Below are 239,651 nucleotides of genomic sequence, written 5' to 3' on the forward strand. Positions count from 1 at the left end.
ACAAAACATCTAAAGACTTATTAATCCAACCCCTCCTGGATGTAATCAACCAGATTGATGAAACACAAAGCTTACCAGATTCATGTAAAACAGCAATAATTACAGTAATACTAAAACAAGGGAAAGATCCACTCTCACCAGCGTCATATAGACCAATATCTTTACTAAACACAGATTATAAGATAATAGCTAAACTATTAGCAAACAGATTAGCAGAGCAGGTACCGAAAATGGTAAATTTAGACCAAACTGGATTTATCAAAAAAAGACGCACAACAGACAATATTTGTAAATTTATTAACTTAATTCATGCAGTAGAAGGAAATAAAGCACCTGCAGTAGCAGTTGCTTTAGACGCAGAGAAGGCCTTCGACAGAGTAGAATGGAATTATTTGTTCAAAGTATTGCAAAAATTCAGTTTACCGGAGAAGTATATTAATTGGATTAAAGCATTATATAAGGGACCGTTAGCGAAAGTGACAGTAAATGGACATGTATCAAAGCAATTTAACTTAAGCAGGTCAACGCGGCAGGGATGCCCACTATCACCTTTATTGTTTGCGTTAGCTATAGAACCACTAGCAGAATTGATAAGAATAGATAATAATATAAAAGGAATAAAAATAAAAGACAAGGAATATAAAATCAGTCTATTTGCGGATGATGTTATAGTGTACTTAACAGAACCAGAACTATCAATAAAAGAATTATATAAGAAATTGAAGGAATATGGAGAAGTGTCGGGTTACAAGATAAACGTAAATAAAAGTGAAGCAATGCCTATGAATAATGCGGATTTCTCAAAATTTAAGAAGGAATCTCCATTAAGATGGCAAATGCAGGCAATAAGATACCTAGGTGTACAAATAAACAAAAATCTCGGCCAACTATATAAACTCAATTATTATCCACTAATGAAAAAATTACAGGACGATTTAGAGCATTGGAAAGATTTACCACTAACACTAATAGGAAGGATAAACTGTATTAAAATGAACATTTTTCCAAGGATATTATACTTATTTCAGGCATTGCCAATACAACTGACAGAAAAATTCTTCAAAGAGTTAAAGAAAATAATAAGGAAATTTTTATGGAGAGGGGGGAAACCGAGGATAGCACTAGATAAATTAACAGAATGGTATAAACAAGGAGGCTTACAATTGCCAAACTTTAAAAATTATTATAGAGCTGCACAATTAAGATACCTCTCAGATTTTTATCAAACAAGGGAAAAACCAGACTGGACGAGATTAGAATTAGATAAAATAGGGGAAAAGATACCTGAACACATATTATATAAATGGGATGAAAAATTGGTACAGCATAGAACTTCTCCAGTATTACATCATCTCCTCAATATTTGGAAGAAGATTCATGTAGAAAGAAATAAAACAAATTATCAATTACCAAAACTAATATTGACGCAAAATAAGTTACTCCCTTTTACAATAGATAACCTTTCCTTTAGAGAATGGGAAAAAAGGGATTAAAAGAATAGAAAATTGTTTTTCAGGAAGTAGATTCTTATCCTTTGAACAAATGAGAGATAAGTACAATATAACTGGAGATACAGCGCTGGCATATTACCAATTGAGATCCTACTTGAAGGATAAATTAGGAAGCAGTTTGAGTTTGCCAGAGGGAAGTAACCTTGAATATGTGATTACAGATACAATGTTAATCAAAAGATTTATAACAAATATGTATATTAAACTGCAAGGAAAGGAGAATGAGGAAACAAATGGTAAAACTAAACAAAAATGGGAACAAGATTTAAATATAAAGATAAAAAAGGAAACATGGGAGAAATTATGTTCTGGAACGATGAGAAATACAATAAATACGAGGCTGCGTATGATACAATATAACTGGTTACACAGACTATACATTACACCTCAAAAGTTAAATAAATGGGACCCAACAGTATCTGATAGATGTTTTCGATGTAAAAAAGAAATGGGAACAACAATTCATGCAATCTGGACATGTGAGAAAGTAGAAAAATTTTGGGAAGATCTCAATCAGATATTAAATAAAATAACAGAAAACAATATACCAAAGAGTCCAGAGATCTTTCTCCTAAGTAATATAAAAAACAAAGAATTTGGAATTGATTTGGAGGATGCACAAAAAAGATTTGTTAAGATAGCTCTAGCCGTAGCAAAAAAATGTATTATGTCAACCTGGAAATTGGAAGATAATCTGAAAATACAACAATGGTATATAGAAATGAATAAATGTATTCCATTAGAAAAAATTACATATAGTTTAAGAAATAATATTGAAATATTCGAACAAATATGGGAGCCTTACATTAAATACAATAGCGAAAACCTACCGGGGACAATCATTACCTAAGTTGTTGGAAGGAGAAGGAAAGAAAAGAATGGACTCAGTAGAATTTCTGGTGTATTTTTGTTGAATGACAACATTGTCTGACTGGTTTAATGTAACCTAGATTGTATACCTTAAATGGATGGGAGGGGGGGTGGGGGGGGTGGCTTGGGAGGAGGGAGTGGGGGGGGGGAGAAAATGTCACTGTATATGTGTGAAAAGGAAAAAGTGTGTATCATTGCTAATGTGATTTATGGTGTGAAAAATAAAAAATTTAAAAAAAAGCCAGGGTGTCCAAAGGAGAGGATGTGTGTGACAGAAGGACACTTGTTAACTCTAAAGAGGGCTTTCAAAAAACTCATGTGACAGAAGGTCACTTGTTCACCCTAAAGAGGGCTTCGGAGGAGTGAACCTCATGTGGTGACTAGGATGTCAGTGTGAAAATTCCCAGGTGAAGAAAGTAAAGGTGGTTGTTGCCACATTTGGAATTCAAGCAAGTCTTGTGTTCCCCTGATAGGGTTGAAAGTCTACAGTCCTCTGGATGCAGCCTCAAACTAAAAGACCAGTGGGCAATGAAACAAATAATACCAAGCTTGGAGACCACATCAGTGAGCTGTTCCATCTCGACTGACTTGACATGACTGATGTGGGGGTTTTGCTTTGGTGATTTTTCGGGTCATTTCAGCTTGGGCTCTAATGGTCTGGGGTCTTTTTCCACACATACCGTATAAGGCTGGTGTTGGGTGTTAAGTTTATCAGGTTAATTCTATTATTATCAGTTTGTTAATAAATTTTGTGTTAAACTTAACCTATTTGTTATTTGTCTCTCAATTGCTGCTGGGGAGCGGAATGGTCATATTTATGGAATGCTGTGCAAATGTAAAACTCATTTTATTTTTCAATTTGAGGGTCTCATAGTGGTTCAGTGAGTAGAATTCCTGCTTCACAACAACTCTTAACTCTCTATATCAATCACATCCCAAAGATACGTGGGTTTGTAAAATACAAATTGGCTGCAATAAATGGTCTCTGTTGATTAGCTGAGAAGTTGATGCACAATCAATAACTCCAAAAGACTAGAAGTTATGTAAAACTGATAGGCTTTTATTAGCAATAGATTGGAGGGACGTCCATGCTGTGAGACAGTCACCTTTATTCAGGAGTCTGTGGGAGGAGCCACAGGTACAGTCAGCCAAAGGGGTGTGTCCAGACAGCTAAATATATGGACAGTGGTTTACCACATTTACCCCTTGTTTTACAGGGTGAAGTGAGTTAGGTCTTTCAGGTGGTCTGGTCTGCCACTGCAACCGTCGTAGTACCTGTTGCAGCTGTGGTGCAGCTGTTGAGTCTATCCTTGGTGAATGCGTGATGTTGAGTCTAGCATGACATCCACTGGGTCTGGGGTAACACACCATGGCCCTAGTGTATCGTGGGTAACAATAGGTGAAAAGGGTGCAGGATGATCAATAATGGTCTCAGGAATCCCTGAGGGCACCATGTCCCTAAGAGACCGTGTCCTCGTACCCATTAGGGTTCGCCATATAGGTGTATTGGAAGTTGGTGTGGAGGAGATGGACCCTTTCAACAAGTGGGTCAGACTTAGGACTCCTCGTGTGCTTCTGGAGTAAGACTGACTCTGGGTACGTCAGCTGGGCTGGCAGCATGGTCCCTGAAGCAGACTTACAAGGGAATGAAAATATTCTTTCATGTGAAGGGGCATTGGTGCATGTATATGGGAGTGATCTGATTGAGTGGAGCACCTCTGGGAGGATATTTTGCTAGCTGGAAGGCACCTAGACCACATAGAGTGTAGCATTCTCTCTTTCCACCTGCCCGTCTCCTCGGGGGTTGTAATTGGTGGTCCTGCTCATGGCAATGCCTCTGGCCAGCAAGTACAGATGTAGCTCATCACTCATGAAAGAGGACCCCCTGGCTGCAATGGATATAGCAAGGGTATCCAAACAGGGTGAAGAAATTGTGTAGGAACTTGATAACTGTAACAGATGTAATGTCCGAGCAGGGGATGGCGAACAGGAATCATGAGTATTCATCAGTGATGTTGAGGAAGTACATGTTGCAGCCAGAGCAGGGGAGGGGTCCTTTGAAATCAATGCTCAGCCGTTCAAAGGATGCGTTGCATTTATCAGATGCACTCTGCACAGGCCTGGCAGTTTCTGATCATAGTCCTGATCTCCTCAATGGAGTAAGGCAGATTGTGGGCTTTGATAAAGTAGAAGAACCTGGTGACCCCAGAGTGGCAGAGGTCATTGTGGAGGGCTTGCAATCAGTCTCTTTGCGCGCTGGCACATGTTCCATGGGATAAACCATCTGGGGCTCATTGAGTTTCACAGGCTAGTACAAGATATCATAATTGTAGGTGGAAAATTCAATTCTCCATCTCAATATTATGTCATTTCTGATTTTACCTCACTGCTGATTGTTGAACATGAGGGCAAACTGCACATTGGTGAGTCAGCAAGGTAAATCATTTCCCAGCGAGGTAGTGTCTCCAGTGCTGTACTACCTCGACAATGGCTTGGGCCTCCTTCTCATGTGAGAAGTGTCAAATTTCGGGGCCCTGGAGAGTGTGGTAAAAGAATGCTATGGGTTTGCCCTCCTGGTTAAGGGTGGCAGCCAGGGAAAAGTCGGACATATCGCTCTCCACCTGGAACATGGTGGATTCATCTACAGTGTGCATCATATCCTTGGCTGTGTTTGTCTTGATGAGGCGGAAGGCCACACGGGCCTCTGATGTCAGGGGAAAGGAAGTGGATTTATAGACGGGACAGACCTTGTCTGCATAATTGGGGATCCACCGGACATAGTAGGAGAAGAACCCCAGGCACTTTTTCAGGGCTTTGAGGCTGTGAGGAAGGGGGAGTTCCATAAGCGGACATATGTGATCGGGGATGGGACCAATGACTCCATTCTCCACAATGCAGCCAAAGATGGCCAGGTGAGTTGTGCAAGATACACATTTAGCCTTATTGTATGTAAGGTTAAGGAGTTTGGCGGTCTGGAGGAATTTTTGGAGGTTGGCGTCATGGTCCTGCAGGTCATCAACGCAAATGGTGATGTTGTCCAGATATGGGAATGTGGACTGCAGCTCATACTGGTCTACCATTTGGTCTACCTCCCATTGGAAGACCAAGACCTTGTTGGTGACACTGAAGGGAACCCTCAGGAAATGGTAGAGATAGCCATCTGCCTTGAAGCCAGTATATTGGCAGTCCTCTGGATGGATGGTGAGCTGGTGGCATGCTGTCTTTAGATCAATGGTGGAGAATACCCAATATTGAGCAATTTGGTTTACCATATCAGATATGCAGGGATGAGGGTACGTGTCCAGCGATGTATATCTGTTAATGGTCTGACTGTAGTCAATGACCATTCTGTTTTTCTCCCCATTCTTCACCACCACAACTTGGGCTCTCCAGGGGCTGGTGCTGGCTTCAATGATCCTCTCATTGAGTAGCCGTTGCACATCCAACATAATAAAGACCCTGTCTCTGGCACTATACAACCTACCTTTAGTGGCAACAGGTTTATAGTCGGGGGAGAAGTTAGCAAACAATGGTGGAGGGATGATCTTGAGTGTTGAGAGTCTGCAGGTCGTGGGCAATCATCGGGTTGCTGGCTGGAAATGGTGGGGGAAGAGGCCAGAGGGATTTTTGCTGGTGGAGTACAGCAGGTGGTTTAAAAACTGCTGGTTACAGAGAGTGAATGGGAGATGGGGCCCATCATAGTTCATCATCACATTTTCAAGGTAGCATTGAAAGTCCAGCCCCAGAGGCACAGCAGCTCAGAGGTGTGACACCACCAGGAGTTTAAAGTCTTTGTAGTCTGTGGCCCACACGGTCAGGGTCACTACACAGTAGGTGTGAACATAAGCCATAAGGGACTTTGAGGCCAAAGAGACTTTGTGGCTTATTGCCATTACCATAAAGAAGTAACTCTGCACCGTGTCGGTGTGGATGAAGCTCTTTGTTCTCCAACTATCGAACAGGCAGCTCACCTCATAGCTGTTAACCTGGATATTTGTCATCGACCTGACAGGTTGGAAAGGGCTATCTTGATCCAGTGTGATGGAGGCCAGTACTGAATCACTGTCTGTAGATGTGGTGGAGTGTTTGGGTATTCAGTCCCAAAATGGAACCGTCCAAGATGGCAGCCCCCACAGCTCACATGCGGTGCTGCTGGATTTCAGATATGGCAGCATCCAAGATGGCGTCCCCCATGACCTGCAAGCGGATCTTCTAGGTTGGGGTGACTTACACACCTTCATGTAATGTCCTTTCTTTCCACATTAGAGTAAACTGTATCTTTCGCTGGACAGCGTTTCCTCAAGTGCTTGTTCTAGCCGCAGAAGTAGCACTTCAGGTGCTCACGTAGTACAGTGACCGTGATTGGGTCACTGGCGAGACATGGCGGTAGCGGTGTTAGGTGCTTGTGGAGTACAGCAGCTGTAGTCGGATCGATGGCTGGACATGGCAGTGGCAGTGTTCCACAGGGTTGCGGCCTTCCCACATCCCAAGATGACGGCATCCGAGGCAACCACGAGGTGGACACAATGTTGGTTGAGTAGGCTTCCTTATTCTGAAGGGTCACCTCAAGCGTGCTTACCAGTTCGACTGCCCTCACCTTGCTCCAACAGTCTCTGCCGGATGTAGTTCGACCTGATGCCCATGACTTAAGCGTCTCTGTTCAGGTTCTATGTCATGGCCTTGCAGTCATAGGCCCATCTGAGAGCTCGCAGGGCCCAGAGGTACTCAGCACTTGATTCCCCGTGTCGCTGTTTTCGGGTAGCCAGGAGGTGTCTTGCATAGATCTCATTTTCCTTCCTCAGGTACTGGCCTTTCAGAATGTCCATCAACCCTGGGTACGACTCAGTGTCCCTGATCATTGAATATACCAGGGGCCCAACCCAAGAATGTAGTACCTGCAGCTTGTCATCCTCTAATCGAATGATAGTAAATGATTCCTGCAGAAAAGTTTTGAAGCAATGCAGCCAGAGATCGAAGTTGTTGGAGGTTTCAGGAGATTGTGGGTCGATTTCCAACTTCTCTGGTTTCAGGATCTGCACCATTATCAAAATTTATTCCTAACAATATTGATGAACCATCAATAACTCTAAAAGACTTGAAGTTATGGAACACTGATAGGCTTTAATTAGCCATAGAACGGAGACACATCCATGCTGGTCGACTGTCCTGATCTTGGGAGGGGGCTTTGGGACAGTCACCTTTATTCAGGAGTCTGTGGGAGGAGCCACAGGTACAGTGACTCAGAGGAGCATGTCCAGTCAGCTACAGTGGTTTACCACAGTAGTACTATTTACAAGCAGTTGAGGGAATCTGGAAAGAACAAAATGGAATAACATAAGATTAATGTAAATTGGTTTGATGGTCAGCACAGATATTTTATGCCAAAAGTCCTGTTTTGAATTCTCTGAACATCTAACAATGACCCAGTTATATATGAATACAAGATGTACATTTTCAGTTGATACCTACATTGTCTACCAATATTTTGAACTCCTGGTCCAGCCATGTTCCAGTTGGCACCTGTACTGACAATAACCACACCAGAGTGCGAGTGTAAGACAGCTTTAATAAACTAATATGTACACCAAGAGGCCTTGTCTCTCTGCAAGACGAACCTAGAAGGCTGTAGCTCTGGACTGCTTTATATACAGGGTCACCGGGATGACCCCTGGTGACCTAGTGGTGTAATTACATATCACGACAGCACCTTCTGATGAAAAATCGTCAGCTGGATAGGTTAGCTCTGTTTTTCTATCTCCATCGCTGTGTTGCAACATGCAGCAACACAGATCAGAAAAAAATACACTAGGGTGGTGCGCAAGTGGAATATTATTTAAAGGGTGAAAAACTACAGCATGCTGTTGCGCAGAGGGACTTGGGAGTGCTTGTGCATGAATCGCAAAAAGTTAGGTTGCAGGTGCAGCAGGTTATTAAGAAGGCAAATGGAATGTTGGCCTTCATCGCTAGAGGAATTGAATTCAGGAGTAGGGAAGTAATGTTGCAACTATATAAGGTAGTGGTGAGATCGCACCTGGAGTACTGTGTCCAGTTCTGGTCTCCATATTTGAGGAAGGATATACTGGCTTTGGAGACGGTCCAGAGGAGGTTTACTAGGTTGATCCCTGGGATGAAGGGGTTGACTTATGATGAAAGATTAAATCGTCTAGGATTGTATTCGCTCGAGTTCAGAAGAATGAGAGGAGATCTTAAAGAAACATATAGGATTATGAAGGGTATGGATAGGATAGATGTAGGAAAGTTTTTTGAGCTGGCCGGGGAAACTAAAACGAGAGGACACAGTCTCAAGATTCGGGGGAGTAGATTTAGGACAGAGATGAGGAAAAATAGTTTTTCCCAGAGAGTAGTGAATGTTTGGAATTCTCTAACCAGGGAAGTGGTTGAGGCTGCCTCATTAAACATATTTAAAATTCGGTTAGATAAATTTTTACATGATAGAGGAATTAGGGGATATGGGGAGAAGGCAGGTAGGTGGAGTTAGGCCATAAATTAGATCAGCCATGATCGTATTGAATGGCGGAGCAGGCTCGATGGGCCATTTTTGGCCTACTCCTGTTCTTACTTCCTATTTTCCTATGTTCCTAACTGAAAGGGAATATGGACCCTGCAGACCTAAAAGGGTGAAAGCCTTGTGGACCTGAAAGGAATATGCCAGGGTGGTATGCAAACTGACCGTTCAGGGTGAAGGTATCGCAAACCTAACTGGAATACACTAAGGTGGTGTGCAAGTGGACTTGCAAGGTCAGAAGTTGGGACTCCATTGACCTAAAAGGATGTAGGCTCAATGGCCTATTCAAGGCGAAGTCCCGTGGACCTGAAAGGAAGACGGCAAGGTGGTGTGCAAGGGGACCTGAAATGTGAGTGCCCAGCAGCTCATGGAGGACGAGGGGCCTGCGGACCTTTAAGGGTGACAACAACATGGAGCTCAAGCAGTCCGTGTAGGTTAAAGGCCCCACATACTGAAAGGAATATGCCAGGGCAGAATATATTTTCTGGATCAGTCTAGGTGTAGTTTAAGAAGACACTTGGACTGATATACAGATTGAATTTGCCCAGTTATGTAATTAGGTCGGCATGGACAAATTGGGCATGTTTCCATGCCGCATAATTCTCTAACCTGCAGAATATTTCCAGAATATTTGCTTTTATTTATGAGTTCAAGTTTGTGCAATCTGCTTTTTCAAATGATGCTTTCAGTGCTACTTCTAAATAAATGAAAAATCCAGTTTCAGAAATAATTCATTAACTTAGTTGTGCATCTGATTGTGAAACATTGGCAAACAGAGAAAAGTTCACAAGGACAATGATCAACGACAAGGACCATCAGTCTGACTGAAACAAGGTCAGCTAGTATAATCAATTATTTCTTTATGATTGTTTCTGCACTAAATGAAAGAACGTAGCAGGGAAAATGTGTGATCAAAGATATACAATAAGTCTTCTTGTGTGGGAAGGAGATTAAATGTTTGCCTTCAATATTTGGAGAATGTGGGATTTTAAGAGAAAACAAAATGAAACACTTTTTATATTATTCCAAATTGTATAGTATTCTGTCCCAAGGATCCTTAACAGGCAAGAATACGCAAGCCAATACATTAAAGATGTGGATGGCAAAAAAAAGAAATGAAATCATGCGTGGCTCTTTCAGGATGGACACTGCAGGCATCCAAATGTTTTTGAAGCAGGAACTTAAATTTGGCTCTTCTTTTGAGGATTATCTCCAGAGATCTTATTGCGGGCACAAAGATGTTTAAGTATATGTCCACACCATGCCTTATGATTATTGGGAGTGCCCATTTCTGTACACATTAAAAGCTAAAGTTGCTATTGTGAGTTTCTATCCACCATAATCTGAATGAAGGCTACAATGTTGTCATCAGGCCATGGTTTGTATCAACTATAAAATGGAACAAATACTTGCATCTATATTGTACCTTTCTTGGCCACAGGGTACCTCAAAGTGATTTATAGGTAAGAAATGTGTCTTGAAGTATGTCACTTTTGTGACATTAGAAAAGCAATAGTCAGTTTGCTCACAGCAAGTTCAAATTCCGACAAACAGCCACATAAAACAGTTTTATTGTTGATGTTGATTTAAATATTAATGTTAGTCACAATTGTGGAGTTAACCGCTCTAAGCCATAAGGTATTTTCTTTCGACAGGGCATTGGAATTACGAATAATTTGAAAAAAGCATTCATTTCAACATGTACTAAAGTGTCTGCCTGGATTTTTGTACCTAGTTCCTGAAAAAAAACAGGCCCTGAACCTTCTGATTCAGATGATAGAAATCCACCAACTGAGCCTCAGCTGATACGAAATGATTAACTAACTGCATTTAAATGTGGGCTGAAAGAGGTGACGTAAACTCATGTGGCTGATCTCCCATCAACTTGAAACCTGCCTTAAAGTTTAAAAGAGCAGAAGGGTTAAAAGCCAATCAAAACAGAATTTTAAATGTCAAAATTTGTTTTGATGGCATGGAATTTATTTCCATATCTAATATTGATCAATTTTCTCAAACTCAGTGAAAATTAAAAGGAAAAAGACAAACCATTTATCTTCTTCAAATAATGTGGTGAATTGTTTATCTCCAACTCTTGGTCAATACCTTATCACTCTTATTTACATTTTAGATTATCCAGAGTTCAGAAAATACATTTATGGTTAAAGGCAGCCGCTGTAACAATTTATCCAATGAGAGAGAGACAGATTATAGAACTCGTGTGATATAAAAATGATTAATACCAGACAGGGAAGTTAGTTTTTAATTTGATCATCACAGCAACAGGTAAAAGATCTGCAGTCTTATAATTGTTTGAAATAGCTGCTTTCTTGATAGATTGAAGTGATCAGTAATATTAATGTGACTGTTGAAAGTGGGTAAAACCATTCTGTGAATCTGTAGTCTCAGACTGAAAATGAAAAGGAAAATGAAAAAAACATAAAAAGGGAGAATACTTTTTAAAACTTAAATTAATTCTCCATTCTTGATATTTCAAAATGATGTTTAGTTTTATGAAGATTTGGTTTCTCTCACAGTTTGGACTCTGACCTTTCTCTTTTTTCTCATTTTAGCATTCTTTTCTTCATAAAATTTTTTCTGACATTTACTCTGTGTGCAATCTTTCTGTTTTCATTTTGTATTTTTTCTTTGATCTGTCTTTCTCTGTATTTATTCTATTCTCTTTATCGCTGGATAATTTTATTTATATTTTGTGTATGTCACATATTTACATGCTTTCCTGAATCCACAATACGCAAATTATTTTTTCATAATTAAATATCTATTTTTCAAAAGCTGATTTACCAAAAAAATCAATGTATCATGCTGTGTTAGAAAATGCATTAGATCATTATAAAGAGAACAATTGAACAGTTTAGTGCTTCAAGAAAGTACATTTTAGTACTGCAGCTACTATATAAAACCAGACTTTGAACTGTATATTTTTGAAAGCCTTAGATCAAAATCTTAGTTTTGCCTGAGGGACAGGGGCCTCATGGAGGTGCCGTGACTCACACTGCAGCCTCACGGTTCCAGTGACCAGATTCAGTCCTGAGGGACAGGGGCCACATGGAGGTGCCGTGACTCACACTGCAGCCTCACGGTTCCAGTGACCAGATTCAGTCCTGAGGGACAGGGGCCACATGGAGGTGCCGTGACTCACACTGCAGCCTCACGGTTCCAGTGACCAGATTCAGTCCTGAGGGACAATGGCCACATGGAGGTGCCGTGACTCACACTGCAGCCTCATGGTTCCAGTGACCAGATTCAGTCCTGAGGGACAGGGGCCTCATGGAAGTGCCGTGACTCACACTGCAGCCTCACGGTTCCAGTGACCAGATTCAGTCCTGAGGGACAGGGGCCACATGGAGGTGCCGTGACTCACACTGCAGCCTCACGGTTCCAGTGACCAGATTCAGTCCTGAGGGACAGGGGCCACATGGAGGTGCCGTGACTCACACTGCAGCCTCACGGTTCCAGTGACCAGATTCAGTCCTGAGGGACAGGGGCCACATGGAGGTGCCGTGACTCACACTGCAGCCTCACGGTTCCAGTGACCAGATTCAGTCCTGAGGGACAGGGGCCACATGGAGGTGCCGTGACTCACACTGCAGCCTCACGGTTCCAGTGACCAGATTCAGTCCTGAGGGACAGGGGCCACATGGAGGTGCCGTGACTCACACTGCAGCCTCACGGTTCCAGTGACCAGATTCAGTCCTGAGGGACAGGGGCCACATGGAGGTGCCGTGACTCACACTGCAGCCTCACGGTTCCAGTGACCAGATTCAGTCCTGAGGGACAGGGGCCACATGGAGGTGCCGTGACTCACACTGCAGCCTCACGGTTCCAGTGACCAGATTCAGTCCTGAGGGACAATGGCCACATGGAGGTGCCGTGACTCACACTGCTGCCTCACGGTTCCAGTGACCAGATTCAATCCTGAGCTCTGATGCTGCCTGAATCTAATTTTCTCTTCGTCCCTATGATGACGTGGGTTTCTTCTGGGTTCTCCAGTTTCCTCCCACAGTTGGTTAACAGGTTGACAGTCCATGCAAATTGCACTAGTCGTGCAAGTCAGTGTGGCAGGACAGGTGGGGATGGGTCATGTGCATGAGTGAGAATAGGTTACCGAGAAGTAAGGGGGGAATAGAATTACTCTGGCTGTCAACCTGTCATGAGAAACATGAAATATAAAATGTTTAGCCAAGTGAATTTCTGCAAAGATGTTCTTACTGTTTCTCTTCTATTTGACCCTGCTCTCAGTTGCAGACATTTAACAATGGCTATATCCTAAAAGCCATCTGCATACGTTTTAGGGAAAAAAAAGCTTTTTATTTCATAGGTATTTGGAAATTGTTTCTCTCTTTGCAAATAGTTTTGCTCAATTTCCTTTTATTTCATAAAGGACCAGACATAGTTTGATTATTACTGAAGTGTTTCCAAATTAAACTTGGCTTTACTCAACCTGATTCATGAAGGTAAAACCAAGATACTTGCTTCCTGAAACTGATTATGAGCTTTTCTTACCTTGGGACCATGCTATTTCAGAGTTAATTACCCGACTTACAAATTATTCCATTTCAAGTCATCATTCCTTGCAACGTCAAAGATGCAGTGTCATTCGACTTAAAAAATGCACCAGAGAAAGCGTCTAATAAGAGTTGAAAAATTACCTGGTGTCCACAGATGTTGCCTGGTCTATTCAATATTTACAACATTTTCTGTTTTTATTTTTAACTTTGAAATGATTGACATGAGGAAATGTTTAATAGATCTAAAATAGTGTATCATCACCACTCTTTGCTCATGGGTGAAAAATTAGTTTGGGATTAGGATACTTAAGATCTTTGTTAACTAAATTTATTACAATTTTTTAAATATCTGGAAGCAATTTATTCAAGCAGAAAATATTCAAAATAAATGATCAGCAGACAGGTTTGTTCTGCTGTCTCTTGCAGGATCAAAATCAACGATCATGATTACCTTCCTGGGTGCTTCTTTTGCAATATTGTCACTGGTAATTCATTGCCAAGGAGAAAATTGTCTGCCAGGAAAATATCACAAATCATCACCTGGTCCCGAGCCTGGAATGAGCGAGTGCCAACGATTCTCTCAATGTAAGTGGTGATGCAGAAAGAGATAAAAAGTTAAAAGATCATTTCATTGACCAGACAAAGAAAAAAAAATTACGTTATGTTCCAAAGAAACATCCATACTGCCTACAACCTAACCGTTATATAAGCTTCATGGGGAAGTGCTGGAAGTGGGTGCAAAGGTTTAGAGGGAGTTGGAAGTAAATGGGACTAGCTTGGTTGGTATGGACAACTTGGGCTGAAGGGTCTGCTTCCATGCTATAAAACTGATTCTATGAAATCTGGATCCCTTTCCCTCCTCAATCCTTTGGACTTTGGAATTAAAGTACATATCAGCTATTTAACCAATCTTATGAAGTTTTTCGAGGAGGTTACCAGGAAAGTTGATGAAGGAAAAGCTGTGGATGTTGTCTACATGGACTTTAGAAAGGCCTTTGACAAGGTCCCTCGTGGGAGGTTAATCAGGGAGGTTCAACTTTTAGATTGACCCTGTATTGAATGTGCCCAGAAGTATTGAACTGCACGTTTCACAAACATTTCTACGACTGATTCCACCCGCATTGAATTCGCCCATCGTTATTGAATGAAGATCTATCAGGACCAATGCCTGAAGAGGGCACACAAAATCAGTGAACCGGTGCGGACTCGAAAGGCCAACATGGCCTGTTTCCGCTCCATAAATGGTTATATGGTTATATGGTTATGGTGTCTAATAGATTTCATTTCCATGAGAAAGCATCCTCGCTGCCAATCCAACAAGCAACCAATGAACTATTGGCACATCCATTGAGAACGCACGATTAGACATTCCAAAGGGGACCACTCCCTTCACAACTTTCTTACAGATCATCATCAACAATATCCTTCTCTTGTCTATAAATCACACAAATGCTGAAAATGTAACACCTTTATCTCTCCATCCATTGGCCCAAACAGACCCTGGAAATGAAGCCGCAATTCAATTGTACTTCTCCTCCAGTGCATTGTATTGGGTGCTCACAGTATGGTTTTCTCTAAACTGGAGAAGTCAAATGTAGATTGCAAGACCATTTTCCAAAACTTTCAGTCTCCAGGGATCACCCTGTGCTTCAAGATACCAGGGATTTCAGTTCTTCAATCCATTTCCACTCTGGCCAATCTATTTATATCATCCTCCAACTATGGTAAATAGAACCCTCAAGGATGATACTCAGGTAGATGGTGTGGTGAAGAAGGCATTTGGAATGTTGGCCTTCATAAATCGGAGTATTGAATTCAAGAGTAGGGAAGTTATGATGAAATTGTACAAGGCATTGGTGAGGCCAAATTTGGAGTACTGCGTACAGTTTTGGTCACCAAATTATAGGAAAGACATAAACAAAATGGAGAGAGTGCAGAGAAGGTTCACGAGAATGTTGACAGGATTTCAAGGTTTGAGTTACAGGGAAAGGTTGTGCAGACTGGGACTTTTTTCTCTGGAGTGTAGAAGATTGAGGGGGGACTTGATAGAGGGGTTTAAGATTTTAAAAGGGACAGACAGAGTAAATGTGGATAGGCTTTTTCAATTAAGAGTGGGGGAGATTCAAACTAGAGGGCATGGTTTAAGATTGAAGGGGGAAAATTATAAGGGGAACATGAGGAGACACTTCTTTACGCAAAGGGTGGTAGGGATGTGGAATGAGCTTCCGGCAGATGAGGTGGGATCATTGGTTACATTTAAGGAAAGACTGGATAGTTACATGGAGAGGAGAGGACTGGAGGGGTATGGACCGGGTGCTGGTCAGTGGGACTAGGAGGGTGGGGATTTGTTACGGCATGGACTAGTAGGGCTGAACTGGCCTGTTCTGTGCTGTAAGTGGTTATATATGGTTATATATGGTTATATATGGTTATATCTAAGGCCCAATGTGAACTTGAGGAAGAGCATCTCATTATTTTTTTCAATTTAGTCATACAGCACAGTAACAGGCCCTTCCAGCCCATGATGCCATGCCACTTAAATCTCCCAGTTAACCTCCAACTCCTGTATGTTTTGAAAAGTGGCAAGAAACTGGAGCACCTAGAGGAAACCCACACAGACACAAGGAGAACACACAAACTCATTACCGACAGCGCCTGATTCAAATCCAGGTCGCTGGCGCTGTAATAACATTGCTCTAACCGCTTCTCTACTTCTCTAACTATGGCATCCCTAATCCTGCTGGGCATATGCATCCTGCCAGTTTCAACACTTTGGGTAACTTACCTTTTCTGTTTGTATCAGATTTGACCATTCATTCAATCAATTTTACTAATTCCTTTTTCTTTATCCAAAGCAAGCATTGAGCATTGAGCATTTGCAACATTCTCCTTTTAATTTCAGCCCTGAACTGCGTTTCAGAACTTTAACATGTCCCCTTGCTTGTTTTTTTTCTCTTTCTCCAAGTCCTTTCAATAATCTGTTAGCCAGTTTCCACTGTAAACAGTAGGATCCTATCGACAGTTGTTGAATATTAACCCTTTGGAGATATTCCTTTTATCCTACCCATTCTGCATCGTAAAGATAATTTGTTTGTTCATTTCCCCATTTCTTATGAGACCCTAACCACCTGAAATATTAACCATGTTTTTTTTCTCCACAGATGTTGCCTCTCCTCCTGAGAGTTTCCATTATTTTCTGTTTTTATTCTATCCTACTCTTTTAATCAAGATCCAATTCTCCATGAAATTTCTCCATGCTTTTCTCTGCAAAATGTTCTGTGTATTTTTTAATACTCTATGTGAAGAGATTACAGTAAATATAAAAAACCTTTGGTAAAACATTATTTCCTGGATCTAATCTGTGGCATCTCCTTCACTGTATGAGATGCCAAGATGACATTCCATTTGTCTCCAGTGTGACTGATGTCCACAAGTCAGAGTGGAATGGAGACCTCCACTCCTTCACTCTCTGTTGAATTCTATTCTCTTTTAATCATGGATTTGCTAAAGGATGTTCATGTGTTTTCAGCAAAGAAACCTCACATATTTGAATGTTGTTGGTATTTCTATATGCAAGTTTTGGAGTAAAATTACCAATTATCTACCTTACCTAGATTAATTACTTTTCTTCCAAAAGCCTCGTGCTGCTTTTCAAACTACACTGAAGAGCTTGCTGTGTCCCCACTGACTCGTGTGAATCATGTATATTGGGATCGATGTAGCCCACTTAGTTCAAGGTAAACTGATTATTACAAAGTACTGTATTCTTCATGTAAAACAGTGTTCAGCAGTAAGAGGCTGGAAGTTATGAAAACTGGTTTATATGTTCAACGTCATGAGCTCAAACCTCAACATAAAAAATTGTGAAATTAAAATAAAATTATTAGTTTGTGTGCTGGAACAAAATATGTGGTCAATGGAAAGAGGAACAGCCTTTTCCAAAGTTCTTGAAGGACCTACTATCCCTTACTTTCCTGTTCTAAATGTAATGCCCATTCTGGACAATAATTTGCAATTTTATAACTCCATTAATATATGGAACACTCAGACTGAGTTTCATCACATAAAGAACAAGAGATCAAAAAGGGGTGTAAGGAAGAAGAAATGAGGGTGAAAGAAGAAGAGATGTTGGACTTAGGAGAATTTCAGAGAGTGGAATATAGTTGATCCAGGCAGAGGACAGAAATGAAAGATGAAAAGAGGAGGATTCACAAAGGGAGATGATAAAAGCAGAAAATTCAGCATCAGTTTACATGGAAGGGATTGCAAAGAAAGCAAGAGGTGAGGAACAGTATTGGATTAAATGGGAGCTTGAGAATTCAAAATTTGTGTGGACCGACTGAGACACGATGTTAATTGTGATGAATGAATGAGATTTGGACAAGATATGTTTGTGTAGTAGTGTTTAGGATGGGTGAAAGATTAGAAGGTGAAACCATGAAATAGATCTGATAGTGGACTGAGGGGATCGCTGATGTTAAGAAAAAGAAAGTTACAGGATTTGTGAAGGTTTATGCATAGGTTAGAAATTATGACTTGAAATTGTTCACAATCTTGTTTTTACTTCGAGCTAGTGGTCAGGATCATGGGAGCAGGTGGGAGGGGGATAGAATTAGGGGCTGAGGAACTTTGTGACTTCACACATCTAAGTGTTTCAAGGAAAGATATTGTTTCTTGTCTGAGATTGGATAAGGGAAAAATGGACTGATATCTCTGAGATAAATGAGGCATGAAGAAAATTGTGAAAGGTAAGTGTAAGATAATGTCAGGGTATTTAGAGTCATCTGACTATTCGCCCTATTGGTGCCTCTCATCAATTCGATACACTTCTATTAGGTTGATAGCTTCTCCCCATGATCATCCCAGTTTTGCTCTTTCAGAGACATACCCACCCTCCCCACCCTTCCTGCAGCTTTACAAGCCTTTTTTCAATGCAAACAAAACATCTCTAATCTGAAACTTTAACTTCTTCTCTTCCCACAAATGTAGCCTAACCTACTGCATATTTTCAGCATTTATTGTTTTTGTATTAGAACATAGAACATTGCAGCACAGCACAGGCTCTTTGGTCCACAATATTGTACCAACCAATATATACAAAACAACTAAGTCCTCCCTTCCTCATAGCCCTCTTCTTTTTTATAATCTATGTGCCTAGGAGTCTCCTAAATGCACTTATTGTTCCAGCCTCCACCACCACCCCTGGCCACGTGTTTAAAAAAAACTTTCCCTTGAAGTCTTCCCTAAACTTTGCTCCTTTCACTTTGTACAAATGTCCTCTGGTGTTTGCTCCTCCCGCCCTGGGAAAAAGGAGTTGGCTGTCCACTTTATCTATGCCACTCATAATTTTGTAGACCTCTATTAAGTCATCCCTTATCCTTCATCACTCCAAAGAGAAAAGTCCACTCTGCTAACTTTGCCTTATAAGACATATTTTTCAATCCAGGCAACATCCTGGTAAATCTCTTCACCCTCTCCATACCTTCCAAATATTTTCTGTAATGAGGTGTCCAGAACCGAACACGATATTCTAAGTTCAACCCCTCTGTTTTGACCCCTCTGATATGTGATCTCACCAGAGATTGATAGAGCTGCAACATTACCTCACAACTCCTGAATTAAATCCCCTGCCTAATGAAGTCCAGCATACCATAGGCCTTCTTTCATGGTCGGTGCCAAGTGGGGCATCCATGGGCATTGCCCCCAAAATGAGGTGCTGTTCCCCACCAAACAAGATGATGCACCCCTCCATACGGTTGTGTCCATCCCTGGCCGTCAGACCCGCCCCACTCCCTCCCGCGTCACCTCAATTTTAAATGAGTGTTCTCCAAATCTTGTAACTATGCTCCTTCATTAAGATGTCAAAACATCTCAACACCTACATTCTCCTAATCTTATTATCATATATATAGATATTTAATATTAATGATCTTATCATTATTTCAACAAGATCACCTGTCGTTCAAAAGAAGCAATTGCAAATACGTATCTTTCTGTAGAACAGGAGAAAAACCATACACAATATTCCAGGTGCACACTCATAGCATACTATGTAATTGAAGTAAATCATCTTTACTAGGGCTTCATGTTATTATTTATATATTAGAAAAGCCAAATATACATTAATATTGGACTGAAATTTTATTCCTTTCTCATTATGGAAAAAAAGATGAAAGTGGGATTAGGTTGTTTTTCCGATTGAAAAGATCAGTAGACTGAAAATTGAACAAAAGTATAATGAATTACCAAAATACTGTTTATAGTTCTGGTTACCGATTATCTGTTGTTCCTCACTACTACAGATGTGAAGTATACATGAAAAAAGTCGATTGTTTCTACCATTGCTCACCTATTGCCTTCAACTGGATCAACCCCAATAACTCGTATGCAATTCTTAATGTCCCAATCTGTGAGAACTATTGTGATGACTGGTAAGTTGGTGCCTTGGAACAATTCTAACTTTAATCAAATGTTATCTTTTTTCACTGTTCAGACTTGATATGATTTTAAAAATTAGCAATACGTATTTCAGAAATACATAACATACAGGCCAACACCCCAGCACTCAGTCAGCTGCATGAGGCAGACCATATTATTTACATGTCCAAAACTAGACTCGCAAATCAGATATTCTAATCTGAGCTCTGTCACAGGAAGAGTTTACTAGGTCAATGGAAGTAAATATTTAAGGATGTACTTGAAGCTTCCTTGAAAAAATGCAACATCCTCATTGACTCGAAGGAACCTCTGGCCCATATGGAGAACCTTAAGGATGGTATTGAAAATCTTGACACTATGCAGCAGGAGCATACAGAAAAAAGCCCTGAACCATATTATACCCTCTAGCTTATTTCTGAAGGAATCTGCGATTCCCACATTGGCTTCATCCGTCACCTCAGAACACAATCAGCTGGAAGTAAAACGTTCTCTGGCGCTGCCTACGAAATGAGTATCATATTATGTGGTTCAAGCAGAAAATACTGGGTGTAGGAGTATGGTGCGCTGAGGTAACAGCAAGCAAGCGCAAAACTCAAAAGTCTGTCCATCAGGCTTTATTCCAGTAAAAGTCTGAACACCAGTTCAAGCCTTGGTGTCTCCCCATGAGACAGGCTCAGGAGGGGCCAGGTCAGGTTTATATTCAGGTCAGCTGATTGACAGCCAGCCAGGTGGAGTCAGCCCCTTCGGTGGTCTTCCTGCAGGTACAGAGATTGCCCCCTGCAGTAGGATGGTAGTCGTATCACTACAAGGAGCCTGTGAATAATACCTTCAAATGTATGAATTGAGAGATATGCTCAAAGTTTTGAAAGTGATGTCAAACATTTGTAAACTGCAAACGTAAAGTAAAACTTTCTATGCTGCAAACCTATAATGCACCTCAAATCCAATGTCACGGAAACACCATTAAATGAATCAAGATTGTTTTTGAAAATTATTATCTTTTTCTGATATTCAGGTTCTGATAGTTGTCAGAACTGTGCATTGTGGATGTCCACTGCATTAATGTCAGTACCTGGCACTTGTATAGCACCTTTCATGGCATCAGGACAAGCCAAAATGCTTCTCAGCTAATGTACTGCTTATTAAGCATAGTTGCTACAACAGTTTTAAAAAGACAACGGGGCATCTCTTGTGAGGTAGCTCTCGTAAACAACAAAGTATTACCCGTTTTCATGATCCTGATTAAGAAACACCTTTTGGCAAAGACATTACTGATCAATTCCTTGTTTTTATATTTGTATTTGAGTAATGAAACCTTTTACATCTACAGAAAAAGCCAGATTTCATTTCACAGAATTCCTTTATCTGTGCACTGTTTGCTCAGTACCTAACTGGAATTTTGGCTTCGCTTTTGTGTTCAAATCTCCGCAGTAAAACTTCAGACTCAGAGACAGCACTGTTGAGACCATGGTCACTCCTGCAAGACGACTCAAGTTCTGTTTCACTGCGTGGTAGTTTTATGACTGAGACACAACCTCCACTGCTGAGCTGATCCTTCCCCCATCTCCACACCTTACAAATCTTGTACATCTTTTCTGACTTGGAATTTAGCCTGCAGAATTTTCAAGAATTACACAGTAAATCTGACATCATGAATGTTAAGGAATTCTTGCAGGAAAGTATATTTTGCTGGTGCCACACAGGAGACTGCTGATGTTGGAATCTGAAGCCCCATACAATCTGATGACAGCCAAGCAGTGTTAGTGGGAGAAAAATAATAGTCGATGTTTCAAGCTAAACATTCTCATCAGGACTGAGAAAAGTTAGGACGGAAGCAGTGTAACGGATTTCAGAACCTCCAAAACTATCTTACAGTCAGTGTGTTATTTCTGAACGGTTAACACTGTAATGTAGGCTTTGCACTTTTAGCTCTCACAGCAATAACAAGAAGACATATTTTTCACATCATGATGTGCATATGCTGTAAGTATTACCAAGATAGTGCCTTGGGATTTTATACATTCACCTGCCCAAGCAGGTGGGATTCCAGTTCAACATCTAATTTCGAAAAGTGGATTGCAGTATCAAACTTTGTTCTTTGCTCACCCTGGAGAGCTAAGAGAACTTGTCGTCTTTTGATAGTCCAAAATGCTTCCAACCGATAACATGCTTTTGCTGCAATTCATAAATATCTGTATTTCTACAGGTTTGCAGCTTGTATTAATGATCAGACCTGTGTGAGAAACTGGATTTCTGGATGGGAATGGGATGAGCATGGAAATTACTGCAGAAATGAATGTATTCCCTACCATCAGGTAAAACAGTAATAATAGTGACTACTCATTATCTGCACACACAGTAACTTCAATAATACAATGGTATATATTTTGAATTGCTAACTACATTAATTATTAGCAGAGCTCTTATGTAAAAAAATGCTAGAAATACCAGATTTGGCAGCAGCTGTAGAAAAGAAAGTCTCACAGTCGACATTTCAGCTCAAGAATGGACTGCAACTCCCTTCCATTCCCTCAAAAGAAATTCTGGGTCAATAATTCAAGGTTGCTCTACTGTTGCTTAATAAAAGCCAGATAAATGGTGATTGTGTAGCCGCGCGCTATGTCAAGAAAGACACACCCATGAGTGTCGGCAGGTATAGCTTTGCTTTATTAGGGGTTCAAACCCAACTTTTACATGGTTCATGTTCCTGCTGACTCTCCCTTCACTGGCCCAATGGCCCGCATAACAAAAGCAGATTTCCCGCACACGGGTACATTCCTACATAACAATCCCTACTTCGTGCTGTGCTGTCCTTGTGTGTTGGCTGTGTAGTGGGGCAGCACCATTTTGGGGTAGCTGACCCTTATGCTACCCTAGCCATTTGTCCACCATTTCGCTTGCTGGGGCCAGTGCCGCTGTGGCTTTTGGTTGCGCTTGCCGTCTGGAGTGCCAGCCCAATTGCCACAGCCAGCCCCCCCACCCCCACCCCAGCACCGGCAGAACTGTCCTTGGTGCACGAAAGCAATGGCTCTGAAGGTTTTGGTGGTCTGCCCCTCTTGCGTGGTGCTGGCACCTCAACTGAGCACTCAGAGTCCAGGTCTGCCGGCTTTAACTTGTCCATGGTGAAGACCTCCATCTTGCCTCTGACCTCCAGTTTGAACATGGCTCCATTATTTTGGACAACCCGGAACGGACCCTCGTATGGCCTCTGCAGAGGTGGGTGGTGTGGAGCCCTGTAAATGAAAACATGCTCAAAGTCCTGCAGGTCTTTGGGTATGTTGGTCCTCACGTGTCCGTGCCTAGCAGGTGGAGTCAGGGCCAGGTTTCTGATTCTTTCCCGTAGTTTACAGAAGAGAGCTGCCACATCATCCTGCTGTCTGCCAGGAGATTATACAAATTCCCCTGGAACCACCAGTGGAGCTCCGTAGGTGAGTTCAGACAAAGAGGTGTTGAGTTCCTCCTTGGGTGCCATGCGGATCTCCAACAGTGCCCATGGTAGATCATCTACCCAATTAGTTCCTTGTAACCTGGTCATGAGCACAGCCTTGAGGTGCCTGTGGAAGCACTCCACTAGCCCGTTTGACTGTGGGGACAGGCCGTTGTGTGGTGTAGCTGGGCACCCCACAGGCTGGCGAGGTCAGACCACAGGCTGGAAGTGAACTGGCCACCTCTGTCAGATATAATGTGGGATGGTATCCTGAACTGTGACACCCAGGACAAGATGAGGGCTCTGGCACACATGGTCATAGATGTGTCTGCCAGAGGGACTGCTTCCAGCCACTTGGTGAAGTTGTTGATCATCATGAATGGATAGCGGAAACCCTGAGATACTAGTAGGAGTCCCACTATGTCTAAGTGGACATGGTCGAACCTTCGCTCCACGGATTCAAAGTGCTGAGGTGGGGTCTTTGTATGCCACTGCACCTTGGCCTTTTGGCACTGCATGCACACCTTTGCCCACCCGCTGACCTGTTTTCTTAGATCATGCCACATGTATTTGCTGGCCACCAGTCAGACTGTGGTCCTGATGGATGGGTGAGCCAACCTGTGGATGGAATCAAAAACCTGCCATCTCCAAGCCACTGGATGACAGGTCTGACCTGGCCGGTGGCAACATCGCACAGGAGGGTGGTGCTACCTGTATCGACTGGATGCCCTGGAGCTGCAGTCCTGATATGGTTGTCCTATAATGGGGCATGTCTGCATTGTCTTGCTGTGCCTTCACCAGTGCTATGAAATCCACCCCCTTCATTAGTGCATGGATACTCTCGACAGTGCATCGGTCGCCATGTTGTCCTTGCCGGAGATGTGTCTTACATCTGCGGTGTATTCGAGATGTAAGACAGGTGATGTTGTTGGCGGGCTGACCAGGGGTCTGAGATCTTGGCCAAGGCGAAAGTCAGGGGCTTGTGTTCTGTGAAAGCCATAAAAGACCTGCCCTCGAGGAAGTACCTAAAGTGGTGGATGACCAAGTTCAGCGCCAGTAACTCTCTGTCGAAAGCGCTGCACTTCATTTCCAGAGGTCGCAGATGTTTGCTGAAGAAAGCCAGTGGTCACCAACTCCCTTCAATCTGTTGCTACAGAACTCCGTCGATCGCCATTCCTGAGGCATCCAATATCTGCCCTGGGGTGTGCCAAAAGAGTGGCGCCTGCCAGGGATTTCTTGGCCTTCATGAAGGCATCTGCTAACTCCTCATCCCATTGTATGTCCTTTGCCTTGCCTGCCATCTGGGCTGAACAAGCGCTGCACAATCCAGGTGGCCAAGGGGATGGACCTGTGGTAGAAGTTGATCATCCCTACAAACTCCTTTAGTCCCCTGGTCGTGTTGGGCTTAGAAAACCTCCAGATGGCCTCAACCTTATTGGGTAGTGGTGTGGCCAATTAATTATCAGCCAGTAAGTTTGACTTTGGTGGTGGGGAAAGTTATGGAGGGTATTCTTAGAGATAGTGTTACAAGCCCAAAGGACCCTAAAACCCAGCAGCAATAGACATTCACCAAGACAATTGTTTTTTTTTAAAGTTATTTTTAATCAACTTTAAAGATGAAAATGGAATCAAGCATTAACTTAACTCTATACTTAATTAACCCAAATTAACCCCCTTCCAATTCGAAGCGCATGTGTATGTAATGTGTGTGTAAATTCAAGAAACGTTCTTTGGTTCACAGTTCAATCTCACCTCCTTCTTCCAAGTTCTCTGGTTGCAGGCAATCACCATACAGTGCACAGAACTTAACATGTATAAAGTTCACCAGGCTTGGTGCTTGAAAGGTAAATGTTTACCGCTCAGGAAGGTTCTTGTAGAGTTTGCAGAGAGAGATATTTGTTGCTCCAGGATTTCCACAACTGAGGTACCACCATTAGTCACCTCAGGATCTTGCTGATTAAACTTGCCCCATCAGGGTCTTCTAGATGGTAACCTCTTTCTTCAAGCTACCACAGAGTTCCATTCCTTCCTCTATTTCAAGAGAAACATCAGACAGATAGCACTTCCAGCCATCTACTGCTCTGGAACTTGCTTTCATCAATTTCAAACAGTTTTCCCTGGATTGCACTTTTCAGTTACTTGTCAGCGTCCCACACACTGACTGACTGACTGGGCTGTTAACTCAACTCTCTCTCTTTTCCAACTGCAACTCCAAAGAGAGCATGTGACTCATGTCTTGCAAAACCCCCACATTCCTGGGCAAAACAACAGGAGTTCTTTCTTCTTCTCAAGTTGTTATCTTTAGGCTTTTTCAGTTCCATTCTAAGCTAAGAATGCACCTGAAGAAGCAGAAGTGGCCCTTAAAATTGCTGTTCAGGTGGCAGTGTTTAAAGTGCAACACTGGCCACCTGAAGGGCACAGCTGCACAGGATGTGGCTCTGAGCACAGGGTCAGCCTTTAACATCCACTTTCAGCCAGCTGCATTCAGGTGGCTAAGGGAGCCACTGAGCTGAGCTGATTATCCCTCTTGGAGGAGGGTTATGTAGCTCACCTCAAGAGCACCTCCTGCACACTCAGGTGGCCTCAAGACAGCCGCATATTGCCTAAACATGCGACTTTACATGCAGGGCATTTGGCCACCTGAAAGAGGTAAACAACCCAGAATTGACCTTTCAATTAGCACTTTGCAGAAACTAATAGACAGCATGACTCCAGCAAGACAATGGTCAAGCATTTTATGATGTCAGTTCAATTAACACCTACTTGTGAAAGGTGCTTACTTCTTCAGAGATTTTGCAAATGTGAATCTTCAGTCTTTCAAATAAGATCCGTTTAAAAATGTGTGAATGTATGTGACCTACACTCTAAATCTTATAAATTCTCCCCAAATATTAATATTGCTACAGTAGTATGTACAAATATCTGGATAGGCAGGGATTGATCAGGGGCACCCATCATGGGTTTGTGAAGGGAATGTCATGTTTGAGTTTTTTGAAGAGGTGACAAGAAAAATGGATGAATGTAGGGTGGTTGACGTGATCTATTTGGATTTTAGTAAGGCTTTTGATAAGGTTCGGCATGTAAGGTTAGTAAGGAAGGTTCAATCACTGGGGATTAATAGAGAGATAGTGAGATGGGTTCAGAGGTTGCTGGAAGATAGACAGCAGAGAGTCATGGTGGACAACTGTCAGGATGGAAGCCTGTGATGAGCGGTGTGCCTCAGGGATCGGTACTGGGTCCCCTGTTGTTTATAATTTATATTAATGATTTGGAGGAGGGGGTGGTTAACTGGGTAAGCAAATATGCAGACGATACGAAAATTGGGGGAGCGGTGGATAGTGAGGAAGGTTTTCTTGGATTACAGAAGGATTTGGTTTGTTTGGAAAAGTGGGCTGAAAGATGGCAGATGGAACTTAATGTAGACAAGTGCGAGGTGCTGCACTTCAGAAAAAATAACCAAAATAGGACATATGCAGTTAAGGGGAGGACATTGAGGTATGCAGAGGAACAGAGGGACCTTGGGGTTATGGTACAGAGTTCCTTGAAGGTGTATTCTCATGTAGACAGGGTGGTAAATCATAGTGTGGAGTATAGGAGCTGAGAAGTGATGCTGCAACAGTTTAAGGCATTGGTGAGGCCAGGTTATTGTGTTCAGTTCTGGTCTCCAAATTATAGGAAGGGTATAGATAAGGTGGAGAGGATGCAGAGAAGTTTTACAAAGGTGTTGCCTGACTTACAACATCTAGAGTACAGAGAAAGATTAAGGAGACTGGGACTTTATTCATTGGAACGTAGACGGTTGAAAGGGAATTTGATAGAGGTATTTAAAATTATGAAGGGAATAGATAGACAAGACATGAGTCGACTCTTTCCCCTGAGGGCATGGGAGTTGGAAAAAGAGCATTAAGGGTAAGGGGGCAAAACTTTAGGAGAAATGTTAGGGGATGCTTCTTCACTCAGAGAGTGGTGGCAGAATGGAATGATCTTCCAGAGGAGATAGTTGCAGCAGGTCCTTTCTGTCATTTAAGAGAAGGTTGGATGTGTACATGGATATGAGGGGGTTGGAGGGTTATGGGTGGAGAGGAGGGAACTAGGGGAGTTGTTGAAGTGAACTGGCACGGACTCAAAGAGCCAATATGGCCTGTTTTCATGCTGTAAACTGTAATATATATGTTATCCTATGGCCCAGAAAGTCAATGGCCTCCAACCCGAACAGGCATTTGGCTGGGTTGATCGTCAGTCCGAATTCGCTCAGCTGGGTGTTGAGGTTGCAGAGGTGCACCAAGTGTTCTTGTCAGCCCCTGTTTGCCACGAGGATATCATCCAAGTAGACGAAGGTGCGAGCCAGGTCTCGGCCCGCTGCGTCCATTAGCTGCTGGAATGTCTGTGCAGTGTTCTTTAAGCCAAATGATGATAGCGGTCTTGGGGATAACATTTGGGTGGACTGGGATCTGATGATATCCCCAAGGGAGGTCAACTTTGGAGAAGATCTTTGCCTCATGAAGGTGGACCGCAAAGTCCTGGATGTACGGCATGAGGTATCGATCTGGTGTTGTGGCCACATTGAGACAATGGTAGTCACTGCATGGTCTCCAACCCCCAATAGCTTTGGGCACCACGTGCAGGGGAGAAACCCATGGGCTGTCTGACTGCTGCACTATTCCGAGCTCCTCCAGTTTCTTTAATTCCTCCTTCGCCAGCTGGATCTTCTCTGAGGAAGACGTCTTGCTCGTGCGAGGAGTGGTGGGCCTTAGGTGAGGATGTGATGTTGTACTCCAAGCCGGGGCATCGTTGTGGTGAATTAGGGGGTGAGCACTGCCGGGAAATCAGCCAGGACCTTGGCGTACTCATCTGTGGATCACTGCACAGAGTCCAGGAGGGCGCTGAAAGCTTGGCGTCCTTGAGGGGGAAGGTCTGGAATGTTTTTGCGTGGACCAGTCTCTGACCCTTGAAGTCCACGAGCAGGCTGTGAGCACACAGGAAATCTGCCCCAAGGAGAGGCTGTTCCACTGCGGCCACCGTGAACACCCACGAGAAGAGGCTGCCTCCCAACTGCTGATCATGCTGTTATTGGCAGCCCTCAGCGTGGGGGCTACTTGCCTGCTCCTGGTGTCCTGTCCCAACGGGGGCAGGATGCTGACCTCTGGCCCAGTGTCCATAAGGATTCGCCATCCAGACTAGCAGTCCCATATGTACAGAAGGCTATCTTGTTGGCCAGCCATTGTGGCCATTAGCGACAGCTGGCTCCAGCGCTTCCCTGGAACGTGCATGGCAGTCTGCACCGGTGGGCTTCAGAATCCTATCTCTGGTGGTAGAAACACCACTGGTCATTGGGATCTCCTCCTCTGTGGAGCTGCTGTTCCTTCTGCAGGTCTGGGTGGGTCTGGCTGCGGGGTTTGGCAACAAGCCCCAAGGATGCCGGACGCTCTCTTTTCAGTTTCCACAGAACATCCACTCGTGCTGGAACTTTCTGAGGGTCTCTGAAGTCGGAGTCTACTAGGAGCAGTTGGATGTCCTCAGGCAGTTGGTCCAGGAATGCTTCCTCAAACATGATGCAGGGCTCTTTCTTTCCAAGGAGGATCAGCATCTCATTCATCAGATCTGACAGGAGCTTATCCCCTAGCCCAAGAGGATCAGATGTGCCCCTCTTTCAGGCCATGAAAGCACAAAAGTGTAGTTGCCTTCTGAGGGGGGCTCTTGGATGAAGATGGCCACCCGGTTCGCCGTGTCCTTGTCCAGGGTGCTCACCACGTGGTAGTCCCGGGTGGACTCCGCTGTGATCTGCCCGATCTGAAACTGTGCCTCAGCCTGGTCAAACCACACATGTGATTGATTTGTCCAGAAGGTCAGTGGCTTGAGAGCATCTGCATGGACTGGTGCCTGCTCACTCATCATTGGGTTCAGATGCCGTCCAAACTATCAGGGTCACCAATTGTAGCCGCGCACTACTTGAAGAAAGACACACACACGAGTGTAGTCAGGTATAGCTCTGCTCTATTGGGGGCTCAAACCCGACTTTGATACAATTCGTATTCCTGCCATTTCCCCCCTTTAATGACGCAACAACCCACATATCAAAAGCGCGTTTCCCGCGCGCGTGTACATTCCTGCACAACAATCCCTTCTTCACCGCACACTGTCTCTGTCTGTTGGCTCTACACCATTTGGGGGTAGCTGGCCCTTACGCTGCCCTAGCCATTCGTCTGTTGGTTCACTTGCTGGGGCCAGTGCCGCTGCGCAGTCTGCTGGCTTTTGGTTGCGGTTGCCACCCGGAGCACTGGCCCGATTGCCATGTTGGCAGGCTGCTACAATTGTGCAATTAGCCACATGAGTTTGTCAGTTGCTGTTTTAATTTATTTTCTCTCCAGGACCTCAAAAATCAGGAAGACTTAACTCTTGATTTGTTCAGTGAAGAAATCAGCAGGTGGAATAGTTAAATATTTCTCCCAGAGTTTCAGTCCATGCCATCAGCAGCCAAATACTCCTGGTGAAAGTCAACCTGGGCACAAGAGATTTCATTCATTGTGAGTCAGTGTTGGGATCTAGATGGCTCTTCCATCATTTTGTTGATGATTTGGAGTATTTTTTTTTGTTAGTAAAAGTCTACAAAACTGGATGTTTACGAAGCAGAATAAAACAGCATATAATAAATTGCACTCCTGCCACACCAGTTGGCATCTTATTTTTAGATACTCCCGGTGCTGTTCTTGGCAAGTTCCCCATTAGAATAGGGTACATTGTAAAGTAAAAATGCTAGTAATTTCATTGGTTACAATCAACAATATGACAACTTGAAATGGACAAGGGCACGTCATCTGCAAATAAAAAATATACACCACCACAAAGTACTGAAGGATGCATCTGCTCTTTTCATTGTTTGCTTGGCCAAAAGCTTCAACCAGGAGTAAAGTTGGCAAGTGTCCATAAGTTTGGGGTATTTTAAGGAGGCTGTTCCTAAGATAATGCAGGTATTTTATGTGTGCTGTCTCAGCCAGAACTATAATGTGGATCCATCTCTTTAAAGTATTTTTCTCTGAATCATTCCATTAACAAATAAATATTTACACATGCATTTGCACATGATTATTGCTCTTCCAAGGAGATTGCATAAACTATTTCTTGGAGGCACAGTTACACATTTGGAGTTGTAGGCTACTAGTATCAAACCACTCGAGGCAGAGTGCAGGTAAAACACTAGTTTCAATAGACTGGTATACAGCTAGGCTTTGAAGCCTTGGTCTTGCCTCTGTACAAGCCTAGGCCAGAATGAGGGGGAAGGGATCCCCCTGGGCTTATATACAAGGTCACCAGGCAGCGGTGTAATGACATCATGCATGACGTACCACCACAGGAGTCATAGGAGCTATTATCCAGCTCTTGGCCCAACTCGACCATTATGACCAAGTTGCCCATCTGAAATAGTCACATTTGCCTACCTTCAGCCTATGTCCCTCTAACTCCTTCTTCTCATATGTACCTGACCAAATGTCTTTTAAATGTACCTCCCTCCATGTGGAAAAAAAATCACCCCTCAGTTTCCTTTTAAATCTTTACCTGTTTTGCCACTTTCAGGAACTATGTACAGCCTCACTTTTCTACAACACTCCCAGCACCCTACTATTTACTGTCTGTGTCATGCCCTGATTTGATATACAAAATACAACATCTTGTGCTCATCCAAATTAAATTCCATCTGCTATTCCTCAACCCATTGACTCAGTTGATCAAGATCCCATTGTAATTTTAGATAACCTTCCTCATGTCCACTATACCATTAATTTTATTGTCATCCACAACCTTATTAACTATGCCACCTGCATTCTCATGCAGAATGTTAATATAAATAAAGCATTTGTTACAGGTGTAAAGCATGAAAATCTGTAGACATCGTGGTTGAAGAAAAAACACAAAATGCTGGAAAAACTCAGCTGGTCAAACAGTGTCCTTTATGCAGCAAAGGTAAAAATACATAACCAATGTTTGGGCTTGAGCCAAGGTCAGGAAGAATGTTGGCAGGCATCTGAACAAAAAGGATAGGGGAAAAAAACATTTTCTTGTTCCAACGCCAACTGATATTCTTCCACACCTTGATGAAGGGGTCAAGCCCGAAAAGTCGGTTATATATTTTTACCTTTGGTACATAAAGGACACTGTTTGATCGGCTGCGTTTCTCAGCATTGTGTGTTTTCACATTGTGTTACAGGCCTCCAATCTGAAAAACAACCCTCCACTGCCATCTTCTGTCTCCTACCTCCATGCCAATCTTGCATTCAATTGTCTAGCTCACCCTGGATCCCATGCAATCTAAGCTTCCGGATCAGCCTCCCATGAGCTATCTTATCAAAGGCCTAGCTAAAGTTCACAAAGATAATGTCCCTCATCATTCTTCAAATAAACTCAGAAATGTGAGGGCACAATTTCTCACATGCAAGGTCATCTGGAAGCTCCCCTAACAGTAAAAAAAAGCACACACACAAAGTGCTGGAGGAACTCACAGAAAGCACCAGTCAGTTGAAAATGTGGGGCCTGAGCCCTTCATCAGGGGAGAGTCTCCTTGGACAGCCATTGCCCTTAAGGAAAATGTCACAATAATTCACTTCTTCAAAATTAGAGAGTGGAACTCAAAGATATAATGTAGTTTGTGATCAAATACTGTGAAGAAGGAAGAGGTTCTTTTCCAACCAAAATCTTAAATATATAACTTTCAAAAGGAAATTAGCAAAGATTTTGTTGCAAGATGAGAAAATATTCTGGAACTTTATTTTTAGATCTTTGGGAATGTTTCTTGGAAGCTTTATTAGGTTTGTAAAGCTCACAATGAGGCAGAGTCAACTATAAGTATTTATTTTAGATAATAAAATGGAAATCAAAATGAAATAAAAGTAAAATATATTTTATAACCTTGTTACTTTGCCAATTGTTAATGGTTATAGCTTATGCATTTTGCATATTTGAATAACCTCATTTTTAATGCAGCTTGAAATTAGAATTGATTTTACATACACATGCAGCTGAATATGATGATGAACTGTTCATGAACAAATTCTTCTATGTGCAGATGTATAGGAATGGAAAAGACCTCTGTGAAAGCATGTGGGGTACATCATTCAAAGTGACTTCAAGCCCTTGCAACTGTCTGATGATGGACCATGATGATAACAATGTCATCCAACATCTACAGTTGCATGACAGTGGAACATCAAGCCCAACAGAAGCTTTGGACACAGAAAACAAAGACTCCTTCTGTCAGCGAAGGCAGAAAAGTCTGCGAGAAAGGAAAGAAGAGAGAAAGAAATAACAAGGTACAAAGCAACACAAGGACCACATTAAAAGAGTCCTACATTGCAGAACAGGGCCCTTTGGCCCAACTTGTTCATGCTGACCAAGTGAGCATTCTGGGCTAGTCTCATTTGCCAGCAGTTGGTCCACATTCTTTTAACTAATCCTATAAGGATTGCAGAGGGATTTGGACTACTTAGAAGAGTGGGCTGAAAGATGGCAGATGGAGTTTAATGCTGATAAGTGTGAAGTGCTTAATTTTGGTAGGAATAATCAAAACAGGACATACATAGTAAATGGAGGGCATTGAGGAATGCAGTGGAGCAGAAAGATCTAGGAATAAGGGTGCATCATTCCCTGAAGGTAGAATCTCGTGTGGATAGGGTGGTGAAGAAGGCTTTTGGTATGCTGGCCTTTATAAATCAAAGCATAGAATACAGGAGTTGGGAAGTGATGTTGAGACTGTTCAAGACATTGGTGAGGCCAAATTTAGAGCACAGTGTGCAGTTCTGGTCACCGAATTAAGGAAGGATATCAACAAGGAAGAGAGAATGCAGAGAAGATTTATGAAAATGTTACCTGGGTTTCAGAATCTAGATTACAAAGAAAGATTGGGCAAATTAGGTTTTTATTCTTTGGAGTTAAGAAGGTTGAGAGGAGATTTGATAGAGGTATTTAAGATTATGAGAGGGATAGATAGAGTTGATGTGGATAGGCTTTTTTCCATTGATAGTAGGAGAGACTGAAATGAGAGGTCATGAGTTAAGAATTAAGAGGCAAAAGTTTAGAAGTAACATGAGGGGGAATTTCTTTACTCAGAGAGTGGTGGCTGTATGGAATGAGCTTCTGAGAGAAGTAGTGGTGACAGGGTCAATTATGTCATTTTTTAAATTTTTTTAATTTTTTATTTTTCACACCATAAATCACATTAGCCATGATATACACTATTTCTTTTTCACACATATACAGTGACTTTTTCTCCCCCCCCCTTTCCTCCCAAACCACCCCCCCACCACCCCCCTCATCCATTTTAGGTATACAATCTAGGTTGCATTAAGCCAGTCAGACAATGTTGTCATTCAACAAAATTACACCAGAAATTCTACTGAGTCCATTCTTTTCTTTCCTTCTCCTTCCATCAACTTAGGTAATGTTTGTCCCCGGTAGGTTTTCGCTATTGTATTTAATGTAAGGCTCCTATACTTGTTCGAATATTTCAATATTATTTCTTAACCTATCTGTTATTTTTTCTAATGGAATACATTTATTCATTTAAATTTAGTAGTTTCTTCCTTTTAATTTGGTTATGTATTCCATTAATATTTAAAGACATATAGTTCAGCATAGCCCTTTTATATTTTGTTTATCTTCTCTTTCCGTTTTCCCATCATTACCTTTCCTCCTTTTCCATTTCTGTTTTCTTATTTTCAACTCTTTATAAGACAACATTCCTACAACATCCAACATTTTCCTTATTCTCCTATTTCTATCTTATTTATCCCCAATCTCCCCTTCACCTCCTGAGTTGTCCTTTATCCCTTGTCAGACAACCACATCTCCCCTCTCCATTTGGATTTGCGAATCCACTCGCAAGCGTCAACTGATTTTGCAGTGACTGCTATTTCCCCCCACCCCGCCTCCCCCAGAAAAGATTTCACTTTTCATATGTCACAAAGGTCACTCTTTTAATTCCCTCCTTATTCTCTCTATTCCATTACCTTCCCTTATTAATTCTTGTCTATACTATCTATATTTTCCTCTAAGTACAGATACATTCATGTATGCTCATTGTCTCTATTCACTCTTATACCTCTTTACCCGCATACATATCAATCGTGATCATTTTTACTCTCATTACCCGTCTTCATCCCTCAGTCTATTTTTGTCTTTACCCACATACATATCAATCGTGATCATTTTAACTCTCATTACCCGCCTTCCTCCCTCAGTCTATTTTTGTAATTGTTCTGCAAATTTTCGTGCTTCTTCTGGATCCGAGAATAGTCTGTTTTGTTGTCCTGGAATAAATATTTTCAATACCGCTGGATGCTTTAGTATAAATTTATACCCTTTCTTCCATAAAATCGCCTTTGCTGTATTGAACTCTTTTCTCTTCTTTAGGAGTTCAAAACTTATATCTGGATAAATGAAGATTTTTTGCCCTTTATACTCCAGTGGTTTGTTGCCCTCTCTTACTTTTTCCATTGTCTTCTCCAGTACCTTTTCTCTTGTAGTATATCTTAGGAATTTTACTACAATAGATCTTGGTTTTTGTTGTGGTTGTGGTTTAGAGGCCAATACTCTATGTGCCCTTTCTATTTCCATTTCTTGCTTTAGTTCTGGACATCCTAGGGTCTTAGGGATCCACTCTTTTATAAACTCCCTCATATTCTTGCCTTTTTCATCTTCCTTAAGGCCCACTATCTTTATGTTATTTCTTCTGTTATGGTTTTCCATTGTATCTATTTTTTGAGCTAGTAGTTCTTGTGTCTCTTTAGTTTTTTTATTAGATTTCTCCAATTTCTTTTTTAAGTCTTCTACCTCCATTTCTGCTGCTACTGCCCGCTCTTCCATCTTGTCCATTTTCTTTCCCATTTCTGTTAAGGTCATCTCCATTTTATTTATTTGCTCTTCTGTGTTGTTTATTCTTTTTTTTAAATCCTTAAATTCCTGTGTTTGCCATTCTTTAAATGACTCCATGTATCCTTTAATAAGAGCAAGTATATCCTTTACCTTGCCTTTCTTTTCTTCTTCTATTTCACTGTACTCTTCCTCTTCCTCTTCTTCTTCCTCTGGGTTGGCCATCTGTTGTTTCTTTGGTGCCCTTTCCTCCTCTTCTTTCTTGTTTCTATTGTCTTCTGTGGTCTCTTCTTGCTGCAGGTGTTCTGCAGCTGTCGTTGCCGGCTGTGGAGATCGACTCCCCAGCTGGTCCCCCCTCCCGTCGGTGTGTTTTTTTTCATTCGCATCGCGCATGCGCGAAGTATCGCGCATGCGCGGTTGCGCACTTTTACTCGGCTCTGCGAGCCATTTTTGTAGTCCATTATTTACCGACCTGAGGGAGCGGGTTTCTCTCTCCGCAGCGGGCCTCTTCGGACAGGTAAGGCCTTCACCTTTTTCCTCCTTTGTCTTCTCTTCCTCTCTTCTTACCGTTGTTTTCGATTTTTCTTTTTTTGTCGCCATCTTCTTTCCACCTTTATACTCACTTTTCTGTAACTTTTATTTCTGTGCCTTTGTGTTTTCCTTTGTTTTTCCCGACTTTTCTGGAGAGGGCTGGAGTTCACCGTCCGGCCACTACTCCATCACGTGACTCCTCCGGTCAATTATGTCATTTAAGGAAAAATTGGATAGATATATGGATGGGAGGGGAATGGAGGGTTATGGGCAGGGTGGGACTTGAGGAAAGTACTTAGTTCGGTGTGGACTAGTAGGGCCAAAATGGCCTGTTTCCGTACTGTAATTGTTATATGGTTATGGTTATATGCTAGAGTAACTCGAACTGCACACAATGTTGCAAGTGTGATCTCACCAACACCTTGTACAATACACAAAGGTGCTGGAGAAACTCAGCAGGTCATGCAGCACCTATAGGAAGTAAAGGGGAACCAATCTTTCAGTCCTGAGCCCTTTGTCAAGGTATGAGCAAAAAGCAGGCAAGTGCCTCAACAAAGAAAAAATAGAGGGAGAAAGGGGCAGGGATGGAGTCAGGCTAATAGGTAAAAGGGTGGGAGGTAAAAAAGCTGAGAAGTATCATGCAGTACCAAATTTGTACTCAATTGCCAACTCAAAATCAGCAAGCATACCAAATGCCTTCTTCATTGCCTTTTCCATCTGAGAAACCACATTTAGGAAATGGTACACACCCCGATGTCTCCCTATTCTACTACTGTCTCCAGGGTTCTACCATTTATTGTGCAGGTCCTGCTCTGGTTTGACTTACTAAAGTGTAGCACTTCATTCTTGTCAGTGTTAACTTTGCTGTTAGGTGAGATTTAAGTCAGGTTTGGTGGGCTCACAGAGAAGCGAGTCCAAACACAGGGTGACAAATAAGGGATAATCTTTATTGTACACTTGGTGGAATCATAATGGGAAAGACACAAAACAATTCTTGATACTTAAAACAATACAAGTATTCAAAGCAATATACTGTAGGCAGTCACATTGGATACAGCTATGTCCGATATCAATGGCTTCCAAATCTCTCTCTTTCTCTATTATTATTACGTGCAGTTACTAACACACTCTTACAAGATAGGGACTTCAACACACACTCCCAATTCCCTGTACTAACTGAGTGCGGCTCAATGCCAAGGATTCCACACAATACTACTGTCCCACTCTAAGTGTCGTGCACACCTTACTGATTACTCCTCCGGTGATGTCCACAGTTAGTGACCTGGCATAGAGCAGCATTTGTACTCAGGACCAAGGAACAAAGAGATTGGTCGACAGCACATGGTGGGCTTTTAAAATGCAGTAAGCAGGGGAGTGCAGCCCAGGTAGTGATTTAAAGGGGCCAATGGTCAGGTGTGCACTAATGGGTGGACAGTCCTTGATTGGAAAGTGATGTGACTTCCGACTAGATTCCAGACAGAGAGGGCATGTGACCCTCCCCAATTCACATTCCCTCCAAGTTCCAGACAGAGAGGCCATACAGCCCTCCATGATCCACACTATATTCCACCCCTCAAAAGTCACACAACTCGCCAATCATCTATAAACATGATCAACAACATTATATACAATGGTTAACAGAAAAATAATTCTTCAACTGCCGAGTAAGAAAACTTATACTAAGTAATGTGAATACAAACCACACAAATAAAAATATAAATAAATACAGAGATATCATAAGTGCCTTTAAAATTAGGGTAATGTCAGGACCAATGCTGGAAAAGAAGGAGCTTAGGACTCGGGAGAGCTGTGTGTGTTGGGAATCAACTTTGGTGAGGGTATTTAAAAAGGGAGCAGAGGGCAATTTAAGGGTTAAACAGGTTGGTGATTGGTGGAAGTGAGTACTACAGATAAAGGGTAATGACAAATAAAAAGAGAGAGTGGCCAGTATAGAGCAGCCAGTGAGTGAATAGCTCAGGCAAGGAGTGGACTTTGAAGCTTTGGGTCATGAGGCTTCAGTGAGCAGAGGCTGAGGACAAGCTTGTTTCCAGTCAGGTAAGGCCAGTTAAGATATTTGTATTTAAACTCGGAATAGATAATGGACACAGCATGTGGGAAATCTTGGACAGCACAATTGTCCCTTATGACTACACCTGCAAGAGGTGCATCCAGCTGCAGCTCCTGGAAGACGTAGTTAGGAAACTGGAACTGGAAATGGACGAACTAAAGATCATTTGGGAGGGAGAGGCAGTGATCAAATGGAGCTTCAGGGAGAGAGTCATCTCAAAGGACAGGAGGCAGGGTGTATACCAAATGTATACTTCTTTCTTCCTCTTGCCTAATTATGTCAACTATGGTTCCATTTTCCTACCATAATTTCCCTGTTCCAATAGGAAAAACCTGTCCTGAACCCAGCACAAGTGGTCCCTAAACTTTCTCCACATTAGTTCTGTATTTTCACCTTTGAACATTTGTTTCCAGTTTACTCTTGCTAGTTCCTTCCTCATCCCATCATAATTAGCCCTTCCCCAATTAAACACTCCCCCATTTTTTCTGCTTTTATCCTTGTCCATAGTGATGCTAGAGCTCAGGGAGTTGTGGACACTCTCACCAAAATGCTCACCCACCAAGAGGTTTGTCACCAGACCAGGTTCATTGCCCAGAATTAGATCCAGTATGGCCTCTCCTTGTCTACTGGTCCACAAATTCAGTCCCTTCTATCCCCCTTCCAGTCAGGAAGTACCAGGGAATATTAGGGAAGTCAAAGTCTCCCATAACAACAATCCTGTATTTCCTGTTCAATTCCAAAATCTGCCTGCTTATCTGCTCCTCAGTGTCCCAAGGGCTATTTGGGGGCCTATGAACTACTCCTAGTACAGGGATGGCTCCCTTCTTATTTCTGACTTCCACCCACACCAACTCAGTTGAACCCCTCTCTTTTACCTCCCGTCCTATTCCTTTTAAAACACCTCATCTCAGTACCTGCATCAGCCAATCCTGCCCTTCCTCCAGCCAAGTCTCTGTAATGGCCACAACATTGTAGTTCCTCATGTTGATCCAGGCTGTAAGTTCATCCACTTTATTTCTAATACTTCGATACCAGTCCATTTCAAGTTCAGGTGCAGCCCTCCTTGTACAGGTCAGATCTTCCCCAGAATAGATCCCAAGGATCCACAAATCTGAACCTTTGCACCAACTCTTCACTTCCACAATTTCCTGTTCCTACCTTCTCTGGTGCATGGCACGGTAGCAATTCCGAGATTACCACCCTTGGGGTCCTGCTTTTTCACTTCTTTCCTAACTCCCTATATTCCCTTTTCAGGATCTTATCACTATTTCTGTCTGTCTTTGGTTCCCATGTGGACTACAACACCTCCCCCTTCAAAATGCTATGAACTCGATCAAAGATGTCGCTGACCCTGGCACCTGGAAGGCAACATATCATCTGGGAGCCTCGATCTCATTCAGAGAACCTCCTGTTCACCGAAGCAATGAGTGCCCAATCAACATAGCTTTCCTCCGCGCTTCCCTTCTGAGCTGACAGGCCAGTCTCTGTACCAGAGACGTGACCACTACAACTTGTCCTTGGTAGATTGTTCCCCTCACCCTAACAGTATTCAAAATGGTATACTTATTGTTGAAGGGTACTCTGCTCTGTCTGCCTATTCCCATTCCTTCTCTTAACAGTCACCCAGCAGACAAAATGGGGGAGTGTTTAATTGGGGAAGGGCTAATTATGATGGGATGAGGAAGGAACTAGCAAGAGTAAACTGGAAACAAATGTTCAAAGGTGAAAGTACAGAACTAATGTGGAGAAAGTTTAGGGTCCACTTGTGCTGGGTTCAGAACAGGTTTTTCCTATTAGAACAGGGAAATGATGGTAGGAAAAGGGAACCATAGTTGACATAATTAGGCAAGAGGAAGAAAGAAGCATGCATAGGAAGTAAGAAACAGGAAGGGCTCATGAGAAGTATATGTTAACCAGGAAGGAGCTTAAGAAAGGATTTACGAGTGCTCAAAGGGGGCATGAGATTCCCTTGGTATGTAGGAATGCCAGATAGCACACTAGGAGCTGGCATTCCAAAGAGTTGTAGCAGGAGGTGGGCTCAGGGAGGGTTTTGGTCCAGAAGCCGAGTGGAATTCTGCAACCATTAATTTTCTGCCAGAGACCATTTGGCCATTGTGGTGGTGGCGGAAACTTGGAGTTTAAAGGGGACCCATGCGGCAGTGCCTGCTCAATGGTCTTCTTAGTTATGTCATATGGCATCTGCTGCTTGGGACTCTTGTGGAATATGGCTTTTTTCCTGGAGACTGCATAAAGAAGGTGTAGCAGAACGGTGAGGTGGGAAATGTGCTGCCACCGGTAGGCTAACAGGCCAACGAAGCTATGGGTCTCAGCTTTATTGGCAGGCAGAGCAGTGTTTAAAATTTTATTCTTTGCCACCTCCGGAATGTCCCTCTGCCCAGAATGCCATTGAATACCGAGGAAGAGGACTGTCTGGCTGGGGCCCTGGATCTTCTCTGTGTTAATTGCCTAGCCATGTGATCGGAGTCTTGAGAACAAGGATTTTAGGGCTTGCACCACGATCTCTTTGATGGCACCCTGGAGGGGGTATATTATCAATGTCAAAGGTGACATCGATGTCGGAGGGGGGGGGGGGGGAAGAGGGCAACATTTTTTTAATCGCAGGCCATTAATCCATGGCAGAGCATGGGGCTGTGAATGAGGCAGCCAACAGAAGGTGTATTGGGTGCAGCAGCAAGGGTTGAGGGGGGGGGGGGGAGGGACTTTATTAAACCTCCAATAGTCTATTGTCATATGCCAATCTTCTTGCAGACGGGATTGTTGTGGGGGCGAACACAGCATCTAATTACTCCATCACAGAGTAATGCTTCAATCGCTTTGATGATCACTTCAGTGCCTCCCGACACACGATACTGCCAGGTGCAAACGACCTTGGCAGGGGTGGGGGCTGGTGTTTAATGACAGGAGACCATTTGTTAGCTCTGACAATGATAGTTGCCTGGTTGAATCCAAAGATGAATTTCTCCTTATTGGTACACAGCAACTGCCCCTTGAGTACATTCATGCCAAGAATGGGGATGCTGTTACCAGGTGGGTCACCCAGGTGGGACAGGGAATGAGGGGCGGAGATGTGACATGCAGTGGGGGGAGGAGGGATCTGGTTGTAGTGATATCAATTAGACCCAACAGGCCAGAAGTCGAGATTAACAGGCTTTAATCACTATAAACTCAGTCATAGCTTACATGTTGTTGGCCCGATTCCAAAGCAGTACTGAGGGAGGGGCCTTTATTAGGGATGCTGGAGGAGGAGGAGTTACAGTATCAGAGGCAGGCCAACCAGTACAATGACTGCAATACAGTGTTCCACCACACTGGTGCAACTTCGAATAGCCCATATCATACCAGGGAGATAATCTCTGCCCTGAAGACAGCAGGGACCACCTCTGATGGGGAGGAGCAGAAGGCTGACTAGTCTGAGGTGAGGTGGATGGCGCAATGGGTGCTCTGCCCTGGCAGGGCTTTCCTCTCATAATGCCCCTGCCACAGCATGAGCATGATGGAGGTGCAGATGCTCTGGATGCAGGCATGATCCATGCCAGAATATGCGGGTTAGTAGGAAAGTGGTCTCACTGACCTTAGTGTTGGCACAGTGAACCTGTGCGGGAACCCCCTGTGCGGGTGCTCCCTACACTCCAAATATTCTAGGTCCTCCATGAGGGTGATGGCTTCCTGAACAGTCTTACTTGTTGCCAGTCCCATCAAGACCATCCCCTTGACGTTGGCTGGCAGTAGTCACTATGTGGCCCACCAAGGTGGTAGTCACCCCAGCATCCTCGGGGAAGTTGCGCCCGCGGGTGTCCTGTAGATGCTGGTAATGAGAGCCCATTCCCTAATCACCTTCATGCCCTCACTGATCATGTGCTACTGCAGCCGACCATTCAGGTCCCATTGCAGGAGCATGGGGAACCTGGCTCGCATTGCAGCCACCATCTGGTCCTATAGGGTAGGCATCTCATCAATCCCTTCAGAAGGCACCCACAGAGCATTGGCGACTGCTGTGCCAACAGGCTGCCCAGGTGACTACTGTGCCAACAGGCTGCCCAGGTGACTACTGTGCCAACAGGCTGCCCAGATGACTACTGTGCCAACAGGCTGCCCAGGTGACTATTGTGCCAACAGGCTGCCCAGGTGACTACTGTGCCAACAGGCTGCCCAGGGCATTGGCCTCCAGATGGGAGAGGCAGACATTGGGAGCCCCCTCAACTCACAACAGGAGCTACCATATGGCCAGGTGCTTGCCTGGCCTCTGGCAATATCTATCTCCCAGCCTGGTTAACTCCTTGGAGGATTAGTCCTGGGTCTTTACGACATCATAATTGCCACTCGCCAGTGCACTCGCCCTCTCTCCATTCTTGGCTACCCCCCAATTTGGGAGAGCTGTGTCTGAAACTGCATGGTCACTGGCTGGGCTTGTAGAATTTCAGGAATGCAGGGTGGAGGATGCATGTAATGAGACTCTGCCTCCTCATGGTCATCATCATTCAGCCACACATTACCATCCCCCAACCACATAATGCCCTCTCCTCCATATGTGATCATGGTCCTTATTTTAACAGGATTGATCTGCCAGTTTGATTGGTGGGCCACCTGCCGCTGCTGTGCTTTGACCAATCAGCAGACAGCCTCAGTATATTTGGCATCAAGGGAGGCAATGTGTTACCAGGCAGTCAATGTGTTACCAGGCAGTGTCCAGCGGTGGCTCAGAGACTTGATATATTTGTCCTTTTAAGCACCTTGTTTTGTTAAATTTTGAGCAATAGCCCAGCAATGTCCTGTTACCCCAGCAGCAATAGATATTCACCACGACAAGTAGTTACTTCAACAAAAGTTGTTTTTATTTATTCTTAAACATGAAAACAGAATTAAACTTTAACTTATCACTTCTAACACTACTGTGCACAGAATTTAGCATGTGTTAAGTTCACCAGGCTTTGGTGCTTGAATGGTAAATGGTTACTGCTCAGGAAGGTTCTTGTAGGTTTGCAGAGAGAGATGTGTTGTTCCAGGATTTCCACAACTGAGGTACCACCATTAGTCATCTCATTGTCTTGCTGATGAAACTTGCCCCATTAGGGTTCTCCAGATGAACCACTTATTCCAAGAGAAACATCAGACAGACAGTACTTCCAGCCATCCGCCACTCTGGAGCTTCTGTTTCAGTTCCAACAAGCTTATCCTGGCTTGTTACAGCTTTCTGTGTCACACACAGTCAAAGATTCCCTTCTGTCTCTCTCTCTCTCTGTCCTTCTCTTTCTCACTTGCAAAAACCCCTGACCTTCTCCAGCAAACAATAGGAGTCAGTCTTCTAGTCCATCTATTGTTTTAGGTAAACAATAACCTCTCAATGACCTCTGAGTGAGCACTTTGCAGAGAGGTCAAAGATTTTGCAAAAAGGTCCAAAATGTACAACCTGGCTCTTCCAAGACAATAGTCCATTCATTTCATGACATCATTTCAATTAGCACATACTTGTGAAATGTGCATAGAATTCCTCACAATTCCTCTTCAAAGTACTGTGGATATGAATTCTCCAATATTTCTAATAAGATCTGTTTTAAAGTGTATGTATGTAACCCTCTCTAATTTTACCAATTTATCTCCCAAATACATTCCCAAATATTCCATCACACACTTCTTGGCTGTCAGCCTGTGCTCCTCCACCACCTTTTTATTCAGGAGCCTGCCTACTTTATGATCATTCTTTTATGAATGTCTCAGGTACAAAATGTTGGTTATATATTTTTGCCTCCAATGAACACTGCAAAACCTTCTGAGTTTCTCCAGGGCTTTTATGCATGAGAACAAATGAAGTTGTTTTACGTTACTGGAGAGATCAAGATTACTCCACATTTTATCCTGTGATTATTACAGGATGTGCACAGCCAGACTTTTATCAATGTGAATAGCTACAAGTTCTCCTGGGTTCACAGCTACAATATTTGGCATAGTTATGACAATGAATTTGAATCTGGTACAAGGGAATTCTGTGCAATTATGTTATCATTAACACATATCGAATAGGTGATTGTTGAAAAACTGAAATGAAAGCAGAGAATGCTGGAAATACAGGCAGAGAAGACAAAATTTGTGGAGTGAGAAAAAGTTTGTTTTGGTTCATTAGAAACAGATGTACCTTCACAGAAATTGCTCGAGACAAAAATTGAGAACAAAGAACATTTATTAAACAACAATGCAAAGTTGGGTGCTTCCCCTTACCATGGGAATACACACATACACTGGGGCTCACCCAACTTTTATACAGTTCATTTCAGTTTAGGAATACCCTCCCCCTTACATTCTTCTACCTCCTGGAGAGGTTTGGCATTAGGTAATCCTGCCTGCCTACGTGCTGTTTCTGTGCACCTGGAGGACCAGGGGGGTATCCTGTCGGTGTCTTCTTATGTCATTATCCTCATTTGTCCTTATTCACAACCTTGCCCTTGTCCCCATTCACACCTTTCCGACTCTCAGAGCTACAGTCTCTTCATATGCAGAGTTCGCTAATCCTGTCTAGGGTTTACTAATTTAATATACATAACTTGATAAATCTGTGTAAGGCTTACTAATTATATATGTAGAACTTGGTACTTCTGTCTAGGGCTAGGAGACCCTTATCTCATCCAGATTATCTCAACTTCCTACATCATTCTATTATTCCTTAACCTCTCCTTATCTTATTCATAAGGTGGGCTCACTGATCCTGTGGAAAAGACTAGAAGATTCTTATCTTACATAGGCTGACTCTGCTTCCTGCATTCTAATTTCCATGCTTAGCCTGTTCATACTGGTTTAATCCATCACTCCACATGTCTGCACTAGTTTCCCCATCTTTCATATTTTATGTCAAGTTTCCTCATCTCTCACAGGTTCAATCATTATATTGAAACGTTTAACTTTTTTTAACTCGTGCATGCTTTTTGACCTGTTATTTCTGCCTTGATCAGTTTGTATTTATGTTAGTCAACCACATTTTAAACAAATTTTTGTTTTAATTTATAAATTAATAGGGTTATGGAAGCAATGGACAAACAATCTCTGCTTATTGTGAAGGGAGTAACAGAATCATTTTTGGATGAGAGAGTTTTCAGGAAACTTACTACACATTTCAATTTGTTAAAGTGAGAAATAGTTGAGACATGAATTCATAACATTCTATAAAGTGTTCATATCTTAAATCAAACCATGCTTCTCATTTTTTTAATTGAATCTGAGCATTAAATGAGCCCTTTATTAAAGTTGTTCATATCTTTCTTTCGTTCATAGCACAATCGAGCTGAAGACATTTCTGACCAGGAAGACTTGAAAAAAACAGGGACATCAGTGTAAGATCTTTTCAGTTAATAAAGTTAGTCAAGAAAACTACTGTTGTCTTTTTGATGTTTACATTTTTAATGTTCACTGCAACTTCTGAAGTGACATTGACTTTGTGCCTATTGCCTTGATCAGCACAGAAAACTGAATTCCATACAGTATATTAAAATTACAACTCAAATTCAGATATCTTGTCACTATCAGCCAAATTCCTTTTTGTTCATATTTTTAGACTCCCTCCCCAAATGTACATTACTTAATTGGATTGGTAAAAAATGAGTTCACTTCAAAACAGGTTACAGGTTGAGTCAGTGGTAAAGAAGGTAAATGTAATTCTGGCATTCATTTCAATAGAAAAGAATATAAGAGTAGGGATGTGATGTCTCACTTGGAGTACTATGAGCAGTTTTGGGTGCATTTAACAAAAGATGTGCTGATGTTAAAGAGGGTTCAGAGGAGACTCACAAGGATGATTCTGGGAATGAAAGGATTTCATATGAGGAAGGTTTGATGGCTCTTGGCCTGTGGTCATCGGAATTTAGGAGAATAAAGGAAGTTCTCATTGATCGCATGGATAGAGTAGATTTAGAACAGTTGTTTCCTTTGGTGGGTAAGTCCAGGACAAAAGGGTACAACTTCAGGATTGAAGGGCGTCCATTTAGAACAGAGATGCAGAGGAATTTCTTTAGCTAGAGGTTAATGAATCTATGGAATTTGTTGCCACAGGACATTGTGGAGGTTATCATTGGGTGTATTTAAGGGAGGGATTGATAGGTTCTTGATTAGTCAGGGCATCAAAGGTTAAGGGGAGAAAGACAGGCAGTGGGAATGGGTGGGGAAATGGATCAGCTCATGATTGAATAATGAAGCAGACTGAATGGGCTGAATTTCTGCTCCTCTGTCATGGTCTGAAGAACAAAAGCTCTCAATCCAACTTTAAAGAATCCAAATCACCATAACCTGGTTAAACATCAAAATATATCAACTTTTAAAATTCCTCCATTTCATCACCAGATAAAATAAAGGAGAATAATAAAGATTTATATTCACCACCTTGCCACATCTTAGGTTCACATTGTGCAATTAATGTTCAAATCTTCTGAAATATGATTTAATGTATCTTCTTCCAAATTTACAATGCATTTCTGGGAATAAAGAGACTCCCAAGTTGGAAAAGCAAATGAGGATTTTGAAACTGCAGGCCAGAAACATACTGATGACTTCAGGATAAGGGATGCAGTAGGTGAAAGCACCAGATATTAAAGCCTTTCTTGACATTTTAAAATTAAGGTTTTTGACAACACTGAAATGCAACTCATCTTCATTTCAAACTGATGCATTGGACCAGGGGAGGCCCCAGAGAGCTACCTGGCTATCAACCTCTATCAAAAAATGCTCTTGCCCACAACTGATGGGCTGTCAATCAGCTGTTATGCATTAAAATATCTAAAAGTTATCATATTTGATGTTTTGATTTTCAGGTACGTCCATCCACTTGATCTCCCAATGATATATGCTTGTACTGAGATAGATTGAATAAAGACTTGTACATGCAACATCTGGTGTCCCTTCAACTACCTTTCACCGTATTGCAGTCACATTTCACTCGGAGTTCTGTTTCAACCATCCGTCTATTTCACCACTAAAGTCAGGCACCTCCATTCCAGACTCAGTTCATCTGCCTTTGACCCTTATATCCATGATATTTTTACCTCAAGGCTCAATCATTTCAACCAAGTTTTCACCAGAAAGGCACCTACTGCTGACCTCATTCAAAACACTGCTGTCTGCTTCAGGTTTTACCTGTTGACCAACACTAGCTCTGAAATGGTTAATATCTTAATTTAAAAATATTTATTATAAAGTCCTGCTCTGTTTTCATTGCTTCTCAGCAAAAGTATTGAAATCATCTTGAAAGCCTAGTAGCATGGTGCCAAGATAACAACCTCTCTTTCAACATTAATATGATGAAGGAGATGATCCCTGATTTCAGAAGATGAGGCAGGATCCACATGAAAGGCATTGATATCGAAAGAGTAGGTGGACTTAAGTTTTTCCAAATTATGGTTAATAAATTGCATCAACACCTCTCCTTTATTTGAAGACTAAAGAAATTCAGCATGTTTCCTCCACTGCATCCTCTCTCCACTGCCCATCTTCAACTTCTACAAGTGCACCACTTAAAAGCATTTGTTCTGGATGCATCACATAATAATATGGGAGCAGCTCTGCTCAAATTCAGAAGGTAATGAATTCAGGTGAGAACATAATAAAAACAAGCCTCTGCTCCATGGACTCTATCTATATCTCCAGCTGAGTATGTGTGGTAAACACCTGTTGTATGTGTTTGTCTGTTGGGCATACCCATTGACCAGCTGTAACTGTGGCCCCTCCCACAGGCTCCTGTATAAAGGTGATTGTTCCACAGCCCCCTCCTCCTCAGTGCAGGACAGTCGAGTAGTATGGATGTGCCTTTGTTCTTTAGTGAATAAAAACCTAATGGTTTCTCAAACTCAGTCTTTGAGTGCATCACTAGGAAAAGCAGCCAACATATTGAAGGATCCATCACGTGACGGTTCAAAAATGGTGGCCATGAAGTAGTAAGGTAACGACAGAGCTCCTGAGATAGAAAGTTAAAAGATAGGAAAAGATAGAAAGATACCCTGAAACTTATTAGAATAGAGAAAGAAACATGTTAAAAACAATAAGAAGTTCAAATAATGGGAAAAAGAGTTAAGACAACAACAAGTTAGAGAAAGGAGAAAGTGGTGACATGTGACAAGGCGAGGAGGTCAACCGAGAACCAGCTGAGAGGCAAAAACAATGGCAGAGTCAGCATGGGAATGAGGATCCACCGTTATAAGAAAGATCTAGTGAGAGGGATGGGTGATGATAACACAGGACGGACTGACCCAAGGTACTTCAAAAAGAGGTGAAAGAGGGAAAAGAAGCAGTCAAAATAATAATGAATGAAGAAAAAGATGTTGAGCTCAAGCAGCCATTGACAGGGATGGCAGTGGGTGAAGATGATGGACCCGAAAAGCAAAGGAAAAAAAAACACCAAAAAGAAATCATGTAATGATACATTGTCAAATATATACAGAATATATATATGAATATATATGCCCCAAATTTTGACAATGAAAAATTTATACAAGAAATATTTTTGTAAGTAGCTGTTGGAAATGAAAATATATTGATTGGAAGGGATTTCAATTTTTGTCTGGATCCAGTCATAGATAAATCAGCCAGAAAAGTGCCGAGGGCCAAGGCAGCAAAGTCCATACTGGCCTTCATGAAAGACCTGAAACTTATAAATATTTGGAGAAGGCAAAATCCAAGAGAAAGAGATTATTCCTTTAACTCAATATAACACGACTCCTACACTAGAATATTTTTTTCCTTGGTGTCAGCCCTATTGGAATGTAGGATAGTGAAGTCCAAGTACAAGGCTCAGCTGCTGTTCGATCATTCAATCATTCACCCCTTACCTTCACCACTATAATGCCAGATAAGCAACCTATGGCATATAGATGGTGACTAAATTCACTGCTGTTGGGAAAGCTTAAATTTTGTAGCTTTATTAGAATTCAGATAGAATCGTTCTGCTGAAAATAATTTTTTAATTTGTCATACGTTGAGATCTTATTTAAGGGGCCAGATAACTTAGATATTCTATAGGATTAAAAAAGGAAAGAAATTAATAATTTGGAACAGAACATAGCTCAATTGTAAAAATATTAAAGACTGGGGTCTCACGGAAATACTGGGATTTAGTAAATAAAAAGCTCAAATATAATACATTACAAACATACAAAATGGAAAAGTTGATTTTAAGATCAAAGCTGGGGGAAAAAGCCCATAAAGCCTTGTCCTGGCAGGTGAGGTCGGAAAAAGTCTCAAGGACAATTAACATCATTCAAACGGGGAAAGGCAAGATTTTGTATAAACCAAAAGAATTATACATTCAGTAAGTTCTATAAAGAACTGTATTAATCAGAATCAAAGGGAGGCCCTACTAAAGTAGATGACTTCTTGCAGGGATTAGAACTCACAAATTTGGATCAGGAGGAGAAAGGGGGACTGGATACCCCCTTCTCAAGAGAAGAGGTTGAACAAACTCGGAGAACGCTGCAGGTGGGCAAATCCCCAGCAGAGGATGGATTCCCTGTTCAATTTTATAGAGAACTTAAGGACCTTTTAATACCCCTTCTTATGAAGGTGGTAGATCAGGCAGCAGAAACACATACTCTTCCAGAGTCTTTTTCAACAGCAATTATTAATATGTCCCAAAAAAAGATAGACCTATATCTTTGAATGCAGATTATAAAATTATAGCAAAAGCATTGGCCAATAGATTGGCCAAAATTGCCAAATTGCCAATACTTGCCAAAATTTATGAATCCGATCAGGCTGGCTTCATTCAAAAAAATGTAAACTGCAAATAACGTAGCTAGATTGCTTAACATAATACATCTGGCACAGTCAGGGTTGGACCCGGGGGTGGCTGCATCTCTGGATGCGGAAAAGGCCTTTGATAGATTGGAAAGGGACTTCCTGTTTAAGGTACTGGAAAAATGTGGATTGGGTCAAACATTTATAAATTGGGGGAAAACATTATATCATAAACCCCAAGCCAAAATGATCACAAATGGACAAATATCTCCAATGTTCCCGCTGAGTAGATCTAGTAGACAGGGCTGCCCTTGGTCGCCAGCTCTGTTTATATTAGCCATTGAAACACTGGCAGAAACCATCTGATGGGATCCAGACATAAAAGGGTATAAGGTGGAACAAAAAAATCAATCTATTTGCTGATGATGCGTTAATATATTTGACAAACCCTGGAGTGAGGGGTGTGGGTTGTTGGCCAGACTAAGGACCACAGTGGAAGATTATGGGAGGGTCTCAGGATTTAAAATAAATTTGGACAAAAATGAAATTATGCCTTTGACTAAAAAGGATTTCAAACCATTATCAACAAGGAAGCCAATTTAAGTGGCAACAGGAAGGCATCAAATGTTTAAGGGGAAAAGTAGAAAAAGATTTAAGCAATATTGTTCTTGAAGATAGAGGAGGACTTGACTAGATGGAAAACTCTGCCCATAACATTACTGGGCAGAGTAAATTGTATAAAAATGAAGGTGATGCTAAATCGGCAATATCTTTTCCAAATGTTGCCCATTCCATTGCACCAGTGATTCTTCAAAATGCTCAATGAATGTGTCAATTGCTCAATTGTTTTGTGGAATGGGAAGGTGGCTAGAGTCTCCATGGAAAAATTAACATGGGCATATAAATTAGGGGATCTATTTAAAAAAAATATTATTGGGCTTCCAGGCGAGATTTATCACCTCATGCTTGAGGGAGGGGGCCCCCTTTTTGGGCACAAATTGGACTACATATGATCAGCAAAAGGACAGCAGGAGAATTTATATATAAGTGGAACAGCAAATTAATTTCCAAAAAGACAAATAACCCCATATTAAAACATATATACCAAATAGGGATTGCATTGGTTTGAAGGTGGGGCTCTCTCCTAATACGCCCTTGACCCAGAACAATTTAATACCCATGATACTGGACAACAAAATCCTGGACACCTGGTGCCAGAAAGGGATCAGGTGTATCAAGGACGGTTATGATCAAGGGCAACTAATTAATTCGAGCAATTGAAATTTAAATTTGGGTTATCTAATAAAACATTCTTTTGCTTCCTACATTTGAGATCTTTCTTAAGAGATCAAATTAGGACAAACAACGACTCTTATAGAGTGTAGCATCATGGAGTTCCAAAATCAACAGGAGAATGTATGTAAGTTTATTTCTAGAATGTATTTCCTACTCCAGAGGGCCCGAAATCGTGATTAACTAGTCGAGGGAGAGATGGAAGTCAGACTTGGTACAATGATTAACGAAAATTGGTGGGAAGACTCGAGTCTAAACAGCATGACAGGGATTGTCATTGCTAGATACATGCTGGTGCAGCACAATTTCATGTACCTCACACCGCAAAAATTACATAAATCAAAATCAGAAATTTCAGATATGTGTTTCAGATGCGGTGTAGAGGTTGGAACCTTTATCAACTCCACATGTTATGTACGAAGGTGAGTTCCTTCTGGATAGACCTGGGGTAATATCATTGAAAAAAAATTACAAAAGTGGAGTTTCCACACGACTCAGAATTGTTTCTTTTGGGAGATATGAGTGAAGTACAGTTTAGATTAGTGGTTTTCAAACTGCCTCCCTAAATTCACAATCCACCTTAAGCAATCCTTATGCCATAAGTGCATGTGAGTGCAAAGAAAAGGTTTGAAAACCACTGTTTAATCATACTTTATTGACTCGTTATGTTCACGTTTCATAACTCCAAAGGAAATGGGCCAATGACAATTGTTAACAACCAAAATATTTCAGTAACAATTGGATCTCAAACGGTAATTGTCAACCTTTTTGTTTCCCACTCACATACCATCTTAAGCAATGCCTTACTAATCACAGAGCACTTATGGCATAGGGATTCCTTTTTTTTTAAGCAGAAAATACTGCTAGTCAATACCAATGGTTCCATTAAATTCACAATGCAGTTGTGTGCTGTTAAAAGCAATAATCAAAATAATCTCCAAATATGGAGAGTACAAGAATGGCTCTGGTTAAGTTAAATCACTGAAAACATGAAAAACTTTCACTCAGCTGCATTAAAAAGAGGGATGAATGTCACAATAGTAAAACGGGTGGTTGACAGTTAACACATCCAATCAGCTGGAATGCCTGTTTCTATGCTGTATGGCTCCATGAAAAGTTCATGTAAAACATGCACACAACAACCAAAAAATAATTTCCATCACTGAACAATGTTTCAAGTTATTTATGTGAGCCGTGCTCAATCATGAATAACATTTAAGAAAGGGATTGAAATATTTTTGGAAGTCATTAGAAATAGAGGGTGAGGAGGAAAGAAGGAATTGTGGTCATAGATCAGCCATGACTTTTCAAATGGAAGAGCTTGCTTGAAGTGCAAATAGCCAACCCTTTTTGTGTTCTGTGACAATGACCTTGTGAGGAAAGTTGGAAGCCAGAAGTAGCAAGATAAACTCATGAATATTTCCTTCATCTCCTTGGAGACGTGATGACAATTTAAAGTGACATGAATCTTCTGCATTGTTAAAACCAGAAATGGGAATGAACATTCAAAGGACAGCGACACCGCCATCACAGCGGCTAGTTATCATGTTCCCAATTTCCATCCATGTGTCAGTGTGAGGATCATACACTTCCACAGAGTCTAGAGTAACTGGAGCTGAGGAATTTTGACCTGATGTCCGACCTCCTGCTACATAAAGAAGTCCATTAACCGCAATGACTGAAACACCTGCTCTTGCCACTTTCATTGATGAAACCTCAAACCACTTCTCCTGAAATAGGACAGGGGGAAAAGAAACAAATTCACAGGTAAGGCAAATTTCCAACACTGCTGTAATCCATCACCATTCACATAGCGTTACTTTAGAAACTTAATACAGTTTACCACATTTAGAGTTTTAAAAACAATTTAATACTTCAATTTCATTGATATTTTTTCTTCTTTCAAAATTAGTGATTAAGGCTAAAGAAATATTGCTGTAAAAGTAGGATGTACATTTTTGTCTCGACTTCCTGATTTGTAGAATTATAGGTGTGCAAAAATGCCAAATGGGTGGCAGAACAGAAATAAACAAGATTCAATGATCATTGTAATAAAACAGCGTAACATTACGTGAAATTTCTTTTTGCCAGCTGCAAGGCAGACAGATTTGACACTGGCAAGGAATTGGCTAAGCACCTTTTACAGCAACAGACAGAGAGAGAGAAGCAAGAGAGCCCCCTAGAGACACCAAGTGTCCGTAGTTTTTCCTCCATTACTTCTGCAAGCCCAGCAGCCACAGAATCCAGTCCAAACCATCGGCAACCTAAGCTCCAGATCCGAACCTCCGATACGGTCAGGAACCCTTCAGCACCTCCTTGCACCCTGGTTCCGATACCTGGTACCCTTCCAGCCAGTTTGAACCAGTCTCCAGCTGCCCACAGGTTCCTCGCCTCGAGTCTTCAGCAGCCTGCCATGTGCACAGGTCCTTCACTGGTCCCACTGAAGTCACCCGTCCCTGCAGGTCGTCTCCTCCGCTTCTCCCTCTCAGACCAGGAGAGGGGTCTTCCCGTCCAGTCAACTGCTTCCCCAGAGTCTGAAGCCACTCGTGGCTGCTGCCGATTAATAGGCGTTGCCATTAGATGGGATTTCAAATAAAAACTCCCATCGGCTCCCTCAGCAGGATGTTCAAAGCCTGTTTTGAGTCGACAGCAGTTGACTGGGTAGCTGGACATGATTGGAGTGCTGCGTCTCCACTCCCTTGTTCACTGCAGGCCCACACCAGTGGCAGCGCTGCCGCTACAGTGGCTCCAGCAGTTACGCAACAGAGGTGCAGTGTGCTTACTGGCAGCATTTCTCAGAGAGAACGTTCAGCATTCCAAGTCCATTACATTTAGTGGAGCCCAGTTTAGGTTTGTATGAATATTTCCCTATCCTAAATTTTAAGGTTATCAGGACATCTAAACCCATGCGTAACAGGAGAAAAACTTTTCAATTCTTAAAAATTGTGATGCTTGACCATTAATCAACCAATACGTTGTTTTACAAGTTCCCAAGAAGAGTGAATCTGGTCACTTCACTACAGGAAGGATGTGCATGCTATAAAGAGGCTGCAGAGGTGATTTACAAAGATGTGCCTGGATTGGACTGCATTCTAAAGGTTGAGTGAACTTTGTCTTTTCTCCTCAGAATGGAAGAGATTGAGGGGTGACCTGATAGAGGTGTAGAAGGTGATGAGAGGCAATAATTGTGTGGATTGACAGAGGCTTCCCCCCCCCCACCTCCCGAGTTTAAATGGCTAACATGAGGGGGAATAGCCTTCAGATGTTTGGGATAAGTATAGAGGAGATGTAAGAGAGTTTTTTCACACAGAAAGTGGTGAGTGCAGGTTATGAGCTGCTGGCAAAGGTGGTGGAAACAGGAGCAAGAAGCAGATACAAGAGACAGGTACAATAGGATCTTTGAAGAGACTATTGGATAGGTAGATGGAACTGAAAAAAAAAATGGAGGGTTTTACAATATGGAAATTCTAGGCAGATGTTAGAATAGGTTGTGATGCCAGCACAACATGATGGGAACCATTTGTTACACTGAAGAAACCCAAGAAGGAACAACAGTTTACATTGATGTTGCAGCTTCCCTGCTTGTTCTGTGTGGTGGTAGTAATACAGGTTGATATAAACAAGAAAATCTGGAGATGCTGGGATCTAGTACAGTACACAAAAATGCTACAGTAACTCAGCAGGTCATGCAGTATCTATAGAAAGAAAAAGGCAGTTGACATTTGAGCCCTTCTCCACTCCTGACAGATGGCCCAAAGCATCGACTGGCTTTTAATTTCTATGGATACTGTGTAACCTGCTAAAATACTCAAAAGCAGGCTGTCTACAATCACCAAGTTGCCACAGAAGGTATGGCCAGATTACAGTTTGCCAGAAGTATTTAAAAGTGCCTTCAGAATTCTGGAAGAATGTCTTGTGAACAGATGAGACCACGATTAACCTGTATCAGAGTAATGACAAGAGCAAAATGTGGAGGTATAAAGGAACTGCCCAAGATCTAAAGCATACAACCTTTGCTATGGTTTGCATCTTGCAGTGTAGCCTTTGTATTTCTGTTCATGAAGTTTTCTGCAGAGAGTAGTCATTAATATATCCACACCTGCCTCCTGAAGAGTATTTCTGATGCGTTTGGGGATTTTTCTTCATTATGATGAGAATTCTTGTCATCAGCAGTGAAGATCTTCCTTGGAAAACCAGTCCCTTTACGATTACTGACCTTACCAGTACGCTCTTTCTTCTTAATGATGTTCCAACTGTTGATTTTAGTAATCCAAAGGTTTGACGTGCTGTCTCTTATTGTTTTATTCTTGTTTTTCAGCCTTCTTTGACTTTCATTGGCACGACTCTGGTCCTCAAGTTGAAAAATGGCAACTACAGACTCCAAAGGTAATCAAACACTTGGAAGCAAACCGTTCACATATATCTGCACCAATCAAGAAAATAACTGTTTAAAGGGTGATGGGACCTGGATCCTGGTGATTCACATAGAAACATAGAAGATAGGAGCAGGAGTAGGTCATTCGACCCTTCGAGCCTGCTCCGCCATTCAACGAGATCATGGCTGATCTTAAAGTTCAGTACCCCATCCCCGCCTTCTCTCCGTAACCTTTAATACCCTTATACTGAAGAAATAGATCTAATTCCCTCTTAAATATATTTAATGAACCTGCCTCTACTGCCCTCTGTGGCAATGAATTCCACAGATTCACCACCCTCTGGGTCAAGAAATTCCTCCTCATCTCGGTCCTAAATGGTTTGCCTATTATCCTCAAACCATGGCCCCGGGTTCTGGATTTTCCCATCCTTGGAAACATCCCATCTGCATCCATTCTGTCCCAGTCCTGCCAGAATTTTATATGTCTCTATGAGATCCCCTCTCAATCTTCTAAACTCCAGGGAGTACAATCCCAATTTGCGCAATCTTTCCTCATAAGTCATTCCTGCCATTCCAGGTATCAGCCTGGTGAATCGCCTCTCCACTCCCTCCATTGCAAGAACATCCTTCCTTAGATAAGGTGACCAAAACTGCACACAATACTCCAGGTGGGGTCTCACCAAGGCCCTGTACAGCTGCAGTAAGGTATCCTTGTTCCTATACTCAAACCCTCTTGATATGAAGGCCAACATACCATTTGCATTTTTAACCGCCTGCTGTACCTGTATGCTCGCCTTCAGAGAATGGTGTACAAGTACCCCTAGGTCTAGGACTGTGGACATGGCTTCAACAGATTGAAGAGGGATGAATAAAGAGCAGTGGGAAACTAGAAGATTGGAAAAACTTAAAGATGCAACCAAGAACCATGAATTGAGAAATAAAGAGGGAAGGTAGATTATGAAAAAAGATGATGTTACAGAGTTCTGTGTTGTGTATTGGCCTATATGTTGTGTGATTTTATGTTAAAAAGTGACAGTTTGCCTTAGAGGGCCAAGGTGAAGGTGGACTGCTGAGAGAGGAGATGGACTGAGCATATGTAGAAAATTATCTAAAAATTTCTGAACTTGGACGATAAACCACCACTGGGTGGTTCTGTGGAGTGGAAGGAGGCCCAGAGCATGAGTCATGGTCTGGAGAACAGTTTAGAATGTTGGGATTTCAAAAAGGATTAACATTCCGAAGGCAGCCAGAAGGATCTGGACCAAGCCCGTTGTTCCTCTCTCTGCAAGCACACAAGACAACTTCGAATTTTGTGCTCTCTCTCTCTCTCACAAAGATTTTTTGACTTCAGTTTACCACAAAATGAATTTTGTTTATGATCTTTGCTTCAGTTGAGATTGAAGTTTTGTGAGTCTTGTGTGTTTTGTGTCTAAGTTTTTCTGTGAGCTGGTTGGAAGTATAACTTAGATTTTAATTACATATGTTATACTTAGGCTGGGGAATTTATTAGTTTTACACTGTTATATAAATTTGCATAGTAACTAGTGGGCATTGTTATAAAAGGGGGGGATTTTGAATTAAAGTTTGAAGGTGAATTTTTGTTAATAAAGTAATTGTTCCTCTTTACCCCTGTGTGATGATATGCCTTCTTTGTGGTTGCTGGTTTGATCTTGTAACAATGAGCACAAAATATTAAAAGACAGTAAAGGTTTTTATAATTATATATAACGCAAAAGGATGGTCCGTTGGAGGACGAGAAAGGGGAATTGATATTGGTAATGAAGAAATGGCTAAGGCTTTGAATGATCATTTTGTGCTGGTCTTCATGGTGGAGGATACATCTTCCATATCAAAGACATATGATGGATATGATGGGAGGAGATGAGATGAATAGAGTAGCTATAACTGAAGAGGTAGTACAGAGAAAACTTGATGGTCTAAAAATAGGCAAGTCCGCTGGTCCTGATGGAATGCATCCCAGGGTACTGAAAGAAACGGCATAAGTAATAGCAGAGGCTTTAGTGATAATTTATTAAAATTCTCTTGATCCAGTGGGGGGGCGGGGGACATAGTGGATTGCAAGATGGCGATTGTCACACCATTATTCAAAAAGAAAAGGATGTAGGCAAAAGGCAGGGAACAAAAGGATGCGTCATGGATTCAGCAAAGAAAAATCCTATTTGACAAACTTACTGGAGTTCTTTAAGGACATAATGATCATGGTAGATAGAGGGGAGCAGATGGATGTTGTTTACTTGGATTTCCAGAAAGTGTTCAATAAGGTGCTGCATAAAAGATTTATACAGAAGATAAGGATGCATAGAGTTGGGGGTCATGCATGGAGAGAGAATTGGTTAACTAATAGAAAGCAAAGAGTTGGAACCCAGGGTTTTCTGGTTGTCAATCAGAGGGAAGCGGGGTTTCGCAGGGGTCAGTGCTGGGCCTGGAACTGTTCATGATATATATTAATGATCTGGAAGAGGGGACCGAATGCTGAGGATCTGAGCTTGCTGATGACAGTAAATTGAGTGAAAAAGCAAATTGTGCAGAGGAAACGGAGAGTCTGTAGAGAGCTATAGATAGGTTAAATGAGTCTGGCATATGGAGAACTATATTGGTTAATGTGAGATGATCCACTTTGGAAGGAAAATGGAATATCATATTATTTAAATGAAAAGCAATTGCAACATGTTGCCATGCAGAAGGACTTGAGAGTGCTTGTGTATTAATTGCAAAGAGTTGGTTTGCAGGTGCAGCCGACGATCAAAAAGGCAAATGGAACGTTGGCCTTCATTGCTAGAGGGATTGAATTTAGGAGCAGGGAGACAAATGTACGAGGTACTGGTGTGGCTGCATTTAGAGTACTGTGTACAGTTCTTGTCTCCTAACTTGAGGAAGAATGTACTGGCTTTGGAGGTGGTGCAGAGGAGGTTCACCAGGTTGATTCCAGAGATGAAGAAGTTAGCCTATGAGGAGAGAGTGAGTTGTCTGGAATTTAGAAGAATGAGAGAATCTTATAGAAATTTATAAAATGATGAAAGGCATATATAAGGTAGAGGCAGGTAAGTTGTTTGCATTGGTAGGGGAGACCAAAACTAGCGGACATTGCCTTAAGATTCAGGGTTGTAGATTTAGGATGGAGATAAAGTGTAACTGCTTTTCCCATAGGGTGATGAATCAATAGAATTTTCTGCCCATTGAAGCAGAGGTTGCTACCTCAGTAAATATATTTAAGACAAGGTTGGATAGATTTTTGCATAGTAGGGGAATTAAGAGATTTGGGGAAAAGGCAGAAAGGTGGAGATCAGATCAGCCAAGATCTCATTGTATGGCGGAGAAGGCTTGATGAGTCGGATGGCTTATACTCCTGCTCCTATTTCTGATGTTAACAATGCTGGATTATATATTAGTGTGGACCAAACAATCTATAACATAATTGCATCTGTTTTTTGGGAACACATCATCAAACTGAATTATGAGCAAAACAGACACACCTCTTGAAGGGAATATTTTTCTACTGTCCGTAGAGCGTTCTGAGTCTCATTCCATCCTCCGACAGCATAAATGCAATCATTTAGAGCTGCTACTCCAACATATGCTCTTTTTGTTTTCATGTTGTCTAATTTTGTCCAACGTTTTGTAATAGGATCAAACATTTCAGCCGAATAGAGTTCTGATCCCGAGTCACTTAAACCTCCAACGATATAAATTAAGCCTGTGAAACAATTACAGATATTTCTGATTTGTTTCCATGAAATTAATCATCAAACATAATGAAATATTGTGGCACAAGCTTTGCTTTCATAAAATATTGGACTCCTGACTGGTACTTGGAAAATTTGCTGGATTGCTGTAATTACATTAAATATTTGAGCTTCATTTTTTCATCCTTCAGAGATGAGAAGGACATCCTTGCATTTCTGTTCAGCAAAAAGATAGCTGTGTTCAAATCCTTATAACATGTAGTGGCTGGCATTAAAATCAGCTCTCTCATAAACATGATGGAACAAGGGCTTGGTGCAGTGACAAGAGGACACAAGATGATTGGAGACAAAGTTTTCCCAAATCGGTAGCACAACCCAATTGCATGCTGATCATTCGACTGGCTTCTGATACAATTCACTTTCTCCTTCAGACCCATAACCATCTCCCTGCTTCAGATCTAGCCCTCCTTCTGTCTTTCAACTCTGTCCCAAATAACTAATTACTTGTCTTCAGCATCCCTATTTCTTTAATTCCCTTCACTGGCGCCATTTTCTCTTCTTCCCTTCGATGTTCCATTGCCTCTTCATTGCTCCACACTCTTTCTGACTAATTCCAGCCTCCCCATCACCAACTGATGGTTGCTTGTCTCTCCCAAAGTAGTTTTCTAACAAGCAGCAGTGCATGCCTTAATCAGGGCTATTCTGTTCAAATTAATCCTGCTTCATTACCCCTTCCCCTGCAGCAGCATTGACAGAAAGTTTGTGGCATTGCTTTGGCTCCCTAAATGTCCCAGAAAACCTCAAGAAAATATTTATTTGGTGCTGCCTGATATCAGGAGAATGCAAACTGGCATTGCTATGCTAATGTGCTGCCAGATCCCTGGGCATGTTGCCAGCCAATGCAGGGAAAGCCTCTTATTTGGTTGCCAACAATCACTCATGATACACAATATCCTAAAAATTTATTTCTCCCATGCTAACCCTAATTATTAAACACATAAAAGAGTTTTATCTGAAACACAAGTCTGCAGACACTGTGACTGTAATGAACACACAAAAATGCTGGAGGAACTCAGCAGATTATGCAGTGCCCTGAGAAGGTAAAGATATATAACAAACATTATGGGCCTGAGCCTTTTTCAGGTAGAAGCAAAAAGTAGGAAAATCCCTGAATAAACAGATTGGGGGAGGAGGGAAGAAAGGGCAGAGGAGGAACACAGGCCAACAGGCAAGTCTCTACCTTTCCCGTCCCTATGTCTCTTTTCCTCTTCCCCTTTTTTCCCTTTCCGTTTCCTTTCCTACAGTTTTGTATTCACAGTGCCGGCCCCCTCTCCAATCAGTTCTCATCTTTTCTCTCATCCTTTCATCCCTCCTTCCCAAGCCTTTTTATTCAGGAGCCTGCCTGCTTTTTACTCACACCTTCAAAAAGGGTTCAGGCCTGAAATGCTGCCTTTTATATACTTTCCTCCTATAGATGCTGCATGACCTGCTGAGTTCCTCCAGCATTTTTAAGTTTTTACTGTTTGAGACTGTCTTATGTTGGCCCTCAACCTTCAAGATCCTTATCAAAGTATATACTTGAAAATTCACCACTCGAGCAAGATATGAGAGGGTTCAGAAAGGAGCAAATAGAGAAAAGCACAATGCAATTATGTAGTAAGTACAGGTTTAATAAAGTCTGCCCAGGTATGTAAGTTTATACTCCAAATACAATAATAATTCTACTGCAAATTGTCCTAATAACTAAATAGCTAAATAAAATTGATTTGGAACAAAAATGATATAAAATCAGAAAATGCTATTAAGACTCACTTATTCACCATTGCAAGAAATTATTATTTTGGTAGAATATGTCATACCTTGCATTTCACAACAACCAAAGAAGTATCGAGGGACCACCATATCACCAACAACTTCCCACTTATTGTCAGAAGGGTCAAATCTTTCCATAGTTTTTCCAATATCTGCTCCAATCCAGCCTCCTGGAAAAATACAAAAAATGCACACTCTGAAAAAATATTTGAAGACCATTGTTAAAGAAAGCTCTGAATGAAAACTGAATATTAATATTCATGTAGGATACCACTGATCTTTTTATTATGTTAGACTCACAGAATCAAATTACAAATGAAAATTAAGAACATAAAATGGAGAAACTCAGTTGGTCAAATGATCTCCTTTATGTAGCAAATGTAAAAATACATAACCGACGTTTCTGGCTTGAGCCCTTCACAGATTTTCGTGATTTGCTTCCAGTGAAGATACTTTTATTCAAAAGTTGGTAATTATATGCTGTCTAATAATACCTAACTCAATTGTTGTCTCATCTGTTTAATTTACACAGTTGACATTGTTAGGTTATGCCATAATTTATAGGAGCTTACAAAAATGATTGAAGATTTTTTCCTTATTTAAATAGCATTTTTTCATTGCCGAAATTACTCTTTTTCAGATTGATAGAGTTTCAGATTTATAGAGTTAGCTATAAAACAAAAATATTTTACACTCTTACCAAGAGCATAAATAGCAGCATGACAGGCACATACACCAAGTCCACATCGAGGAGAATTCATGGAGGACACCGCTGCCCATTGCTTAGTCACTGGATCATATCGCTCAGCACAGTCAAAAATCATTGAATCACTTTCACCTTCAAAAAAAAATGAAGCATCACAAACATATATAGCTGAGCATGCTATTTTTCATAACTATTGTCTTTAGTACAATTAAAAATGTAACTGGTTTCTTTTTACTTTATTAAATAAAAGTTTTTTGGTTAAACAACTTTTTATAATTTCCATATTTTACAAAAAAACAAAATCCTAACTACACAAAAATCATGAATCCTCTATTGCTATTCATCTTTAATAAAAAATATCAATTAACTTTCTTGTTTTGACTAAGCCATCTCAAATTCCCCTAACTATTCAATTGCTGGGTCGAAAGTTTACTACGGATTTGGTAATTTACTGGAAATGTCCATCAAAACTAAACTTCAGCATAAGTGAAAAATAAACATCATGTTTATCAGAAATAAAGTATAATTAAAGCTAGAAAAGTCACCAACTCAATTTTTTTTTTAAAATCTGAGAAAGGTAATGTTTGTGGAAAATCACAGAAGACTTTGAGGTTCCATCTGTTCAAACTCTTTGGAGCATCAGCCATAGCAAAGAAAAGCATTTATGAGAATATGGATGACAATGAAGCAACTGTGGCAAAACATAAACTAGTTGAACCAAGTGAAATAATCAATCCTAAAATAAAAGCTGATGAACAATTAAATGAAAAAGTTGTACTTATGCCACATAACCACAAGACTTTAATCCTGATAACAACATGATTTTGGAAGAAATGAACTGGAAATCAGCATGACTTCTGGAATCCAAGACAAAATGAAATCAACAATAATGATGAAACCCAACTCAAAAATGCAAAACAAGAAATAAATCAGAATTACTTGTCGTTGTTACTCCTGGTTGGAATCATTAATAGAACTGACAAAAGGTTACCAACAATCCAAACCAAAATTTATGGAACAAGTAATTAAAATGATATACATGTAGCGGGCTGCCAAGTGTGCCATGCCCAAAGTGGCAACTTGACACCGGGAGCCCGCGGCCTACACAGCCGGCAGAGACGGGCTACTACGTTCCTTGATGTCGGTGCCTGACTCAACAGCACGCGGCTGCAGCGCCCCATTCCAATGGGCTGACCAGCGGCAGCCCATCGGGTGGAGCTAGAGAAGCAGTCACACCCAGGGATGAGAGGGGCTCACTGATTGGCCGCTCCCCGGATAGCACTAAACAACCAATACCACGAAGCGGATCATAATGCCACCAGTCGGGTGGCATGACGACGACAGAGCTGGGCTTCTGAGCCCTTTCTAAGCAGAGCCGCCAGCACAATAAAGCAGTGTTGAATTCACTCTCATAATGTGTGTCTCTTCTTTGAGAGAAGCAGCCGCTACATATATGTATAATTATAGATAAAAAATTTAATTTGAAGATGAAAAAAAAGTGCAGATGCTGAAAATCTAAAACAAACACAGAAAATGCTAGAAGTCCCCAGTGGGCCAAGCAGCAAGACGAGTTATGGGATGTAAAAATGAACAATTAAATTCCTCCCATTATCTTTCCATATAACTATAACCATATAACTGTTTACAGCACGGAAACAGGCCATGTCGGCCCTTCAAGTCCGTACCGGTTCACTTGAACAACTCCACTAGTTCCTCCACAAACTCCAGAGGAAGTAGAGGCTTTCTTCATGATGCCATTGGTGTGTTGGTTCCAGGAAAGATCTTCCGAGATGAAAAAGGATTTATGACAAAAATCAACTTTCCAAGCATTTAAACTTAGCTGCACCCTTCACCGTTTTTCAGAATTCACAGTTGTTTCTTGATGATTTCTTATTCTTCAGGAGAGGAGAGAATTCTTCAGTTCAGGGTAGAAACAATTTGGGCCATAGAAGGGTGCAGCACTGACTCAGGCCTTTGGCCCACCATTTCCATGCTGAATCTTTTTTTGCTACATCTGTTAACATAGCGCAATTCTATTACAGCACCAGTGACCCGGTTTCTAATCCGCCACTGTCTGTAAGGAATATTGCCCTCTCCCCATGCTTGTGTGGGTTTTGTGGGTTTCCTCTTGGTGTCCAGTTTCCTCTCGTTTTCCAAAAAAATGTACAGGATTAGTAGGTTAATTCAAGTGTTTTCTCTGAAAACCCATTTCTTATAGAAGCAAACATCCTTAATGTGTATACTTGTGGACTAGTCGAATTTTGCAGACCAATTTTTATGGTAAAATTTAGGGGGTTGACTATTACATGCAAACTACTTTTGACTGCTGTCAGTACCCGCATCGTTCGAGCCGCTGGGTGTTCCGAAAGGCGAGGAGCTGGCTGGGACCGGGTGTTAAGTCTGAGTTTGGGACATCAGGAGCTTGGATGGCCGGACGGCTGGGGCCTAAGCACGAGTTTGCAGTCAAGGCATCGGAAGGTCTGATGAGCAGGAAGCCGGGGCGAGAGTCTGTGGCCAAGATGTCGGGAGCTCCAGTGGGCAGGCAGCCGGGTACCAGGGAAGAGTCTGCGGTGAAGGCATTGGGAGCTTTGGTGGGCAGGCAGGTTACTTTTACATGGAATATATGGAAAATACCAGATTTTTGGGCCAAAAATAGGGGTTTTGACTTTTATACAGTATCGACAATTATACAAGTATATACAGTAAATGTATTAGGCTATTCAATATTTGGTTTTTCCTACTGCATCACATCCACGAAAAAAAAACAAGTAGACAGGAAAAAATACATTCCCCTACAGGTCAAAACCAGCGAGTACTTTCTGACACCTCACAAATGGAGCAACCACAGAAAAACTTTACAATGATATAATATCCTGCATGTGGAAACATTTTATTCTGTTTCGAAGGAAGTAACTGTTTGTACAATTGTAATGTACTTACCACCTATTGCATAGATCATTCCTTCAAGTACTGCAACACCCAAGCCACTTCGAGCCTGGTGGAGTGATGACACTGTTGTCCAGTACTGACTGAATGAATCAAAACGTTCCACACAACTAAGAGTTCTGCTATCACTCCACCGACCTCCCTGAAGTCGTGTGTAACCACCTGGCCAAAAACAAAGAAACAAAATAAAAAGTTATACTTTTTGACAAATCCCAATCAGATTCTGTACTAAGTTGATATTATACAGAGTTTGAAAACCATTTTCAGCAGGTCACAGCTTGACTTTTCTGGTCCGTTAAATATTTTGTTTAATACATTTTAGTTACCATGAACCAGATAACATTACATCACAGTAAACAGGCCCTTTGACCCTTCTAGTTTATTCTGCTTTGTCCCACTGACCTGGACCCACTTCATACCCCTCCCTGTCCAATTTTTTCTTAAATGTTAACATCGAGCCCACATTCAACACTTCATCTGGCAACTCACTGCATAATGCCACCACTCTCTGTGAAAAAATTTCCCCTAATATCCCCCTCTAAACCTCTCCCATTTCACCCTTAACCCATGTCCTCTGGTTTGTATCACAGTGCAAAAAGCCAACTTGAACTTGCTCTATTATCTATACCCATTATAATTGTGTATACCTCCACCAAATCTCTCCTCATTCTTCTGCACTCCAGGGAATAAACTCCTTACCTGTTTAACCTTTCCTGTGAACACAGTTCCAGCAATATCCTAATAAACTTCTGCATGCTGTCAATTTTATTGATATCTTTCTTGTAGTTAGGTGACCAAAACTGCACACAATACTCCAAATTTGGCCTCACCAATGTCTTACACAACTTTACCATAGCATCCCAACTTCTATACTCAATACTAGCAAGTTATGAAGGCCAATACACCAAAAGCTCTCTTCTGACCCGATCTACCTGTGACACAACTTGAAGGGGATTATCTCTCTCTCTCTCTCTCTCTCTCTCTATCTATCTATTTATGTTTTACTCCACTCCTCAATGCCCTACATTCACCATGCAAGTCCTGTCTTCCAAAATGTAAAGACCTCACACTTGTTTGCATTAAATTCCATCTGCCATTTTGCAGCCCAGCCACAATCCCTGAGGCACCCCACTAGTCACAGGTCTCCAGTCAGAGAGGCAATCATCCATTATCACTCTATGGCTTCTCCCATAAACCCATTGTCAAATCAGTGTACTACCTCACCTTGAATACTGAACCTTCCTGATCAACCTCTTATGTGGGACCTTGTCAAAGACCTTACTAAAGTCCAAGTAGACAACATCCACAGCCTTTCCCTTATTGACGTTCCTGGTAACATTCTTGAGACCCTCTAAGATTTGTTAAACATGACCTACCATGCACAAAGCCATGTTGACTATCCCTAATCAGACCTTGACTATTCAAATACTTATATATCTGATTTCTTGGAATACCTTCTAATAATTTACCAACTACTGACGTCAGGCTCACTGGCTCATAATTTCCTGGGTTATTTTTGGAGTCTTTTTTAAACAACAGAACAATATGAGCTACCCTTCAATCCTCCAGCTTCTCACATCTGGCTGAGGAGATTTTAAATATCGAACAACTCCGATTATCTGAAATCGGATTCTCCAAATCCTCATTTATCTGAAATTTTTATTTTTGGAACTGAACTGACTGTTGCTGCCAGCGGCAGCAGGGCAGGAGCAGAGCCTTGGAGGGGAGGTGTAGGTGATCGTCAGCAGCCAGCATTTCTTTGCTGAGAATTAAACATTATTTTAATGCTTTAAAAGCCTTCCCTTGTCGTTTGTTGTATTTTAAACACTGTTACAAGTGATTTACTGTTGCCATGGGGCTGCTTTTTAAAAAAATTACCAGTTCTCTGAAAAAATCATTTATCTGACATAGGCGCTGTCCTGACCATTTTGGATAATCGAAGTTGTACTGTATATCTGCTCAGGCAATTTCTGCACAAGCCTCCTTCAAGATCAGAGGGAATACCTTGTCAGGCCCTAGGTATTTATCAACTATATTCGCTTTAAGACAGCAAGCACCTCCTCCTCTTTAATTTTTATCAGTTCCATGACGTCACTGCTTGTTTGCCTCGCCTCCCAAAACTCTGTGCCAGTTTCCTTTAATTAATTGACACTTTAAAAGTCTTCTCATTAATTTTGTGTTGACAAATTGAGAATCTTTTGAATGAAAAATGATAGTTGGGATCCTCCTGATAAAAAAGGGTGCGCAAAAAGTTAGTGTAGCGGTTAGCCAATGCTGTTCCAACGACAGCGATCAGATTTTGGGATCCTGCGTTATCTGTAAGAAATTTGTACATTCTTTTCTTGTATGTGTGGGGTTTCACTGGAGGCTCCAGTCTCCTCCCACCCTCCAAAACGTAGCAGGGGTTGTAGGTTAATTGGGTGTGATTGGGTGGCACAGGTTCATGGGCTAAAAAGGCTTGTTACTATGCAATATTTCTAAATTTTTTTTATTTAAATTTTTTAAAGTGATATAGTATGCTGATCATAGTTAGTTGTGAAATAGCCAAAGGGCTTCTACTGACCCCCAAAAAATTGACCGAGCCTAGATTTGATTGAATTTAATAAGTATTTTGTAATTAATCATGACTGAATTCAATTAGTATGATTTTCCAAAAATATAAATGAAACATGCAGTCAGTTAAAAGAAGCAAAAACAAGTTTAGTGTCATATTTTTCAAGGCTTGTGTGGCAAGTAAAAATAATTTTGTTCAATTTCTAGAAATGAATTCTTTTTCAACTGGTGTCAGATTTTCACATTTTATGTTAGAAGAGTATACTCACATAAAATGTGAAAATCTGACACCAGTTGATGAAAATGAATTCATTTCTAGACATAAAATGTGAAAATTGTTGGAATATAGGGGTTAATTAATCATAGAAAATATGTATTCATTTTGTATACATGAATCCAGTACTATGTAACAATTTAATATTTATCTCATGGTGAAGGGAAAGAGTAATGTAAGGGGCAGCCACAGTATGTAGCAAAGTTGGCTGATTACAGTAGGTTTAGAATTGTCTGCTCCCCAAATACAAAAGAGAGGATATGTATGAAACAATTTAGTAGGAATGTTAAGGCAAAAGGAGGTGTTGATTAGCACAGGAGCCGATGGCCAGACAAGAACAAAGAGAATCCTGACAGAGACTGTCAGAAACAAAGAGAATGGAATAACTCAGTAAGAAGGCAGAAGGAGGTGTTGAGTAGAACAGAAGAACAAGGCCAAATGAGAACATAGAAATATCTGGGGTATGAATTGATTTCTGATCAAAATAACAGGATATTCTGGTCTTGAGGATTAAGATGGGAGCTCTATACCCCAGATATCTGCAGAGCAGGAAATTACTTGTGACAAATCTTATGCAAGAAATCTAGCAAAGAAAGCCAACTTTTGTTCTGTATGATAATGAGATCTAGCAAAGGAAGCCAACTTTTGTTCTGTATGATAAGGTTGAGCTATATAAACCGCTGCAACCGTGTCTGCCTGTCCCGCATCGGACTTGTCAGCCACAAACGAGCCTGCAGCTGACGTGGACTTTTTACCCCCTCCATAAATCTTCGTCCGCGAAGCCAAGCCAAAGAAAAAAGAAAAATATAAACTGTAGAGACTGGACAGTAGAGGTCAGTCTTGGGGAATAGCTCACTGTGCAGGTGACCTATGAACTAACGACTGAACCAGAGCTCTGTTAAGTTTTATTCTTGTGCTGTGTAATAAACTGATTGTTGAACTGAATACCTTCTCCTATCACTTCATTTAACGAGCACGCTGGACTCAGACGACACGTAGACTAAATTGAGGGTAGGGTAAAGCCAGAGTCCGACAAATCTGACACCAGTTGATGAAAACGAATTCATTTCGAGACATAAAATGTAAAAATCTGACACCAGTAGATGAAAACGAATTCATTTCGAGACATAAAATGTGAAAATCTGAGACCAGCTGATGAAAACAAATTCATTTCTAGAAATTACTTGGGCTATTTAAAATGTGAGTAGCAGCAATGGAAATATTATTTGGAATTGAAGGAGGAGATTGCCAGATTAACATCTGACAGTTATATGAGGTTAAAGAGGATTGGATCTATGAATTTTCAATGACATCTTCACAGAAGTTGGAGGCTGGGACTGAGTGGAGAGGGTAAAGAGAGACTGCTTTTGATCATCATTTAAATATTCCACAAAAAGGCAGAGAAATGGCAATGGAAAGAATATTAGTAAAACTTGCAATTACTAAACCCTTCATCAAGAAAAAAAAAAGGCCAAACAAATGTTGAAAATTAATTCATCTTTCTCTCTGTTTTATGCTTAATTAGATGCCAACTTGAATGTTCCTAAATTTGATATTTGGTTTGCACTAACTGATCAGCATAAATTATATACAGCTCTGCTGAATGAGCTTTCAGCTGTTGCCATTTCAGTTGTCCTATTTTTCAGTGATATTAAAATCAATGAGTGGTTGATGGGTGACAAAGATTTACTGAGTTGAAGGGTCGTATCCCTATTACATGTACCATGCATGTACTAATTAATTCTGGCCTGATTACTGTGAGAGATGGGAAAATTGATCTAAAATTATGAACATGGAAGAAACTAAAATTCATCAGTTAATGGCTGTAACCAGTACAAACAGGATGAGCTTGGGGATTAGGATGCAGGAAAGCAGAGTCAGCACGATTAACATAAGAATCTTCTGTGTGACAAGAGCCACCATAAGACTAAGAAAAGGAATGGTAAAGTACAATAGAATGTAGGAAGTTGAGGTAGTCTGGATCAGATAAAGGTCTCCTAGCCCTAGATAGAAGTACCAAGTCCTACATATCTAATTAGCTAACCTTACACAGATTTATACATATTAAATTAGCCAACCCTAGATAGGATGAGTCAACTCTGCATACCAAGAGACTGTAGCCTCGAGAATCAGGAAGGTGTGAATAAGGACAATGACATGATGGGACACCCACAGGATACCCCCTGGTCCTCCAAGTGTACTGAAACTGCACGTAGGCAGGAAGGATTGCCTATGCCAAACCCATCCAGGGGGCAGAAGAATGTAAGGGGGAGGGCACTCTGATACTGAAATTGACTGTATAAAAGTTGGGTGAGCCCCAGTATGTGTGTGTATTCCCAGGGTAAGGGGAAGCATCCAACTTTGCATTGTTGTAAAATAAATGTTCTTTGTTCTCAATTTTTGTCTCGAGCTATTTCTTTAAAGGTAAATTCTGTTTCTAACATTACCAATGACTATCAAAAATTCTCTAATATATAAACACTGCCACTGCCCATTGAAATATACTGAAATGTTGTAACAACCACAGCAGTTGGAACTGGGGTTTGAATCTCACGCTGTCATTAAGGAGTTTGTATGTTCTCCGTGTCTGCATGGGAATTCCCCAGGAGCTCCATTTTCCTCACATGCTTCAAAAAATTTAAAAAAAAACATATACCGAGGATTGTAGTTCGATTGGGTGTTATTGGGCGGCAAGGGCTTGTGGGTCGAAGAGGCCTTTTACCGTGCTATATGTCTAAATAAATTTATGATTACAGAACTGACAGTAAAACTGCTAACCAATGGCATAGAGGTACTTCCGGGCTTTCCTTCGAGGACGAATCTTTGATCCAGGTAGCAGTTTGCCAAACTTCATCTCTTTCTGTGGTTTACTGACTTCCCTGTATTCCTCCAACAACTTCTGCAGGGCAACTCGTAGACTAAAATCAGAAATACCTGGAGGTAAGATCAGAAGATGGTGTGTAAAAATCTTATGAAATGTAACACCAAAGTCTTCAACACTATATGTTCAATGTTTGAAAATATACTCATGTAGACAGGTATGTTACAACTTGTAAATTCAGATAGATTAAACTAGCCGATATATACAGGAGATCGGTTTGTTTACATGTGTTGTAGGATTTGGTTCTTGGTTTTTAAGTTGATGATCAAATTGAGATATTTAATTACATAAGATAGCAGAATCAGAATTTATTGTAATGAACAACCCATGAAATTTGTTGTTTTGCTGCAGCATCAAAGTGCAAACATTGATATAAACCTTAGAAAAATAAATAAAAATAGTACATGAAAATTCAAAGTAAGGCAGTGTCTTTGGTTCAAATAAAAACACACCAAAATGCTGGAGGAACTGAGCTGGTCTTTCAGTGTCTTTTAGGAGACAAAGTTAACCGGCAATGTTTTGGACCTGAGCCTATTTTCAAGGAATGTCAGAAGCAGGAAAGTCTCAGAATTCAGACAATGCTGTCTGGGGGAGGAATCCAGACCAACAAAAGGTGAAAGCCACTTGGCTTTGGAAGCGAGTCGTGGTGAGAACATGGTCGTGGAGCTTGAGAGCAGCTTGGAGTACAGATGGGGAGCAGAGAGAATCTCACAGAACTCCCCTTCAAAGAGAGGAGAGAACTTCTGCAGGGTAGGTCTTTGGTTCATTGATTAACCATATAACCATTTACAGAGTGGAAACAGGCCATGTTGGCCTTTCGAGTCTGCACCGGTTCACTGATTTTGTGCGCCCTCTTCAGGCATTGGTCCCGGTAGATCTTCATTCAATAACAATGGACGAATTCAATGCAGGTGGAAACAATCGTTCTCTTGCCCGTTTGGATCTTGTATTTCTGTGCACTGTTGTTGTTTCTGATGAGATCCTGAACCGATTGAACAAGTACAACCCAACAAAACAGCGCTCTCTGGTCCTCAGTGGAAAAACATGCACACACACATACAGACAAATTATACATATGCAGGATGTACACACAGATATAAAAATAAATAAATATTGTTCAATAAATAGTAGCATCTCAGAGGGTTTGTACACTCTAGAGGTGTTGTATATTTTTTAATATATTGAGGAATCTGATGGCAGCGGGGAAGAACCTGTCCTTGTGCCTCTGAGTGCTCGTCTTTTGGCTCCTGTACCTTTTTCCTGATGGTAACAGAGTGATGAGGACATAGTCTGGGTGGTGGGGGCCCTTAAGGACAGAGGCTGCTTTCTTAAGACACTGCCACTTGTTGATGTCCTCAATGGAGTGGTCTGGTGCCCGTAATGGTGCAGGCCAAGTTAACAACTCTCTGGAGTTTTTTCCTTACCCTAAACGCTGGCACTGTACTAGACAGTGACGCATCCAGCCATAATGCTCTCCGAGGTATACCTGTAGAAGTTTTCAAGAGTCTTTGGTGACATACCAAATTTCCTCAAACACCTCACAAAGGCCGCTATTGAGCCTTCTTCATGATTCCATCGACATGGTGGCTCCAGGATAGATCCTCAGAGATGGAGACACCCAGGAATTTGATGTTCTTGACCTTCTCCACTACTGAACCCTTACTGAGGACTGGTTTGTGTTCTCCTGGCATCACATTATTTCCACCATCATCTCCTTGATTTTGCTAACTTTGAGTACATGGTTGTTGGTGTGACACCACTCAATGAACTGATCTATCTCCCTTCTGAACAGCTTAAAATTAAGTTGGGTTACTTCAATTCCAAGATAATACAAAGTGGATATGGATTGTTATTTTCTAATGCAGTAACTTTCATGGAACACACAAGGAATTTCTGGTTTCAACTTCCTCGGCTGGCTTGGTAGACTTTCATATCACAGGTCACACAGTGCACACAAATTCTGCTTTAAAAACAAAGAAATAAGAAGAAATTCTGCCTCATCACCATTTTGAGCAGCGAGTTTTGATTCATACTACACAAATATTTATGACAACTCCCCTTTAACTATGTTCTTTTGTTTTTAACCCTCTGGCGAATGCCTTTAGATGCCTATTTTAATTCACCATCCCATCCAACTCTGACTTCTCTGTCAGTGGTTCTTTGCTCCGTTACAAAGAAGGTCAATGAACAACACATTATTTCTTGTCTGGGCACATTGCAGCCTGCCAGACATAATACTGAATTCTCCGACTTCTGAAAACTTGCTCTTTCTTTAAGCTTGTATCAGATCAGGCCATCTGTACATGCCATTCTTTCTCCCCCTTTTTTATCTGTATATTCTGGACGGCTCATCATGTTCCAGTTAGCCAGAATATAAGACAACACCCAGACTTCACAACGTTCACATTACACAAAGGAGATAACTTGTCCGTTCACTGGCTGTCGATCATTTCACCTGTCAATTGCCCATCACATTCTTTGTTATTTAGGGTAATATGCTTTCTTCTGTTGAAGGATTTTAAAAAATACTTTATTTTGAAATTTCCATACATGCAGTGTATATGCATCTTTATACATTAGTCATATTTAAACAGGTTAGTTCTGACTTCAAGAAGTAATTAGACCCCTTCCCCTTAATAGTTCCTCCCTAACCCCAACTCCCAAAACAATAATAATAATAAACCAATACTTACATATTCTCAGATTATATAGTAATATAACTGTTTAAGGATCTTTGACCCAACAAATTAACTGGGTTCTTGCCAATAAATGCTACTTGACTGACATTTTTGTTTTCTAACATAAGAATATGTATTTCTCTTGCTTTGTTATCTACAAGTCAAAATGCCTAGTGCTCCCCAAACGCATGATCAAAATATCTTTGTGAGTCTCCAAACAATGATTGAGCATTATGCAAAAGATAAATATTGGGAGGAATTTGGTAAAATTAGAGTCGGTTACACAGTAACATTTCAGGATCTATGGACTTTTATGCACATTTCACAAGTAGGTGCTAATTGAATAGACCATTGTTTGGAATTGGAGCAGATTGGATGGTTGGATAACAACAAGGTTTCTGACCTGTCTACAGGGTACTCACAGAAGGGTTTTGTTTACCTAAGAGGACAGCTTGACCAAGAGAGAACTCCTGTGGCTTGCTGAAGAAGGTGGGGGTTTTTGCAAGTGAGAGAGTCACATGGGCTTTCTGGCAGTTGGCAGTTGGAAAGAGAGAGAGAGAACTAGTTCAACAAGCTCTCTCAGCTAGTGTGGGTGACGCTAACTGAACAGTGCAAGCCAGGAAGCTTGTTGAAACTGAAGAAAAGCTTCAGAGAGGCGGATGGCTGGAAGTGCTATCAGTCTGATGCTTCTCTTGGAATAACTGGAACAGAAAGGAACTCTGTGATAGCCTGAAAGAAAGAGGTTACTATCTGGAGAACCCTGATGGGGCAAGTTTCATCAGCGAGACCTTGAGGTGACGAATGGTGGTACCTCAGTTGTGGAAATCCTGGAACAACAAATCTCTCTCTCCGCAAACCCTACAAGAACCTTCCTGAGCAGTAAACATTTACCTTTCAATCATCAAAGCCTGATGAACTTCATAAATGTTGAATTCTGTGCACAGTATAAGAATTCCCTGCATCCAGAGAACTTGGAAGAAGGAGACGTGAGATTGAACTGTGAACCAAAGAACTTTTCTTAAATTTACACACACATTACATACATGTGCGCTTAGAATTAGAAGGAGGTTAATTTGAGTTAGTTAAGTATAGAGACAAGTTAAAGTTTGATTTCTATTTTCATGTTTAAAGTTGATTAAAAACAACTTTTGTTTTAAAAACTATTTGTCTTGGTGAATGTCTATTGCTGCTGAGTTTTGGGATCTTTTGGGCTCGTGACAATTACCATTACAGAAGATGAAGGAAACCATCTGGCTCTACAGACATTACAAAATTACCCTTCAATAGAACTGAAAATGATAGGGTCTGTTTACATTCTAAGATTTTCAAGCTGCGTTGAAAGAGGTAAGAATTATTACAAAGCTGAATATCTTTCATAGCTCACTTAAAAAGACAGAGACTAAGATTTTTTTTTTTATTAATAAACACAAGGGATTGTACTCATGCCTTAAGCATTCATATGGGGCTAAATCGGCAAATTATCAAGAAAAGTCTGCAGACCCTGGGAAGTCAATGTTAATTTATGTCTCGGGCCTGAGCAAAATCCAGGCAGGCGCCCGAATAAAAAAAGTAGGGGAAGGCAGGGTGAGGAGCACAGGTTAACAGGCAAAAGGTCAAAGGTGGATGTAGGAGAGAGGGTAAATAAAACAATAAATAAATCTGAAATCTGAAAAGAGAAAAATACTGAGGTGATAGGGGCAGGAGGTAGGGAGGAGGTCCCTCTGTCTCCTTTCCTCCAGTTCCCCACCCCTTCCCTTCAGAGAGCTACCCCCTCCTCCTGTCACTTCTCATCTTTTTTTCTCCTAGCTTCCCATCTATGACCTCTACCTGTTTGCCTGTACTCCTCACTGTACCCCTTCCTTCCTCCCTCCCTCCTCTCCTTTCCCACTCCCCGCACCCTTTTAATTCAGGCACCTGTCTAATTTTTGGTCATACATTGAAGGACCCAGGCCTTACCCTTTACTTCCTGTAGATGTTGCATGATCTGCTACACTTCTCCAGCACTTTTGTGTATTGCATGAATGTCAGGGATCATACACTGATTCTGCAATTGCAACTGGCATAGATGTGGCTCACATACTTGAAGATTTTTAGAAGATTGCATTAATGTAATTTCAAGTTCAAGCAACATAAATGCACCTTTATCAGAATATATATATATTTTTAAGGTCTATCATTGGTTAAAAGGGAAAGTGGAGATATTTGTCAAAGATGACTAAACAAGAGACTCTCTGAGGGGTGGAAACGTCTCTCAGCAAGAAGAACTTCTAGAGTCCAACCATCGCCCCGGTCGGGGGAGGTGGAGAAGTTGCTACCAGCGCCCTGACAACCTACTACAAGTGTGACAACCTACTACAAGTGTGCGGTCGTTGCCTCGCTTCAGCAGTTGGGACCAGTCCAGGCATTGATAAGTATAATTGGGAAGGGCTTGCATATTGTAGTTTGAAATCAGCTTCAGATTTAGTAATAAAGATTTGTATAAACTGAAAAAAAAAGATGACTAAACAAGAAACATTTACTCGTTTTTTTTAAAAATGTATAACCAAATTCAGGCAACAATGTTATAACCATTTCACTGACCATCAGACAAGTTCAAGTTTGTTAATCACTTGACTGAACATGCACAACCAGATGAAACAGCATTTCTCAAGATCAGGATACACACAAAATACACACAAAATACATTTTTCACAAATTCAGCACATAAAAATAACATCCAATGGTATTTGACTAATAATCAGCAGAAACTCCATTACTCCTGCTAAAACTCATAATTGGAATTCATTTCAGCACCTGCCTCGTGGCTCTTCCAACTATGGGGCTCCTGTAATGATTCACTATATACTGGAGAGGCAACAGGATAAGCCTCTGTGTATAAAGTAATTGAGTTTTCTGCATCTATTATGCATTCTGCAGACTGATCAAAAGCAAATTAACTTCTGTACACATTGAGAAGGAAATGTCAAAGTAAAAAGATCTCACCATTGTTTACTGAGAAATATGTGAACATATGTTACTGACCACAAAACTCCGCCAGACTAACTGGGGCTGAAATCTGCCATTTCTATCGGATCCAAGAGGCACAGTACTATTTCATCAATGTTACTGTGACAACAAGCATTGAGTGTCAATACAAAATGCTACTTTGGATGCCTATTTGAGATAACCACATGCAAAGTTAAAAAGAGTGAGATCTACACAAAAAGATCCAATTTTGAAAGAGGTTTAGGATGCAAACGGATTGGGTAGATATATTCAGACATTGATCTGTCATAAGACATGAAGCTATTTCAATAAAAGGCAATATGAATCAGCTACCATAGGGTCACAGCATGGTGATCCTTAAAGTGCTACAGAAAATCATGGAAGCATTCTATTGACGATAAAAGGGTCCAGCAATATGAAGGACTTGGCCAAAGAATTTGTTGACTGGGCCTGGTATTGATAAAGACTTTGAGGTCCACCATGTCAGAAGTAACAAAGATTTTTTTCAAACATTTTAAAGATATTTAAAAACTGCACTTCAGGTGTGGAAGTGGCCAGCAAGATAACGAATATTTTTTGCCTATTGTGTGAAAGCCAGAGATCACTTTTTGGGACTAATTGCTGGCGATTTGTTGTAGCTCAAAGTGAAATATGCATTCCAATTGACTATGATTCAAGAATTAATATCTATCTTTGTTAAGCATGATCTACCCAAAAAACTTGTCCAACAATACTTCAGAATTCAATTATTTTAATATGAAATTTTCATAAAGTTTAATAGGACAAAGTACCATTTTCCATTTCTCCTGACGACCTCCCAATGTAAAATGAGAGTTTGTACAGTAAGATGTCATTGAAAAAAAAACAGAAAATGGAGAGTTGATTGAACATGACCATGAAACATCTTGCAACATTCCTCCTACACATTCAAATCAAACCTAATCCCACAAATGAATAGGTTTCTTCTGAGACATTAATGAATAAGAAACTCAGAAGGAGATGGAGTCTTGTCTAACATAATTTGGATGGAAAACTTGAAGCAAGACTGCCCTGCGGGGAGTCACGTGATGGAGTAGTGGCCGGACGGTGAACTCCAGCCCTCTCCAGAAAAGTCGGGAAAAACAAGAGAAAACACAAAGGCACAGAAATAAAAGTTACAGAAAAGTGAGTATAAAGGTGGAAAGAAGATGGCGACAAAAAAAGAAAAGTCGAAAGCAACGGTAAGAAGAGAGGAAGAGAAGACAAAGGAGGAAAAAGGTGAAGGCCTTACCTGTCCGAAGAGGCCCGCTGCGGAGAGAGAAACCCGCTCCCTCAGGTCGGTAAATAATGGACTACAAAAATGGCTCGCAGAGCCGAGCAAAAGTGCGCAACCGCGCATGCGCGATGCGAATGAAAAAAAACACACCGACGGGAGGGGGGACCAGCTGGGGAGTCGATCTCCACAGCCGGCAACGACAGCTGCAGAACACCTGCAGCAAGAAGAGACCACAGAAGACAATAGAAACAAGAAAGAAGAGGAGGAAAGGGCAACAAAGAAACAACAGATGGTCAACCCAGAGGAAGAAGAAGAGGAAGAGTATGGTGAAATAGAAGAAGAAAAGATAGGCAAGGTAAAGGATATACTTGCTCTTATTAAAGGATACATGGAGTCATTTAAAGAATGGCAAACGCAGGAATTTAAGGATTTAAGAAAAAGAATAAACAACACAGAAGAGAAAATAATTAAAATGGAGATGACCTTAACAGAAATGGGAAAAAAAATGGACAAGATGGAAGAGCGGGCAGTAGCAGCAGAAATGGAGGTAGAAGACTTAAAAAAGAAATTGGAGAAATCTAATAAAAAAACTAAAGAGACACAAGAACTACTAGCTCAAAAAATAGATACAATGGAAAACCATAACAGAAGAAATAACATAAAGATAGTGGGCCTTAAGGAAGATGAAGAAGGCAAGAATATGAGGGAGTTTATAAAAGAGTGGATCCCTAAGACCCTAGGATGTCCAGAACTACAGAATGAAATGGAAATAGAAAGGGCACATAGAGTATTGGCCTCTAAACCACAACCACAACAAAAACCAAGATCTATTGTAGTAAAATTCCTAAGATATACTACAAGAGAAAAGGTACTGGAGAAGACAATGGAAAAAGTAAGAGAGGGCAACAAACCACTGGAGTATAAAGGGCAAAAAATCTTCATTTATCCAGATATAAGTTTTGAACTCCTAAAGAAGAGAAAAGAGTTCAATACAGCAAAGGCGATTTTATGGAAGAAAGGGTATAAATTTATACTAAAGCATCCAGCGGTATTGAAAATATTTATTCCAGGACAACAAAACAGACTATTCTCGGATCCAGAAGAAGCACGAAAATTTGCAGAACAATTACAAAAATAGACTGAGGGAGGAAGACGGGTAATGAGAGTTAAAATGATCACGACTGATATGTATGTGGGTAAAGACAAAAATAGACTGAGGGATGAAGACGGGTAATGAGAGTAAAAATGATCACGATTGATATGTATGCGGGTAAAGAGGTATAAGAGTGAATAGAGACAATGTGCATACGTGAATGTATCTGTACTTAGAGGAAAATATAGATAGTATAGACAAGAATTAATAAGGGAAGGTAATGGAATAGAGAGAATAAGGAGGGAATTAAAAGAGGGACCTTTGTGACATATGAAAAGTGAAATCTTTTCTGGGGGAGGCGGGGTGGGGGGAAATAGCGGTCACTGCAAAATCAGTTGACGCTTGCGAGTGGATTCGCAAATCCAAATGGAGAGGGGAGATGTGGTTGTCCGACAAGGGATAAAGGACAACTCAGGAGGTGAAGGGGAGACTGGGGATAAATAAGATAGAAATAGGAGAATAAGGAAAATGTTAGATGTTGTAGGAATGTTGTCTTATAAAGAGTTGAAAATAAGAAAACAGAAATGGAAAAGGAGGAAAGGTAATGAGGGAAAAACGGAAAGAGAAGATAAACAAAATATAAAAGGGCTACGCTGAACTATATGTCTTTAAATATTAATGGAATACATAACCAAATTAAAAGGAAGAAACTACCAAATTTAAATGAATAAATGTATTCCATTAGAAAAAATAACATATTGGTTAAGAAATAACATTGAAATATTCGAACAAGTATAGGAGCCTTACATTAAATACAATAGCGAAAACCTACCGGGGACAAACATTACCTAAGTTGATGGAAGGAGAAGGAAAGAAAAGAATGGACTCAGTAGAATTTCTGGTGTAATTTTGTTGAATGACAACATTGTCTGACTGGCTTAATGCAACCTAGATTGTATACCTAAAATGGATGAGGGGGGGCTGGGGGGGTGGTTTGGGAGGAAAGGGGGGGGGGGGGAGAAAAAGTCACTGTATATGTGTGAAAAAGAAATAGTGTATATCATGGCTAATGTGATTTATGGTGTGAAAAATAAAAAAATTAAAAAAAAAAAGTCAAAAAAAAAGAAAACTTGAAGCAAAAGGATAGATCAAAACTCAAAACACAAGAACATAATTTGCATACTTGAACCTCCCAAAAAAGAAGAACAACTGGTTTCAACACGTCAACTTGTGGTGTGGTTAACACCGAAAACGAGACAAGGTCACTAGTCTGTTGGAGAATGTTTCAACACCATATGGAAAATTTGCAAGCTCAATGCATGTGGCATTGTACCAGTAAGAAGATCACAGAAACTCAGTGAATTGACGACTTGACTAAACCAATAAAATGTCAAATGTTGCTTCAGTTTTAATCTAATTTTTCAATTATGAATAATTCTCGCTTTAATGCAATTATTTATTTAATAATTATAGAAGACAATTTGTCCACAGCAAGGTACACCTATATCATTTTTTTCAGAACATTATTTCTGAAGGATCAGTAGCATCAGCCAGGGAATACAAAATGTTCAAACTGTACAATACCTTCAATATACTTGAATAACCTCCGTGAAGAAAGCAAAGGAAATCGAACAGGAATCAAAACTTCAATCACATACTTTTTCCTTTTGGACACGTCCTGGAGAACCCATTCCATCGCAGCTATAAAAACTTGATATTCATCTTCAATCTGGAGTTCCTCACTTTTTAAAATTTTAACCAGTTGATCTTTGGCTAATCCCACAAACTCCTCAGCTTTGCAGACCTCCAAGAAGTGGACATAAATATAATTTTCACTGAATTCTGCAAGATCATGGCAGGCAATTTGCTCAGCAAATTGATAAATTCCAACACAGTTTGAGGGGTCAATTTGTCCTTTCAAAAATTCACTGCACATGTTCACAATCTCATTTAACTGCAACATGTCTGCTGCAAGGATCACCTCTTGTACATTTTTTATGCTGACATTGATGATACCTGGTGGAGAAAGAAGAAGAAAGGTCAAATTCAGGCTCACAACTTGAGGCTCACACTACTCAGTGGTGAGGATAGAGTTAATATTCAACACGTTGGAAAATAGAAGGGTCTGCTCCATGTTCACTCTAATGTGGCTTCAAATGAAAGGATGAAGATACAGTCCCTCACTTTGCTTTAAATATAAAAGAGAAATTGAATGCACAGTTGTCAGCTTATAATGAAGTTATCTGAATTAATTCAAAGATCTATCAGTTCACTCAGCCTCCATTATGAATGGTCCATGACTAGTTTCTGTCTAGTGAAACTGCCTAAACTTTTAACTTTGTTCATTCCTCGGCAAACATACAATCCTCATCCTTCCCTGCCCTAAAGTGGAGCTGGACTTCTATCTTCTAATGTCCTGCCAATTATATAATTGAAGTAAAACTCAATGATAATGATTAAAAACATCTAAATGGGAAGGTAATAACTCTCATCATACTCCTCATTCTTGTTCATCCAGGAAAGGGAAGGCCGTCAAAGCTTGCCAGCAATATTGCCCTGAATAGTTCATCCCAACACCGACCGGTGTACTGATTGATAATGATAGTACAGACCTTGAGAACTACTTGATCCAATGCTCAAGTTCACTTTCTAAAAGTTGTTTGGAATTAGGTCAAACGGCCGTCCAATCAGTAAGATATGAGCAAGCCCGAGACTGTGGAATACTTACTTTTCGACAAATCTTTTAAATAATTCAGATACATCTGTTAAATTTATACACCATATTCCACAATAACTGCCTCTTTGAGTCTCTTGGTTGCAGCACCCAACAGAGAGCTATATTTTGATCCTATTGGCCAATGTTTGAACCTTCAAGTAGTAGGTTGATAATGAACATTTATTTAGCACCTTCAAAGGGAGAATGACTGGACGGGAATCTTGACAGAAAAATGTGTAGTCACAGAAGGTGGATCAAAGTGGATGATTTGAAATTGGAAGTGGATCGTAGACTGTACTTGAATTTTCTCTCCTCACTCCCCCCCCCCATGTCCTCCCTCCCCCCCCCCCCATGTCCTCCCTCCCCCCCCACCCATGTCCTCCCTCCCAATTCAATGACTTAATTCTCAACAACTTTCATCTGGGTCTGTGAAGCAACAAGACAGGGAACCATCCTCTTGAGTACCAACCGGTGTAAATGAAGTCAAGCAGGAGCTTGAAGACTTCTGCCTCGATGCCGTGGATCTGGATCAGGCTCTTGCCGGCTTCCTGCAGGCCTCCTGCGAACAGCACCGCGAAGTAGGGGCTGCTGGCGGCCAGCACCAGCCTGTGCACGCTGAACACCCGTCGCTCCACCTGCAGGCGCACGTCGCAGAAGTCGGCGCGGGCCCGCATGCCGTTGATCCGGGCCAGCATGGTCCGTGCATGTGTGTCGCTGGCCCGCCCACCCTGCTCCCACACGGGGCTCGTTCCGGGCCTGGCGGACGCGCAGTGAGCCATGACCTCGACACCCAGCCGGGCCGGCCGCTTCTTCAACGAGTTTGGATCCACTCTGCACCAACAGCGATCGATTCCGTTCCCTTGCCAACTGTCATCTTGCATGGAGAGCAATCGAGCAATGTGGCCTGAAGTGGCGCTGTGTCCTCCAAGACGATAGGTGGCGTGGTAGCTCGCCTAATGTCATAGCAACAGGAACTGGAGGTGACCCTGGGTGGAAGTGGTTGGGTGAGCACACCAGCATGTTGGAGGACCTCGGAACTCAGGCAGTCTTTTCAGCATCTCGAGGAGACAAAGATATATTGCTGAAGTTTCGGGCCTGAGCCCTTCTGCAAGGAAAGGCTGAGGCAGGATAGATCAGAATTCAAACAATGAGAGAGGAATCCAGGCCCACGAAATGTGTTAATTGCATATGATCAGGAGCTGGGTAGAATTGATCATGTCTGTGCAAATAGAGATGGTGAGGGAAGAAGGGGGTGGATTGGGGGGGGGGGGGGGGGTGGTGCCCAGTTGAAAGATGAGGTGTTGTTCCTCCAATTTACAGGTGGTCTCATTCTGGCAGTGCATGAGACCATGGACAGATATGTTGGCAAGGGAAAGGGATGGAAAATTGAAATGGGTGGCCACTGGGAGATCCAGGCTATTGCGGCAGACAGAGCCCAAGTGCTCAACAAAGCTATCTCTCAGTCTGCGTCCCCCAGGCTCTCCGTCCTAGAGGAGACCACAGCGGGAGCACCAGATGACCCACGCAGATTCACAAGTCAAATGTTGCTTCACTGGGAAGGACTGTTTGGGTCCCCGAATGGTGCTGAGGTAGGAGATGTGGGTGCAAGTGGAGCATTTCCTGCGGTCACAGTGGTAGGTGCTAAGGTGAGGAGGGACGAATGGACAAGGGTGTCACAGAGGGAGCGGTCCCTGTGGAGAGGGGACAAGAGGGGAATATTGTGTTTAGTGGTGAGATCATGTAGTAGGTGGCAGAAATGGTAGAGGAGGATGTATTCGTTTCAGAGGATGGTGAGGACAAGGGGAATCCTGTCCTTGTTGCGTGTAGGGGCAGAGGGGGCCAGGGCAGATGTGCGGGTAATGAAGGATATGCGGGTTAGTGTCGAATGTCTCAGTATTGGTCTGGATTATCTTGGGGATCTTTGCACACCAGTCACTGAAAGCATACAGAATTAAGAAGTCAAATGTTATGTTGCCTTTCATTGCAAGAGGTTTTCAGTGTATACTTATTGAAGTGTATAAAATTCTAACGGCATTGGGCAGACATTTCCTCAACGTGGAGCATGGGTTTAGGTCAAGGAGTCACTGGCACAGGATGTGGAATAATTTATATTAAGGACTGAAATGAGAAGTTCCTTCACTCACAGTGGGTAATTCTGCACAACTGAAGGCAGCTAACAGCAACACACGAGTGCTGGAGAGGAGAACTTCTTTGGGGAATGCATCTCTCAAGAGACTTTGTAGTGGAGCAGCCAAATGGAGGTAAATAAGAAATTCTGAAAGATGTTGGGCTCCAGTGCGATACACAAAAGTGCTGGACATAGAAAGAGGAGAACTTGTGCAAGGGAAGCATCCCTCAAACTTTCCAGGAGAAGGGGAGGGAAAGTATTGGCCCAAAAAGGAGGAGAGTAAGAGGGGTGAAGAAGAGGAAATGGCAGGGAACACACATTTGAGCTGGTGGTGAGTAGCTGTGACTGTCTTTTACGAAAAGAATTGCTGGTATTGGCTGCTTCTAGTGAACCAGTCAAATTTAGGGATGAACACGAAACGACATTTAAAGGAGTTCTGGGTTTTTGGTGATTTGAGGATAGTGGAGATGTAATTTAAATTTATCTGTTACATAATACCTCAAACAGTGAGAAGGGTTCTTCTGCAACAGCCCAATAAGTTCTCTCTGACATTACATTTTGCTGTGTAAAGAACACAAAATGATTGCAATGAAAGAAGATGAGGGGTATGCATTCTATCCACCTACCGAAGAAGGGCTCAGACCCAAAAATCAACTGCCTTTTACTTCCTGTGGATGGTGCATGACCTGGAGAGTTTCTCCACATTTGTGTTCTGCATTTGATCCCAGCATCTGCAAATTTTCTTGTTTATATCAGTTAACATTGAACAAGGTCGGCATGAGAACACTGTTATGAGATTCATTCAGGAAGCTGATGGCTTCAGGGAAGAAACTCGCTAAGCCTTCTACCCGATGGAAGGAAGGAGAAGGGAATTTGTCCAGGGTGTGATTGATCCTTTTTTTGATATTTTATTTTAAAAGACTCAAGCAAATATATACAAACAATATAAGACATTTTCTTATCACACAATATAATATACAAAGTCCAGTATTTTCCCCCCCTTTCCCAGATATTAAATAAACCATAAAAGGCAAGGGGAAAAAAATTAAAACTAAAAATTGCAACAGTCACTTCTTTAATAATTTATCTGTTAGGATAACAATTATATAAATATATAAGTGAGGCATATAGATCGTATCTGCACACCTCCGTGCCTCAGGTTCGGCTGCCACACTTCAATGAACGTGTTATACTTCTTTCTCAAGTTGTAAATAATCTTCTCCAGTGCATTTCCACACTCAATTAAGAGTCATACTTCCATGCAACCGCTAAATACTTCTTGGCTATCAACAAAGAGATCGTCACAAATTGAATTGGTGTTTGGATCATCTAAACCAGTGGTTTTCAAATTACCCTGCCCCGCCCCCCTAACATCATAAAGAATGCAGTCCAATCCAGGCACATCTTTGTAAATCACCTCTGCAGCCTCTTTATAGCATGCACATCCTTCCTGTAGTGAAGTGACCAGATTCACTCTTCTTGTGAACTTGTGAAACAACGTATTGGTTGATTCATAGTCAAGCATCACAATTTTTAGAAATTGAAAAGTTTTTCCCTTGTTACGCATCGGTTTAGATGTCCTGATAACCTTAAAATTTAGGATAGGGGAATATCGATACAAACCTAAACTGGGCTCCACTAAAAGTAATGGACTTGGAATGCTGAACTTTCTCTCTGAGAAATGCTGACAGTAAGCACCTCTGTTGAGTAACCGCTGTAGCGGCAGCACTGCCACAGGTGTGGGCCTGCGGGGAACAAGGGAGTGGAGACATAGCACTCCCACCACGTCCAGCTACCCAGTCAACTGCTATCGGCTCCAAACAGGCTTTGAACAGCCTGTTGAGGGAGCCGATGGGAGTTTTTATTTGAAATCCCATCTAATGGCAACGCCTATTAATCGGCAGCAGCCACGAGTGGCTTCAGACTCTGAGGAAGCGGCTGACTGGACGGGAAGACCCCTCTCCTGGTCTGAGAGGGAGAAGCAGAGGAGACGACCTGCAGGACGGGTGACTGCAGTGGGACCAGTGAAGGACCTGTGCATGTGGCAGGCTGCTGGAGACTCGAGGCGAGGAACCTGTGAGCTGCTGGAGACTGGCTCAAACTGGCTGGAAGGGTACCAGGTATCGGAACCAGGGTGCAAGGAGGTGCAGAAGGGTTCCTGACCGTATCGGAGGTTCTGATCTGGAGCTTAGGTTGCCGATGGTTTGGACTGGATTCTGTGGCTGCTGGGCTTGCAGAAGTAATGGAGGAAAAACTACGGACACTTGGTGTCTCTAGGGGGCTCTCTTGCTTCTCTCTCTCTGTCTGTTGCTGTAAAAGGTGCTTAGCCAATTCCTGCCAGTGTCAAATCTGTCTGCCTTGCAGCTGGCAAAAAGAAATTTCACGTAATGTTACGCTGTTTTATTACAATGATCATTGAATCTTGTTTATTTCTGTTCTGCCACCCATTTGGCATTTTTGCACACCTATAATTCTACAAATCAGGAAGTCGAGACAAAAATGTACATTCTACTTTTGCAGCAATATTTCTTTAGCCTTAATCACTAATTTTGAAAGAAGAAAAAATATCAATGAAATTGAACAAGTATTAAATTGTTTTTAAAACTCTAAATGTGGTAAACTGTAATAAGTTCCTAAAGTAACACTATGTGAATGGTGATGGATTACAGCAGTGTTGGAAATTTGCCTTACCTGTGAATTTGTTTCTTTTCCCCCTTTCCTATTTCAGGAGAAGTGGTTTGAGGTTTCATCTATGAAAGTGGCAAGAGCAGGTGTTTCAGTCATTGCGGTTAATGGACTTCTTTATGTAGCAGGAGGTCGGACATCAGGTCAAAATTCCTCAGCTCCAGTTACTCTAGACTCTGTGGAAGTGTATGATCCTCACACTGACACATGGATGGAAATTGGGAACATGATAACTAGCCGCTGTGATGGCGGTGTCGCTGTCCTTTGAATGTTCATTCCCATTTCTGGTTTTAACAATACAGAAGATTCATGTCACTTTAAATTGTCATCACGTCTCCAAGGAGATGAAGGAAATATTCATGAGTTTATCTTGCTACTTCTGGCTTCCAACTTTCCTCACAAGGTCATTGTCACAGAACACAAAAAGGGTTAGCTATTTGCACTTCAAGCAAGCTCTTCCATTTGAAAAGTCATGGCTGATCTATGACCACAATTCCTTCTTTCTTCCTCACCCTCTATTTCTAATGACTTCCAAAAATATTTCAATCCCTTTCTTAAATGTTATCAATGATTGAGCACGGCTCACGTAAATAACTTGAAACATTGTTCAGTGATGGAAATTATTTTTTGGTTGTTGTGTGCATGTTTTACATGAACTTTTCATGGAGCCATACAGCATAGAAACAGGCATTCCAGCTGATTGAATGTGTTAACTTGTCAACCACCCATTTTATTATTGTGACATTCATCCCTCTTTTTAATGCAGCTGAGTGAAAGTTTTTCATGTTTTCAGTGATTTAACTTAACCAGAGCCATTCTTGTACTCTCCATATTTGGAGATTATTTTGATTTTATTTTGATCACAGCATTGTGAATTTAATGGAACCATTGGTATTGACTAGCAGTATTTTCTGCTATTTTCTTCCTAACTGTATTAAATATATTTCTGTTCAAAGCAAAGCTTTTTTATTTTATTCATATCTGTAGAATTTAGAGGATATCATATAATGTTAGAGAGGATTTTATGGTTTTTCATTCCTCCTATTGTCTTCCAACCACTTACGATAATTTTGCTATTCAAATGGCCTAAGGCTCAGATTAAACTCGAAAAACAAAGCTGGATAGCCATAAACTAGTAAAATATTTTTGTGAACAAAAATTAGTTTGAGTAATAATAAGCTCTGAAATCCAAAATGCGTAACGAGCAGCAATAGGCAATGAACCAGCGTTTAATTTTAAAACACTAATTTTATTTCTAACTTTTAAGTGTAGTTAAAAGTTAAGACTATAGTTTAACACTAAATCTATCTCCAAGTGTGTGTATGTGATATACCCAAACCGTTACAGTCCAATCCAAAATCTAGAAAGTTACTCAACAGTTCGCTCTTTTAAATTCACTGTTGAAGTGTAGGCCTTTGATTTGATGCCTCGAATTAATGATGAACTGATGAGAAGACTGGAGTTGTGGCTGATCCAGACTCAAAAATTCTTATGATGCCTTTCAAGAAATGTCCATCCACATGGACTGTGGCTATAACAGCCTTTGGAGGCAAGACTTGAACTGGGCTGCTTCCATGAAGTTTCCAGGATCCTGGCACTGGTCTCTTCAAGTAACTTCACTGATAGTTACATTTAAAATGAAGCAGTCTCTCCACTTTTAGTTACAATCAAATGGACCAGTCATTCACAGAGCATGCTTTGCTCTGAATTCCACAAAAATGGCTGGGCACAAGAGCCAATTCAAATTGCTGTTTTCTCTTCATCAGTCAGCATGGTTCTCCCTTTGCCAAATCACAATGTCTTTGCAAATATATTGAATTCTGGAACAGACTGTGACAAGACTTCCCTCAGTTATTCCAATGTATCAAATTATTGCTGGGCTGTGACTTGTGCTTGTGTGAAATGTTAAATGTGACCATTCAGTCCCTCCTGTCAATACTATCCCTAGTGATAATCCCATTTTACTAAAACGGAAGCTCGTAATAAAAGCTACTGCATAAACAAACAAAGCAGACATTGAAAAATCAGATCTTAAAGAACTGTTTTGCTCAGTATTTAGGCATTGATTTGATATGGAAAAATAATAGCAATGGAAACTTCATTGATACAGTTGTCTAACAAAGCAACTGCAACAAATCACAGCCATAACATCATATTTGTTAACCCAAATGGCTTGACAATTGTCAGTCTCCTTGGAAAACCAAAATGAAGTGAAATTCCAGATTTATTTATTTATTATTTAGACATACTGCCTTCTTGAGCAAAGATTGAGGGACTCGGCAAATCAGGCAGCATTCATGGAGGAAAAAATGGACAATCACCCTTTCAGATCAGGTCTCTATTTTGAGACAAGGGGAGATAGCAAGCACAAAAAAAGGAGAAAGGTAGGGATGAAGTAATAGGATACTGGACAGATGAAGGTGGGAAAAAGGTGAGACAGGCAGGGGTGGAGAGAGGGAGGGGTGTTAGGAGTGGAAAGAGAGGATTGGAATGGGCAAGGGGAATGGGAAGATAATGACATATACAAAGAGTCAATCAGGATAAAATTGGAAAAATTCAAACCATTGGGTTGTAGGCTACCCAGTAGACTATGATGTGATGTTTCTCATTTGCATTTGGATGAGTCTGAGGATAGGTGTGTGAATGGGAAGAGGAATGAAAAAGGCTGGCTACTGCGTGTTCCAGCTAAAATACAATGACAGAATGAGAAAATTTGGGTAATCCCCACCCTGATCTAGTTCCACTGTTTCTCTGTCCTTCAAGTTCTCATTTTTACAGCCTATTCCAGAACTTGCTTTTCACTCACCTACACCTGCCCCCTCAGAAAAACTCAGGGGAATATTCTACCACCAACCATAATGGCAGATTGTGGTCTCTCCATGCTTGGCAAGTGATGATGGTTTCTGGTGATTTCCTGACAGATTGAGTCATTCTGCAAAAGGAAGAGCCTCACACCTTGGCATAAACAATAACCCTAAATTCACAGGCTTTTATCTCCCAGGCTGCTTTTAAATGATCAAAAACATTGTGCTTTATTTTTAATTTATACCTTTTAATTTTTTTTTTAATTTAAACATACAGCATGATAACAAGCCTTTCACCCCTTGAGCCCATGCCACCCAATTGACCTACAACCCCCATATATTTTTGAAGAGTGGGAGGAAATCAGAGCAGCTGGAGGAATCCATGGGGAGAAATGTACAAACACCTTAGAGACAGCACCGGATTTAAACCACAGTCGCTGATGCTGTAAAAGTATGCTCACTACTACCCTTACCATGCTGCACATGTATCTGATGTATCCTATGTACTTTTAGATCCTGATATAAAAATATTGACCAAGTGTTAATTCATTTCAATACTTTATCTGGATTATGGCCAGTAATAACACAAATGAATGACTTAAGAGAACAGAACACTTTAACATGAAGTCCTCTGTTCAAGCTAAATTGATTCTTGTTAAAATTGATTACATTGTTTATACAAGGACTCAAATTAACAAAGTAATTGTGAATGTTATTTCTATTTGCCTTTTCAAATTTTCTTATTACCTTCAACTTGATATTGGACTGAATTATATTTTTAAATCACCACATACAGGATTTCTCTACATGATCTTTAATTTAATTAACAATGTTCTCTATGTTAGACAATTTTGAGAGACAAAACTGGCTTCCATTAACATGATTTTTCATTTGAAACTAAACTTTTCTCAGGATAAGTATTTTTTATAACTATTGAAGCAACCAAAGAGAACGTTGCGGCCACAGTTAGCACTGTTCGAAGTGCTCTGAACCATTTTGGATAACCTGGGAGTAAGTTTAGGTCATAATGTAAAGCGACACCAAGACCCATGACAATCATTATTGTTGCCTCGGTGAGATTATCATGAAAGAGTAGGGCTATCCAGGCAAATAAGGAAGGAACCACACTATTTCCCAGATTCAGCCAATCAGGTTTTGCAGGGCTATTTTCTGGAATTGAAAATCCCCACCGAATCCCTCCAAGGAAAGAGAGTATTGCTGCTCCATATGCTATTTGGGCAAAAACTAGTTCAGGGAAATATGTTTTTGTAATGACCATGAAAAGAGGAGCTGAGACAAAAGGAATTAATCCACCATAACAAAGATAGAGGGCAGGTTTGGGACTGTTTTTCAGTTCTTTAAAGTCATATCTTAACAAGTCTAATTCATATTTCTCTGGTTCCTCTACTTTCTTCATCTTGGCTGCTCGAGAGGATGCATAAAAGGAGCTGATCTGAATCCGGAAAGGTGAGGAGCTTTGCAAATACTTCATGTTTTGGTGCAAGGCAATTCTTCGCATACAAGGAATCACTAAATTATGGGTAGTGATTTTTCTTGATTCATTTGGAAGCAGTAATGACAATCTTTCAATCTGGAATATGAAGAAAAAAGAATATTTAGGAACATGTGGTCTATTTAGCCTCAGAGTTTGTATGGATATAGCATACTTAAAATCTTGAACTTAAAATTCATAGTATATTGTCTATCTAATTTTTTTTAAAATCCCACTCTTCCTCAAACTAGCTTTGTAAAATTACCAGTTTTCTGAGTGAGAAATTGAAGAGCTTAACAGAATTTTTTAAAGAATCAGTTTCAAATGTGGAATTGTGTAATAATATTTTTAGGGACAACTGCAATATGATTCAAGTTCAACAGATTGAACTAACAGACTTAATGACTTTGTTTTGATGGATTCAAATCAAAGGACATCATCCAGAAATTACCAGTGTTGTTTCCTTGCCCATCAAAGTTGTAACATTGAATTTTTGCATGCAGTTGGCTATTTTAACTTGCAAAAGTGGAACAGCTATTTCTTTCAAACCAACAATGAACAATTTATTTCTAATGATTCCAGCTAACTCATCCAAATCAAATAGCAAACAAATCAACTGCTCCCGTGGAATGTGATTCTGAAGTAAGAAAGCTGGTGTGCTTATACGCAGGATTTGTTCAGCTTTTCCAACAATCCCATTCTCCTATATTCACATATGTTAGACTTTAGGTGCATGGATGCAACACCACTATTTCACTCAATGGCTTTACTTCACATATGAACAAATACCACAGTCCAAACAAAAATAATTGCTAATTCATATTCAAAACACATACATTTAATTCTCAGTGGAACAGCCCTCAGAAGAAGCTTCATTCCCTTGCATCTCTAACTTAATCAATTCTGAGCAAAGCCTATTGCTCAACTCTTCTGCCATCTCCACCTCCGTGCCCATTTCTTTCAACCAAGAGGGTTCATCCATGGCTATCTCCACAATTGCCAAACTTTTCATCTGGCCTGTTAACCCAACAATATTGATTCAATTTTCCACTCCTCTTCCCCTAACCTTGGACTTCAGATTTGCAGCACCTGCTTACCAAGGACCACCCTAATATTGTCATCAAATACACAAGTGAGAATAACACTGTTGTGGCTTAATGAACAGAAAGGTCAAACTAGCTCTCAGACTTCCTCTTACCTCCCTCTGGACCATGACTTCACCATCGAGCACTGTCTTCCAGTCAACAACAGGCCTTATTAGTTCAGATCTTCCTCAGTATTAACCCATTTTGTCCCCCCATATCCCAAAATGTCTGCTATTTTCTGTCCAAAGTCTACAGCAGTGTTGTTTCGACAGACATATTGTTTCAGTCTGCTTTCGACTTTTAATTAAACATTTATTTTGACCTGGACTCTATCATTGCCAAATCCATCCACAGTTGCATCCATGACACTATTTTGAGAAGCACAATTTTCCTAATCTCTGCTTTATCTCTGCCATGTATATACCGGTATTGACTATTTCTCAAAGCCTCCGTCCCACGCCAGAATAGTATCACAAAAATCTCCTTCTTTCCTGTGCAGACGTCTACCAATCTAAACTTGTTTATGTACCAAGCAACTTTTTCTTCATTCATTTTCTTCACATCAATAGGATGACTTTGGGAACTTACTCAAGATCTACCTGCCTTTTTGTGGGAAACATGGAACAGTTTTTGTTTCACTCCTATTCACTACCATTTCCCTCAGCTAATTTTTTGATGACTACATTGTACAGAACTGAAACATTTCTGCTGCCAAATTTGATTCTGCCTTCACCCTCACATGGTCAATCTTCCGTTCCCTTCCTGCATCCATTACAAGCTCAAGGACTCCCAGTTATCTTGAATTTACTTCCTTCTGCCTGGCCTCCTGAAAGGACTTCATTCCATTCTTCTGGTTCTCTGCCTCCAAGGGAGTTGCCTCCAAAATGTCTTCTCTCTTCCTTAACCCAATGACTATCCATTGACCACAATTGACAGTGCCTTTGATTACATCTTACTATTTCCCACACTGCTGCTTTCTCCTCCCATAGAGAGCAAGGATGGAGATCTTCAGTCCCAACAGATTCTACATTCGGTGTCTGATTTTTCATAATTTCTGCCATATCCAATTAGATTCCATCTTAACTGATGGATCCACAACAGAACCAATCTCAGTGTGGACAATGTCAAACAAGGCTGTGTTATCACCCTAACTATTTTTAAAATCTTTCTCACTGCTGTACTGCACCTCATCTACAACAAGCTTCCCAACAGAGTGAAATTAATGGGGTTTTTCATCGACATCATCTCAACTGCAAAAGTAATCTTCATGACTTGAGCTACAACAGGTAAACAATGCTTGCTTCTGACAACATTGATGAGGACAGATTTTTGTCAAGATTCTGCTTGGTAGGCTTGTCCAGAAGGTCAGGTTGTCTGGGATGCAAGGTGAGCAGGCCAAATGGATGCAGAATTGTCTTAGTGGGAGAAAAAAGGTGGTAGTATAGGATTGTTATGCCTCTGACCTATGGTGTGCAGAGGGTATTGGTGCTGGATCCACTGTTGTTTGTCATCTGTATCAACAATTTGGATGAAAATGCAGTTAGCATGGTTAGTAAATTTGCAGATGACATGAAAATTGGTGATACAGTAGACAGTTAAGAACTATCCAAGATGACACAGAATCTTGATGAATTGGGAAAGTGGATCAAGGATCCACAGATAGAATTTAATTTGGACAAGTTGATCAGCTAAACCAGGGCAGGATCCACAGCAGCCATGGGGGTCATATGCCCTCCCCCCCCACCCACCCCCCCCCCACCCCCACGGTGAGCTACAGCTTATTTAAGATGAGCCATGGGCTGAAATCATAAAATATTATTTATGTTTTTATATAGAAGGTAAGAGACAAGTACAGAAGAAACCAACTGAAACTTGACTGTTTCAGATGGAAGGGGGCCCATAAACATTGAATAGAGTCCTAAAGAGGGCATAGCCAAAGGAAAAGTTGAGAATGGATGATCTACAAAGTGAATTGTTGGGCACTGGAGGTGTTGCAGAACACAGACTGGTGCTTAGTTCCATGAAAGTGGCAATGCATGTCATCAGGATGGTGAGGCAACATTTGGGATCAATCAAGGGATTGAGGAAGGATTTCATATTACAACTGTCCAAGATAATGGTGAGACCTGCACTCAGAGCACTGAGCCTATTTCCAGTCAATAGCTAGAGGAAATATACCATTAAGTTCAAAAGGATGCAGAACAAATTAATGAGAATGTTACAGAGACAGATCGGCTTGAATTATAAGGAGAGTCTGAATGGCCTGGAACTTTTCTCCCTGGAGCGTACAACACTAAGAGGGGATCTTACAGACAGATTGTCAGAACCTTTTTCCTGGGGCAGATTAAAGGTGAGACGGGGAAGATTTAAAAGAGCCTGAGGACATATTCTTCACAGAGGATGTTGGGTAGATGGAATGAGCTGCCAGAAGAAGTGGTAGAGGTGTGTATGTCTGTGATGTTCAGAAGACATTTAGAGAGGTATATGGATTGGAAAGGTTTAGAAGGATATGGGCCAAATGCAGGCAAATGAGACGAGCTTGGTCAGCATGGACAAATTAGGTTGAAGTTTCTGCTTCCATGCTGCAGAATATGAATCCTCTAAAATTCAGTCTGTTCAATGCTGTCAATTGCATTCTTGAAACGTATTTAACACTTACTCTCTTATTTGTTTGAAAGCATGTCCGCATCAAAGGAGCAAACATGTTAAGTCCTGGACACCTGCAAAAGACCAGTGTAATGGATAAATATTGGGGGGAATTTGGTAAAATTAGAGTAGGTAACATATATACACACATTTTAAAACAGATCTTATTTGAAATACTGAAGAATTCATATTTATTAACATTGCAGGATCGATGGAGACTTATGCACATTTCACAAGTAGGTGCTATTGAAATGGTGTCATGAAATGAATAAACCATTGATTGGAATTGGAGACAGGCTGGATGGTTGGATAACTACATGGCTTTTGACCTTCTCTCTGCAAACCCTACAAGAACCTTCCTGAACGGTAAACATTTACCTTTCAAGCACCAAAACCTGGTGAACTTTATACATGTTAAATTCTGTGCACAGTATAAGAATTGCTGCATCCAGAGAACTTGGAAGAAGGAGAAGTAAGATTGAACTGTGAACCAAAGAACTTTTCTTAAATTTACACACACATTACATACATGTGTGCTTAAAATTAGAAGGGGGTTAATTTGGGTTAGTTAAGTACAGAGATAAGTTAAAGTTTGATTCTGTTTTCCTGTTTAAAGGTAATTAAAAACAACTTTTGTTTAAGTAACTACTTGTCTTGGTGAATGTCTAATGCTGCTGGGTTTTAGGGTCCTTTGGGCTCGTAACACCAGAAAAGTCATAATGCATCTCTGGAATCAAATATCTTTATCCTTAAGTTAGAAAAAAGATTTTTAGATTGGGTAATTTCATTAATTATTAATAATAAGAATTATCAAGTGCCTCCTGTGCCTCTAAATACTTTGATTTTGAACTTTTATTCCCATCCCCGATTATTAAAAGGTGATACTGTGTAGCTGTATAATTCTCAAAATTATAATTAGCTTCCCTTGGCCAATTTGTCTTGTGTTCATATTTTGTATGTACTTCTGCTGTATTTATTGCTTTTTTTTTCTAATTCTCATTTTCCACTTTAAAACTGTACTTTGGATATGGAATTCCTCTTTTATATTGAACTCACCAGGAGGGAAAATCACCAAGAATGATTGAAACAATATTACAAATATACCTGAAAGCACTTGCTCAAGAAAATATAACAGATCCTTCCTTCCCACTTCATAGAAAAGCACAGGCCCTTTGGCTCATGATGTTGAGCTGACCCTTATAGACTTGCTCAACAATCTAAATCTTTCCTACCTCATACCCATAACCCTAGATTTTTCCTGCATCCATTTGCCTGTTCAAGAGTCTTTTAAATATCCCTATTGTTTCAGGCTTCACCACCACCCCTGGCAATGCATTCCAGACACCTGCCTTCTGTGCTTTTTTTAAGACTTACCTCTGACATCTCCCTTAATCTTTCCTCCCCTCACCTGATACAGATTTCCTCTGGTATTTGTTACCCTGGGAAAAAGGTGCTAGCTGTCCACCTCTCATTCTTATAGACCTCTATTAAGTTATCTCTCATATTTCTTCACTCCAAAGAGAAAAGCCCTAGCTCTGTTAACTCTTCCTATGAAGACCCTTTCTCCAATCCAGGTAATATTCAGGTTAATCTCTGCACCCTCTCTAAAGCTTCCACATCCTTCCGGTAATGAGGCAACAAGAACTGAACACAATATTCCTCTATCTTCTTCCCTCTAACTCTCCACCCCCTTCCCTCTCCATTCACAAAGCCATTCCACCTCTTCTTGTTTGCTGGTGTGCCCTCCCTCCTTTGTCCACCTGTTACCTCCTGCCTGTGGGACTGTGGTCCTCCTCCTCCAACCATTTTGTTCGGGCACCTGCCAACATTTTATCCCAAAATGTTGGCAATCTATCTTTATCTTTGTTATATAAAGTACACAGTTTGACCTACTGTGTTCCTCCAGAACTGTGTTTTTATAGCCAAAGTTCCTTGGATCCCATGCGTCATGAGTTTCTGACTAAGTCTACCATGGGGGATCTTGTCCAATCCCTTACTAAAATCCATATACACTACATCTACCACCCTATCTCATTAATTTATTTTGTTACTTCCTCAAAAAATTCAATTAGGCTCATGAGGCACGACCTTCCTCTCACAAAGACAAGCTGACTATTCCTTAGCAGACTATATTTCTCTAAATGCCCGTAAATCCTGTCGTGAAGAAATGTCCCCAATAGTTGGCACACTACTGACACAAAACTCACTGGTCTGTAATTCTCTGGATTCTCCTAATACCTTTTTTAAAACAAGGGGACTACATCTGCCATTCTCCAATCTTCCAGTATCACTCCAGGGGCCAGGGAGGATGTAAAGATCATTACCAATGCCCCAGCAATCTCTTTCCTCGCTTCCTGTAGTAATCTGGGGTGTATATTGTTTGGTTGTAGGGACTGATTCATTCTAATGCTTCTACTAAGATCCTGCAAATCCTCTTTCTTAACTTCAACTTGCTTCAACAAATAAGCTTGTTCTATACAGGCCTCACATTGTCCAAGTACCCTCTGCCTGGTGAACACAAAAGCAAAATTTTCATTTAGGATTTCCTCTGCCTCCAGGTACACATTTCCTCTTTTTCCTTAAGCAGCCCTACCTTCACTCTCATCATCCTTCTGTACTTTATACGTATGCATAGGATCCCTTTGAGTTTTACTTAATCTTACTTGTAAAGATCTTCTCGTGCCCCCTTCAAGCTCTCCCAAGTCCTTTCTTCACTTCCTTCCTGGCTACCATTTAATTCTCTTAATCTCTTCCAGTCTTTTGCTTCCTAATCCTTGTGTATGCATCCATCTTCCGCTTAACTGTCTCACCTCTTTCATCAACCACGGTTCCCTTATCTGACCATCTTTTCCCGTTTCATGGGACAAACCTATCCAGTATCCTATGCAAGTGGTGCCCAATTATCCTCCACATTACTTCTGTGCTTTTCCCTGAGAACATCTGTTCCCAATTTACTTTCCCCAGTTCCTGCCTAATCACATTGTAATTATCCCTTCCCCAATTAAACACTTTACCATTTTGTCTACTCCTATCTTTGTCCATAGTTATTCTTGTCCATCAGCTCAGAAGTGAAGTGGGGAGAAGAGGAGAGCTAAAGTGATTGGTGATTCAATAGACAAATAGATAGGAGGTTCTGTTAACAAGATCTGAGACTCCTGGATGGTATGTTGTCTCCCAGATCCAGGGTCAGGGATGTCTCTGATCAAGTCCACATCATTCTCAACCAGGAGGGAGAGCAACCAGATGTCATGGTCCATGTTGGCACCAATGATATAGATAAGAGTAGAGGTGAGGTCCTGAAAAAGGAATATTGGGAGTAGGAAGGAGCTGAGAAGCAGGGTCTCGAGTGGTAATCTTAGGATTGATGTGCGCCACGTGCCAGTGAGACTAAGAATAGACAGTTGTGGCAGATAAATATGTGGCTGAGGAGCTGGTGCAGAGAGCAGGGGTTCAGATTTATAGATCATTCAGATCACATGACCTGTACAAAATGGATAGGCTGCACCTGAACTGAAGGGGGCACAATATCCTTGCCAATAGGTTTGCGAGAACTGTTGGAGTTTAAACTACTTTGGCAGGGGGGTGGGAACCAGAATACAAGTGTAGAAAATAAAGCAGAAGGTGGAAAGGATGATGCAATGTCCTTCCTCACAAAACCGATGTTGAGATTTTGTGAGGAAGGACTGGCAGGGGAGGAAGCATAAATGAAGTCAGAGGGTTTGAAATGTGTCTATTTTAATGCAAATTATTAATTACGAATAAAGGAAATTAATTATAATGTTGTGACCATTACACAGACATGCTGATGCAAGGACAGGATTGGCTGATGCAGGTTTTGTTGATTTTAAAAAGGATAGGATGGGGAGGAGTTGCATTATTGGTCAGCGAAAGTATCACAGCTGCAGAAAGGGAGGATGCTGTGAAGGGACTGTCTACTGAGTCGCAATCACTGCACTGGTAGTAGTCTATTGGCCCCCAAATAGCCCTTGAGACACTGAAGAACAGATTAGTTGACAGATTTTGGAATGGAGCAGAAATAATAGGTTTGTTGCAGTGGTGACTTCAACTTTTCAAATATGGACTGGCACCTGATCGTAAGAGGGATAGATGCGGCAAATTTGCCAAGTGTCCAAGAAGGATTCTGAGGAAGTAACAAAAGAAATTGATGAAAATAAGGTGGTAGATTTGGTGTTTATGGATTTAGTAAGGCACTTGACGTGGAGATATGTTAAGAAAGTCATGGGGCTCATTGGCTGTGTGGATACAGAAATGGCTTGCCTGCAGAAAGCAGAGGGGAGTAATGGACAGAAAGTATTCTGCCTGGAGGTTAGTGACTGGTGTACTACTCCAAGAATCATTCTGGGACCTCTGCTCTTTGTGATTTTTATAAATAATCTGGATGAAGAAGTAGAGGGAGGGATCAGATGATACAAAGGTTGGAGATGTTGTGGATAGTGTTGAAAGCTGTCATAGGTTACTACAGGTTATAGATAGGATGCAAAGTTGGGCAGAAAAGTGGCAGATGGGGTTCGATCTGGATAAGTGTGTTATGATGCAATTTGGTTGGTCAAACTTGAGGCAGAGGACATGCTTAATCATAGGATACTTAACAATAGGGAAGAACAGAGGGACCTTGGTATCCAAATCCGTAGATCTCTTAAGGTCACCGCATTGATTGATAGGTTAGTTAAGAAGGCCTAGGTTTCTATAATTGGGGGATTGAGTTCAGGAGTCGAGATCTAATGTTGCAGCTCTACAAATCTCTGGTGTGCGGGGGGCATGCCAGGTGATGGCACAGGGTTAGACTGCAAATCCCTACTCTCCTCGAAAAAGTTGAAAAAAGGGTTTTAAAAAAAGTTGAAGAAAGGAAAAAGTGTCAGAAGACTTGGAAAGTAATTTAAAATGGCACCAAAGCAAGAAAAAAAAAGCAGCTGTAACTATGCAAGAAGCTAAATAAGAAAAAAGAACAAGATAGGCCTACCTTGAAGAAGATTCCTGGAACTGCCAGAAGGTAATGACCCATTGAGACATCAGGAGCTGGGGAGCCCTTGGACATTGCTGTACAAGGTCTCCCCAACAATGGCCGCCTGCTACGGGTGAAGTGACTCTGCGCATGCACGACTCCTCCAGTGAACAAGAAGAGGAGCAAGAAGAACAAGAAATATGTTTAGAGCAAGGAACTATGGCCAAAAAGGTGGGGAAAATGAAAGAACCTTGTTCATTCACAACTGAAATGAAAAACTATATGGAGAATTTTCAGCAATCATTGATGTTATTAATGGATGAAGTTAAAAAAAATGTAGAGAGAGTATAGTTGAAAATAAGAATTTTACAAAGAAGGTGGAAAAAATGATTCAGCAAGTAGATAAAAAAAATTAAAGTTGTGGAAGGAAAAAATAAAGGGAATGAATTTGAGATTCAGAATATTAAGAAGATGAAGAAAATGCAAGCTGAAGCAGTTGCAGCAAAAGATCAGTTAAAATTTATATTCTAGAAAATTTTAGCAGAAGAAATTACAAAGATCATTAGACTTAAAGAAGGTGATGAAGGTCAAAATATTAAGAAGTTTTTACAACATTGGATTCTGCAATCTTTAGGGGTGACCGAATTTCAAAGGGACATTGAGATTAAGCGAGCCAATCGAGTCTTACAGCCGAAGCCACAAACAGATCAGAGACCATGTCCAATACTGGTTAAATTTTTGCATTATGAAGTGAGAGAGTAGATTCTGGAACTGGTGGCTAAACAAGCGAAAATAAGGCAGTCACCACTAATTTATAATGGAAATAAAATTTTATTTTACCCTGATAATATGTTTTGATTTATTGAAAAAGAGAAAAGAATTCAATGCAGTTAAAAATGTATGAGGGAAGAAAGGTTATGCCTTTGTCTTCAGGTATCCAGCAGTTTTGAAGGTTTTTGTTCCAGATGGGAAAACAGTGTTTTTTTTAAATGGAGCTTAATGAAGCAAAGGTGTTTGTAGATTCATTGCCTGAAAAAGAGAGACAAGTAGTGGGAGACACTTGAATGAAATACATCACTGAATAGTTTCAGTTGCTATTACAGTAAAAAAATTTGAGAGATTAATGGGGAGGAGGGTTTTAACCTGTAAGAGATCTATATATATTTCTTCTTTTTTTTCTTTGGCTTGGCTTCGCGGACGAAGATTTATGGAGGGGGTAAAAAGTCCACGTCAGCAGCAGGCTCGTTTGTGGCTGACAAGTCCGATGCGGGACAGGCAGACACGATTGCAGCGGTTGCAGGGGAAAATTGGTTGGTTGGGGTTGGGTATTGGGTTTTTCCTCCTTTGCCTTTTGTCAATGAGGTGGGCTCTGCGGTCTTCTTCAAAGGAGGTTGCTGCCCGCCAAACTGTGAGGCGGCAAGATGCACGGTTTGAGGCGTTATCAGCCCACTGGCGGTGGTCAATGTGGCAGGCACCAAGAGATTTCTTTAGGCAGTCCTTGTACCTTTTCTTTGGTGCACCTCTGTCACGGTGGCCAGTGGAGAGCTCGCCATATAACACGATCTTGGGAAGGCGATGGTCCTCCATTCTGGAGACGTGACCCATCCAGCGCAGCTGGATCTTCAGCAGCGTGGACTCGATGCTGTCGACCTCTGCCATCTCGAGTACTTCGACGTTAGGGATGTAAGCGCTCCAATGGATGTTGAGGATGGAGCGGAGACAACGCTGGTGGAAGCGTTCTAGGAGCCGTAGGTGGTGCCGGTAGAGGACCCATGATTCGGAGCCGAACAGGAGTGTGGGTATGACAACGGCTCTGTATACGCTTATCTTTGTGAGGTTTTTCAGTTGGTTGTTTTTCCAGACTCTTTTGTGTAGTCTTCCAAAGGCGCTATTTGCCTTGGCGAGTCTGTTGTCTATCTCATTGTCGATCCTTGCATCTGATGAAATGGTGCAGCCGAGATAGGTAAACTGGTTGACCGTTTTGAGTTTTGTGTGCCCGATGGAGATGTGGGGGGGCTGGTAATCATGGTGGGAGATCCATAAATGGCTAAGAATGTATAGACATAATACAACAGGAGACAGTACTGCATTTTGAGTGAGTTAGTTGGAAGTATGGAGCTAACTGCTATGGAATCATGAGTGCTCAATCAAATTGATCAGGGTTTTAAAGACGTTATACTGATATTGTGTGCCTTTTGGGGGAGAGGGGGTTTGGTCTTTTTCTTGTTTCCTTTATTTTTCTTGTATACCTAAATTAATCAAGAGCATTATGAAATATGTTGTTAATGTTATGAGAGTGAGTGGGGTGGGAGTGGAAGGGTGGATGGGTGATAAATTTAATAAAGGTAACAGATGGCAGGAAAATGGAATTTTATTAGTATTAATATTAATGGGATACAGAATCAAATAAAATGGAAAAAATTATTAATATATATATAAAAAAAGCAAAAGTAGATATTGCTTTTTTAACAAGAAACATATTTGGTGGAGAGTATGAAAAATTGAAAGAAGACTGGGTTGGAATGGCATTGGCATCTTCGTTTAATTCAAAAGCTAGAGGCAAAGCAACATTAAATAAAAATTTACCAGTAAAAATATTAGATACGACTATAGATACAACGGGAAGGTATGTAATGGTCAATAGTCAGATTTATTCAGAACAATGGACTTTAATGAATGTATATGTGCCTAATGTAGGTTATGGAAAATTTATAAGATACATTTATGCAATTATCAAATGCCAAAGGGAATTTTTTTTTAGGAGACTTTAATTTCACCCTTGGCCCAAAATTGAATAGGTCAAGTGATAAAGTGATGAAATGTAAAGTAGCCAAAACTGCAATGGGTTTAAAAAAAGATATGGGATTAGTGAATATTTGAAAAATAATTCATCCAAATGAAAGGAATTATTCCTTTTTTTTGACATAAAACATATTTACAAATAGATATGTTTATAGCTTCTGCACAGCTTCAATTTAGAGTACAAAAGATTGAATATCTAGTGCCAGTTCTATCTGATCATTCACCTTTAATTCTTTCAATTTCATTAGAGGAAGAACAAAAGATTTAATACAACACTATTGAAGAAGAAAGATTTTTGTGACGTTATGAGACAGCAGTTAAAAATTTTTCTTGAAACTAATGGCAATTCATTAACAAGTAAGTTTGTAATATGGGACACTATGATGGCATATTTAAGAGGTCAAATAATAAGTTCTACTTCTAAAATAAAGAACAAATGAAAGAAGTAGTCCAGTTAGAAAGAGAAATATTGAAATTAGAGGAATGACGTGTGCAAAAAGAATGACAAGAAAAAAGGATTAATGGAATCAAAATAAATTGAGATTTAATATGATACAAACTTCAAGGGTAGGAAGGGATATTATGAGGACTCGACAGAAGTACTATGAATTAGGCAAGAGTGCTCAAAGATGGTCATTAAAAGCTGAGCAAGATTTCTCAAACAATAATTGCAATGAAGAAACTAGTCAAATCACATAAAATGCAGAAAATAAATGATAATTTTAAGAATTTTTATGCAAAATTATATTAATCAGAATCTTTGAAAGATGAAAATAAAATCGAGGAATTGCCTATGTTAAAAACAGATGAAAAATCTGAGTTATATAATTCATTTTCTGAGATAGAAGTTTATGAGACTTTGATGACACTACAGAACAATAAAGCTCCAGGAGAAGATGGTTTCCCATTGGAATTTTATGAAGAATTTAAGGAATTATTAATTCCTGTATTAATTAGTGTATTAGATCAAATGAAAGAAGTACATGACTTGCCAGAATCTTTTAAAACAGATTAATAAGTAATTCCAAAAAAAGGAAAAGATCATTCACAACCTTCTTCTTATCGACCTATCTCTTTGTTGAACACAGTCTATAAAATTGTTTCTAAATTATTAGCAAATCAATTAGCTAAATATTTACTAAAATTAATAAATATGGATCAACTGGTTTTATTAAAAATAGACGAGCAGCAGAAGCGGTTGCATTAGATGCAGAAAAAGCATTTGATAGATTGGAATGGGACTTTTTATTTATAGTATTAAATATATTTGGGATTCCAAAAGCTTTTATGAATTGGATAAAAGTGTTATATAATTAACCAAAAGCTAAAATGGTTACAAATAGACAAGTATCAAAATCTTTTTTTAATAGAAAGATCATCTGGAAAAGGATGTCCATTATCACAATTTTTGTTTGCATTGGCAATCGAACCTTTGGCAAAAATAATTAGAAGAGATAAAGAAATTAAAGGTTTTGAGATAGATAATAAAGAACATGAAATTAGTTTGTACACGGATAATGTTATAGTATATTTAACAAGACCAAAAATATCATTGAATAAATTAAATGAAAGATTAGCAGATATGGATTAGTATTTGGTTATAAAGTTAATGTTGATAAAAGCAAAGTGTTGCCTATGGATTATACGCAATGCAAAAAAATGACGGTTTTAGTGGCAAAAAGAAGCAATTAAATATTCAGGAATAAAAACTGATAGAAATTTAAATATATTATTCAAGTTATTTACTGCTATTAAAAAAGATTTAAAGAGATGGAAAGATTTACTAATAACATTAATAGGACAGGTAATTGTATTAAGATTAATGTTTTTTCCAAGAATACAATATTTGTTTTAATCATTACACATTTCTGTACCGGAAAAAATTTTCTGGAGTTTGAATAAAAATATATGAGAATTTATCTAGAAAGGTAAAATGCTAAGAATTGCTTTGGAAAAACTAACTTGGAAATTTGAACAAGGAGGACAAAGATTACCAAATTTCAAAAATTTTTATAAAGCAGTTCAATTACGATTTTGTCCTCCTGTTATCAAATTGGTGAAAAAACAGTTTGGGTTCAGATTGAAATGAATAAAATTGGAGAAATTATACCAGAACAATTTTTGTATAAGTGGAATAGTGATTTGTTGAAAAGGAAAATAGAAGTTCAGACTTTAATGCATTTATTGAAGATATGGAACAGGGTCCATGTGGAGAGAGGAATTAAAAATGATCAAATACCCAAAATGATGTTATGACAAAATCAGCTTCTTCCTTTTACTTTGAATAATTCTTTATTTGATAATTGATACAGTAAAAGTATACAGAGGATAAAAGATTTTTTTAAACTTTTGAACAATTAAATGAGAAATATGACATACAAAATAATACAATTTTTGCATTTTATTAATTTAGATCATATTTAAAAGAGAAATTGGGTGCAAATTTGAGACTTTCGGAACAAAGTCAATTTGAATATTTAATTAAAGGTACATTAAGAAATTTATTACTAATATTTATATAAAATTGAAAGATACTATGGGGAAAAGGACATATATAAATCAAAACAACAAAGGGAAAAAGATTGAAAAATACAAATTCAAGAGGAAACATGGCCCAGATTGTGTTGAGAGAGTGTGACAAATACAATTAATGTTAGCTATCAAATGATTCAATATAATTTTCTACATCAATTATATTACACTTCAGATAAATTCAATGGACTTAATTCCAATTATTCTGATAAGTGTTTCCAATGTAATAAGGAAATAGGGACTTTTTTACATTCTGTTTCGTCCTGTGTAAAAGTGGAAGGGTTCTGGAAGAATTTGAGTACATTACTAGGACAAATATGAAGATAAAGATACAAAAACATCTGAGAATATTTCTACTTGGAAATGGATATGAAGCAGATACAAAACTGAAGTTGGATAAACAGCAAAAAAATGTATAGCAATAACGTGGAAAACGGAGAATTTTGTAACAATACTGGAATACTGAAATACAAAATTGTATACCATTAGAAAAAAATACTTACACTTTAAGGAATCAGATTGGGAGTTTTTATAAGATTTGGGAATCGTAATGGATTTCGTGAATAAAAGTCCACCTTACCCACCCCTCTCAGCTAATGATTAATAAAAGATAGTTAGTAAATATTAATTATTACAATAATGAATAAAGTATAGATTTAAGTGTTTTTCTTTCTTTTCTTTTTTCTTTCTTGGGGGAAGGGGAGGGAGGTTCGGGAGAAAATAGAAAAATTTATTGTTTCATTTTGTATTATGTTGTAATAAGTTATTATTTTCATTGAGTTTGTATTGATGCAAATGATAACAAAAAAAAATCTCTGCTGTGACCACACTGAGAATATTGTGTTCAGTTCTGGTCACCTCATGACAGGAAAGATGTGGAAGCTATGGAGAGGGTGTAGCGGAGATTTACTAGGATAATGCCTGGTTAGGAAACTATGAGGCAAGGTGAGCAGAGCTAGGGCTTTTGGAGTGAAGAAGGATAAATGGTGATTTAATAGAAGTCTTTAAGATTATGAGAAGCATAGATAAGAATAGCCACCACCTTTTTCCCAGGGTGGGAGTAGCAAATACCAAGTGAAGGAAGCAGAGTTTTTACCCAGAGTTTTGGGTGCCTGGAATGCATTGCTTGGGGTGGTGGTGGAGGCTGGATAAAGAGAGGCACGTGGATGAAAGAAAAATAGAGGGTTATGACATAGGGAGGGGTTTTTATTTGGTAGGTATATATGGGTCTGTACTGCGATGTAATGTTATTTTATGTTCTATGCTGCAGGTCAAGGTGTTGCGGTCACTTCCCCCGAGAGGTCTGGTGTCATCTGATGCCAGTGACAAATCTCTCCGCCCGACCATAAACTCTCCCAAGCCAGGGACCGTGTTCATCCCATGAGAATGGGTCTTCCCTCTCTGGTCATAACCCTGGAACGACACTGTTGCCCGGGTCACCCAGAGGGGGGCTGGTGGGTGGGGGGGGGCTGGTGGGTGGGGGGGCTGGTGGGTGGGGGGGGCTGGTGGGTGGGGGGGGCTGGTGGGTGGGGGGGGCTGGTGGGTGGGGGGGGCTGGTGGGTGGGGGGGGCTGGTGGGTGGGGGGGGCTGGTGGGTGGGGGGGGCTGGTGGGTGGGGGGGGCTGGTGGGTGGGGGGGGCTGGTGGGTGGGGGGGGCTGGTGGGTGGGGGGGGCTGGTGGGTGGGGGGGGCTGGTGGGTGGGGGGGGCTGGTGGGTGGGGGGGGCTGGTGGGTGGGGGGGGCTGGTGGGTGGGGGGGGCTGGTGGGTGGGGGGGGCTGGTGGGTGGGGGGGGCTGGTGGGTGGGGGGGGCTGGTGGGTGGGGGGGGCTGGTGGGTGGGGGGGGCTGGTGGGTGGGGGGGGCTGGTGGGTGGGGGGGGCTGGTGGGTGGGGGGGGCTGGTGGGTGGGGGGGGCTGGTGGGTGGGGGGGGCTGGTGGGTGGGGGGGGCTGGTGGGTGGGGGGGGCTGGTGGGTGGGGGGGGCTGGTGGGTGGGGGGGGCTGGTGGGTGGGGGGGGCTGGTGGGTGGGGGGGGCTGGTGGGTGGAATGATCCGCCCCGAGTGATTCCTCATCGGCCATGAACTGTGCCCAACAGGGAACGAAGTTCAAGGAATAAGGCCTTACCTTCGCCGACTGGGACAAGTAACTCGGGCCCACGCTGGAGTCGGAGCCACCTACTCTGCAGCCGATGTCTCGATCTTTCCCGTCCGGGTCCGCGCATCAGGGCCGATCGTTTGGTTCCGGACTGTGCAGGGTCCGACACTGAGCTGGTCGAGTGGAATGACTGGGAATTTCCTCCCGAAAGAGCACCATTGTTTGTAAAAATGCTGACGATTTGAGTTTGCGTTTATAAAGGAAACATCTGGCAATGAAACGCAAGTTCAATCGGTCTCTCCTTGAGATAGTTATTGATTTCCGGGACAGAATTCTCGATCCGCTGGGAAACTGCAACCACTCTCCCCTTGGACCCCATCTGAGACAAGGGCGACAGAGAGCAATCATCTCAGGTCACTGACATGGGTTCACCAGATTGGTCAAATTGAAATAAATGTAGGACACCCTGTTCAAATTTAAATTCAAACCACCTTTATTTGTGGTTCAGACCATGCTCGCACGGTAAAGACAAGATAGTGTTTCTTCAGGACCACGGGGCATATATTCATAAGTATGTTAGAACAGAAGTTGAACACATTGAAATATTAAGACGCATATAGAGAGAGTCCAGGGAACACCGTCCACTTATGTTCTGGGAATTCATGAGTCTGATGGCTTGGGGGGGGGGGGGGGGGGAAACTGTCACCCACTCTGGATGTAAGGGTCCGAGTGCTATGGTACCTCCTAGCAGGTGGCAGCAAGGAGAACAGTTGATGTGAGGGGTGCGCAGAGTCCTTCACAATGTTTATTGCCTTTCACCCTGCATCGAGTGTTGCAGATGTCCTTCATAGTAGTGTGAGAGATGAGTAAAACTAATATGAAAATATGAGAAATGAATAAAGCCAGTGTGAATAGGATAAGGATAGATAATAGAATGTAGGAAGTAAAGTTAGTCTGAATAAGATAAGGGTCTTCTAGCTTTTTTAGACAGAATTAGCAAGTTCTGCACATAAGAAGTTAGTAAGCCCTGAGGGTCGGGAAGGTGTGAATAAGGACAAGCAGGTTTGTGAATAAGGACAATAAGGACAATGACATGATGGGACACCGACAGGATACCCCCTGCTCCTCCAAGTTCACAGACAGGATTGCCTAATGCCAAACTCATCCAGGAGGCAGAAGAATGTAAGGGGGAGGGTACTTCTATACTGAAATAAACTGTAGTGTATGTGTGTATTCCCAGGGTAAGGGGAAGCATCCAACTTTGCATTGTTGTATAATAAATGTTCTTTGTTCTCAATTTTTGACTCAAGCAAATTCTGTGAAGGTACTTCTGTTTCGCACATTACCAAAGCAAGAATTGGAAAAAAAAATCAAGCCTGATTATTTCACTGATCCATCGCAAACAACTGCAAATGCATAACTAATGGACTGGCTGGCAGCGGCCAGTGACTGCAGTCAACGAATGCACACGTGACACGCTGTAATGTGTCACGTGTGCATTCGTTGGCTGTGGTTTCATACAAGTTTATTACTTGTTGCAAATACTTGCTGTCTTCGGGTGACTTCCTTCAACATAATAGTGGAGTTATTTAATGTTGTAATTTTAATGAAGTAAAATTCAAGTCATACAAGAAAAATGATTGAAAATTCCAAATCATACAGCTCTAAACTGCTGAATTTTGCAATTTATTAAAAAAAAATCTAAATACAGGAGATTTAAGGCATCCTGATAAAGTCAATACAGGCACAGGACAAAATCATTAAATACAGGACATGGGATGCCTAGCAACCCTACATTGAGAGGTGCTGTGAACTGTGTCTGCAAAAACTATCAAATCAAAATCCAGCATCTTTCTGGATTCTATTCCCTGTAATAAGTTCCTAAAAACATTCAGTGAACTCTGATGAGTCGGCGTATCATTAATGTATTCATTACCATACTTTTAAAATAGTTAGCTCCAACATACTGGCAGGACTGGACAGAATGGATGCGGAAGGGATGTTTCCAATGGTGGGGGAGTCCAGAACCCGGGGCCATGGTTCGAGGATAATAGGCAAACCATTTAGAACCGAGATGAGGAGGAATTTCTTTACCCAGAGGGTGGTGAATCTGTGAAATTCATTGCTACAGAGAGCAGTAGAGGCAGGTTCATTGAATATATTTAAGAGGGAATTAGATATATTTCTTCAGTATAAGGGAATTAGGGGTTTAGGAGAGAAGGCGGGGATGGGGTACTGAACTTTAAGATCAGCCATGGTCTCATTGAATGGCAGAGCAGGCTCGAAGGGCCGAATGACCTACTCCTGCTCCTATCTTCTATGTTTTCAAGGAGGCTTCATAGAAACAGAAGATAGGAGCAGGAGTTGGTCATTCGAGAACATCCTTGAATTACTTTCTATGTCTGCCTTATTTCTTCCTGAGTTAAAAGGATGACTTGCTTTTACTCCAGTTTTTTGTGTGCTGAGAAGTGTGACAAAGCCTATTTAAAGCCATGAACTCCTGGGAATCCTCTAACCTGTGAACTGGAAGAGCTGGAGGTGTTCGACTGGTTGGGTAGGTAATTTGGGAGATGAAAGATTCCTTCTGTTATTTAGGCTTTTGTGTTCTCCTTTTTCTAAACGAGGCTCTCAATACCAGCCTGAGTGGTCCTTTCCATTTTGAGCAATCTAATAAGGCATCCTTGACCTCATGGGATTGGCTCACAAAATATTTTTCTTTTGGACATTGCTGCAAGATTTTAAAAAAATTTAATTATGGCCATTTTCAGATCACCCGTGTGTCATGTATTTAAGAATCGGAAGATGCATCAGCAACTCATCTCTGATTATTGTCATTGTTTGCATGGAATTGTCTGAAAAGTACACTGTTGATTAGAGCCTAAAGTTCAGGTGTATGGTTACATGTGCGAAGATGCAATGAGGAAGTTTGCTTTGCAAGCAATCCAGCTAGTTAATCCAGGTAAAACACAATAAAGAGTGCAGTTACAGAGAGGAGGAGTTTGTACAAAGCAAAGGCAACATTAATTTACTAATAAAACGTTCCTTCTGAAATCTGATATGAATGGGAAAGGACTGTCCTCGAATCTGGTGGTGCATGATCTCACGTACTTTAATCTTCTCAAAAGAAGGAGGGTGGGAGGGTGAACAGAGTGTGGCCAGGGTGAGATAAGTCTTTTAATATGTTAATAATAACAACAATTCAGAAAACCAACAGTATCAAAAAAACGCAGAAGAAGAAAAATAAGATCAGATTTATTGTCAGAGTACATCCATAACATCACATACAAACCTAAGGTTATTGTTGTATGTCAATTTGCTTCTGTTCTGTTTTGCAAAGTATGCTGCAAACTCATGGTTTTAGTACATATCATTCATTTTTCTTAAAAAAAATGTGCACTGAACATTACAAAGTGGATCACCTCACATTTGCCAACATTGTACTCCATCTGCCAGACATTTGCCCATTCACTTAACCCATCTATATCTCTTCACGGACTCTCCGTATCATTTATGTTTATTGTGAACAGTTGTGGGCCCTGCAATGACCCCTGTGGTACCCTGCTCACCACTGATTTCCAACTCTCTGTTTCTTTTATTGGTTAACCAATCCTCTACCCATGCTAAGACATCACACCCAACTCTAGGCATCTCTGCATCCTTATATTCCGTATAATTCTTTTATGTGGCGCCTTATCGAATGCCTTCTGGAAATCCAGGTAAACAACATCCAATGTTCCCCTCTATCTACCTTGCTCATTATATCCTCAAGGAACAGTACCTGCCTTTGCTGAATCCAAGCCATGTTTGCCTCATGGATTCATTTCGCTCCAGATACCTCACTATTTCTTCTTTAATGATAGCTTCAAGCATTTTCCTAATAGCAGAAGTTAAATTAACTGGCTGAAAGTTCCCTGCCTTTTGTCTGCATGCTTTTTTAAATAGTGGCATGACATTCGCTACTGGGATCTGCCCAGAATCCAGAGAATTTTGGTAAATTATCACCAAAGCCTCGACTATAACTTGTGCCATTTCTTTCAGTACCTTGGGATGCATTCCATCAGGACTAGGGGACATCTATTTTTAGACCCTTGTTTTCTCAGTATTATCTCTTTTGTGATAGCTATGACATCAGGTCCTCACCTCCCATCACATTCATAACATCTATCTTTGGCATGGTAGATGGGTCCTACACATTGATAGTCATTCAAAGCCTCAGCCATTTCCTCATTACTCAATATCACTTCCCTCTTCTCATCTTCCACTTCACTTCACTTCAGCCACCCTTTTGCGGTTTATATAATTTAAAAAAACTTTTACTGTTCACTTTTATGTTTTGTGCTAACCTTTACTCATAGACCACATTCCCTCACTTTATTTCTCACTTCGTGGTTCTTGGTTGCTTCTTAAAGTTTTCATAGTCTTCCAGTTTTCCACTGCTCTTGGTGGCTTTGTATGCATGAGCTTTTACTCTGATGCCTTCCTTAATTTCCTGAGTTATCCAAGGCTGACTGTTCATTCTCACACAATCTACAACTAGCAGTAACGAAGGATCTCCAAGTGGTCCATCTGCTTCCTTATCTCCTGAGCAAATAGCTATCCTTTGAAAGCCGCTGCCAAGGCCAATCATCAGAATCTAGGACTGAAAAATCTGTTAAAGGATCTTGGACCGGAAACATTAATTGTTTCTCCTTCTCCAGGTGCATTTGAAGTTTTTTTTTCTCCAAGCATTTCCTATTTTGATTTTATTCAAATAAAAACTTTTTTGTGGTTCATTGACATTATGATCAATAAAGAGGATCAATGCCTCTATTTTCTTAGAAGACTAAGGAATTCAGCATGTTCCTCTATCCCTTAGCAATATTTATAGATGCCCATCAAAAGCATATCTACTGCATGTATCACCGGAACATGTACAGGAACTGCTCTTTTCAAGATCGGAAGAAATTACATAAGATTGTGAATGCAGCTCAGAAGATAATACAAAACCCTCTCCTCTATGGACATCATCTACAACTCTTGCTTCCTAGGAAAGATAGTCAACATTATTGAAGGATCCATCACACCCCAGACACTTTTTTTTCCCTCCTTCCATTGGGGGAGGAGCTTAAGAGTGTGAAAACACACCAACAGACGTAAACACAGTTTCTTTCCTGCAGCCATCAGGCTCTTAAATGATTCTCATAACAGTGCCTTCCTGCTGCGCTTGTTTGGTGCTATTTGATCTTTCCTCTCAGTGTAATCCAACACACTATATACAGCTGTTTAGAATATGAGAGATTGGCTGTTTGCACAAGAGCCTTTCACTACACTCGGTCTTTTGTGACAAATAAACTCCATTAAAAAAAGAAAAAAAAATCACTATCAAACCTGCAGAAAAGGTTTGTTTGGCACACTGACCTCAGCCACAAAGCCAGACGACAACTCTCAGACACCTCTGCTTAATTTTTTAAATTTAGACAAACAGCACGGTAACGGACTTTGGCCCACAAGTCTGTTCTGCCCAATTACACCCAAGTGATCTCCAACCCCAGTATGTTTTGAACACCAGAAGGAAACCCATGAAGATAAAGGGAGAACAAACTCCTGACAGACAGCACCAGATTAAAACCCAGGTCCCTGTAACACCATTGCGCTAATTGCTACACTAACCGTGCTGCTCTTCAGCAAAGCCCCACTAAAATTCATTGACATGCACTATCAATGACTCCAAAGGCTGAATGAGGAATGATAGGTTTTAATACACGTTAGATTTCAGCTGGCTAAACTCCATGTCCTTGAATGAATGTAAGGGGGTAGGGAGGTTGACCTTTATGGCCAGGTCACAGGGGGAGGGGTACAGGGGATCAAGTCATCAGTGGGCAGGCCAGCCAGTTATACACAGAACAGTACATACATATCACCACACTCATCAAACCATCTCTGAACTCATCACTTCCAGTCTCCAACCTTATTGTTTCCCAATCCCTCCTCCAAAACAAAAACAAAACACAGGGTCTGCAGACATTCATATTTCACTTAAACTCATTAAAGACAACAAAAATAATCGGGTGACAATTTCCTAGTTTTCTGCTTAACAGTGTCAGAAAGCCAGAGCTGATTGAAAATCATAGTAATTGTCACAAATAACTAACCACTAACCCCAGCAAAATTTAAAATCCAGTTCATCTCACTCAATGGAGATTAAGAGAAAGGAGTAATGCACCAGAGAATCAGAATTCACTGTCATGAAATTTCCACTAATTCTGATTCTACAGTGTTGAGTTCAGCCTTTCTCGAATCTACTTTCGCTGAGATGAGCTGGAGCTTAATGGATAATACTGCATAAATTCAATGAGTCAGCGTTTAAAGCATAAATGAGGATCAAGGGAAGAAATAAATCACAAAAATCAGTAGACACTGTGGTTGAAGTAAAAAAAAACACAAAATGTTGGAGAAGCTCAGCAGGTCAACTTGTGCAATGTTTCGGGCTTGAGCCCTTCATCAAGGTATGAGAGGGCTCAAGATAACAAGCGAAGAAATAAATGACTGGCAGGTTGGCTCACCAGCAGATGGGGAATGAAGAGGAGGAATTCAATAGGGCTTCTTTAAGATATTAAACCTTGGCCAAGGTGTGTAAAAAGCCCAATTTGTGAAGGGGTGCTGCAGAACTAATGCTTCCTCCCCTCCACCAAGTGAACCAGGCAGTGGGTGGCAGCAAGTGAACCAGGCAGTGGGTGGCAGCAAGTGAACCAGGCAGTGGGTGGCAGCAAGTGAACCAGGCAGTGGGTGGCAGCAAGTGAACCAGGCAGGGGGTGGCAGCAAGTGAACCAGGCAGGGGGTGGCAGCAAGTGAACCAGGCAGAGGGTGGCAGCAAGTGAACCAGGCAGGGGCTGGCAGCAAGTGAACCAGGCAGGGGGTGGCAGCAAGTGAACCAGGCAGGGGGTGGCAACAAGTGAACCAGGCAGGGGGTGGCAGCAAGTGAACCAGGCAGGGGGTGGCAGCAAGTGAACCAGGCAGGGGGAGGCAGCAAGTGAACCAGGCAGGGGGTGGCAGCAAGTGAACCAGGCAGGGGGTGGCAGCAAGTGAACCAGGCAGGGGGTGGCAGCAAGTGAACCAGGCAGGGGGTGGCAGCAAGTGAACCAGGCAGGGGGTGGCAGCAAGTGAACCAGGCAGGGGGTGGCAGCAAGTGAACCAGGCAGGGGGTGGCAGCAAGTGAACCAGGCAGGGGGTGGCAGCAAGTGAACCAGGCAGTGGGAGGACATTTTAGCGGATTTAAGGCGGGAGGTGGCAACAAGCCATGCCTCTCCCGAATGTATTGCTCGTTTATGATCATGTTTACCCATTCCTGGACTCAGACACCCTGATCTCTCGGTCACCGCGAGAGAGGGACAACAGGCCCTCCCCGACCGCACAGCGCGCGGAGACGCCAAGGCTCCTGGCAGCGTTCCAGCCGCCTGTGACGCGGGAGCGCCGAGCGCGCACGTGACCCTGCCGCGAACGCTCTCTTCCGTGTTTTGGTGGAGAGCGTGGGATCCTCGCCTGCGCGCGTGCATGCAGGCAGGCGCGGCGCGCACGAGTGGCGGAGCTGGCGCGACCGTCGAGGGCGAGCAGAGAGAGAGAGTGCGGCGCAGAGCGGCGGGCAGTAGCGGGGCGGCGAGATCAGGAAAAAGAAATCAAACCCTCGGATCAACGGAGGACCGAAGCTCGGGGGCCTGAAGTGGGCGCCCGACGCTGACCAATTGCCGTCTCCGTGTCGGTAGGCAGCCCATGTTATTAGCCTCCAGCCTTGCTTGGTCGCCATTTTGGCCTAGTGTTTGTTGTTGTTGTTATCACGGGCAGCCGCTTCTCGTCGTGGTGCTTTCCAGCTCCACCTCCCCTGTTAATTGTATCTCTGCGCCGAGCAACCAGAGGTTCATCCGGTGCTCGTGTTGTGGCCTAACCTTGGACCGCACAGTGGAGTAATACCACCGTCTGGTTCTGGCTTGCCTGTTCGATCTGGCTCGGTGTGAATGGTGCTCAACCTGGAAACTGAATGCGTTTGTTTTCTTGCAATAAACAAGGCTGAGATGAGCCTGTGACTTTGTGAGGGTTGAGCCACCCGCCGCGGGCATTTCTAGCAATGCGGGCTATCCCCTCTCCATCGTCGGACTGCACCTCCTCCATCCAAATTTTAATGTCATATTTTCCAAAGTTCACTGGTGTGGCAGTCGATTTAACTTGCTGAGATTATGATCCGTCTGTACTGGAAGTTTCGTTCCCCTTCATTCACTATTTGTTTCATGTTATTAACATATTCATTCCTGCAGTCATCAAGCTGAGATCATTTCAATTTGTACTTTGTTGTTTTTGCTCATTTGGATTAATGTCAGTCGATCAATAATGTTGCATGCTATGGGAGAATGGCCCTTGGAGTATTGACCTAGATTTTAAAAAAAATTGTTCATCTAATGGATTTGTTTCATTACTCCTGCATCAATTTATAAAATAGTGGGGGGGGGGAGGGGGGAAGAAAAACCAACTATTTCCTTGATATAGGCAACAGATGATGCTTCCTCACACTACTTTAGTTGTTAAGATGCATTCGAATGTCTCTTGGTATTTCAGGTCCTAAAACATTCTTGGGGCTTTTTTTTTTTAGCCCCCTTATACAGGAAAGTTTCCAACCATTTGTAAGTGTGCATGACTCTTTATAACTTTGACCTGTTTTTCAGTCGCTTAATCTCAGACTATAGCTTTGCTTTTGCAGCAAATGCTGCGGGAGAATCGAGCCGCATGACTTGTAAATGATGTTCTCCTGGCCTTTTTGGTCAGATCCTTTCGATATATATGATGTGTACTTTTGGATAGACTTCTGATTTATGAAGAACTTTAAATTGGGGAGTGATGGAAAAACAGCCTTGGAGAGAGAAAATTTCAAACTGTAAAGCTCACATTTATGCTCTGATAGCTCAGTGGTTAGAGCACTGGCCTTGTGAGTTCGTTCCTTGCTGGGGCCTCATTTCTGTGAGGGGTGCTGGACAAAGTGATTATTTTGTAGAAGTTTAAAAAAAAACTTTGTTACAATATGGAACCTTTACATAGGGAATAGAAAATTACTGAATTTCAATCAGACGTGTAAAAGGTTAAATATACCTGATGCACCCATGATGAGGTTGTCGACATCCACTGCCAACTTCCACCCCGACCTCAAATTCACATGGTCCATCTCTAGCAACCCTCTCCCTTTCCTCGATCAGTCTCCATCGCGGGAGACAAACCTGCCAACTTCATGGCTACCTCGACTATACTTCTTCACACCTTGACCCCTGTAAGGATTTCATTCCCTTCTCTCAATTCCTCCGTCTCTCAGGATGAGGTCTTCCTCAGTGCAGTTTTCCCTCCACCACCATCAACTCTGCCCTCAACTATATAATCCTGAATTATCTGCACATCTGCCCTGCTTCCCTCCACCCCCATGTGCAACAAGGATAGAATTTCCCCCTGTCCTTGCTTACTACTCCACCAGCCTCTATGTTTAATGTATCTTCCTCCATCATTTCCGCCACCTACTATGTGACCCCACCACCAGACATCTGTTCCCCTCTCCTCCACTCTCTGCTTTCCACAAGGACTGCTCCCTTCATGAGTCCCTTGTCCACTCTTCCCTCCCCACCAATCATCCCCTTGGTACCTATCCCCGTGCCACTTGCACCCACGCCTCCTCCCTCACCACTGTTTGGGGCACCAAACAGTCCTTCCAAGTGGAAGCAACATTTCACTTGTGAATCAGCTGTATCCGGTGTTCCCGTGGTGGACTTCTCTTTATTGGGCGCAGACTGGGAGACCGCTTTGTTGAGCACTTAGGCTCTGTCTGCTGCAATAGTGTGGATCTCCCAGTGGCCACCCCATTTCAATTCCCCGTCCCAGTCACTTGCTGACATAGCTCTCCATAGTCTCGTACACTGCAAGGCTGAGACCACCCACAAATTTGAGGAACAACTCTTCATCTTCTGTGTGGGCACCCTTCAATCCCAAAAGATAATGGAAATGAATAAATGTATTCCATTGGAAAAAATAACATATAATTTAAAAAATAAAATCACATTATTTGAACAAATTTGGGAATCATACATGAAACATAACAGAGAGGGTTTGCCTTGGATCTCCACCCCCTAAAATGATAACAAGACAAAACGACTTGATCCAGTGTGTAAAAGTAGATGATACATTTTTCTTGTTTATTTTTCATTGTGTGATGACATTGTTTAATGGTTGTATTGTATATGTTGAATATTTTTTCCATTGGAATACATTTATTCATTTCCATGTACCATTGCTGTATTCTCAGGCTCTCTTCCATTTTCTTTTTTTTAAATTTTTATTTTTCACACCATCAATCACAATAGCCATGATATACACTTTTTCTTTTTCACACATTTACAGTGACTTTTTCTCCCCCCCCCCTCCCTCCTCCCTAGCCCCCCCCCCACCCTCCCCCCCTCATCCATTTTAGGTATACAATCTAGGTTGCATTAATTCAGTCAGACAATGTTGTCATTCAACAAAAATACACCAGAAATTCTACTGAGTCCATTCTTTTCTTTCCTTCTCCTTCCATCAACTTAGGTAATGTTTGTCCCCGGTAGGTTTTCGCTATTGTATTTAATGTAAGGCTCCCATACTTGTTCGAATATTTCAAGATTATTTCTTAAACTATATGTTATTTTTTCTAATGGAATACATTTATTCATTTCTATATACCATTGTTGTATTTTCAAATTATCTTCCAGGCTCTCTTCCATTTTCCAAGTTAACATTATACACTTTTTTGCTACTGCTAAGGCTATCATAATGAATCTTTTTTGCGTTTTATCCAGTTTGAGGACTAATTACTTAAAAGAAAGATCTCTAGATTTTTTGGTATGTTATTTTTTGTGATTTTTAAAAATATTTGATTTAGATCTTCCCAAAACTTATTCACTTTTGTACATGCCCAAATTGTATGTATTGTTGCTCCCATTTCCTCCTTACAGGGAAAACATCTATCTGATAATGTTGGATCCCATTCTTTGAATTTTTGAGGAGTGATATTCAACCTGTGTAACCAATTATACTGTATCATGCGTAACCTTGTGTTTGTTAACTAATATGTCTACACCTCTAACTTTTGAATTATATGATGCTTCCGCTATGTATCCTACCCAGTCTCTTTAATTTGTTATGTTCCACTTCAGTTAGATGCATTTCCTGCACAAATGCTATATCTATTTTTTCTTTTCTCAGTAAATTTAATAGCCTCTTCCTTTTAATTTGGTTATGTATTCCATTAATGTTTATAGTCATATAGTTCAGTGTGGTCATCTTGTATCTTGTTTACACCTCTTTTTCGACTCCTCACCACTTGCATCCCCCTTTTCCCATTTTAATCTTTCAATTTTCCCTTTTTTTAAACTCAATGTATGACAACACATTTAAAACATAAAATACTCCAACAATTCCCACACCCAATATTACCTTAACCCCAAATGTTTCTTGTAATGCTCGCAAGCATCAACTGATTTCACAGTGACGGTTATTCTCTCCAACTCCCCCCTCCCAGAAAACACTTTTTTTTACACATATAACAAAGCTCTCCCTTTTTTCCCCCTTCCTTCCTTCCCCTCTCTTTTCCCTCTTTAGTTCTTTACATATGCATTGTTTTTCCATCTTTATATATACTTTATCACCTTTCTTCATTCTTATTACTTTCTTCATCTCTCCTTCTATCCTGCAAATGCTCTGCGAATTCTTATGCTTCCTCCGGATCCGAGAACAATCTGTTTTGCTCCCTGAGTATAAATATTTTAAGCACGGCTGGATGTCTTAACGTGAATTTATAACCTTTTTTCCATAGAATCAATTTTGCTGTATTAAACTTTCCTCTTCTATAAGAGTTCAAAACTTGTGTCTGGGTAAAAAAAATATTTTTTGACCCTTGTATTCCAGTGGTTTATTATCTTCTCTAACTTTATTCTTTGCCCGCTCCAATATATTTTCTCTTCGGACTTGTCAGCCACAAACGAGCCTGCAGCTGACGTGGACTTTTTACCCCCTCCATAAATCTTCGTCCGCGAAGCCAAGCCAAAGATATCTCAAAATTATTACTAAGATGGATCTTGGTTTTTGATGTGTCTGTGGTTTTGGAGCTAGTGTTCTGTGTGCCCTTTCTATTTCCATTTCTTCCTGCATTTCTGTTCCCAGGACCTTTGGGATCCATCCTTTTATAAATTCCTTGGTTTGTACCTTCTTCATCTTCCTTCAGGCCCACTTTTTTTTATGTTGTTTTGCCTACTATGATTTTCCAACATATCAATTTTCTGAGATAACACCTCTTGTGTCCCTTTAATTTTTGTCACTTTCTTCCAATTATCCTCGAGTCATTTACTTCCATTTCTACAGCTGTTTCTCGTTCTTCCACATTTTCAACTCTTTTGCCTATTTCTGTCATGACCCGTTCTAAACTTTTCATTTTATCTTCTGTTCTTTTCATTTTTCTTTTAATTGCACTAAATTCTAATGACAACCATTCTTTTAATGCTCTCATTTATTCTTCAAAAAAGCTCTATCTATATTCTGTCCATCTGTTTTACCTTCTATTTCCCTGTGAAGATCTTGGTTGTCTTCTGTATCTGTGCCTGTGTTTGTATCTTCTTCTCCTCTTTGTATCTGTGTCTCTTCTGATTCTCCTGATGAGTTGTTTGTATCACTTTGTCAGGTCTCTTCTTGCTGGGCTTCTTGCTGTTCACCCCATTGAGTTTTTTCCTCACCTGGTTCCTCACTCCCTCTCCTGCCACCTTCCTCATCTTCCAGCTGAGAGACCTGGTGTCTGGCATCCCTCAGCTGGTCACACCGTGTTTGCCCACTCCTTGGCTGAGCCCCCTCCCGTCAGTGTTTCTTTTTACCTTTGATTGAGACTCCTCGTGTATGCGCAGTTGCACACTTTTGTTTGGCTCAGAGAGCCATTTTTGCAGTCCACTGGTCGGGGGGGGGTCACGATTCCGTGGGGCCGGCATCAACCTCAGAGATCGGGCGCTCTTAGCCACCACGACTCCTCTTCTTTGGTGCAGGTAAGCCCTTCTTCTTTATTTTCCGGTGACTTCTTTTTTCCCCGTTTTTACTTTTTCCTTCTTGGGTGCCATCTTTTTTCTCTTTGCAACTTTGTTCTATTTCTTATACTTTATATTTGTTAAGCTTTGTCTTTTCTTGACTTTTTTTCTTTTTCTGGAGAGGGCTGGTTTACCCCACTGGCCACTACTCCATCTTGTGACTCCCCCCAAATATGAAAAATTTGAGTCAAGAAATTTCATTAGAATTTAAATTGTAGACTCCATTTTCCTTTCATATCTCCTCTGATTCAAGCCTCCAGAAAACTTCAGAAGTGTATCCAGTCAATGCAATAACCTCACATTCTTCTGAATTATAGGATGAGTTGCTGACTATGTTAAACATTTTCAAAACAAATAGATATTTTTTTTTAAAGTATGGAGACCAAAGCTGCATTCTATGTATACTCTCACCATAATGTTGTATGTAGCAGCAAGATTTTCTTTTTTTTACTCCAACCCTTTGCAATAAAGGATAGCGTAATTGGCCTCATGACCATAATAGTTTGTTGTGCTTGCATGAAAATTGTTTGAATCTGGTGAATCAAAATACTGAGTCCACTTTGTTTTGATTTTTCATCTGCAGAACAGTTCCTCTACTGCAGTGAACATATTACCACATGTAACCTTGTCTGCTCTGTTATTGCTCATTTATTTTAAATGCCCATAACTTTTGCAAACTCTCCATCTTTGTCATATTTTCCTACTTTGTTTTAAATTCTAACAGCAGCTAATTGTAGAAATTGTATAGCTCTTTCAAATTTTAAACTCTTAACTGTTGTGAAGAGCTTTGTTCAAGGTTGCTGTATACAGATATTTTTTCTTAATGCATGTCAATTATCACATTCACCTTGGTACCTGTTAAGTAGTCATAGAATTACACAACATTGAAACAGTTTCTTCAACCCAACTTGTTCATGCCAAACAAGATACCTTACTGAGCTACTCCCATTTGCCTGCATCTTGGCCCATGTCCCTCTAAACCTTTCCTATTCACATTCCTCTCCATATGTTTTTTAAATGTCGTAATTACCTTTAATCACTTGTGGTAGCTCATTGCATATACCCTCTAACTCTTCATCTCTCCAATATGAATTACCAGGATTTTTATGGATTATTATTTCATTTATTGGTTCTGTTTTCTTTCTGGGGATTTCCATATGTCAGGAGATGATGTACATTGGAAATTTGGGGATATTTTTGGTCATCATATAGATTAGTCAACTGGTCTAATTAATGTGTGTCACTGTTGTACGTTCATAATCATGAATGAGGCTCCACATTGCTGTTAGATGAAGTTGATGAACAAATTAATTTGACCAAAAGGTAAATTCCTATTTTATCTATATCTTTGTCAATGAATCTATCATTTTGTTGGCTTTCTGCACTATCAACATTTCTTAGCTATCAACATTTTTATGGAATGTGAAAGACAGAAGAAACAATTTTGCTTTTTTTGCATCCATGTTCTGTAATCTGAAGTTTCTTTGAGCACTGCTCAGAGTCCCAAAGTGAACCATGTATCTCTTTCGGAGGCCATATACTTTTGGACTCCGAATCTTGATACCCAGGTGTTAATCAGTGCCCTGGCGCAGGTCTCGGTGGTAGTGTCGGCCAACGAGACCGCTTCCAGATACCTCATGGAGCGGTCAATCATGATGAGGAGGTATCTCACCCCAGAGGAGACCAGTAGTGGCCCTACAATGTCAATATGGATGTAGCCGAACCTACGTCACGCTGGCTCGAAATGCCTTGATGTCTTGCTGAGTTCAGCTTAGGAGGTAAATGTATATCACCAGCATTTCGAGTTGAAGCTCTTCTTCATGGTATGAGTGAAAGTCAGGTACCTGAATAAAAAATGCCAAGGGGAGAAGGTAAGAAAGAGCAGGTGTAAAAGCACAAGCCAACAGACAAAAGGCGATATTTGTACATGGACATGGAAAGGACAAGAGAGGAGAGGTGAAAATTGATCAGGGGAGGGGGAGCTGGAGGAAGAGGGACAGGGGAAGAGAGAATAGCACAGCCTGAAGAATGAAGATGGGGAAGGGAGAGGCAGGGAGTGGGCTAATGAAAACTGGAGGTCTCTGTTAATGCCATCTGATTGGATTAATTCTCACCTTTCCTCTCTTGTTTCCCATTCATATCCCATAAACACTGTTGGCATATTCTCCTCCCCGCCCTTCCTTCCCTTTTTCCCAGCCTTTTTTTATTCAGACACCTGCCTGCGTTTTGCTCATACCTTGAAGAAGGGCTCAAAATGTTGATTGTATATCTTCTTATGGCTCCTGCCATGCTGTGAGACTTGCTGAGTTTCTCCAGCATTTGTGTATTTTTACAATAGTTAATAACTGCCAGTTACTTGTGGAATTTAATCAACTGTATGAAAGCAGTTATGGAATTGACCTCGATAAAAATATATTTGTAAACCTTTCTATTTTTAGTTTTTATAAGTTTGCTTTGTGTCTACTTTGAATTTCCTGCATATGTCAACTTTGTCATTTCTACTATTTAAGCAGACATTAAAGTTGTTTCCTTTTTTTCTGCAAAGTCATAAAAAGTTCTTAAGGCTATTTTAGCAGACAGTTACTGAACTTGGGAAAATATTTGCTTTGATGTTCTAGAGCAGAGAGGTACTTTTTTTTTTACAGATTTTTGAGAGAAAGTGAGAGATCCAGATGTTATTCTATTCTGACTTTTTAAACTTCCTGTTAATTTCTTGGATACTTATTTCCTTCATGGTTGGTTTTAATGCTGTGACAGATTACGTTGTGTTCGTATTGTATATAGCTATGTTTTTGAGAGATAAATTGGGACGGGTTTTTTTTTAGTGCAGGTCACATACAAACACTTAAACCGATCTCATTTAAAATACTGAAACTCTACTCAAGCCAGACAGGGCAGCTCCTGGGGACCTTTGCAAAAACTTTGGGGTGCCGAAGAGACTTCACTAATGGGTTGTGTTTTGAAAAGCAACAGATGAAAAATCAGAAGAGTAGTTTAGAGCTGCAGGCTGTCTGGAAGTGCAGCTTGCTGCTCTAAGACGATCATGTGGTTTTGCAAGCAGAGGTAGTTAAACAGCTTTTTCTCTGTGTTTGAGAGAGAGATCGGTTCTGCACTGCTAGTCAGCAGCAGCAGCTGGGACTGGAACAGGACAAGCTGGAAAGCTTGTTGAAAAACCTCATTTGGAAGATGGGTTGTGAGTGATTAGTTCAGCCTGGTCAAAGCCCTTGTGGTTTTTTTCAAATGATCTATTTATTTATTTATTTATTTATATTTTAATTTTTTATTTTTCACACCATAAATCACATTAGCCATGATATACACTATTTCTTTTTCACACATATACAGTGACTTTTTCTCCCCCCCCCCCGCTTTCCTCCCAAACCACCCCCCCACCCCCCCCTCTCATCCATTTTAGGTATACAATCTAGGTTGCATTAAGCCAGTCAGACAATGTTGTCATTCAACAAAATTACACCAGAAATTCTACTGAGTCCATTCTTTTCTTTCCTTCTCCTTCCATCAACGTAGGTACTGTTTGTCCCCGGTAGGTTTTCACCATTGTATTTAATGTAAGGCTCCTATACTTGCTCGAATATTTCAATATTATTTCTTAACCTATCTGTTATTTTTTCTAATGGAATACATTTATTCATTTAAATTTAGTAGTTTCTTCCTTTTAATTTGGTCATGTATTCCATTAATATTTAAAGACATATAGTTCAGCGTAGCCCTTTTATATTTTGTTTATCTTCTCTTTCCGTTTTTCCATCATTACCTTTCCTCCTTTTCCATTTCTGTTTTCTTATTTTCAACTCTTTATAAGACAACATTCCTACAACCTCCAACATTTTCCTTATTCTCCTATTTCTATCTTATTTATCCCCAATCTCCCCTTCACCTCCTGAGTTGTCCTTTATCCCTTGTCGGACAACCACATCTCCCCTGTCCATTTGGATTTGCGAATCCACTCGCAAGCGTCAACTGATTTTGCAGTGACCGCTATTTCCCCCCACCCCGCCTCCCCCAGAAAAGATTTCACTTTTCATATGTCACAAAGGTCACTCTTTTAATTCCCTCCTTATTCTCTCTATTCCATTACCTTCCCTTATTAATTCTTGTCTATACTATCTATATTTTCCTCTAAGTACAGATACATTTATGTATGCTCATTGTCTCTATTCACTCTTATACCTCTTTACCCGCATACATATCAATCGTGATCATTTTTACTCTCATTACCCGTCTTCATCCCTCAGTCTATTTTTGTCTTTACCCACATACATATCAATCGTGATCATTTTAACTCTCATTACCCGTCTTCCTCCCTCAGTCTATTTTTGTAATTGTTCTGCAAATTTTCGTGCTTCTTCTGGATCCGAGAATAGTCTGTTTTGTTGTCCTGGAATAAATATTTTCAATACCGCTGGATGCTTTAGTATAAATTTATACCCTTTCTTCCATAAAATCGCCTTTGCTGTATTGAACTCTTTTCTCTTCTTTAGGAGTTCAAAACTTATATCTGGATAAATGAAGATTTTTTGCCCTTTATACTCCAGTGGTTTGTTGCCCTCTCTTACTTTTTCCATTGTCTTCTCCAGTACCTTTTCTCTTGTAGTATATCTTAGGAATTTTACTACAATAGATCTTGGTTTTTGTTGTGGTTGTGGTTTAGAGGCCAATACTCTATGTGCCCTTTCTATTTCCATTTCATTCTGTAGTTCTGGACATCCTAGGGTCTTAGGGATCCACTCTTTTATAAACTCCCTCATATTCTTGCCTTCTTCATCTTCCTTAAGGCCCACTATCTTTATGTTATTTCTTCTGTTATGGTTTTCCATTGTATCTATTTTTTGAGCTAGTAGTTCTTGTGTCTCTTTAGTTTTTTTTTTAGATTTCTCCAATTTCTTTTTTAAGTCTTCTACCTCCCTTTCTGCTGCTACTGCCCGCTCTTCCATCTTGTCCATTTTCTTTCCCATTTCTGTTAAGGTCATCTCCATTTTATTTATTTTCTCTTCTGTGTTGTTTATTCTTTTTCTTAAATCCTTAAATTCCTATGTTTGCCATTCTTTAAATGACTCCATGTATCTTTTAATAAGAGCAAGTATATCCTTTACCTTGCCTTTCTTTTCTTCTTCTATTTCTCTGTACTCTTCCTCTTCCTCTTCTTCTTCCTCTGGGTTGGCCATCTGTTGTTTCTTTGGTGCCCTTTCCTCCTCTTCTTTCTTGTTTCTATTGTCTTCTGTGGTCTCTTCTTGCTGCAGGTGTTCTGCAGCTGTCGTTGCCGGCTGTGGAGATCGACTCCCCAGCTGGTCCCCCCTCCCGTCGGTGTGTTTTTTTTCATTCGCATCGCGCATGCGCGGTTGCGCACTTTTACTCGGCTCTGCGAGCCATTTTTGTAGTCCATTATTTACCGACCTGAGGGAGCGGGTTTCTCTCTCCGCAGCGGGCCTCTTCGGACAGGTAAGGCCTTCACCTTTTTCCTCCTTTGTCTTCTCTTCCTCTCTTCTTACCGTTGCTTTCGATTTTTCTTTTTTTGTCGCCATTTTCTTTCCACCTTTATACTCACTTTTCTGTAACTTTTATTTCTGTGCCTTTGTGTTTTTCTTTGTTTTTCCCGACTTTTCTGGAGAGGGCTGGAGTTCACCGTCCGGCCACTACTCCATCACTTGACTCCTGAAAGCCCTTGTGGTTCATGCAAGAGGAGAGGACTGGCTGCCTAATGTTTCTCTTGAAATAAGTGAAACAAAAATGAACTCTGTGGTGACCTGAAAGAAAGTGGTTATCATCTGGAAAACCCTGATGGGGCAAGTTTCTTCGGCAAGACACTGGAGTGGCTGATTAAAAAGGGATCAGTTTGTGTCCAGGAACAGCAAATCTCTCTCTGAAAACCAACAAGAACCTTCCATTTACCTTTCAAGCACCAAAGCCTGGTGAACTTAATAAATGTTAAATTCTGTGCACAGTCTAAGAATTGCCTGCAACCAGTGAACTTGGAGGAATGAGAAGTGAGATTGGACTGTGAATCAAAGAACTTTTCTAAACTTACACACACATTACATACACGTGCACTTAGAATTAGAAGGGGGTTAAGTTAATGGTGATGTGTTAAAGTTTGATCCTGTTTTCATTTTTGAAGATGATTAAAAGTAACTTTTGTTCACGTAACCATTTGTAATGGTGAATATCTATTGCTGCTGGGTTTTGGGGTCCTCTGGGCTCGTAACAATGGTTTATTTAAGTTCCTTAAGAATTTTGCTTTCGAGTTAAAACAAAATCTGTTTAGTAATTTTCACCAAGGAATTAAATCTGGTTTGTACAGATAAATTGAAAAAACATTTTTAAAAAGGATTAGTCTGGACAAGTATTTTTTTTAGGGCATAATGGGAGAGAATGGATTGGTTAAATAATTACTTGCTGCAGGTCTGAGCCAGTAATGTGCACACTCATGATTAAGTTTGTACCGAACTGGCGGTGTGCCATGTGATGACAAGGGGTTAGACTTTGAATCCCTTCTCTCTCTGAAAAAGTTCAAAATAAAAGTTAAAAGAAAAAGCTGTCAGAAGACCTAGTAAAGAGTACAAGATGTCACCAAAGAAAGATAAAACTGTTGTTACTTCACTCGAAATTGAACAAGAAAAGAGAGATAAAGAAGAGAGGCCTATCTTGAAGAAGGATCCTGGAGCTGTCCGGAAGGTCGGAGCCCGAAGAGACAAGCCTGGAGCTGGGAAGACCCTGGACATAGCTGTGCAAGGTCTGCCCTGACAATGGCCACCTGCCATGGAAGAAGTGACTCTGCGCATGCGCGACTCTTCACGCATGTGCAGAGCACAGTAAAAATCAGAGGCAATTAAAAAAAAAACTCAAGAAGCCTCCAGCTTCAGCGATCAAGAAGAGGAGCAGGAAGAAGAAGAAATATATGTTGATTAGAGGATTTTGACCAAAAGACAGGAGAAACAAAAGTGTCTTGTATATCCACAACAGAATTGAAGTATATGGATTCTTTCCAGCAAACTTTGCTACAGTTAACAATGGAAGTTTTAAAAAATGTAATGAGGGTATAATTGAAAATCAGGGTTCTACAAAAAAGGTGTTGTTGCAAATGGAACAAAAATTTGAAGTGATGGATGCAAAAATTAAAGGTAATGAATTTGAAATTCAGCATGTTAAAGAGCAAATGAAGAAGGTTCAAGCTGAAATAGCATCAACTAAAGATCAATTAACTAAAAAAAATTGATAGAAAATTTCAGTGGAAGAAATAATATAAAGATTGTTGGATTTGAAGAAGGTGTTGAAGAACAAGATATGAAGAGATTTTTATAATGTTGCATTTGCAAATTTTGGGGGTAACTGAACTTCAAGGGAATATTGAGATTGAAAGAGCTCATTGAGCATTACGACCTAAACGGCAGCCAGATCAATCAAAAGCCACTTTCGATTCTGGTCAAGCTGCTTCATTATGAAGTGAGGTAGAAGATATTTGAGCTGGCTGCGAAGCAAGCGAAGGATAGACAATCACCATTAATTTATAATGATAATTAAATTTTCTTTTGCCCTGATACAAGTTTTGATTTGTGGAAAAAAAAGAAAAGAATTCAATGCTGTTAATAATGTGCTATGGAAAAAACGTTACACTTTTGTTTTATGGTACCCAGCAGCCTTAAAGGTCTTTGTTCCTGTGGGCAAACACTTTTTTTACGGAACTCAATGGAGTGAAAGTGTTTGCAGATTCGCTGCCTGAGAAAAGAGATGAGAACTGGGAGATATCGGAAGAACGAGAGGAAGCAGAAAGATTGCATTTGGGGATGTATAATGAAATGATAAGCTTAGGAGGAGAGAGAATATTATGGAGGACAGTTTTTACCCAATAGATCTGTGTTTATATTAAAAAAATGAATTGATAACTAAGATTGAGTAGATTTGAGGCAAAAGAGATAATATTTCGGGGGAGTTAGGTGGGAGAATTAGCCTGGCCTCTACAGAATCTAATGAGCTGGTGTGGTTTTTGATTACAACTCCTACAGATCAGAGGTGTAAAGACATATTGTTAACAATGTATGCCTTGTGGGGGTGGGTGGGGCAGGTAGGGTTTTTGTCCTTTTCTTTGTTTCTTTTCTTCCTCTTTTATACATTTGATTGTAACAATTATATTATGAAATATTTAGTTAGTATTCTGGATGTAGGAGGAGTGGAGGTGGAAAGTTGGACAGTTACTGGATTTTATGGAAGATAAATTGAATTTTATTAGTCTTTATATTAATGGGATTCAGAATCAAATAATGTGGAAAAAAATTATTAGTTTATTTAAAAAATTAAAACAGATGTAGCTTTTTTACAGGAAAAGGAACATCAAATATTAGAGATTGGGCAGGGACAGTAATAGCATCATCTTTTAAAAATTCTAAGGCAAGAGGTACAGTAATATTAATTAATAAAATTTACCAGTTAAGATATTGGATATTAATATAGATGTAGTGGGGAGATAAGTTGTATGTATATGCACTAAATGTCAATGATGGCAAATTTATGCCAAATGTTTTTTTGAATTTATCAAATGCCAAGGGGAAAGTTGTATTGGGAGGGGATTTTAATTTTGCTTTGGACCCTAAATTAGATAGATCGGGTGATAGGAAAATATGGTAGCAAAAATGGTAACAGATTTGATGAAAGATATGGATTTAGTGGATATTTGGAGAAAACTCCATCCAAATGAAAGAGATTATTCCTTTTATTTTCAATTTCAAATATACGGATAGATATGTTTTTTGTTTCTGCACAATTTCAATACAGAGTACAAAGAGTGGAAAATTAAGCGCGGTTTTATCAGATCATTCACCTTTAATTTTGTCTATTTCACTGGAAGATGAACAAAAGGTCGGTTATAGATGAAGGTTAAATACAACTTAGTTGAAGAAAATGGCATTTTATGATTAGATGAAGCAACAGATAAATTTTTTTAGATACTAATAAAGATTCAGTTGTGAGTAAGTTTATATTATGGGATTCTATGCAGGCATATTTGAGAGGTCAAATAATAAGTTATACTTCAAAAATAAAGAATATATGAAAGTAATTCAATTAGATAAAGAAATGATGAAATTAGAGAAGGAAACTCAAGTGTATTAAGATGAGGAGAAGAGAAAATTTTTAGAATTGAAGAAATTAAGACTTAATACTGTGCAGTCTTTCAGAGTGGAGAGAAACATAATGAGATCATGACAAAAAATGAGTTGGGTGAAAGGGCTCAAAGTTTTAGCATGGCGATTAAAAACTGAACATATTTCTAGAATAATAATTGCAACTAAGAAATCATCAAGACAAATAACTTATAAAATGCAGGAAATAAATGATAATTTTAAATAATTTTCTGTTAAACTTTAATTTATAATTTATGGAAGATAATAAAATAAGAGATTATTTGAGACAAGTTAAATTACTGGTGTTAAAGGACGATGAAAAGTTAAGTGTCCGAGAATTTTTCAGAAATAGAAGTTTATGAGACCCTAATGTCTTTACAGAATAATAAGGTATGGTGAAGATGGTTTCCCATCAGAATGTTATAGAGTTTAAGGATCTATTAATACCTGTATTGATGGAGGTATTATGTCAAATGAAAGAGGTTCATGATCTACTTGAATCTTTTAAAACAGCATTAATAACTGTAATTCCGTAAAAAGGGAAAGATTGTTTACAGCCTTCCTCATATAGACCTATATCATTATTGAATACAGACTATAAAATTGTATCAAAATTATTATCTAATAGACTAGTTGGATTTTTGCCAAAATTAATAAATTTAGTTCAAACTGGTTTTATTAAAAATAGAAAAGCAGCAGTTTGATAAATATAGCACAAAATTGGAAGATTCCTGCCGTAGCATTAGATGCAGAGAAAACATTTGATCAATTGGAATGGTATTTTTTTAAATTTGAGACACTTAATGCTTTTGGGATTCCAAATACATTTATAAATTGGATAAAGGCATTGTATGATCAACTAAATACAGAAGTGATTGTGACTAAACAAATCTCACAACTTTCTTTTTGCTCAAAAGGCCTTTTAGACAAGATTGTCCATTATCACCTTTTTATTTGCATTAGGGATTGAGCCATTGGCAGAAATAATTAGAATTGACAATGAAATTAAAGGATTTAAAGTAGGTAATAAGGAGCATAAATTATTTTATATATATATATAGTATATTTAATGATGTTATAGTATATTTAATGAGACCAGAAATATCTTTAAATAAGTTGAATGAGAGGTTAAAAGAATATGGGTTATTGGGTTATAAAGTTAATGTTGATAAAAGTGAAGTGATGCCCATGGTGGATATGGATCACTCTCAATGTAAAAGATTGACAAAATTTAAATGGAAAAATGAAGTAATCAAATATTCAGGAATTAAAATTAATAGAAATATAAATAATTTGTTTGTGATATTATTTGCCTTTGTTTAAAAAAAATTAGGAAGAGGATTTGATAGATGGAAAGACTTACCAATAAGATAGGATGAGTGAATTGTATTAAATTAATACTTTTCCAAGAGTGCAATATTTGTTTCAATCATTGCCCATATGAGCGGCAAAGACTTCAACGGGTGGTGAGGGCAGCAGAAAAGATAATTGGATGTCCCCTACCCTCCCTGAAGGATCTCAACACCTCTCGTTGCCTCAGTAGAGCACAAGCAATAATAAAGGATCCCACCCACCCTGCCCTGCATCTGTTTGACCTACTACCCTCTGGCAGACGCTACAGGTCAATCAAGACAAGAACAAACAGACTCAGAAACAGCTTTTTCCCCCAGGCTGTCACTACACTGAACACACATATCCACAAATTCCCCTCTCTGTCCTCCACATCTATTATACATACAGCCGACACCCCCCCTCCATTCACATAAAGGACATATACGGCACTGTAAATTAAATTTTTTATTTAACTTCTGTGGTGCTGCCTGTGGTTGCGTCGCTGCATTGGTAACCTTGTACTGCTGTCATAAATCTCGTTGTATAACTTGTTTCTTCTTTGGCTTGGCTTCGCGGACGAAGATTTATGGAGGGGGTAAAAAGTCCACGTCAGCTGCAGGCTCGTTTGTGGCTGACCAGTCCAATGCGGGACAGGCAGACACGATTGCAGCGGTTGCAAGGGAAAATTGGTTGGTTGGGGTTGGGTGTTGGGTTTTTCCTCCTTTGCCTTTTGTCAGTGAGGTGGGCTCTGCGGTCTTCTTCAAAGGAGGTTGCTGCCCGCCAAACTGTGAGGCGCCAAGATGCACGGTTTGAGGCGTTATCAGCCCACTGGCGGTGGTCAATGTGGCAGGCACCAAGAGATTTCTTTAGGCAGTCCTTGTACCTTTTCTTTGGTGCACCTCTGTCACGGTGGCCAGTGGAGAGCTCGCCATATAATACGATCTTGGGAAGGCGATGGTCCTCCATTCTGGAGACGTGACCCATCCAGCGCAGCTGGATCTTCAGCAGCGTGGACTCGATGCTGTCGACCTCTGCCATCTCGAGTACCTCGACGTTAGGGGTGTGAGCGCTCCAATGGATGTTGAGGATGGAGCGGAGACAACGCTGGTGGAAGCGTTCTAGGAGCCGTAGGTGGTGCCAGTAGAGGACCCATGATTCGGAGCCGAACAGGAGTGTGGGTATGACAACGGCTCTGTATACGCTTATCTTTGTGAGGTTTTTCAGTTGGTTGTTTTTCCAGACTCTTTTGTGTAGTCTTCCAAAGGCGCTATTTGCCTTGGCGAGTCTGTTGTCTATCTCATTGTCGATCCTTGCATCTGATGAAATGGTGCAGCCGAGATAGGTAAACTGGTTGACCGTTTTGAGTTTTGTGTGCCCGATGGAGATGTGGGGGGGCTGGTAGTCATGGTGGGGAGCTGGCTGATGGAGGACCTCAGTTTTCTTCAGGCTGACTTCCAGGCCAAACATTTTGGCAGTTTCCGCAAAGCAGGACATCAAGCGCTGAAGAGCTGGCTCTGAATGGGCAACTAAAGCGGCATCATCTGCAAAGAGTAGTTCACGGACAAGTTTCTCTTGTGTCTTGGTGTGAGCTTGCAGGCGCCTCAGATTGAAGAGACTGCCATCCGTGCGGTACCGGATGTAAACAGCGTCTTCATTGTTGGGGTCTTTCATGGCTTGGTTCAGCATCATGCTGAAGAAGATTGAAAAGAGGGTTGGTGCGAGAACACAGCCTTGCTTCACGCCATTGTTAATGGAGAAGGGTTCAGAGAGCTCATTGCTGTATCTGACCCGACCTTGTTGGTTTTCGTGCAGTTGGATAATCATGTTGAGGAACTTTGGGGGACATCCGATGCGCTCTAGTATTTGCCAAAGCCCTTTCCTGCTCACGGTGTCGAAGGCTTTGGTGAGGTCAACAAAGTATGGTAGCTGAAATGCAATTGTAGCAGGTGCAGAACAGCTGATGGGACCAGCTTTCTACATAGAGAGGAAAAGGAGGAAAGTGATCTTTGTGGCTGTTATAATGATCTTCTCCTTTGACTTCAATTCCACATGTAACTGAATCCCGATTTCACTTATTAGAATTATTTTGGCCCCCATTTTGTAAGAAAGGAAGAAATAAAATGACAGGCATCACATTATCTTCAGTTAAAGGGATAGTACTATAAGAGGGTGGTGAAGGTGTTTAGCACACTTGCATTCATAGCGGCGGCCCCGATACGGGCGGGAGCAAGGGGGAGACGGCGGCCCCAGTCCGGGCACAGGGAGAGCAGCAGCGGCCCCGGCCCCGGTCCGGGCGAAGGGTAGACGGCGGCGGCCCCGATCCGGGCAGGAGCAAGGGGGAGACGGCGGCCCCGGCCTCGGTCGAGTGAGGCAGGCGGAGGCCCCGGTCCGGGCAGGGAGTGGGAGGCGGCGGCCCCAGTCCAGGCACAGGGAGAGCAGCAGCGGCCCCGGCCCCGGTCCGGGCGAAGGGTAGACGGCGGCGGCCCCGATACGGGCAGGAGCAAGGGGGAGACGGCGGCCCCGGCCTCGGTCCGGACAGGGAGTGGGAGGCGGCGGCCCCAGTCCGGGCACAGGGAGAGCAGCAGCGGCCCCGGCCCCGGTCCGGGCGAAGGGTAGACGGCGGCGGCCCCGATACGGGCAGGAGCAAGGGGGAGACGGCGGCCCCGGCCTCGGTCGAGTGAGGCAGGCGGAGGCCCCTGTCCGGGCAGGGAGTGGGAGGCGGCGGCCCCAGTCCAGGCACAGGGTGAACTGCGGCGGCCTCGGCCCCGGTCCGGGCAGTATGGACCGACCTAGGAGGGGAGGCAGGCCCCTCCAGCCCGGGTAAGAAACCTGCATAGGAGAAGGCCACTCCGATATAAAACCTACGACCCAAGGACCTCGCTGTATAACTTGTATAATGACAATAAAAAGCTATTCGAATTTGAATATACCAGAATCCTTTTTTCAAAGTTTGAATAAAATAGTACATGAGTTTCTTTGGAAAGGTAAGATGTAGAGTATTGGTTTAGAAAAAGTAATGTGGAAATTTGATCAGAATAGACTAAGACTATCAAATTTTAAGAATTATTTTAAAGCAAATCAATTGAGATTTTTGTCCTGTTATCAGAAGGGTGAAAAACAAGCTTGGGTTCAAATAGAAATGAATAAAATTGGTGAAACTTCTGGAATAAATTTTGTATAAATGGAATAGTGAGTTGTTTAAAGGAATTAAAGATCTATCAGTATTTAACCATATATTAAAAATATGGAACAATATTTGTATTGAGAGAGGAATTAAGAATTATCAATACCAAAAATGTTGTTAAAACCAAATCAACTTCTTTACTTTGAATAATTCTTTATTTGACAATTGGTATAGTAAAAGTATGCAGAAAATAAAAGATTTTTTTGGGATCTTTGAAAAAAAACTTTTGATCAATTAAAAGATAAATATATAATCATACAATTTTTGCATATTATCAATTAAAATGTATTTGAAAAAAGAAACTGGGAGCAGATTTTAGATTCCCTCAACAAAGTCAATTTGAAGATATAATAACAGATACAAGAAATTTATTACTAACATGTATATAAAATTACAAGAAACTACAAAGATAAAAGATTTATATAATTCAAAATGTGATGGGAGAAAGATTTAAATATACAAATTCAGGAGGAGATTTGGTCAAAATTACGTCAAGAAAGTTTTATGAATACAGTAAATCAAATGGTTCAATATAGTTTTCTTCATCAATTATACGCCATATAAGTTAAATGGACTTGATTCTAATTACTCAAATAAGTGTCTTCGATGTATGAAAGAAATAGGGACTTTTTTCCATTCAGTATGGTCTTGTGAAAAAGTGGAAAGGTTTTGGAATGAGCTGAGTTAATTATTCAGACCAATTATGAAGATAAAGATACCAAAGGATCCAAGAATATTTTTACTTGGGGATATACAAAATTGAAATTTGATAAATATCAAGAAAAATTTTGAAGTATTGCAGTGCAACTGCAAAGAAATGTATAGCGATATCAAGGAAAGATGATAAGGAAGTGTTGTTAAGTAGATGGTATAGTGAGATGCAAAACTGTTTGCCTTTGGGGGGGGGGAATTATATATAATTGAAGAAATCGATTTGAAAATGTTTATAGTATTTGGAAACCATGTATGAATAATTTTCCAGCCACCTTTTCTGCCTTATCCATCCTCTTAATCAGCAATTTTAACAATAATTAATGATCGTATATGCTAGTATTACCATCTATTAAATAGTAGGTGTTTTCTTCTTACTTTTGGGTGTTGGGGAGAAAAAAACTAGTTTTTTTGTTTCATTGGATATGAATATTTGATTAATGTTTTATTCATTTTTTTCTGTAATACAAATTATTAAATAAAATTTTATAAAAAGTTACCATTTCCCCCTTTTATCATTTGATGTAACTACAAACCCCTTGCATCACAGAAATGTTTACAGAGGGCCAACAAGCAGCAAAGCAAAAGTGGGACTACGATGATGAGCAAAGAAGATAGTACCATGGTAAACAATATTACCCCAAATATTTCCTAGCCATCTGAAGGGCCACCATCCTGTTGGGCCTTCATTCAGACCATCAACATATTGCCCTGATATTGCTTGTGCTCAGTAATATTGTGGAAGAGATTCTTTACGTTAATTTCACATTTGTTTCCTACTATGGTACAAACATAGTAGGGCAAAGAGGGAATCAAGGGCATAGTGGTTCTAGTGGGCATACAAGTGGAGCTCGAAAAGCTCTTTGTTAATTTCATCTAGTTCACTAGATGTTTCGATGCCTAAGAGTGTTAAACCACATAAGAGGTAATCACGATTTGTGGTGGCAAAGGCCCTGGCAGATTCATTACAGGTTAATGTACTCAGAATTCCGTAACCAACTGGCCTGTCTGGAAAAATAAGTTGTGTTGTAGAGCATAAGTCTATGATAGCATTAAAATGCTAGTTCATAGCTGATCTATCTTTCATCACGTAGGTTGATGTTGTGTTGTTTCACCAATCCTTTTACAATCCGAATAGTGGATCCACCTTGGATTTCCTTCCACCACCTCCGCCGTTGGTGTGAAGAGCCAACTTCTTGTGGTCCTAATTTGGTATCCACAAGTAATCCCCGGGTTGTAATGAATGTTCTTCTATTCCTTCAGGCAGCAGTTTCTGTGTTTCCTTCACCTGCGAATGTAATGCTGACAGTATGTTGTTTAGTTGCTGGACATGTGTTAAAATTTCATCATTGAGGGCATGTAAGTCTAGCGTTCCCTTGCACGATTTACAAGCTGCCCCCCGCCCCCAGGTGTGTGCAATGGTTTACCATAAATAATTTCAGCCAGGGACAACTTGGTCATGCTATGTGAAGTTACTAATTTCAAACCGGGGCAGTGGTAAAACCTTAATCTAAGACAGGCCCATTTCTCCCATCAACTTGGTCAGTTTATTTTTATGGATACCATTCAGTCTCTCTACCATACCAGAGTCTTGTGGATGATGTACACAATGAAACTGCTGTTTAATTTTAAAATACTGTTCCTTGTTTATTGTAGCTGTGAAATGTGAGCCGTTGTCTGAACTGATCACCGTTGGTAGTCTAAACCTCGGAATTACTTCCTTTAACCATATAACCATTTACAGAGCGGAAACAGGCCACGTCGGCCTTTCGAATCCGCACCGGTTCACTTGAACAACTCCACTATAGTAGGTAAAGCCTCGATCCATCTACTAAGCAACTCTAATGCTGTTAAACAAAATTTATAGCAATGGGCCCGCAGCATTTCAATAAAATTTATCTGTATGCATTCAAACAGTCGTGATGGCATAGACGTAGTCCCAGCAGTTATTCAAATGGACTTGCCCAGATTGGTCTTTTGACAAATTTTATACTCAGAAGCATGCCGTAATGCCTCTTGATGCCACCATGTTTCTTTTATCATCCATACCATTCCCTCCTTTCCTGCATGGGTAAGCGAGTGTAGGTATGTTAAAAGCATAAGTAAGAATGCATCATGTACACAAACTTAACTGAGTAGGGTGAGCCAAAGGCTGGAGGTGTGGTCCAGGGCGTAGCCCTCTTGTATCCCTAGTTGTTGTTCAGTGGCAGATGAAATTTTTAACTTCCTCCATGTTTGGCATGACTGTTCTACCTGTTAGGACCCTTTCTCCTAGGGATATCGGGTTTCTGTAGTCGCAAGCAGCTTTCGCTGTTTGATCAGCAAATGCATTTCCCATGGAGATAGGATCATCTCCCAAGGTTGAGCCTTGCATTTAATTACAGCCAAATTCTTCAGTAATTGGAGGTCTTTTAAAAGGTTCCTTACACATGGGGCATTTTTTGACAGATGTGCCAGCAGAAGTCAGAAAACCATAGGGCTATCATAGTGCCGTGAATTCGTGGGGAACTCTGAATGCATAGTAGTAGGAATCCGGGTAGATATTTACTCTTTTCCTTTTGGTCAGGTTGCAGGCGCAGGTAAGTGCAAACAGCTCAGCCTGTTGTGCCGATAGGGGGTGTTGAAATAATTGACTACAGAGTAACCAGATGCTCATTGTCTTGTGTTGGATAGAACCAAGGGGGAACCATCCACAAACCAAGTAGCTTGAGCAGTTTGTAGCAGTATATCTGAAAGTCCCTCCCTGGTGGTGCCCAAGAGATGATTGGCTAGCTTGCAGTCATGTGGAGGCATACTGCATTCCTTTGGCGGTTGGGTGAAAAAAATCTGCCGGGTAAATGATGGACCAATGTTGGAAGGATAAATTAGGATTACTTAAAAGGTATAATTCATAGTGTCCCAACCTGGTGGGAGTAACAAATGTTGTTTGTCCTGTGTTCACTAGTCCTGCAAAGCAATGTGTCGTATAAATCGTTACAATTTGCTACATAGGGATGTTGGCAGCCGCATAGACTGGATGGACATTGGATGTTGGGTAATATTTGCATACATGGTGGGTATTCTCTGGCCACTGTATTAAGGCGTACAGAAAAGTGTGCCAGAGAATACCCACTTGGTCTTCGAACATCTCTGTAGCACTGTGCAAGTACAGCAGACGCACAATCTTGCATAATTGTCTCGTATAGTTGAAATGGTCGATCATATAGCAGTTGTCCTATAGCGGATGCTGAAGAAAGAGCCTGTTTTAGTTCCTGAAAGGCTGTTTCTTGTTGTTCATCAAGTGCAAAGTGTTGAGGAGACTTTGCCAAGGCTAGCAGAGACAAGTGCTTGGTAAACAGGGCAAATTTCGGAACCCATTGTCAGCAAAAGTTAACCAGACCCAGAAAGGCATGCATTTGTTTTGGTCACATTTACCAGGAGTCCATCATCTTTCTGCGGCACTGGGCATTACACCTAAGAACTTCAGGGTCTTCTGACCTTGCATCACCTTTCAAATTGGTATGCCATATCCCAAGAGTGCAAGGCTTCCGATCAAGGGTCTTCAGCATTTTCATTAGTGCTGGCACTGGCCAAAAGCAGGTCATCCTCAGTAATTCAGTATCATGAAGGTTCTACAGTTTGCCTCTATGTCCATTATGCGTTGCTACTTCCTTATAGGCATCCCATGTTTGGTGATTCATTTTTAATTTACTCTGTTCTGCTGGTGTTAGTAAAGACATGATTAGAGTCCGTATTCCACGGTAGATGGAACATTATCCACAAATCCCTGAGGGTTTGTGTTCCTATCTGGGGTTTTGTCACAGATCATACATAATTCATGGGGTTTCCGCATAGAGTATATTTCCATAGTTATTTGCTGACAATTTGCTCCTTCTTGAGGGTTTAGGACAATTCTCATTTGCAAAATCCTTTGTTTTCTTTTCGTGGGGTTAACTGCTTCCATTCCACAAGAGGCATGGGTCAATTGATGCTGATGGGGAAGATGGCTCAAATGGTGAGACCATTTGACCATCAAAGCCCTTCAAATAATTTGTTTCCATTGCTGGACTACTGGGCAAAGGGGACATATAATGGGGCATAGGGAGGTGGTCTCCCCACCAGCTCTTCCTCTTTCTCACTACAAGTTGGGTCGTCATGGCAGACATGGAGTCTCTGGAGAATTTTATTTTTTAAAATCTAGTTTTCCTTCTTTAGCTATCATTTTTTTTTTGTCCAAGATCTGTTTTTTTTTTCTGAACTTGTGTTTTGGCGTTTTCTTTTCCTGTTCCTCTGCCCACTTGCATTCTGCCTGTAACATCTTCCAATATTTTACCTTCCCATCTCTATCCCTTAACTCTACACCTTGTCTCTTCCCATCTCTTTTTGTGCCTCCATCAATTCCTTAATCCATTTCTTTCACTTTTTCCTCTGCATATTTTTCCCAAATTAACATCTCTGGTTTTTTTTAAATATACTCTATTTCATGTACCTCCTACTGGTCAGGCTTTGTTTCACAATTGTTTTGTCAATTTCTAACTTAACATTCTATAATCCTTGTAATTGGGTTTCAAATAGCACATAAGCTGAACGGGCATTTTCCCCTTTCACTTTTATCAATTTTGTTTCCCATCTCCTTTATTTATACACCATTTTTGCAAATTTTATACAAATTTTTCTTTAAAACTACTCACCCTTTCTCTGTGTCTGTTCAAGGATTTTGGCAGGGAATTTAGATCGACCTCTGAGAGACAACAATTTTCCCAGGAGCTTCCGAGGAAGTCAGGCACAAGGGGCTGACGAGAGCTCAATTTTCTTGCTTCTCATCTTGGAGCCATTGCCGTTGCTTACTTCATCGCTTGTCGTCCATCCCAGCAAAATCCTGTCAACTACATCAGTGTAAAAGTTTGCCTAATTGAACAGACACCAACTATAAATTAGTCACAAAAAGGTTTTTAATCAATTACGTTCAGATGGGAGTGGAAAGATGGATCACGCAGGGTATTGCCTACACTATGTGCATCCTGAGCACCCACTGAAAGCATGCTTACACATCCAAGGTTTTTATAACAATTCTTAGCACTTAAACACATTAGTCGCATAAACCAAAGTCCAGCTGTAGCATGTGGGCTAGTTGTCCTTCAGCAGTTTACTTCCATCTGATAAGCAGTTTCAATTTCATTCATTTTAACTTGTGATTACGTATTTTTTGTACTACAGCAGTTTCAACCTATTTGAGCATACTTGTAAGGATTTGTTTAAAGACATTCTGTAGTTCACATCCAAATCAGTTCTTGCCACGTAAGGACATTCTGCAGTTGATATGATCATTCGCAATCAACAATTCTGTTCAAATTATTCTTCAAAAGTTTTGTAAAAGTATTTTTTCAATCAGTGTTATCACTTACATCTGCAATATTTTGTTTTGGGCTTCCTTTCCTAATTATCATGAGACAATACACCTTGATTTTTTTTTGCCTATCAATAAGTATCACAAACATTTAAATAAATATTACATAGTTCTTAACAAATTGGCATTCTATTGAGAAATCAACACTGGAAATCAAACAACACTGGCTGACTATGTCGAGAATAGTATTCAACTGAAAGTTTATAATATTGCCTTGGTGATGAGCAAGCTTGAAGTTACAAGACAAGGTTAATAGTTTGATATTTTGCAGCAATCATCTCTTCTCATGATGCCTCCAAAACCTTCTTTCCTTCAAGACTTGTCAGGTGGAATGCTCTCACTTCTTTGTTTGAAAGTGTTGATCTTGAAAATTTCAATATAATAGCTTATCACTACTTTGTCAACGGCACTTAGAAGCAGAGAGTAAAGTTTTCTTTGCCACTGAAGCCCAAGTCTAGAAAGGAATAAATGGTACAAATGACCTTTAAACTGCTCCTAATGTTCTTCTTCCTTATTATCACTGATTATCACCTATTCTAATTACTTTGTTTTTTTTTGGACAAGGATAATTTCTCACAGTTGTACTTTTCTCCTTCATTTCAATGGCTCCAGTCTTCCATATTAAGGCCCTAAATGTCCAGCACCCTAAAATATTTAATTCCCAACTTGGGAATTTTATTTCCTTAATGACTATTTAATCACACATGCTTGTCTTCATTTGTGCCATTAGTTGGTAAGAGCTGTCTTATGCAAGCAAACACAATACACTTGGAAAAAAAATCATCAATGTGTTGCAGCAAGCAAACCGGCTCCCAAAATGGAGAATGTGCTGTGAGAAATATGGGAAATTGACCTGCATCCATCACAGGATTTTATCTGGGCTGATGACATCGCTTCCTGTCCATGTGATAGAAGCAGTGATGTATACAAGCCCAACATGCAAGCCTGGAGGTGTCAGTCTTGCACTGGACTCCGCAGCATGTTCATCAACTTTCCAGCATATTCATTAATTGATAACGTGTACACTGATGTCTATTGTAGCTCAGTATAGAATACTTTGCTACAAATATACCTTTTAAGTACAGTGCTTTTGATTGAGAATTGTTGGCATTGTAACTAGCTATCAGATATTTCAGGTACTTTCTAGAAAGCAGGCATTTCACTGCTTTTATGGACCACAATCCGCTTACATTTGCCTTGACTAACGTGTCAGATCCATGGTTGGCTCATTTATATATTTCTGAGTTCACGACGGCCATTGAACACATCTCAGGAGAGGCCAACATAGTGGCAGATGTGTTGTCTCACCCAGCCATACAATCCATGCAGACCTTAGCCCAAGGGGTGGACTATATTGCACTCGTGAAAGCGCAACAGGCAGATGAAGAAATTCTGCATTACGGAGATGGAAACCTGCAGCTGGAATAATTTCCAGAAGGCCCCCTGGGGAACTTAAATGTATCTACAGGTCGTCATTGCCCAATTGTTCCTATGGCCTGGAGATGGCAGATATTTGATGTGGTAGACAAATTGACACACCCATCAATTAGAATGAATGTCTGGATGGTAGCCAACAGATTTGTGTGATGAGGCCTTTGAAAACAGGTCAGCGATTGGGTGAAGACGTGCACTCATTGGCAGATATCCCAAGTCCAGCAACACGTGAAAGCCCCACGACAATCTTTTGAGGCGATGTATTGGAGGTTTGACCACGTACTTGTGGACATTGTAAGCCCCCTGCCAGTGTCACGTGGTTCCCGTTTTCTACTCACTATAGTGGATTGGGCCACGCGGTGGCCAGAGGCAGTTGCACTGGCAGACATGTCTACTGGTACCTGTGCCAGAGCTCTCATTTCCACCTGAATAGCTGGTTTCTGTCTCCCAGCACCCATGACGTCTGACAAGGGTGCCCAATTCACATCAAGCCTGTGGTCGGCAATGACCACTGTTTCTTTGGCTTGGCTTCGCGGACGAATATTTTTGGAGGGGGTAAAATGTCCACGTCAGCTGCAGGCTCGTTTGTGGCTGACAAGTCCGATGCGGGACAGGCAGACATGGTTGCAGCAGTTGCAGGGGAAAATTTGTTGGTTGGGGTTGGGTGTTGGGTTTTTCCTCCTTTGTCTTTTGTCAGTGAGGTGGGCTCTGCGGTCTTCTTCAAAGGAGGTTGCTGCCCACCGAACTGTGAGGCGCCAAGATCCACGGTTTGAGGCGATATCAGCCCACTGGCGGTGGTCAATGTGGCAGGCTCCAAGAGATTTCTTTAGGCAGTCCTTGTACCTCTTCTTTGGTGCACCTCTGACACGATGGCCAGTGGAGAGCCCGCCATATAACACGATCTTGGGAAGGCGATGGTCCTCCATTCTGGAGACGTGACCTACCCAGTGCAGTTGGATCTTCAACAGCGTGGATTCGATGCTGTCAGCCTCTACCATCTCGAGTACTTCGATGTTAGGGATGAAGTCGCTCCAATGAATGTTGAGGATGGAGCGGAGACAACGCTGGTGGAAGCGTTCTAGGAGCCGTAGGTGATGCTGGTAGAGGACCCATGATTCGGAGCAGAACAGGAGTGTGGGTATGACAACGGCTCTGTATACGCTTATCTTTGTGAGGTTTTTCAGTTGGTTGTTTTTCCAGACTCTTTTGTGTAGTCTTCCAAAGGCGCGATTTGCCTTGGCGAGTCTGTTGTCTATCTTGTTGTCGATCCTTGCATCGGATGAAATGGTGCAGCCGAGATGGGTAAACTGGTTGACCATTTTGAGTTTCGTGTGCCCGATGGAGATGTGGGGTGGCTGGTAGTCATGGTGTGGAGCTGGCTGATGGAGGACCTCAGTTTTCTTCAGGCTGACTTCCAGGCCAAACATTTTGGCAGTTTCCGCAAAGCAGGACGTCAAACGCTGAAGAGCTGGCTCTGAATGGGCAACTAAAGCGGCATCGTCTGCAAAGAGTAGTTCACGGACAAGTTGCTCTTCGGTCTTGGTGTGAGCTTGTAGGCGCCTCAGATTGAAGAGACTGCCATCCGTGCGGTACCGGATGTAAACAGTGTCTTCATTGTTGAGGACTTTCATGGCTTGGTTCAGCATCATGTTGAAGAAGATTAAAAAGAGGGTTGGTGCGAGAACACAGCCTTGCTTCATGCCATTGTTAATGGAGAAGGGTTCAGAGAGCTCATTGCTGTATCTGACCCGACCTTGTTGGTTTTCGTGCAGTTGGATAACCATGTTGAGGAACTTTGGGCGGCATCCGATGCACTCTAGTATTTGCCAAAGCCCTTTCCTGCTCATGGTGTCGAAGGCTTTGGTGAGGTCAACAAAGGTGATGTAGAGTCCTTTGTTTTGTTCTCTGCACTTTTCTTGGAGCTGTCTGAGGGCAAAGACCACGTCAGTGGTTCCTCTGTTAGCGCGAAAGCCGCACTGTGATTCTGGGAGAACATTCTCGGCGAAACTAGATATTATTCTATTTAGGAGAATCCTAGCGAAGATTTTGCCTGCAATGGAGAGCAGCGTGATTCCCCTGTAGTTTGAGCAGTCTGATTTCTCGCCTTTGTTTTTGTACAGGGTGATGATGATGGCATCATGAATGTCCCGAGGCAGTTTTCCTTGGTCCCAACAAAGCTTGAAAAACTCATGAAGTTTGGCATGCAGAGTTTTGCCGCCAGCCTTCCAGACCTCTGGGGGGATTCCATCCATACCTGCTGCTTTGCCACTTTTCAGTTGTTCATTTGCCTTATATGTCTCTTCCCGGGTGAGGACCTCATCCAGCTCTACCCTTAGGGGCTGTTGAGGGAGCTGGAGCAGGGCGGAATCTTGGACTGAGCGGTTGGCACTGAAAAGAGATTGGAAGTGTTCTGACCATCGGTTGAGGATGGAGATCTTGTCGCTGAGGAGGACTTTTCCGTCTGAGCTGCGCAACGGGCTTTGGACTTGGGGTGAGGGGCCGTACACAGCCTTTCGAGCCTCGTAAAAACTCCTGAAGTCACCAATGTCCGCGCTGAGCTGGGTTCGTTTGGCGAGGCTAGTCCACCACTCATTTTGGATCTCCCGGAGTTTGCGCTGAAGATGGCTGCATGCGCGACGGAAGGCTTGTTTCTTCTCTGGCCTGGACGGCTTTGTAAGGTGAGCCTGGTGGGCAGCTCGCTTCTTTGCCAGCAGCTCCTGGATTTCCTGGCTGTTTTCGTCGAACCGGTCCTTGTTTTTCCTGGAGGAGAAGCCCAGTACCTCTTCAGTGGATTGCAGTATGGTAGTCTTCAGCTGATCCCAGAGGGTTTCAGGGGATGAGTCCGTGAGGCGGATTCCATCCTCGAGCTTTGCTTTGAGGTTTGCCTGGAAGTTTCCTCTCACTTTGTCTGACTTCAGGTTTCCAACATTGAACCTCTTTCTGGGGGCTTTACTGTTCCTGGGCTTTGGCTTGAAGTGAAGGTTGAGCTTGCAGCGAACCAGCCGGTGGTCAGTGTGGCAATCCGCGCTGGGCATGACCCTGGTGTGGAGCACATCTCGTTTGTCTCTTTCTCGCACCAGGACGTAGTCCAGGAGGTGCCAGTGTTTGGATCGGGGATGCATCCAGGTAGTCTTCAGGCTGTCCCTCTGCTGAAAAAGGGTGTTTGTAATGACAAGTCGCTGTTCTGCGCAGAGCTCTAACAGGAGGCGCCCATTGTCGTTGCACTTGCCGACACCATGCTTGCCCAGGATTCCTGGCCAGGTTTCTGAGTCTTTGCCGACGCGAGCGTTGAAGTCACCAAGGATGACAACCTTGTCGGCTGTAGGAGTGTGTTGAATGAGGTTGAGCAGGTCAGTGTAGAACTTGTCCTTTTCTGCTGGTTCTGCCTGGAGGGTTGGAGCATAGACACTGATGAGGGTGATGCGACGCTTGTTTTGAAGGGGGAGTCGCATGGACATGATCCGGTCCAAGTGGCCTGTCGGGAGGTTTTCGGGTTTGGAGGCAATGGAGTTCTTGACCATGAAGCCTACACCAGATAGGCGTCGTTCATCCGTAGGCTTGCCAGACCAGTAGAGTGTGTAGCCCGCGCCGCGTTCTTGCAAGGCAGACTTCACTGAGAGCTGCTATGTCGATGTCAAGTCTGAGGAGTTCGTGTGCAATGAGGGCAGACCGACGTTCAGGTCTGTCGTCCTTGTCTAGCATGGTTCTGATGTTCCAGCATGCTAGCTTGAGTTCGTGAGCATCTTTTGAGGGGGCGGGCGTGGAGGGGGCGGGCGTGGAGGGGGCGGGCGTGGAGGGGGCGGGCGTGGAGGGGGCGGGCGTGGAGGGGGCGGGCGTGGAGGGGGCGGGCGTGGAGGGGGCGGGCGTGGAGGGGGCGGGCGTGGAGGGGGCGGGCGTGGAGGGGGCGGGCGTGGAGGGGGCGGGCGTGGAGGGGGCGGGCGTGGAGGGGGCGGGCGTGGAGGGGGCGGGCGTGGAGGGGGCGGGCGTGGAGGGGGCGGGCGTGGAGGGGGCGGGCGTGGAGGGGGCGGGCGTGGAGGGGGCGGGCGTGGAGGGGGCGGGCGTGGAGGGGGCGGGCGTGGAGGGGGCGGGCGTGGAGGGGGCGGGCGTGGAGGGGGCGGGCGTGGAGGGGGCGGGCGTGGAGGGGGCGGGCGTGGAGGGGGCGGGCGTGGAGGGGGCGGGCGTGGACTTGTTCTCGGGCCTGCGCAAAGGAGTTTTTAGGTGAAGTGCAGTGCACGCAGAACTGGCCCCACCCTTTACACCCATGGTTGGTGTGCTGTGGCCAAGCCAGCTGGGACGTGGCAGCGAGGTCCTTGGGTCGTAGGTTTTATATTGGAGTGGCCTTCTCCTATACAGGTTTCTTACCCGGGCTGGAGGGGCCTGCCTCCCCTCCTAGGTTGGACCATACTGCCCGGACCGGGGCCGAGGCTGCCCTGACCGGGGCCGAGGCTGCCGCTGCTTTCCCTGTGCCCGGACTGGGGCCACCGTCTCCTACTTTCTGCCCGGACCCGGGCCTCCGCCTGCCTCACTCGGCCGGGGCCGCCGCCGCCGCCTCCCCTTCGCTCTTGCCCGGATCGGGGCCGCCGCCTGCCTCACTCGACCATGTCAAGTTCTGCTATCCTAAGTCTAACTCTGCTTCAAACACCCTGGAAGAGCATTATCACCCACAATCCAATGGACTCGGAGAAAGGTTCCACAGGCATTTCAAATCAACCCTTATGGCACTTCTGCAGGGACCTAACTGGGTTGATAAATTGCCATGGGTACTGTTGGGCATACGAACAGCACCCAAGGATGATGTAGGTGCCTCATTGGCAGAACTGGTTTACAGCTCGCACCTGATGGTTTCAGGAAAATTTGTATTAGACTTGTGAGGACAGGAGGAGATGTCCACAGAGTTCGAAACAAGCTCTGCGAGAAGCTCGGTTCTTTAGGGCCCATACCAACATCTCAACATGGTCCTATATACCCCAGAACTTGCAAGACTGCAAGTATGTTTTCATATAGAAAGCACACCGAGCAACATTCCAGCATCCGTATGATGGACCCTTTGAGGTACCAAGTCGCAATGGTTCTGTGTACATTTTGGACATGGAGGTAAAGAGGAAGCTTTTGCAATTGACCGCCTCAAACCTGTCCACCTGGATCTGGACAGACCAAACAAAAAATATACAGACTATGGGGATCTGCAGAAGGATTGCTGGTTCTGGGGGGGTGTGTGTTGCAGGGTTGGGGTGGGGGCCTCATGTTGTGATCCACTTACCAGCAAGCGAACTGGAATTGACCTGCATCCAACACAGGTTTTTAATCTGGGCTGATGATGTCACTTTTTGTCCATGTGACAGAAACCATGGAAATGTCAGTCTTGCACTGGACTCCACAAAATGTACATAGCCTTCCCAGGATCTGCATCAACTTGCCAATGTGCACACTGATGTCTATAGTAGCTCAGTATAGAATACTTTGCTACATATACCTTTTAAAATGTTCCAAATGCTTTTGAAATAGGAGCTGAGTAGCTTTTTAACAGAAGAACCCAATAATACTTGCTCTTACAATCACATAAATTTATGTGACTTGTGCTGTCAAACTTCAGATTGATATTGATCTATAACAATTGTTACAAACCCAGAGGACCCCAAAACCCAGCAGCAATGGTTAAATTCCAGAATTTAACCAAATTAAATTCACCAAGACTTTCTAATTCTAAGCGCATGTGTATGTAATTGGTGTGTAAGTTCAGAAAAGTTCTTTAATTGAAGGAGTCACGTAATGGAGTAGTGGCCGGACGGTGAACTCCAGCCCTCTCCAGAAAAGTCGGGAAAAACAAAGGAAAACACAAAGGCACAGAAACAAAAGTTACAGAAAAGTGAGTATAAAGGTGGAAAGAAGATGGCGACAAAAAAAGAAAAATCGAAAGCAACGGTAAGAAGAGAGGAAGAGAAGACAAAGGAGGAAAAAGGTGAAGGCCTTACCTGTCCGAAGAGGCCCGCTGCGGAGAGAGAAACCCGCTCCCTCAGGTCGGTAAATAATGGACTACAAAAATGGCTCGCAGAGCCGAGTAAAAGTGCGCAACCGCGCATGCGCGATGCGAATGAAAAAAAACACACCGACGGGAGGGGGGACCAGCTGGGGAGTCGATCTCCACAGCCGGCAACGACAGCTGCAGAACACCTGCAGCAAGAAGAGACCACAGAAGACAATAGAAACAAGAAAGAAGAGGAGGAAAGGGCACCAAAGAAACAACAGATGGCCAACCCAGAGGAAGAAGAAGAGGAAGAGGAAGAGTACAGTGAAATAGAAGAAGAAAAGAAAGGCAAGGTAAAGGATATACTTGCTCTTATTAAAGGATACATGGAGTCATTTAAAGAATGGCAAACACAGGAATTTAAGGATTTAAGAAAAAGAATAAACAACACAGAAGAGAAAATAAATAAAATGGAGATGACCTTAACAGAAATGGGAAAGAAAATGGACAAGATGGAAGAGCGGGCAGTAGCAGCAGAAATGGAGGTAGAAGACTTAAAAAAGAAATTGGAGAAATCTAAAAAAAACTAAAGAGACACAAGAACTACTAGCTCAAAAAATAGATACAATGGAAAACCATAACAGAAGAAATAACATAAAGATAGTGGGCCTTAAGGAAGATGAAGAAGGCAAGAATATGAAGGAGTTTATAAAAGAGTGGATCCCTAAGACCCTAGGATGTCCAGAACTACAGCAAGAAATGGAAATAGAAAGGGCACATAGAGTATTGGCCTCTAAACCACAACCACAACAAAAACCAAGATCTATTGTAGTAAAATTCCTAAGATATACTACAAGAGAAAAGGTACTGGAGAAGACAATGGAAAAAGTAAGAGAGGGCAACAAACCACTGGAGTATAAAGGGCAAAAAATCTTCATTTATCCAGATATAAGTTTTGAACTCCTAAAGAAGAGAAAAGAGTTCAATACAGCAAAGGCGATTTTATGGAAGAAAGGGTATAAATTTATACTAAAGCATCCAGCGGTATTGAAAATATTTATTCCAGGACAACAAAACAGACTATTCTCGGATCCAGAAGAAGCACGAAAATTTGCAGAACAATTACAAAAATAGACTGAGGGAGGAAGACGGGTAATGAGAGTAAAAATGATCACGATTGATATGTATGTGGGTAAAGACAAAAATAGACTGAGGGATGAAGACGGGTAATGAGAGTAAAAATGATCACGATTGATATGTATGCGGGTAAAGAGGTATAAGAGTGAATAGAGACAATGTGCATATGTGAATGTATCTGTACTTAGAGGAAAATATAGATAGTATAGACAAGAATTAATAAGGGAAGGTAATGGAATAGAGAGAATAAGGAGGGAATTAAAAGAGTGACCTTTGTGACATATGAAAAATGAAATCTTTTCTGGGGGAGGCGGGGTGGGGGGAAATAGCGGTCACTGCAAAATCAGTTGACGCTTGCAAGTGGATTCGCAAATCCAAATGGAGAGGGGAGATGTGGTTGTCCGACAAGGGATAAAGGACAACTCAGGAGGTGAAGGGGAGATTGGGGATAAATAAGATAGAAATAGGAGAATAAGGAAAATGTTGGATGTTGTAGGAATGTTGTCTTATAAAGAGTTGAAAATAAGAAAACAGAAATGGAAAAGGAGGAAAGGTAATGATGGAAAAACGGAAAGAGAAGATAAACAAAATATAAAAGGGCTACGCTGAACTATATGTCTTTAAATATTAATGGAATACATAACCAAATTAAAAGGAAGAAACTACTAAATTTAAATGAATAAATGTATTCCATTAGAAAAAATAACATATAGGTTAAGAAATAATATTGAAATATTCGAACAAGTATAGGAGCCTTACATTAAATACAATAGCGAAAACCTACCGGGGACAAACATTACCTAAGTTGATGGAAGGAGAAGGAAAGAAAAGAATGGACTCAGTAGAATTTCTGGTGTAATTTTGTTGAATGACAACATTGTCGGACTGGCTTAATGCAACCTAGATTGTATACCTAAAATGGATGAGGGGGGGGTGGGGGTGTGGTTTGGGAGGAAAGGGGTGGGGGGAGAAAAAGTCACTGTATATGTGTGAAAAAGAAATAGTGTATATCATGGCTAATGTGATTTATGGTGTGAAAAATAAAAAATTTAAAAAAAAAAGTTCTTTAATTCACAGTCCATTCTCACTTCTCATTCCTCCAAGTTCACTGGTTGCAGACAATTCTTATGTTGTGCACAGAATTTAACTTTTATGAAGTTCACCAGGCTTTGGTGCTTGAAAGGTAAATGGTTATTGCTCAGGAAGGTTCTTGTCAGTTTTCAGAGAGAGATTTGTTGTTTGCTGGACACCCACAACTTATGCCTTGTAACTGATGCCATTTCAATGTCTTGCCGAAGAAACTTGCCCCATCAGGGTTTTCCAGATGATGATCTCTTTCTTTCAGGTCATCACAGAGTTCCTTTTTGTTTCCCTTATTTCAAGTCAAACATTAGGCAGCCAATCCTCTCTTCTTGTATGAACCACAAGAGCTCTGACTAGGTTGAACTAAGCAGTCACAACTTGTCTTCCAATTAGGGTTTTCCACAGGCTTTCCTACTTGTCCTGTTGTAGTCCAAGCTGGTGCTCCTGACTGTAGCACTGCAGAACTGATCTCTCTCCCTCTCTCTCTCTCCTCTCTCTCTCTCTCTCTCTCCCTCTGAGAAAAGCCTGTTTGACTCCCTCTCTGTTTGCAAAGCCACATGACCCTCTTAGAAAACAGCAAGTTCCACTCCATACAGCCTGCGGCTCCAAAAATTCTTTCATCAGTTGCTTTTCAAAACAACAATCCATTAGTGAAGTTTCTTGGGCACTCTCCAAAGCTTTTGCAAAGGCTCTTGGAGCCGGCCTGTCTTGCATGAGCAGAGCTCCGTTATTTTAAATAAGGTCTGTTTTAAAGTGTTTGTATGTGACCTACACTTAAAAAAAAATTTGCCCCAATGTATCTCCCAAAAACATCTGTAATCTGTCACACAGTACAGATGGTTGCTAAACAGGTAAACTTCTTGAGATAGTGGAGAGATCAAGACAAATATCTGGATATGTGGCGATTGATGCTGTTCTGGATTGTGTTGCAGATGGGATGATTGGATGATAAATAAATATTCTTTGGGACCTCCTACAGAAAATGGTTCTTTATTGTCCATCAGTTTGTGTATTTACATGCTGCATTTGGCTTTTGTACTGTTTGAATTTCTATCTCATTTTTCATAAAATATTTGAAAATTAGTGTTTTGTTTTAGTGGATTTATTTCAATATTGCAGACAAAAGTGAAGAAAAAGTATTTAATCTAGACAAATAGTCCAGATTTATTGTTCCGATCTGGTTATGTTGTTGTACTTGCTGTCTGTTCATGGTGAATTTCACAAGTTCAATTCCATGAAGTCTTTATGGTTTGTGTTTTTCTTATTTGCTAAGTAGTATTTTGAACTATTTTTACGTTACTAACTATCCATATTTTATATTTAAAAAATTTTAATCATGTTGTTTCATTCTATTCCCCATAAGTGTTTTGGCTTAATGAATCCTACCTCTGTAAACAATGAATAAAATGGTTGATTTTCTTGTACTCTCTTTTACACTACTGCTCCTAGGATGAGGTTTTCCATTCCAGAACATGTGAGAAGACCTTCTTCAGTAAATGTGGCTTCCCCTCAACTGCCATTAATTCAACTCTCAATTGCAATTAATCTATTTCCTACCCCACCCCATTAGATGCAACAAAGACAGGGTTTCCCTCATCTTTGTGTCCCACCTCACTGGCTTCTGCATCCAACAACATTTTCACAATTTACGCCACCTGTAGCTGTATACCACCACTCGGGACCTATTCTCCCACCCCCTCCCCCCACCCCCGCTTTCCATAGGGATTGTTCCCTCTGTAATTTCTCATCCACTCTTCCCTTCCCATCAATTGATTCCTCCACCCCTGTACCCGCCTCTGTGACATTTGCACTGCCTCCCTCACCACACTTCACGGGCCCCCAAACAGTCCTTCCAAGTGAAGCAACATGTAGCCTGAATATGCCTGAGATTGTCTGATTTTGGAAGGTAAGCAGGCTTAGGACTGGTCAGTACTTGGAGGTGAGACCACTTAGGTACTGTAGGTTTCTGTGAGGGGCTTTGGACAAAGTGTTGATTCTATGTCTGCCTCACGGTTGACAAAAGTTAAAGAATTTCATGCATGTTACATTCTCAATTTTGCCAGTAAATCCATTGGGTTAATTTACTCCATCTAGTACTCCCAAAGTAGTGGCTTCTACATCAGGTAACTGGATGCAGATTGGGGGATCACTTTGTTGCGTACCTTTGCTCTGTTCATTGCGAAAGAATAGACCTCCCAAGGAGCTTCTACTGCACACCCCATTGCCACACTGATGTTTATGACAATGGCCTCATGTCCTACCAAGTTAAGGCTACTCATAAATTGGAGGAAGAACACTTCATATTCCATTGTTTACACCGTCTTCATGTCATTGGTTTTGCTTCTAGTTAATGACTTTTGTGAGGAGTAAAACAAATTATTACAGTTTTCCGAAGATTGCAATTCTCCACCTTAGTTTTCTTGTTTTTCTTTTACAGGTATTACTGGAAGTGCAAAGCTTTTACTGAAAGTGCCAAGGAAAGCATTTTTTTTTTGCGGCAGAAGATGAAAAGAAACAAGGAGATTAACTCAGTTTGTCATTCATTTTATGGTCTGCTCTGAAACCTAAAAGAAAAAGCTAATCTTTCAAGAAGAGAGAAAATTTTTAATTTTCTTTTGTTTTACGGTATCTATGGAGGATTTACTTTGGTAGATGTTAGGTTTAGAATTATTATTTTAAATTATAACTTTTCGGATGTCCTTTGAAATCAGAATAAGGACTTTTTGAATTGTAGTGTTTCCAAGCGTCACTAATAAAAAATTATGTATGTGCGAAGAAATAAATGAAGAAATGACGAGATTAAATTTGTAAATGAAAGCATCCATTTGAGTTGTGAAGCAAAGCCTGGATTATGTTGTAATCAAATAATCAGCAGACAACCTGTTCATTTGGCTTTTTTTGTAATGTAATTTTTGTTCTCTCTGGGAATTAATTTGAGAATATTAATGAGGTAATCAAAGTTCTTCCTCCTCACCCTTTTAAAAGAAATTTGCTGGGTAGCCCCTGGGATTTTTGTGCTTGGAGGAAAAAGAGAAAATAAAATGAATAGCTGAGGTGGGATTGAGGCGAGCACAGAGTGCTGCTTCTGGTCCGGAGTGACCAAATCACTAAAAGTTATTGCCTTCATTTGCAAACCTGAATTGGTAAAAACCAGAAGCTTCAGCATTAGAAACATCAACGTTGAGGGCCCAAAGAGCTCGGGGCTTGGAGGTAATATGTTGCTTCATGATCTTGTGTTAACTTTAGAAATACCTTCTGAAAGTGAGCTCACTTTGTAGCTTTCAAATGATGCACTTCTTTTTGTATCAATAAATGTCTAACTTTGAAATTTCAATTTCATGAACAGGAAATATGCAAAGATCTCTGGGAACTTCATTATCTTGGTTATATTCTGCTAAAAATTAGACATTATCATTGTACCAATTAGTTACTGTAAAATACCTGATGGCTTTCCATGACAGGGTCTAAACAATAGAGTCAAGTGTTTACTCTGCAAATTGGATCACTTGAAGAGAAATAATATAATTGATCAAATATTCTTTTAACAATCTGAGATAGTATTCCAGAATTGATATTACGATAAGAAATCTTGTTTCCCCGCACTCCAGGCCAAGCCCCGCCATCTCCTTTCATGTCCATATGAAGATGGTAGTGAAAGATGAGGATTTTATTTTTTTCATAGTTTAAAACATTTTGCTGTTTTTTTTTCAGCTGCAATAGGGCAGGAATCTAGAACTGGAGGTAATAGGTTTGAGTGAGAAAAGAGAAGTTTATAGATGATCTGAGGGGTATATTTTCCACACAGGATGGTGAATATCTAACACAAGATGTCAAAGGATGTGATGAAGGCAGATATAATTGCAACATTTGAAAGGAATTTAAGTCCGTGCTTGGATAGAAAAGCATAGAGGAATGCACATAATCAATTTACTTTCTATTTGGGGTCAGGTATGGATATGAAATGGTAGTGATTCTTATTGCTCAGGCACATTATTAATTGTTGAATTTGAATTGTATAGGAAGGGTAATGTAAGCTATCGCCCAGCTGTGGGCTTGGGGGGTATTGCACCTGGTGACAGAAAAGATCTTTAAATTTGAAAGTGCAGAAAAGATTCACAAGAAAGTTGATGGGACAGTTGGGCTTGAATTAAAGAGAATCTGGATTGGCTGGGCGCACAGCGGACTGGAGTGAGGTGCTGAGAAGGTAGATAAAATTATGAGGTGCGTAGATGAAACAAATATTCATAGTCTTTTTAACCTGGTTGTGTGAGTAAAATCAGATCAAAGGTTTAATGCAAAAGGGGACTTGGATGGGGGGGAGGGTGTGTGAGCAGACACAGTTTTCAAAAAGAGGGTGATAAGTGTATTGAACAAACTTCTGGAGGCAATTGTAGAGGTGGATACTGGTTATAATACTTTTAGACATGTACATAGATGGGAAAGGTTTGGAGAGATAAGGGTCAGTTACGGATAAATAGGGCTAAAGGACCTGTTGCTGTGCTGAAAAACTGACTTGGTCAAAGATTTATAGTCAATAGAACACAACAGCACAGTTCAGGCCATTCCACCTTCAATGTTGTGCCTACCTATATATCCATTTATAAGAAAAAAGAACTAAATTCACCCTACCCTGTAACCCTCTACTTTTCCTTCATTCATGAATGTTTTAAATGCCCCTCATGTTTCAACCTCCACTAGTATCCCAGGCAAGGCATTCTAGGCACCTACAACTTTAAAAAAATAAACTTAACCCTGATGTCTCCCCTAAATTTAACTCTCCAAGGCTTCCACATCCTTTCTATAATGAAATGACTAGAGCTGAACACAATACTCTTTAAGTGTGGTCTCACCATAAATTTGTAGAGTTACAATGTGACCTCTCTCCTCCTGAACTCAATCCCCCTACTAATGAAGCCCAGCATCCTATAAGCTTTAACTATCCTATCAGCCTGTGTGGTGACCTTGAGGGATGTATGGATTCATCCACTCTCTTCAGTAACCGACCATTAACCCTGTACTCAGCCTTCTGGATTGTCCTTCCAAAAATACATCATCTCGCACTTATCAGGATTGAACTCCATCTGGCACTTTAAAAAAAAAATATTTTTATTGAGTTTTAAACATAAACTCGCATGCAAAATTTTAAGGAAAACCCATAACAAGTCATTTCATGCATATACAAGTACAAAAAAAGGAAAAAATTGATGGAGTTACAGTGACATTTCCTTGATCCACTTCAGAAACAAGTTAAACCCGTTTGCCAAGTTGAGCCAAGTAAAAATTAATTTTAAAAAAAAACAAAAAACCTAAAAACGAATCAAGATTACCTTGCTTATTATTAAGTAATAGGGATGTAAAGAAATTTATTTCAGAGAAGTATAAATTATTACAAAAGAAGGCTTGGAAAGGAGTTTATAAATCATGACATAAATGGACGTTAGATTTAAATAATCAAATAGATGAATGAAGATTAATTCAGATCTGTAGAGAGTATGAAAAGTACTATAAATAATGAGGTATTGGTTAGTTCAATTTAATTTTATTCATCAGTTCTATTTAACACTCAAATGTTGCATTATATGAATTATATTTATTCAGATTTATGTTTTAGATGTGGACAAAAAGTTGGTACTGTTTTGCATCCAACTTTGCAGTGTTCCACAATTAAACCTCCTTGACTTTATTTGAGTAATTTATTAGAATGAATAACTAGAGTAAGATTCCCATAACATCCAATGTTATTTTTACTGGGAGATTTTAGAGGAATTGAACCTAAATTAAAATTGAATATGTATCAAGTAAAATTTGTTCAAATTGCTTTGGCAATAGATAGAAAATGTATGACTATAACTTGAAAGTCAGATATTCATTTGGGAATGAACAGATGGTGTGCAGAAGTTCGGAGTTGTATTCCACTTGAGAAAATTACTTAAAATTTAAGAGATAAATGTATATTTTGTGAAATATGGAGCCCATATTTACAAACTATTGGGATGAAAATTTAAATGAATCTATCTTTTTAATAAGTATTCCACTTGAGAAAGGTGAAATGCACCTGTTGTGGTTTTCTTGTCCCTTTTTCTTTAGTTTGTAGGTGGTGGTGGGGATTTGGAGGAGGTGTTTCTTTTGTATTTTATAATTTCTTTTTGGAGATAAAATACCACATGTATTTGGATTAAGTTTGAAATATTGTGATATGTTTGTTTAGTGGTTTTATATTAAATGAAATATTTTTAAAATTACCTTTTTTTAAACAAAAAGGAAATTGTGGATCTGATGGATACCTCCAGACATCAGATAGAGAATATGCTAATTTTCTGCCCAAACCTGCATCCTGTCTATAATCCTCTTGTAACCTTCAGCTCCATCCGTGCAGGATCCTGGCCATGAGGTTTGACGCCTCACTTCGTTGACTGGAGGACACTGGACCTAAATGGCGCAGCATGACTTTGTACCTGCTTGGCTTAATTTCTCAACATCTCAGTCTTCAGCAAAGGTTTGATGTCAACTTCAGATTTGAGAGTGTAATTTTTTTTCTTTTAAAATTTGTTTTTGCCACGCACTGTATCATTCAATTAAGCAAACCTTTGCATTGTTTCAATTGAAGCTAGAGAACAAAAGGTTGCTACATTAGAATGCTCCAGGAATTGTCCTTGGTCCTCTTTGCAACTCCTCTTCTTAATTGCAGTTATTTTTGCTGGATTGAGATGGTAATTTCCTTGCAAAGCTGCTCACTCCTCAAGTCTTAATTCCACCTCAAATGACTCCAAACCATGGGTTTGGAAGCTTCATGCGTGTTTTTGCTACTTACAGAGTAAAGCAAGGAAATGGCCCATCTCTTCCACGCTGACTAATCGGGTTACATCTTCCAGCATTTGGCCTGTCACCTTCTATGCATGTGCAACTCATTTGAACACTTCTTAAATGCTGTCAGTCATTCTACTTCCACCACTCTTTTCAGGAAGTGTGTTTAGGATAGTCACACCTCTCAGGATGAAATAGTACTCTTGATATCCCCTTAATTGTTCCAGGGAAACTGACTGAACTTTTCCAATTTCTCATTACAGAAATGTTCCATCCCAGCCAACATCCTCTTCAGCACGATCACATCTTTCCTGTAGTCTGATGTCTAGGAATGCATGCTAAGCAATCTGTTGTTTCCTTCTGGGATTCTTGGCACATTCCTATGTTCCTCAGTATGTCCTTGGTCCCCTTTCAGTCATTGTGTATATTTTACTCCTATTCATTCTGACAAAATGCATGGCAACACATTTTTCAGGATTACATTCCGCAGACCATTTCTCTATCTTCCTCATTGACTCACCACATCACTCAGTAGCCAATGACCACTCGGCTCTCTGTGAAGGGTGCAAAGCAAATTTTTCTTTAGGTGCTAGAGTTCACCAAAAAGGGCGACGAGGTCTCAAGACCTGGCCTTGCTGGCAACCATGTTGAATTTGGTGCTGTACAGTTGACAGCAAACTAGGACGATGAAGTAGGATGACTGGTCGTAGAAGAAACACATATGTCCTGAATATAAAATCAAGCTCAGTGGGTGGGGGGGTGGGGGGGAGGGAGGAAAACAGGCATTCATGTTTCCCTGTCACTGGCAGAGCGGTTCCAGCTTCATGGTTTATTATGGGTAACTAAGATGGCCATTGATTCTGCATTGTGCTGCTACCTGAGTGGCCCCAGTGAGTTGCAGGAATAGCCCTGCATCCCTGCTCACTAATGACACCAACTCGAATAACTTTTGCAAGCTTACTAATCATAAACTCCTAATTTCACATCTAAATTTCCATCATAAATGACTGGTACTCCACAAGTCAGAAGGTTTCTACCACAAAAGCAAATCTAGACTTCTATTCAAGAAAGGCAGCAAAGATAGCCAAATAATTACAGGCCAGTTAGTCTGAAGTCAGTAATAGGGAAGTCTATTGGAAAAAAAAAACTCTGGTGGGTGTCTCTGCACTTGTTTATTCCTGATCCATCCTGGCCAGCATGAATCTTCGTTCCAACTTGAAGTGCTCATTCAAAACACTTTCTTTTAATTTGAATTGGTTCTAATGAAGTGTCATTCACCTGAAATATTCATGATGTCTATCCACTGGCTGCTGAGATTTTGAGCATTTTCTGTTTTAATTTCAGATTTTTTGCATCTGAAATTAGAAAATGCTGGAAATCCTTAGCAGCATTGTTCCTGGTCTGATAATGCCTCAATTCTTTTTAAACATTGATCAAAACCATTCCCATTCTTTGCCTGTAATTTCATTTGACGGTATAGTCCTTCAAGATCTTTGTTTTCTGATTTCTTGAGAACCCCTGATGCTAGTCACCCCAGTCAGAGGCCAGATTTTCAGCCATCCAGACTCAGTCCTCTAATTGCTTACCAAAGCTTTTCATCCCTCATCCTTTTGACCAAATATCTTTTTGTAAGTTTATGGTCACTGTCCAGATGATTGATTGTTTGATTGTGTTCTTATTCATTGATTGCTTATTGAATGCGTTTATATTTTGGGATGAAGTGCTATATAAGGTACCATAGAATACCTTGATTTTTTCTAATTTTTCACACTGATTCATGTCAACAAAAATATGTACAAACGTATCTCATTAAATTTACACAGTGACCTTTTCTCCTTTTACCCACCCCCCTTCCCTCCCCTCTACCCACCCCCCCCAAAACCCATTAGTATTCAACATATACAATACAATAAAACCATAAAACAGTATCTACACACAAAGGAAAATAAACAAGAAAAATGCGTCTTCTATTTATTACACACTCAATCTAGTCGTTTTGTCTTCTTATTTTCATTTTAGGGGATGGAGGTCTTTTTTTTTTATTTTTTTATTTTTCACACCATAAATCACATTAACCATGGTACACACTTTTTCCTTTTCACACTTATACAGTGCCATTTTCTCCCCCCCCCCCCCTCCTCCCATCCCACCCTCTCTACCTCTCCCCTCCCGTCCATTTAAGGTATACAATCTAGGATACATTAAACCAGTCAGATAATGTTGTCATTCAATAAAAATACACCAGAAATTCTACTGAGTCCATTCTTTTCATTTCCTTTTCCTTCCGTTAACTTAGGTAATGATTGTCCCCGGTAGGTTTTCGCTATTGTATTTAATGTAAGGCTCCCATATTTGTTCGAATATTTCAATATTATTTCTTAAACTATATGTTATTTTTTCTAATGGAATACATTTATTCATTTCTATATACCATTATTGTATTTTCAAATTATCTTCCAATTTCCAGGTTGACATAATACATTTTTTTGCTACAGCTAGAGCTATCTTAACAAATCTTTTTTGTGCACCATCCAAATCAATTCCAAATTCTTTGTTTTTTATGTTACTTAGGAGGAAGATCTCTGGATTCTTTGGTATATTGTTTTCTGTTATTTTATTTAATATCTGATTTAGATCTTCCCAAAATTTTTTTACTTTCTCACATGTCCAGATTGCATGAATTGTTGTTCCCCTTTCTTTTTTACATCGAAAACATCTATCAGATACTGTTGGGTCCCATTTATTTAACTTTTGAGGTGTAATGTATAGCCTGTTTATCCAGTTATATTGTATCATACGTAACCTCGTATTTATTGTATTTCTCATCGTTCCGGAGCATAACTTCTCCCATGTTTCCATTTTTATCTTTATATTTAAATCTTGTTCCCATTTTTGTTTAGTTTTACCATTTGTTTCCTCATTCTCCTTTTCTTGCAGTTTAATATACATATTTGTTATAAATCTTTTGATTATCATTGTATCTGTAATCACATATTCAAGGTTACTTCCCTCTGGCAAACTCAAGCTGCTTCCTAATTTATCCTTCAAGTAGGATCTCAATTGGTAATATGCCAGCGCTGTATCTTGAGTTATATTGTACTTATCTTTCATTTGTTCAAAGGATAAGAATCTATTTCCTGAAAAACAATTTTCTATTCTTTTAATCCCTTTTTTTTCCCATTCTCTAAAGGAAAGGTTATCTATTGTAAAAGGGAGTAACTTGTTTTGCGTCAATATTAGTTTTGGTAATTGATAATTTGTTTTATTTCTTTCTACATGAATCTTCTTCCAAATATTGAGGAGATGATATAATACTGGAGAACTTCTATGTTGTACCAATTTTTCATCCCATTTATATAATATGTGTTCAGGTATCTTTTCCCCTATTTTATCTAATTCTAATCTCCTGCAGCTGACATGGACTTTTATCCCCTCCATAAATCTTCGTCCGCGAAGCCAAGCCAAAGAAGAAGAATCTCGTCCAATCTGGCTTTTCCCTTGTTTGATAAAAATCTGATAGGTATCTTAAATGTGCGGCTCTATAATAATTTTTTAAGTTTGGCAGTTGTAAGCCTCCTTGTTTATACCATTCTGTTAATTTATCTAGTGCTATCCTCGGTTTCCCCACTCTCCATAAAAATTTCCTTATTATTTTCTTTAACTCCTTGAAGAATTTCTCTGTCAGTTGTATTGGCAATGCCTGAAATAAGTATAATATCCTTGGAAAAGTGTTCATTTTAATACAGTTTATCCTTCCTATTAGTGTTAGTGGTAAATCTTTCCAATGCTCTAAATCGTCCTGTAATTTTTTCATTAGTGGATAATAATTGAGTTTATATAGTTGGCCGAGATTTTTGTTTATTTGTACACCTAGGTATCTTATTGCTTGCATTTGCCATCTAAATGGTGATTCCTTCTTAAATTTTGAGAAATCCGCATTATTCATAGGCATTGCTTTACTTTTATTTACGTTTATCTTGTAACCCGACACTTCATATTCCTTCAATTTCTTCTATAATTCTTTTATTGATAGTTCTGGTTCTGTTAAGTACACTATAACATCATCTGCAAATAAACTGATTTTATATTCCCTGTCTTTTATTTTTATTCCTTTTATATTATTATCTGTTCTTATCAATTCTGCTAGTGGTTCTATAGCTAACGCAAACAATAAAGGTGATAGTGGGCATCCCTGCCGTGTTGACCTGCTTAAGTTAAATTGCTTTGATACATGTTCATTTACTGTCACTTTCGCTAACGGTCCCTTATATAATGCTTTAATCCAATTAATATACTTCTCCGGTAAACTGAATTTTTGCAATACTTTGAACAAATAATTCCATTCTACTCTGTCAAAGGCCTTCTCTGCGTCTAAAGCAACTGCTACTGTAGGTGCTTTATTCCCTTCTACTGCATGAATTAAGTTAATAAATTTACAAATATTGTCTGTTGTGCGTCTTTTTTTGATAAATCCAGTTTGGTCTAAATTTACCATTTTCGGTACATACTCTGCTAATCTGTTTGCTAATAGTTTAGCTATTATCTTATAATCTGTGTTAAGTAAAGATATTGGTCTATATGACGCTGGTGAGAGTGGATCTTTCCCTTGCTTTAGTATTACTGTAATTATTGCTGTTTTACGTGAATCTGGTAAGCTTTGTGTTTTATCAATCTGGTTGATTACTTCCAGGAGGGGCAGAATTAATAAGTCTTTAAATGTTTTGTAGAATTCTATTGGAAATCCATCCTCTCCTGGTGTCTTATTATTTGGTAATTTTTTTATTATCTCTTGTATTTCTACTATTCCAAATGGCTCTGTTAATTTATTTTGTTCCTCTATTTGTAGTTTTGGTAGTTCAATTTTAGTCAGAAATTCATCTATTTTCCCTTCTTTCCCTTCGTTTTCAGTTCGGTATAATTGTTCATAGAATTCTCTAAAGTTTTCCTTAATTTCTTTTGGATTATATGTAATTTGTTTGTCTTTTTTCCTTGATGCCAATACCATTTTCTTAGCTTGTTCTGTCTTAAGCTGCCATGCTAGGATTTTGTGCGTTTTTTCACCTAGTTCATAATATTTCTGTTTTGTCTTCATTATATTCTTCTCCACCTTATATGTTTGTAGTGTTTCATATTTTATTTTTTTATCTGCCAATTCTCTTCTTTTAGTTGTATCTTCCTTCATTGCTAATTCTTTTTCTATATTTACTATTTCCCTTTCCAACTGCTCTGTTTCCTGATTATAGTCCTTCTTCATCTTGGTTACATAACTTATTATTTGCCCTCTAATGAATGCTTTCATTGCATCCCATAGTATAAACTTATCTTCCACTGATTCCGTATTTATTTCAAAATACATTTTTATTTGTTTTTCAATTAATTCTCTAAAATCCTGCCTTTTAAGTAACATAGGGTTTAATCTCCATCTATACATTCTTGGAGGGATGTCCTCTAACTTTACTGTCAATATTAAGGGTGAATGGTCCGATAGTATTCTAGCTTTATATTCTGTTTTTCTTACTCTATCTTGCATACGAGCTGATAACAAAAATAGGTCTATTCTTGAGTATGTTTTATGTCTAGCCGAGTAATATGAATATTCCTTTTCCTTTGGGTGTTGTTTCCTCCATATATCCAAAAGTTGCATTTCTTCCATCGATTTAATTATAAATTTGGTTACTTTGTTCTTTCTGTTAATTTTTTTCCCAGTTTTGTCCATATTTGAATCCAAATTCAGGTTGAAATCCTCTCCTATTAATATGTTCCCTTGCGTATCTGCTACCTTCAAAAAGATATCTTGCATAAACTTTTGATCTTCTTTGTTAGGTGAATATACATTGAGTAGATTCCAAAACTCCGAATATATCTGACATTTTATCATTACATATCTCCCTGCTGGATCTATTATTTCCTCTTCTATTTTAAATGGCACATTTTTACTAATTAATATAGCTACTCCTCTTGCTTTTGAATTATACGATGCTGCTGTTACGTGTCCTACCCAATCTCTCTTTAATTTCTTGTGCTCCAATTCAGTTAAATGTGTTTCTTGCACAAGTGCTATATCAATTTTTTCTTTTTTCAGTAAATTTAGCAGTTTCTTCCTTTTAATTTGGTTATGTATTCCATTAATATTTAAAGTCATATAGTTCAACGTAGCCATTTTATACTTTGTTTATCTTCCCTTTCCGTTTCTCCATCATTACCTTTCCTTCTTATCCATTTCTGTTTTCTTGTTTTGAACCCTTTATAAGACAACATTCCTAAAACATCAAACATTTTCCTTATTCTCCTATTTAAAACTTCTTTAGCCCCAATCTCCCCTTCCCCTCCTGAGTTGTCCTTTATCCCTTGTCGGACAACCACATCTCCCCTCTCCATTTGGATTTGCGAATTCACTCGCAAGCGTCAGCTGATTTTGCAGTGACCGCAACTCCTCCCCACCTAGCCCCCCCCAGAAAAGATTTCACTTTTCATATGTAACAAAGGTCACTCTTTTAGTTCCCTCCTTATTCCCTCTATTCCATTTCCTTCCCTTATTAATTCTTGTCTATACTATCTATATTTTCCTCTAAATACGGATACATTCATGTATGCACATTATACATATACACACTTATACCTCTTTACCTACATACATATAAATCGTGGTCATTTTTACTCTTATTACATATCTTCATCTCTCTGGTTGTTTTGTAGTTGTTCTGCAAATTTCCTTGCTTCCTCTGGATCCGAGAATAGTTTTTTTTCTCCATAAGATCGTTTTCGATGTATTGAACTCCTTTCTCTTCTTCAGGAGTTCAAAACTTATGTGTCTTTTTAGTTCTCAGTCTTTTGTACTCTCGTTACACGTCTTTATCCCTCAGTCTATTTTGTAATTGTTCTGCAAATTTTCGTGCTTCCTCTGGATCCGAGAATAGTCTGTTTTGTTGTCCTGGAATAAATATTTTCAATACCGCTGGATGCTTTAGTATAAATTTATACCCTTTCTTCCATAATATCACCTTTGCTGTATTGAACTCCTTTCTCTTCTTCAGGAGTTCAAAACTTATATCTGGATAAATGAAGATTTTTTGCCCTTTGTACTCCAGTGGCTTGTTGCCCTCTCTTACTTTTTCCATTGTCTTCTCCAGTACCTTTTCTCTTGTAGTATATCTTAGGAATTTTACTAAAATAGATCTTGGCCTTTGTTGTGGTTGTGGTTTAAAGGCCAATGCTCTATGTGCCCTTTCTATTTCCATTTCTTGCTGTAGTTCTAGACATCCTAGGATCCTGGGGATCCAATCTTTTATAAACTCTCTCATATTCTTGCCTTCCTCATCTTCCTTAAGGCCCACTATCTTTGTTTTTTCTTCTGTTATAATTTTCCATTATATCTATTTTCTGAGCTAACAGTTCTTGTGTCTCTATAACTTTTTTATTAGATTCCTCTAATTTCTTTTTTAAGTCCTCTACCGGGGATGGAGGTCTTAAGGCATGCTCTCTCTGATATGTTCCATGTATGGTTCCCAAATTTGTTCAAACATTGTGACTTTGTTTTTTAAATTGTTATTTTTTCCATTGGAATACATTTATTCATTTCCATGTACCATTGCTCTATACTCATGCTCTCTTCCATTTTCCAAGTTGACATTTTACACTTTTTGCTACTGCTAAGGCTATCATAATGAATTTTTTTTGTGCTTTGTCCAATTTAAGGCCTCATTTTTTTTACTACTTATGTTATTTAAAAGAAATATCTCTGGTTTTTTATGATATGCTATTTTTTATAATTTTATTTAGTATCTGATTTGGTTCTTCCCAAAACATATTCACCTTTGCACATGTCCAAGTTGTATGTAATGTTCCCATTTCTTTCCCACAGCAAAAAAATCTATCTGATAATGTTGAGTCCCTTTTTTAAAATTTTTGAGGAGTAATATATACCCTGTGTAACCCATTATACTGTATCATACATAATCTTGTGTTTATTGTATTCTTCATAGTTCCAGAACATAACTTTTCCCATACTTCATTTTTTATCTTCATGTTTAAATCCTTTTCCCACTTCAGCTTAGGTTTATAGTTTATTTCATCATTCTCCTTATCTTGCAGCTTAATGTACATGTTCATTATAAATCTTTTAATTATCATTGTGTCTGTAATCACATATTCAAAGTTGCTTCCTTCAAGTCATCTCAAATTATTTCCCAATTTATCCTTTAAATAAGCTTTCAATTGATTATATGCAAACATCATACCATGAGTTATTCCATATTTGTACTTGAACTGTTCAAACATTAATAAATTATTTCCCAAAAAAACAATTTTCTATTCTTTTGTTTCCTTTTCTCTCCCATTCTCAAAAGGAAAGGTTATCTATTATAAAAGGAATTAGCAGATTTTGCGTCAATAATAAATTTGGTATTAGTTCTTTTTTTTTCTTTCTAATTGAATCTTCTTCCATGTATTAAGTAGATGATGCCATACTGGTGAGTTTTTATATTGCACCATTTTATCATCCCACTTATAAAGTACATGTTCCGATACCTTCTCGCCTATTTTATCTAGTTCTATCTTAGTCCAGTCTGGTTTTTCCTTTGTCTGGTAAAAATCTGATAAATACCTTAATTGGGCGGCTCTATAATAATTTCTAAAATTTGATAACTGCAAACCACCTTGATTATACCTCTCTGTTAATTTATCTAACGCTATCCTTGGTTTCTTCCCTTTCCACAAGAATTTCTTTATTGTTCTCTTTAGTTCATTAAAAAAAAAATTCTATTAAGATAATTGGTAACATTTGAAATAAGTGTTGTATCCTTGGGAGCACATTCATTTTAATGCAGTTCACCCTATCAACGTTAACGACAGTTCTTTCCAATGTTCTAAGTCTTCTTGCAATTTCTTTATTAGTGGCTGATAATTTAGTTTGTACAAGTGGGTTAAATTATTATCTAACCTGATCCCTAGGTATCGGATTCTTTGTGCTTGCCATTTAAATGGTGATTCTTTTTTAATTTCTGTATAATCTGCGTTACTCATTGGCATCACTTCTCTTTTATTTGCGTTGATCTTGTACCCCGATATTTCTCCATTATCCTTCAACTTCTTATGTAATTCTTTTCTTGATATCTCTGGGTCTGTTAAGTATACTATAATGTCGTCTGCAAATAAGCTAATTTTATACTCCTTCTCCATTATTTTTATCCCTTTTATTTTATTTTCTATTCTTACCAGTTCTGTCAAAGGTTCTATTGCTAAGGTGAACAATGACGGGCATAGTGGACATCCCTGTCTAGTTGACCTACTTAATTTAAATTGATTCGATACATATCCATTTACTGCTACTTTCGCCAACGGTGCATTATACAATGCTTTAATCCAATTTATATATTTTTCTGGTAGACTGAACTTCTGTAATACTTTAAATAAGTAGTTCCACTCTACTCTGTCAAAAGCTTTTACTGCATCTAAAGCAACAGCCACTGTTGGTTTCTTATTTCCTTGAACTGCATGAATTAGATTAATAAATTTACAGACATTGTCCGCTGTTCTTCTTAATAAATCCAGTTTTTATCTTGTTTTACTATTTTTGGGACACAATCGGCCAATCAGTTTGCTAATAATTTCGCTATTATAATCTGAGTTAAGTAGAGATATTGGTCTATATGATGCTGGTGTTAATGGGTCCTTCCCCGTCTTTGGTATTACTGTAATTATTGTTGTCTTACATGAATCTGGCAAGTTTTGTGTTTCTTCTACCTGGAACATTACTTCCAGAAGAGGAGGAATTAATAACTCTTTAAATGTTTTATAAAATTCTATTGGAAATCCATCCTCTCCTGGTCTTGTTCGGCAGCTTTATTGATATATCTTGTACTTCCTCAATTACAAATGGTTTTATTAGTTTGTTTTCTTGCAATTTCGGCAGTTCATTTAGCTAAAAATTCCTCTATTTTGTCATCTTTTCCCTTGTTTTCATTTTAGTATAATTGTTCATAAAATTCCTTAAAATTTTAATTAATCTCTGTTAGGTTAAATGTAATTTGTTTGTCCTTTTTACTTGATGCCAATACCGCTCTTTTAGCTTCTTCTGTTTTAAGTTGCCAGGCTAATATTTTGTGTTTTTTCTCCCAGTTCGTAATACTTTTGCTTTGTTTTCATTATGTTCTTCTCCACCTTGTACGTTTGTAATGTTTCATATTTTATTTTGTTGTCCGCCAATTCTCTCCTTTTCATTATATCATCGCTTTTTACTAATTCCTTTTCTGTACTTACTATCTCCCTTTCCAACTGCTCTGTTTCCCGATTGTAATCCTTTTTCATCTTAGTCACATAATTTATTATTTGCCCTCTAATGAAGGCTTTCATGGCATCCCTTAATATAAACTTATCTTTCACTGATCCTGTGTTTATTTCAAAATATGTTTTAATTTGGCATTCAATAAACTCCCTAAATTCCTGCCCTTTAAGTAGCATGGAGTTTAACCTCTATCTATATGTTCTTGGTGGGATGTCCTCTAGTTCTATTGCTAATAATAGGGGTGAATGATCTGATAGTAGTCTCACTTTATACTCAATTTTCCTAACTCTCCCTTGCATATGGACTGACAAAAAAAACCCATATCAATCCTTGAGTAAGTTTTGTGCCTACTTGAATAATATGAATATTCCTTCTCTCTTGGGTGCTGCCTCCTCCATATATCCATAAGTTTCATTTACTGCATTGATTTAACTATAAATTTGGCTACTTTATTCTTATTACTTGTCTTTTTGTCCAGTTTTATCCAACATTGGGTCCAAATTGTTAAAATCTCCTATCAATATATTGCCTTGTGTGTCTGTAATCTTCAAAAAAAATCATGCATAAACTTTTGATCCTCCTTGTTAGGCATATATATTGAACAAATTCCAAAATTCTGAGTATATCTAACATTTTATCATTACATACCTCCCTGCTGGATCTAATATTTCCTCCTCTATTTTAATTGTTACATTTTTGTTAAATAGAATGGCTACACCTTTAGCTTTTGAATTATAAGATGCTGCCGCTACGTGTCCTACCCAGTTTCTCTTTAATTTGTTACGTTCCACTTCAGTTAGATGTGTTTCCTGCACAAATGCTATATCTATTTTTTTCCTTCTTCAATAAATTTAGTAGCCTCTTCCTTTTGATTTGGTTATGTATTCCATTCATGTTTATAGTCATATAATTCAACATAGCTATCTTAAATCTTGCTTTTATTTCTTTTCCACCTCTTCACCACCTCCATCCCCCTTTTCCCCATTTTCATCTCTTAGTTTTCTTTTATTAAACTTAATGTATGACAACACATTTAAGACATAAAGTACCCCCACAGTTCCTACACCACTAATACCTTAACCCCAAAGGTTCTCTCCCTCTCTGAGTTGCCCCTTATCCCTTGCCAGGTCACCACAACTTCCCTTTTCATTTGGATTGCAATCTTACTTGCAGCGTCAACTGATTTTACACCCCCCACAAACACTTTTTTTAAACACATTTAACAAAGCTCTTCTTTTCCACCCTTACTTTCTTCCTTCCCTTCTATTGTCCGTCTTTAGTACTTTACATATACATTGTTTACATCTTTATATATGCTTTATCGCCATTCTTCATTCTTACTATACCTCTTAATCTCTTCTTCTGTCCTGCAAACGTTTTGCGAATTCTAGCGCTTCCTCTGGATCCGAGAACAGTCTGTTTTGCTCCCTGGGTATAAATATTTTAAGCACAGCTGGATGTCTTAACATGAATTTGTAACCTTTTTCCCCATAAAATTGTTTTTGCTGTATTAAACTCCTTCCTCCACTTTAAGAGTTCAAAATTTGTGTCTGGGAAAAAAATATTCTGTGACTCTTGTATTCCAATGGTTTATTATCTTCTCTAACTTTATTCCTTGCCCATTCCAGTATGTTTTTTCTTGTCATATATCTCAAAAATTTTACTAAGATGGATCTTGGTTTTTGATGTACCTGTGGTTTCGGAAGAGCTCGTGCTCTGTGAGCCCTTTCTATTTCCATTTCTATCTGTATTTCTGTCATTCCTAGGACCTTTGGGATCCATCCTTTTATAAATTCCTTCACGTCTTTGCTTTCTTCACCCTCCTTCAGGCCCACTATTTTTGTTGTTTCGTCTACTATAATTTTCCAACTATCAATTTTCTGAGATAACAACTGTTGCATCTCTTTAATTTTTTTGTCAATTTCTTCCAATTTTTCTCTTAAGTCATTTACTTCCTTTTCTACAGCTGTTTCCCGCTCTTCCACATTCTCTACTCTTTTCCCTATTTCTGTCTTTACCAGTTCTAACCTTTGCATTTTATCTTCTGTTTTTCATTTTCCTTTTAATTGCATTAAATTCTAATGATAGCCATTCTTATAATGATTTCATTTGTTCCTCAAAAAAAACTTTATCTATATTCTGTCCATCAGTTTTTCCTTCCATTTCTCTTTGTCCATCAGTTTTACCTTCTATTTCTCTGTGAAGATTTTGGTGGTCTTCTTCCTCTACTGTATCTGTACCTGTGTTTGTGTCTTCTCTTCTTTGTCTGTGTCTCTTTTGTTTTCCTGTGGATCTACTAGCATCTCTTTGTCGGGCCTCTTCCCGCTGGGCCTCTTCCCGCTGGGCCTCTTCCCGCTGGGCCTCTTCCCGCTGGGCCTCTTCCCGCTGGGCCTCTTCCCGCTGGGCCTCTTCCCGCTGGGCCTCTTCCCGCTGGGCCTCTTCCCGCTGGGCCTCTTCCCGCTGGGCCTCCTCCCGCTGGGCCTCCTCCCGCTGGGCCTCCTCCCGCTGGGCCTCCTCCCGCTGGCCCTCCTCCCGCTGGCCCTCCTCCCGCTGGCCCTCCTCCCGCTGGCCCTCCTCCCGCTGGCCCTCCTCCCGCTGGCCCTCCTCCCGCTGGCCCTCCTCCCGCTGGCCCTCCTCCCGCTGGCCCTCCTCCCGCTGGCCCTCCTCCCGCTGGCCCTCCTCCCGCTGGCCCTCCTCCCGCTGGCCCTCCTCCCGCTGGCCCTCCTCCCGCTGGCCCTCCTCCCGCTGGCCCTCCTCCCGCTGGCCCTCCTCCCGCTGGCCCTCCTCCCGCTGGCCCTCCTCCCGCTGGCCCTCCTCCCGCTGGCCCTCCTCCCGCTGGCCCTCCTCCCGCTGGCCCTCCTCCCGCTGGCCCTCCTCCCGCTGGCCCTCCTCCCGCTGGCCCTCCTCCCGCTGGCCCTCCTCCCGCTGGCCCTCCTCCCGCTGGCCCTCCTCCCGCTGGCCCTCCTATCATTTATCTTCTTGCCGGTCATCTCTCCGTCTCTCTTCCACGTCGCTCCCTTCTCTGCTGACTTTCTCGTCTTCCAGCTGAGCCCCCCTCCCACCGGTGTCCTCTTTTTCCCTTATTTCCATTGGTTGCATACTGCGCACTTTTGTTTGGCTTCGAGAGACATTTTTGAAGTCCACCGACAGGTTGAGTCGTGACTCCGCAGGGCAGGCACTGACTTTGCGAGTCAGGAGCTCTTCGCCACCACAGCATCCTGTTCCTTTGGGTAGGCAAGGCCTTCTTTCTTCTTCGGCCATTTTTCTACTTCTTTTATTCCAGTTGCTTTTATTTTCTCCTTCTTGGATGCCATCCTCTATCTCTTCTCTGTAACTTTATCTTCTATTTTTTATATTTTGTTGCGTTTTTGTCTTTTACTAACTTTTTTCCTGTTTTCCTGGAGAGGGCTGGCTTTCCCGACCAGCCACTACTCCATCACGTGACTCTATCCCATATAATACCTTGTGATAAACTATATATCTAACAGAGGTTCACAATGTTTACAATATGGAAGGAGGACATTTGGCACATAAAATTTCATTTCTGAGAATTCCAATTATTGACCCTCCCCGTAGCCCTGCAGATTCTTTCTTGTTAGATTGTTTTTCTGTTTCCTCCTGAATGCTACAGTTGTATTTGCTGTCATGGCAACCTTATGGAATGCATTCCATGTAAAGGTTAAAACCTAATTAATTTTGTGCTAGCTCTTTAAGAAAGAGGATTGTTTGTTGTGTTGCCATTAGTGACTATGACGTAATATGTTGTAATATCCGCGCAGACTAAGAGCTTAAATTTCATTCTTCGACAAACCATGAAGGAGATGTAAGCTTGAGATTATTTTCTTTGAATTCGTTTTCTTTTCTTTTTTTTTCTTGTATATCTCTTTGAAGTTGAATATCGTTATATCTTTAAATATAGCAGAATACTCTGTTTATTCATCATTATGAAAATCTTAATGCAAAGTTATGCAAAATGTTTATCCATTTTATCAATGAATTAAAGCTGCATTTACAAAGTTTGGTTTATTGGATTAATAAGATCGTAATTCGGAATATTGTCCTTGTGTTTCCTTGAAGATGACACGTTTTGAAATTAGACATATAACCTGGAAAGTGTGGTCTATATTTTGATTCAAAGAAAATTATAATTGTGAACTTTTATTTGGAAGAAAAGTTCATAAAATTTGTTTGAAACAAATCAATTTGTTAAAAGAAGAGAAACATTCTCGCAGTAACAATAGAATATTCCAGAAGTCTATAAGAACATTTAGGTGAATTGCGCAGTTTAAATCAAGCCAAGGACTGCAAGACACCTATGATCTTGGAAAGATAAGATACAACTCTGGTTAGCAGAATCTGGCAGGAAGCCCAGAAGAGTATGTTCTTGATAGTTATAAACATTTATGATAAAAGCTGTGAGCAGAACCACACAAAGAAAATTAAGAGAAATACTCTTAAAGCACAAGCAAGATACAAATTTGTTTACAAATCCCAGGAACCAGGAGAAAATAGGCTGCAGTGTGAAGACCCAAGATGGATAAGAAGAAGTCTCATCGGGCTAAAGACACCTGGAGCATTCAGCTCTTCTCAAAGAACTGTTTGGTTGGGAGTTGAGCCAGCAAGATGGACTGAGAACACTTGGCAGGAGATTGGAGCCAGCTACAAAAGAAGAAGCGGCTTCAACTATCAAGCAAGAGGAAGACTCCGATAAGGCACTGCAGTCCTCATTCATTGACTTTAAGGTTTGAGGAACTGGAACAGATGAATGTCTATTGCAAAGTCCCACTGGTATTGTACCAAGTGAAATGCACTCAATCAGCAGTATCTGAAAGTTCAGATTTGAATCCTGATGATGGTATTTCCAAGGTTATGAGTGCAAGAAGATCTTCAAAGTCTTCAAAGTATCTAGAGCAAGTACAGTTTTGCGCGCTTCAAGCACATCATCTATGCTTGCTAAGGCACAAGCAGACTTTGCTACTATCTGTGCACAACGTGGTTGGAGAAAAGACCTGCTTTAGAAAATATGGAAGATGAAATGAAGAATATACAACTAAGGCAAGAAGCTGAAATGACTATTCAGCAACTGAAGTTACAAATGGCTAGTGAAGAACAAAATAGATTATTGAGTAGAGAAAATAAAAGACTAGAGGTTGAACAACGTCAATGAATATGGCTAAAGTCAAAGCATTAGCTCAGGCTTCTGCAAGATTTATCACTCAAAAGTGAAATACCCAAAGGACCAGCACCTAACGTTCCAGCAGATCAATGGGTACCAGAGCCAGAAGAAATGAGTCTACCCCAGCAAGGAGTCACGGGTGCTGCTGCTTAAATGGCAATGACCAACCCTGTGGAAAGAGCTAGCAACATTCAATCTCTTCAGAGTACACAATATGTGAATCTTCCCAAAAGGAGAGTATTTCAAAAATATTTAACCATGCAAGTTGATCATACTCAACCATTGATGCCTCTTTGTGTTCCTGAAGAACCAGTGACAAGCCAGGGACCTCCACCAATGCCATCACCTGCTTACCAAGGATCCCCACCAATGCCATCACCTGCATACCAAGGATCCCCACCAATGCCATCACCTGCATACCAAGGATCCCCACCAATTTGCCATCACCTGCATACCAAGGATCTCCACCAATGCCATCACCTGCATACCAAGGATCCCCACCAATGCCATCACCTGCATACCAAGGATCCCCACCAATGCCATCACCTGCATACCAAGGATCCCCACCAATGCCATCACCTGCATACCAAGGATCCCCACCAATGCCATCACCTGCATACCAAGGATCCCCACCAATGCCATCACCTACAACTCAAGGTCCTACACTTATGGCACAAGTTCAAGATCTGTTTGCTCCATTCACAAGACAACCAGTCGCAAGCCATGCTGGACGAGACCATAAAATATCATTCATACCAAAGCAAATTGAAATTTCTGCTATGTTAGCACAGCAACAAGGTTCATATGGTTTCTTCTTTCTTTCTTTGGCTTGGCTTCGCGGACGAAGATTTATGGAGGGGGTAAAAAGTCCACGTCAGCTGCAGGCTCGTTTGTGGCTGACAAGTCCGATGCGGGACAGGCAGACACGGTTGCAGCGGTTGCAGGGGAAAATTGGTTGGTTGGGGTTGGGTGTTGGGTTTTTCCTCCTTTGCCTTTTGTCAGTGAGGTGGGCTCTGCGGTCTTCTTCAAAGGAGGTTGCTGCCCGCCAAACTGTGAGGCGCCAAGATGCACGGTTTGAGGCGTTATCAGCCCACTGGCGGTGGTCAATGTGGCAGGCACCAAGAGATTTCTTTAGGCAGTCCTTGTACCTTTTCTTTGGTGCACCTCTGTCACGGTGGCCAGTGGAGAGCTCGCCATATAACATGATCTTGGGAAGGCGATGGTCCTCCATTCTGGAGACGTGACCCATCCAGCGCAGCTGGATCTTCAGCAGCGTGGACTCGATGCTGTCGACCTCTGCCATCTCGAGTACTTCGACGTTAGGGATGAATGCGCTCCAATGGATGTTGAGGATGGAGCGGAGACAACGCTGGTGGAAGCGTTCTAGGAGCCGTAGGTGGTGCCGGTAGAGGACCCATGATTCGGAGCCGAACAGGAGTGTGGGTATGACAACAGCTCTGTATACGCTTATCTTTGTGAGGTTTTTCAGTTGGTTGTTTTTCCAGACTCTTTTGTGTAGTCTTCCAAAGGCGCTATTTGCCTTGGCGAGTCTGTTGTCTATCTCATTGTCGATCCTTGCATCTGATGAAATGGTGCAGCTTTAGCGCTTGATGTCCTGCTTTGCGGAAACTGCCAAAATGTTTGGCCTGGAAGTCAGCCTGAAGAAAACTGAGGTCCTCCATCAGCCAGCTCCCCACCATGACTACCAGCCCCCCCACATCTCCATCGGGCACACAAAACTCAAAACGGTCAACCAGTTTACCTATCTCGGCTGCACCATTTCATCAGATGCAAGGATCGACAATGAGTTCATATGGTTTATATAAGAAGGAAATCCCAATTTTTAATGGAAATCCATTGCAATATCTGATGTTCACGAAATCCTTTGAACATTACATTGAACGTAATACTAAAAACACTAAACATTGTCTGTATTACCTGGAACAATATAATGGAGGACAGGTGAAGGAGCTAGTCAAAAGTTGCCATTATATGAATCCAAAACAAGGTTTTAAAAAGGCAAAAGAATAATTGCATCATCATTAAAGCGATGAACACAAAATCACAAGGGCCCACATAGACAAGATTCTTTCTTGGTCAGCAATAAAATCAGAGGATACAAAGGCTTTACAAGCATATGCACTCTTTCTGATAGGATGTAGTAAGAGCATGGGAAAGTAGTGTATATTTGCAAGAACTGAATTTGGATGCTAATTTGTTGATTATTGTCAGTAAGTTACTTTATAAGATGAAGGAATTATGGAGAACCAAAGCTGCAGTGCTTAAAATTATTCCCAGAAGGGAATTTGAGGATGTACAATTCTTGGAATGGCATGTATATGTTTTGACCATACCAGTATTTGGAAATATTAAGGAAACTTCAATAGATCCTAAAGATGTAAAGAAGTCTAAATCATTGTCTCAACAAAAACCAAAGGGAAGTACCTTTCAGATACAAGCACAAGAAAGAACAAAGAAACAAAGAAAAAGGATCAGGCAGTTCAAGAAAGCTGTTTGTATTGCAAAGATAAGCAGGCTTTAGAAGGATATTCACAATTGGAGAAAAAGTTGTATGATGAGAAATTAACCTTTTTAAAGAAGAATGGAATATGTTTTGATGGCTTGTGTAAAGAACACATAAGCAAAACTTATAATGAGTGACTCAGTTATGATATGCATTTTAAAGTGTCCCATGTTACAGCATACTCAATCAAGTAAAGTTGAGAAGGAAGTTGGACAATCTGAATCCAAGACAAATGTGACAGTTAAAGAGATTCTTCAGTTTCGGTTCAGACAGTCTTACTGGGAGTCTCTCAATAGTTCCTGTGCAGGTTAATGCTAAAAAAGGGAGCTTCATACTGAAGACCACACATTTCTTTATCCAGGAAGTAATGCATCATTTTGTATTGTTGAATTAATGAATCTTGATCTTCTTGGGAAAAAGATCACGGATTTTGTTGAAGACAATGAAAGTTGAAAAGAACATTGAAACTAATAGAGTTTCAGGTTTACAGATTGCAGGATTGAATAGTGTTATGATCCCAGAGGATTCCAAAACCTAGGTGCAATAAATATTCACTAAGACAAATGGTTACTTAAGCAAAAGTTGCTTTTAATTATTTTTAAACATGAAAACAGAATCACACTTTAACTTATTGACTTAATTAACCTAACTTAAAAGTTCTTTGGTTCACAGTCCAATCTCACTTCTCATTCCTTCAAGTTCACTGGTTGCAGGAAATTCTTATACCATGCACAGGATTTAACATTTATAAAGTTCACCAGGCTTTGGTGCTTGAAAGGTAAATGGTTACCACTCAGGAAGGTTCTTGTTGGTTTTCAGAGAGAGATTTGTTGTTCCAGAACACCCACAACTGATTTACTTCTATCAGCTACTTCAGTGTCTTGCCGAAGACAGGATTTTTCAGATGATTATCTTTTTCTTTCAGGTCATCACAGAGTTGCTTTTTGTTTCCCTTATTCCAAATGAAGCATTAGGCAGCTAGTCCTCTCCTCTTGCATGAACCACAAGGGCTTTGACCAGGCTGAACTAAGCACTCACAACCCGTCTTCCAAATGGGTTTTTCCACAAGCTTGCCAGCTTGTCCTGTTCCAGTCCCTGTTGCTGCTGCTGTCTATAGAACTGATCTCTCGATCTCTCTCTCGATCTCTCTCTCGATCTCGATCTCGATCTCGATCTCTCTCTCTCTCTCTCTCGATCTCTCTCTCTCTCCACCCCCCCCCGGCTCTGACAAGCTCTTTCATCTGTTGCCTTTTTGTAAATAACAATCTATTTGTGAAGTCTCTTGGGGACTCTCCAAAGCTTTTGCAAAGGCTCTGAGGTCCCCGACATGGCTAGCATTAACAGAGCTCTAATATTTTATATAATATCTGTTTTAAAGTGTTTGTATGTGACGTATACTAACAAACCCTACCCCAATATATCTCCCAAAAATATATCTATATGCTGAATTTTGCGATCTTCCATGTGTATTATACTCAGAAGACTATTCCTGTGAATAAGGAGAATATTTCCAATTAAGATATCAAACAGTGGAATCATCTAAAAGACGTTTGCTTACCCAAGATTGATGCTAAAATAGAGATGTCAATTAGATGTACCAATAGCTCTCTAACCTCTAGAAGTAATGAGGAATCAAAATGATGGACCTTATGTTGTGAGAACATTGCTTGGATGGACAATTAATGGACCCATTAGGAGGAAAAATGAATAATGATCAGGAGTCGTCAAATGTAAATGTCAACAGAATTTCAGTTGTCGAACTTAATGATCTGTGGGAACAATTTAAAATTGATTTCCCTGAATGTCTCACAGATATTCAAGATATATCAAAGGAGGAAAAGCAGTTTCTGGATTTAGTTTCAAGTTCTGTAAAAATGTTGATGGTCATTTCTATATAGCATGACCTTAGAAGAAAAGAGATATTTGTATGCCAGATAATAAAATAATTGCGTTTGCTGAATTTGAAGAGAAAATTCAAGAGAAATCCTTCATTTGGAATATACCAATGTCATGTTGGAAATGATAGCCAAGGGTTATGTAGAAAAGGTATCAGAAAAGGTAAAGATGGTAGAAAATGGTATTTACCTCATCATGGAGTTATACATCCATAAAAGGAGAAACTACGCATAATATTTGTTTGTGGAGCATCATTTCAAGGAATTTCATTGACTTCTCAACGTTTACAAGGTCCAGACTTAACCAGTCTTTTAATAGGTGTTCTTTTTTTTTAAACTTTATTTAAGATTTTATAACATGAATAACATATAGGATTACATTAAAAAAAAATTAAGAATAAAATAATAAAATTACAATACAATATCAGTAATCTAAATAAACTATACTCTCCCCAATAATTATTACACATTAATAACCCAACTCAAATTAGTCCAACCCCCCCTTTCCCCCAAAATAAAGAGTGAAGAATTAATAAAGTTAATAATATATGTGAGAAAAAAACCCACTTACAAATAAAACCAAAAACATAACCGATTAAAATACTAACAAAAAGAAAAGTAATTAATACTAAAATATCAGACTTAAAAAACATATTTAAATCAAACTTAAGTGCATATATTTAACAAACGGAGTTAAGATGAAACATATATTTAACTCAAACTTAATACAAAAAATTAGTAAAGTTAGTAACATTATCTATCAAAAATTCTTAAACAATAATCAATTCTTATAAAAAAAATTGTAGCATGAAAAAAACTCTCTCTAGAGATAAACCTTCACCAAATATCAACTAACTTCACATCTATCATCATATTAGTCACATAAATCACCATCTTAAAACAAAATTCAAACCTCATTAAGCATTGTACAATTCAATTTTAGTACTCTTCCACCATTTTTCCCTTTTACTCTTAAATAGTTAGCCAATAAAAGCTCCAATACCACATTTAAATATCCCCAATCATTACGTTAAAATTCAGATATCCGAATAATAAAAACGCATCTACAACGAAATCTATATCTTCAACAAATGGAGCATAAACCACAAACAAAATTCAAGCCTCATTAAAAATTGTACAATTCAATTTATAACTTTCACCATTATTCCCTTCGTTCTATAACTAAAATAGCAAAATAATATACATCAGAATTACCACTCCTTTCACCTTAAAGTTAAAGAAAAAATATATATTAAAAAAAACTTATCCATCCCATTCACATTTAAATTTCAGATATTCCTTATCTACTGAATAAACTTTACAAAAAAAACCACATCAATTTTTAGTTTTTTAAACAATCAAATACTTTCTTATGCTTTTTTTTATATTTAAACAAAAAAACCCCCTTCACTCTTTAATCTAATAATACAAAAAAAAGGGAAAAAAAAACGGGTAGGAGGTTAAAAATACCCCCTCCCGTCTAAACCGCGCAATGCGGTAACTCCAAAAAAAAATGGGTGTGAGATAACTCTCACGTAGCAGATGACTTTCAGGAAATAGTGCCTATCCAGTTCTCTCCTACCAACTCTCACTTCATCTTAAACTAACATCATCATTATTTAATATCCCTTTTTTTAAAAAAAACATTAGAAATTAATTAGCTCCAACTGCCGAGTCACCATTACAACCATTCCTTCTTGGAGCACGGCTCTTCCATCTCTTGTCTCCTTAGAGATCGCGGCGGACTATGTCTCTGTTGAAACTGAGTGGGGTTAGGGTTAGGGTTAGCAGAATTGAATTCCCGTCGTTGGAACATAACTTCTTGACTCAAATCCGCATAGAAGAAAACTCGATTATTTTGAATCATCAAGGGTGATTTTCTCTGTTGTGTATTTCTAATAGCCACTCGTAAAATTATTTCTCTGTCGTAATAATTCAAGCAACGAACCAAAACAGGTCTTGGACTTTGACCTGAAATAGGTCTTCTACGCAAGGCTCTGTGAGCACGTTCCAGTATTATACCTTCCGGGAAATGTTCTTGACCCAGCACCTGTGGAATCCATTCAGTAAAAAATTTTCTTGGGTCTGGTCCCTCCATACCTTCCGGCAAACCAATAATCTTTATATTGTTCCGTCTGGATCTTTTTCACCACATTTTTATTTTGAGTTTGTAAGTCTTCGACCATTTTGGTCACATCAAAAACTTGATCCTGTATTTCGTCTATATCTTCTTTACACGAATTAAATTTATCTCTCACTTCAAGCTTAAAAGCTCCAAACTCAGCCATCTGTTGAGAATGTATTTTCACCAAAGTATTAAACCTAGTACCAAGTTCATTCATAATCTTGAATAATACCTGCATTGTATAAGATAATTTAGATTCAAGATTCACAAAAATCTTTTCAATTGGAAGAGATTTTGGCTCAACAGATTCCTGCTTCTTCTCCAAAGGATCTTCTATTCCTTCCTTCATTCTGGTTGCCTTCCTTGTGGTATGACTGCGTGTGGAAACCCTAGCCACAGCCTCTCCAGCAATGACTGGAGGACGCTGGCCGGGTTTTTCCCCAGTCAATAATGTATTAAATTCTCCCAGTACATCAAGTTGTATAGGTTCTTGTATTTCAAGAGATGCAGTTTGCAGCGCCACCTCTACAGCTGACAAATGCCTTTGAGTAACTCTTTGTTCTAAAGTCTGTTTAGCGCCCTCTTAAGGGGGCTCTACCGATGTAACATAGAGCTCTACATCCGAACACTGTACCTCTCTCCTGGGATCCATTTCACGCTGAGTCCCGGTGTCTTTCCTGTAGGTAGGCTCCAAAACTTGAACTTTTGGAAAATGTAGTTTTTTGATGATCTGTTGTCGTTTTTTTTTCTCTTTTCCATCAATTGTACCATCAGAAGTTAAATTAACAGCACTGAAATTATCTAAACTTTAAAAGAATTTTAACGGGCATTTCTAGACAAAACAATAAGATAGAGTCAGGAGAGGACTGGAAGGCACGTCTGATCCTTAGGCCATCTTGCCACGCCCCCTTTAATAGGTGTTCTGATAAGATTTTGTAAAGAGCCCTACAATGGGCTTACTTGGAACAATTATAATATTGTTGCAGATATTAGAGCAATGTTTCATCAAGTGAAAGTACCATCAGCAGATCGTGATTTTTTTCCAAGATTGTTATGGTGGTCTTATGGCGATTACAGTAAAGATATGATTGAATACAGAATGACAGTTCATTTATTTGAAGCAACTTAATCGCCGAGTTGAACAAATTTCGTTCTCAGGAAATATGCTGATAATAAAGAGCAATTATCAAAAATAATTTTTATGTTGATGATTGTCTTACTTCAATGGCTTCAGAAAAAAAAGCAATAGATCTTTATCATGAGTTAAAAGAGATCTGTAATAAAGGAGGTTTCTTCCTTACAAAATGGATTAGCAACAGTTGAGATGTGTTGGCTGTTATTTCTGAGGGAGAAAGAGCAAAGGAGATGAACATTTTGAGTTGGATTGTGATGTTCAACTTGTCGAAAAAATTCTATGGGTGCAATGGAGTGATAAAATATATCAATATATTATCCTTTGGGAATATTGCGAAGAAAATTTAAATGGGATGAAACTATACCAGATCTCTTCACACAAGATTGGATGAATTGGATTGAGTCTTAAAATGTTGGAGAATTTTGAAGTCAACAGATGTTTTAAACTTGCTGACTTTGTAATGCCACATTTGCTCAATTACACCATTTTGCTGATGCAGGTGAAGGTGGTTTTGGTCCCGTCGGTTATTTAGCACTGCAAAAGCACTAAGAGCAAGAGCGAATACATTGTAGATTTATAATGGGAAAATCCAGAGTGGTTCCATTAAAACCAGTCACAAGGCCTTGAATGGAATTAATTGCCACTACTATGGCGAGCAAAATGGACACGATGTTAAGAAGAGAATTACAGATGGAGTAAGCAGATTCTATGTTTTGGACTGATAGTACATCAGTACTTAAATCTTTGGCTTGGCTTCGCGGACAAAGATTTATGGAGGGGTATGTCCACGTCTGCTGCAGGCTCGTTGGTGACTGACAAGTCCGATGCGGGACAGACAGGCACGGTTGCAAGGGAAAATTGGTTGGTTGGGGTTGGGTGTTGGGTTTTTTCTCCTTTGTCTTTTGTCAGTGAGGTGGGCTCTGCGGTCTTCAAAGGAGGTTGCTGCCCGCTGAACTGTGAGATGCTAAGATGCATGGTTGGAGGCGATATCAGCCCACTGGCGGTGGTCAATGTGGCAGGCACCAAGAGATTTCTTTAGGCAGTCCTTGTACCTTTTCTTTGGTGCACCTCTGTCTCGGTGGCCAGTGGAGAGCTCGCCATATAACACGATCTTGGGAAGGCGATGGTCCTCCATTCTGGAGACGTGACCCACCCAGCGCAGTTGGGTCTTCAGCAGAATGGATTCGATGCTTGCGGACTCTGCCAGCTCGAGTACTTCAATGTTGGTGATGAAGTCATTTCAATGAATGTTGAGGATGGAGCGGAGACAGCGCTGATGGAAGCGTTCTAGGACCGTAGGTGATGTCAGTAGAGGACCCATGATTCGGAGCCGAGCAGGAGCGTGGGTATCACAACAGCTCTGTACATGCTGATCTTTGTGTGTTGCTTCAGGTGGTTGTTTTTCCAGACTCTCTTGTGTAGTCTTCCAAAGGCGCTATTTGCCTTGGCGAGACTATTGTCTATCTATCCGGTACTGCACGGATGGCAGTCTCTTCAATCTGAGGCGCCTACAAGCTCACACCAAGACACAAGAGAAACTTGTCCGTGAACTACTCTTTGCAGACGATGCCGCTTTAGTTGCCCATTCAGAGCCAGCTCTTCAGCGCTTGACGTCCTGTTTTGCAGAAACTGCCAAAACGTTTGGCCTGGAAGTCAGCCTGAAGAAAACTGAGGTCCTCCATCAGCCAGCTCCCCACTATGACCACAAGCCCCCCCACATCTCCATCGGGCACACTGAACTCAAAACGGTCAACCAGTTTACCTACCTTGGCTGCACCATTTCATCTGATGCAAGGATCGACCCAAAGAAAAGTACTTAAATACATTAATAATAAAACCATGAGGTTTTGTACCTTTGTGACGAACAGAATTAATGAGGTCAAGAAGGTTTTGCATGCTGAATTGGAGATAAATCATTTTTATCAAAAGAAGTGTTTGATAATGAGATAGCAAAATGTGTTAATTGTTCACATGCAAATGCTAAACTGGACAACAACAAATGGCGAATCAGGTTTCGCCTAATGAGTCCTCATTTACGTACATGGGAGTTGATTATTTTGGTCCTTTGCAAATAAAACAAGGAAGAAGTGTTGAAAAACGACATGGAGCTGTTTTTACTTGTTTGATGATGAGAACAATTCATATTGAAATAGCGTCACCACTTGATACAGACTCTTTTATCAATGTTCTTTGACATTTTATCACCAGACATGGTCAAGTGAAGGAATTAGATTCTGATAATTCAAAATTGAAATCAACATCAAATTTATGATGCATTACTTCAGAAAAAAAATTATTGGATATTTAACCCACCCACAGGATCACATCATGGAGGTGTGTGGGAAAGAATGATTAGATACATCTAGAAAATCCTTAATTCCATTTTGAATACTCAAATACTCAATGATGACAATCTTCGGACAGCATTGTGTGAAATTAAAGCTATTTTAAATACTTGTCCAATAATGAAAATTTCTGTCAATTCAAATGAAATCAAGGCACTTAGACCAAACCATCTCCTATTTCTTAAATCTAAACCTTTAATGCCTCCAGGTCAGTTTCAGAAAGAAGATATTTATGTGAGACGCAAATGGAAACAAATGCAGTTTATTGCAGACTTATTTTAGAAAAGATGGATTAAAGAATATCTTTCATGGTTACAAAAAAGACAAAAATGGTCTAAAGCGAAATGCAATTTTGTATGTGGAGACATTGTAATTATCATGGACGATTCTGCACCAAGGAATTCCTGGTTGCTGGGGAAAATTGTGGATACAATTCTGGACAAGAAAGGTGTTTGGCAAGTGTGGAGTAAAATCAAGCCTGGTTCCTTAAATAGACCTATTACTAAAATGTGTGTTTTACAAGAAGTAGAAAGTTTTGATTTCTAATCCTATACTTGCCATATTTACTTGTGTCTGTAATAGTAATTATTATATATTAGTCATTAATGTCGATTATAATAATTAGGGGCTGGAATGTAAAGGTTAAAACCTAGTTAATTTTGTACCCTAGCTCTTTAAGAAAGAGTAGTGTTACCATAGTGACTATGATGTAATATGTTGTAATAACCACACAGACTAAGAGCTTACATCTCATTCTTCAACGAACCATGGAGATGTAAGCTCGAGATGATTTTCTTTGAATTCATCTTATTTTGTTTTATTTCTTCTTGTATATCTCATTGAAGTTAAATATCATTATATCTTTAAATATAGCCAAATGCTCTGTTTATTCATTGTTATGAATAATGTGATTAGGCAAAATGTTTATCCGTTTTATCAAGAATTAAAGCTACATAAAGCTGCATCAACAAAGTTTGGTTCATTGGATTCAGAAGATAGTAATTCAGGATATCGCCCTCTCGCATTTCCTTAAAGATGATGCTTTGAAATTAGGAGATACTAGAACCTGGAAAGTGTCGTCTATATTCCACACCCGAGATGTTGTGTTTTTTAAATCTTTGTCACTTTTATGGAGCAAGTCAAGCCGGCTTTAGAAACGTGTTGTTATTGAATTGTTGTAACTTATGACAATTATGAGAAAATGTGAATATTTATACATGGAAATAATGGAAATGGGCAACTTGGCTCAAGTAACCTGTAATGCAGATGATTGTGTTTTCTTTTTCTATGCCAAAATCTCTATAATTCCCTTTATCCACCTGTGTAATCTAGTTTTAAAAGTTGACACAGCTTCTGCCTTAATGTTAATGCTGGGGATTTTTCAACAAATTAATCAGCAAGATAAGGACATATGGTTATCCCAGCATTTAGCCCTCATCACTAATTGCCCCAGTTCTGAGTTGTTTGCTAGGCATACAGCAATTTAAAAGTAACTTACATTATTGTGGATTTGGGTTCCTGAAGCATATAAGTGAGCCTTGTTATTTCTTTTAAATTGTAGACATTGATTCCTTGTATCCCCATCAACTACTGCTACCTACAGTCAGTTTATGGTAGCCAATTAATGTACTAACTTTAGTAGTAGTAGATTAATTGTGGGAGGAAGCAAGAACAACCAGGGTAAATCCATGAAGTCAATGTGGAGAACTTAGAAAGTCTCACTGAAAGCACTTATTCAGAATCAAGCCTTGATCATTGGACCTGTGGATTGTACTTGTAACCCCAGTAGTTTAGTGGCATAAGGATGTTCAAAGCATTTTAATGGCTACAAAAGACTAGTTTAACATGTTGCCATTATTATGAAAGAAAATGAATGTCAAAAGAATCTGCTAATTGCAACAAGTAAAAAAAAAGTGAGATGATGAGATGCACAGCAACTTTTTTTATTGAGACTGACTATTCCTATCCAGAGATCCTGCAAGACTTGCTGAGTTCCTCCAGCATTTTATTTTTTGCTCAAGGTGCCAGGAGTTTTTGTGTTTTCCATGAATAAATTGTCCACTAATATTTTAAAAATAATGTTGATTCTGGGCCTTGGATACTGTGTCGAGCAAACTTCTTCAAAGTTGTGCAATGAGACTTTTGGTATTTCCTTAAAAGGCAAGTTGTTTCATTTCATCAAACCTCTTTTACAACCACACTGATTTTACATTGAACCCAAATGTGCATAGAGACGATGCAGAAGTCATATTCAATGATATTTAAATCTGAACTTTCCTAGGTAAGATAGTGCTAAGTGAAGCCACGTTGCGAACTAGACTTGCCCTTAGATGTTGTGTGACCTCATCTCAATATACAGTAAACATATTCTTTTGCCTCCTTGGTCTGCATTAAACTTCCACCAAACAGCTTTACTTCCTGATTGTAAATTCAAATACTTGAACTTTTTTATATTGATTTTCAAGACCTATGTATGATATGCATTATCTAATTAGAGATTTCAATATTTAAAGAAAAATGCTACTTATTTCCCTAATATTTAGATTAGTAAAATAAAATTCTATTTTTCCCAGTCTATTTTTGACTTAAAGGAAAACAAATTTCCTCATTCCCATTGTTTTCTAAGATGATCATTTGTTGGACATATTTAAATTTTTTAATTTAGACGTTCAGCATGATATCAGGCCATTTCAGCCCACGAATCCTTGCCACCCAATTTACACCCAGTTAACATACATCTCCAGTATGTTTCAAACCTACATCTACTACCACCAGTATGTTTCGAATGGTGGGAGGAAATAGGAAGCCCTTGGGGAAAACCCACACAGACACGGGGAGAAAGTACAAATTTGTTACAAACAGCACAGGATTTCAGCCCAGGTCCCGATCACTGGAACTGTGAAGGTATTGTGTTAATACATTGCATAACATGAAATATAACAAACAAACAAGAATTGCACCTGAAGAATTGCCTTAAGCCAGAGTTGAGGAAGGGAAAACAATTGTAATGATCTCTGGTGATGCATACAATCAAAGAAAAGTAAACCTTTCATCAGGAACCTCAATACAAGTAGAATTTCAATAATGTCGAAGTAAGAAAGAATTTATTCAGTGGGTGACCCAGGGGGGTATGATTTTTACATGCTACTCACTGAATCATTTGAGATTATATTTAACATTTTTGAATTTGCTCAATTAATGTGAAATCAATCTACTTTATTTTGCATTATAATTTTTTTAACTGGATCATAAATGTTGTGAACTTGAGCTTTAGAAGACATAAGGTAAACAAGGAATCTGCAGATGCAAGAAAACTGGAGCACACAAAGTGCTGGAAGAACTCTGGATCAGGCACCATCTATGAAAGTCATATGTTTTGAACTGAAAACCCTTCATCAGGAATTAGCCTTAAACATTGGCTATCTATTGTTTTCTAAGGATGCTGCCTGACCCACTGAGTTCCTCCAGCATTTTGTATGTTTTTCTAAATCCTGATACAGTAATGGTACTATAAAACAGTTAAAATTAGATTTGGCATTTCTTGAATATGTACAAAACATAAGATCACTGGAAAAAAGGAATAAACTGTATGGCACCTCTGCTTTAAATACTTCTAATGAACAGGTCTTTACAACTCTTGGATCAGAGAATTCGAGATTCACCAACCTCAATGAGGAAAAATATATATACTTTTAAAATGACTCTCCCCTTGAAACTATAACTTTCTACCTCTCGGACTAAAACATCTCAACAGCTGCACAGTGTTGCCCCTTAAGTTCTGATATGTTTCCACAAGGTCACCACTCATTCTTCTCAGGTCTGAAGAATACAGACCTGACCTGTTTAGTCTTGCTTGAGAAGGTGAACTTTTCAACCCAGGAAATAGACTGGTCTTATGTCTTTTTCACTACCTCCAATGTTACAAGATCCTTTGTCAGGTAAGAGGACCAAAGATGTGTGCAGTTCTGAAGGTGCAACATCCAACACTATTGTAATAAGATCTTCCTATTTGTAAACTCTGATCCCTATTGGAAAGGTGAATATGCAGTTTGTCTTTTAACTACTTGTTGCACATGACTGCTAACTTTGTGATTAACAAATATTCACAGTGCTTGTGATATTTCAATTATGTTTGACCAAAGTTAATGTACAGTAATTATTGCCGATGTTTAAGGAAACCAAGTGATTGATATACTGCAGTTACCATGTGATTCCATTTAAAATTGTGATCATACTTTTTGTTTTACTTAGTCTTCTACGGCCAATGAGAAACATGGTGATCATTTTGCGCGCAGTGATGGTCGATTTGGTGTGAATCGTAGAAGGCATAACTCTTCAGATGGATTTTTTAGTAATGGTGTACTCCGAGCTGCTGGAGGTAGGAAAGGTACAACTTAATGATGACCATTCCAACGGCCAGATGAAAAACTGGAAAAATTTAGTTGCAAGTCAGTATTGCAAAATGCTTTAAATTTATAATTTTTTTTGATGAAGGGTATATGTAGCGCAAAAGTTGTTTTATTTTGAAATGTAATTGCATTCAATCGAATGACTGTAATTTGAATGATTAATTGTGACTAAAGATAAAAGAGCAATTACATTCAGAAATGAAACCTTCACAGTAAAAATTCACAGTCACTGCATAGATCCCTCAAAATCCCTAAAGAGCTCCTGATAATGGTGAGACAATTTGACATATCTGAACACCAGTTTACCTCAGAATGACCCTTGATTCACTTGCCCTTCACAACCATTTGTGAAAGATTGCAGTGAAAACGTTAACCATAACTTGCAGGTAGTATTTGAGGTGCTGACATGGGTGAACTATGGCCCTCTACTATTCAACTTCATTTTGATTAAAGAGCTGCCAGAACTCATTGACTTAGAGAGGAAGTTGGCAATGGAAGCACAATTAAAACTACCATAATAAAAAAATTAGTTGTTGCTTCACATCCAGAATTTGCTCTTTGAGGACTGCTTTCCATTATACTGGATGTAAGAATTTTCTTCTGCAAGCAACATGAAGACACAGAAAAACGTGGTCTTTATCTTGTCTTTCACATTGCTTTTGATGACTTTGTTCTGTCAATTAATCAAATCATTTTGTTTTCTATGCCCAAGCTTTTCCTCATCTTAAATCCAGCTTGATGACTCTCACTGATGCTGGATATCATTCTTTGCGCCTGTCAGGATTCTGCAAATTGTCAGTCACCTACATCTACCAATCAATTAGAATCTATCTGACCTTCACTCTCAGCCCCAATACCCAGTTCCAAGGAATTCTTGCCCTGTCAAATTCAGCACTGATGATAAATGGAAGAACATGTTGCATTGAGAATGCCTTGGTTTCACCAAATTCTAAGTATTTGGCCAGTTATGAACAAAAACAAACAGGAAAGTGGGGATGAGATCACTTGATGTGTGCGTGGAAAATCAAACCTTTGTGAATTTGGTAAATGACATTAAACAACATGATTATCTCATCACAATCTTCCCTCAAAATAATTGTCATAAAGATAACTTGGAGTTTTATTCTCTTTCTGAAAAGGTACCACAATGGCTCACAAACCTCTCAAGGACAATATTATATCCTTCCATGCTGGTTTTGTTTGCACTCTTTCATGCAGTTAAAATTGAATGAATTAATGGGAGGTAGGAGGGAACCTTATTTGGGCATAAGCAAGTAATGTGTGTAAAGAAATGTAACCAGAGTTTGTTGAACAGGAAAATACATAGACTTCGTGATTGCAATGCAACACGCAAAAGTGCTAGAGAAACTTAGCAGGTCCATAGGAGGTAAAGGAAAATAACCAATGTTTCAGGTCAAAGACCTTCAAGATATGAGCATAAAGCAATCCGATGTCTGAATAAAAAGGTGGGGAGAAGAGGGAAGAAGGGACAGGAGGAGGAGCACAAGCAAGTTATAGGTGGATATGGGTGGAAGGGCAAAAAAGAAAATAAAAAGTGATAGAGGGAAGGAGGTGGCACCTGGAGGAAAGGAAACTGAGGGATGAGAAAAGAGAGAGACGGAGAAGGGTCCAATGCTAATTGCACCCACGACATCTACCCCATGATCACAGGAAATGCTACACTTGCACCCACACTTCTGAATCTGCAGGGGTGATCTACTGCATCAGGTGCTCTTGTGGCTTTCTCTACATCAGAGAAACTACACAGGCTGGGAGATGGGTTTGTTCAGCACTTTTGATCTGTTTGTTGCAATTACTGGGACCTCCCAGTCACCAACCATTTCCGTTCCACACCCCATTCCCACATCAATATGTCGATCCATTGCAAGCACCACTGCAGATATATGACAGCTGAGAGTTCCATGGAAACTAAATGGACTAATTGAAAACTTCTTTAGTGACACCACATTTTTGAACCAAAATCAAAATGTGTTGCTTTTATCTTGGGATTTCACAAACATTGATTTTTTTTCAGAATTTTTTTAATTAAAGAAGATCATTGAATTTGTACAATTAAAGCATACACTTTGTTTATTAGTAGGAACTTGAAACATTTTAAAATTTGTGATATTGACAGACTTTTCCAAATATGAATCAAATTCATGTACATGTTAAATTAATTCACAAGTTCACTGATATTTAGTTTGGAATATTCACAGACTACAAAATGTTATTTTAAGAAACAAAAACAGTAAAATTATATACTGATTGCATGTTCATCTCATCAAATCATTTTCAGTTTTCAACATTAAAAGACCAACATTTTGCAATTTGTTTAATTTGTAGATGGTTGCTATCAGCCTTCGTTGCTTCGTCGTGATTCTGTTGATTCTGGGGTTTCTAAGAGTGTTCAAGTTAGCCTTGTTGGAAGTCAAGGTTGGAAGGAGAGTGCTGGTTGGCACACTGTAACTCGAAGTCACGATGCTGTCACTCAGCGTGGGAGCGGTGGCGGCCATAGACTTTGGAATGGCAATTTCCATAACCGGAAGAGCTCAGGATTCCAGGACAAACCTCCTGTTGAGGTTAAGGAAGAGAAAAAGGAAGAAAAGGATGAAAAACTTCAATTTGAAGAGGAAGACTTTGTAAGCATTTTGTAACTTCTTAACAAGTAACTCTTGTGACAGGCCCAGATGACCCCAAAATCCAACAGCAATAGAAATTCACCAAGACAAATGATTACTTAAATAAAAGTTGCTTTGAATTTTCTTTAAATATAAAAATACAATTAAACTTTAACATTATTATTAACTTAACCTAACTTAACCCCCTTCTAATTCGAAGCACACGTGTATGTAACGTGTACAAGTTCAGAAAAGTTCTTTTGATTCACAGTACAATCTCACTTCTCACTCCTCGAAGTTCACCAGTATCAGGAAATTCTTATACTGTGCACAGAATTTAACATTTATGAATCTTCATCAGGTTTTGGTGCTTGAAAGGTAAATGGTTGCCACTCAGGAAGGTTCTTGTCAGTTTTCAGAGAGAGATTTGTTGCTTGTTGGACACAAACTGATTCCTTCTGATCAACCACTTCAGTGTCTTGTCGAAGAAACTTGCTAACCTCTTTCTTTCAGGTCATCACAGAGTTCCTTTTCTGTTTCCCTTATCTCAGGCGAAACACCACACAACCAGCCATCTCCTCTTGTATGGACCACAAGGACTTTGAATAGGCCAAAGTCAGAACTCTCAATCAGTCTTCCAAAATGGGGTTTTTCCACAAGCTTAGCAGTTTGTCATGTTCCAGTCCCAGCTGCTGAAGTGTAGAACTGAATTCTCTCTCTCTCTCTTCTCTCTCTCTGAGAAAGCCACATGACCCTCTTAGAACAGCAAGCTGCACTCAAGACTGCGGCACCAGACCAAATCTTCTGAGTCTGTTCATCTGTTGCTTTCCAAAACAATAATCCATTACTCCACAGTATCTCCAACACAATACTTGTGAAGTCCTTCAGCAAAGCTGTTTCCATTTTCTTTACAAAGGCACTGGGAGCCTGGACTGTGTTGCTTGAGCTGAACTCTAGCATTTTAAATGAGATCGGTGTTGTGAAGTGTTTGTTTGTGACTTACACTTTTTAAAAAAAAACCCACAATTTATCTCCTTTAAAACATATCTATATGCAATATAAAATATAACATAATCCTCTTTTGACATAAACTGTGCACTTGAAAGATGATAATTCTGTTGTCAGTTAATTAAAGGCTTTGGACACACTCTCTTTTAACAGCCTTCTCTGAATCCTGATGCTGAGAAGCAGTTGAGCCAGAGCAGACCTGTGAGCACACCTGCAGGAGTATGGGGTAAGAAGGCAGTAGAATGCGTAAATCCATTATATGTTACAATGGGTTCACAGATATTGGAATTAATGTTATGTTTAAGAGTATTAAAGTATCTTGGCATGTACTTCTTGAAATACTATACGAAATTTGCAGACAGATTCACAGACAGAAATTTCCTGAAGTGTCTCTTGCAATCAGAGAAAGTGAAGCAAGAGAGTCCCCTCAGTCATCAAGTGTCTATGGATTCAGTGCTGATGGCAGTCAGACTGGGTGCTTGAACCCTGCAGAGGTGTGCTGAGACTTGGCAAGATGGCAATGGTGTTGAGACTTTGCTGTCAAGGTATGGACTTTTGACCTGGCATATAGGATGACTCCAATTTTAAGATGAATTTTTTTTTAGTTTGGAGGATCGTCCTGTATGATGGCATATAAAAGCGGTCAGATATGGAATTAGATGCGCGTGTTTTGGTCTCCTTTACATTGGAGAAACTGGGCAAAGACTGGGAGATTACTTTGTTGAGTACCTTGCCTACATCTGCCACAATAGCATGGATCTCCCTGTGGCCACCCATTTCAATTCCATGATTCATTCCCTTGCTGACATATCTGTCCATGTTCTCGCACACTGCCAGATGAGACCATCTGCAAATTGCAAGAACAACTCTCTCTTTCTCCCCCCTCCTCGCCCGTTTCCCCCCCCCCCTCGCTCCTCCCCGCCCTTGCTCTCTCTCCCCCCTCTCTTTCTGTCTGACTCAGCACCATCAACCGGGATTGAATTTGGCATGTGTGTAAGGAGTTTATTCAATCTCCCTGCATCGGTGTGGATTTCCTCTGGGTGCTCCAGTGTCCTTCCACCCTTCAAAATGTGTCAGGGCTAAAGGTCAATTGGGTGAAATTGCTCAGTATGGGCTCAAAAAGGCCAGTTACTGATCTTCGTGTATAAATTTTTTTGAAAGATATTTGAAGTTAATTGATGGGATAATACTTTCCTGGAATTTTCACAGTTATCCAAGCATTGTGCTCTTAATTTGTGCATCTTAATCTTATTGCCATGGATATGAATGATAAGCATTGAATAATGTTGCTTCAGAGAAGTTTGTTACCTGCTCTTCAGGTTCATTGAGCAATTTCTGGCATCAGTCACAATTGGGAAGTGGCAGTTTTTGCTTGAGCTTGGAAATTTGTGCAAAGTTTTAATATTTGCTATATAGGAAAATGCGTGAGGATTTTATAACTTGTGAACATTTTTGATCCTTGTCTACACAGAAAATCCTCCAAGTGCCAAGCAGTCGGTTTCCAAGATGCTGGTCATCAAAAAAGTTTTGAAAGAGGAACCAATATTCTCAACAAGTTTTTTTTCCTCAGGAAATCATCTCTCAAGCAGCAACAAAAACACTGCAAGTCCAAGTGTTTACAAAAATCTGATACCCAAACCTACAGCTCCTCCAACAAAGGTAGAGTACCTTATTTTACTTCAAATTTTTCATGCAATGTTTCAACAGCATACCAAACCCCAAAGTGAATGGTAATTGTGAACTTGAATAAAGAAAATAATTAAAGAAAGAAATTTGTAATTTCTGAGGAGTTCAGAATTCAATTTTATTTCATCCTGGTATTCAAGTAACTTTCCGAGTTGTTTGTCTCTTGTAAAATTGTACAATTCCCAATATATTCAACTTATTGAATCCTATTCCGGAAGACATTTTTCTCTCATTCTGGGGGGGGGGGAAGAACCACAGTAATTGACGTATTTACTGTTTATTTCAGTTTACATTTATTTTTTTCAAAATATCAAGTACAGAGCAAAGGGTCTTCTGTGAACAGGACAACAGGATACTACTTGCATCACATACAGATATGTATAGTTCACCATTTGGGGAGTATACGATTACAATGAATAGGGAGATCAATTAGCATCAAGCAAGTGCATCATGCGAGCACTTCATTCACACACTTGAGCCCCGACTCCGATGGAAGGAGGAAAATGTCCTTGGTGCGATGGAATGATGGATCCTTTACTATGTTGGCTGATGTTCTTGAAGGGGGATGTGTAGATGGAGTCCATTGGAGGAGAGGGAAGTTTTTGTTGTATGTTATTCAATACCTTTCATATTATTCCAATCTTGATCAGAGCAGCTCCTGTACATGCTGTGATGTGCCTAGCAGCATGCTTTCGTTGGTGCATTTGTAGAAGTTGTTAGAACATGGAGTTGGAATGGTATTTAACTGTATCATTGTGGATGTAGAGGAGTATTATCGTCAGCTAACAATACATCCTTAAGGAGTACTTGTATTGAGTCTAACCATGGAGGCGATATTGTTGTTACCTGTCGGAGGAAGTCAAGGATCCAATTGTAGGGGGGGGGCATTAAGGCTTGGATCCAGATGTTTGGGAATTAGTTTGCTCGAGATTATCGTATTGAAGGCCATGAACAGTAGTCTGATTATAGGTGTGCTTGACATGGATGTTCTTGGGCAGAGTGGAGAGGGATAGAGATAGCATCTGCTGTGTATCTGTTAGGCAGTGGTCATCATCAGAGTGAACTGAATCAGAGAGGTAAGGCTTTGGCTCAACAGACTTCGGCGAGAAGAGCTAAGAGGTGAGGGATAGTAGGAGCTGTAGTAAGGGCCACCCTGTCTGAGGACAAAAATGATTCAGCAGGTCGGCACAGGTAAGGATAGTTTTTGTATATCATATATTTTATTCCTCTAGTCAGAAACAGTGGAAATGGCAGCCAAGACATGGGAATGCTCTTGCAGAATGTGGATTGTCATGGAAGCCAGCAGCATCCCTGATGACTTAATCTGCGAGAAGTGCATCAAGCTGAATCTCCTAACAAGCTGAGTTAAGGAATTGGAGCTGGAGTTGGATGAACTCCAGATCATTTGGGTGATAGAGGGGGTGCTAGACAGGAGTTACAGGGACACCTCAGGGTATATGGATGATAGTGAAGAGAAGGAAAGGGAACATACACTGCAGGGCACCCCTGTGGCAGTTCCCCTCAATACCAAGTATACCATTTTGGATACTATTGGGGGGAGGGGTGGGTGGTGGAAACGTCCTACCAGGAACAAGGCACAGTGATGAGGTCTCTGGCATGTAGTTTTGACCTGTGGCTAAGAAGAGAAGGGAGGAGAAGAGGCGAGCTGTAATGAGAGGGGATTCCATAGTTACGGGGACAAATAAGAGGTTCTGTGGAAGAGATCGAATATCCTGGATGTTATATTGCCTCCCTGGTGCCAGGGTTCGAGATCAAGTTTTTGACATTCTCAGAAGGGAGGCTGAGCAGCCAAATGATGTGGTCCATATAGGAGAGGTAGGAAAGGTGAGGAGGTCCTGCAAGGAAAGTTCAGGGAGTTAGACGCTAGGTTGAAGGACAGGCCCTCCAGGGTTGTGATCTTGGGATTACTACCCATGCCATGTGCTAATGAGGTTAGAAATAGGAGGATAATGCAACTTAACACGTGGCTAAATACCTGGTGCAGGGAGGGAGGTTTTTAAGTTTCTGAACAATTGGGCTCTCTTCCAGGGAAGGTAGGACCTGTTCCAATGGGATAGTTTACATCTGAACTGGAAGGGGACTAATATCCTTGCGGAAAGGTTTGCTAGTGGGTTTAAACTAGATTTGAAGGGGGTGGAAACTAGCGTGCCAAAGCAGATTAAGGAGTGGTGGAGGGAAAAGATGACATGAAAATTGCATGCACCGTTAGAAGTCCACAGGTTGTATGTGGTGTAAATTTTCTGAAGTGCATCTATTTCAATGCAAGGAGTATTTCAGGAAAAGCAGATGAGCTTGGGGGATGAATTGACCCATGGAATTATGACCTTTTGACCATTAGTGAAACTTGGTTGCAGGAGGGGCAGGACTGGCGGCTCAATGTTCCAGGCTTCTGTTGCTTTAGATGTGATAGAAAGGGGAATGAAAGTGGGAGGAGTGGCATTGCTCATCAGGGAAAATATCACAGCTGTGTTCAGGCAAGATAGGCCAGAGGGTTCGCCAACAGAGGCTCCATGGGTAGAGCTGAGTAACAGGAAAGGTATGACCACACTCATGGGGTTGTTTTATAGACCGTTAAATAGTCAACGAGAATTGAAGGAGCAAATCTGTAGAGAGATAGCAGACAGCTGCAGGAAACAAGGTTGTGATAGTAGGAGATTTTGACTGGGATTCCCATACTGTAAAAGGGCTGGATGCTTTGGGATTTGTCAAATGAGTTCAGGAAAGTTTTCTCTATCAATATATAGAGGTACCAACTAGAGGGAATGAAATACTTGTCCTCCTTTTAGGGAATAAGACAGGACAGGTGACAGAAGTATGTGCAGGGGAACATTATGTGTCCAGTGGTCATTATGCCATTAGTTTCAAGTTAATTATGGAGAAGAATAGGTCTGGGCTTCGGATTGGGATTATCAATTGGAGAAAGGCTAATTTTGAAGAAATGAGCAAGAATATACAATGCGTGAATTGGGATAAGTTGTTTTTCAGGCAAGGATGTGCAAGGTAAGTGAAAGACCTTCAAAGGAGAAGTTTTGAGAGTACAGAGTTTGTATGTTCCTGTCATGATTAAAAGCAAGGCTAGCAGGCACAGGGAACCTTGGTCTTCAAGGGATATTGGGAATCTGATGAGGAAGAAGAGGGAGGTGTATGGAAAGTTTTTGGAATGTGGAGCAAATGAGGTACCTGAGGTGTATATAATTTAAAAAATGCAAGAACCTCCAGAAGGAAATCAGAAAGGCTAAGAAAAGATGAGGTTGCAATGTAAAGTAAAATCCTTAGAATTTCTACAGGTATATTAAGAGAAAAAGGATAGTAAGGGATAAAATTGGTCCCCTTGAAGATCAGGCTGGTTAGCTTTGTGTGGAGCCAAATGAGATGGTGTCTTGGGTAAACTTATACCTCTCATTTTGTTCGTTTTATATTGGTCACAGTGTTTGAGCTACCGAAAGAAAATAGACACACACACACCGAGAGCAGTTCAGTTTATAAAAATGTTTATTACAAATTCAAAAGCTGATTTCACACTACAATATGCAAACCCTTCCCAACTATACTTATCAACGCTTGGACTGGTCCCAACTGCCGAAGCGAGGCAACGACTGCACACTTGTAGTAGGTTGTCAGGGCGCCGGTAGCAGTTTCTCCACCTCCCCCGACCGGGACGTTGGCTGGACTCTCGAAGTTGTTCTTGCTGAGAGATGTTGCCACCTCTCGGAGAATCTCAAACTTCAGCAGTGGAACCATGGCTTATATTACCCAAAAACTGCATACCCAAGCACAGCAAGAAAAATAAGCGAACAAGCTAGCATACTAGGCTTCTATCAAATAACAATTTTCAGCTTATCACTTTGAATGCAATGGTTTATTTTGCATCAAGGCTAGGCCTCTGACAGTCTGTGACCAAAACAAGTAGGAAGATTAAATGTTCTTGGTACACAGATGTCCTTTCGTCAGATAACAGCATCTCTGGTCCTTCGGTGGAATTTAGCTTATGTCTGCTGATTCTAAAAATAAGCAGGTTCTCAGCCTTGTAGAAGCAAAGGCTGCAAAAGTAAAAAAAAACACGATTTAAATCTTCCATTACAGATGGGGAGATTTTAAAAAAATTCATTGGTATTCACTCAGGAAACAGGCACAGAATCGTGGGAAGTCATGGAACCTGTACAGATAAAAGAGGAGGAAGTGCTTGCTGTCTTAAAGTGAATAAGGGTGGATAAATCCCCAGGGCCTGACAAGATATATGAGGGAGGCCTAGTGTAGAAGTTACAGGGACTCTGGCAGAAATATTTAAAATGCCCTTAGTCACGGTTATGGTGGGAGAGGATTGGAGGGTATAGCTCAGGTTCCGTTACTTAAAAAATGCTCTAAAAGTAATCTTGGAAATTATAGGCTGGTTAGCTTGATGTCTATAGTAAGTAAATTATTGGAAGGTGTTCTAAGAGATTGGATATACAATTATTTGGAAAGTCAGAAACTGATGAAGGATAGTCAACGTACTTTTGTGCTTGGTAGGTCGTGTTTAACCAATCTTGTAGGAAAGTTGATGAAGGAAAGGCTGTAGATGTTGTCCACATGGATTTTAGTAAGGCCTTTGACAAGCTCCACATGGAAGATTAGTAAGGAAGCTAGGTATTCATTGTGGAATAGTGAATTGGGTTCCATAATGGCTGGATTCGAGAAGTCAGAGAGTAGTGGTGGATGATTGCTTCTCAGACTGGAGGTTTGTGACTGATTAGTGCCTCAGGGATCGATACTAGGACCATTGTTGTTTGTCATCTATATCAGTGATCTGGGTGATAGAGATAAATTGGATCACAAAAATTGATGACAAAAATGTTATAAATTTAGACATGCAACATGGTAACCAGCCATTTTGGCCCATGAGTCTGTGCCGCCCAATATACACCCAATTAACTTGCATCCCCGGTACGTTTTGAATAGTGGGAGGAAAGCGGAGCGCTCAGGGAAAATCCACGCAGATGTGTGGAGAATGTACTGTTTTGGGCCCAGAGGACCCCAAAACCCAGCAGCAATAGAAATTCTCCAAGACAAATGGTTACTTAAATGAAATTTACTTTTAATTATCTTTAAACATGAAAACAGAATCAAACTCTTAACTGTTTCTGTGCTGTAGAGTTCTATGGTTCTTTGGTTCTATAGGCAAATTGAAGTGGGTTAGGTTTGGCTGGTAGACTAATGTTGATTTGAGCCATGGCCAGCATTTCATGATGATGGATTGTTGTCATATAGCCTTGTTATTATGCCCTTCATCAATACTAGTATGATATTGGTCTTTTCAAAGAAAGTGGGGTCTTTGCCTGTTGTTAGGAGAGATTTAAAGATGTCTGTAAATACATTCCAGCAGTTGATCTGCACAGGCGATGTCTGGTTATTTTCTGGGGCTCCTGCAGGTTGACTAGTCTTTTGCAACAGTTACCATGGTTGTGGAATTGCTTGTAGTAATTAATGTGAATATCACCTCCTTGTTTTAAGCTGTTGCATTCTATGCTGCTGGGCTTTGTCTTGGATTCTGCGATTGTCCTCTCAAACGATGCAGTTTACTGCCAATCTAACTGATAACTGGAAATGCTTTAAACAACGATTCAACATTTATTTGGAAGTTGGTGGAATGGGAGAGACCGATTGAAAACGGAAAGCATCTCTGATTCTGTACGTGATGGGTGAAGATGCCTTGGACATCTATAACAGTTATCAAATTGATGAGACAGCTTTCCTGTTGGGCACTCTGATGACAACATTTGAGGAGTATTTTGTTCCAAGTAAAAACTTGAAAGATTCAAGCTTTTCTCTTGTGACCAGAAACAAGGGATGAACTTTGACCAATACTTACCCAAGCTTCACCCACTAAGAAGTCCTGTAAATATGGAGATTTGTAAAAATCCATTAATTAAAGACAATAGTTTGTGGAAACCTAGATAATGGACTTGGAGAAAGACTGTTACGTGAAAAAGATTTGACTCTGGAAAAGGCTGTGAATATGTGCATTAACTAAGCTGCACAAGATAGACATAATAGTTAAGGAGCTGCGCAGGATAGACATAACTGTGCATGTGATGAAAACAGAGAAGCAGAGCACCAGGAGTTTCCCAAAGCAACAACAAAGCAAAGTGGTAAGGTCAAACAGCAAATGCAGCAGATGTGTCCTGACAATGGAAAGTCCTGCTATAAATGTGGGAAGAAGAATTATTTTGTAAAGTGCTGCAAAGCAGGGGATACCAAAAGAAATCAGTGGATGAAGAAATGGAGGAATTTTTCCTGGATTCACTACAGACTGATGCTGCTGACAAAGTGGAATGGATCGTTCCAGTGACTGAATGAGATAGTCATTCCATTTAAGATCAACACCAGAGCCCAGATGAATCTGTAATCTATGGTCGATTACAAGACCCTCACTGTAAAGAGCAAGATTTATCCTGTGAAGTTAAAAGTGACAACACTGGAGAGAATATTTCAGTAAAGGGGGGCTGTATGGTGTCCTTCAAACAGAAAAGGTGGCATCTGAAGTCACAGCTACTGATTTTAGAGAGTACAGCCAATATTATGTCTGATACATGTGAAGAGCTCAACCAGGTGAGAAGAATTTCCATAATGACTTCACAGACCAAAGATGGGCACACAACACTCATGGAAGAAAGGATAACAACATTGGAGAAGCAATACTTCAATGTACAGAGAGAATCAACCTCATTTACTTGACATGAATGGTAAACTGGAAAATGAGTTGGCAAATAAGGATGCCTGCTCACGCCAGCTTGAAGATAAAAATAGACAGTGACAGGAACATTGGGAACTTGCTGAATAGAAACTGCAGCAAACAATAAAGAGAAATGTTGCCAGAAGTAAAAGCAGCATTTGCCCAGCAATTGTAACTGACGAAGGCTGAAGAATGGTGTGGCAGCATAGAAGAACGATTAAGATTAAAGGCTGAAGAGGGGCGTGGCAGCATAGAAGAACGTTTGAGATTAAAGGCTGAAGAGTGGCATGGCAGCATAGAAGAACGTTTGAGATTAAAGGCTGAAGAGTGGCATGGCAGCATAGAAGGACGTTTGAGATTAAAGGCTGAAGAGTGGCATGGCAGCATAGAAGAACGTTTGAGATATTTCGAGACTCCGCTTGAAGAAAAAAATCAGGAACTGAAAATGGCCCACCAGAGAAAATGAATGAAGGACACAATGATCAACTCTCAGTCATCGTGGACAGATTGTTGACAATCTAATGAGTGACTTCATCTGTATCTAGAAGAAAGAATGGCTGTATTAGAGGATAAGAATATATCGATACAAGAATCTGAACTCTTCAGAAAACAACTTGAAGTGTCTACTCACGATAAGGAATTGGAAAATGCAAACCCTTTTTCATCTGCAAAACCTAAAGGAGCTGCCCATCAGAAGAGGAACTGACAGCTATGTCTCCCACTGCAGCAGCTGTGGCTTGTTATTTATTACTGTCTATTTACATCTACTTTTTTGCAGTCAGTTTTTTTAATAATTCCTGATGAGAACAGTTTATAGCTACCAGTATGGAAATTGCCTGGCCCCTAGAAAAAAAGTCAGATTTGTGTGTGATGTCATACTCTGGCAATAACTTTGAGAATGGATCAGCTTCTTGAAAAATTGTTGGATTTTCTTTTGGTTGGGCAGAGGTTCTCACTCATTAACTGAATATTTGAAAGTATGCTTTCTACTTGATCAGTATTCTGTATCAACTTTTTATATTACCCATCTAGAATGTATCGACTTGATGGAAAGTTGTTCGGAAACATTGGGAAATACAGCTGGAAGTTTTTCTGTCTGTGTAACAGCAATTGGTGTCACAATTGTTTCCTGTAAATCATAGTAGAATATGTTACATCACGTCTTTCTGAAATAGATGAAAGGTTTACTTTCTCACGAATACTCACATTTTTACATAGTCGTAATAACATGAAACCATAATATTTTGCAGAATCTTTTGAAATGTCTATCTAAAAGTTGAGTGGTGTGGCGGCGCACATCTCTGTAAGTGAACCTGCCCCGATCGTACCCCTGCGCTGGCAGGGCAGCTGCAGAAGATGGAGCCGTCAGGGCTTGCTCATTGCCTCGTGGCTTAGGCCACAGCTCGTGCCCTGGGCCAAGAGATGGCATCACCACTGCGCGGGGAGGAACTCCCATTGGCCTTAAAGGGGCACGCATGAAATTCAAATGAACAGTTCTACTGGAAACCCCACTGAGCTCAGTGGTGTGTTTTCTGTGTTGTTGTAGCCGCTACAGTGGAATAAAAGAAATGGGAAACTGAATTCCCCACTCAGCCTCTGGAATCAACTCTGCCATTCATTGAGCTCTGAACTGATGAATGTCAACATTTTCAGCCCTTCTCCTTTCTTTAATGTCCAAAAATCTGTTGATCTAATTTCAATGCTGTCAATTACTTTTCCTTTGTTTCTCAAAGGTAGAGAATTTTAAAGATGTATCACCTTTGTGTGAATAAATTCCAAAACGTGTTCATTGTAACTGCTTCACTCCTGAAACTAGTCTCCTGCTTCTCTAATTCTAACCTTGTCAGAACTTTGTTAGTTCTTCAAAACTACATTGTTCAAACGTTGAGAGTAGTCAAGGCTTAGTGTACATACACAATGGAATGGAATGGAAGGCAATTTATTTGAAGAATTGTTAGGAGTATGAAGAAGCTAAAAAGCTGGATGTGAGAACTTACTTGAACTGGTATAGAAAGCAGAAGACCCATGATGTACAACTGACTATTCACATCTTTTGATTTTAATATTTTGTTCTTGAGTCTTTGAAGAAATAGTATTCCTAAATTTGTGGGAATCCTTGGCCCATTACTAAAGATGGGCCAGTTCAAGATGGCATTCATCATCGCAAACCTCATGGCATTATGATGCTAATTGAAGATGTATGGAGACTATAACCTTTTAAACAACCTATGCACTCACTGTACAGTCTACCTCTTGCCCAATTGTGGAGAGTCTACGCGTCACGCTTCGGAATTTTCAGCCACTTTAGAATTTCCTAAACTGGATTGAAAATGGGGTTTCTTCACGCCAAGGGACTACAAGAGAATAAAAAATGACAAATAACTGTCATGGATTTGTTTCACATTTTTCAAGATGAAATTGAGACTTCAGAATGAAATGAACAACCATTGCATCAGATAGCATACTGGGCAGACAAGAGAAATTGCTTATCCATTCTCACTATTGGGCATTTCTCACCATATTAGCCTCATACTCCCAATGAAGGGGTTTGAGGTGATCAGTAGCATCATGAATGAAATCTGTATTGTAAAGTTCTTTGTATCATAGAGGCAATGTTATTCTCTGTCAATTTTAAAAATCCAGTGGGTTTGATTGCTATCAATTTGAATTGGGTTGAGGAAAATGTCAAGAACAGTGAATGAATGAAGAGTTTAATGCCATATGTGCAAGTACACTGATAGCAGTTTAAATATAGCTGTACAGTGAGAAAGATTTTTCTGAAAGCAGTCCAAAAGGTTACCTCGAGCATTCATACAGCTGTGTAAAGCACAGCACAATTTACAAAATATGGAGTTGCAATGAAAAAAAATTGTGTAAAAGCAACAGCCTGAGAGTATTGTGGAGTATTTATTCAGGAGCCTGATGGCTGCAGAGAGAGAAAAAAAAACTTGAACTCTGTTGGTGCCCAGTTTCATACTCTTGACCTTTCTCCCTAATGAGAGAAGAGGGAGCTAGGTCATGGGTCCTTCAATATGTTGGCTACCTTTCCAAGTCAGCAAGAGGTAAAGACAGAGTCCCTGGAGGGGAAGGAAGTTTGCATGATGTTCAGAGTTGCATTCCTTCTGATTTGGAGCAGAGCATCTCCCATAGTATGCTGTGATGTATCCAGCAAGTGTGTGCTTCACCCCTTTTCCCCTTGCACATTTGTCCCAGGAATTAACTGGGACACAGTCCAGTGGAAAAAGAAAGGTCAGCACGCTGGCATCAAATTATGTCATTTCACACAGGGGATTGACAGATTCTACCTCTCCTCATATCCCCAGCTTCAGCTGATGCTGGCGTGCCGATTTAAACCAGTGGAAAAAGGACCGCTGAAAGATGCACGTTTCCATTTGAAGGTAGAACAGTCCGATGCCTAGGGCTGAGTGTGTTCAATGGAAAAGCAGTCACTGTCAGAAGCCCCTTTTCCACTGGCATCCTGGTTAATTGCTGTGCAGTATCTTGGGATCAGAAGCCGTTTGTGGTGTTTCCACTGGGCTACATTTAATTGGGACACTGACTGCTGGTTGACTGAGTGTCATAAGCTGGTTCTAATATGTATGTCTGGACTATGATTGCTGCTGTAAAACACTGGATTTCATGATTGGTTCATGACAATATATTCTGATTCTGAATTATCAAAGCCTCAGTAATAGTGGGCTTTTAGGGCTTTGAAGCTGACTTGTTCCTTGGAGTCCACCCCATATTGCTGGATGCCTTTTGAACACAAAAAGTCAATTTTTTTGCCTATCTGCATCTGGAACAATAGTGAGTTTAGTTATTGGTGTTGAGTCTGAAGTGCCAGTTGATGAAGTAGACAAAGACGATGCGGTCAATCAATAATCATGGCTTTTATTAGCAGAAATTCATGGTACAATAATGAAAGACAATAGATGCATATACAGTAATACCCAAGGGGAATGTCCTTAACAGTAGAGATGATGCATAGCCAATGATAGTACAGCAAGGCTCACCAGAGGGGGGAGACAGGCAGCTTGACGGACATTCACCACGGAGTTGTATCTCACCTTTTTTAAAACTCTGAAGTATCACTCTTCAGGTCTCTTGGCATATAGGTTATGTAAACTATATGGATTGTATAACATGATTTTGCTTGAAGTCATAAATACGAGCCTGCTTCAGTCAGAAATGTAAATATTTCCTGCGTTTGGTTGTTTTACTCATTTCATTAAATATTTTTGAGCCTAATGATACACTTACGGCTTTTTAATTTTGTAACTTCTTGCAACTCTTTTTTTTCAATTTTTCAGCAAAGTTGATGTGTTATTTTGAATCCTGTTCAACAATGTTTATTCTTGATTGTATTTTGAGAGAATGTGTTTCAATATAAACCATTCTCTGCCCATTGCCTTCTAATTTCTTCAGGCTGCTAATCCTCTTATAGATTTTTCCTAAAATGGATGTTAGTGAAACTTCAAAAATTATTTTGTCTTGTGGGAGGCACAAGTTCCAAACAAAATAATGACCTAACCTCCCTCCAAAAGGGAGTCTGGACAGTTGTGAAATAAGTTACCCAATCGGTACTTCCTTGTGGTGACTTGAGTTAGCAGCTTAATGGCAGAACCCACATCATGAAAATTATTTTTTTTAACCAGTGAATGATGCTATTTCTGATTGTGGAGTATATATTTGGAAAACAAACTTTTTAAAAGGTCACAACTCCATCTTTTGGGAAAATGTATCAGACAAGGATAATACAATCTTTGAGGTATCACAGGAGAGTTGAGAAGATCAGGTTAGATAACAATGGATTGGGCAAAACAGAGTGGCAATCAAGTGTGCTTTCACCTGAGGATTAAACAGTCTGATTAAGCGTAAGCGAGTCTTGGCGTATATTAAGAAAATGAAAATTGATGTTGCTCTTTTACAAGAAACACATTTGAATGTGAAGGAAAGTGAAATTAAAGAGGGACTGGGTTGGGCATGGATATTCTTCTTCATTTAATTCTAGGGCTAAAGGCGTAGCAATTTTGATACATAAAACTTTATCTTTTGAATTACAATCAATGGTGGAAAAGGCAAGATGAATTCTTAAATTAAATTGCAAGATTTTTAGTGAATTTTGGACTTGACTTAATATTTATGCCCCAAATTTAGATGATGAAATATTTATTTCAGATGCATTTTTATGTTTGGGTCAGGCTAATGATAATATTTTAGTTGGTGGTGATTTTAATTGTGTTTTGAAACCTTTATTAGATAAATCTCCAAAGAAAGTTAAGAAATCCAAGATGGCAGTTCAGGTTCAAGTGTGGTTTCACCTGTTGTCAATCGATAAGAAATCATGTAAACTATTTTGTCAAAAATCTAAGGTGATTAATAACATGAGAATCTGAACAAATATGAAGTCTAGAGAAATCCATGATGTATACTATTGAGATAGGTCACATTTGAAGTACTTGTGTCTAATCTGTAAACAAAAAAAGCATGTGGAACTTCTGATGAAGAGCAAAGATGTATAAAAAATATCTGAATTGAGAAGGTATATCGCTATCAGATAAGATTAGGTAGGCCTATCTTTTTTTTCATTGTGTGAAAAGAATCAGAATTTGTTTCCGTGAACATGTCACAAAATTCATTGACTTTTTTCTCAGTATCACAACCAACTTTACAAAATAAATATAGTGTAAGAAAAAAATCAAAGTAAGGCAGTATCTGCGGTTCATTGTGCATTCACCCAACTGAAGAAGCTGTCCTTGTACTGCTTAATGCTCATCTTCAGACTCCTGTACTGTTTTCCCAATGATAGCAGAGTGAAGCGGACGTGGCCTGGGTGATGGGGGTCTTTGAGGATAGAGGCTATCTTCTTAAAACACCGCCTCTTGTAGATGTTCTCGATGAAGTAAAGACTGGCGCCTGTTATGTCACAGGCCGAGTTAACAACTCTCCAGAATTTTTTCATGTCCTAAGCAATTAGCACCTCTGTACCAGACAGTGGTGCAGCCATCCAGAATGCTCTCCATGGTATGCCTGCAGAAGTTGTCAAGAGTCTTCAGTGAGATTCTGAAACTCCTCCTCTGCTGGCAAGCCATCTCCAGGACATATTCTCAGAGATGACATTCATGAATTAGAAGTGCCTCACCCTCTCCACTGCTGAGCTCTCTGTGAGAGCTGGTTCATGTTCTCCTGTCTGAAAAGAGTAAGTAAAGGAAAATCTCGTTGAGTTTTTTAAAATTAACCAGGTCTGATGGACTATGGCAACAAATTCTTATTCTTTTCACACAATAAAAATGTATAGGCCTAACAAATCTTTACATGTGTATGTAAAGGCAAGTGAAGAGACATTTTTTTACATTAGAATATGCAACTTTCAGACACACATTATTAAAATGAATGATCAAGAAGGAAATAAGAGTGATGAAAAGGTAGTGTGCCAAGTCAATGAAAATGGGAGGGTATGGATCATTTAGCCAAAATGTCCCATTCTGTGCTCATAAATTTTTGTCATTTTGTTGTTGTGCTCTCAATTTTTTTGAACCTTGTAACCAAATTTTTTAATGTGTATTTTTATTAAATGCACTGTGGAAATGTACAGTAATAGCATATATTGCACTACATTCTTGATCCACATTTTCTTCCTGAATTGTCAGATATTAACAATGTGATTCAAGATTAACCATTTCTAATTGTTCACAAATTTCATTTGAATTTGAGTTTGTTCACAACTTTCTGCAGATAGACATGCCTACCAACAACGTGGGTGTATCTTATCAGGAGTTGGTTGAACTTCTGAGACCTGTTAAATTTCAGCTGCAGATCCTTTTTTTCAGTACTGCTTCCATCTTCCTTTATTAAAACTTGCATTTACATAGACGCTGATTTAAATACTGAAATTCCTTACTCCTATCATTCTTTAGAACAAATATAACATTGTGCTGCTTTCAAATATGTTATGTATTTGTCTTTGGCTTTATTTCTGTTTCTTTTCAATTATTATTTTTTCTACATTTGTTTTAACTCTTTCATCTCTCCTCGTACAGTTCATATATTGCTTATTTTTTAATTTTTAAAAAATTTTCAATCAATGTGGAGTTACTAAACAAAGTCAAAGGAACATCACAGATATACACAATAAAATGCCAAAACTGAACTCAATATTGATATACAATGAAGGACGAATCAACACATTATCAGAATTATCAAATTCTGCACTTTTAAACCATAGAACATTACAGCTCAGGAAACAGGCCATTCGACCTTTCTGGTCTGTGCCGACCAATAAAACTAGCTAGTTCCACTGACCTACTCTCATTCCATAACCCTCAATACCACTCCTATCCATGTATTTATCCAATTTATTTTTAAAACAAGATTGAATCTGCATTCACTACATGAGATGGCAGCTCATTCCACACTCCTACCATGTCAATACAAAATTACACACCTTGCCGATCCTTAAAAGTAGGAAACAGAAAAAAGGAAAAAAAGAAAAAGGGAAAGACCCCCCTCCCCAAAAGAAAAGGAAAAAAAGAAAGAGGTAATTCTCCCATGACAAAAATTATCCACTTTCCAAAAGCATTAATTACATGGAGATGAAATATTATGTGATTCATCCAGAGCTAACTTCCTCCCTTAAGGGATAAATGTCTTGACATAGACATTGCTAGGGATATTAGAGATAGTAGTATTGGAGCCTGGAGGGGGGAATCATCAAAGGTTCCCCCCCCCCCACCCCCCTGTATATCATAAATACGTGATTCATATTTAAAAAACATATTGTTGTAGCTAGCTGCTACAAGCTATGGCTCTACGGAGCATAGAAAGAACACGCTGTTCCCAGAAAGAACGACACAAACCCCACTCAGCTTTATTGGGCTCACAGCCCTGCTTTTACTCTCCAGCTGAGGGGTGTGGTCAAAACCCTCTCAGCACTGATAGGTGTGGTTGTGATCCACTTTTCCTGATAGGCCAGTTAAGCTCTTTTGGTTGTGGCCAATTGGAGGGCAGCACCGCGGGCCTCATGCAGCCTGCTGGATCATTGCATTCATTCTTCATTTTGTGAGGCCCCGTTGGGGAGCTGTAAAGGGCTGCCACACGGTAACAATTTCTGAGGTTGTAAGTAATCTTCTCCAGGGGACACAACAATGCATTTCTGACTTCCAGAGGGTCTGACCCAGTTGGGAATCAGATTTCCAAGTAATGGCTATGCATTTCCTGGCCACTGCTAAAGCGGGTTTAACAAATTTCAATTGATATCTTGTCATCCTCATCTTCAGTCTTATATCTGATACTTAACCCAGTAAAAAAAATTCTAGCACCTGAGGGTATCGAATTCTGCTAATTTGTTCCAGGAAATTCCTCAAATTTTCCCAGAAGGGTCTCACCTTAGGGTTGAATACAAAAAGGTCCCTATATCTTGACTGTATTGAAAACATAAAAAGGATATGTCAGATTTTGATTTATTTCATTTTTGTGGAGGAAAGTACAGCTGATGCAAAAAAAAATATTGTATCAGACAATACCTTACATTAATTGTGTTACTTGTGCTGTCCCGGCATAGGTCAGACTAGCAAAATGGATCAATTTCTGAACCTAAATCTGATTCCCATCTTTCTTGACTTATCTAGCCTTGTTTAGGGGCTTCCATCTGAAGTAAAAAATACATTTTTGAAATAAATTTGTTTGTGATCTCCTTTCAAACCAGAGTCTCTATTTCATTACATTGTGGTAAGGACAATGCTGGATCTAATTTATCCCTTTAATAAGATAGCAGAAAAAGGATGTATTTCAAACTGCAAATTTATTCCTAATTTGTTCAAATATCATAAATTGTCCCTGTTCAAAACAATCTTCGATATATTTGATCCCACTCTGAAACCAAGGTTCCAGAATTTTATTATCAATTGTAAACGGAATTGATTTATTTTGAACTAGGGGTGTTTTAGGCGAGAGGCCCTCCCCCCCAAAAAAAACAACAATTTGGCCATTGAGTTTATTCCAAATTGTAATAATATGTTTTAGTAAGGGGACTTCCTGAAGACCAGATAGTAATTTAAAATTCCATTTGTTTTTAAAATTTGTATATTTTGTAAATTGTGCTGTGCTTTACACAGCTGTATGAATGCTCGAGGTAACCTTGTATAGTTCCAATTTTACCTAAGATGACATCTCTTCCATCAAAGAGGGAGATGATGAACTTCATTTGGGTTGTCCAATGATATTTTTAAAGTATGGGAGCTTTCATTCTTCCAGTTCTTAATTCCAGGTTAATTTATCGATAGACTCTGAGCAAACTTGCCCTTCCACAGAAATTTACTAATATATTTAATTAAATTCTGAAAGAATTGTTGTGGTACTAAAACAGGTAAGTTTTGGAAAAGATGATGTAATTTAGGCAATATTCATTTTTATACAATTGATCCTTCCAATCAAAGAAGTGAAAGAGTTATCCATTTATTTAAATCATCCTCAATTTTCCGAAGCAAGAGAAGTTAATTCAACTGGTATAAATTCTGCAAGTTATTATCTATCTTAAATACCTAAATATTTAATCTCATTAAGCAGCCACTTGAGTTAAGAGCTTCTTCTAACATGATCATACTTCCCATCCGTAAGTGGCATAACTTTGTTTTTATCCCAATTAACTTTATACAAGTACACAATCCTTTATCTGCAACCCTTGGGGGACAGTGTGTTCTGAATTTCAGATTTTTCCAGATTTTGGAAAGCCAGATTTAATCCCTCCCAAATTGTGCTGCTGTATTCATCCCCATCCCCTTCCAGTCACGCTAGAGTCTTCCCCCCCCCCCCTCACCCGCCTGACTCGCACTGCCGGTCTCCCTCCACCCCCCACTCGCCCGCCCGACTCACACTGCAGGTCTCCTCGCCCGCCCAACTCGCGCTGCCGGTATCCCCCCCCCCTCGCCCGCCCGACTCGCGCTGCCGGTCACCTCCCCCCCTTCGCCCGCCTGACTCGTGTTGCCGGTCTCACCCCCCCCCCCCCCCCACCCAATTTTGGAGCTTTCTGGATTTTGGATGTCCAGATAAAGGATTGTGTACCTGTAGTCTGAGAAAAATTCCAATTTAGACTCTAATGAACTCGCTGGGTCTGTCAGATATATCAGAACATTATCAGCAAATAGATTTATTTTATGTTCTTCCTGGTGAAGCCTGAAGCCTTTTATGTCTGGATCTTGGCGGATAGCTTCCACTAATGGTTTGATAGCCAGGACGAAAAGCGAAAAGTGCTGGAGATGATGGATCTGGACAATGGGAACATCGGTGAGATTTGGCCATTAGCGATTACTTTCACTTTAGGTTCATAATACAGAGCTTTTACCCAATTAATAAATTCCTCTCCTAGTCCAAATGTTCTCAAAACTTTAAATAAATAGTCCCATTCCAGTCTGTCAAAAGTTTTCTCTGCATCTTGGTCCAGTGTGACACTCAATTCATCTCTTGTTTGTGCCAGATGGATAATACTGAGCACTCTGTTAACATTGTCAGCAGACTGCCTCTTCTGCACCAAACCCATCTCGTCTACATTTATTAATTTAGGCAAATATACTGCCAATCTATTTGCCAGAGCTTTAGCAATAACCTTATAGTCCATATTCAATGAGATGGGCCTAACAGAAGACGGTCATTCATTGCTTTTTATTTTGTTTCGAAAGTTGTATAGTTTTATAATGCATCATCTTGATCTTGTATTTACAAATTTAGGTTGATTTATAGGACTAGGTGTTAAAATCCCTAATGTTTCAGTATTGGTTAGATTCATCCTCTCTTGGAGTAGTATGGTCAGTTGCCCCAATTACAATAATGGAGGATGATCTCAAGGGAATTTTATCTGGTATTGGACACATCTTCAGTTGTATTCCCTGGTATCATTGGATGTTTGGGCTTTTTAAATACAAGACACCCTCTGCCAAGCCAGGCCCATCACAGGCTGATCAGACTTGGGTGTGTCCCCCATTTCTCCTAGTGGTCATTTGGAGCCCAGATAGGATCCCTCCTTTTCAGCCAGAGCCAGAGATTGCTTGTTTCAGCTGAGTCGGAGAGGGATTTAATTGACTTTCTGAGTGCCTACCCTGTGATTCCTACTTCCCTCAGAACTTTTTATATGGGTTTGGCAACAAATCCTCAACAACCAACTTCAACCAGACGATCTTCACTTTCCAGCCTCGCTCTTTTGCTTAAGCAGCAAAATTAATATAACATGGTATCTTCTGTTCTTGTTCCTTATCCATGGTATCTTCCCAAGAAACCAGTAATGAAGACAATTTGTTGAGAGCTGGACCAGAGTACCAGATCTGGTCTCAGATTGGTGCTGGCAATCTCCAGTGGAAAGATGAATCGCTGCCCAAGGTCTCCAGCAATTTCCAGTCTCTGGCTTTGTTTGGTTGTCCTATGTATTGGAGTGAGTCCTGTGACTTATTCCCTCCCGAACGAAAGATATTAGGCATGGGAGGATGTCTTGGTTCTGGGTGTTTGATGGCAGGGCATTGAAAGTTTTTTTTAAAACTTTTGAGTTTGACAGCTCGGCATCTCAGCACTTGATTGTGTTGCCAGGTCTATCAGCCTTGAGTGAGATAGACATTGCACCCAACCAAAATATGTTTGAGGGTAGCAGGAACTGTGCAGAGGGGACATGCTGAATCATCTCCCAACCACAGATTTAGGTTTGTGGGAAAGCCGCTGATTAGTTATTTTTGGTGGCACTGTGATCATTTTTTTCAAATCAAATTTCAAAGTTCAAATTTATTACAATACGCTTCCAATTATCTGAAATGGTTGGGACAGGAAAAGTGGAATTTTCACTAAAGCAGCCCTGTAGCATCAGGAGAATACTTATATCAGCTGTTGCTGAACCCTACACCTCCTCACGCGATCCCCGACACCTCCCCACTGCTGTCGCCAATCCTGCGTGGGAAGCTGAGGTCCCTGCTTCCTGACTGGAGCTGGAGGTCTTATCTCACCTGTAAGTGATAGGAGATTGCACAGGGATTGTCCTCCAGCAGAATTTCAGCAACATTCACTGAAAGGGTATTTGACAGAAGGAGCAGCTCGGGTGAGCAGGGTGAGAGCGCGGCTCGGGCAGGCAATCAGGGATAGAGTCCGGTATTCAATTCAAATTCTTGAGAATCCCACAATACAATTTATCACAAAGTTGCAGTAACTCATGGCTAAAAATGAGAATTTCCTTCAATGTGTAACCTGTAGACAAATGTCTCCTTTGTAAAACGGATTCCTTGTTGCCCCACTTGAGCACAGTGGGTACATTTTTTTCAAATTGTAACGTCATGTCTCACCTGGGGGGGGGGGAACTTTGGGATGTTCGTAATTTCAGTTGATCGGTTTTTGGTTAATCCGAAATGTACTGTATCAGAGTACATACATGACATCACATGTCATCCTGAGATTCTTTTTCCTACAAGCCTGGCAGAATTTCTACTTATTGGGAACTGTAAACTGTACTCAAGAAAAAAAAAATCTGAAGGGAAAGTGGAAATTTAAACAAAGAGAAATGTAAACCAACTGCAATCTAAAAAACAAAAATTCAGTAATAAATAATGTGCAAGGTAAGAGTCCTTAAATGAGTCTCTGATTGAGTGATGTTGGAGGGAGAGCAACTGTTCCTGAACCTGGTCGTACAAGTCTTGTGGCCCTTGTATATGTTTCTTGATGGCAGCATGTCATGGGTGGTGTGGATCCTTGATGATTGCTGCTGCTCCGATGGCAGTGTTCCACGTAGATTATCTCCATGCCTGTGATGCACTGGGCTGTGTCTACTTCCTTTTGCAGGGCTTTCTGCTCTGAGATATTGGTGCCCCTCTACCAGCCCATGATGCACTTTCCACTACACATCTGTAGGGGTTTGGCATGGATTTTTAATGTCATACTAAACCTCTGCAAACTCTTGACGAAATGGAGATGCTAATATGCCTTCTTCATGATGACATTAGTATGTTGGGTCCAGGAAAGGTCTTCCAAGGTGATAACTCCCAGGAATTTACTTCTGCTTACCCCTTCAACCTCTGATTCCCCCAAATGATCACTGGATCAATACATCTGTTTTTCCCTTCCTGAAGTCTACAATCAGCTCCTTGATTTTGATGTTATTGAGTGAGTTAAGTCTTCATTCTCCCTCTTGTATGCTGACTCATCACCCCTTTTTATGCAGCCCAATACAGTAGTATTGTCTGCATATTTGTAAATGGTGTTGTTGTCTTACCAAGCCACACATTCATGGATGTCAAGTGAGTAGAGCATGAGGCTAAGTACACAGCATTGATGCGCTCCACTGTTGATGGAGATTGAGGAGGAAATGTTCTTGTCGATCCACACTGATTGGGATCTGAAGAGGAGGAAATCCAGGATCCATTTACATTGTGGGGTATTGAGGCCCAGGTCTTGGAATTTTCTGATTTGTTTTGAGGGGAATGATGGTATTGAATGTCAAATGATGAGCATCCCACTGTATGCATTTTTGCTCTCAAGGTGTTCCAGGGTTTTGTGTCGAGGGAGTGAGATGGCATCTGCTGCAGACTTGTTGTGCAGTCATGTCAGTGCTCGAGCTGATATGCTTCAAGACTAGCCTCTCAGAAAAACGTTGTCACTGTGGATGTGAGTGCCACTGGTCGGTAATTATTTCAGCAGATTATCACACTCTTCTTGGACACACTTATGATTAAGGTCTGTTTGAAACAGGTGCATACCACACCCTATCGGAGTTAGATATTGAAGAAATCCATGAATACATTGGGCAGTTGGTCGGCACAGGTTTTCAATACTTGACAGAGTATTTCGTCTGGACCAGATGCTTTCCTTGGATTTACTCTGCTGAAGGCAGCCCACATGTCTCCTTTGGATACTGACAGGAGAGGATCATCAGGGGATGTGGGGTGCTCATTAGTTCTTCCTTGCTCTGGTGGTTAAATCAGGCATACAAGGCATTGAGCTCATTTGGAAGTGAAGCTTTGCTGTTTCCTATTGGACTGGATTTCATTTTGTCGCAGGTTACATCATTTAGATCCTGCCACAGCTGTCAGGTATCCTTTGTTGTTTCTATTCTCATTAGAATCTCCATTTCACTAGGGAGATGACTTTCTGTTGGTCCTCGTATGAATGAAGGTCTTTACTGTGTGATATTTGATGGCAGAAATACTGTTCTTAATCTTTGGGTATGGATGCTTAATGATCTTTGATTAGACACCTCCATGGTATTTTGTACATTCATGCTTATTTCAGGCAAGCAAACTTGTTGAAATTCTGGTCAAAAGGATGAAGAAAAAAGTTTCACAATAAAATGATTATTGTTCACAGGACCAAAATCAATTCTCACCTCTTATCTAGTTAATACCTTTTATTCATCTGGCCTCCTCCCCTATCCAGTTTATAGTCTTTAGAGGGCGGCTTGATTGGCGTAGTAGCTAGCGCATTGCCTTTACAGCACCAGTGATCGGGGCTGGGGTTTGAATTCTGTGCTGTCTGTAAGGAGTTTGTCTGTTCTCCCCAAGTCTGTGTGGGTTTTCTCCATGGGCTCCAGTTTCCTCCCACCATTCAAAACATACCGGGCATGTAGGTTAATGGGGTGTAAATTGGGTAGAATGGACTCGTGGGCCAAAATGACCTGTTATCATGCTGTATGTCTAAATTAAAAAAAACATAAATTGATTCTGATGCCTCCTTGATCTTTGCTTTTTCTTTGAAGAAGTGCTCAAGCCTGAAACATATCTTTATACCTTTACCGCTGATGGGTGTTGCAAGGCTGGCTGAGTACCTCCAGCATTTCTGTGTGTTTTTATGACAATCACGGCATCTGCAGATTTTCGTTATTCACTCCAAGTCATTATTGGTGACTTGTTCAATATATTCTGGACAGAGTTGGAAAGATACATTATTTGACTGATATTTCCACCACTCACCCCTTGCTGACATGTTTCTGCCCTATTCTTCTGGCAAAGTAAGTGCAAGAAAAGACTGAAGACAAAGTAAAGTAAATATTTCTGGATGCTATTTTGTTATTCTTCCATAATTGAAACATGGGAGAACATTTGAGTATGTTTCAGAGAATCTGATCCAGATACTTTTTGTGGCACGATTGGAATAAACAAAAATTGAATTAGAAATGCTGTAATTTCCTAGGATAAAGATGAAAAATGTATAAAAATGCATTGTACTCCCAAGTTTTTGCCACATTCAGCAATTAACGTAATTTGTTAAGACAATATTTTTTTGGAATCCTTCAAGACTTCAAAGTTAAAGTAATCTTTCATTCACTAAATAAATTAAGAAAATTATATTTTCTCTTTTTTTTAAATATAGCAAGGTCCGTGGAAATCTACCGGAAGGGAGAACAAACCTGGCTTACATTTCTCTGGCCAAGATTCAGCATTTACCAGTCCCATTGGTATGATCAAACCTCCAGCACAGTTCAGCAGTAGTTCTTGTCACATCTCTCCCAAAGAGGTATGTGAATGATGCAAGTCTGTTTTCTAATTGAAACTGGATGATGTTACCATTTGTCTCACTATTGAGATCTCCTCTGGAAATTACAATCTGCCTTTGACCTAAATGACTTGAGTATGGACAAGGAATCAGTAACAAGTTCTCTTTTTAATTTTTTTTTTTTTTTTTTTACGCACACCTCTGAGAACTCAGATTGTCTGCATGTGATGTAATAGGCATCTGTCCTTGTATTGCAACAGACAAATCATGGAAGGGAAGAGCTAATTTGTACACATTTTAAAATCTGTTTGATTTTCCACTTGAGGGGAAAAAAGTGGCATCATTCACTTAACTCAGTTAAGTCATGGCTAATTTGTATCTCAACTCCATTTAAGCCTCACATCCTTTGACCTCTAAACCTTCCAAAAAAATATAACATAGATTGAGAATTTCACTTTACCCTACATAATGAAGAGTTCCAGATATTGGTTAATAAATGCCTCATGATTTTGCTTCAAAATGAGTGAGCACAAACTTAAAGATTGTCTTCTTCTCAGATTCTCTGCCAGAAGGTTTTAAATTGGTGAAACAGATTATATGCATTTACTGTTAGATATCATTTCATTTTAAAAGGTTTCTAGTTTGCATTCCTCTAAGGTTCACTTAGTATTGTAAAGTTTCTTTAAGATGACGCATATCTTGTCTCTGCTGTGGTATTATTCCTTTCTTAAATTGAGTTGGTTTATGGACCTCAAAAACTTACCTTGATTGAACTTCAAACTGTAAATTAACCACTTGCCTCTTTGTTATTAAGTTTGTAACATTCTTCTGAGGAATAAGAATGAATCTACTGCTAATTTTTGTTCATAAATTTTAGTCACCTTAACAGTAGGAAAATTAATATATTTTGTATTGAATATTGAACAGTAATGTCAACATCCTTTTTTTCAGACACCTTCAAGCACTACTCCTCCAATTGAGATTAATACCAGTCGATTAATAAAAATGACTCGTGTGAAAACTGACAAGAAGAGCGAGTTTTTGAAGGGATTAAAAGATGACCAGAATGGTGAAATCGCAGAACACAGAGATTTCAACAAATTGGAAGTTAGTTTAGTACATTTAATAATTTATTGATCTTCATTTCTGAAACATTCACTGACATGATATTGTTTGACTTTTAAATATTTTATTTATATTTTCACAAGCTTGTACAACCATATACACTGTCATGCCAACAATATCAGTTCATTTTGAAATGTACATATATTCATTTTATTTATGACAATATATACAAGCCCATGTCTTTACCAACCCTTCCCTTCTTCCCCCCCCCCCCCATGTAAAACAAAACTACTCACTCAAACTTCAACCAACAGCAACAAAACTTTAACACCAGGAAAAAAAATAATAAATAGGGGCAGGGATTGTACCAGCTCAGTGGGCGCCCTCTGGGCCGATATTCATTCCTGACTTTCCTTGATCGGGATCAGTGCGAGGGAGAGAAATCCGCAGCAAGAAATGGGGAAACCAATCACCTCCATGTACCTATGTAGGGCATATATGACTGCCAGATCTTGCAAAAGGTACGGTATTTGTTTCTCAGGTTATAAGTTATTTTCTCCAGGGGAACGCAGGTCTGCATTTCTTTGTTCCATCGATTGATACTAAGACTAGAGTCGAATTTCCAAGTCGCCGCAATGCACTTCCTGGCCACTGCCAATGCGATTAACACAAATTGGATTTGAAATTTGGACAGCTTCATTGTAAGCCCTATGTCCGTTATGTTACCCAACAGGAACATCTCTGGGAATCGTTTGCCTATGATTTTCTCTGGGACTTGGCCGAGTTCTTCCCAAAACACCCTCACGTTGGCACATGGCCAGGTTGCGTACACAAACATCCCAGTTGCCATACCGCATCTGAAACATTGGTCCAAGAGTTCTGGTTTTGACCTGTTTATTTTCTGCGGCATTAGATGCAGCTGCAGCAAGAAATTATACTGCACCAACCTTACCTTGCATTGATGACCATGGTCATGCTGACCTGGCATAAGTCAGACCAGCATCTCTCAGCAATTACAATACCCAAGTCCGACTCCCATCTTTCTCTCGACCTATGGAGACCTGGTTTGGGTTTATCCAATTGGAGCAGGAAATAAATTGCAGAAATGAATTTCTTTCCACTCTCCCTTCAAATCATGGTAGACCCATAAAAAAGATCTTATTTAAAGATAGCAGTGGAATGTTTGATTTGGCAAATCATATTTATTTTTGAGTTGCGCAAATGACATTAATTGCCCCTGCTTGTAACAGTCCTCTATACACCTGATGCCATTACGGTGCCAGGTGTCTAGGATCTTGTTACCAACTGTTAATGGTATTAATTTATTAGGAGTCAGGAGTTTTGGGGTCAGCCCCACTTTAAAATATTGGTTAATTTTGTTCCAGATATCAATCACTTGTTTTAATATGGGGCTGCCCTTCTTTCCTGACAGCAATTTAGCATCCCATTTATAGATAAAGTCCTTTGCCATCCTCTCGCCCACCAGGTGCAGATCAATTTGTGCCCAATAATACATTTTTTTGAGTCTGCCTGGACTGTAGTCCCATGTTAATTTTTCCATAGAGCCCCTTGCCACCTTACCATTCCAGAGAAACATTCTGACCTTGTATAGCAGCTGTTTGAAGAAAGCCCGGGGAAACTGCACAGGTACTGTCTGAAAAAGATACTGGAATCTTGGCAACACATTCATTTTGATGCAGTTAATCCTACCCTACCCACTAATGTTATGGACAGGGACATCCATCTATTTAAATTTTCCTTGACTCTCTCCAGCAAGGGGGCATAATTTAAATTGAATAAATTGTTCAAGTTTCCATCAATATTAACTCCTTGGTATTTGATCCCCTCCTATGGCCACTTTAAATTGCTATTTTCTTTAAGTTGTCTTTAATTCCCTTTGGTGAGTGGCATCACCTCACTTTTTCCCCAATTGATCTTGTACCCGGAGAGTTCCCCATAGCCCTCCAATAGCACGTGCAGTCAAGGCAGAGAAGTCACAGGGTATGTCAGATATATCAGCAGGTCATCAGCAAATAAGTTGATTTTGTGCTCCTCCTGGCCGCTTCTATAACCTTTAATGTCTGGATCCTGGCAAATGGCCTCAGCCAGTGGTTCCATTGCTAGCACATAGAGAGTCGGTGATAGCGGAAACCCTTGTCTACTAGATCTAATGATTGGTCATTATCTTTGTCTTGGATGCATGGTATAGCACCCTAATCCAATTTTGAAAAGTTGGCCCTCACCCTACTTTCTTCAGCACTTTATATAAAAATTCTTACTCGAGTCTATCAAAAGCTTTCTCTGCATCCATGGAAACAGCCAGTCCCTTCTCATTTCTGATTTGTGGCAGATACATCACACTCAACAGTCTGCTAATGTTATCCACTGCTTGCCTCTCCTGCACAAAGCCTGTCTGGTCTTTGTTTATTAATTTTGGTAAATGTCATGCCAGTTTGTTTGCCAGGGCCTTGGCAAGGATCTTGTAATCAGTATTCAGCAGGGAAATTGGTCTATAAGAAGGCAAAAGCGGATCTTTACCCTTCTTTAAGATTATCGTAACAATAGCCATTGTGAAAGATTCCAGGAGGGTCCGTGTTTTCTTTGCCTGGTCCATCACCTACATATACAGAGGCATTACTAAATCCTTAAATTCTCGATAGAACTCGGGTGGGAATCCGTTCCCCCTCCCTGGAGACTTGTGAGCTTGTAGCGCACTCAATGCTTTCCCCAGCTCTTCCTCTATAAGTTTTCCCTTTTTTTTAAAATTTTTTATTTTTCACACCATAAATCACAATAGCCATGATATACACTTTTTCTTTTTCACACATTTACAGTGACTTTTTCTCCCCCCCCCTCCCTCCTCCCAAGCCACCCCCCCCCCCTCATCCATTTTAGGTATACAATCTAGGTTGCGTTAATTCAGTCAGACAATGTTGTCATTCAACAAAAATACACCAGAAATTCTACAGATTCCATTCTTTTCTTTCCTTCTCCTTCCATCAACTTAGGTAATGTTTGTCCCCGGTAGGTTTTCGCTATTGTATTTAATGTAAGGCTCCCATACTTGTTCGAATATTTCAATATTATTTCTTAAACTACATGTTATTTTTTCTAATGGAATACATTTATTCATTTCTATATACCATTATTGTATTTTCAAATTATCTTCCAATTTCCAGGTTGACATAATACATTTTTTTGCTACGGCTAGGGCTATCTTAACAAATCTTTTTTGTGCATCTTCCAAGTCAATTCCAAATTCTTTATTTTTTATGTTACTTAGGAGAAAGATCTCTGGATTCTTTGGTATATTGTTTTCTGTTATTTTATTTAATATCTGATTGAGATCATCCCAAAATTTTTCTACTCTCTCACATGTCCAGATTGCATGAATTGTTGTTCCCCTTTCTTTTTTACATCGAAAACATCTATCAGATACTGTTGGGTCCCATTTATTTAACTTTTGCGGTGTAATGTATAGTCTGTGTAACCAATTATATTGTATCATACGCAGCCTCGTATTTATTGTATTTCTCATCGTTCCAGAACATAATTTCTCCCATGTTTCCTTTTTTATCTTTATATTTAAATCTTGTTCCCATTTTTGTTTAGTTTTACCATTTGTTTTCTCATTCTCCTTTTCTTGCAGTTTAATATACATATTTGTTATAAATCTTTTGATTAACATTGTATCTGTAATCACATATTCAAGGTTACTTCCCTCTGGTAAACTCAAATTGCTTCCTAATTTATCTTTCAAGTAGGATCTCAGTTGGTAATATGCCAGCGCTGTATCTCCAGTTATATTGTACTTATCTCTCATTTGTTCAAAGGATAAGAATCTACTTCCTGAAAAACAATTTTCTATTCTTTTAATCCCTTTTTTTTCCCATTTTCTAAAGGAAAGGTTGTCTATTGTAAAAGGGAGTAGCTTATTTTGCGTCAATATTAGTTTTGGTAATTGATAATTTGTTTTATTTCTTTCTACATGAATCTTCTTCCATATATTGAGGAGATGGTGTAATACTGGAGAAGTTCTATGTTGTACCAATTTTTCGTCCCATTTATATAATATGTGTTCAGGTATCTTTTCCCCTATTTTATCTAATTCTAATCTCGTCCAGTCTGGTTTTTCCCTTGTTTGATAAAAATCTGATAGGTACCTTAATTGTGCGGCTCTATAATAATTTTTGAAGTTTGGCAATTGTAAGCCTCCTTGTTTATACCATTCTGTTAATTTATCTAGTGCTATCCTCGGTTTCCCCCCTCTCCATAAAAATTTCCTTATTATTTTCTTTAACTCTTTGAAGAATTTTTCTGTCAGTTGTATTGGCAATGCCTGAAATAAGTATAGTATCCTTGGAAAAATGTTCATTTTAATACAGTTTATCCTTCCTATCAGTGTTAGTGGTAGCTCTTTCCAATGCTCTAAATCGTCCTGTAATTTTTTCATTAGTGGATTGTAATTGAGTTTATATAATTGGCCTAGATTTTTGTTTATTTGTACACCTAGGTATCTTATTGCCTGCATTTGCCATCTGAATGGGGATTCCTTCTTAAATTTTGAGAAATCCGCGTTATTCATAGGCATTGCTTCACTTTTATTTATGTTTATCTTGTATCCCGACACTTCTCCATATTCCTTCAATTTCTTATATAGTTCTTTTATTGATAGTTCTGGTTCTGTTAAGTACACTATCACATCATCCGCAAATAGACTGATTTTATATTCCCTGTCTTTTATTTTTATTCCTTTTATATTATTATCTATTCTTATCGATTCTCCTAGTGGTTCTATCGCTAGCGCAAACAATAATGGTGATAGTGGGCATCCCTGCCGCGTTGACCTGCTTAAGTTAAATTGCTTTGATACATGTCCATTTACTGTCACTTTCGCTAACGGTCCCTTATATAATGCTTTAATCCAATTAATATACTTCTCCGGTAAACTGAATTTTTGCAATACTTTGAACAAGTAATTCCATTCTACTCTGTCAAAGGCCTTCTCTGCGTCTAAAGCAACTGCTACTGCAGGTGCTTTATTTCCTTCTACTGCATGAATTAAGTTAATAAATTTACAAATATTGTCTGTTGTGCATCTTTTTTTGATAAATCCAGTTTGGTCTAAATTTACCATTTTCGGTACCTGTTCTGCTAATCTGTTTGCTAATAGTTTAGCTATTATCTTATAATCTGTGTTTAGCAGAGATATTGGTCTATATGACGCTGGTGTGAGTGGATCTTTCCCTTGTTTTAGTATCACTGTAATTATTGCTGTTTTACATGAATCTGGTAAGTTTTGTGTCTCATCAATCTGGTTGATTACATCCAGGAGGGGCGGTATTAATAGATCTTTAAATGTTTTGTAGAATTCTATTGGGAGTCCATCCTCTCCTGGTGTCTTATTATTTGGTAATTTTTTTATTATCTCTTGTATTTCTACTGTTCCAAATGGTTCTGTTAATTTATTTTGTTCCTCTATTTGTAGTTTTGGTAGTTCAATTTTAGTCAAAAATTCATCTATTTTCCCTTCTTTCCCTTCGTTTTCAGTTCGGTATAATTGTTCATAGAATTCTCTGAAGTTTTCCTTAATTTCTTTTGGATTATATGTAATTTGTTTGTCTTTTTTCCTTGTTGCCAATACCATTTTCTTAGTTTGCTCTGTCTTAAGCTGCCATGCTAAGATTTTGTGTGTTTTTTCACCTAGTTCATAATATTTCTGTTTTGTCTTCATTATATTCTTCTCCACCTTATATGTTTGTAATGTTTCATATTTTATTTTTTTATCTGCCAATTCTCTTCTTTTAGTTGTATCTTCCTTTATTGCTAATTTTTTTTCTATGTTTACTATTTCCCTTTCCAACTGCTCTGTTTCCTGATTATAGTCCTTCTTCATCTTGGTTGCATAACTTATTATTTGTCCTCTAATGAATGCTTTCATTGCGTCCCATAGTATAAACTTATCTTCCACTGATTCCGTATTTACTTCAAAGTACATTTTTAATTGTTTTTCAATAAATTCTCTAAAATCCTGTCTTTTAAGTAGCATGGGGTTTAATCTCCATCTATACATTCTTGGAGGGATGTCCTCTAGCTTTACTGTCAGTATTAAGGGTGAATGGTCCGATAGCATTCTCGCTTTATATTCTGTTTTTCTTACTCTATCCTGCATACTAGCTGATAACAAAAATAGGTCTATTCTTGAGTATGTTTTATGTCTAGTCGAGTAGTATGAGTATTCCTTTTCTTTTGGGTTTTGTTTCCTCCATATGTCCACAAGTTTCATTTCTTGCATTGATTTAATTATAAATTTGGTTACTTTGTTCTTCCTGTTAATTTTTTTCCCCGTTTTATCCATATTTGGATCCAAATTCAGATTGAAATCCCCTCCTATTAGTATGTTCCCTTGCGTATTAGCTACCTTCAAAAAGATATCTTGCATAAACTTTTGATCTTCTTCGTTAGGTGAATATATATTAAGTAGATTCCAAAGCTCCGAATATATCTGACATTTTATCATAACATATCTCCCTGCTGGATCTATTATTTCCTCTTCTATTTTAAATGGCACATTTTTGCTAATTAATATAGCCACTCCTCTTGCTTTTGAATTATACGATGCTGCTGTTACATGTCCTACCCAATCTCTCTTTAATTTCTTGTGCTCCAATTCAGTTAAGTGTGTTTCTTGGACAAATGCTATATCTATTTTTTCCTTTTTCAGTAAATTTAGTAGTTTCTTCCTTTTAATTTGGTTATGTATTCCATTAATATTTAAAGTCATATAGTTCAGCGTAGCCATTTTATATTTTGTTTATCTTCTCTTTCCGTTTTTCCATCATTACCTTTCCTCCTTTTCCATTTCTGTTTTCTTATTTTCAACTCTTTACCAGACAACATTCCTACAACATCCAACATTTTCCTTATTCTCCTATTTCTATCTTCTTTATCCCCAATTATAAGTTTTCCTTCATCATAATTGGAGGTGTAGACATTCACTAGGGTCCAGGATTCTGAATATATCTGACAGTGCACCATAACAAATCTTCCCGTTTTGTCTGTAATCACCCTCTGCACTGGCACTGGAACACTCTTCCCCACTGGAATTGCTACTCCCCTTGCCTTTGAGCCAAACGAAGAGGATATCACCTGACCCACTCTTTAGCTTCTGATGCTCCCGCTCTGTTAAATGCATCTCTTGGAGGAAAGGCCAGATCTATCCTTTTTTTAATGTGTGCCAAGATGTTTTTTCGTTTCACCAAACTGTTTAACCCGTTAACATTGAAAGTAGCATACTTTACAATTTAGCCATGACACCAGGGCTCCCTCCCTAAATGTTTTCCCTCCATCTCCACCGCCACACCCCCGCAGACCCAATCACTTGTCACCTGCCCATTGCTCCACTCCATCCAAGCTGCAACAAGCCCTGGGAAGGGGGCGGGGGGGGAGAAAGGAGACCACAAACCCATTCACCCACAACACTGCATATATACCTACTCACACTCATACCCCTCCAAATAATAAAAGGGAACACATACCCCACACACATCATGCATAAGTCTTAGCCTTCCCCCACTCACACCTCTGGCGGTCACTCTCCTCCTCTCACTGCCATTACCCCTTAACATGCGGTCACCATGAATCTCCATTCTCACCCTCAGCACCTTCCATCCATCCTATTTTTTTAAATCAGAAAGCACGCAAAAGCCAATTCTTTATATAAATCAGAAATCTAAGTCCATCAATCTATCAGTTTTAATAAATTTTAAATCTTGTCCCTTTCATTCTTTTCCACTTGGTCCACCATTTAGGGCCAGCAGTGTATTTATAAAATGACACACTTTCTCTTTTTCTGTAAAAAATAAATAATAAAAATCCTTCCACTCCCCTGCCCCCCGCCCCCCCACCACGAGCAACATAATTTTCAAGGTAGCGGGATGACATAGAACACAATCATAGCCCTTTTGCTTTGCTGAGCTGTTAAACGGTTCAAAGTCTTTCCGTTTCTTGAGTAGAGCTGTACTGATATCTGAATAAAAGAACACTATCGATCCCCCCTGTACTCCAAGGCACCACCCCTAATATTTTTTCACAATAAGGGTCAGGCGGAGTCTTTGTCCCAGTCCTGGCTACGGGATTGGGGCTCTAAAGGCTCTTTCTATTTTAATGGGGGGTTCACAGCACCTCCTTGCCTCGTACTTCGGCGATCCATTAATTTTGGAACTCTGTAAGATTCTCTTCTCTCCCCCCCCCCCCCCCCCACCCAGAATCTTCTTTCAATGTCACTATTTTAATGTTGCAGTGTTTTGTGAACTTCTCCAGGAAGTCAAACTTTCCCCCATGCCTCATCTCTTCCTTTGAGGAGACCTTTAATTTCTTGTTCCATTGTGGCAATTCTATCCTCCCCTACCCTCAATCTCTCCTTTACCTCTATCACCCTGCCTGTTATATTCACCAGAGCCCCCTCCAACCTGTCTAATTTTTCTGACATGACTCTGGCCCTTCTGCCTACTATCTTCTCCAACCTATTTTCCATTTGGGTCAGAATCTGTAAAATGTCTTTTAAGGAGGGCTCCAATCCCCCCTCCTTCCCTTTTCTGTAGCAGCCTGGCCTTCCAACTTCTCCTGGCCTCGTGGTTGTGTCCCTTGCACATTCGACTGTGGCCATCACATTCGCCCCGCTGACCCTTGTCTCTGACTCGACGACCCTCGCGATTGCCATTATCGGTGTCCTGGTCAACCTCCTCTGAATCCTTTTCAGAGCTCGTTAGTTCCGAGCTCCACTCGAGCCCGCTGCTCCCTGACCCGATGCACCGCTGGCAGAACCTGTCCTACGGGAAGTGCTGCTTGGCGTGCGAACTCGTGAGCTGTTGGGGAGAGGCAGCTGACCTCCCTTGCTCCTGTTCACCTGTTCCAAGGCTCTTACCACCTTCTCTGCCACTCGGGACCATTCCTCCACTCTGGGCACAGCCTGTTATTGGAACTCCAGTTGGTGCTGGGATGGGTGGGGTTGCGTCCTTCTCGATGGTTCTTGGGTCGGCACCGCCATTACTTCCAACACGAGGCACCTCCATTTACCTCTTATCCTTGTTGGGTTACCCATTTTCTCACTGTATTTTTGCTTTTTTTTGTTGATTGAAGCTTCCTCATCCTCTTGTATTCAGATATGATTTTTTTTTGCCCTGGATTTTGGATTTTTAATGCTGTTTTCTGGTCTAGGTCTGGGAGCTCTTAGGATCTGCAAACTTCAAGACTCTCACCATCATGTCCAATTATGAGGAGTTTTATATATTGTTTGACATTTTGCAAGTAAACATCACATTGAGAGATTTTTCTGTGGTTTTGAGTGAGCATTCTTATGCAACTTTGTCCAATATAAATTAAGAGATTAGAGGTGCAGTTTAAGGAAATTCAGATCTTCATACAGGCTGGGGAAGCTAAATTTGCAGAATATTGTCAAAAGCACATTCATGTATTAGACTAAAGATAATCTCAATCTCACTTTGTCAAGAATCCAAAAAGACGAAATGCAATTTTACTTGTATTATAATTAAGTGAAAAAAGTACAATCAACAATAGAAATAAATGATTTGCACCATTAACTCGAGTTTTGCCATAGCAACGAGATGCCACACTCGTTAAGTGCTGCCTTAAAATGAAACAAATCTAATTCTCACATGAAAAAAAAACTTGCAAATGCTTGAAACCAGAGCTAAAGTTGACAAAGGGTCTTTACACAAATGTCACCTCATCTGTTAAGTACTTCCAGGTGTTTATCACCCTCTCCTTTTCTGTGGAATTCTGCTCTTTGGTCCATGATTTGGCAAAACCCATCAGGCCCTCACTGAGCGTGTTATCATTGATGATGCGCTTGAAAATGCTCTTCTCCATTTTGTTGATCAAGGTTAGATTGTGAGTGGTTATTGGTCAGGTTTGATTTGTCCTACTTCCTGGGCAATTTTCCACATGCTTATATAGATGCAACTGCATTGGACAGCTTGTCTGGAACTGCAAGTCTTCAATACTTCATTTGTCTCGTCCCATTGCCTTGTCTGTTTCCAGCACTCCCAGCCCTTGCTTAATATGACATGGAGCGTTTTCAAATTGTCTAAAACCTGGTTGCTGTAATATTGGGGATTATAGGTCAAAATGGATCATGTGCTTGTTACCTTTGGCTGAAAATGGTTAACTTATCTTTAGAATTAACAGCTAAACAGAAACTTCTGGAAGAACCCAGCAAGCATGGAGGGAAATAGAAAGTGGCAATTTTGTGTCAAAACCCAACTTCTGGACTGAGAAAGGAGAGGGAAGGTATGCACGATTGAAAGGAAGAGGGTGGGCCATTACCTGATAGGTGGATCGAGGAGGGGTGAAAGATGACATCCAGATGAAGCCAGGTGGCCTAAAGTTCAGAGATGGTGATAGATGGAAGCAGACAAAATGGCAGGCATGTGAAATTTCTGCATTTTTAAAATCCATCTCCATGTTTTTAAAATCCACCTTCGTGTCTTATCAGCCCACTCTGACTCCCTCTTCTCATTCCGTGCAGTGCTCGGATCTTGTTCTGCTGACTTTGGCTGCAGAAAAGCAGCAGTGGCACATCCCCATCCACTTTCCCTCTGTTACAAAGCCTTTCTGATGTGTTGCAGTGCCATGCCGTTTAACCCAGCAGCACTCCCTTTAATCCATATCTCGAAAACCGCGTGTGAAGAAACGATTGAGAAAGACTAAGGTTAGCTGAAGAAAAACCCCGAGATGAACCATCAGTGCAAAGAAATAGTTACGTATTTAGGAAGTACTTTCTGGGGGAGAATAATATTTTGTGAAAATAGCTTTGCTTAGCCACTGCATGTGCTAAAGTAATTTTACGATTCTGTTCCAAATAACGGAATAACAAAAATGAGGTCCAATGAAAACTGCAGGTGTGTATTGCTTGAGTAATTCGTGTCTCAAGTTATTACAGGCATGTGAATTTTCTGCGTTTCTGATTGGATACAAACTGGGCAAGGGCACTGCTTGGTGTGCTGGTTATGGGCAAGTACTGTTTGGGATTAGGAACCAGACACTCTGGTATGAGCATAGATCAAGCAGGTACTCATAGTGATCTGGAAGGGGCTTGGAATCTGAGTACAGATGGTACTGTGCTCACTGTATTAAAAAAAAAAGATTTTGTTTAAAATGTCTAATTTTTTTAAGTGGCTTGAAATTGGTCATTTTGTGGTGCCCCCCCAAACCCTCTGGAACGGGTGCTGCACCCTCTTGACCCCCACTGTATGCCTCAGGCAAATGCTTGCTTCTTTGCTTCTTTTTTTAACCTCACTCACATGCCTGGAAGGGGAGGTCAGGGGATGCAGATGGAGCCAGGAGGGGAAGGTGGAGACAGCTGCTGAAGGAAGATGATGTTGGAACCACGTAAGGGAGAGTGGTGTCCTGATGGGAACTGTGGAAGAGGGGATATGGTGGGATGGGTATGTGAGTGGTAGATAAGTGGGGAAGAAGAAAGGAACTGGGTAAAAGGATCCAGATGGCAACAAAAAAACCAATGTTTGAGAGGATCTTGGTGGTGGTGGAGGGGTTGAGAAAGGGGCTGCAGGAGAGCAGATTACTTGAAATGAAATTGGTTTCCCTTAAAGTGGTAGTTATTCTTCACTGAAAGGAAATGAGTTGGAATTGAAGCGATAACTAAAATCAATATTCCAGAGCAATTTTGTCCACTTTCTGGTCTTGCATTTGCACATTTATTCATTTTAATCTTTTCATCAATAGGACTGTGTCCATAATATTCCAGATCGGAAGGAAAATGGGAAAGCAAATGGTCATCAGCATAATCTCTCCTTCTTTGGTCCAGAAAAAAACTACCTTTCCAGTTCTCTTGAAGCAGAATACAGGTATGAATATTTGATTGCTTGTGAGATGTCATAAAATCATTTAAATTCTTGCATCAGACTTGATAGTACTTTGAGATTAAGATTTGATACAGAATGGTAGAACTTAAAAGTCCACTGAGAGGGAAGACTCTTTGCAAATTTGAATTTTGGCAGTTTTATTGAATGATTTTCCAGGAGAAAATTGTTTTGAACCTCAAATGACAACTGAAAGTCAACATTAATTCTTTCAGAAAGCATAATAATGATCAAAGTGAAGGAGCTAATTATACTCTGCCCCAGTATAGATGAACTTGCAAATTCTAGGCACTGCAGCAAGGTAAAAAGTCATTCCACATACACCACAAATCTTCGGTATTTTCAAATGAAACCATCTCATTCTGAGTAACTAACTTCGGTCTTCTCCAAGGGGTAGTCCTGAGATTTGAGAAGAAATTCATGTTTTCTGGGGTTTCACCATGAATCTTTAATTGTCAGATGGCAGTTTGATGCAGGTTGATAAAGGAAAGTTGTTTTGTGGATAATGAATGTAGAGCCCATCTTTTGATTTGCTTCAGTTAAAGCATCCACAGAGTCACAGTGGAAATGTTCAAACTGCACAAAGACAGAAGTGAGGGTCATGATTGAATCCAGAGCAATGAGGCAGCAAGTTTAAAAGTTGCACCATTATTTTAGAGGTAAAATTCATGTAAAATTCATCTAAGGCTATTTAAGAAACTGGAATATAGCATTCAGATAAAGGATCAGTCATGATTGTATTGAATGACAGAGCAGATTTTAAAGGTGAAATGGGCTTTTTTGTTTATTTTAGGGCGTCATAATTTGTGTGACGGTTAATGTGATGCTATTACAGCTCCAGAGTCCGGTGTTTGAATCTGGCATTGTCTGGAAGGAGTTTGTACATTCTTCCCCCTGTCTGCATGGGCTTCCTCTGGGTACTCTGGTTTCCTCCCACCCTTCAAAAATGCTGGGGGATTGTTGATTATTTGGTGTATTCTTGGGGTACAAGCTGATAGGCCATGGGGCCTGAATCTGTGCTGTTTGTCTCAATTTAAAAAATTGTTGCACTTGGCATCAAATCATCCACCTTTGTACTTACTTGGTTTGCTCTGTATTTATGTATATTACTGTCTCCATGATTATTTTATTCACCTTTTTACTTGAACGTGTCATTTTCTGCTTTGTATTATGCCTTGCACTGCTTTACGTATTACAGGAAATGTTGCTTTCTGCCTTTTTTTATAAACTAAGCCAAAATCCAATAACCATTTGATTTTTGAGCTAAGATTCTTCCTTTCTGATGTCTTTCCACTGCCGTTATCCCAGACTGTACTATCCCTTTGTCAAATTTGTTTTCTTTGTTCATTTTACAGCCACTTCTCTGAAAATATAATCGTGTTCTACTTTCGTCATAGTTTGCCCAAGTTGTTAGAAATGCTGCATGGATTCAAACAAGGAGCTTTTAATTTTGACTTCTTTCCATGTTCTGTTTCTAATTAGAAAGAATTGTTTATGTGGACTCTGCCTTTCTTACTGACTGTGTTTCTCATTGCTTATTTTGTTACTTTGCACTTCCTCTTTGACTGACTGGACCCTTCTTTCACCCCCCAAAATATGCACACAATTTTGTTTAATGTTTGATCAGCATTGTTTTCCTGAAATCATGCCTGTTTTCATTGTCCCATCATTGAAGAATATTTCAATTGAATGTTATTTGTCTGTGATACACATGTTTAAACTATCTAAGGGTGGTCCAGCTTGATGTTAGTAAGGTGGAACCCATTTGAAGTGTTCTGTGTCTTCTGTTAATGCGTTTGTGCAAATACTGCCAATTTCAACTGGTGGGTTGGCCGCTGGGCCCCAGAGCACTTTGATTGCTGCTGAAGAACAACTGCTCCTAGCAGCTAAAGATCCAGATCAGGGAACTGTTACCACCCAATGAGAACAACTGTAATATGAATGTGTCTATGCAAACAGTGTGAGTGAGATAGCAGCAGATGCAGTATTCACATTTGAACTTGCACTTTTGCACAGACTATTGAAAGCAATGGGTTGGCAAGAGTGCCCTGAGAATGAGGATAACTTCTCACCTCTGACTGAAGATGAACTCAGGGAGTTTCGAGCTAAAATTGAGCAGGTATATACGTTTTATCACATTACAATTACATTTCATGAAACACTGCCTTGTTGAAATACATGAACTCATTTTGTGTGTTTGGCATTCACCCTGCAAGATAATGAGTTTGAGCTCAACAGTCTGATATTGCTTCCAAGTTCATATTCATTGTCATAGTTTTCTTTGGCTTGGCTTCGCGGACGAAGATTTATGGAGGGGGTAAAAGTCCACGTCAGCTGCAGGCTCGTTTGTGGCTGACAAGTCCGATGCGGGACAGGCAGACACGGTTGCAGCGGCTGCAGGGGAAAATTGGTGGGTTGGGGTTGGGTGTTGGGTTTTTCCTCCTTTGCCTTTAGTCAGTGAGGTGGGCTCTGCGGTCTTCTTCAAAGGAGGTTGCTGCCCGCCAAACTGTGAGGCGCCAAGATGCACGGTTTGAGGCGAGATCAGCCCACTGGCGGTGGTCAATGTCAGTATATAAAGGATAAATAATGTGCAATGCAAGAGTCCTTAAATGAGTCTCTGATTGAGTGTTGTTTCGGAGACTGATGGTGGAGAGGTGCTCCCCCTCCCCAGAAAGGGTGCTGCACCCCCTTGACCCTCACTGTACGCTTGAACCTGATGGTACAAGTATTGTGGCACCTATACTTTCCTGATGGCAGTAATGTGACAGATTATAGCTATGTTTTTGGGAGATAAATTGGGGCAGGTTTTTTTTTAGTGTAGGTCACATACAAACATTTCAAACACATCTCATTTAAAATACTGGAGCTAGGCAGGTCGGCTCCGTGTGCCTTTGCAAAAACTTTGGAAAATGTCCAAGAGACTTCACTAATGGCTTGTTGTTTTGAAAAGCAACTGATGAAAGAACTCAGAAGGATAGGTTCGGAGCCGCAGGCTGTCTGGGAGTACTGCTTGCTGTTCTAAAAGGGTCATGTGGTTTTACCAAGCAGAGAGGGAGTCAAAAGGGTTTTCTCTCTGTGTGAGAGAGAGAGAGAGGATTCAGTTCTGCAGTTTGACAGGACAAGCTAGAAAACCCCATTTGGAAGATGGGTTGTAAGTGCTTTGTTCAACCTGATCAAAGCCCTTGTGGTTCAAGCAAGAGGAGAGGACTGGCTGTCTAAGGTTTCACTTGGAATAAGAGAAACAAAAAGGCACTCTGTGGTGACCTGAAAGAAAGAGGTCATCATCTGGAGAACCCTGAAGGGGGAAAGTTTCGTCAGCTAGACATTGGAGTACCTGATTAAAAAGGAATCAGTTGTTGATGTCCTGGAACAACAAATCTCTCTCTAAACTGACAAGAACCTTCCTGAGCAGAAACCATTTACCTTACAAGCACCAAAGCTTGGTGAACTTCATAAATGTTAAATTCTGTCACAGTATAAGAATTGCCTGCAACCAGTAAACTTGGAGAAATGAGAAGTGAGATTGGACTGTGAATCAAAGTACTTTTCTGAACTTATACACGCATTACATACACGTGCACTTAGAATTAGAAGGGGGTTAAGTTAATAGTAATAAGTTAAAGTTTGATCCTGTTTTCATGTTTAAAGCTAATTAAAAGCAACCATTGTTTAAGTAACCATTTGTTTTGGTGAATATCTATTGCTGCTGGGTTTTTGGGTCCTCTGGGCTCGTAACAGTAACAAGAACAAAGCATGTCCTGGGTAGTATGGATCCTTGATGATTGCTGCTGCTCTCTGACAGCAGCGTTCCACATCAATTTTCTGTGATGTAATGTACTGTATCCGCTACCTTTTGCAAGGCTGTCTGCTCAGAGGTATTGGTACCCTCATACCAGGCTGTGATACAAAAGGTCAGAAGACTTTCTTCTTTAAAGTAGTCCATTGAGCACACTTTTCCAAGGTTCAGTTAGCTAAATTTTATTCTAATATTTCCTCTAAATGTGATAAATGGATAACTGAGGAAGGTACTTTTAATCATATGTTTTGGCTATTGTTATGAGCCCAGAGGACCCCAAAACCCAGCAGCAATAGATATTCACCAAGACAAATGGTTACTTAAACAAAAGTTGCTTTTAATTATCTTTAAACATGAAAACAGAATCACACTTTAACTTATCACCATTAACTTAACTAATCTAACTTAACCCCCTTCTAATTCTAAGCGCACACGTATGTAATGTGTGTGTAAGTTCAGAAAAGATCTTGGATTCACAGTCCAATCTCACTTCTCACTCCTTCAAGTTCACTGGTTGCAGGCAATTATTATACTGTGCACAGAATTTAACATTTATAAAGTTCACCAGGCTTTGGTGCTTGAAAGATAAATGGTTACTGCTCAAGAAGTTTCTTGTTGGTTTTCAGAGAGAGATTTGTTGTTCGCTGGACACCCACAACTGATTTCATGTCACCAGTCCCATCAGGGTTTTCTTGATGATAACCTCTTTCTTTCAGGTCACCACAGAGTTCCTTTTTGTTTCACTTATTTCAAGTGAAACATTAGGCAGCCAGTCCTCTCCCCTTGTATGAACCACAAGAGCTTTGACTAGGTTGAACTAAGCACTCACAACCTGTCTTCCAAATGGGGTTTTTCCACAAGCTTGCCAGCTTGTCCTGTTCCAGTCCCAGCTGTTGCTGGTGACTGTAAAACTGCAGAACTGATCGCTCGCGCGCGCTCTTTCTCTCTCCCTCCCTCCCTCTTCTCTCTCTCTTCTCTCTCTTGCTCTCTCAGAAAAGCTTGTTTGACTCCCTCTGTTTGCCCACCTGCACTCCAATCAGCCTGCAGCTCTGAACCTTTCTCCAATCTCTTTCATCTGTTGCTTTTCAACTCCCCAAAGTTTTTGCAAGGGCCCTGTCTGGCTTCAGCAGAGCTTCAGTATTTTAAATGACATGTGTTTGTATGTGACCTACACTAAAAAACCTGCCGCAATTTATCTCCCAAAACCATATCTAGATACAATACAAACACAACATAATCTGTCACAATATGTTAAAACCAATAAAAAGATGGAAAGAAGACTTTCCAATGAACTGTGAAGGTTTGCCAAGGTTTCCAATTACATACCAAACTTCTGCAATCTTCTGAAGAAGTAGAGCAGTGGTTCTCAATCTTTTTCTTTCCACTCACATGCCACTTTAAGTAATCCCTATGCCATCAGTGCTCTGTGATTAGAAAGTGATTGCTTAAGGTGGGATGTGAGTGGGAAGGGAAGCTTGAGAAAAATTGTCATTGGTCCATTTCATTTGGAGTTATGAAACCTTGAACACAACAAGTCAATTAGGTACGATTAAACACAGTAGTTTTTCAAACATTTTCTTTCCACTCACATACCACCTTAAGCAATCCCTTATTCATCACAGAGCATCTATGGCATAGGTAATACTTAAAGTGGTATGTGAGTGGAAAGAAAAGGGTTGAGAATCACTGGAGTAGAGGCTTTCTTCACGATGACATTTCAATGTTGGTTCCAGGAAAAAACCTCAGAGATGGTGACTCTAGAAAATTAAATTTGCTCACCCTTTCCGCCTCTGATTTCCCCCAATGATCATTGGATTGTACACTTGTGGTTTACCCTTCCTAAAGTCCACAATCAGCTTGTTGGTTTTGGTGACATTGATCTTTTAAAAAATCTTTTCTGCCCTTCAGATAAATACCATGTTTCTTGAGGTGTAAATTCACTACATACCCTGTCCACATATTAATAAACAGTGCAGTTTATCCATCAGGGTTTCAGTTGCATCTGACTCCTTTAATGTGGATAAATGTCTCAAGATACAACATGGAGTTTGAAGAAACTTGATGCTATCTCAAAACAGAAAGGTTGCAACAAAAAAGTTGCACCAGAGCTGAACAAAGTATATTTGAGGCATCTGGGAAGGATTTGAAGGAAATATCATGACTGGAATGTCATTCTAATCCCAGATTGGTTCAATGAAAGTACCCATGCTTAATTCTAAAAAAATTATCTGTTAAAACACTTTCAGAAATTTTCTCTAAAACTCTTCGTGGTGTGCAGTGGGATTGCTACATTGTTAAAGTTATCAAGTACAAAAAAAAATCAGCCTGATCAGTTGCATTTGAAATACCAAAAAAAATTAACTGAACATTCTACACATGTTCTGATTGTGGCAAAATTATTATGTTTATCTCAGTTAATTTAAAATTAAATTCTGATCAGTGATGCAGCACGGTAACGGGCCCTTCCAGCCTAAGAGTTGGTGCTGCCTATTTGCACCCATATGACTAATTAACCTGCTAACCTATACTTAAGTTTGGAACCTGGAAGTAAAACCATGCCATATCAAGGAGAACCTTATCGTCATAATGGATTTGGAACCCGATAGCTGGTGCTAGAATCCCAACTCCATTCCCTTGCTGACATATTTGTCCATGGGCTCTCGCTCTCTTTGCCCACTTCAACCCCTTTTTCTTCTGTCTACTTTCACAGAGCCAAAATCTTTTCTTACGTTTCCTTTTATCACATCCAATTAACACCTTTTGGCTGTTGCTCTGAACTCCTCCCCCTCCCTTTCTTTCCCAAGCCTTTAATTCAGATGCCTGTCTTTCTTCACTCATTCCTTATGGAAGGGCTCGGGTCTGAAATGTCGGTAATATAACTTTACCTCTTATGGATGCTGCGAGACCAGCTGAGTTCCTCCAGCATTTGTATTTTGACTACAAGCACACAATCTACAGCCATTCATGTTTCATTTGGTGGTACAATTATATTGCACTAACTATTAGTGCCACGCGAAATTTTTTTTCATTTGGGTACTAGTTACTCAAGTATTTTTCAATAATCTCCATACAAGTATATTGCAATAATTGTGAAATTTCATAATTGTTCTTTCTTTATTAGCCATCTTCCCTTCATTGCTACCATAGGGCAGGTGATTCTTGTCTGGCCCTTCTGTTCTTTTTAAGTATGACTACTCTCAGCATCAGTACATTTCTTTCATAAATTTTGTATTTCCATTCAACATGATCAACATTAGATTTTGGTCAAACATCTTTTTTTTAATGCCCCTTTCCTTTTTGCTCTCGTGTACTTGCAATCGCTTATTCTCTTGTTCTATTACAAGCCAGAGGACCCCAAAACACAGCAGCCACAGATATTGACCAAGACAAATGGTTACCCAAGTAAAAGCCACTTCCAATTATCTTTAAACAAGAAAATAGAATCAAACTTCAAATTATCTCAATTGACTTAACCAACCCAACTCATCTCCCTTCCAATTCTAAGCACACATGCATGTAAAGTTCAGTAAAGTTCACAATCTCACATCTCATTCCTCCAAGTTTACTGGTTGTAGGTAATTCTTATACTGTGCACAGAATTAAACATTTATAAATTTCACCAGGGCTTTGTTACTTGAAAAGTAAATGGTTACCGCTCAGGAAGGTTCCTGTCGGTTTTCAGAGAGAGATTTGTTTTTCCTTTTTAATCAGCCACTTCAGTGTCTTACTGACAAAACTTACCCCTTCAGGATTCTCCAGATGATAACCTCGTTCTTACAGGCCACCACAAAGTTCCTTTCTGTTTTACTTATTCCAAGTGAAACATGAGACAGCCTGTCCTCTTGCATGAACCACAAGGGCTTTGACCAGGCTGTCTTCCAAAATGGGGCTTTCCAGCTTGTCCTGTTCCAGTCATAGTTGCTTGTAACACTGTACAAGTGATCTCTGTCTCTCTCTCTCTCTCTCTCTCTCCGAGAAAGCCAGTTTGACTCTCTCTGCCTGCAAAACCTCTTCCATGACCCACATGACCCTCTCTTCCAGACAGCAGCAGCTCTGACATGACCCATGACCCACATGACCCTCTCTTCCAGACAGCAGCAGCTCCGACATGCTATTTCATATGTTGTCTTTTGTAAACAACAATCCATTATTGAAGTCTATTGAGCACTCTTCAAAGCTCTTGCAAAAGCTCTGGAGCTGATACCATGGGGCAGAGCTCCAGTATTTCAAATAAGATCCACTCCGAAGTGTCCACATGTGACCCACTCCAACAAACCTTTCCAAATTTATATCCCAAAAACATATCCATCCACTCTATATACTCTATTTACACCGTCACAGTTCCCTCGTGATAGCCTTTCTATCCTTTTGATCCAGTTATGAGCACCTAATATTTTGTCCACATTTCAGTGAGTGATGCTCTAATTGACTGTGCTTCTTTTAAGTCTGGAAGAAAAATCTAAAATAATTACACTGTTTAGATCGTATTTAAACTCACATTTATAGAACTTTAAACATGCCTGTTATGAAGAAGGCTAATCCAAAATCTTTCCATTGTTCTTTGCAGCTGAAGAAAAATGGCTTTATGAAAAATGGTTTTCAATTGAAGAACCCATGCACAGCTTTACATTTTGCCCAATGGAGAGGCACTTTCAGTTCAGGACTTCCTGAAGATTCCGATTCTGAAACTAGCAGTAGTACCAATTCTGATGATGAAACCTAAACCGCGTACAAATTGAATTCATGTTATATGTTTTCTTATAGCTGAAGAACTAAACTTACTAAAGCTCTTTTGGCACAGAGTTATATTTTTCCATGCACAAAGGGAGATGATCATATCCCAAAGAAGAGAATTTGCTTGTCAAGCTTTTTTTTCTCTCTTTTTCTTTGACAAGCTGGTCCTGTTGAATGCTTCATAGAATGAAATATGTCAATAAAGAAAAGGGGGCAAAGCACATAATGAGTAATCATATCAAGGAAAAAAGTGGGGTTTCTTTTCAAAAGCTTGGAAAAACATTTGCAGACATTTGTTAGGAATAGCAATGTAATGGAACAAGCTGTATGAAATAAATTCAAAATATTGATGATTGTCAAAAATAATGCTAACTACATATGTTTTTCAATGTTGTGACATTTTGAAAAGATGATACAAATTTGTCACCAGAGGTTTATCTCCATTGCTTTGGTACAGTTGTAAATTATTCACAATGGGAGCTTTTAAGTTCTTCAAACAGCCTTGATATTCAGGGTGTATTGTAAAATATAAATTTTGTGAAATTTCAAAGATTAAGATTATTTTGATAACGTTATTTACAAATTTAAAAAGTGGCTATCACATATGAATATCTGTATGAGAAAAACTACTGCATTAAAATAACTTGGAATAAATATTTTGCATCAGTTTGTCAAAATGTTTGTGCTTTCACAATTTTATTGAGATTTTTCTTTAATTTGGTGTTCAACAATCCCCAGGTTGAAAACACGCAATTTACAAACAATTTATACTTGCATACCGAAAATCCAATTGGAAGAAGAATTCCATGAACTTAGTTTTAGGGTGGTTATGCTGTGGGATACTCTCACGTGATGCTACTGTCACCCAGCAGCAAGAGAGCAAGGATGGAGGGAGGAGAGGGAGCGAGGGGGGGGAAGGAAGTGAATGGAGGAAGGAAGGGGATGGAGGGAGGAGAGGGAGAAGGAAGGGGATGGAGGGAGGAGAGGGAGAAGAAAGGGGATGGAGGGAGGAGAGGGAGAAGAAAGGGGATGGAGGGAGGAGAGGGAGAAGGAAGGGGATGGAGGGAGGAGGGGGAGAAGGAAGGGGATGGAGGGAGGAGGGGGAGAAGGAAGGGGATGGAGGGAGGAGGGGGAGAAGGAAGGGGATGGAGGGAGGAGGGGGAGAAGGAAGGGGATGGAGGGAGGAGGGGGAGAAGGAAGGGGGATGGAGGGAGGAGGGGGAGAAGGAAGGGGGATGGAGGGAGGAGGGGGAGAAGGAAGGGGGATGGAGGGAGGAGGGGGAGAAGGAAGGGGGATGGAGGGAGGAGGGGGAGAAGGAAGGGGGATGGAGGGAGGAGGGGGAGAAGGAAGGGGGATGGGGGGAGGAGGGGGAGAAGGAAGGGGGATGGGGGAGGAGGGGGAGAAGGAAGGGGGATGGGGGGAGGAGGGGGAGAAGGAAGGGGGATGGGGGGAGGAGGGGGAGAAGGAAGGGGGATGGGGGGAGGAGGGGGAGAAGGAAGGGGGATGGGGGGAGGAGGGGGAGAAGGAAGGGGGATGGGGGGAGGAGGGGGAGAAGGAAGGGGGATGGGGGAGGAGGGGGAGAAGGAAGGGGGATGGGGGAGGAGGGGGAGAAGGAAGGGGGATGGGGGGAGGAGGGGGAGAAGGAAGGGGGATGGGGGGAGGAGGGGGAGAAGGAAGGAGGAGGGGGAGAAGGAAGGGGGATGGGGGGAGGAGGGGGAGAAGGAAGGGGGATGGGGGGAGGAGGGGGAGAAGGAAGGGGGATGGGGGGAGGAGGGGGAGAAGGAAGGGGGATGGGGGAGGAGGGGGAGAAGGAAGGGGGATGGGAGGAGGAGGGGGAGAAGGAAGGGGGAGAAGGAAGGGGGATGGGGGGAGGAGGGGGAGAAGGAAGGGGGATGGGGGAGGTGGGGGAGAAGGAAGGGGGATGGGGGGGAGGGGGAGAAGGAAGGGGGATGGGGGGGAGGGGGAGAAGGAAGGGGGATGGGGGGAGGAGGGGGAGAAGGAAGGGGGATGGGGGGAGGAGGGGGAGAAGGAAGGGGGATGGGGGGAGGAGGGGGAGAAGGAAGGGGGATGGGGGGAGGAGGGGGAGAAGGAAGGGGGATGGGGGGAGAAGGAAGGGGGATGGGGGAGGAGGGGGAGAAGGAAGGGGGATGAGGGGAGAAGGAAGGGGGATGGGGGAGGAGGAAGGGGATGGGGGGAGGAGGGGGAGAAGGAAGGGGGATGGGGGGAGGAGGGGGAGAAGGAAGGGGGATGGGGGAGGAGGGGGAGAAGGAAGGGGGATGAGGGGAGAAGGAAGGGGGATGGGGGAGGAGGAAGGGGATGGGGGGAGGAGGAAGGTGGATGGGGGGAGGAGGAAGGGGATGGGGGGAGGAGGAAGGGATGGGGGGAGAAGGAAGGGGATGGGGGGAGGAGGAAGGGGATGGAGGGAGGAGGAAGGGGATGGGGGGAGAAGGAAGGGGATGGGGGGAGAAGGAAGGGGGATGGAGGAGAAGGAAGGGGGATGGAGGGAGGAGGAAGGGGATGGGGGGAGAAGGAAGGGGATGGAGGGAGGAGGAAGGGGATGGGGAGAAGGAAGGGGGATGGAGGGAGGAGGAAGGGGATGGGGGGAGAAGGAAGGGGGATGGAGGGAGGTGGAAGGGGATGGGGGGAGAAGGAAGGGGGATGGAGGGAGGAGGAAGGGGATGGGGGAGAAGGAAGGGGGATGGAGGGAGGAGGTGGATGGGGGGAGGGTGAGCGAGAGAGAGAGGGGGAACGGGGGGAGCGAGCGAGGGGAGGAGGAGGGAGCGAAGATGTGGAAGGGCCGTGTGTTCAGGGGCGTTATCTTCACCCAGCATCGCGGGAGAATAGCCATTACTCCATCATCTCCTGTGAGAGTTAAACTTTAATCATATTCTTATTATAACTGTATATTGTTACTTTTATTATGTTTAAGACGATGTGTATTGGGAAGTGTTTATATGCATATGAAGGTAAAATATATGCTAAGATAAACAATTGACTAACTACGCTAAATAATGACTGTGTGTACCTATTCCAACTTGCATACAAATCGGAATTAAAGACAGACTTAGGAACTCGTTTTTAACCGGTGGACTGCCTGTATAAAATGTTTGTTTCACGTTAAATTATTTGCACCACTTAAAATCTACCAACCAAGTCGTTCAGCTAACATGAACAAACATTAGCATTGAATATGTGTTCCAAATTTCTTGACAGTTTTGACGTTCTAGTCGCCAAACCTTGTTACTGGGCTTGCATCACAACTATAAAATATCAACTTTGAATCGATAGTTGTGAGTATTATTTTATCCATGGATAGTTATTTATTATTTTGCATGTCCTGAATGGTGGCAGAACTGCATTTACAACACATCTCAAGAATATGGTTATTTTTTTTGAGAATAAACAAAGTCCTTGTGACAATCATGTTCCTGGAGTTGAAAAAGGTAGAGAAAATGCACTATTGACTCTGCAACTATGTGTCCAAAGTCGACCCATGTGAAATTTCAAAAACTTGGATGGAGCTGTTTTTCCAATGGCACTGCTGGGTTCATCCTTCTCATCATTGAAGATGATTTAAAAAGGCAAAACAAAATATCTGTATACAGTGCCTTCCATTAGGTTGGGTCAAATACACTTTTTTCATGGATTTGCCATGTGCTCCACACGGTTTGTCTTAAACCGTGCCTTTATGTAGCAAAGGTAAAGATACATCACCAACATTTCAGGCTGAGCCCTCCATCAAAGTGTTGGAGAGCATTGAGAGATGTCCGAACAAAAGGGGGAAGGTGGGAGATGATAGGTGGAGGGGGGGAGGACTGCAGGAAGTGGGGGAGGAGTTTTCACATCTAATTAAAGTGCACATTCTAGATTTTATTCAAGTGAATTTCTATACATTTTGGTTTGGCCATGTAGAAATTACAGCACTTCACGACAGAATAATGTTTGGGACATTGCAATGGTATGTATTTTAAAGTAGTCATGTTTAGTACTTTGCATATCCCGTGCATGCAACAACTGTTTGAAGTCTAGATGTCATCAGGTGCTGAGTATCTTTTCTGGTGATGCTCTTCCAGGCCTCAACTGCTGCCATTTTCAACTCCTGCTTGATTTGGAGGTTTGTCCCCATACATTTTCTCTTCACCTTATGGAAGTCATGCTCAGTTGGATTTAAATTGGGTGATTGAATTGGCCATTGAAGTATTTTCCAGTTTTTAGCTTTGGAAAAACTCCTTTGTGGCTCTATTAGTGTGTTTGGGATCATTGACTTGCTGTAGGATGAAGCACTATCCAATGTGTTTGGAGGCATATGCTCAAACTTGAGTAGATGAACACCTTAGAATTCATTTTGCTACCGCTGTCAGCAGTAACATCATCAATGAAGATGAGTGCACCAATATCTTTGGCAACCATACATGCCCAGGCCTTAACACCCCCACCATCACATTTCACAGATGAGGTAGTATCCTTTAGATCTTGGGCAGTTCCTTTCTGCTTTCCTTTTGCTCTTGCCATCACTCTGATACAGGTTAATCTTGGTCTCATCTGTCCACAAGACCTTTTTCCAGAATTCTGCAGGCTCTTTTAAATGCTTCTTGGCAAACTAATCTGGCTATCATGTCTGTGGCTAACGAGTGATTTGGATTGTATTTCTGCTCATGAAGTCTTCTGTGTCATTGACACTCCTGCCTCCTAAAGAGTTTTTATGATCTGTTGGACAGGTGTTTAGGGGTTTTTCTTCATTATGATGAAAATTTTCTGTTATCAGTAGTAAAGGTCTTCCTTAGCCTACCAGTCCCTTTGTGATAACTGAGCTCACTAGTACGCTCGTTCTTAATGATGTTCCAGACTGTTGATTTTAGTAATCCTAAGATTTGGGTGGTGTCTCTTACTGTTTTATACTTGTGTTTTCCACCTCATCATGGCTTCTTTGACTTTCATTGCCACAACTGGTCCTCATGTTGAAAATGGCAACTACAGAGTCCAAAGGTGATCAAAAGCTTGGAAGCAAGCCTTGCTCTCTCATACTTGCACCAATGAAGCAATTAAACATGTGTCCGTACTCACAAACACCAATGAAGCCAAATGTCCCAAATATGGTGCCCTGAAATGGGGAACTAAGTATAAAAAGTGCTGTAATTACTACATGGTCAAACCAAAATGTATGCAAATAATCTGGAATGTGCACTTTAATCACATGTGAATTGTTTGATTACACATTTAAAACTGAAGCAGGGAAAATAAAGCAAAAAAGTGTCTTATCCCAAACATTATGGAGGGCACTGTAAGTTGGTGTGTTTCATCCTTTATATGTTGAGTATTGTATTAGTTTAGAGGTGATGTATTTGGTTAGCTTTGAATTTTGTCACTTGTTCAAAATTGTATTCCATTTTTAATTTCAGCGCTAGTATAAATCAGGAATGAAATCCCAGTTCATATTAACTGTCATGTCATTAAAGCAAAAAAGATGCAATTCTATATTTTGTACCTGGAGAACCTAAAAAGAAAGTAAAG

The 239,651-nt window shown here is 40.4% G+C and overlaps 4 protein-coding genes and 1 long non-coding RNA gene across 13 annotated transcripts; 3 read left to right on the forward strand and 2 right to left on the reverse strand.

The window, feature by feature from the left end:
- Positions 1–3,420: 3,420 nt before the first annotated feature.
- On the reverse strand, positions 3,421–81,671 carry ipp (intracisternal A particle-promoted polypeptide). Of its 2 annotated transcripts, none has more exons than XM_069938766.1 (8): positions 81,224–81,671; positions 79,623–80,054; positions 69,925–70,080; positions 64,314–64,481; positions 61,368–61,505; positions 60,715–60,837; positions 58,646–58,866; positions 3,421–7,691 (listed from the first exon to the last, which is right to left on the reverse strand). In XM_069938766.1, exons 1-8 carry the CDS (start codon positions 81,633–81,635, stop codon positions 7,668–7,670), a joined length of 1,674 nt encoding a protein of 557 aa, XP_069794867.1. In that variant the 5' UTR covers positions 81,636–81,671; the 3' UTR covers positions 3,421–7,667. The 2 variants fall into 2 exon arrangements, with proteins under 2 accessions (XP_069794867.1, XP_069794866.1); XM_069938765.1 differs by lacking the exon at positions 3,421–7,691 and adding an exon at positions 42,600–52,506.
- On the forward strand, positions 11,097–45,136 carry LOC138763871 (riboflavin-binding protein-like). Of its 2 annotated transcripts, XM_069938771.1 has the most exons (7): positions 11,097–11,190; positions 13,863–14,021; positions 17,074–17,173; positions 19,739–19,867; positions 22,081–22,189; positions 32,360–32,603; positions 45,041–45,136. In XM_069938771.1, the coding sequence occupies exons 2-6, from the start codon at positions 13,880–13,882 to the stop codon at positions 32,597–32,599; spliced, it is 720 nt and encodes a 239-aa protein (XP_069794872.1). In that variant the 5' UTR covers positions 11,097–11,190; positions 13,863–13,879; the 3' UTR covers positions 32,600–32,603; positions 45,041–45,136. The 2 variants fall into 2 exon arrangements, with proteins under 2 accessions (XP_069794872.1, XP_069794870.1); XM_069938769.1 differs by lacking the exon at positions 11,097–11,190 and having other exon boundaries at positions 13,836–14,021.
- Positions 81,672–82,047: 376 nt separating the features above from the next.
- LOC138763873 (uncharacterized) lies at positions 82,048–104,577 on the forward strand. The gene is made up of 4 exons (XR_011357871.1): positions 82,048–83,015; positions 93,801–93,960; positions 101,608–101,716; positions 103,773–104,577. It is a non-coding gene; the product is annotated as an uncharacterized lncRNA (long non-coding RNA).
- On the reverse strand, positions 88,599–106,356 carry tmem69 (transmembrane protein 69). 2 transcript variants are annotated; one of them, XM_069938767.1, is made up of 4 exons: positions 106,011–106,356; positions 98,576–98,718; positions 93,608–93,668; positions 88,599–89,962 (listed from the first exon to the last, which is right to left on the reverse strand). In XM_069938767.1, exons 2-4 carry the CDS (start codon positions 98,707–98,709, stop codon positions 89,246–89,248), a joined length of 912 nt encoding a protein of 303 aa, XP_069794868.1. In that variant the 5' UTR covers positions 98,710–98,718; positions 106,011–106,356; the 3' UTR covers positions 88,599–89,245. The 2 variants fall into 2 exon arrangements, with proteins under 2 accessions (XP_069794868.1, XP_069794869.1); XM_069938768.1 differs by lacking the exon at positions 98,576–98,718.
- A 7,109-nt stretch (positions 106,357–113,465) lies between these two features.
- Positions 113,466–234,794, forward strand: gpbp1l1 (GC-rich promoter binding protein 1-like 1). 6 transcript variants are annotated; one of them, XM_069938772.1, is made up of 12 exons: positions 113,467–113,715; positions 150,887–151,659; positions 154,812–154,945; positions 184,987–185,122; positions 187,491–187,786; positions 188,927–188,999; positions 190,245–190,432; positions 212,520–212,663; positions 213,594–213,749; positions 225,474–225,595; positions 227,627–227,729; positions 233,974–234,794. In XM_069938772.1, exons 3-12 carry the CDS (start codon positions 154,883–154,885, stop codon positions 234,127–234,129), a joined length of 1,437 nt encoding a protein of 478 aa, XP_069794873.1. In that variant the 5' UTR covers positions 113,467–113,715; positions 150,887–151,659; positions 154,812–154,882; the 3' UTR covers positions 234,130–234,794. The 6 variants fall into 6 exon arrangements, with proteins under 6 accessions (XP_069794879.1, XP_069794873.1, XP_069794877.1 ...); XM_069938776.1 differs by having other exon boundaries at positions 184,987–185,113; XM_069938773.1 differs by having other exon boundaries at positions 154,826–154,945.
- Positions 234,795–239,651: the final 4,857 nt, after the last annotated feature.

The sequence above is a fragment of the Narcine bancroftii genome, chromosome 5 (genome assembly GCF_036971445.1).
Source record: "Narcine bancroftii isolate sNarBan1 chromosome 5, sNarBan1.hap1, whole genome shotgun sequence".
NCBI classification, from domain to species: Eukaryota; Metazoa; Chordata; class Chondrichthyes; order Torpediniformes; family Narcinidae; genus Narcine; species Narcine bancroftii.

Coding starts and splice junctions, on each gene's coding strand:
- LOC138763871 (XM_069938771.1), top strand. CDS start 13,880: ATGATTACCTTCCTGGGTGCTTCTTTTGCAATATTGTCACTGGTAATT. Junction 14,022..17,073: donor GTGCCAACGATTCTCTCAAT/GTAAGTGGTGAT, acceptor TTCTTCCAAAAG/CCTCGTGCTGCTTTTCAAAC. Junction 19,868..22,080: donor GAGAACTATTGTGATGACTG/GTAAGTTGGTGC, acceptor GTATTTCTACAG/GTTTGCAGCTTGTATTAATG.
- ipp (XM_069938765.1), bottom strand. CDS start 81,635: ATGCAAGATGACAGTTGGCAAGGGAACGGAATCGATCGCTGTTGGTGC. Junction 80,055..81,223: donor GCTTGACTTCATTTACACCG/GTTGGTACTCAA, acceptor TTTCTCCACCAG/GTATCATCAATGTCAGCATA. Junction 58,867..60,714: donor TGGTTGTTGTGAAATGCAAG/GTATGACATATT, acceptor ATTGTTTCACAG/GCTTAATTTATATCGTTGGA.
- tmem69 (XM_069938767.1), bottom strand. CDS start 98,709: ATGCGCAGAGTCACTTCACCCGTAGCAGGCGGCCATTGTTGGGGAGAC. Junction 93,669..98,575: donor TTCCAGGAATCTTCTTCAAG/GTAGGCCTATCT, acceptor GGTCTTTTGCAG/GTGTCCAGGACTTAACATGT. Junction 89,963..93,607: donor GCTTTCAAACAAATAAGAGA/GTAAGTGTTAAA, acceptor TTCATATTCCAG/ATTGAAAGATTGTCATTACT.
- gpbp1l1 (XM_069938772.1), top strand. CDS start 154,883: ATGGCGCAGCATGACTTTGTACCTGCTTGGCTTAATTTCTCAACATCT. Junction 187,787..188,926: donor AATTTGAAGAGGAAGACTTT/GTAAGCATTTTG, acceptor CTCTTTTAACAG/CCTTCTCTGAATCCTGATGC. Junction 190,433..212,519: donor CTACAGCTCCTCCAACAAAG/GTAGAGTACCTT, acceptor TTTTAAATATAG/CAAGGTCCGTGGAAATCTAC.